Source organism: Stenella coeruleoalba (assembly GCF_951394435.1).
Source record: "Stenella coeruleoalba genome assembly, chromosome: X".
NCBI classification, from domain to species: Eukaryota; Metazoa; Chordata; class Mammalia; order Artiodactyla; family Delphinidae; genus Stenella; species Stenella coeruleoalba.
Genome location: NC_137152.1, coordinates 90153698 through 90442055, shown reverse-complemented (window position 1 = coordinate 90442055; position 288358 = coordinate 90153698). Strand labels below are relative to the sequence as shown.

The 288358-nt window shown below is 42.1% G+C and overlaps 2 protein-coding genes across 2 annotated transcripts; one reads left to right on the top strand and one right to left on the bottom strand.

Annotated features, from left to right (window-relative positions):
• Positions 1-22604: 22604 nt before the first annotated feature.
• On the top strand, positions 22605-40105 carry CAPN6 (calpain 6; the record flags this gene model as incomplete). The annotated part of the gene is made up of 12 exons (XM_079910242.1): positions 22605-22769; positions 31546-31677; positions 32722-32930; positions 33443-33635; positions 34199-34392; positions 34648-34725; positions 34825-35011; positions 37039-37161; positions 37340-37542; positions 38114-38235; positions 38794-38930; positions 39770-40105. The coding sequence occupies 12 exons, from the start codon at positions 22605-22607 to the stop codon at positions 39950-39952; spliced, it is 1926 nt and encodes a 641-aa protein (XP_079766368.1). The 3' UTR covers positions 39953-40105.
• Positions 40106-62060: 21955 nt separating this feature from the next.
• On the bottom strand, positions 62061-179734 carry PAK3 (p21 (RAC1) activated kinase 3). The gene is made up of 18 exons (XM_079911637.1): positions 179668-179734; positions 178634-178699; positions 178406-178515; positions 173174-173321; positions 152390-152591; positions 132655-132755; positions 126921-127074; positions 124938-124975; positions 115404-115535; positions 113988-114153; positions 105362-105425; positions 86776-86824; positions 86350-86462; positions 84457-84574; positions 83127-83226; positions 82425-82621; positions 67047-67184; positions 62061-63685 (listed from the first exon to the last, which is right to left on the bottom strand). Exons 5-18 carry the CDS (start codon positions 152562-152564, stop codon positions 63596-63598), a joined length of 1635 nt encoding a protein of 544 aa, XP_079767763.1. The 5' UTR covers positions 152565-152591; positions 173174-173321; positions 178406-178515; positions 178634-178699; positions 179668-179734; the 3' UTR covers positions 62061-63595.
• Between the last annotated feature and the right edge of the window lie 108624 nt (positions 179735-288358).

Here is a 288358-nt window from a genome sequence, read left to right as displayed (position 1 = left end):
ACGCTCCCTCTGGATTGAGGATCTTTGGTCAGAGGGCGTCATCTAAGCCAAACGTCCCTTCCCACATGGAATACAAGTGGACACGTCTATGTGTCTGTCTACGCTACTATACTGGAATCCTCTTGAGGTCAACCACTTGGTCCTATTTTTCTCTGTAACTCTACATCTCCACCAACCAGCGCAGTGCAGTGTCCGGCACCGGCAAGTGCTAGTGGAATGAACTACAGTGAATTCTAGGCTGAGTAAGTAGTTGAACTCTTGGGAACTAGACTGTGAGCTCCTTAAGGGCAGACACTCTCTTATTCGTGTCTGTGTTCCCAGTGCCTGGCACACCATATGGCACAGAGCAGTCACTCAGTAAATGCCTGGGTGGATGCACGCATGAATGGATTCCATAATGCAGGAGCTGGTACCCTGCGGCTGGACACCCGGTGATGAAGCATGGACTGGTTATTATAGGCACACAGGTCACGGGCCACAGGTAGAACCGCTTCTCACCATTTATTTTTGTAAGCCATCACCCGGGGCTGCCATGTCTCTGGCTAACCCTTGGCTAACCACTCCCTTCTGCAACACTCAGTATAGCTCTGTCCTCGCCCTCCTACCTCATCACCCTCCCACCTTGGCATGATTGAATATATACACCAACGTGCACCGGGCCGATAAAAGAGCATGGTTCAGAGCCGTGGCACCCCATTTTGGAAAGGGCACTGACCCCTACTATAAAAGAAGCTCAGAAAGGACAGAGAATGAATGCGGCCGAGACATGTCTCTCCCTGTGGTGTCACTGGGTGTAATTTAAGCAGAGGCATTCCTGCAGTTGTTACACCCAGGCAAGTGTGGGGAATGAAACAGTTGTCTGTGACTGATTTAAACTGTGGTTTTTGACAACTGTGGCCTGGATTGAAGTGTCCCATCTGTTAAATTTAGTGTCCAAGGGAGCTGTGAACATGAGCTCTCATAGCAGCAGCTTCAGTTCTGTGGGGTCCTTGACAACTCAGGAAGAGTTCCTATCCCCAAACCAAATTGGACATTTTCTCTGCATCTAAGGGTTGTTTTAATTAATACAGTTATTCCTGGCAGGATACTGGAATGCAGGAACAAGGTGGGAAGAACGTGGAGGGGGCAGGGAGGGGAATGGGGAGAGCCTCTTTTCAAATATTTAAGAAATAACCAGGACTATCCTTATGCAAAGGTCACCCAAATACCCCCTTCTCAAATTCCCACCTCTACCCCCATCCTCACCCCATCCCCATCGCCCTTTTCTCTCAGCCCGAAGTCCCCTGATAACCCCTGCTTCTAGCAAAAGCATTGTAAGCTCCCATTCAAATTAAAACCTTATTAAGACATTACCAACCGTTAACATCTACTGAGCATTTTCCTTTCAGATTTACGCTTGTAACATGATAGAGCCCAGAAGAAAAAAACGATATGGTTTGGATGGAGGAAAGTAAGAGAAAAAGATACTGCATAGAGAAGGCGGTCCTGGGTGAGACTTTGCCAGTGATAGAAGGTGAGAGTTCTGCATGGAGAAGGCAGGATGGCTCTACTGCCATCCAAAGAGCAAGGATGGTGATGGGAATTCCCTGGTGGTCCAGCAGTTAAGACTTCGGCTTTCATTGCTCTGGACCCGAGTTCGATCCCCGGTCTGGGAACTAAGATCCCACAAACCCACACGGTGTTGCCAAAAAAAAAAAGAGAGAGAGAGAGAGAGAGAGAGAGAGAGAAGGGAGGAGGGCAAAGTGTGCAGGCGAGGAGACCCGTGGCACACCATTTTGCCCTAGGTGGGCCCTTGCTCACTGTCTCCATTCCAGAGGAGCTTGGTACGAAAGAAGTTTCTATTATACCCATTCTCAGTGGAAGCCTTCCCAGCTGCCCCAGTCAACTAATCCATGACTGTCTACAACTATATTTGGCGAGGCAGCCTCCTGTGTCTACAAATACCAGCTTGGGGAACTCACGTAAACTCCTCACTCCTCCAGATTTAGGCTATCCCCAGTGTGATCTCCCATTATTTGCCAACATGAACTCTGAAACCCAGCCCCGCCAATCCACCTCACTGTTCTTTCCTGGAGCTCATCCCCAACACGCACCACATTTCCATCTGGCTGACTCCGGGCCTGAAACGCTGCAGATCTCTCTACCCCATTCCCCAAATGCCTACTTTCTCTCAAAGCACTATGATCCTTTCAGGCCCAGCTCAAGTCTCATCTACTGCTGAAGAAGTTCCAGACAATTCTAAATTCTGCAAAATGAAAACAAAAATTACAAACGCACAATCTACTGGAGGATGTAGAAAATAAAATAGACAATTATAGTAAAAGTGTGATGAATGAAGCATGTAGGTTCAAATCCTGGTCCTGCTACTTACTAGCTGCATAATTATGGTTGAATCATTCAACTTCTTTGAACCTCAGTCTCCTCATCTAAAATGGGGAAATGAACAGTACTTACCTCATTGGGCTAATGGAGAAATTGAATTAAATAATGCATGTAAGGTACCTGGCACAGGGCTGCTCCCTTCTGTTCCAGGGCCTTAGACATGATCCAAGAGGCATTAAGGGCTGATGGAGGGTTTGTCCCTGTTTCTTTAGGCTGAAGATTCTATAGGGAAAAGCTTTGACAGAGAAGCAGAAATACGCAGCTTAAGCAAAGTGCCCCTGGGGTGGAGGAGAAGAGTGAATGTCTGTAGGAGTGTTGGGAAAGGAAGAGGTCTGACTTCCTGGTGGAGGCCAGACTGCAGGGGCTGTTTGGAAATGAAAAGTGGAAGCACTATCTTGGTTGAAGGCCAAGCTGGACAAAGTACCACTTGGTAGACAGCAATCACTCCTCAGCTTCTGGAAAGGGGAGAGAGAAGGAGAAGTGCACCCCACCACCTGCACCCACATTCTGTAAGTCACAAACTACAGAAGGCTTAGGGTCTTCCCTACTGAGGGACAGGCGCTACCCCTCGCCTCAAGGGAAGCAAGAAGCTCATTGCTGGGGGTCCGCATGACAAGAGAGTCCCCAGATCACATTTCCTCTTGGCCGCTTAGGAAGCCCCTGGTGCCCCCTTTCATTCCCACCACACTTGCCTCCTCCCAAGAGCTGATGGGTTCAGTTGTATGAAAAGTCAGCCTTCAGAAGAGTAATTCTAAGTTCAGGACCACAGGAACCTTCACCAAGACTTGGAGTAAGCACCTTAGATGCCTTCAAAAACTGATATCCTCACTATAAGTGTTTGGCTTTTTTAGTGCTCTTGTGTCTTGGCTACTGACCTTCTTCCCATGGTTCTCTAGCTTTAGGAAGTTTCACTCTCCAAGTAGGATTCTGTTAAATAGGAAAAACTATACTGAGTATCTTTCTGTCAGAGGGAGCAGCAACATCACCCACTGTTGACATCTCCAACTTGACGTCTCCCATGGTCCCTGTGCTGGGGCAGAGCCGCCAAGTGGCACCAAGGCATGAAGAAAGCTACCAGGCATAGGCCTTTGTCTGACAGCTCACAGTTGAACTTCACTTAGGGCAAGGGGCTCCAAAGGGATGAGGCACCAGCCTGGAAATCTTCCAGAGGAATCCTTGTATCTGCGTATAATTCCCTCACCAATCTTGGAAGTGTTTGTGCATGCCCTGTTCCTGAGGGTATGTATGCTCTTCTGAAGAGGGTGTCTTACTTAGGATTAGAGCTCTATAGAGGGTGAAAGGGAAGGAATGAAGGAAGGGTCTTATCAAAGCCATACTTATCCTTCAAGGCCCAATTCAAATTCCTCGTCCCATGAATCCTCCTCCCATGCTCTATCATTGTGAATACGTCCCACACATATTCACCCTTAACAAGCCTGGTTGTACGAATGTGACTGTTTCGTTTCCAGGAAGCATGGAGGCGATCTGAGAACTAGGGCCAGTCAAATCTTCTCTCTTTTCCATACCCTTGCATGCCTTCAAGGAGCAAGCATTATGCCAGGCTCTGGGGCTAGAGATGAACTAGACACAGTCCCTATCCTCAAAGTGGGGTAAACACCTCGGAGAAAGACTTAAGATGAGTGCTGTGCCATTTGAGGTCGCTGGCCGGGGTCAGGTATTCAAGGTAGAGAAAAGGGCACTTGGAGAGACCCGGGGAAAGGGAAAGTCATGCCATGTTCTGAGGATGATTAGAGCACCGTGTAGTGCAAACTTTGGCCACACAACAGGAAACATGGCTGGAGATGGAGAGTGAGGCCACCTCTGAAGGGCCTGGTTTTTGAAGCTAAAGAATCTCAATCGTATCCTGTAAGCAATGGGAGCTGAGGGAGCTTTCTCTATGCTAGCAGTGAACATATTTTATATCAACTCTCTGTCCACTTGTCAGTTTTTCCTCCAGCACTGTTTCTCACCCAGGGCTGGTTTTGCCCTCTACGAGAATTTTGGGCAGGTCTGTGGGCATTTTTAGTTGTCATAACTTGGAAGATGCTACTGGCATCCTGTCAGTAGGGGGCCAGGAATATTGCTGAACATGGTACGACATACTGAACAGCCCCCACAACAAAGAACTGCCCAGTCCCTAATGTCAATTGTACCAAAGATGAGAAATCCTGTCCTACAAGAATGACTATGGTCTCTCTCTTCAAGGTCCAGCAGGTTCTCAGATACTGTGAGTGCTTGAGTGCTTAATAAACATTGAATGAATGATCTCAATGTCCCAGATCCTTTTCTGGGAAAAGTGTGTATCTAAATAGCTACTGCTCTATTTAATTACTCTCTTTCCCAACACATTCTCTGTGTGTCTGTCTCCATCTATTCGATTGTAGTTCCATGAGGGCATGGACTCTGGCTGGTTCACTGTTGTCTCCCCAGCAGTTAGGTGAGTGGCTGGCAACTATTAGGTGCTCATAAATGTTTGTTGAATCACTGAATGGCAGATCTGATGAGTGGGGCTGGGGATAGAGACCAGAGGAAGCTAGGGTTTGAAGTAATCGAGATTTCTCCTTTCCTGGCAAGAGGCAGAAAGGGGAGACTGACAGTCCTGAAGATCTTCTGTGCTGAATTTCCCCAAACCTACTCTATCCTTTGGACCGTGACTTCCAGTTTTCAGAAGTTTAATTATCGTGTGTCTTGGATATTTTTAGGCTTATTCTGTTTGGGGTTCACTCAGCTTCTTTAATTTGTAGGCTTATATCTTTTGACAAATTTGGAAAATTTTTAGCCACTATTTCTTCAAATATTTTTTCAGCCCCACACTCTTTATTCTCTCCTTCTGAGATTCCAATGATACAAACATTAATTCTTCTGCTATTGTCCCACAGATCCCTGAGGCCCTGTTCACATTTTTTTTCAGTCTATTTCCTCTCTGCTTTTCAGATTGGGTAAGTTCTATTCATCTGACTTCACATTCACTGATTCTATCCTGTTATCTCCACTCTACTATTGAGCCCATCCAGTAAGTATTTTTGTTGTTTCTGTTATTGTATTTTTCAGTTCTATAATTTACCTTTAGTTCTTCTTTACATTTTCTATTTCTTTCCTGGGATTTCCCATGTTTTTCATTTGTTTCAGAAGAGTTTGTAATTGCTCGTTGAGGCCAACTAACCCCGCCTCACATTGCCTTGTTCAGTCTTCTCCCTGCAGGATGGGCGTGGAGACTCAGCACAGCTAGACTAGGCTGGTAGCAGGGCATAGAAGATCAGCTCCCCACTCAGCTCCACTGAAACCCCAGGGGAGTGGTGTGCCGTTGTTCCATTGATGTTTAGTTGGAGTAGGGTGGGAAGTGCCCCCCAAAAGGTGTTATATTATTAGATGACCCTTTTCCTAGGCCTTTGACTAGGAGGAATGGGCTTTCCTTAGAACTATTTTTGGTTGGTGCCTGTTGGAAGTTTTGGGTTGGGGTTTCTGCAGAGTCCTATCTGGAATATATGGGGAGGAAATAAGAAAACCCAGGGGACTCAAGGCTGTGTTGTTCCTCAAGTCCTGAGGTCCTTAGGTTGCCTGCCTTCTTCTCACCTTTCAGTCTTCCTATGTTTGTTTGTTGTGGTAGGTCCAGTGTTTTTTAGTTGTAGGAGGGAGGACCTGGGAGGGAAGGAGGGGAGAACGGTATTATTCTATTTTGGCCAAAGCCAGAAGTCTGGGCCATGAATTTTAACCTTATGTCTCATTTTAGGCATTAGAGCAAGTCAGTCACCACCTGCTAGGAGAGGTTTTGCGTTGTATGTGTAATAAACATGTCTTGCATTTCTATACACCGTGAGAGTTTTCCCAGTGCTTTTATCCAGGATTTCATTTGATCTTCATGACAATCCAATGAGGTAGGTACTATTGTTAGTATCTCCATTTTATCAATGAGGAAACGGACACACTCAGAGATCAGTTAATTTGCCCAGGGGTGGCAGAGCTGACATTTGAGCCCAGGCCTCCAGGCCCTAGTTTAGGGCTCCCTTCATCGTACAGGTCAGGAATGGTCACCAGCCTGATCTACCTCTCACCCACCAGCTACCCTTAGGGCACCCAGGGTTTTCCAGCCTGCCTTCCCCCCCTGGACTCCACCCTCCTCCCTCTTTTGCTCTAGATCAGTCAGCAGGGATTTTACAAGTGCCCAGCACTGTGGCTTCACAGTAATAGGTTCCAAAGGGCCACTTAGACCTCAGTCATCCCAGTCAATCCAGACCAGCAGGGAGGGGCTGGCCAGTGGGAGCTCGTCCGTATTCTCTAGACATTGCAGCTGGGGGATTTAGCAGAAATGTTAGCTGGGGCCAGGACTTGTGCAGTCACACAAGGCCCTGTGCTTCGAGAGGTCCCGGGCCTGGCTTAATGCTCTGCCATCACCATTGCGAAATGACTTATAAATTTGAACAAGCGGCCCTGCATTTTCATTTTGCACTGGGCCTCACAAATGATGTAGCCGTTTGGGGCTGAGGCCCAACCTAGTCACCTCTCTGGGAGCAGGGTTCAGTCTCCCAGAAAAGAGCAGAGGAACCTGCAAAGTTATGGCCTTGAATGAAAGGCCCCCAAGCATGAAATCTGTTCCTGTGAATTTCACACCACACTCCCATTCTTTTGTAGTCAGTCAGGCTCAGTGACCTGTGTGAACTTTCTCCCTGAGCCGAGAGAGCCCTGCCACCTCCAAGTCTTGGCTACATTGCTCAGCTCTACCAGACCACTGGCACTCCATCTCTCAAAAATGGTTTCTGTCTGATTAGACAGAATATATCTGATGCATATATAAACCTCCCCACTACATATAATCTCTTTTTAAAAAAATCGAGGTAATATTGATTTATAACGTTACATAAGTTTCATGTGTACAACACTGTATTTCTACTTCTGTATACACTACAGTGTGCTCGCCACTCAGAGTTTAGTTTCCATCCGTCACCACGCAGTTGACCCCCTTCACTCCTTTAGCCCTCCCCACACCCCTTTCCCCTGTGGGAACCACTATTCTGTTCTCTGTATCTATATGTTTGCTTTTGCTTGGTTTGGTTTGTTCATTTATTTTACTTTTTAAAGTTCCACTTAAGGGTGAAATCATACAGTAATTGTCTTTCTCTGACTTATTTCACTAAGCACAATATATGTTTATCTCACTCAGCATAATATATGCAGATGGCCAACAGGCACATGAAAAGATGTTCAACATCTCTAATTATTAGGAAAATGCAAATCAAAACCACAATGAGATATCACCTCACACCTGTCAGAATGGCTATAATCAAAGAGGAAAAAAATTTTAGAATGCTGGAGAGGATATGGAGAAAAGGGAACCCTCATACACTGTCGGTGGGAATAAATTGGTACAGCTAGTATGGAAAATAGTATGGAGATTCCTGAAAAACTAAAAATAGAACTAGCATATCCGATCCAGTTATTCCACTTCTGGGTATATATCCAAAGAATATGAAGACACAAATTTGAAAAGATATATGCACCCCCTGGTTTATTGCAGCATTATTTACAGTAGCCAAGATATGGAAACAACCAAAGTGCTCATCAACGGGTGAATGGATAAAGAAGATGTGGGACTACTGGGCATATACCCTGAGAAAACCATAATTCAAAAAGAGTCATGTACCACAATGTTCATTGCAGCTCTATTTACAATAGCCAGGACATGGAAGCAACCTAAGTGTCCATCGACAGATGAATGGATAAAGAAGATGTGGCACATATATACAATGGAATATTACTCAGCCATAAAAAGAAACGAAATTGAGTTATGTGTAGTGAGGTGGATGGACCTAGAGTCTGTCATACAGAGTGAAGTCAGAAAGAGAAAAACAAATACTGTATGCTGACACATATATATGGAATCTAAAAAAAAAAAAAGTCATGAAGAACCTAGGGGCAGGACGGGAATAAAGACGCAGACCTACTAGAGAATGGACTTGAGGACATGGGGAGGGGGGAGGGTAAGCTGGGATGAAGTGAGAGAGTGGCATGGACATACACACACTACCAAATGTAAAATAGGTAGCTATTGGGAAGCAGCTGCATGGCACAGGGAGATCAGCTCAGTGTTTTGTGACCACCTAGAGGGGTGGGATAGGGAGGGTGGGAGGGAGGGAGACGCAAGAGGGAGGAGATATGGGGACATACGTATATACATATTGCCGATTCACATTGTTATAAAGCAGAAACTAACACACCATTGTAAAGCAATTATACTACAATAAAGATGTTAAAAAAAAGATGTGGAATACTACTCAGCCATAAAAAAGGTGAATTCTTATCATTTGCAACAACATGGATGGACTTTAACAGTACTATGCTAAGTGAAATAAGTCAGATGGAGAAAGGCAAATACCGTATGATTTCACTCCTTTTGTTTTTAAAATTGAAATGTTTGAGATAGTTGAAGAGTCTCCTGCAGTTTTAACAAATAGTACAGAGAGATTCCGTTTACCCTCTCCCCAGCTTTTTCTAATGATAACATTTTGCAAAACTCTACTGTATCACCACTAGGATATTGATGTTGATACAATTCACAGATCTTATTCAGATTTCCTGTTTCACTTATACCCATCTGTGTGTGCATTTAGTTCTCTACCATTTTATCACACGTGGGTTCGTGTATTCTGCACCACAGTCAAAATACTGAACAGTGCCATCGCCTCAAGGATCTTTCGTGGTATTACCCTTTGTGACTGCACCCACATCCCTCCTGCAACCCTCTTCTCCACCAGTGGCAAACACTAATCTGTTCTCCAGTTCTAAAATTAGGACATCTGGGCTGGTTGCAGCTTTCGGCTATTATGAATGTCACCTCTGTTTTTGACTGTGTGTTCTTATGAATTCATGGCCACTTTAAATGAGTTACTAAAGCAAGATTTGTCAGGAAAAGTCTTTGAATCTCCTATCAGTCAATGGTTTTATTTTTCAATTTAGAGGCAACACAGGCCAGGAGAAAGCTATAGGGCTTTGGAGTTGGGAGAATTGTTTTTTTTTTATAATAACAGGGCTCCATTATTTCCCTCCTGCGTGGCCTGGGGCTGGTTACTTAACACTCCACAGCCATCACCTCCACCATCATCACCCCACCCTCCACTCAGCATCTCCACTATCTTTGTTTACCAGGAAAAACAAAACTTCTGTGCAGAGTTGCTTTTGTGAAGATTAAATGAGATAGCACATGAAAGCTCCCAGTATTTTGGGGCTTTCCAGAGTCCTTTCTTTCTTGACACCAGCTGAGGAGGGGGAATGAATAGAAAATAGTGAAAAGTTGAAACTGTACATTTTAATAATGCAGTTTGAATACTCCTAAGTATTTGCAACAAGGGGAAAATAGGACAAGAATGAGTGTACAACTGGGACTTATAATTAGCTTAACTTCTAAAGAGCTCTAGGAGGGAACTGGGAAGACTTCTTTAAACTAAGTCAAACAGGACCCTGTCCCGTCCCTCACGCCCTCTCCCAACACTGGGGAGGCTTAATTAGTTTAGCAGCTCTTTTCTTTCAAGATCTGCCTATAACAAGCTATAGTCTCCCTTAGTCCAATTTTGCAAAAATCCTAGATTAGTAGAGCCCAGATGAATGACGTTTTACTGGGATTGAAAAAGAGTCCTTTACCCCATGTTGGAAAACTTTCATAATTCTGTTTGTTTTTAACCCCCTCCCAATCTTTCCTTCACTCTCTGGCTCAATGACAGCTCAAGGCTGCCTCCACCCTTTTTGTTCTAATTCTATGAGCTTTCCCCGGCACTCAAAGGGCTGTTGATGGATACGTAGCTTTGCCAAAGAGATATTGGGTTGGCCAAAAAGTTCGTTCGTGTTTTACTGGAACATCTCATGGAAAACCCTGAACAAACTTTTTGGCCAGCCCAATACTATCATTCCCCTCAGACCGCCCCTGCTTCTCAAGTTTTGAAATCCCAGAAGACAGTTCTGCTTGATTTTCTAAGCACTTTCTGTGAGTGCGTGATGGGTCCATCTCAGGGAGCCTTGCTAAGTTGCCACTGACTTCCATTCTGAGTGTCTCTGGAATCCATCGCCAAGTATTTACTGCACATCGACCTGGGGCCTTGCCCTGTGCTCCACACCGTGGGGAGTGCAAAAGCCAGAGCTGTTGTCCTCAAGGGGTTTGCAGTTTGAGGAAACCCAAGTACACACATGAAACAGTTGGAGAATGATTACGAAGAACCCTGTGGGATAGGACACGGACTCAAAGTGAGATGATTGGTCAGAGAGGTTGGAGATCAGTGAGGGAGGAAGAAGGCTTCATGGAGAAAGTAAGGTTGGAGGCTCAAAGGATAAGCCAGACTTGGACAGATGGAGGAGTGAGAAAGGACAGTCCCAGTAGGGGGACATCTTGAGTAAAAACATGGGGGCAGGGGGAGGATTGAACCATGCTTCCTGACCTGAGTTCTGGGTCGCCTCAGTTCCTGACTTCTTGTCTTGCCTTCTGCTTATGGCCTCGCCCACCCTCACCTGTGCTCCGTTCTCTGGGGCTGACGCTCAGCTACAATGTATGCTTACGTTTTGAATGCCAGCTGCATCCAGAGAATCATCCCCACCCAACCTTCCCAACCCTGAGTTCCCTACCCCAGCACCCATCAGTGGTGGTGATGTTCCTGAAAACGTCCAGCCGTGAGATTTGGAACACAAAGGCCAGCTAGACCAGCACCAAGGGGTAGTGGGGAAATCAATCACAGGAAATGGCTAAAATGACATCCCATGGTGGAGGAAGGGCCTTGGTAACCAAACAGAGGGGTACAGATGTGATATAGTCAAAGATTAGGAACCACGGTAACCATTTATTTCTATTACTAGGGACAGAGGTTTCCTTTGACTAATATTAAGAAACTAGAGCCCTTTAGTTGACAGGGAAAATGAGCTGTTTCCCCTAATTAAAGGAAATTCTGCCGACAACCCAGTGAAGACTATTTTTGTGTTAACCAGGCCAACAGGGAAGACATCCAATTTACCCCCTCCCAAAGTCTTGGTTGAACTCCACCCCACACTGGCCCAAGGCTATTTGGTTTGGAAGCTGACAGTCCAACCTCTTCCGTGGCTTCTGTTCACACTCTCACTGGCCTTGGGGGATTGTAAAGTCAAAAGAAGCAGGGACTGCAGTCAGCTGGCCAAAACCAAATGCTGCCCCACACCACCGCCGTACCACACTCCACACCGGGTGCAGCTGGATTTTCCCCATAGGGGAAGTCGATTTTACAACCTAGGGGTGGAAAATGCCCGAGATGGGAGAAGAGATCGGGCGAGGAATGCAGCTGGAGGATGCAAAAGGGCAGACTCCAAGACCTGGGTGTGTGTTGAGATGGAATTAACCAGAATCTTATAGCATCTTGGACAGAGTAGCCACCAATGTGCTCTACCAATCCTGGGCTACTGAATCAAAACGATTCTTACAACTATCCCCGCAAACTTTTGAAGGAGGTTGAGAGTCCGCCTGCCGATTCAGGGGACGCGGGTTCGTGCCCTGGTCCGGGAAGATCCCACATGCCGCGGAGCGGCTGGGCCCGTGAGCCATGGCCGCTGAGCCTGCGCGTCCGGAGCCTGTGCTCCGCAACGGGAGAGGCCACAGCAGTGAGAGGCCCGCGCACCGCAAAAAAAAAAAAAAAAAAAAGAATAAGTCAAATGTACCACTTTACCCGGAATGTGAAACAAACAAAAAAAAAATAGCACAGACTGCAAACTTCCACAAAATAAATGAATGGCTGATCTTTAACTCATTGAGGGCTGAGATCATGTTTCTTATTGCTCTCCATTATATCCCCAGGACCTAACATAGTATCTGGCACATAGTAGAAGCTCAGTAAATGCTTGTTGAATGAATAAATGAATCACAGTAATAATAGCAATGACAGTAATAAATATGTATTGAGCCCCAACTGTACCCCAGGCAGTGCTCTAAGTAATTTACATGTGTTAACTAGCTGATTGGATCCTCACAGCAGCCCTCTATAAAGTAGGCTCATTATTATTCCCATTTTATAGAGCAGGAAAGCAAGGCACAGGAGGATGGTTCCTTGCCCGAGGGTATAGGACAACTAGTAAGCAACAGAGCTTGAATCGTTACTTACTGAGAGAAGGCAGGGGCACCCTGGCTATCTCTTGACCACTTGTGGTCACTCAGTGTTCATAATGATCAACCAAATGTACTATGAGGCAGACGCAAAGTGGCGATTATTTATTATTTCCCCTGCCTGGGATGCTCTCCTCAGTCTCCTGTATCACCCTACCACAAATGCACACATCACTCCTTTCTTCCTATTAGAATCCCACTCATGCTTAAAGACGCAGTTCAAATTTCACCTCTTTTACCAAGCCTGTGCTGACTACTCTTGCTGGAAGAGCTCTCTCCCACTTTGGAACTCATATGGCACTCGTGGGCCATACCACTCATTTGATACTTGGAAGCTAGATAGCATGCCAGTTAAGAGCCAGACTTTAAAGTTGGACACGATTGGATTTAAATTCCAGCTCTGCCAATTTACTAGGTGTGTGACTGTGGGCAAGTTACTTAACCTCTCCATCAAAGAGCATGATCTTTGAACTGGAAAGAGAATTAAAGCCCAAGATAGATGAGGAGATAATAAGGGAGTACTTAGTTGCCTTCAATGAGTTCAAGTTTCCAGGCCCGGACAAATTACATCCGAGGCTACTGAGAGAATGTGCAGATGTGATCACAGAGCCAGTCTTAGTAACCTTTGAGAAATTATGGCAAAGGGAATGGGTAAGAGACGCAAAGAGGCAGGCAAACGTTGTTCCAAGTTTTATTGAAGGGGAGGGGGCTGGTGTTGCAGAGTGCAAAATGTATATCCTGGAAACTGCAGACCAGTGAGCATGGCATTGGTCTTTGGCAAAAGCATAGAATGCACTATTAAGCAGATCATTTTTGAGGCTTTAGAAAGGGAGCGGAAATCACTAGGGGTAAGCATGAGCTCACTAAAAGCAAGTCATGCTTAACTAAGCCCATTTCCTTTTTTGAATGGATATCTAAAAGGGTAGATGAAGGGGATACCATAGTGTAATGTATCTGGATTTCAGTGAGACATTTGAAAAAGTCTTACGGTATCCTCGCGGAGAAGGTGGAAAAATTGGAGCTGGCTGGTAGCAGAAGTTATATGGATTGCTTCAAGTTTGAACAACCTTATTAAAAATGATTTTTAATAAGGGGAGGGCTCTAAGGTCATGCTGCAGTCTTCTGTCCTGGACTCTCTCTCATTCAATATTTTTATTAGTCGAGTTGATCAAATATGCAGATAAAAGGAACTTGGTGATACAGAGCTGCACTTTCAATGGAGGCGATATCGCCCCCAAGAGGGCAAAATTGCTTCTTGAGGAGTGAAAAAAACCCTTTACACATAGAGCCCAGACCCGTAGAGAGTAAATAAACATATACACAGCATATCAGTATTATTAAAATTTCACAGGCAGAGATTAGAGAAAAATGTCTTAGAAGGCTCCTTAGAGGTGTAAAAATGGGGAAAAAAAGGTTGAGAAACATTGGTATAAAGAATACGGTATTTTAGATGAGAGACTCAAGATCTAGAAAAATCATAAGAGAGGTAAATTGAAATACAAAAATAAACAAAGTGGGACTTCCCTGGTAGTCCAGTGGTTAAGACTCTGTGGTTCCACTGCAGGGGGCGCAATTTCGATCCCTGGTCGGGGGAACTAAGATCCCTGGCGCGTGGTCAAAACAATAAAATAAAATTTAATTTAATTTAAAAATAAATACGACAAATAAACAAGGTGATGGTTATCGAGGATGCGTGTAAGGCCCGGCACCTAGGCTAAAATAAAAGTCAATTGTATAAGCATAGCATCAGGCAAATAATAGTAGTTCGTGCAAGAAACAGAAGAGGGTTTTAACTGAGCTACAAGCTCCACATTGAGCAGACAACCCGAATGGAAGATCTGGAAACCCATGTCCCGTGAGGCATGATTTAAATGAACTGAGGATATTTGGCCTGAAGGACAAAAGACGTGGGCTGACATGACAGATATCTGTCATGTGAAAGAAGAATTAGAAATAGTTTATGCAAAGCTAACTTTTTGCTCAACCTAAGGAATACGTTTGTTTTTTGTTGTTGTTGTTGTTTTTGGGTTTTTTTGCGGTACGCGGGCCTCTCACTGTTGTGGCCTCTCCCGTTGCGGAGCACAGGCTCCGGACGCGCAGGCTCAGCGGCCATGGCTCACGGGCCCAGCCGCTCCGTGGCATGTGGGATCCTCCCGGACCGGGGCACGAAACCGCGTCCCCTGCATCGGCAGGCGGACTCTCAACCACTGCGCCACCAGGGACGCCCAGGAATACTTTTTTTTTTTTTAACAATTAGGGGATGTCCAAACGTGGAACAAGCTGCTTTACAGAGGGATGGGCTTTCCAGATTATCAGGATGATATTCCTGCACTGAGCGGGAGGGTAGATATAACCTCTAAAGTTTCTTCTAAATCTCAGATTCAACGATGCCCGACTCATTTGAAAGTTATGGACGTGGAAAAGATGGCTGATGAACCCAGACAAAACACCCTCCCTTGGTTTCAAAGCCCAAGTCCCACAATATGGGGCATACTTGCTTGAGAAATCTGTCACTCAGGAACCAAATCAGGTGCCAACATTGAGAGCCCTCATTCTCCCGGGTTCTGGTGTTTTGTGTTGCCCCCTACCTGTTGCTCAGTTTCCGTCTTGGCATAGAGGGCGAGAAGGCACAGAGGGAGTTGTGGTGCAGTGCCAAGGAGGAGGTCGTAGAGATCAGAGTTAAGAGAACTGCTCAGATCTGTTTCATGAAAATATTGGGGCCGGTGAGTAGGGCAAGCACACTTCTTTTCCTTCTAAGTCTCTCTTTCTCTCCCTCTGTCTCTCTCCTCAACTAGCCAGCAGCAGATTTGGCGCAGGGATGGGGCAGAGGGTGGTAATTTCAGGTCAAAGGTTACCACCACATTGGTTGGGAGAGCTGGGGAATGAGACCATGGGAGTCCTCACCGTTTCTGAAAATTGAAACAAAAAAAACGACTTGAGAATCTAGTCCCTGGAACTGTGTCCCAGGGAATGTCTCAGGGAACAGGACCGTGATGGGGGTGTGGCATAGTATTCCCAGGGGTCTGAGTATCTCGCTGAAGCCCCTTGGTCGGCTGTTCAGCGCACACCCAGTTACGTGTTCTGCTTTTCACCTAACATCGCCAGGCAGACTCTTCACAGCCCCATTGCTAGAAATTAGGTTTCTTACAGCTGCCGTGCAATCAAACTCCATTCACTTTCCTCTTACTGCTCCCTTCTCTCTGCCCTTGGCCAGATGTAACCTGTTGCTTCACGAAGCAACCTTTTCTTGCCTGTGCCCCACCGTCTCCTCTTTCACACCCACCCACTCGCTGAAGTCCTCATCACCAGTGTAGATCCGTGTACAGGGCCGAGCCCACAAGAACTCTGCCAGCGCTTCAAGAGTTTTCTCTCCACGTCCTCTCTCGAGTCATGCTCAGGTCTGCACTATTAACTCTGGGACAGAAAAGTCAGAAATCTCTCAGACCCCTCCCTGAAAAGTCCTATTTCTCCTTGGAACAGAAAGAGCTTTGGAACGTGTTTTCCTGGGTTTTTCAGTTTGCTGGTGGGTGGGTCTGGAGTGGGCATCCCGTCTGCACATCTGGTAGGGGTGCTTTCCAGATTTTCCTCATGACTCTGGATCAGTTTCTGACTGCTAGGCGGGGCAAAGGCTCCTGAATTTTCTGCAAGGCACCTCCCCCTGTGAGCAGAGCTTGGTACAGCCCAAATAGTTTTCAGGTTAAGAAAGCCAGAATCTTTGTTCAGCCGCACTGACTGAACAGACTTTGTAGGGGTTACCTGGCTAAGAGCAGCGGCAGCGGCAGCGGCGGCAGCAGCAGCAGCAGCAACAAGGCTCCTTGGATAACTCAGGTGAGGAGAGAGGACATTCGCAAACTCATCCTGCAATTTTATTTGCTGGATAACTTAGAGTCTAAATGAAATGAAGGAACTTGCACTTTATAGGTAAACTCCACAGCTATCATTTTATGGTTTGTCTGGATAGAATGTGTGTGCGTAATAGCAGTTTGGAAACTTCAAAACTAATGGAATTTTGGATTGCTTATTTGGGGGGGAGGCAAGGGGTAATTGTGGTTGTCTGGCCATGAGACTTTTCTGGTGATATCTGCTAGGGTTTTGTTTTGTTTTGTTTTTTGGTCTCCTGTTACTTAAAATACCTGGTAAGGAAGGACAAACCTGGGAGGCGAGTGTGAGGGGGGGAGAATCCCCATTTTCAGGGCTTTATTCTAGCTTCTGCTGACCCGCAATTGTAGACAAATTGTTGAAATGCAGGCAGAATCTTGGAGCCACACTGTGTGCAAAAGGTCTTTAAGCCCTGGAAGTGGGGTCCATAGGTGGTACACTGTTGCACAGGAGGGAATGGCAGCAGAGTCTGTCCTGTCTGCAGAGCCGGGATCTTCCTGTCCTGGTGACAGGTTGATCTTGGCTATTTCATGATCAGCCCCTGGCTGGCCTGGTTTTGTTTTTCTCTGATTCTTGCATTGGTGTAAACTTAGATTTGCAGCTGGGGGCTCTATCCGTCCCTACCGCAACTACATTGTTCTGGGGGCTTAGCTGGACTACTTGACCAGAGCAGGCTGGGGTGAGAACGCGGTGGCAAAAGGATTGGAGCATTGCACTTAAAAATTGGTTCTGAGGATTTGGAGCTTGAAATATGGTGACAAGCACATAGGAAAATTAAACAAATTCTGCCATCCTGACAGTCACTTCTGGCTTCAGGATAAAGCATCCTGGTTTGTAATTAATGTTTTTATTGAAATTTGACTAATGCCTCATTTGCTAATATTTGTTGTGAAATTAAGGACATTTTATAGTCTGAAGGAATTTAGGAAAAGATTCTACAGGGGACGGCTAATTAACTTGCATTCCTCTTGCAGTTTGTGTGTATGTGAGTGTGTGTGCACAGACGCGCATGTGCGTTTATGAATACTTTGGATTTGAATAGCATTCTTTATTTATCCTTAGAGTCCTTAGCAGGCGAGGCAGAAGTCTAAACACTTGTGTAGTCAGGAATAGGTTAAAAAGCAGGCTTTCCGTATCCTTGGGAGTTTTCAGTCCCTAAATTAAAAGCAGAAAAAGCCCCTTTGTGACCCCAAAACAGTGTTTCTTTGATTAGCCTTGATTTGAAATCATCTCACCTTCTGACAGCAATTCAAAAACAAAACTCCTAAGTGCATTCTTGTAAGAAGAGGACAATAAGAATTTTCAAAAGCAATGTCTTGAGGTTTTGTGTTGGCATGCTCCCCCAGCTGTTTTTTTTTTAATTGTGGTAAAACGAGTCAGGAGGTCCAGGTTTTAGCGCTAGCTCTGTCACTAACTGTGCAACCTTGGACAAGTCCCTTCACCTTTCTGTAAAAGCAAGGAATTGGACTAAGTGATCTATCTCTAAGAGTCCATCCAATGTAACATTCTAGAAAAACTGGAGTTAGATTTTCGCAGGGCTATAAAATTAGACTTATAGGATGGGCTTATTCCAGCCAAGAGGGAAAAATAAAAGGGGTAGTGGAGCAAGTCAGCCAAAATGGAGAGGTGGAAGAGAGAGGAGGTACTGAATGGCAGAGGGGCCATTTTATATTGGTCTTTCACATGTTTGTGTGTGTCTTACTTAAAGTATGTGATCAAATCTCCTCATTTTCCACTAAGGACAGAAAAGGGATTTAACTTGCTTAGAACGAGCGCTTCCTAATACTACTGCCCTATATTGGTCTTAACCTTAATAGTTAAAAAGCATGTTCACATTCCTAATTTTGTTAGATCTCCCCAATAACACCCTGAGGTGTATATGGGGCAGCCATTTTATTCCCATTGCTCTTATGGGGAAACTGAGGGACAGAGATGTTATCTACACTAAATGATGGTATTTGGGACTGGATCTCCTGACTATGTGTGCTCTTTTCATGATTTTGAATTGCTTTTCATTTTTTGATAGAGTTCTGCAACAATGGAATTAAAGGGAATTGTGCACTCTTTTTCTTGGAATTTCTTTGAACAGGGTCTTCTCTCTGGGCAGAGTAGATGTGTTCTATATAAGGCTGGATCAGAGGACTTTTGTGGTCCCTTTCGGACCTCAGAATATCTGGCCAACAATTTGAATCTGAAGAACCATACGTTCCTTGGTAGATGCATTCTCTAAGGTGTGGCCATGCTTCTACCTGTGTAGACGTGGAAAGCAACTCTTCTCTGGGTAAAATGTGGATGCTGAATTTTGATTACTTCTCCTTCTCCAAGCCCTATTTCTCTCCTCACACCACCCCCAGGGGTGAGGATAGAGACCCCCGATTGTGGTGAAAGTGGCCGCTACGTCATGCCGGGGCAGAGTTAAGTCTTCTGTATTCACTTTGCTCTGCAAACTCCCAATTGCTTTGACGTCCGATTTTGCCCCAAGTAGAATACAAGGGGGAAACTGGGGAAAAGGAGAAACCAGCCAGGAACAACACTCTCGGGGGCCCTGTTCTTTCCCTCTCTTCCCCTTAAATGCCGTCCCCTGCCCTTCCACTCACCGCAGTGGAAAGCAGGTTGTAAACCACAGACCGGATTTCCTCTTATCAGATCATAATTCTCTTGAGTAAACTGAGGCAGATTTCATTTTTAAGAGCAAAATCTGGTTTCTACTCTAGGGCTGACCCACAGGCAAAGAACAAGTGATTTTCCTCTTAAGACTTTGTCCAGCTTCCCAAACTTTCTAGTCCGGTGAGTAGCAAAAGCTCCCTCTCCTAACTGTGGCCTCGTGTTCCACGTGGCAGGCTCCCTCAACTTTCCCTGGCAACTCCTAACTCACCACACCCTGGAGCCACCCCTCCCACTAGCTTTGGTTCACACGGCCTTCTTCATTCTCTCTGGATGAAGGATCCCCACTCAAACAGTACTTCTTAAGACCATTGTCTCAATACAAAACTCCACACTCTTTTTCACCCAACCACCCATAATACTAGCCCTCAGGACACAAGGTCCCCCTTCTTAAATGTGCATGTTCCCTTTGTTAGCTGGAGGCCTTCTTTGGTTGATACTCAAAACCCCAGCTTTGCTTCTGTTTACTGACTTTCCTATATGTGGTCTTTAACCTAAAGGCTCTCTTGTCTTCACAGCTGGGTACAGTAAGATAGCAAAGAAGGAACATTCCCTTCTCCACTCTCCTATACCCTGACAGGGCAAGTTGTTGATGACAAACCCAAGACAAATTTCTGAGTTTCCAAAAGTTTTCTGAGACTTAACTGATTGAACCCTGAGATGTGAAGTGTTTGGATTCTCCCATGCTCATCAAACCATGGAAATAAAGAACCTTTTCAATATCTACCACGGCAATGAATTCTAGGCAGAATGCCTCCAAGTTAGGTATCATGTTTGCTTTGGAGGGTTTTCCTCATTTGAGCTAAAAAAAAAAAATCCCTTCTTTAAGAAGGCAGTGAGCAAAAGAAGCAGTGTGGTGTGATAGAAAGCGGTACACTAAATCGGGTGTTAACACAGACCAGGCTTTGAGTCTGCTCCACCATTTTCTAGCTGCCCCTTGTCTGAGCTGCCGTTTCTGGAGATACAAAATGAAGGGCACAGATAACATCTACAGAACGTGGCTGCCATGAAGAGAACATGAGCTGAAATGCACCCTTCAAACAATCAATTGCTACATAAACATTCATTTTCTACATAAGACATTCATCCATTCCACAAATATTTCCTGAACAGTGGCTGGGTACCTAGCTCTGTGCCAGGCAGTGCACTTATGGAGCCCTTTCTGCTTATTCGAAACACCTGTACACTAACCATCTCATTAGGGAGAGCCACAGTGTAAGGAGGGCAAGATAAATAACCCCACTCCCCTGTTGAGAAAATTGAGGCCCAAAGAGACCAAGGTCACAGCAAATGGAATATAGTTTTCTGCTACCTAGTCAGAAATCGGGGGCAATTCTACTCTGCAAGTCCGACGGGGCGTGGGACTGCAATTGTGCTCTAACGAATGCCTGTCAAAGTTGAGGCTATTGCTCGCTATTCCTTATTTTCTGTGTGCCCCCAAAATGCGTGTGCCCTCACCCGAAAAGCTTGAATTATCTGCCCCAGCTGTACATTCTGTCTCTGATAAAGTCGACTGGAATCATACCGGTTTTGAAAATCAAACTTGATTTTCTTCTCAATTGATGCTGTTTCTATCTGTAGACAGGCCTCTTTATATAATAGGGATTCCCTTTGCAGGCTCCTTGCCTGCCTCTCCATTTGACTAGGTAACAAGGTAGACTGGCAGCAGCAGCGGGCCTTCCCAAGAACAGGAAATGCTCACTTATCCAAAATGTTCAGGAACTAGGAGGCTCTGGGAAACTAAATATCCTAATTGTCCCAGACGATCCCCCATTTGCAGTCCCCGGCCTCTGGCAATCCACCCAACCTTCCAGGAAAAGCAAGAGGCACAGTAGGATTTGTTGTAAGTTTGAGCACATGTAAAAATTGGGGTCCATTTGTAAAAGGCCCCAGAAAGGAGCCTGGGCATACATTCAGATTGGCTCTGATGCTGCTTAATGGAAAACTATTACTGATACTGTCCACGACTTCAAACACAGTGAAATACACGTTAATATTTAAAACCCGTGGACAGACTTAAATCTGATGACTGAAAGCATTTCAGTACTTGCAGTTTCCTGTAGCCTTCCATTTGAAAAACAATTGCCAATAAACAAGGCTATGGAAAAACTGGTTATTTTCAGCTTCTTATTCCTTGGATTCAGAGAAAGGGTAAGTTTGTTTACATATATTGTAGGTTGCAAATAACATCGAATTAAATTTTTTTATGGTTTTCAAATGGGGAGACTTCTTTACCGGTAAGGCATTTCAATGTAATACTAAAGGAACAGGAAGTAAGATAGTAGACAGGTCTGATTAATATTACACTTTTTATAAACTAGCAACTGCCTCATTATTAACTGAGTTTTGAGCCGTGTTACCTACACAGATATTCTTTAAAGTGCTAATTAATTAGCCTTTTTTTAAATTTCATCCATTTTTTAGCAGACACTCTGACCTTAGCCAGATTTTTTGTTTCAACCCTCATGTAATCATAGAATATAGACACCGTTATCCTTAAAATATATTTTTGATACACTTGGTGCATATAGATTTTACAGCCCGCTTCTATTTACCATTGACTGTCATCAGAAGATCATTAAAATCATTACAAATCTATCTTTGTGAATCAAGCAAAGTCATTGCAAACCCTATTATCACCCCAAAGCTGTTTAAAATCAAATTTACCTTTCAAATTATCCTCATAAAAACCAGTTGTCGGGGCATTTGAGTGTGGGCCACTCTGATAGACATTGCCTGAAGAGCCACTATATTAATTCTCTGTATAGCCATGTGAGAGTTGTTTCGTTGTGTTTTTTTTTTTAAGAAAAGAAAGCAACAGTGTATTGACATGGGATAAGAATCCACCTAATTGGTGTAACTGAATTTCGGAGTCTGCCTTTTATAGTGGGCCGATGATTGCACACTACACTTTGAAGAAGACAGACACATACAATCTTTCTATCTTTCCTTGTCTTCGGAGGCCATCTGCTGAGCTCTGTTTCTTGCATTAGTCTTCCTGGCCAGTAATAAAAACGCAAACCTCTTTAATGATAAAAGGGAAGGAATTGTGTAAAAGAGCTTGTTAGAAGTGAAAGGGGCTGCTTCTCTCCTCAAGCACAAAGTGTGTGGCCCTTCAGGGCACCGAATTATTCTGAATGTAGTAAAGCGATTATCCCCCTTTCTCTTCAAATTCAGAATTTTTCTGTGCTTGAACTCCTCCCTGCCAGTGGAAGATGGAAGATTGCCCTTTAAATTATAATGACTCACGTTTAACTAGCAATCTTAACGTTTATTATCTATTTTTCCAATAAGATTGTTAAGGCCCATATTACCCCATTTGGCAGATGAGGAAACTGAGACCCAGAAATGGTTTAGATGCCTTATCCCAACCCCCAAACGATTTGCTGCAGACTCTGGGCCCTTCTTTCCCTGAAAATGGTGACTTTTCCTTTAAAGCTAAAACTGAGGTGCCCAGCTCTGGGAATAAATCACTGGGATGACAACTGTTTGTCTAATCTCAGGGAATCTTTAAAAGACTTGAGAACTTCTTCCTTCAATAACAACAATTTTCTCATTCTAGACATAGTTTGACATTATGGGTCCTCCTCTGAAGCTCTTCAAAAACCAGAAGTACCAGGAACTGAAGCAGGAATGCATCAGGGATGGTAGACTTTTCTGTGATCCAACCTTTTTGCCTGAGAATGATTCACTTTTCTACAACCGACTGCTTCCTGGGAAGGTGGTGTGGAAACGTCCCCAGGTAACTTTGTTGTTTCAATTTCTGTTTCCCTCTTGATCTCTTTCATCATAAGTCTACTTGGTCCACTACTTCACTCACACAGCCCACTGCGTATAGACCCGTTTAGCAGACAACTTTATTTATTTTTTTATAGCATAATATCCTTTTTATATTTTTAGAGCACAGCAAAATTAAAGAGGAAGGTATAGAGATTTCCCATGTATTCCCTGCCCCCAGACATACAGAGCCTCTCCCATTATCAAATGCCCCCTCTCAGCGTGGTACCTCTGTTACAACTGGTGAATTTACACTGACACATCATAATCACACAAAGTTCAGAATTTACATTAGAGTTCACTCCTAGTGTTGTACATTCTATGGGTTTGGACAAATGTATAATGACATATAACCATAATTATAGTATCCGAATATTTTCACTGCCCTAAGAATTCCCAGCAGACAGCTCTAAAATGGGAAGTTTTATGGATTTTTGCTTCTGGCTCTAACTTGAGGAATCTTGAATTTTAGTCACATTTTATCAGATTTAGTAATTTAGAAAGAACAAAAAAGAGATATACCATGCTTGTTTTCTTTTGGAAGTTCATTTGAGTAAATACGGTAACTCAGAAAGCAACTATACTCTTGTTTCTTTACTGAGTTACCTATGACAGCAACTTCAAGATAATCTCAGACCATTGAAGAGAAAGACTTATATGGTGAGCATAAATGAAGTAAACTCAACAAGATGGAGTTTGAATTGGGGGAGGGAGACTTCTTTGCTGCTCTTTGGATACCATCGTCTGTATTCTCCCACAATTAGCAAAGTGGGATCCAAGTAGGATCGTATATCTTTCACCGCCTATTCATAGTTACTATGGTTCTCTGTGGAACGTCTGTATGTTGTGTCTCTAAAGCAAGTCTCAGAAGCCCTTTACAAGTCCTATATGAGTGGGAGGTCAATGTACAAAATGATAGGATGTTGGAATCTGGAGAATAAACAGTAATCTGGTTATATCTAAAGGGTATGACTAGATAGAAGGATATTCAACCTGGGCTCCTTCCCAAAGTGGGTGACCAGGTATATAAGCCACCAAGGGCTGTTATGAAATGCAAATTCTTGGACTTTCACCATATCCTGAAAACCTTCTGATCCTATTTCACGATGTACCTTTTTTATGCACTATTAACCATCTCAGTCAGCAACTCAAGGTTCGCTTTCTTCAATGAACAATTTCCACAGCTTGAACTCCTGAAGGGAGTTCTTACAAGAGCTACTTCGGTTTATGTAGGTTGCCACCAGGGGGTGCCAAGATACATGGGTCGCGTCAAGGCTCTTGTTTTCTATGTGACTCAGAGGGCATGTCTCCATTTTTGCCCATAAAGTGTGATAGTCGCTGAGAATATAAGTGTTGCAGAAGTTCTCTCCATCAGAAGGAAGATGACACTGCTGCTCAGTTTCTGTGCCTCCAGTCGTTGACATCCCTGTAGATCACTGACCTGCAATACAAATCTGGAAAACAAATGCATGGAGAAAATAGAAATATGCTGCTTGGAAGCTACTCTTCTGAATGGATGGTGATAATGAGGGCCGCCACTCTTTGTTGATGGTTGGCTATGAAAGAAAGGAGATCGATAGGGCAGAAGTAGCTGAAAAGAAGGCAGGGAATCGAGGGAGGTTTTCTGGGGGAGGGTGTCTTTTACAAATAGGACAGACTTGAACATATGTATAGGCTAAGGAGGAAATAGTAAAGGAGAGGTTAAAGACACAGAAGAAAGAAGGAATAATGGATGGGGGTGAGGTCCTGGACGAGGTGGCAGGAGATCTGACGGGCAGTAAAATCGCAAGCCAACATGAAGCCATTCTCCTGACGTGAACCAAGCCGACAGTGCTTCCTGTATTGGCCCGGCTTTAGACACATCCTCCCTCCCCCATCTTGGCTCCGTCCTTTGTCCTTTGCCTTCATCTTCCAAATTCTGTGGATTGAGTCCTAGATGAATTAGCAGGGAAGGAAAAAAACTTAGTAACCACTGCAATAATCCATCTTGCCTCTGAGGCAAGCGATACCCCTTCCAAGGTGAGGGAGTGTCAGAAAGAGAGAGTGAATGGGGTAGAACAAGGCAGAAGCATTTAGGGCATGCCTACGATGGGCCCAGATACTGTGTTTGGAGTTTTCTATACATTTTTTCATTTCATCCTAATTTGCTATAGCTTAGTAAGGTAGGTATCTTTAAAAACCACTTTGATGTAATTCTTTTATCCTGGTGTGAAAAATAAAGGTAGATACTATGTTCATTTTATTGATGAGGAAACTGTGTCTCAGAGGGAAGGTAAGAATTTTCCCAGGGTCAGACTACTAACAAGCTGGGATTTGAATCCAGGTTTGACTCCAAAGCCTGTATTAGTTTTTACTCTACCATGCTGCCATGTCAGGGAGATAGATTTGCTTGTGTCTCTTTTGGTAAAATAGGTAGCTTCCCTCCAGTAAGTTCTCACATTCCCCCTCACTGCGTTGATGCTGTATTGATGCACCCATTAATTGATCCAGACTCTCCCTTTTGAGAGCATACTCTGAGCTTAGTCTTAATTAGGCCCAAAGAGAGAGTCAGTTGAGAAGCATTCATCGAGCGCTTACTCTATGCCAGCCTCTGTGCAAGATACAGACGAGGCCTGGGGTGAGGGATTCCCATTCCAGCTGACGAGATGGATATCGAGCTATCGAAGAGTTAAATAAGAAATTACTGCTCCACAGAGGAAATGCTATTTTCAGGCATATAGCCAGTAAACCATAGAGGGTTTTGAAGAAAAGGAGATCATGGTGGATTGGAGCAGTTGGGGTGGGGGACTCTTGTGGGGAGTAGGGGGAAAAACAAGGTTCCGGACCACCATCTGAGTCTCTTCTAAAAGCCGGAGATTCCTCTCCAGCCAGAGTGGAGGCCAAGCCTAGGGGCAAGAACCACGTCAAAGTTCTCTGGCCTCCCATCAGGAAAGCCAAGAGACGGCCTCTCTAAATTGGCTCAGGAAGACCAGATGGGTCGTTGGACTCACCTGCCTCATTGGCAAGGTTGAGATCCTCATCTGCGGGGAAGCTTACAGACATCTTGCCCCTTGGCATGCCACCTCGCCCCCTACTCAAACAGGGTTCGTTTCTGAAGTCTCTAAAATGGAAGAAGCACGATTAACCAGATATTTTCTGTCTCTTTCCCTCCTGGTTGCAAAGCCTCCGTGTCTGTAAACACCACTAATCAAACCAACCAACTGCGGTCCAGCGCCACCATCCCAGGGCAGGATCGAGCTCCCCTCTTCCCACTTGCCACTTCCCTGCTGCACCCTAAGGAGCCGCTTTAGATAGGCAGGGATTATGAGAGTGTTTTGCAATTGTTCGGTGCCACTTCATCTGCCCATACCTTTCAGAGGAAGATCCTTCCCCTTAACACCTCCATTGGTCCAAGGACCCCAGCTACTGGCCTAGCTTCCTGGGTACACAGCTATATTGCCTGATACCTGTCCTCCTGGACCTTCAACATATAAAGTCTTAGCAGATTCTAAGAGCTGAGTTCCCCTGAGTTACAGTGTGATCCTAAGACGGCAGGTAGGATTTTTAGGCTGAAATCTAGCCACCGAATTCCCACAGAAAATCTCTTCTCCAGCGACTCTCCCCTCCTACCCGCCTCTGGCTTTTTTCCTGACTGAGTCGTACCCAGCTACAATCGTGTCTTCGAGTCAGACACAGCTCTTCTCCTGCTAAAATGGAGCAAGGCCTTTCGGGGATTGCACGGCCAGCTGTGGAGGAAGCCAGGGCACCTGCACAAGATCTGGCAGCTCTCCTGGTCAAGTTCTGAGTTCAGCCTCCACTACCATGGCCCTTGCCCAGGTCTTTTCACTACCTTGGGTGAGAAGAGGCCGATGAGGTTCTGGATTAAAGCAAAGGTGGGAGGAATGGGAGGGATCGGTTGAGAGGGGACATTAGAAGCAGAGAGAGATTGCATATGAGGGACCCCGTTAAAGGAGGAAATATTTCTCTCTTTGTGCTAATAGAAATTTCCAGCACCCAGCTGAATGGGACACCTCTGTAGAGTAGTTTTGGCCTAGACTGTTCATGAATTTCTTTTTCTTCCCAGAGATCATGTGCCTCCACGTGAATGGTCCTAAGTGTTTTTCTCTGTTGACACAATCGAAAAGAGTTGAATAGGCCAATACTCTTGCCATCTGTCCTATTTATTTTAGATTCTGAATTTAAAAAACGCTAGCAGCTTTATCGAAGTACAATTTATACACCATAAAATTCAGCTGCTTTAAGTATACAAAGCAATGATTTTTTAAAATAAATTTACCGAGTTGTGCAAACATCCCCACAATCCAGTTTTAGACCAGTTGCATCATCCCAATACAACCCCTTGTACACATTTGCAGGGAGTAAACCCCTCCTCCCCCCAGTCGCAGGCAACCAGTAATGTACTTTCGGTTTCTGTCTAGATTCGCTTATTCTGGACATTTCACTTAAAATGGAATCATAAAAGTAACTGGCTTCTTTAGGTTAGCATGATTTTCAAGGACCATCCATGTGGCAGCATGTATGTTTCTTTTTATCGCTGAACTGTATTCCATTGCACAGATATATACATTTTTCCCAATAAAGCAGTTTGGGATTTACACCTGGAGTCCCCTTGCAGAAGTCTGAAGGTTTAAAGAAGAAGATAATTCTGTAGTGACTTGCTTGTCCAGTTTGGAAGTGGAAGTTGGGCTTAAGATATTATTCTATGGTTCCATATTGAGTTTTCCTTGGAGGGGTTAGGAAGGAAGAGAATGTTTTACCAATGACAAGATCGTCATGCAGAAGCAAAACTCCCCAGCAAGTAAAGTTGACTCCCTGTGCGGGTGGTTCAACATCGGTCCCTGAGCCGAGGTCCACCTATAAATGCCGTGTCTGGAGATGGTACGATTTTCTAAGGATAAGATAATGGTTGCTTGGACTAGCTGTTAAAGCCCTCAGGCCCTGGATGGCAGCCCTGGGCCTTCTGGGACGACTTAGAGCCTTGGACTTAGTCCTAATGTACCTACTGCAGGGCTGGCCTCACTTGTAAGTGTCCACACTGTCCTCATCCCCATGGGACTGCTAGACTGCCCATAGCACTTTTGAAATACCTCCACTCTTCCGGCTGCTGGTTTTCTAGGCAGCCTTTCATTTTACTGTGGTTCTTGAGGTTTACCCTGGACCTCAATGTTTATTGTCAGCAAATTTCACCTGTGTAAAAAAAAAAATTGCTAAATATGTGGATGTGGTAGGTGCGAAGAGAGCCACATAGAGTGACATGCATGGGGCTCCAAGGCTTATAACTGTATGCCTCCCTCCCCCCACCCAGAGGTCTCTGGGAAAGGAGATGAGGTAAGGACAATAGGAGGATCTCTCAATGCTCAGCTAAGAGAACATACTTCCTAGAGATGCTGCTTTGCTTGTATCAGTAGAAGGCTTTGGCTCAGGGATAGGGGTCTGCAGAGACCATTCCTGGATTTACTCTTGGTGCTTGACTTCCTAGTTGTGTGTTTTCCCCCAAGAAATTATTTTGCCTTGACAAACAGCCCAGTTTAAGGATCACATCGACTAGGCCAACACAGCTGGGAACCATTAGAGGTTCAGCAATCTTCCCTACCTCTCAAGCCACCCAAATATGTGACTATGTGAGGTGTGACTTCTCCTCCAACTCCACTCCCTACCATTTCAGCAGAGCTTGGGCTGAAATGTCCCATCTGCACTCTGCATCCCAGCTTTGACTTACAGGAAAATGTCTCCAGCCTTGCTTCCTCACCCCTGCAGGAATTATAGCCAGTTGTCTAAATCTAGGGGAAAATTCAATAAATATCCATTTCATTGTTTTCAAATTTGTCACCAAAAAGTCCATTTGGCTGTTAGATTTGCATTGGCTCATTACCCGTTGCCCTTTCTACCTCCTTAGCTATTTCTAGTCTTTCACTTCCTTAAAGAGGTAAAAAAAAAATGTGGCTTAATAAAAATGTTCTCCCGTGCTTCACATCACGGTGCTGACATACATAAGAGTTTGATTCATATTTAGTGGATGAAACTGAGGAGATTAAAGCACATTGGTGATATCTAGCCTAGAACCAAAAGCTAAGACATGAGTTAAGCCAGTCTTCCAGAATGATGGAGAGCTTTTAGGTGAGCATTAAGCAAAGAGACATAAAACACTGGGATGGATGACTGAGACAATGAGTTGCATCTCCACCCCTGAAGAGCTTCACGTATTATCCTTTGCATGGTGACCATTGATCAACTTAAAGGCAAAAGGATGAACCAGCTGATGTCTAGAGGTTCCTTCTGTAACTGAAGAACCTAAAACTTTAGTCCTAGGTCTACTAACTAGCTAAATGACAGGAGAGGCAAGTTACTGCCCTTCTCTGTGCCTGTTTCCTCATTTGTGAAATAAACAGGTTGACAAAATAGTCTCTAAATTCCTTCCAGGTTTGACAGTCTATGGACTGTTAACTCATTTTTAAAAACACATTGTTAAATAGCCATCTATCATGTATGAAGAGTGGTGAAGTAAAACTGGGGCATGGGCCAGTTTATGAGAGGAAATGGAAAATAAGGTGTTTTTTTTGCCCAAATGTATATTCTCCCATGATTACACACAACTTTACACACACACACACACACACACACACACACACACACACACACACACTATATATATATATATATATATATATATATATATATAAAATCACATTCACGTTAGTCGACAGGAGAATAATTATCCAGTTCCTCAATTTGAGTTCTGTTTCCATGTCTTTTTGCTTATTTACATGATCCTTTAGGTCTTAAATAGAAGTTGACATGCCAAAAGTGTTTGCTGAGCCTAGATCCCTGCTGTGAATTAAAGCCTTGCGGAAAATCAAGACACTTATGTAACTCCAACCACTAATAACTCTACATAAAACCAGCAAATAATTTGCCTCAATAATCTAAAAACACACTTTTCCACATATCAATGTTCACTTTATTGTTTTTTCATGCTTGGAAACTATTATATGCATCATCTAAGTCCCAGAAATCACTGTATAACTTTACATCTTGCTACAAATAAAATGGTAACGCCTGACTCAGAAAGGAAAAACTGTATTTCGTCTCATCTTAGAAAGGGCAAAGAAACAATCAGAAGAGAAAGGATATCAGGACTGAATCCACCCAACACACCTGCTTTATGTTCAATAAATGAAAAAACAGGCAGCTCCCAACGCATGAAAAAATTTAGTAAGATAGAAGTCTTCTACTAAGACAAAAAAGTAATGAGACACCAGACATGCATCTAAAAAAAAAAAAAAAAAGACCAGAAAACCAAAGCTGACGGCAACCCACCTAACTCTCCTTTTGGCAAAGGAATGACCAATTAATCTTCAGTTTGGACTTGTCCTTGCCCAGAATGCCTATTCCTTTCCAGAGTTATTTTGGCTTTTAAAGAATATATGGAATGTTTCATTCTGTAGACCAGACCCTTCATCAAGGAGAATTATGTCCATTAAAAAAAAGAGGTTTGAGAACCAGAAAAATATAGCTGTCTCTATTTAATAATTTTTTAAAGGATATATGTCTAGATTTTCTTTCCATTTGAGACTAGGATTTATTTCTGCTGGGTAAGCAAAATGTCAAGGTACTGGCCAACGGCCTCCTCCACGAAGCTGTCTCCATCTACCCAAGACTTCATTGGTATTTCCTGCCTTTGAACTCTGCAAGGGCTGATACTCTGAGTCACGCAAACGTGTCTTCAATTATGTGGTGTCATGTATGTGACTATACCTCTGTCCATGACTGTCTCTCTACTCCTTACGCCTCCATCCCTCTCCCTTGTCCAACTGCTAACTCTAGTCATTCTTAAGCCTTCAGCGTGAACATTACCACCACTATTCAAATTATTTTGTCTACCACCAGGGAAATTTTGGGGATCCTTCCTTTAGGCACTGATTATACTTTGAAAATTCCTCCATTACATTGTGCTGGAATTGTATTATTTGGGCCTCATTTTCCTACTTGCAGTGGGAATGGCACAGCTAATGATATGTTGGGGAAAGACACACACATACGCCTCAAACAAATACTTGCTCCACTCTGTCCAGGTTCTGAACATCCCCTGTGGGAAAAGAGTATCTGTTGAAGTGCTCCTAGACGCGGTCTATTACCACCTGCTGTTAGTGCTGCTGCCATCTGTATTCATCCAAAGATGTGGGGAAATCTTGTTGCGTGGACACCGCTGTTGCCTTTGCTTTATGTTAGGAAAGGGCTTCATGTATAAGGTCTCCTAACTCATTTTTCTGGAGAGGGAGAAGCATTAATGTCCACCTCTCTCAGGCCTTGTCTTTTAAGTGCAATCACCCATCTGAGCACAGGCGCTTCAGAAAATCTCATCCTGACAAATAGGTTCAGAATGTAATGTGCTAATCCCTCGTTCTCTCTTTACAAACTCACTGCTGCAGTGAAAACTCTCTAAACCTCAATGATAGCTATGTCTGAGGGCTCCCACCAGCACGTCTCATCCTGTCTCAGTCGCATCCTCTCCTTCCATTTCTCCTGCCGCCTTCCCACGTGACCCTTTTTCCTGTGTCTTGATGAGCTACTGCTTTGTGTTTGTTTCCACAACCCCCCAACCTTTCCTTTCTCCTACCTGTGGAAGTCCTGGTAATCTTTCCACCTTACCTCATCTGTGAAGTCTGTCCTGCCTAGCTGGGCTCACACTGACCCGTGGGGAACACTTCCCAGGCTCTTAGAACCAACTGTTGTATCCACAGGACATCTGCGATGACCCCCGTCTGATTGTGGGCAATATCAGTAACCACCAGCTGACCCAAGGGAGACTGGGGCACAAGCCAATGGTCTCTGCGTTTTCCTGTCTGGCTGTTCAGGAGTCTCACTGGACAAAGGTACCGACCTCCCTCAGTTTCCACCTTCTTGTCTTCTTTAGTAACTTTAGGAAAAGTCAGCTCGTAACTGTCTCAGATTGTTTAATCCCTGAAGTCAGAAGTATTCATGATTGAAGGTGATTTCCCTCAATTTTATTATGAGAATTTTCACAAATACAGAAAGTTGAAAGAATTTTACAGTCAACACCCATTTACTCACCTAGATTCTACCATTAACATTTTACTCTATTTGCTTTGTCGCACATATTAGGTGATCTTTTGTCACTTGCAGTACTTTGACTCAGTAGCTCTGCATACTTGCATTCTCAGTACCTACTGGGGTAAAAAGCCACTGGGGGCCAGGAAGTCACTGACAGATGTGAACAAAAGAAAAGGTGAGAAAGGTGGAACTAGATCCTTGAAAAGGTTCTAATAAATTATAAGAGTACAAAAATCCCTTTGGCATTTAGGCAGAGTTCAAGGCAATGAAGTGTTGACCTGGGAAAAATTAGAGCATTTTCTTCAGAAAATAACAATTTTCGAAGATGAATGTGTAATTGTATTTAAAAAGGAGACTTTCCCAAATATAATTTTATTCAAGGTGTGAATAAAATCTATAGTCTATAGAATCTGCACGAACTCTCTAGGATGAACCTTTGAAAACTGAAACCACAGGGGACCTTGTGTTTTGATTGATTTTGCTTTTTAAAATGCCTTTGTTTATGTGGTTAAGTATGCAACCACGAATATGTTTGTGTAGACAGTCTCTCATGATCGAGTTTGTAGATTAACTGTGGTAAATAATTTAACCCATAACTTGCTGCCCCCAGTCACCCTGTGTGTATTCAGGGCAAGCATGGTAATACTATCCTCAGCAAAACTGAACTGGGGGAGCAAAAATTGCAGAAAAAAATGCCCTACCAGGGACTTCCTACCTAGACCCAAACCAAATGTATTTGGTGTGCTTCCTGTCGCCACATGGGATTTGTCAGAAGTCAATTGTAATCTCAATATTTGGATATGGTCTGGTGAATAACAGTTGATTGAATGTTCTTATACTTCCAGACAATTCCCAACCATAAGGAACAGGAATGGGACCCTCGAAAACTAGATAAATATGCTGGGATATTTCGCTTCCGTTTCTGGCATTTTGGAGAATGGACCGAGGTGGTGATTGATGACTTGCTGCCCACCATCAATGGAGATCTCGTTTTCTCCTTCTCCACCTCCATGAATGAGTTTTGGAATGCTCTGTTGGAAAAAGCTTATGCCAAGTAAGGAGGGGGGTTGGCCAGTCAGCGGTCAGGCTACACAAGGAAAGGAAGGTCACATTCATCCTTGGGAACTCATGCTCTCCCAGCTTAGCCTTGGGCTTTAAATTGGGTAGGATATCAATCAGATCCAAGGCATTGCTTTGCACCTGGGAATGGCCCTCCCTAATTCCAGATGAGAAAGAAATCAGCTGTCCCAGTTTCCATTAAGCCCTTACTGCTCCCAGGTGCCCTCTTCCTGCTGCTGATCTACAGATCACATGGCATTATGGCCGCAGATTCTCTCCATGTCTAATATTTACCTGTAGAAAGAAGTTTCTGCGTGGACCATCCTAGATAACATAGCCTAAACCTAGAAATGTGACTATATTCTCAAAATATCTCTCATTTTGTACCTAGAGGAAAGCTAGCCGGTAAAGGCTGGCTGGGCAAGGACTGTTTTAACTTGGGGGGACAAGATGTCCTTGACCTGGAAAAATACTTTTACAAAGATAACTTTGCATATTTGCCCCCAGGCTGCTTGGGTGTTATGAAGCCCTCGATGGTCTGACCACTACTGATATCATCGTGGACTTCACTGGCACATTGGCTGAAACTGTTGACATGCAGAAGGGAAGATACACTGAGCTCGTTGAGGAGAAGTACAAGCTGTTTGGAGAACTGTACAAAACATTTACCAAAGGAGGTCTGATCTGTTGCTCCATTGAGGTTTGTACTCACCAAAACCACTCTTCGCTCACTTCCGGCAGAGGAGACCGTGACATTTAGTGGAGAACATCACCCTTACCCTGGAGATCCAGGACAAGTCATTATGAAACTCGGAAAGCTAACGATAGGCACTGAGCCCTGGCGCAGAGGCTAAGGAGCTTTAACCTATTTTCCTTTTGTACCAGTCATCCCGCTGGAGGCCGATGTAGCATCCGAGCTGATGGAAATAGTCTCTGCTAAATGATTCCTCCTGCCTCTGCTCCTGGGTGTGGCGGTTATAGCTGTTTGCTCAAAGAATTAACCAACCCCAACCCCAACAAATTTCAATGCTCTTCACATCAATGTACTACCGTGGGTCGTTTGAATTGTTTGAGTTGTTATATTAAATTCTTTATTTCCTTTCCTTGGCTTGCTTTGTGTCAAGTTAGGCGGCAGGATCAAATTTCTATCTGCATAAGAGAACTAGTTTCAACCATACTCGGGTAAACCAGTCAAAGAAGAGGAAGAGCCAAGCCTTGGATGTCCCAATTCTTGTGCCCTTATGTGTCTTTCTTTGCTCTCAGTTTCCCAATCAGGAGGAACAAGAAGTTGAAACTGATTGGGGTCTACTGAAGGGCCATACGTACACCATGACTGATATTCGCAAGATTCGTCTTGGAGAAAGACTCGTGGAGGTCTTCAGTACGGAGAAGCTGTACATGATTCGTCTGAGGAACCCCTTGGGAAGACAAGAATGGAGTGGGCCCTGGAGTGAGATGTGAGTGGCTTTCCACTTTGATTGCTGCATCCCCAAAGCCCTATACGTTCTCCCAATCCCATCCCTCCAGACTGCTAGTGGGCTGTCAATACTTAGTGACATCTGTGGGTCCTTCTCGGACATGGGGCCTGTGACTTAGCTGGTGGTGAGACAAAACCGTCCCAGTCCTCATGTATTCTGTTCCTTTGGCATCTGCTTACTGTAGGAAGTCAATGGCAAACATAATGGCTTATCCCTTTGTTCATTTGCCTTTAGTTCTGAAGAGTGGCAGCAACTGACTGCAGCAGATCGCAAGAACCTGGGGCTTGTTATGTCTGATGATGGAGAGTTTTGGTGAGTAGAGGTTTTCTGTGCTAAAGGGAATTGGGGCTTCCACATGGAACTGCAGGGGTAGGTATTAAGTATCATCTTCATCTCTTTCCTTCCATTCAGGATGAGCCTGGAGGACTTTTGCCGCAACTTCCACGAACTGAATGTCTGCCGCAATGTGAACAACCCTATTTTTGGCCGCAAGGAGCTGGAATCGGTGGTGGGATGCTGGACTGTGGATGATGACCCGCTGATGAACCGTTCAGGAGGCTGCTATAACAACCGTGATACCTTCCTGCAGAATCCCCAGGTTTAAATCAAATTCTTTTTCTTTGCCTTCAAGTTATCAAGGCAATAGGAAGCCAGGTCTCACCTTGGAGTACTTCTTTGACATCAGTTCTCCCATTTGCAGCTATTGTGTAATATTCATCAACCAAGATGCGTAGGGATTGGCTCAGATGCCTGTAAAGCAGACTGTGTCTCTTTGTAGAGACGTGACTTGGTGACATTATCAAATCCAAGCCATCTCCTCTGGCTGCCTCTCTCCTGACCATATTGCTGGGTATGCTTTGACACTCCCTGCTTCCTTGTGATGGTCCCACATTAGAGAGAAAGGACCTGCTCCCTGACGTTTTCTCAATTCTTTTCATTTCTTTACTGCCTAATTGCTCTCTTGGGTACGCATGTACTATATGTGTCCTCTTTCTCATGCAGGTGATTCTTCTGAACCCCATCATTAGGCCTCCCTTTTCTCATCTAGAATACCAGGTCATTCTTCTCAGGATTTGAATCGCTACCCTGTCAACGATCCCGTTCCATCCATCTCCCATTACAATGCTATTCCAGATGACACATTAGAGGTCAAGCCCAGGCACTCCCCAAAGCAAAAAATCCGAACATCCAAAGCCTGAACCTATAATAACCTTGATGGTTTTATCTGCAAATGTGCTGATGAGCTAACCACAGGAGACAAGACTTCTGACTGTATTGCAGCCTTACACGAGTGTGTCTTTTCTTTCCATGAGCTTCATTGGCCAGCCACTTTGAAGGATACTAAAGCTGGTGGGCTGATTTACTTAACTCATAGTTTTCTCCATTCCTTCCACCTTAATTGCCCCTAAAGAAAAGAAAGCTCCTATTGCCACCCCCCTTCATTTACAGCCCTAGAAATGCTTTAACTATCAGGAACATATACCAAACTGGGGAAATGGGCTTTTTGGCTTCACTGTTTAAGTGTCTGTGCAGGATGAACTGACGGGGGCCTCGTGAGCGCATGTTTCTGCATCTGCTTCCTGTTTCTTTTCTTTTTCTTTTTTTTTTTTTAGACATTACAACTTTTATTATAATACACTGTTCCCTGGGTCATTAAAAAAAAAGTATCTGTTTCCTGTTTCTTGGTGGGAGGTTTGGGGGAGAGCGAGAGAAATCTGATGTCTTTTAGTCTTACTTCCCCAATGGCACCATGATTCCGCAGATGATGTTTGGGAAGTCTCTAGAAAAGGACTGCGGCATCCTTAAAATGGTGATAGCAAAGCATCAATTCACCAAGGAAATGGATCCGGCCCCTTCCACAAGTCACACATCTGGGCTGGCAATAGGAGGCTAGCCTTGGGGAATGCTGCAGTGTCAGGTTAAGTCAAGCAAGGATGCTTTCTGTCTTTGTCGATTCTCAAATTTTCCTGTGTACAGCTTTTAAAAACAAGGGGACAGTTTATAAGATTTAAAAAATTTCTATGTATTTATTTATTTTCGGCTGCGTTGGGTCTTCGTTGCTGTGTGCGGGCTTTCTCTAGCTGCGGCGAGCTGGGGCTACTCTTCTTTGTGGTGCGCGGGCTTCTCATCGCGGTGGCATCTCTTGTTGCGGAGCACGGGCTCTAGGCACGCGGGCTTCAGTAGTTGTGGCTCGCGGGCTCTAGAGCGCAGGCTCAGTAGTTGTGGCACGCGGGCCCAGTTGCTCCATGGCATGTGGGATCTTCCCAGACCAGGGCTCGAACCCGTGTCCCCTGCATTGGCAGGCGGATTCTTAACCACTGTGCCACCAGGGAAGCCCACAAGGGGACAATTTAAAAAAACCCAAGATCCTACCAAGAACTTATTAAAACAAAGCATACCCTCTTTGGCATCAAAGGCCTAGGTATGAAGTTGGCTCTCTCAACACATGCTGAATGCCATAGGGAGAAGCAAACATTAGGATCTGCATTTAGCAAGTCAATGGCGAAGCCCAGAACATGACCCAGGTCTCTGCTTCGCAAGGTAGAGTTTTCTTCCCTGACATTTGAGCTGGCTCATCTGAAACAGAAGTGCTAACTAAGCTCCTTGCTGGCCTCTTTCCCTTAGTACATCTTCACTGTGCCCGAGGATGGGCACAAGGTCATCATGTCTCTGCAGCAAAAAGACCTGCGCACTTACCGCCGCATGGGAAGACCCGACAATTACATCATCGGCTTTGAGCTCTTCAAGGTAAGAATGGGCCTTTGGAGCAGAGAGAATGATGGCAAACAGTGTCAAAATTAGGACGGCTTGGGGTTAGGGGAATTAAGGAAGGTCGAGGGATAAAGAAAGTAGAAGAGCTAGGCTCTTCAAACGCAAAAACTATGATCTGAGCGCAACGGAGCATCTCCTTCTCTTGCATTTCCAGGTGGAGATGAACCGCAAATTCCGCCTCCACCACCTGTACATCCAGGAGCGTGCGGGGACCTCCACTTACATTGACACGCGCACCGTGTTTCTGAGCAAGTACCTGAAGAAGGGCAACTACGTGCTTGTCCCAACTATGTTCCAGCATGGCCGCACCAGCGAGTTTCTCTTGAGAATCTTCTCTGAAGTGCCCGTCCAGCTCAGGTGCCGTTTCCTTGGCCAGCCCTGCCAACTCCCATTCTGTGCTTTGCCTCCAGTCCTAACCCTCTTGGCCCTCTTCCCCTAGGTGGACACTCAAAGGGACAACTTATGCAAGTCAGATTTAACTGCAGTGATGGCAGGAGAAAGATTTCTCAAAGTGGTGTGGGTTGTGAGAAGTTCCCTGCGGAGGTCAGAGCTTCAGCGCTTTGAGCTGCCATTTAAGGAGAACAGGCCTATAGCCTAAGCTTTTCCACTTATATTTTATCTTCTGTTCTCTGGCTGACTCTTCTCTTAAACAGCTGGCACTCCTCACTGCTCCTCTATTACGTTCTGAGTGCTGGGTCACCAAAGCTACCTTTTCACCCCAGCCCTGCCTACTCTGATCTTTATCTGCTGGGCCTTAAAGCAAGGGGAAAGGAAAACATACTCATAAAATATAAGCCATGTCGGAGGAGGAATGGGCTAGGTCACTTGGCATTTCGTGTTTTTCAACAACAGGGTCTGCTTTGGCGAGCCTATCTCCTCATCAAAGGGCCTTCGTCATGGATGACGTGTCTTCTTTTTGATGTTCCAGGGAGCTGACTCTGGACATGCCCAAGATGTCCTGCTGGAATCTGGCTCGTGGCTACCCCAAGGTTGTCACCCAGATCACAGTGCACAGTGCCGAGGGCCTGGAGAAGAAGTATGCCAATGAAAGTAAGAACTGCAGGGGTGTCTGGGAAAGCAAAATCAGTTTCATTTATTGCATATATGGTTAGAAAAGATGGTCACACATGATTCTCTCCAGTGGCGTTTTCCGTGTAGAAAAGTCAGAATGGCTGTCAACCGTGGTAGGAAAATGGGATATATATAAACAACAAGGGCCTACTCTATAGCACAGGGAACTATATTCAATATCCTGTGATAAACCATAATGGAAAAGAATATTTTAAAAAGAATGTATATGTGTATAACTGAATCACTTTGCTGTACAGCAGAAATTAACACCATGTTGTAAATCAACTGTACTTCAATTTAAGAAAAGAGAAAATGGGATATAAAAGTCTTGGGGCAAGGGCCTATCTAATATTCATTTCTATATCCCTATATAAAGTATAGAAAAGAAAAGGGAAATAGGAACCAAAGTCCTAGGTCATTCTAGTACCCAGGTGTGATGCTAAAAGTCCCAGAATAGACTTAGTGAAATAGTGTCTTGACTATCTAGAAAGAGGACTTTTAATCACTGTGTTAAAAATAAATGTTACTTTGTTCCAGCTGTAAACCCATATTTGGTCATCAAGTGTGGAAAGGAGGAAGTCCGTTCTCCTGTCCAAAAGAATACTGTTCATGCCATTTTTGACACCCAGGCCATTTTCTACAGAAGGACCACTGACATTCCTATTATAGTGCAGGTAAGGATGTGGACAGGGACCCTCACGTGGCTCATATTCAGTACCAGATACTGGATGATCCCAAGTGCCTCACAGATGTCTAGGATACGGAGCAAGGCTTATCCTGTTTTGTTTGTTTGTTTGTTTTGGGTTTTTTTTTTTGCGGTACGGTACGCGGGCCTCTCACTGCTGTGGCCTCTCCCGCTGCGGAACACAGGCTCTGGACGCGCAGGCTCAGCGGCCATGGCTCACGGGCCCAGCCGCTCCGCGGCATGTGGGCTCTTCCCGGACCGGGGCACGAACCCGTGTCCCCTGCATCGGCAGGCGGACTCTCAACCACTGCGCCACCAGGGAAGCCCTATCCTGGTTTTTTGTCTGTTTGTTTTGTACTGGAAGATACCTCCCACCAGGCACAATCACTGGCTTCCTCATGAATCTCCATCCTAAATCTCCTCTCCTCTGTTCTTTCATTGTGGGCAGAAGCCCGCATGCTGGCAGACACACATGTTAACACAGGTACTGTAAATCCCATGTGGGGACGTATATGCCAATTCACACGACCCTCGCCCTGCTGCTCAGAATGGAGCACTGTGGTTTGGCCATTTTTCTGACAATGCTTCTGACCAGCTGCCTTTCGGCGGCCATCTCATAGATCAAGGTTGATTCTGAACTCTGACTGGTGGCTTTTCGTCTCTCCTCTTTGAGGTACTTTCCCCTTAGCCAGAGAGGTATCAGGAAATACAGTCCCTTGGTTTTTACACAGACCTTTCAAAGCCCGGCATTAGGTTCTAGATGCCACTCGGCAAAGTCCAATGTTACAGAGGGTTGCTCATCTTCACTTTCTTGACTTGTCTCCCCAGGTCTGGAACAGACGAAAGTTCTGTGATCAGTTCTTGGGGCAGGTCACTCTGGATGCTGACCCCAGTGACTGCCGTGATCTGAAGTCCCTGTACCTGCGTAAGAAGGGTGGCCCAACTGCCAAAGTTAAACAAGGCCACATCAGCTTCAAGGTTATTTCCAGTGATGATCTCACTGAGCTCTAAGTCTCCAGCTCCAGGGAATCCTGACAGAGCTTTCCCATCCTTTTATTTTCTGTCAGATGCTAGATCTTATCTAGGATTCATAATCTTTTGAAAGAAAGAAATTCACAGTAATTAACTTTGCCTTTCTTCTGATAAGTTCCCCATACCTCCCCATCCGTAGCGTAAGCAGCTACATAACCTATATACCTCCAGCAGCTGGACAGGGGGAGGTGACAGTCCTATCTGGAGATCAGACAGATGTTGGCCAAGGAAAGATCTCTGGGGCTTCCGGGGGTGAGATTCATGCAGGACAACGACAACAGCCTGGATACCCTACCGATGTCTTAGCTGTTTTCAGGTGCCCAAAATGTCTCCCCTGTAGGGCATGTTGAGGAAGGCGGAGGGGTGATCAAGGCCAAGCAGGTCTAGCCTGACATCCCAGCTCCTGACTGAACACTACAGGTGTCCCAGCAGCCTTTTACCCAGCAGCCACAGCCTGTTTATACATCCCTAGCCCTTACCGCCGGCACCGCCATCACCACCACCACCAACCACCACCTCTGGAAAGCGTAGTCCTGCCCTGACCCAAGTCACCCCCCACAGTAGGTTTTACCTTCATGTTGAGGAAGCTTCCTAGGTGCTTAATCAAGAGCTGGAGTTCCGTGAGGCTCAGACAGTGGGAAGGGCCCGAGCTCCAGCTCCATGGAAGCCAGCTGTGTGCCACAAGAGGGAAAAGTGGAAGAAGCTGCAGTGGGAGACAAAGCCTCCGTCCCCCACGCATCCACACACACCTACACTCACACACGCGCACGTGGGCGCGCACGAACTACCGTTCAGGCAGTCAGCGGGCAAGAGGAAGGATGAATGAGGACCACGCAGGATAAAAGGACGAGAGACTCCATCCAGGCAGAGTCTCGCCAGTTTGGGGCCCCTGACTGCAAATGTGAAACCTCCTGCTGCTGCTAGGTTTACAAACAAGCCCGTTGTCCTGTGCCTCCTAATATCATTGGTACTGAAGACCCCACCTGGGGGGCTTGAGACCCCTCAGGCTTTTCTCCCAGTTGGGAGCGTTCACTCCCTGGGGGTGTTTGTTTGCCCTCTTGTTTTTTCAGTCCTTCTATAGAATTTTCTCTAGAGTCAGCCATTCTGAAATGTTCTTCCCTCCATCTCCTCTATCAACATTCTACCCCTCCTTCAAGGCCCAGCATAAATGCCACCTCCTCCATGAAGCCTTTCCCCATCCCCCAAGCTCCACCTCCTAGAATATTTCAACGCTTCTGCAATGATGAATAAAATGACATAGTTGTAGTATACTTAGTCTAGTCCAGCACGCGATCATTTAAAAAATTTTGTAGTTTTCTTAGCTCGCTCCTTTTCCTACCATGTTTTTCAGTCTAACTTCTGCAGTGCCTTCACCACACTGCCTTACATAATCCAAACCACAATAAAGTTCACGTTTAATAAATTGACCAGTCTTGACTTGATTTGGTGGCACAGGAGAGATGGCAAGAGTGGCTGTCTGCAGAGACTCCTTTGCGAGCGGTTAGAGGTGGGGGTGGGAGGAGGGGTACTTCCTGCAACTGGAGCCCAGGCTTAAGTCTGATGGATGCAGAGCCCTTGGCTGTATTCATCCAGGTGGGGGAGGGGTTGGTAGAATGGAGAGGGGGCCCTTTTCTAGTCCATATTTAGGGGTATTTGTGTGATATCAGGGGTTACATGATTTTGAAACCCCTCTGAGATTGGACTCAAGGCCAGAGCTACAGTGGCCAGATCGTTCAAGGGCAGGCCTTCCAACAGGAGACGATACCATCCTCCCTCCCACCATATCCCTGAGAGCAGAACGGATGTGAAGACTTCATTCACTTGTTTCCACACTTAATTTGTCATCTGCCCATTTTAGGGTTAGGCTAGGAGGGAAACTCCTCTCCTTTTTCCTTGAGCTCTTCCTCCTGACAGGACAGGATGCCCAGACAGGGGAGGCATCTCCAAGCTCAGCAGAACTGACCTCAAGCACAGTCCTCATTCCCTGTCCCTGCAATACTAAGCCAGAACACACTAGAGATGACATCTTAAAGACAGGCATTTAGATGTGGTAGAACTTTTTCAGAAATGAAGTCTCTGATGCAGATAATGTAATAGTTCTATATGGTCACCAGATGGCACTATGATATTATGATTAAGCTCAAACGCTCTGCCACTTTTTAAGGATGAGAAATTTTCTCCCCAAATAAGAATAAAGACACAGACGTAGAGAATGGACTTGAGGGCACGGGGAAGGGGAAGGGTAATCTGGGACGAAGTGAGAGAGTGGCATGGACATATATACTCTACCGAATGTAAAACCGATAGCTAGTGGGAAGCGGCCGCATAGCACAGGGAGATCAGCTCGGTGCTTTGTGACCACCTAGAGGGGTGGGAGCGAGGCTCAAGAGGGAGGGGATATGGGGTTATATGTTATGTATAGCTGATTCACTTTGTTATACAGCAGAAACTAACACAACATTGTGAAGCAATTATACTCCAATAAAGATGTAAAAAAAAAAAGTAGAAAAGAAAAAAAACTAACATGTTTTTGATTGTCTGCTATGTGTCAGACTCCATGCTCAATGCTTGATATATGTAATCTCATTTTAATTCACATAACAACCATGTGAAGTGTTGTTATTATCTCTGTTTTTGAAAAATAAGGAAATGAAGGAACAGAGAGGATAAATAATATTTATCACACTTATAACAGAGCGGATAAATAACATTTATCACACATATCAGAGAGGATAAATAACAAATAAGTAACAACTCAAGGTTGTTAGTCAGTAATCGTATAATGATTATTAATCAGATAATAATGTCTATTCGACTCCTAAACCTTGAACTTTTCCATAAAAATATGCTGTCCCCCAGAAAGTGGTAACATCTTCCCTACATCTGTACCAGCTGTGTATCCATAATATTGTACCAAGAACTGTACAAATACCAAACGTTTCTCTCAGAATCTTTACCTCTGTAACTTACATACGCATGCGTATATGTACGTAGGCACACATATAAAGTGTCAGTAGACTTCGTCTTCCCAAAAGGAATCCAGTGCACTAATACGTATCAATATGTATTATCTGATAACAGCATAAATGACTCTCAAAATAATTATGCTGGCTGAAAGAAGGCAGAAAAAAAAGGGTGCATCCTGCCTGGTTCTGTTCACATAAAACCTCGAAAATGTGAACTACTCTGTAGTGACATAAAACTTCTCATTGGTTGCCTGGGGAGGTGGGGAGGGGAGAGAGGAAAGAAATACAAAGTGACCAGAGGAACATTTGGGGAGTAATGATTAGGTTCATAATTTTGGAACTATTGTGTATCTTAGTTGTCTCGTTGGTTACACGACTGTATGCATTTCTCAAAACTCAACTGAATTTTACTATAAATAAATTTTTAAGAAGTGGAGCCTTATAACCACTTTACCATCCCCTTCTAATCTTTTACATTTTCATAGGTATTATATCTGAATAGATTAAAAATTCCTCCAGACAATGTTATAATTTTTTCTTTCAACAGTCTTACATATTTTAAAGAACTTAAGGGGAGGAAAATAGTATTTTATACTTACTATTTCTGTTTTGTGTCTTTATTTCTGAAGTTCCAAGATTCTCTTTGGTATCATTTATATTCACCCTGAAGAACTCCCATTAGCATTTCTTTTAGATCTGTTGATGAATTCTCTTAGTTTTTCTTCATCTGAGAATATCTTTATTTTGCTTTCATTCCTGAAGAATATTTTTGCTGGATATAGAATTCAGGTTTGGCAGTTCTTCCCTTTAAGCGATTTAAAGACATTATTCCTTTCTCTTCTGCCCTCTGTGGTTTCTGCTGAGAAATCCACAGTATTCAAATTCTTGTTTTATATATATTATGTTTCATTTTGCTCTATCTTCTTGCAAAATTTTTCTTTATCTTTAGGGTTCAGCAGTACTATTAACTGTCTAGGAGTGATTTTCTTTATGTTTATACAGTTTGGAGTTCACTGAGTTCTTGAATGTGTAAATATATGTCTTTGATCAAATTTGGGGAAGTTTTCAGTAATTATTTATTCAAAAATTACTTACTGCACCAATTTCTTTTTCTGTTCCCTCTGGACCTTTAGTGACATGACTATTAGACATTTTTATATTGCCCCAGAGATCTTGGAAGCTTTGTTCATAATTTAACTTTAATTAAAAAAATGTACATGGGGTGAATGATTTGATAGAAATAAGCACAGAGAACTGTTAGACACCAAGGAGGTACACCAATCCCTGGGGTCAGGGAAAGCTTTCTGGAAGAGGTGATGTCTAAGCCGAAACCTGATGGATGAATACAATTGGCCAAATGAAGGAGGGAGGGACCAACAGTGACAGGCAATGAGAATGACGTGTGCAAGTGCAGGGACTTGCAAGGGAGCATGGAATGTTTGGAGAAAAACAATTCGTTGCGGTTGAAACATATGGTGCCAATGTGGGAGTGATGAAAGATGACGTTCAAGCAGTAAACGGAACGAATCATGAGAGGTCTTATATTTCAGGATAGGCATTTTTGACTTAACCAATCCTGAGGACAACTGGGAAACAGAAAAAAAATTTTTTAATGTGAATGGAGTTTCTTTTTCTTCTTTTCTGAATTTTCTCGTGTTTTTATATTGGACATGTATCATTTTTTATCATAACAGCTTTAGTAAAAATATAATTCACATATCATACAACTCACCAATTTAAAGTGTACAATTCAATGGTTTTTGGTTTATTTATAGAGTTGAGCAACCATTACCACAATCAATTTTAGAACAATTACATCACTTCCAAAAAAGAAACACTGTACTCCCCACTTCCTCCTAATCCCCTTCTCCTCCGCTTTAGGAAACCACTAATCTACCTTCTGTGTCTATGGATTTGCCTATCCTGGACATTTCATGTAAATAGGGTTATACAAAGTGTCGCTTTTTGTGTTCGGAGCACAGGCTCCGGACACGCAGGCTCAGCGGCCATGGCTCACGGGCCCAGCCGCTCCGCGCCATGTGGGATCTTCTCGGACCGGGGCACGAACCCATGTCCCCTGCATCGGCAGGCAGACTCTCAACCACTGCACCACCAGGGAAGCCCCTGCCTTCTTTTATTTAGCACAATATTTTCAAGGTTCATCTGTACTGTAGCATGGATCAGCACTTCATTTCTTTTTATCTCCAGATAATATTCCATCGTATGGACATACCACATTTTATTTATTCATTCACCAGTTGATGGAAATTTGGGTTGCTTCCCCTTTTTGGCTATTGTGAATAATGCTGCTGTGAACATTTGTGTACACGTCTTTGTGGGGACATATATTTTCAGTTCTCTTGGGTATGTAGCTACGAGTGGAATTGCTGGATCACACAGTAACTGTATGCTTAACTGTTTGAGTAACTGACAGATTGTGTTCTAAAGCAGCTGCACCATTTTGCATTCCCACCAGCAGTGTATAAAGTTTCCAATTTCTCTACATCCTTGCCAATACTTGCTATTATCTGTCTTCTTAATTATTTCCATCCTAGTGGGTGTGAAGTTGATATCTCATTGTGGTTTTGATTTGCATTTCTCTAATGGCTAAGAATGTTGAGCATCTTTTTTTTTTTCGGTACGTGGGCCTCTCATTGCCGTGGCCTCTCCTGCTGTGGAGCACAGGCTCCAGACGCGCAGGCCCAGCAGCCATGGCTCATGGGCCCAGTCGCTCCGCAGCATGTGGGATCCTCCCGGACTGGGGCATGAACCCGTGTCCCCTGCATCGGCAGGCTGACTCTCAACCACTGCGCCACCAGGGAAGCCTGTTGAGCATCTTTTTATGTGCTTATTGGCTATTTGTACATATTTTTTTGAAAAATGTCTATTCAAATCCTTTGTCCATTTTTAATTGGGTTGTCTTTTTATTATTGAGTTATAGTTTCTCTTTATATATTCTGGATCTAATTCATTTAATAGATATGTGATTTGCAAATAGTTCCTCCCATTCTGTGCGTTGTCTTTTCTATTTCTTGATGGTGTTCTTTGAAGCAAAAAAGTTTTTAATTTTGGTGATGTCCAATGTATCTATTTTTGTATCTTTTGTTGTTTATGGTTTTGGTGTGATATCTAAGGAACCACTGTCTAATCGAATGTCACAAGATTTATGCCTATGTCCTCGTCTAAGAGTTTTGTAGTGTCAGCTCTTTCATGTACATTTTTGACCCATTTTGAGTTAATTTTTGTATGTTGATGTATGGCAAGGGTCCAAATTCATCCTTTTGCGTATGGGTATCCAGTTGTCTTAGCACCATTTCTTGAAAAGACTATTCTTTCCACCATTGTATAGTTTTGGCACTCTTACTGAAAGCCAGTTGACCACAAATGTATGGGTTTATTTCTGAGCTCTCAATTCTATTCCATTGATCTATAAGTCTGTCTTTATGCCAATACTAGACTGTCTTGACTACTGTAGCTCTGTAGTAAGTTTTGAAATCAGGAATGGGAGACCTCCAATTTTGTACTTCCATTTCAAAATTGTCTTGGCTATTCTGGCTCTCTTGCACTTCCATATAAATTTTAGGGTAAGCTTGTAATTTCTGCAAAGAGCCAGCTGGTATTTTGTCAAGGATTGCTTTGAACGTGTAGATCAAATTGGGCAATATTGCCATCTAACAATGTTAAATAGCATTTAATTGAACAACATCAAAATGAACATGGGACATGCATTACTTTTTAGATTAAAGTAAAACTAATATTATTTGTCTACAAAATGGTGCACTAACCTCATTTAAGGTCCCCTCTCAGCAAGTGCCCCATCTCCCTCTTGTGGCGTTTCTTTTTTTTACTTTTTTTTTTTTTTTTGCGGTACGCGGGCCTCTCACTGTTGTGGCCTCTCCCGTTGCGGAGCACAGGGCCCAGCCGTTCCGTGGCACGGGGGATCCTCCCGGACCAGGGCACGAACCTGTGTCCCCTGCATAGGCAGGCGGACTCTCAACCACTGCGCCACCAGGGAAGCCCCGTGTTGTTTCTAACTGGTTCTTTAGAAACAGAAACAAAGACCTTGCTATTAGAACTGGGGCATATCAAAAAGAGGCAGTTCTGACCCTGAGAATTCTTGGTTTTGTAGACTCTCTGTTGTATAGTCCCATGCTGTGCAAGGGTAGAGGAAAACTATCATTTATCAAGAGCATATTGTTTGCCAAGTCCAGTGCCCTGCATTTTCCCACAACATGGTCTCATTCGATCTTTACCATGACATTTTACATGGGTATAACAATTCCAGTTTTACAGATGATGAAGTGAAAGTCTTGGGAGGTTAAGAAATTGGATCAAACTCATAGGGCTATTAGGTGGCAGAGGTGGGATTTGAAACAAAGTTGTTCTAACTCCAGAGCCTCTGATAGTCCCAGTGCTCCCATGCCCTGAGACCACTGAGAGTATGAAAACATCTGTCCAAACCCCTTTTAAACCTGCTTCCCAGACCTAGCAGAGGGGTCTCACCTCCTTTCTCTGGACCTTCTTAGGCTGTTGAGTTGCTCCCACATTCTCCTTACAGATGTCAAGGGTCACAAGAGAAGTCTGCAGTCTGTGCCAGGGTTCCTATCCCAGCTAACCTGGACTCTGTCTGGCACAGTACAACTCTCCAGAAGAGCTATGCCCAGAGATGGGCATTGCCTTTTGTCCCAGGGCTGGACTTATAGACAAACCAACAACACTCATACTTTTGGATTTTAGGGTAAACCTCTCACCTGGTAAAACCTTTGGGATAAAAGTCTCAGTGACAATTGTGTAAAGAACCCATTTTACTCCATAATGGAAAATTTCTGTGTGTCTATCTCTAGACCACTATAAGGCCATTTCCAAGGATTCTGAATATATTGAACCCATCCAGGTTATTGGCCAAGGACCATACCTTCTTTCTTAAAAAATTTTTTTATTTATTTTTTAATTGAAGTATAGCTGATTTACAATGTTGTGTTAATTTCTGCTGTATAGCGAAGTGATTCAGTTATACATATACACATTCTATTTTTAATATTCTTTTCCATTATGGTTTATTACAGGATGTTGACTATAGTTCCCTGTGCTATACAGTAGGACCTTGTTGTTTATCCATTCTATATATAATAACTTACATCTGATAACCCTAACCTCCTACTCTATCCCTCCCCCCACCCCCACCCCCTTGGCAACCACAAGTCTGTTCTCCCTGAAGGACTATACCTTCTTGAGCATCAAGGAGAGAGGAGAATTAGCTTACTTTCCTGGATGGAGGCTGGCTTGCAGCAATTGGAAGGGCAAATCCAAACACTACAAAATAGGGAACACGGTGTGATTTCTTCTGAATGTTGCCCAGTACAAAGATGCCCTCCCCTCTTTATCAGTCTGTGCATTCTCAGCCTCAGAACTAATTATATCATTGGCCTCATATGCTTCTCCTATGGGATCATCATACAGGGAGAGTTTGCAATCACGAACTACAGTCAATGTTCTTCAGCATTTTTTTCCACTCCCTACTGGCATAGGGATCATTAATTTTGATTTATTGATGTGACTTTGTTATGTGGTTCCCATATCTCCCCATGGATCTATAAGCAGGGGTCATGGCTTCTGTTTAGAAAGTATTAGACAAGCTTTTGTACTTCATATGAGGATCCACATGAAGGGCATATAATGGAGAGAAAGGGGTCCATGCTGATGGTGCCAGAGAGTCTATGGAAAGGATTTAAGAAGGGTCATGACATGGTCAGGTTTGCTTTTCTGAACAAACACTAGCACAGTGTGAATCAGAAGAGTGCCAAGAATGGAAACTAGGAGACTGGTTCCTTCAGGCCTTCCTTATTTATTTTGCTGCAACATTCCCCAAATATTGGGGATAAAGAGTGAGGGATAGTTTAAAAGATATTTAATAGGAGGAATCATAAGAACTTGGGAACTGAGGAGACAGTAGGGGTAAATAAAAATGAAGAGAAGCTCAAGGATTATGCCTAGATTTCTGACTTAGGTAATTATGGGAGACAGAACACAGGGAGAGGCTCTGATATGGTGAATATGAGCTAATGCATTCAGTTTGCAACAGTTTGAGTATCGAGTGACTTTGGGACACATTAGTGGAGATTTCAAGTAGGTAGATGTATTTACAATTAGGATCTGAAGCGTAGAGGAGACATATGGGCTGGAGATATTAATTTGGGAGTTATGATATAGGTGGGGATAGGAGACTTGGGTGTGAATAAAATAAACCATGAAAGAATCCTGGGAAAACACCTACATGTGAAGGATGGTTGGAAGTAGGACTCTGAAAAGGGAACTGGAGAAGTGGAAAACAGAGAAGTAAGAGAATGATCGGGAAAGAGTGGTCACAGAACCAAGACAAGGTAGGGTTTCAAGAAGAAAGGAACAGCCAACATTCACTGAGGCAACTAAGGTTTATAGAATGACTGCTGTGTGCCTGGGGATGCCTCAGGGAATTAAAAAACAGATATTTGCCCTGGTGGAGCTTACATTCAACTGGGAAGAGTCAGACAACAGATAGAAGAAATAGATGAAATGGTAGAGCATGAAAGAAGTTGATAGATATTATGAGGAAAAGGACCAGGGGAAGCATATCAGGAATTCTGGTGGGGGGAAAAGCAGTTGAAATGGGGTAATCAGGTAGACCTCGTTGAAAAAGAAATATTTGAGCAAAGACCTAAAGGAAGTGAGACATGAGATGTGTGGCTACCTGAGGGAAGTGTTTTCCAATAAGAAGGAACAGTCATCACAGAGGCTCTGAGGCAAACACATGGCTGAAATGTTTGGGAACTAGCAAGGAACCAGTGTTCCTGGAGCAGAACGTGTGAAGGGGAGAATAGAAGGGGATGAAAAGTGGGGGGGTACACACAGTGGAGGGCCTTGTAAGTCATTATAAGGACTTTGTCTTTACTTTGAGAGGAATATGAAACCATTGGCGAGTTCTGATTTATGTTGAATGTCCCGTTGAGACTATAGTTAGGCAAGCATAGAAGCAAGGAGACCAGTTAAGAGGCCACTGTAACAGTCCAAGCAAGAGATGAAGATGCCTTGGATCAGGTTGGTTGTGGTAAAGGTGGTCGGATTTTACATACATATATTCACAAATACACACACACACACACACACACACACACACACACTCTCACACTCAAAATCATATACAGATGGTACCTGACTTATGATGTTTCCACTTACAATTTTTCGACTTCACGATGGTACAAAAGCAATATGCATTCAGTAGAAATCATACTTCGAATTTTGAATTTTGATCTCTTCCCAGGCTAGTCTCTTGTGATGCTGGGTAGTGGCAGTGAGCCGCAGCTCCCAGTCAGCCATGCGATTGTGAAGGTAAACTATTGATACACTGACAACCATTCTTTACCCGGACAACCATTCTGTTTTTCACTTTTTTTTTTTTTTGGTGGAGCACGGGCTCCGGACGCGCAGGCTCAGCAGCCATGGCTCACGGGCCCAGCCGCTCCGTGGCATGTGGGATCCTCCCGGACCGGGTCACGAACCCGTGTCCCCTGCATCGGCAGGCGGACTCTCAACCACTGTGCCACCAGGGAAGCCCCCTGTTTTTCACTTTTAGTGCAGTATTCAATCAATTACATGAGACCTGGAACACTTTATTATCAAATAGACTTTGTGTTAGGTGGTTTTGCCCAACTGTAGGCTCATGTAAATGTTCTGAGCACGTTTAAGGTAGGTTAGGCTAAGCTATGATATTTGGTAGGTTAGGTGTATTAAATGCTCTTTCAGCTTACAGCTTAAAATGCTTTCAACTTACAATGGTTTATTGGGATGTAACCCCATCATAAGTCGAGGAAGATCTGTTGTTTCTTTTTAGTCAGTTTCATTGAAGTATAACTTAAATACAATGAGATTGCCCAATTTTAATTGCATGGTTCAGTTATGGGTCAGCAATGCATTATATGGATGCTGTAATGCCTCCGGCTAAAAATAAATCGAAATAGCTGGATTTTCCCCAAGAGTATTGTCTTATGGCTTTAAGAGTATTACGGAATGGACTTGGCAATATAGGAAGGGAAAAGATTTGGTAACTATTAAAGAACTGGTTATTTCAGCTAAAGATGGATAAGGACTTGAAATACAAATGTGAGGCACACAGCTGGATGCTATCCCCAGACGCAAGCCACCAGTGTTAGCAAAGATTTCTTGCTTTTGGATGGAGATGGGGAAAAAAATGGGGTGCCTACTCACACCGTCTACACACTTCACTAACCAGGGCCCTCCCAGTCTGGTCGTACATAGGACTAGAAGGTCTCTAACAATGGCTACTGCACTATGGAAGAAATATTTCTCCGCATTTGGACTGCCAGCTGAAATTCACTCAGGGCAGTGGCTACTCTTTTTTTTTTTTTTTTAACTAATAGGGGAAAGTTTGGTGGGGAAACAGGTATTTATATAATCTCAAATTGTGTCCCCACAAAATATTTATTAATTACTTTTTTTAAACATCTTTATCGGAGTATAATTGCTTTACAATGGTGTGTTAGTTTCTGCTGTACGACAAAGTGAATCAGCTATATGTACACATATATCCCCATATCCCCTCCCTCTTGCGTCTCCCTCCCACCCTCCCTATCCCACGCCTCTAGGTGGTCACAAAGCACCGAGTTGATCTCCCTGTGCTATGCGGCTGCTTCCCACTAGCTATCTATTTTACATTTGGTAGTGTATATATGTCCATGCCACTCTCTCACTTCGTCCCAGCTTACCCTTCCCCCTCCCTGTGTCCTCAAGTCCAGTCTTTACCTCTGCGTCTTTATTCCTGTCCTGCCCCTAGGTTCAGATAAAGAAGATAGGGCAGTGGTTACTCTTGAAGGTGCTCCAATTGGCCAGGATATTTTAAAAGGATAATAATAATAATAACTACCATTTATTGAGTACCTACTTTGTGACCAAATGAGCATTGTGATATGTCAACTTCTTCATTCTTCACAGCCCCATCATGTATATTTATCCTATTTTTATAATTGCCACTAACACTTAAATAAGAAAAGTGAAATGCAATTGTAGCCCTGAAATCTAAATTCATAATCCCATGTCAACCTCAGGGAGATCATAATTTATAAGATTCGAGTGAATTGACAGCACCTGGTCCAGTCTATTTGAGGCAAGAGCAAAAGACATGGTGGGGGCCAGGATGGAGCATTCTTGGTACTGGGGTGCTACCCTACTAGGAGTGATGATGTTACTCTCATTATTTTATTTTTGGTGGGAAAACCCACTACCCAGAGACTTCTATGAGGGAGGAAGTGGAAGGTATGGAAATTTAGGAAGCTGATATAATATATATCTAGACTAAAGTAGAAACTACTAGAAACACGCAGATCACCACCCCCCAAGGCATTTTGCAGCAACCTTGAATGGAAGAAGCACCAGAGCAATGTTGAAGTATGATGACAGGAGCGGCAGGAAAGGATGCTGAGTGATGTTGAAGAATCGGGGGCCTCCCTGGTGAGCCCCAAATGGTTGCCCTATCCATAGACAGGGAGAAAAATGGGGTGAACCTATCACAGTGGGTCACAGTGTGTACTCCAGCCAATAGGCAATTAAGGGAAAGCCACTGGGCCACCGTCCACATGCCGGCCGGAAAAGTAAGTGCCCCTCCAGGCAGGGTTCATTCCTTTACTTCTTAAACACTTCGAGTCTGAGGAGCAAAACTTGTACTCGGTCTGGAGGGGCCATGTCAGGTGTAGCCAGGCACCCATGACAATGACGAAGAACAACATGGTTGGGAATTATTCATTATAGTGTGTGTGTGTGTGTGTGTGTGTGTGTGTGTGTGTGTGTGTGTGTGAGATTGGGAATTATTCATTATAGTGTGTGTGTGTGTGTGTGATTGGGAATTATTCATTATAGTTGTGTGTGTGTGTGTGTGTGATTGGGAATTATTCATTATAGTGTGTGTGTGTGTGTGTGTGTGTGTGTGTGTGTGATTGGGAATTACTCTTTATAGAGTGTGTGTGTGTGTGAGTGTGTGTGTGTGTGTGGGAGATGGGAATTATTCATTATAGTGTGTGTGTGTGTGTGAGAGATTGGGAATTATTCATTATAGTGTGTGTGTGTGTGTGTGTGTGTGTGTGTGTATGGTGGGGAGCCTCTGATTGTGAGGCCAAGATGGTGAAAGAAAAGATGGTGGAAAACCTGAAGGCCTGAGAAAGTGAGGTCAACTAAAGTGGGCACGTGGCATCTCATGGCTCATTAAGCCTGTGGCCATGTGTTGAGCCTCAGCTTTCCCATCTGAGGAACAGTGATTCCTAGAAGGTCATAGAGAGTGCAAAGGCCCAGCACAGCCAACAATGCGTCCTTTATAGTACAGATGTTAGTGCAGATGACATCAAGGTTTTGACTTCTTTAATAGCCTATAAAATGCTATGATCCATACACAGTTTGAAGGAGGGCTTAAGGTAGGTGTTAATAACCCTCAAAATGATACAGACAATGAGTTAGAAAAGGTCATAGGAGTGTACCGTGGAGCTAAACAAAAAGAGTTTCACTGATTCTGGAATTGATGTTTTTGATCCTCTTACGAGCATCATCTTATGAAAGGGAAATGTTTTAGATTCCAGATGTTTATCCTGGTACCATAGGCTACTCTGATATTAATACACACGCCTGTATCATCAATAAACACATCACTCTAAGAGTTACATCAGAGTTACAACATCCATGTCACTGTCACGGGAGAGGTATCTTCGATGGAATTTTAAAAATTCATGAATGTAGCTTCTTACATGAACCTCTTGAGATAGATTGTCTCCCAGTGTGGCAGGTAAAACCTTTACTGTTCGGGATTTGGTAACGTGGGTCTGCACACTGTGTGGTAGCCGCATCGTTTTGATGCTAGACGTGTTGGTGAGATTGATGATAACGTATGGAATCTAGACAGTATTTAGCCAAAGGATTTAGAAGGCTATATTGCAAACTGGGACAATATTGTCTTTTCCACAGTCAAGTCTTATGCTAGGAATACCCCGAAAGCAGATTAGGACATACGCACTTGTGCTTCAGGTGAAAAACACCTTCCCAAACACAATACACCCAAAATTAGAAGAACAATCATTGCTGAAGGTAGCAATGGACCGATATGACCAGAGATTAAGATCGTCTTGAAGGGGACTACTTTGGTAATCCCTTCTCTCTACTTGAATAGCTAGAGGAATAACTGTATCTCATTCAAGTGAGATTCAAATTTTTTAGGAATTATGTCACACAGCCATTTAAATATGAAGGAGATTTTAACCACCTAAAGTCTGTGGGAAACAGAGCAGGGCTTCTCATTTGTGCCTACAGCAGGGTTTCAGGACACATCAAGAGGTTTATTCTGTCCTATAACACTGTTGGAACATAACATTCCCATCCTGTATTTTAAAGCACAGCAATTCAGTTTTACTTGTTGTAGAATTAAAAGTTTCTCATTATGAATTTTGTTCTCGTGGGACACCGTAGGCTGAAGAGCTGGTCAACCCATGCTCACAGGAAAGAACTCATAGGCAATTAGATTTGAGTTCCCTGCTTCCCCAGGGAGGCCTCGGAAGTGCCTGAAGAGAAAGTGGGAATTCTCACTACCTCAGATGGGCAGGACTAGGGACAGGTGGAATTAAGTTAGGGAGGAACTTCTTGATACCAAGGTAATTAGCAGCTGGTGGCGGAAATGGATTGGGACATGATATCCAGCCAGCATCCTAGCTCCTTGCCATGACCTCTGAAATGTCACGGGGGAGGTACCATGCAGTTTGTTGCTTTTCTTGTTGGAAACTTTGAGATAATTGCAGATCCACGTGGAGCTGTAAGAACTAAAACAGAGAGATTCCTATGCACGCTTTACCCATTTTCCCCCAATGGTAACAGAGCCTGTTGCTTCATACTTTGTGGGAATGTATATCCCTAGGAAACAGGACGAGGGTACTCTAGTGAAAACATTAAAGTACACGTAGAATGGAACCAAACTGCCAATTTCCTTTTTATTCCAAGGAGGGCTGCTTGGAAGAAAATGGTGAATTTATAAAGGAATGTCTCCAGCAGACGCTGTGAATTAACTTCCATGGAAAGCGGTGGGCCTGAAAGGGGCCAGGCTATGCACAGGTTGACCTGACGAGCCCCAAGAAGGGAGGGGGGAAACGAAGGCCAGACTTGTCCCCTGGTTCAGTGAGGCGACAGAAATGGAAAAAGAACCACCCAAAGGGGTCCGAAGATGTAGCAGAATCAGCTGATTTCATGGGAAGGGCTTCTGCTGTCAGGTATAGAAAAGAAAACAAGTTATAAAATAGATAACCAATAAGGACCTACTGTATAGCACAGGGAACTATACTCAGTATCTTGTAATGACCTATATTGAAAGAGAATGTAAAAAAAAGAATATATGTATATATTATATATATATATATATCTGAATCACTTTGCTGTACACCTGAAACTAACACACTGTAAATCAACTATATTTCAATAAAAATTAAAAAAAGAAACCCAGTAAAAAGCAACCTGCTATGAAACTGCAAGTAAGTCGATGAGTCGCCCCAGTGCCCTCCCCAGAGGCTCTTAGCACCAGGGACTGGTGTGGCTATTGAAGATATAGATCAGCAGAGTGGCAAGCACAGTAGCAATGGGAAAGTGGCATGGGTACAGGATTAGCAGAAGGCAGTGACAGCAGTGGTGCTTGGCGCAGGTATGTGGAAAGCCACCAGATACCACCCAGGTGTCTGGAGGCCAGGGCTGCGTGGGATGTAGAGAACACCCACGATGTGGGAGGCTCTTCGGGTATTACCCCTCCCCCTTCACTAGGAGGTCAGGGACTTAGATGAGGCTAGAGTTCCAGCAACTGAGCTAGTAGGGCTGAGCTGCAGAGTAAGACATTTATCATTGTTTGGGACCCTGTTCCTCTAAGTTGTTGTGAAAACGGGAAATGCCTTTGAAATTTTCTCTTCTGATGGAAGATACTGCTAACCTGCTAACACGTAAAAAGTATTTCTACTTTAATAGGGATAGAAAAATGGAGGAAATCTGTCAATCCAAGTTGGAAGGCCATGAGGCTAATAGTGGGAGAGGCAACATAGGAATTCATGCGCATGGGCAGTAGAGAGCTTGGCTAAAGGCCAACGACTGGGATTCTCGCTTAGTTGCCCATTCACATGTACGGAAATGTCGCTTTTGCTTTCAACATGGAGAGAGTCAGTGAGAGAAATAAAGCTTGCGTGTAAATCCAGTGAACTGAAAACAACCAAATAGCATTTGGTAAGATATATAAAACGTTCGAAGGAAATATAGTACCACTGGGTATCCACTTACACAAAGGTTATCAAATTATATACACAAGCTCCAGAAGGAACACTAGCCCCACTGTACAAGTACTACCAGGGTAACAAACCTCCAGGTTGCTAAACCCCTGGTGTTTTTAGCTTGTCGGGAGGACTCAGTTTCTGACAAACCTGACTCCAATATGTTCATTTAGCTGCTTTCAATGAACTTTACTGTCATTTAGTCACACTTGGAGGTTGTTTTTAAAAGAAAAGTTATCTTTCTCAGAAAAGTCCACAGGGCCTGACATACAGCAGGAGCTCAATAAATCCTTTTTGAATGAAAGAGTGAATGAATGAATGAATGTTCTCAGTAACATGGTTTTGGAACTTCTCCTGTGAACTGTGGCCCTTGCTTTCTACATGTAAGATAAAAACTAAACATTATGGAGATGGCTTTACTTGTTCCGAATTTTCCAAGCAGAAAGATGAGCAAAAACAAATTATTTATTACATACGGTTTCTTTCGGCAGTTTCCCTTCATCTACCTTTTGCCCGGCATTGAGTTTACACGTTTGTCTCTCTGAGCTATTCTGTGTAAAAACCAGATGGAGACTCTGGGCCTGAGTTATCTAGTGGTAGGATCTGCAGGACATTTCCCATATTGCTTACAAGGCTGGACGTTTCCCTGTCTTGACACCTGCGGGAGAATGCTACCCTCCAACCCGTGAAGCAGGTAAATGCCAATGCCAAGGGGGTGGGTGGAAAGGTGACAGAAGAGAGGAGCACCAGCTCAGTGATGTTTGTCATTTTTATTTGCAATACTTTAGGTCCAAGTTTCAAACTGCAATATTTTTACACTCAAGACACAGTCATGCACAATCCATATTTCAATTTTCTATTGCTTCAACCACAATTTAAAATAACAATATTGGAAACAAAAGTCCTTAAAAAGATCGGATGCTGAGGTCAGAAGGATGGAACCGTACCATCAGCAGGTTTACAAAAGAAATAACTTACTTAAAAATCAAACAAACAGAAAGACCATAAATACCTTTAATCCAAAGTTACATAAGAAGTTCACTACACATGGGTTTACAGATAACACATTTTAACAAAAGCACAGCCAAATGAGAAACAATTCTGATAAACAATGAAATGCAGATCCTCCTTAACTTGTTTCGTCTGGATATTATGAGTATAATCCCAGTAGCCATCACTACCCTGTGATCTGTCTCTTCCTTGCTGATGTACTGAGATTTAAAACTCAACCCACTAATGGTTACAGAATTCTGTGACAGGTCTTATCATCACTAATGAATATAGTATATGCGGGTCCATAAAACACACCACACACAAGCACACACACCGAACTTGAATTTCACACTCAGGGCTGGTTGGCACTGCTGTGGTCAGGGCATTGGGACTGTCCACTACCAGTTTATCCTCTTTCCGGTAGCATACTCATTCAACTGGCCAATCCCTGTGGGAGTTGTCACCAGAAATGCTATCTTTGGTTCCCAACAAGTGGATTTGCCAACACTCCTTAATGCTAATAGCATGTAATCACTTTTGCCTTTTTCTCTCTGCAACCTGCAAATGCTTAGGCCCACTCAGTAGTCCCAGCCATTAAAATGCATGGGTTCTGACATCTTGTGCCATTTATGAAGTAAACTCTATAAAGCCCAACACCACTTCGTAGGAAAGAAGAGGCCCAAGTACAGTTCTATTCTAGCAAGTGTGACAGTGTATTTCTGTTCTAGTAGCAAATACTGGCCACAGCTTAATGAAAACCAGACTTTACATACAGAGTGTATGGAAGATGAAAACTGGGAATATGCAACAGAAAAGGAACATTAGAACAAAAACAAAACAACTGTGAAGGAATTGGAAGGCTGCCACAAGTTTTATCAACATTCCCTAGTATTATTCGCTTCATTTGTTCGAGGGTTTTTTTCTTTCTTTTTTTTGGCATCATCTTACATAGTTCTATTGTTTAACTGCGACATAAGAGACCCAGGCTGAAGCATGTGGTATTTGCCATCACTTTAGCAGCATGAATTAGCAAGGCAATCTACAGTACCACAGAATGTTGTAGCTTTTGGAAAGCCTTGGAGATCTAGTCCAATACCCTTATTTTATAGATAAGGAAACAGCCATAACATGGTTAAGTGACTTGCCCAAGGTCACACAGTAAAGTTAGGAATAGAGCCTTTATTAGAATCCAGGTATCCTTACTTCTAGGCTAGTACTTCTTCCACTACATCTGACTAATTCTCTCTAATTGCTGTTGATTTCCTCGTAGGTCCTAAATCAGGTGAACACGGTACCTGCCTTCTACTGGTATTATGGGATAGCATTCACCTGATGGCAGCTTCCAAAGGAGACTCTGAGGGCACTAACCGGCTTCTGTAAGTTTATATTGCAAGTGTGACTGTATTATGTGGCAGTAAATGCTCCTCGCTATTATTGTCTACTTGAACACAGAAGTGTGCACATGGAAGTGATTATCTCAGTTCCCGCATTTGCAGAGTCAGTTAGATATTGTTTAATATTAAACAGACATCCCCGATGAATGAGGAGTCGGGTTATATTCATTTGGTTCCTAAAGGAGTGTGGGATCAGAAAAGGAGTGGAAAAAAATTAAAGCTGGCCAACAGAAAGATTCTATCAGAAACACATTTTTGATGAAAAAATTCTTTCTTAGGAAAAATAGTCCCATTATTTCCAAGGTCCCATTTATTTCCTTCCCAATCCACATGCAAATACATGTTCAGAATTGTGTGTTAAGTTCACTCAAAATCCCGGGTCTGTTAGACTGTCAATTTACAAATGCTGAATTTCAGTTCTCTTTCTCAGAGACTGGGAGTAGCTTGCATCACTGGCCATGCCTTTGTTTAACCGAATATTAACTGCAAGTAGCTAAGAAAAGGACCATGAGGTTAAATGGGGCAGGGCAGGGCAGGGTTAAGACTCTCATAAGTAGATTATATGTTGAGAATGGCCAAAGAAAAGCCTGTGGGTTCTCTAGGTATAAGGTCTGCACTTGGTGAAACTAACACCTGAGGCCACTACCGCATTATAAAAGTCCTCACCTATAATTTCTTTGGTGAGTTAGAAGGAAATTCCTCTCTTTGGGTAGATAGTCTCCCCTTTTCTGTTTAAAAATGACAGTAGTTACTGCATACAACCTATAATCAGGCCGGAGAGAAAGTACATAGAGGCTGCCATCTCAGGCCAAAGCTAAAAGGAGTATGACTGAATGCCAACAGGCAAGGGCAGCTCTAAATATTTGTCTTAATGTTTTCAGTCAGCTTTTAAGCGCAAGTCATAACTTCTACTGAAATCAATGGGACTTGCCTACTGTTCATTAAAAGAAAATCCTACCTGAATGATAGTGTATCCTGTTGGAAAAGGAAATGGTGGGAGCTGGGGATTTTATCCTTCTGTCCTTCCAAGATTCAACCTGAAAATCTGCTAAAGTGATCCAGAAAGGCGATACTTGAAACAGATGACTTGAAACAGATGTTATCAAGGGGGCTGATCAAAGGTCACCCCTCCAATCTAAAGTAACAAAAACAGAAACCTCAAGACCATACTAAAGTGGAGGGGGGCACCCAGTCTGAAAGCAGAAGGACGCGTTTGGAGTACTAATAGTGACAGCTCCCTAGCTTTAACTTGTAGATAATAGTCCCCTAAGAAAGCACGTGCCGTACCCAAGCGTGTGCCAACCTCAGCACCCAGGCAAGTATAAAGCCTATGGAATAACTGTAACTAGCAAATATCTGTGCCCTGCATGCTCTGGGCTCTGGCCAGAAGGCATCTGCTTCTGGCGTCTTTTCTATGTTTCTATAGTTCCCTTTCTGATGTTTATTATAAAGCAACATTAGAACGATATCAAAGAAAATTTTAAAAAGAAAAAAAAGTTCCACATAATCCCGCCACCCTAACACAACTGATTTCAATTGTCTGTGTTCCCAGCCTTTGCCCATATGCACACTTATTTTTACATGGTTGTTCTCCCTGTTTATGTTATTTAAAGGTGATTTTATCGATTCTCTCTGAGAACTGGCAGCCTCATTAGAAATAAACAACCCACTGAGCAAAGGAATATAATTATTTACACGATCTTTGAGCTGAGAAATATCCTTTATAGACAAACATCTCAAACTATCAAAACAGTTATACAGATGACATGAAGCAATTTCATATTTCTTTTTCTTTTTGCAATGGAATGTGCTTCACAGGGGAGGGAAAGATGTGGGGATCAGGTGGTTAAACTCAAACATTGGGGTGCAATTCACAAGCCTGAAAGAAATCTGAATAACACAATTAAAGAATAAATACTTGAGTTAAATCTTCTTACATGACTTGGCCATCCAGTAGCCAAAATGGAACACAGACACACAAATATTTACAATGACACACAGACGAGATCAGCAAGAACGAAGTCATTACCCAACATGGTGACTGATTTGAGGGGATTATGACAACGTACCGGATCCTTGCTACAACATTAATGTTCTTTTCTTTCTTAAATAAATAATCTCTACTGTGCTTCTCACCCTTCCCTGACTTTCCCACTGCCCTATCCCTATCTCAGGACATTTTGGAATCGACATTCGACGATGTGCCCTTATTATCTCAGGGCACACGAGCGACTTCAAAGATCTGGATAGACTCACCTGTGTCAAGATGAGCTAAAAACAAAAATGCAGGGAGAGGGAATAAACTATTAACCACCTGGAGTCCTTCAGCATCATTTTGGCAGGAGAAGCAGCTTCTTCCTAATACTTATTAGAAATATACATAACTCTCCAACGCGGGGAAGGGTCTTTAGAAGCTGTTCTCATTTTAAAATTTACATAGATATAAGTTTGTAAGAGTAAAGCCTACTGGGATTATATTACCATAAAATCTTGGTATAACGGGCTGTGGTGAAGTAGTACCAGGCTTCTTGTTGTTGATATGCTGAATTGAAAGCATAAAAGAGCAGCCATTTCTCCGCCTACAGTAACCTGAAGGGTCACTGGTCCAGGTCTCCCCCCACCAAAAAAAGGCCTTCATGACATGTAAGGGATGCTAACAGATAACTAGGGCTTCCCAACCAGGTTTGGGGCTCTCTCCCCTGGCAGGGTATAGTTATCAATATACTGAATTCTATTTGCATCCCAGGTATTATTTCACTGAATTCCCTGGCACTATGAATGAAAAATTAAAAAAATACTTAATTTTAAATGAAATCAAAATTAAGGCTTCTCTCTCTCTCTCTTTCTCTCTCTCTCTCTCTCATTAAAACAGTGTGGCATTAAAATTTTCAGGCCCAGCCACGTTTTTGTGAAGTATAACATAGTACGCTTCAAATTAATATTACCATTTGATCTTTTCATGTTTGTTGTTTTATCCCACTGTGGACATTTTCGGGGCCGGGGGGTCAAGCCCCTCCCAAATTTCATAGTCAAAGAAGACAATAGGAAATCCACCAGTGGTGTCATCTCCTAAACATAAACACGTGCACTATATGGTTAGCAGAAACTCTCTAAAGAAAGTGCTTTCATTTTAAGGAATGGATAGATGATTATATTGACGGATGTGCCTAGGCAGAGAAGGAGAGAGGCCCACGGCATTGATCTCTTTCCCTCTCTTGCTGGATGTGGATAGGTTCTATTCAGATTCTTGACATACTACAAATCAAGAAGCCTTCTACTACACAAACTGCTAGCTTTTCAAAGGCTTAGAGAAACAACTATGCAGAATTTATAAAATTGACAATACACTCGAAAGAGAAGCATATCCTTTTCTACGCAGACACCCTCCAGATATTTTTCTACGCTCAGAAGATTCAGGAAGTGGCAACTGTTGAATTTCTAATAAATTGATCCACGGTGAAATACTAGTCAAATTTTCATATTTTCCCCAAGCCACAAAAGGAATTCAGTTGGACTGATATTTCTTGGGGTATATGATTGCAAGCCCAAATGCTTTTCACTGGAGAACTTCAAGATCTTTACAGACATGTTTTTAAAATTCAAAAGCCCAAAGGGCTAAGTATGAACACACCATATCCAGAAACAGAAACTGGTGAACATAGGGAAAATGGCAACAAGTACTTAGAGCCTAATGTTGACTGGGATGTAGTTTTCACTGACCTCCCATTTCTTACAGAGTTGACTGCTTACAATATTTCTGTTCTCCAGATCTTTAAAAACAAATTTAACGTTATAAATTGTCAAGATAAATAATTTTTACCAGCAGCAAATGTTGGCTAATGGGTCTGTTTCCTCCTGTTGTGCCTATTTTACAGTTACCTACATTCCACAAGGACAAGACAGGATTAGATTAGGTATTGTTTTCTTTGTTTACTGTCCAACAAGGATTTCAATATTGCATGCTTATATTATCTCCCTTTGGGCTCTTGGAGAAAGTCCCGTCTTTGTTTAAGTATGGTTTCTCCTATCAGGATTTCCTAGGTTTCAGACCTGGACTCACCCAACGGGAGTGCCATAGTTTTGGTGTGTCTTTTTTCAGGTATCATGAAGATGAACGAGCTGGTTTATACAAATGATAAATCAACTACCTCTTAAGCATCATCATGAAAATGTGATAAGATTTCACCATTTGAACTTTTAGACATAGAGTTTTTAAAAGCCCTTCCTGAACACACATATTCCTCTCTGCTTTTGGAAAATGTCATAAAAGAAACCTTTTCCAATACAAATGCAGAAAAACAGGTACACAAACCGAGCCACCACTATAGAAGAAGAATAAAAAAATTTCAACTCTATTAGGGCATGGACTTCCACATGTTCACACAGTACTTGCTCTGGGTTATTTTTTTTGTTTTTTTTTTGTTTTTGTTTTTTTTTGTTTGTTTGTTTTTGTTTTTTACTTTCTTTTTTTTAAAAAAAACGTTTTGACATCTTTTTTTTTTTTCTGGACATCTAATGACAATGCAAGTGAAAAACATCACATTGGGTAAGGAGTTTTGAAGGAGGTTCGAATGCAAGAGGGACTACTCTCTAACTTAAAAACAAACACAACACTATGAAGAGGGAGTGTGCATCTTTGAGAAATCTTTTTTCTTCAAAGTGAATGCACAAAATGAGGGGATTCACTACTGGCTCTTTCGCTTCACGGTAGAAGTGACCACTTGATGGCCACTTCGACATTGCTGCCCTGTTTGGGCTGCGATTCAGGCTTACAAATAAATTACATAATCTGAGGGAGTAGGAAAAAGGCTTATAAGAAGTTTCTATTCATTTGAAAGTTAAAGAATTCCCACCCCATTCAACTGTCTTTTCTTCCATCTTTCCTGCAGTGGAGTTTTATTTCAGTCTTACTCATGAAGGAGATGGTGTGGGGTAAGGCTTGCAGTCCTAGCGGCTGCTGTTCTTAATCGCTTCCTTTGCAGCGATAATCAGAGGAGTCAGGCTGGAGAGAGGCTTGGCTAATTTTAAAAATGGATGCTGCAAAAGGAAAAAAAAAAAAAGAGGAATTACTAGAATTCTTTCCTCCAACAAGTATATTACTTTACACTTTCGAGGAGTCTTTTTTTTTCATTAAGATGTATTTTGTGGATCCAATTAAACATCATTTAAAAAATAGTGCCAGCTTTTGTCCTTCAGATGTTTTTGGTCTTCGGTGTCATGAAATCTTCTAGAAGCTGACTGGCAGAGCTAGAAATTCAGAGTAGGGGTCTTGTAAAATCTCGCTGTGTTTGCAAGTCTAACTTTCTGATTTTCTTAAATCGATGAATTTATGTGGAGCAGCCCTCATCCTTAAAAAAGTGTATTCTGTTGACCACTCAAGACCTTGACCCTGAAATCAATGGCCCGCTAACTGCTAAACCCAATAGTGTGTCTCCACCGTTTCTTTTTTGGCCCCTCTGCAGTGCTTCAAACAAGTGAACATCCCTTTCTTCTTTGAGGTGTTCTCTTTGGGGGCCTGTGACATTCTACTGTCTCGATTCTCTTCCACACACATGCTCACTGACTACTCCCTCCCTTTCTATCTTCCTCCCTGATTTCACTTCCTCTTCCCACCTCCCAGAACTTGACTCTCATCATCTTCTTTTTCTAATTTAGTTCCTTGGAGAGCTCATTCCTTTTCATGGTTCCAACCTCTCATCAAGCTTTATGGACATGACTCCCGAATGTCCACTGTGTCACCTGATGTCTTTCCCGAATTCTGGTCCTATTTCTCCAATTGCCTGCTGGTTATTTCCTTTTGAATGTCCTTCTGCCACCTTGAACTCAACATTTAAAAATGTATGTTCAAATCTACCAAACGGTACTCTTGTGTGATGTAAGTTACAGGGGCTTTGGAGTCAGAGCACCTAGGTTCAATCCTCTCCTTTGCTTATCACAATGGTTAAATGAGGTAAGTGACAGTTCCTCGTAAGCTACATTGAAGCCAATCAGTGTTAGCCACTGTAGTATTATCCTCTATCACTTCTGCTTTTGCTGAACTCTACCACTGGCTTGATATTCTGAGGTAGCTCACTTTTGTGTTCCTCTCCCTTATGTTCTACATGCAATCAGTTACCAAGTGCTTCCTTTTCAATGCCTTTTACAATTATCTCTTGCTTTCCCTAGGCCTAATCAACTTAATCCTAAATTATAACAATAACCCCCCTATCTTCCTGCCTCCATTTTTTCTATCGCTAATTCTTCTTGCATACCACAAGATTCATCTTCCTGAACAAACCTTTCATCAGGTGTGTCCCTCAGATATCTTCAGTGTTTCCCCACTGCCTACAGCCCCTACCCTTTAGCCTGGTGTTCAAGGCTCTCTCCGTCCTGTCTCCTGCGGCCTTCCTTACTGGAACGCTTTACTTCAGCTACACCGTCTAGTTTCTGTTCCCTTGAACCCTGCCTACATGCCTTTGGTCATGCGATAATCCTTCCATCTGAAATTCCTTCCCCCTTTCCCCTCAAACTATCTAAAACTGATCTGTCTTTCAAGGCCCAGCCGAACTCTTTCCTTTTTGCAGACATTTTCTGAATGCCATAGCCCATAGAAGTACGTCTCTAATCAACCGTGACATTTACTGTTTAAACGGCCTCGGGTTGACTGAGTCGCTAAACAATCTTGCATTTTTTTCATGTTCCTAAGGAGACTGTGAACTTCTGAAGAGTAGGAATCATGCCTTTAACAGATTTGTATCACCCACTGCACTTAAGCCCTGCAAATACGGAGTTGCTCCATAAAAATCCACTTACTTCTGTCTTCTCTCAAGCCTTCCAGTGGTGTGAAAGCCATGTATCTCTCTCCTTTCTAACCTCTAAAATGGGCTAGAGTCAGAGAATGGAGTTATATGGACTTAAGGTGATATACAGATTACAGCCTATATGTGTAAAACGAGAAGATGCAACAAACAAAGTCTTCAGTTTTCTCAAAATATCATTTTGCATCAGAAATCTGACTGCTTCAGATAAAAGTATTGTTGGGGAAGGAATTAACTAGATAATTGATTCAATTACCTACATAACTGTATAGCTACCTTCAGAGAACCTGTATCTTCACTCATCCTTGGAAGAAGACATGATAGGAGTTGTGTACCAGGATGTGTATGTCGGGTGGTGGGAGGGGCGAAAAGATGTGGAAAAGAAGCATTCAAAAGTTCCAGTTTTTCATCTATAATTTGAGGCTGTATTAATGGGAGGATTAATAAAGGGCTATTTCAGATCTGACATTTTCGGGCCCCATGACAGCCTGTGAAACGCTCACAGGTAGCAGAGAAGACAAGGGGTAGCTTCCCCAATTCCTCCAAATTGGTGTATCCCAGATATGATTTGGGTTGGGATGGGATATTTTCGCGTGGGTGTGGCTGTCTCTGGAGGGAGTTCAGAAGCAACAGGAACTGTTTGTTGTTTGGCCTAAAACAGACTGACTCTATGGTTAATAACACTCTGCATGACCAAGAGTTATGCCTTTTGTTTAACTGGATTATGTGTTCAAAGTCAGGGAGAACAAGCAATCACTTTTCTTGGCAATTACAGATCTTTATCTTGTTCCCCAAGGAACAGTCAGTCCCCAGCAGTGAAGCTATATGTGTAATCCTGGGCATGCATTGCTTTAGCAATATAAATGCATTTTTTCCCTCTAAATTGGTTTGTGTGGAAGAAAGTCAGACAATTCAGCGCTCAAATCCACGTTCTGCCACTCAATAGCTGTGTGAGTTCTAATCTCTACAATTGCAACGGGGATAATAACACCTATCCTAGAGAGTTGTAAGAATTAAGTGAGATAACGTTTGTAAAGAATTTGGTATAAGGTAGGTACTAATTACCATCATGTATACTAATCCCTGAGAGCCATGAAAAGGACAAATGGTTACAGAGGCACTCACCACTGGATGGTACTCACCCAGGCAAGCAGGTGCCTGCCATTTGGCATCACAAGCAAAGGGGCTTTGACCAGTAAAGCATTAGAGTAGCAGATGCCATGGAAATAATTGCATAGTTATGTAGACAATTACCTCCGGCCAAGAGCACCTGCGTACAACATCCAGGGGCACAAGCAAAGTTTAGAACAAAACAGCAACACCAGAGGTTCACATTGTTATTTCCCTTGCAAAATAAGACTCCAGGAAGAATAAAAGAGAGTTACAGATTGAACTCCCAAGTTCTCAGAAGAAAGGCAACGTGCCAATCAATCACGTAACAGATGCATGCCTATACTTATGTGCCTGTGGTCTCAAATCAAATGGTTAGAGCCTAACTCGAGCTAGACCTCTTTTGATAGCGCTCTCTTACTGTCACACATTGACATGGAAAAGCTCAATATAATGACTCTCTCTTTGTAACTGTCCTGTTTCACTGTCACCTGTAAGAGCTCCTTGGCAGATCCTCGCCTATCCACATCCATCTCAAGACAGCGATTTAAAAAGTCACGGAATACAGCAGACAGTCTCTCAGGATTCTGGAGCTCTGGGGTTCCATTAGTGGCTATCAGATATAATGCCTATGGAAAAAAAAACATTAGAAAAATCTATTCAGCGTATACATGTTAGGATCACGAGCTGGCATACAAGACACAAATCCAGTTTCTTCTGGTTTATATCCTGGGTCTTAAAAATTCCATTTTAGAGAATGACACTGACATATACTGCAAAGTTTCTGTAACATTTAGAGATGGTTACTCTTGGCAGTAACGGACGTGACAGTGAGGTGCCCCACCCCCAAAAGCTTGGAAATAAGGTTATAAGGCTGTCCTATGAGACTTAAGCCAGAAAAAAATCAATATATAATGAACGTGTGATTAACCACCTAGGAAATGAAACCAAGGAATCTGTGACTAAAGAGTTGAGGAAACACACACACATCCAATCCTGTCGACCTAAGTATAACCTCCGGAAGGCACAGTTGCCAAGGTGATTGTAATTTACTGACTGTTTATCTTGATTGGAGAATATTTGTGAGCCGACCAGGGATGAACAGACTACATTATGCAATCAGAGAATCAGAAGATGGCAGTGCCTGGATGAGAAGTAACCCTTGGGGCCCGAGGACTCAGGTACTTTTATCCTGTGGCAGATGTGTCCCTATAGATTTTAATTAGGTTCCCCATGAAAGTCTACCTATAATAAGAGAAAATATAAGAAAAGTTGACATTAATAATCCTGTATCCTACTGTAAAATAATAAGTTGCTAATATATCTCTGAGATCTTTGCTGTGGAAGGCCACCACTGAGAGAGATCAACTCATGGTGTGCTGACAGAATCAAGGGCCCTGGCCTTCCAGGCTGAGAGCTGGACCCAGAACCATGGTTAATTCACAAAAGTAAACCCGTATTTCAAAGGCTCCGCAGCCATAAAAAGCTGGCCATTCCTCATGCCTCCTCTAAGCAAACTATTCTAGAGCACTGAGTATGTATCAGGTATTAAACACTGGAGATCCAAAGATGAATAACAGAATGCCCTACTTTCAAAGATGACACAATTTAGTGAAACAGAGAGACTTATAGATAGCTACCATATAGTGAGACAAGAGCTAATAGAGAAACACAGAAAGCGCTAAGTCAATGTAAGGATGAAACAATTTACACCAGAGGTCAGAGAAAGCTTCACAGAGGAGCTTGGCATTTGAACAGGGTCTTGATGGCTAAATAGGAGTTTTCCTGCAGGTATTACCACCAGGGTTATGTTTGCCTATGTGACCAGACTCCTAACTATCATGAAGACATGCTCCCTCTTGAACTTGCTTGAACTTCGCAGCAAATTATCAGCCCCCTTTTCCACCGTGGCTCCTAATATTATTATCAAAAATATTTCTATCAGGGCTTCCCTGGTGGCGCAGTGGTTGAGAGTCCGCCTGCCGATGCAGGGGACACGGGTTCGTGCCCCGGTCCGGGAAGATCCCACATGCCGCGGAGCGGCTGGGCCGGTGAGCCATGGCCACTGAGCCTGCGCATCCGGAGCCTGTGCTCTGCAACGGGAGAGGCCACAGCAGTGAGAGGTCCACGTACCGCAAAAAAAAAAAAAAAAATTAAAATAAATAAATATTTCTATCAAACTCCTTTCTCAGGCCAGTTTTCATCAGCTGGTGAGGACATCTCTCCTCCTTTCCAGAAACCTCCAGAGATGTACTTTAGAAAGGGTTAGAAAGGACCGTTTAATCCAGTGGCTGTCAACTTATAGCAGGCACCAGAATCACCTAGAGGGCTTGTTAAAACACAGATTTCCTGGGTCACCCCCCAGGGTTTCTGATTCAGTAAATCTGCAGAGGGGCCTGAGAATTTGCATTCTAACAAGTTCCCACGTGATACTGAAGCTGCTGGTTTCAGGACCACACTTTGAGAACTGGTTTACTCCACCCAATTAAGCAATGGGCTTAATGATTAATGCCTGAGGCACCTGTCCTCACAAACTATCTTTGTTCCTGCATCAAAAGAAAATTGGTTACTGCAAATTACATTTGCTAACTCCTCCTAAAACTCTCTTATTTCAGCTGGCCACAATTCTGCCAAACTCTGCGTCCTTTGCTGGCTTTTTTCTGCCCTGGAGCCAAACCCAGTCCTAAACAAACACATCTCTTTTTTCCCTTTCCACTCTCCCTAAGTCTGTGCACATGCCATACTGTTTCATTTTCTCTCTTTTTCTTTTCACCATTCTTAGCTCAATACATTCTACTCCATATAATCTCGCCCCTCACAAGTACATACACATCTCTACCCAAGTCCTTCTCACCTCTCTTCAATCCACGTACTAAGAAAAAGGTTGACAGGAAACACCCCAACATGTTAACAGTGGTTCTCTCTGGGAGGTAGGATTATTAGTGACAATTTTTTAAAACATATTTTTCAATTTTCCAAATTTTCTACAATCAACGCGACTGCTTTTATTATTCTTAAAAACCCTCCAAAATTCTTTACAAAATAAAATCTAAAGAGCTGTACCATCCAATTTACACAACAATCTTCATCTATTTCTCTTTGTCCTCCTAGGATTAAACCTGCTTTTCATCAAGTACTACCCCTTAAGGGAAACAAAAACCCAGACGATTTCTTTTCCAACTATTGTTTTCGTTTTAATTGCAACAGTATTATTTCCAACTAATTTCTATTGCAAAGATCCACACTTTTAGTTATATTATGGCTAAATTGGCCTTTGTGGACTGGCCTGGGAACGTACTCACTATGCATAATGCCGTTTCTATGGGAAAATGCACTCTGAGTTCCAAATAGTTAACTTAAAAATGAACTTGTGTGTAAGCTGGGTCCTATCTTTGCAAAAAAGAAAATTGCTACTGACTGCCCTGCTAATGAGAGACAAAAACAGTTGTAGGCAACACAACAATCACAGCAAAAAGCATTTTCCTAGCAAAGTCAAGTCTTAGCTGAAGAAAGATCAAGGAAAATCAGTCTAGGCACGAGTTTATCACATTGTGGTTTTATCTGAGTTAGTGAAAACTCAAAGAAAATGGGCTGGCTGAGAAATTAGACTAGACTTATTTCACTTAGCATAATACCCAGCAAATCAGAAAAAGACAGATACCATACGATATCACTTACATGTGGGATCTCAAAAATAAAACAAATGAATGTATATAACAAAACAGAAACAGACTCACAGACACAGAGAACATACTAGTGGCTACCAGTAGGGAGAGGGAAGGGGAAGGGGCAAGATAGGGGTAGGGAGTTAAGAGGTACAAACTACTATGTATAAAGTAAATAAGCAACAAGGCTATATTGTACAGCACGGGGACTATAGCCAACCCTTTATAATAACTATAAATGGAGTACAAACGTTAAAAACCGTGAATCACTATGTTGTACAACGGAAACTTATATAATATCGTACATCAACTATACCTCAATAAAAAAAGAAATTAGACTAGAGATTTCCTTTACAGTTGGTTGCTCCTTGAGTAAGAAACCCAGATTCATACCTGACTTCTCCTCCTTCCTCAACTGGAAACCTTCCCCTCCCCCAGCCTTCACTCTAGTCAGTCTAGTAGCTTCTGTTCATGCAATCTTTAGAAATGTCATTCATACCTATGCACTTTCCTCTACTCCCACTGTCTCTGCTAAAGGTTGGGCTTCCCTCAGACTGTTACGATAGCCTCCCAATAGGTTTTTTCTTACTCAAGCCTTTTTATTCTTCAGTCCATCTTCCTTAACAACCTATCTCATCTTTAATCTCATCGTGGCATCCATTTTTCTGCTCTAACACAATTTCTGGTGGCTCCCTATGGTCCACAGATGTGGTTTTCAAACTGGACTCTCCAAAATTCCCCTCAAGAGCAGCTAAGTGGGAAAAGAGGTGGGAGAGGGAGATGGATGTAGGGATTCTAGGACCCTGCACCCACCCATATGTGTTTCCATCAGAGAAATACTTCTTTTTTCTTTATTTATGCATGCTTCCAGCAAGGTTTAATTTGAACCAAGGGATCAGTATAGTTGTTTGAAAACACAGGACGTAGTAAAGATTCCTTTGCATGGCATACGTAGTAAAGATTCCTTTGCATGGCATAGAAGGTCCTCCATGATTTGGTCCCGCCTCCCTTTCTAGTCCTCATCTGTTCTCTTCTCACCCTAGAGCCCTGCTTCCCCCAACTCCCCATACGTACACACATTGGCCAAAGCTCACATACTATTCATGCCAATTAGTTCATCATTCCCATAGTAAGAAATGCTCTTTTATATCTGCCTGAAATGCTGCTCCCTTAACTGCCTAGTAAACTTCTACTTGCCTTAAAATTTCTATTTCAAATGGCATCTCCTTTTTAAAGTCTTCTCCATTGCTCCCAGATGGATATGGTGAATAACCACCTCGATTTTCTGGGGACTGTCCTGGGTTTTACTACTGAAGGTCCTATGTCCCTCAATGCCAAGCAAACTGGGATGGTGGTCACCGTGCAGATAGAGTTAGTCCTTCCCTCCTTTAAGCTACTACAGCCCTTTGTTTATATGTCTGTTTTCACACTGTAGGGTGAATACTTGTTACTTGTTCACTGGTCTGTCTTCCTAGACTGTAAAGGTAGGAATTGTATCACAATCATCTCTGGATTTTATGGCAACTGGCTCAAAATAGGTGCTCAATAAATGTTTTTGTTGCTAAATGAAATGAGAGCCAAAATGTATAAATAAATCGAATTGAGCTGGGAATATGACAGACTTTACAAAGTATTAAAGCTGAGAACCTAAAGTGAACTAGTAAACATAGAAGAAGATATACAGAGAATGACAAAAACACCCTTTCTGAGTTGAACAGGCTTGGAATGTGGGAACTGCTGACTACCCAGCTCCTCAGTGTGGGAGAAGGAAGAAAGCTACATGAGCAATGTAGGTAAGGGGATGACATCAAAGAGAGGGAAAGCTGGAGAAAGAGGTCCACAACATGGTGAACTGCTGTGGGCAAACCCACAGAGGAAGCGGAGACAATACGTCCTCTCTGGAACTTGAAACATATCAACTTAGTCTTCTCTGACTGATCGTGAACAGAGCAGGAGCTCTTGATTTTTCTTCAGCTACATCATTAAACGAGGTCTGTTTAATTCTTAAGGTGAGGCAACATAGGCCCTGTGACCTTATTTATAATGTTAGACAGACAACCTTTGGCCAGAAAATGGTGTCTTTCTTCTTTGTGATACACACATTACCTAGAAGTTTCTGGTGTTCCAGAATTTTTAATAACTCTGTATCACTTGGCAATAACACACAAACTTTGCAGTTTTCTGCGGCCCCTGATGTGCGACTAAATTTACCTTAGTACTCAGAGAAAACGACTTTACCCAGTTGGAGGAATAATTCAATTTACCTTATTGTCAATTTCCTCGGTTAAAAAAGATCAGAGTGGTCATCTTCGAAGTTACCACATTTCTCCAAAGAAGTCCCAAAACAATCCATATGTACCCAATAAATTTTCATTAAGGCGGTTTTGCAACTGGACTAACCATTTAATTAAAAAACTTCAGTTTATTTTAACAGTTTATAAAGTTTAGGTTAAGACATTAGAAGACAAACCAGGAGACTTAAACGGAAATGTGTTAGTAACCCTGAGAGGTCCCAGCACTGTTATAAAGACTCCCTTTACAAAGAGGAGAGGGTGTGGTGTGAACATTTCTTTCTAAGTTGAATATTTGGGACTCAAAACACATTTTCCCATGGAAATCGCGTTATACATGGTGAACAGGCTCTCAGCCTGGCCCGTAAAAATCTATTTAACAAACAATGTTGGGGCTTCCCTGGTGGCGCAGTGGTTAAGCATCCGCCTGCCAATGCAGGGTACACGGGTTTGAGCCCTGGTCTGGGAAGATCCCACATGCCGCAGATAAGGCCGTGCACCACGGCTACTGAGTCTGCGCTCTAGAGCCCGCAAGCCACAACTACTGAGCCCACATGCCACAACTACTGAAGCCCACGCGCCTAGAGCCCGTGCTCCGCAACAAGGGAAGCCACGACAGTGAGAAGGCCGCACACCACAACGAAGAGTAGCCCCCGCTCACTGCAACTAGAGAAAGCCTGCGTGCAGCCAAAAATAAAAATAAATAAAATAAATAAATTAAAAAACAAACAATGTAACTATAAGACAAAGGGCTATTCATCTATATCTTAATACCTGTATAAATACGGTTTTCATGGGAAATATTATTAGCTAGCATTTATTGAATGATTACTATTAGCTCACTTGATTCATACAACGACCCCCTGAGTTATACTTGATTATGATCCCCAATTGACAAATGAAGAAACTGAGGGAGGTAGGGTTAATATAATAATTTGCCCAACATCACACAACTAGCAATGAGGGAGTCAATATCTGAATCCAAGGACTGTGAGCCCAGAGTCCACACTCCTGACCACTGCACGGCATCACCTCACAGTGCTCCCAGCCTCTGAGGTAGGAATTCTCGTAAGCAGAGGCAGACAAGGTCTCTTCAAGAGATGAGGCACACTGAGCGTGCACAACTCTACCTCTACCTCTACCAGAGGAAATGGACCCCCTGGATGTCAACTGTTTTCCCACTTACTTCGAAAGGGGGAACAAAAGGCAGGTGCCCAGTTAGGCTTCATATTGTATTCACCAGTGTCTGTATATACGTTGGGAGTTCATAAGCAGTGTGTCCTCTGGTTGTTGCCTGTAACCTACTGCTGTCCTGGTTCCTTTCTTATTTTGGAATTTTCAACTACCTTTGAGTGTTTTATGGGAGAGATTTGGCAATGAGTGGCTTGACATCTTAAGACTTAGTTTACTCATGACCTGGGATTTCAGAGGTTAAAGGCCAGAGTGTATTACTGCCTCTGATGTGTTTATGGATTTCATGAAAAGCCCTGACATTTCTTTCTAAGAAGAGAGTAAATGGGGCCAAATCTACAAAAAAGGAAATTGCTATATTATAGCTACGATTGTAGTCCCTATTTTGACTTATTCAACCCAACGGTTCAGTGTGATAACTGAATAAGCACTGTGGTCTAACTTAGTTCCCTACTTGTCTTGCATAGTAGCTCTCAACTGTCACCAAATTCTTCACAGGGGTAGGGGGCTCCGCTGCTGTTGCTGAGCCTATTACAGATCTATTCCCTTATAGCTTGATGGTAAAGGTAATTAGGTACCTCTGACTGATTAGGTCTTGGCTTAGCTTTAGACTGCTCCTTTCAAGCATAAGAAACTGGCCACTGTGCTTCCCTGGTGGTGCAGTGGTTAAGAATCTGCCTGCCAATGCAGGGGACATGGGTTCGAGCCCTGGCCCGGGAAGATCCCACATGCCGCGGAGCAACTAAGCCCGTGTGCCACAATTACTGAGCCTGTGCTCTAGAGCCTGCGAGCCACAACTACTGAGCCCACGTGCCACAACTACTGAGCCTGTGCTCTAGAGCCCGCGAGACACAACTACTGAAGCCTGCAAGCCACAACTACTGAGCCCACGTGCTACAACTACTGAAGCTCATGCGCCTAGAGCCCATGTTCTGCAACAAGAGAAGCCACAACAATGAGAAGCCCGCGCACCGCAACGAAGAGCAGCCCCTGCTGGCTGCAACTAGAGAAAGCCCGCGCACAGCAAAGCAGACCCAACACGGCCAAAAAATAAATAAATTTATTTTTAAAAAAACAAAAAAAAACTGGCCACTGCCAGAAAATAAAGACCAGATGAGTCTGATAATGTACACGCTCATTCTAATCTCTCGGGATTAATAGTGCTTGTCAGGAAACGTGGAGCAGGCTACGTGTGCTCAGGAAGCCACCCTGGGCAGCCCAAGCAACACCCAAGGTTGAGAACCACAGCGGGTTTGGAAGTGGGGGAGGGGTGGGCAGAGAGATGGAAAAGCAGGAAAGCAAAATGGAGCAGGAGGTAGAGGGGAAAAAAAGCTGTAAGAAGCAGAGGGAGCAGGAGAATACAGGACAAGGACTGGGGCCAAAGTACCATGGGGAGAGAAGGTGGTCAGTGGAGTGAAGAGGAAGAGAAATGAAGATAAAGGCTCAACAAATCAGGAAGGTCAAGGGGACCCGATCCTAGGATCCATTCTGCTACTACCCCATTTCTCTGGTCCTTCTCACATTAAAAACTTCTCAAAACATCATCTATATTTGGTATGTTGACCTCCTCACCTCCCATTTTCTCTTCAACCCACACCTAGTTTCTAGTTCCAAGATACCGTTTACCGTAATACGTTTGTTCCTATCCCATTTCAGAATATTGGAGCAGGAAGGGGCTAAGTCCCTGATTCTCTGAAGCTTTTCCAAATTACCATAATAGGATCAAAATCCAGCTGGACTGTGATATGATCTGTGAAACATACATTACTGCTCACATCCATTGGTTTCAACTTCTGTTTTATATGCAGTTCATCAGCTGAACAGCTCTGTATACCATAACATGCTATTCTTCCCGATATACCACAGAGTGTGGATCATGGGTCCCCGTGACAGCTTTATCACTCTTTTGCTCTTCCCTGGCTTCTCCCCAAGATTCCTGTCAGAGTGGGCTTGCCCAGTCCCACATGCAGCGTGCTTTGCATCATGATCAAGTGTCTTTCTTGGTAGGGAAAGGGGGATTTTTCCACTCTATGGAATACAGACTTAGTCACGAGATGATGACAGAGATGTATCCGAGCAGCTTTCCGAAGGTCACAACTCTGGAAGCACTCCTACAGACGACGCGTACTCAAACCCTGGCCCTTCTGGCACTCAGGGAAGGCTGTAGCCTATCTACAGCCTAAGAATACAGAATCAGAGTAAGAGACCCAGGAGTTTCCCCTTTTATTTAATTAAATTTCATGTGGAAGCTCGATACAGAAAACAAGTTAAAGAGGAACTATTCTGGTGGACTCAAGAGACACATGACCTCCCCCCTGGGCCCCAAGGATCTCCATGGAATTCTAGGAGCCCATGGAATTCGTAGAGTCCATCCGTAACCAATAATCTTGTCGAATTCCACTTGTTTGAAATGATAAGGAAATGGAGGCCCAGCAAGAAGTAATCTATACAAGGTCAGGGGGCTCCTGACTGGCAGACCTGGGAATAGAATTCACTCTTTGACTCACATGATGCGTACCGTTGGCTGAGGCACTAGATAGTTCCTTGTCTGGTCCCGTCACATTCACTGGCCACACAGAGATGAAAAGTGCTGATGGATTTTGCCATCTAAGTAGTGGGGCAATGCTTTAAAAAAGAAGGAAGGGGACTTCCCTGGTGGCGCAGTGGTTAAGAATCCGCCTGTCAATGCAGAGGACACGGGTTCAAGTCCTGGTCCAGGAAGATCCCGCATGCCATGGAGCAACTAAGCCCGTGTGCCACAACTACTGAGCCTGTGCTCTAGAGCCCGCGAGCCACAACTACTGAGCCCGTGTGCTGCAACTACTGAAGCCCACAGGTCTAGAGTCCGTGCTCTGCAACAAGAGAAGCCACCGCTTCTCTTCTCTGTGAGAAGCCCACACACTGCAATGAAGAGTAGCCTGTGGAACATGTCATTTTAAATATATTGTAAAGACTCAGTTTTAATAAAAAGTTTAATATGAAAAAAAAAGAGTAGCCCCCGCTTGCTGCAACTAGAGAAAGCTTGCACTCAGCAATGAAGACCCGACGCAGCAAAAAAATAAATAATGAAAGAAATCTATAAAAAAAGAGAAAACAAAAAAGAAGGAAGGAGGAAGGAGGAAAGCAAAGAAAAGAAAAGAAAAAGAAAGGAAGGAAGGAAGAAAGAGGGAGGAAGAGAGGTTGAGAGGGACGAAGGAAGGAAGGGAGGAAGGGAGGTGGGGAAGGAGGGAGAGAGGAAGAAAGTTACAGCAAAAAGGTCCGCCTGTTTTTGGTGATACTGTTAGAATGTTGGCTCTTGCAGCTACAGAGCTAAGACTGCCTTAATCAAGTTAACTTTCTCTGCCGAGAGGCTTATACAAGACACCTCAGAGTATCCTTTTATCAGAATGCAAAGGGTCTTCTAAAGTGATGTTGCAACCAGGTTGGAAAAGGTATATTTCAAAATGATGACAAAGGTCAGAAATTATCTTAATTATCGAGCTAACCCTAATTTTCTTGGTGAAGTCATTTTTCACTGGCAAAAACACAGATTTAAAAAGCCATAGGATAAACGTGTGAGTGGGCATTTGAGTGGGCATTTGAGGGGCCAAATGTCCATCATCACACTCTGTGATCTGTCCATTTAGAATGAACTTTGATTTCAACGGACTTAACTACTTAGTTATAGGTCTGGTACCTATTAGGGCAACGGGCATATGCACCCTTGGCTTATTCCCAAGCCGTGCTTTAAGGACACTGAGGAGTGATAAGATAATAAACAGTAGGATAAGGGAATATCAGTCATGGCCAACAGCAGGTCCCTGGTCACCACATTTGTCATCTTTCTTTGCCTCCTCTTTGCCTGGTCAGAGTCTCAGATTTTCGTTTGCTGTGGAATCAATTCCTCCTTTGGCTGTCTTCTGGGTCATAACTCACCAGTTTGAACTGTCTGCTTCTGAAGTACAATCTAAATGAGACTTGCAGCTTTCCTATGGCTAGGTCCCATTTTCCTACGCTAAATTCCTGACAACCAATGATTCTTAAGAGCTGTCTATCTTTTGACAGGCAATATTTTTTTCTGATTAAAAAGAAACCCTGTTACTGTTCTATAATTATTTTAGTTGCAGTTATCCCAGCTCACCCCTCCTTTCAGGCATAGGTTTGCCCTCAAAGTAGAAGTGTCAACAAACCATCAATAAACCTTGCTGCTCCATAGTGGCTTACGGAAAAAGAAGGGAATGCTCCCAGCTCTTCCTGAAATACATTCAAAACAATATTGACTGAGTGCTAGCGAAGTATGCTTGCTTCTCTGGCGCTCAGGAAGTTTATGTCTGACTTTAATTCCAAATGAGCACCCGCCATCAAACCCAGACATTCCGATCCACAGCACAGGTTCCAGCACTTTGGCCCTTAGCTGCTGCTTTTTAGTTGCTAGAGATTCTCTTCTTCTGCTTAACTCTCTTCTCTAGACATACAAGCTAACCAGAATTTCCCAGGTTCTATAATAAAAAAGAAGAAACTAACGTGTGTAGTGCTTCAAGCGTGGGGATAGGGGGAGTAGGGAGCCTCTTAACGTAGACAACAGGTCTGAATTTACACTTCTGCCCTCCCTTCTCTCCGGCCATACAGTTTAGGCACTCCTAATCATGAGTAGCCAGACTGAAGGTTTTCTTATCACCAATATATGTTACGTACACAACAGCTAGCACATTGTCATGATGGACTCCGTTTGCAGGAGAAGCGAAATTGAAAAAGAAAATGGGCATATTATAGAGGTATATACCGAACTAATGTCATTTTATTTTTGACAGCGTTGCTGGAATGGTAAAGCAAAGAATGCCAGGGTGTGTCAGGATTTCAACAAAGTGACCCATGTACTTTTTTTAGATGGAAAGGAGAAGTGTAGGCAGAATGATAGCATGCTCTTTTCTGGTTGAGCAAGCATGCTCAGAGAGGGCTGATGAAGAACTGTTTTTCAATATAGACAGGGTTCTACAAAGGGCTTGCCACAGAGCTTTGTATCTGCTCTAGGCCTTTGTGTGGGAACTTGACGTCGTTTGTTCTTGAAGCTCCACAGATGATTCCAACGTGTAACCAAGGAGGAGAACCGCTAGTACAGGATAGGCGGTTCACATACTATCCTAAATACTATTTTAAGCCTTCAGATAATCTTCCTGATACCGATAACTGTCTTCCAAAGATCCCGTGTTTGATACGGTTTCACAGATGCTTAAAGCAAGGGTAGAAAGAGAACACTTAAAGTTCATCTCAACTAGGATAAAGGTCTGGAAAATTACACAGAAAAAGGGCTTCATCCACAGGGTCCAGGAGGGACCTCAACTGGATGTCACTGAGACGTTTCACAAACACCAGAATCCCTCAAAAGCCATTGACAAGAACAGCCCCATTATGTGGAATGCGAAGTTAAAAAGAGGCACTCTCTCAGTGCTGAGGAATAAAAACAACAACAAACCAAAGATTTGTTTTATGGAAATGATTGTGCCTCCTTATTTAGAATCAGGTCATTATAATCACAGGTTTATAAAAAGATAACTTCAAATTAACACAAAAGTTGGGGAGATGAGCAGTGTACCAACGTTTGATTTGCATATCCACAGGGAAAGTTCGATTTTAACTCCAGTCACTTTGGCAAACAAAAAGAACAAGGCACTTTATTATTGGAGGCTTCACTAAAAATGTCCGTGGGTCACAGAACGAGGCATCCAAGGCCAATTACGTTGAGCGCAAAGACTTCAGGTAGTGAGGAACTTGTCTCTTCTCTGTCTCTGGAAGGGTATCAACCTCATAACATCGGCACAGTTAATAACTCTCTAACCTTTAAAAGGCATTTTATGAGCAAATTAGGTCAATTAGTACAGAGCAATTTACATTAAAAAAAATCCCAACCGCTTTATAACTGGGGGGGGGGGAGTCGCTAATTCCTTGCATCAGTGGTATGTTAACAGGCAATATTTCAAGAGGGTTTGCTCAGTTCCAATGGACGCAACAAAGACACAAAAAAAGCCACAGTGAAATGCAAACAGCCTTCGAATGTACAGCCCCAGATTTTACCTTTAACCTCTGCTGCTCAGTGTTACCTGTTCATGGTCATTTATACTAAACTGTGGAGGACTCTCCACTGCTCGAAGGGATGTGAGCATAGTCAGTGTGGAAGGGAAGTTCTTGGGGGAAGTGGGGAATCCGATCTCCCTTCATGAATGGGTAAAAAGTATTCGAAGGATCCTTTCTCACTTTTCTATTGATATATAAATCCCCTCCCCCATTCTCCTTACAATGAGCTACACACTGTGCTAGGTGTTTACATGCATTATTTCATTTAATTTTCACACTAACTCTGCAGGAGAGATACTGTCCCCATTTTACACACAGGAAACAGGCTTATAAAGGTTTTGAATGACTTGCTGAAGGTCACAGAGATGGCAGGTTGTGGAGCCGAGACCCACCCAGTTTTGCCTGACTCTGTGGGCCAAATGCTTTCCATATCAACATGCTAGCCTTCACTCTACCACTCTGTCTCCCTTCCACTTCCTTCCTTTTTTTCCTCCTCAAAGCCCATAGAGGTGGATGAGTGGTGGTCTTGGAAGGATTTTAAAGAAAGAAGGGCTAAGCCAGTTCTCTTTTATACCTCTCCCAAAGTTCTGCGATTTTCAATTTCCCCACACATGGCCTGGTCACCAGGATCCAAGAAAACACAGGCTTCCAACAGGGTCATGGCATATCTCTTTCTGTCCAATCTCTCCAGGGTTTCAGTGACTACATTTTTCAAATTCCAAATCAGGGCATATAGCCGGGAACACTGGCTTTTATTTAAGAGAACGTGAGGACAACATATCTAAAATCAAAACTTAAAAGGTCCTTGTGGCGCCTGGCAGACAGATAGAGGGCCGGCACCATACGGACTTGGTGACTGAGTCATTGGAGGTGGATCACACATGGAGAGGAAATCTTTGTCAGTGGAATTCAACCGGGTGGTCTTTCTGACGAATCTTTGTGTTACAGCCTTAATGTAGGCTTCCTGAACCTGGTGGCTTGTTAATCTACAAGTACTTATTTAGATACAAGGCTGTGGATCCTAAGAGACAAGCTGTTAATTATTAGCTCTAATCCTAGGCTAGAAGATGCCCATAAAGATTAAAACTTGTTTCCTTTTTTCTAACGATCAACAGCCTAGCTGAAGAGCGATCAACTGTAATTGGGGAACGAAGAAGGTAATAAATGCATTACTGAGACCACTTGCTTTACAGAGCCATTGATTTAATCCTTAAATTTTGCAGGTTGTAAATTACTCATTAGAAGGCAGAAAGCAAAATAGCCATAATCCGTTTAGTGCCTCCAAACTCCAAAGACTTAGAGGAGGAGATCCATGGAAACAAGAGACCTGATGTGTTCTTTCACTGCTACTTCTTAATGGGCAAAGGTGGTTAAACAATAAGGACAAGCCCATGTAATTACCCTGATGCGCTGGTCCATAGGTCAGGGGTGGGCTTGATTCAATTCACGGAGGGCTGACCCACAAATGGTGGGAAAATGCCCCTTCTTTTTCCACTCAGCCGCATCGTACCTCCAGATTGTTTCATGAGACCAGAGCAATAGCCCATAGCATTCATTAGGGCATTCACTCCTATCTGTTATTTTCTAATCAGTGCCGGGACTAGGACAAGAGGCCAAGTACCAGAGAGAAATTAGAAGGGGGCGAAGAGGAGGCTGTCCCCGTCTCCATACATGGGGAACGCAGCTCCCAGTTACAAAATGTTCAACTGCAAAATAACTAGATAATTAGTCTGTAGGTTTCTTTACATGTACAGAAAGCCACATATATTTCGCTTGAATATGGACCTTATAAGCTTAACGTGTAAACACTTAACCATTTACTAATGGTTTTTGTATATACTAAGGGTAAAATTCAATTTTGGACGCTTAGTGGTAATGAAGCAAACAGTATGCAGGATGCCTTCGGCACTGGCGCTCTGCACGGGTTTTGAGATCAGAATTTGAATCAGTGCATATTTCCTTTTCTCAATAGTGTGATGCCCTTTATATATTGGGTATATAACATAGCTTCTGGCTCACCTTTAGGCTTTATTCAACAAAACAGCTACTGGCTCCCTTCTGTACTGAGCAACCTCTGATCCTGCAGTAGCAAACTGAGTTACCCAACACAAACGATTTCCATTCATTTTCTACTTGACAGTCTAATAAAGTTTGTGATGTCACCAGGCTGTGTCTATCTTGTGTTCCATTCACTACCCACCACGCTGCTGTTGCTCAATAAATCATTACTGCTAATGAAACAAAATCTAATTTAAAACATTATAGCTGGTCTGGAAATGTGTTTATTTACTTTGTTAAAGTAATTATAAAGTAAGTGTTTCCTAGATAGATCATTTAACCATGGCGTGTGATAAAAATACTGTTTTCTTCCCACATCTTGCTTTAAAAAAAAAAAGCTACATTTTTTTTTAACAGCAGAAAGCTATACTAAAGAATTTTAAAGACCCCTGGCATTAGAAATAGCGATATCGAAGCATTTGAAATAACTGTTGAGACATCTTAAGAGAAACAGGAAATAACTCCTAGTAATTTTGAAAATTATAACTTGAAGCTTCTAGGTCCCTTGTCCCATGAAAGACCCCATTCTGGCCACTTTTAGTGGAGACAAGAAATGACATTTGGCTTTTTCCCTTTCCTGGGGATGAAGTACTTGAGTTTTCTTTCGACTTACCCTGAGTGGATTTTCATTAAGGTAAGGGGGTTCACCTTCTACCATTTCAATCGCCATAATCCCCAGAGACCAGATATCAACTTTGGGACCATACGCTTTTCGAGTCACCACCTCAGGTGCCATCCAATAGGGAGTTCCCACCATAGTACTTCGTTTACTCTGCTCAGGGGTGATCTGGGCACAGAACCCAAAATCAGCTGCAGAGAAGAAAAGTCAGTTAAAATCAGCTCAAATTATTTTTCTTTTACAAGAGGTCACTTTCAGATATGGCCATACTTTCCTTTAGTTAGACTCTGAGCTCCTACAACTGCCTGGCTCATATCCTTCTGTTACCTGACCTCTCAGCTGGTCCAGATTTCAAGCGGGTCTGAAATAACCGACTGATGTGATGTCATTTTTACTAGACCTCAATCTGGTTCCCTCCCCACACTGTTCCCTCTAACTTACGGAATCTTTTCGTTTTCTAATTAGGTATTTGTCATCCAGCAGATGGAAGCCATTAGAAATTCTGAACTATCGAATCCCCTAAATCTGGTCACGATCTACAGGAACACAACATTAGAAAAATTCTTTACCTCAAACTGGGCTCTAAATGCCTTCAAACCCGTCACTTTTAATAGCCCTTTTCTTCTCAAGATAGACAGTAAAAGAGTAGAAATCCCCTGACACTCTCTCAAATGCCGTCTGAACCATAATACCTACTCAATTTAACAGAGCCATCCATCCCAAGGAGAATATTGTCACTCTTTATGTCTCTGTGGATCACTTGGTTTGAGTGCAAGAAATCCAAAGCTTGGAGGCACTATTGAATCAGGAAAAAAAAGTTCTAATTATATCACAAAAATTTGCTTAGATGTGCTTCATTTCTAGATAAATTTTGAGCAAGGGCATAATTTTATGTTGTTGGGTGAAATAAATTACTAAAGGTTTTCAATGCCATTTTGAAATCATGTTACCATTTACATCAGTGATGCAACTTAGCGTTATACATGTGAAAGCTCCCGACTCAGACTTGGACATGAAGAGTGATGGTGTGATAAGTAGCACTAAATCATTAATACAGCCACATGAACCAATGACTATAATCATACTTTGACTTACTTATCTGGAGGATGTGGATTCAGCTCGGCCGTTTACAGATACAGTAAGCATCTGCATCTGTGGTGTGATTTCATGTAGTAGGTCTGGAGTGGAACCCTGGAATCTGCATTTAAAACAAGTGCCCCAAGCTATTTCTGATGGACCAACCGCCAGGTTTGGGAACCACTTCTAGGCTCTGAAGTAACTATATAGGTACTCGTTTGGAAATGGCTTTGCATTGTAATACTAGAAGACGGAAACCACAGGCTAAAGGTTGAAGAATCCCCTGAATATTTTAAGTTTGATTAATCGCATGAATAGGAAATATATGTGTTTGTTGGATATGTGTGCATACTGGGAAGGAGGAAATTTAAGTGAACAATTTAAAATAAAAAAACAACAAAAGACCCGCTGGAAGTATTTGGTTTTGTTTTACTATCATTGATTTTCAAGTTTCAGTGGGTCAGAGTTCCTCCCTGTGTCTATAGAAAACCTCAACGAATGGGGTAGAGGGTAACACCCAAGATGAGACTCCAATGAGGAGTGTTTTTTTTTTAATATTGAAAAAATGAATATAATAAAATATCCTTGGTTTAGCTTGAAACTAGGGATATGCCACTGTCATGTAAAAATTCCCCCCAGTCAGAAAGAAGTTCCATGCCAACGTTACTGTTTTCCATATTCACCGAGACTCCAGCATGCAGGCTTAGATATGGTACCTCGTGAATGGCATAATAGAACTCAAAAAGATCCACAGCAAAGCAACTAAAATAAACAAAGGGGCTGGGGAGGGAGGGTTAGGATTTAAATTGGAGTTAAGCTCTTCAATTGTTTTTTAGTACAAAAGATGTACTATTGCTACTTTGATGTTACAAACATTCTGAATAATCAAGGATAAAAAACTGTCAATCTTGGTGTTCTCATCAACCAGGGAAATGTTCTATTTTCTTACCTCTCTGCAGACGGCTGCTATCTGTCCTTCATCCATACAGGTCTCTGTGACCACATCAGTCAAAGAGCCACCAGCCAAGTATTCCATGACTACCCATAGTTCATCACCCACTAAGTAGCTACAACGAGAGAAGAAAAAGACGTTGACTCAGGCCTAAGGAAGTGGAGACCCTTCTATATTTCCATTAAGAAGGGAACGTGCAGTTAGTCTCTGCTTTCGGGCACATTACATAACAAGAGGAAAATATCAATAACGCGTATGAGACACTTCCTTAACATTAGAAGAGAATATGCATGGAAATCAAAGGATCATCAGATAAAAGTGCACCATGGAAGGAAGGAAAAGAGCAAGGAGGCCTCTGGTGACTGACTACTGTCAATCCTTCCATTGTAAAAAGCTAGTTTCAATGAACAGGATCAGTGAATAGCCCTTTTGGATAACTCAAGCCACAGTGTTGATTTCTTGGACTGAACTGACCCATGGCATACAGTTTTACAGGATAATTTATTCAGATCTCAGCATTATTTTTGATTCTGCTCAATTAATTACAGAAATCTTTTCAGGTAGTGGCTGAATCAAAGAAAATCAAAGAGACTCATGTTGGCAATGGATTTACTGGGCTGAGGTCTCTGTTCTGATAGAAGTCAGTTATGACATGCCCATTATCTTTAAGTAGTTATTGAGGGACACAGCCCAAGTGATCAAATATGGAGAGGCAGGTCACCAGAGCAACGTGGGCAAATTCAAACCCCTGGGATCATCTGAAGGCACTTTAGCAGTACGATCAGGTCTCTCTCTTCCCCTGCTCAGCAAGAGAGAGAAATTACAGTGAATGGAATGACCCTGACAATTCTACCCTGCCCCCAGCTTAACGTCAGTATGAAGCAAGCCTTTCTGTTCAGTGGTGCTCAAACTGCAGTGCCCGTAAGATTCACCTGGGAAGTTTGTTCAAAAGGAAATTTCTCATTAAAATTCTCATTTCATAAAAATGAAATATCTCATTAGTGATGGAGAACAGCCTAGAAATCTGCATTTTTTAGAAATGCAGTTTTTACAAAATTACAAAAGTAGAGTGAAGTCACTCTGCTGCAGATGGTCCCTAAATGACACTTTAAGAAACCCTGATTTCGACTATAAAACCTGACCCTCCTTCGTTTTGCCCCCCTTTTGCCTCCTTCTGTACCACTCACTGGTCTACTTGGCACAAAACACAGAAAGCAAGATCTGAAACTCACTGAGGTTGTAGACCTGGTCTTGTTTCCTTTGTATCCCCTCAGAGTACACAGCACAGTGGCACTAAACAAACACTTATTGAAACTGAATGAGACAGATGTTAAACCACAACTGAAGAGTTAGTGCTGTCTTTAAATGCCTATTAATAACCCACTGCTAATGCCGCTGATGAAAGAGGCATTAATTACCCGGTCTAGGAAAAAGGTTTGAGATTAAAGTCTCAATTCCCTAGACCTCACTGTCAATTCATCACAAAACACCCATGAAAGCAGGGCCATTGTAGTCTGCCTCCTTTACTTAGATAGCCAGAGACTGCACTGACTCCAAACAAACACTTGATGAAACGTTTCAAACACCACAGCTCTCTCCTATATGCAATAGCCTACTTCCTGGCAATAGGGGGTCACAATCCTCAAAAGGAAATTACACAAACTGCTCATGTTTAGAAGCAAGACCATAAAGTGTGTCTTCAAATGTTTAATGCGTGGACACAGATAACTGGGTGCAAGTTTAGCAATAGATCTGATACTCAATATTCTGTAGCATTTGAGAACTATTTGTAGAATGGATGCTAAATGAATAGATCCTAAATAAAAATAATTGGCCAAGAAAATGATATCCCATAAAGAAAACAAGTACATGACGAGAGAAAACACTTACCTATCTAAATAATTAACAATATTGGGGTTCTTATTTTCCCTCATGACCAGAATTTCATTAATAATTAATTCCTTTTTGGGTTGCTGTTGAAGGTTCATCTGCTTTATGGCCACCTGAATAATGATTAAAATGCAAGAATGAATTACCATCATCTGACTAAACACGAACAGCCATATTTTTTGGAATCAGTGTCAGGCATACAGATTCTTTATTTTACTAAGCTCTTCCTCGATGCCACAAACCCACGCTGCTTTTCTTTGGCCAATCATGAATTCGTCATTCACTTCAGATACTCTGGACGCCAGTGAAGTCAACATATGTCAACTCAGTGCTACCCGTTTTTTCAGGCACAGATGCCGTCGAAGAGGAATTCTGATCAATATGAATAAAGGAAAGTAGAAGTCAGAATTGAATGTTAACACTTACCTCTTGTCCTGTGGCGATGTCTAGCGCTGTATAAACAGTACCTGATGCCCTGTGAAAGTGAAAAGGATCAAATGAACAAGCAATCAAAGTGTTATCAATATATTTGATTTGGAATTACATGTAATCATTTCCAGGAGAGGGAAATCAGAAAACTCAAGATGAAGGATGAAGTACAAAAGGAACAACCACTTTGTATAGTAATTGCTCCCCAAACTATCATGATGTATCTCTTTTGGTGGGCCAGGAGCTCCAATCAGATTTCCTGTGCGCCACGGAACTAGGCAGTCATAAATTGAGCAAAATGGCCTTGTTCCTTTCAGGAAACTCCTGGAATATTTTGAACACTCCTTGGACGTTGCACAACCAACCCTGCAGTCCTTGATTAAATACCTTAGGAAAGATTATATCATCTTTTGCTTCGGCAACTGTAAATTAATCTTTGTTTTTAACATATGGACAGAGTGGCTTTTTTCATATATTTCTAATTCTTAAGAATATCTTTGTCTAACAAATGAATCACTCCCAGTACAGGTACTTACTGCACTTACCTGCACTGTAGCTATACAAAGCAATAACAATGTGGCTTTATTGTTGAGCCATTTTGTTCTTTTTGTTAAATTTCGCAACAGCTTCTATGCTTAGGTTTCACTCCAGCCCACTATTGTCTTAAAATCTATCATTCCTTAAGTCTTAGTAGTACTCATGCTTCTATTCTAACTTCAATTACGGGGTTCCCTTGCTTTGAAAATAGAAATTGTCTAGTAAAGCTGAATTCACAGTAACTTCCTGTGAAACACACATGCATTCTGAACCACCTCCCTACCCCATCCCCATGAAAAAGGAAAAGCCTAGTCAATTGCATTGAAACATTTGTGGTGAATAAAGGAATTAGGATAGAGATCAGTTCTATGATTCAGCAGGCATTGTAATGCTGCTACAGTTAAGATCTAAACTTTCTGGTAATTGCTGTTTCTCCTTTGCTTTCTATTTATCTCCCTTGCTGTTTTGTTTTCTGAGTCCAGGAGGTCTTTCCTTATGTCACCCATTTCCTTGTTATTCTTCTCCCTTCTCCCTGGATTGGCCAAACTACTTCTCACAGGCCTAGGAAGTTTACATTACCTGCTCCTAGGGAATAAAATGGGTGGCGTAGTAGAAGGAATATTTGACGGCTAACGGAGATCTGAGTTCTAATGTTTGCCCTAATATCAACAAGCTATATGATCTTGAGGTAGTCACTTCCCCTTTCTGGGTTTCAGTCCCCTCACTTGGAATATAGTGATCACAGTAACAGTAAACGTGTGTTGAGCGTGTTGTGCGTGTCAGGTACTACACTAAGAACTTAATCTTATGCAATCCTTACCATGTTTCTGTAAGGCAAATGCTTTTACCCCCATGTTACACATGAGGAACCTGAGGCTCAAAGAGGTTAAGTAATCTGCCCAAGGTTATATAGTTTAAAATCCAAGTCCAGCTGACTCTCTGACCTATAAAATACAGGAAAGGGGCTACTTCATTTGTAAGGTTCTTTTATTCCACGGTCTAGCATCTAGGAACTCTACTGTCCTCCTCACTCGGTGTGGGTATTTAAATATCTATTGGAACGAGAGTGAAAAATCACACTTAATTAACAGATGCTACCTAAATTTGGTAATTTCAGACATTCCTTAGGATTGAGGCTTATATTAAACAAATCAGTCTCAATTTTATGTTTGAGATTCTGGGTTCAGAGCACATACTAGGTGCTCAAGAAGTATTTGTTCAATGAACAAACTAATAAAAGTCTTTGCAAGCAAACATGTAATTGAAATAAAACCGTTCCTTTCTGTGAAGGAAACATTTCTTCTACTTAAATCTACAGATAAGCTATCAGACATTCCTGATTTCAGAGGCCAGTTTGTGATTTGTCCTTCTGAATTCAGAATTGCCTGGGTTCAGAGGAATAGATCACCTCAACCTGGTGTGTATTTCAGCTGCATAAGCCCTGAGCAACTACTTAAATCTATTTGCAGAATGATTCAAAAATGCCTTTACTTGGTTTATTCCTATATCTGTAGCCAACTTGCACAATTCCTTCAGAGGCAAAAAAATTGATGGCATCTGCAAAATGAGCACCTATCTCATTGGGCTACAGAGAATCGAAGGGCACAATCTATATAAGCATTTAGCCTTGTGCCCAGATCAGAGCTGATACTTAATAGGGTAACTGCTATTTAAAATTTTTTTAAATTTTATGTTGAAGTACAGTTGACTTACAATGTTCTGTGAGTTTCAGGCGTACAGCAAAGTGATTCAGTTATACATATACATGTATCTATTCTTTTTCAGATTCTTTTCCCATATAGGTTATTCCAGGATATTGAGTAGAGTTCCCTGTGCTCTACAGTAGGTCCTTGTTGATTATCTATTTTATATACAGTAGTGTGTATATTATCATTTGTCGCTGCCACTGCTGTTATTGGTTTCACAGTAAAGGATGACATTTACTGAGTCGTTAGCTGGCCCTTCCCAACCTCCCAGCCAAAACATCCTTGCTAGTGTCTGTCCCTATTTTCAAAAAGGACAAAGGCCAAAGCTGACCTATTTGAACACTTTTTGGAGCTCCTCCGTCCTTTTTCCCCCCGTTAGAAAAGTGGTTTGCCTTTTTCTTTAAGTATGGAATGTCTTTATCAAATGAAGCCGCACGCAGACACCCTCGATATAAAATGGGAGCTGTTCAAGTTAAACCTAGGGAGGGAAGCTCTAAATTCCTGCCCAAGTGGCCTTCCCCTTATTCAAGCCCTCTGCCCCCCACCCCAAGTCCATTTCCACTGGCCTAGGAGCTAAAATTGCGATTGACTTAGAGTACAAGGGGGATTAGTCTTTAGCATCTCCAGAGCTTTACCTTTCAAATCCTTGGTTTTTTACTCCCCACCTCCCTCAGCATCTCATTGTCTTAAAATTGTTAGAGTACTAACCCTGGAATCCCAATAGCCAGGGTCTTATGGCATTCTGTGGTATAGAATTGCCACAAATCCCCACTCCACAGGAGTTTAAAGACCCTGAAACCCTAGAACGTAGGTTATTAACTCAAAAACGAGCTTTTCTCCTCACTTCCCCTTCCTCCACCTTATTGCATATATGCCCTTGTTGGGTGGGAACCATTTCCCCCTTCCCCCCAACTCTTGTTCCCAGTCTTATAATGGTGATATCCTCCCCTAGCCCACTTCGCACCGCCTATCCCCACACCAAACATGTTGTTAGGCATTTGGAATTCACTGCTCTGACCAATAAGTTATTGATTGGCCCAACTTCCAGCCTACGTAGAATCCTCAACACAAATGCACAAACTCAGGTACGAATCTGCAGAGTAGAACTTAGTGTCAGCACTCCTAGCACTTCTCTGCACCCCAGTTCTGATGCCTGTCCATAGTTCAGCAATTTAAGATTCAACTGGTATAAATGTGAATCTCTCTCATTCTCTTATTCACCTACTAAAGCACTTTTTGGCCGCTGAGGGCTTAAGGAAGTAGGCTTCAGCCCCATCTACTCAAACTTCCCTGGGTTCAAATCCTCCACCCAATTCCTAGTTGTGTGATCCTGGGTAAATAATTTAACCTCTCTGTGGCTCAGGATTAAAGGAGGATTAAATGTGTACAGTGTTTAAAACCAGTTCTGGCATATAGTAATTGCCTAACAAATAATAACAATAATAATACTTATCATTCTTATTAGGTTAATTGCTACCTAATATATTCATTAAGTTCCCAAATTGCAATCTGTGGATCACTATAAATCTTTTTAAGTATCTGGCAGTTTCCAAGATATCTTGGTGTTTCAAATTCATAACAGAAATTTGATATTTACCTGAGATGAAGCTAATTAAAATATCACATAGATTTCCTTTTAGCTAGAATTATATCAACTTGTGATTACAATATATATCTCATGCTGCTCAAATTCTTTAAGTAGCAGTTATATGGTTTTTGTTTTTTTGCTTAATAAAGTATGGGAAGTAAACTATAATAAAATACAGTTTAATAGTTATTATTATGCACAATGTGGAGTTCACAAAGACAAATAATTGAAGGAATCCTTGGTGGGGAAGTTGGGAAGTACTCTCCTTATAATAGGTGATGCACAGTAGTGTGTACTCCCAAAGAAACAGTCTTTGAGCCAACAAGATGCCACAGTAATTCCCAAAAGACAAGTTTTGCTACAGCTGGGGTATGTTGAAGTATCTCAATGGGTATCTTTATAAAATCTGTCAGTCACTTTAATAGAAAAAAGTCAGTATCATGCAGCACTTCAGGCAGTAAGGATGGCAGAAATCAAACAAAGATGGCAGTTAAAACGAATTCTCTGGTGTATTGGGGATGGTGTGCTAAAATGGTCAAGACTGTCAATTTGATTTTTATGCCATTTAATTACATTGATCCCTTTTATCCTTCACCGTGGGCTGCTCATTGCGGTGGCTTCTCTCATTGCGGAGCATGGGCTCTAGGCGCTCGGGCTTCAGCAGTTGTGGCACGTGGGCTCAGTAGTTGTGGTGCACGGGCCTAGTTGCTCTGCGGCATGTGGGATCTTCCTGGACCAGGGCTCGAACCCGTGTCCCCTGCATTGGCAGGTGGATGCTTAACCACTGCACCACCAGGGAAGTCCTTCATTGTAGTTATGCTGAAGCCAAATTACTATAGGGAGAACATTTGTTTATGATGGGGATTTTGTTTATTCCAAACCTCAGTCCTTCAGATGGTATAAAGAAATCATGCCTCATCAGGACTCAAGGGAATATAGAGATCATCCAGTTTAATCTCCTTACTACAGATGGAAAATCTGAAGCACAGAGAGCTGGGGGGTACGCCCAAGAGGACACAGCTAGTAAGTAACAAAAACCTCCTAACTTTGAGCAAGAGATCTTTTGGTGAACCTAGGAATTCAAGTATTCAATTCAATTCAACCGTAGTTCAGTGAACTATGATTCAAGAATGTTAAACCAACAGATTGCTCAACCGTTGGGCCTCATCAGCAATTACAGTGTGATGTATACTGCTGGCATTACATTACATGCTTTATCAACAGTTTCTCCCCGACCTGGCCAAGCACTTACTATTCAAATGGAAACACTGGCTTCTAGCCGAAAGGGTCCAGAAAGAAACAAAACAATTCACTATTTCTCCCTTTTCCTCCCAAGACAAGTCAGTTTAATTATCAGTAATCTTCATCAGGTTTTGATGTTTCCTGCTCAGAGCCAATGTCAAGACGTGATCATGAGTAGTTGCCAAAGCAGCAACATGGTAGGACTTATAATTTAGATAAATCACTCTGATTTCAGCATAGAAATATTGATAGATTAGAGGAGGGAAAGAAGGGCAGGCCAGTGGGGCTAGGAAGAAGCTCATGGTCTGGGAGAAAAAGGAAAGGGCAACAGGACTAGAGGGCTCAACGGGGTCCGAGGAGAGCCTCATGGGAATAAGAGCGAGAGAGCCAGAAGGATAGGGCATTATTCAAGTATAAGGTTTCCTAAGTATAAATCTGGTGCTAATGAGATCACAGTCAGGGATTTAATCCACATTTAGGTTGGTTATTTTTTACATCTACTTTGACTTCTACTGCTGCTGCTGCTAGAAAAGGTTGTATCATTTATTGAGGCTCACTTTCTGCCTTCTCTATGTAAATGCCATGAGCTCACTTAATGCTCACCCTATACAACCCTGTGAGGTCAATTCTATTATCTTCCTTTTACAGATGGGGAAAGTGGAACTGGGAAATGGTAAGTAGCTTGCCCAAGCTTACACAGTTAGAGTCAGCAGCTGAGCTCAAAAATCCATTGGTTTAATGTAAAATAGATAGCTAGTGGGAAGCAGCTGCATAGCACAGGGAGATCAGCTCAGTGCTTTGTGACCACCTAGAGGGGTGGGATAGGGAGGGTGGGAGGGAGACGCAAGAGGGAGGTGAAATGGGGATATATGTATACATACAGCTGATTCACTTTGTTATACAGCAGAAACTAACACACCACTGTAAAGCAATTATACTCCAATAAAGATGTTAAAAAAATATACTAGTACAATTAGAAAATACAGGAGAACTTTTAAGTAATAAAATTAACAAATTTAAAAAAACCCAATATACTGTAAAAAAAAAAAAAAGCATTGGTTCGACTCCACAGCCCATGCTCTTTTTATTTTCGTCTGCAACTTTCATTGTTTTATTTATTTTTGTATTTAAAAAATTTTTTTAATTAAAAAAGTTTTTTAAACATCTTTATTGGAGTATAATTGTTTTACAATGGTGTGTTAGTTTCTGCTTTATAACAAAGTAAATCAGTTATACATATACATATGTTCCCATATCTCTTCCCTCTTGCGTCTCCCTCCCTCCCACCCTCCCTATCCCACCCCTCTAGCTGGTCACAAACCACGGAGCTGATCTCCCTGTGCTATGCGGCTGCTTCCCACTAGCTATCTATTTTATGTTTGGTAGTGTATATATGTCCATGTCTCTCTCTCAATTTGTCACAGCTTACCCTTCCCCCTCCCCATATCCTGAAGTCCATTCTCTAGTAGGTCTGTGTCTTTATTCCCGTCTTGCCCCTAGGTTCTTCATGACCATTTTTTCCCCCTTCGATTCTATATAAATGTGTTAGCATATGGTATTTGTTTTTCTCTTTCTGACTTACTTCACTCTGTGTGACAGACTCTAGGTCCATCCACCTCACTACAAATAACTCAATTTCGTTTCTTTTTATGGCTGAGTAATATTCCATTGTATATATGTGCCACATCTTCTTTATCCACTCATCTGTCGATGGACACTTAGGTTGCTTCCATGTCCTGGCTATTGTAAATAGAGCTGCAATGAACATTTTGGTACATGACTCTTTTTGAATTATGGTTTGCTCAGAGTATATGCCCAGTAGTGGGATTGCTGGGTCATATGGTAGTTCTATTTGTAGTTTTTTAAGGAACCTCCATACTGTTCTCCATAGTGGCTGTATCAATTTACATTCCCACCAGCAGTACAAGAGTGTTCCCTTTTCTCCACACCTTCTCCAGCATTTATTGTTTCTAGATTTTTTGATGGTGGCCATTCTGACCGGTGTGAGATGATATCTCATTGTAGTTTTGATTTGCATTTCTCTAATGATTAATGACGTTGAGCATTCTTTCATGTGTTTGTTGGCAACCTGTATATCTTCTTTGGAGAAGTGTCTATTTATGTCTTCTGCCCATTTTTGGATTGGGTTGTTTGTTTTTTTGTTATTGAGCTGCATGAGCTGCTTGTAAATTTTGGAGATTAATCCTTTGTCAGTTGCTTCATTTGCAAATATTTTCTCCCATTCTGAGGGTTGTCTTTTGGTCTTGTTTATGGTTTCCTTTGCTGTGCAAAAGCTTTGAGGTTTCATTAGGTCCCATTTGTTTATTTTTGTTTTTATTTCCATTTCTCTAGGAGGTGGGTCAAAAAGGATCTTGCTGTGATTTATGTGATAGAGTGTTCTACCTATGTTTTCCTCTAAGAGTTTGATAGTTTCTGGCCTTACATTTAGGTCTTTAATCCATTTTGAGCTTATTTTTGTGTATGGTGTTAGGGAGTATTCTAATCTCATACTTTTACATGTAGCTGTCCAGTTTTCCCAGCACCACTTATTGAAGAGGCTATCTTTTCTCCACTGTATATTTTTGAGCCCATGCTCTTAACCACCATTTCATGTTCTGTTATAGATCTTTAGCATTTTTACAGCAATGCTAAGTGCTAAGTGCAACTGTGGTACTTCCCAAAGCCCACGTTTGTATCTACTATGCTAAGCCACCTCCCTAAAATACTTCTCTTGCCTCTAATTTTCTATTCGCTTAGTCCATGTGCCCCCTTGTGAACCATTTAGTTTGTCCCTGAGCACAATAAGTCTGATTCCTTTGGCATAACCATACAAGATGGTTCTTCCGTTTTCTGAATCAGTTAAGATTGGTCACGTGGCCAAGAGTGAAGTGGACCCAGAATTAGTGCTTAGGACTGGACTTTATCTTCTGCCGAGTATTTAAGATACAATTACTCCTTGTAGGCCCCTATGTAGAAACTGTCTCACTGTATTAATTCACTAGATATAAAAATATACAGATATATTTTTCAATGCTACCATACATTTCCTTGTTTTGTTGAGACATATGTCCTTTAGGGCTCCGGAATGGTGAGGAGCAGCGTTAGTACGGCTTGCAATAACTCTGCCAGAAAGGGAAAGATTCAGAGTGTTTTCTATAATTTGCCACTCAATTAAAAACTATCGGGCTTCCCTGGTGGCGCAGTGGTTGACGGTCCGCCTGCCGATGCAGGGGACACGGGTTCGTGCCCCGGTCCGGGAAGATTCCACATGCCGCGGAGCGGCTGGGCCCGTGAGCCATGGCCGCTGAGCCTGCGCGTCCGGAGCCTGTGCTCCGCAACGGGAGAGGCCACAACAGTGAGAGGTCCGTGTAACGCAAAAAACAAAACAAAACAAACAAACAAACAAAAAACCTATCACTAAATTAAAAACAATAAAATTGCCCAAAAAATCATGTTATCTAAGTCCCTTTCTAAGTACACAGAATGTAGCGAGGGCCAGGGGGTACAGTTTTTAATTACTAGGATTATAAATAGTAACGGAATTTTTTGTTCTTTAGCTAGGGCATGACCTTTCCCAGAGTATTCATGATCATCTAATTTTAAATAGAGCTGTAACACATTATGGGTGTGGTGCTAGGGAGCTCAGTAGATTATAGTCCAGTGATAATGAGGCCACATTTACAGGCCTTAATCCCTGGAAAGGCCAGCTAACTCTCAACTACTCACTCCAACATTAAGTCTAAGCAGCTGTTTCCCTGTGTGTGCCACTGGTTTCAAGAGGGCCTAGACAGGAAAGGGGGGCGGGTGGCTTAATACAAGCTCATTACTATGGCTGGAAAAAACAACTTGAAGTGCAAACTCTGCTAATGGTGGTTGACTGAGTGGCATCATCTTTCTTTACAAGGGACAGCACACAACACAGGGCATTTAAGAGCATTAAGTAGAACAAAGAGCATCTTCCATTGCTCCATAAACATTGTTCTTCACAAATGCTAATGTATTTCCAATCCCCTTCATCACAAAGCCTATTATGAAGCTCAGACCACATCTATTTAGTGCCTCATAGCTGTGTTCTACCTTGTATGGCCCAAAATAGATCTGATGAGGAAGCAAATACTTTTGGGGTGGGTGGTCTCACCCAAAGAATCGCTTCTGTAAGCACTCTAGACACCACTTCTGCTCTTGCCCACAGTTTCTTGAGCAAAGAAAAACAAGTCAGAGCACTTTATTCTCAGCACTTATCCCTGAGTTCTGTGCTGTACGCTACTTTGTCAGATTTGCAAAACAAGCTGTTATTCATCAAGTCCTTTAAGAAACGAGTTTCAAAAATATTCATCTTCCATATGGGAACGTCATGTTAGAGTTAAGAAAAAGAGGGCTCCTCACTGAGTAGCAGAGATAAGTCTGAAAAATACCTAACATGATATATTTACTTTCTCAAGCATTGAAACTAAAATTAATTTAGAGGGATGGGGATTGGAGGCTTCCAAAAAATGTTTGTTTGCCATTACTGATGAGTTGGTCATATCATCATTCTACATAATGATACGATTGGCAAAGACCCAGATGTTAGATAAAAATTCCTTTGGTCGGATACATATCTTTATGCATAGGAGGAAAATGATTTCAAGAAATGCTCCCACTGTCAGCTGCTGACAAATTTAGCTGCTTGGCTGATCTAATCTATACGAAGAGATACTACATGCAACAAAAGATACTTTGGCGTAATACAAACATGGGCTATATCGACGAATGGATTCTTCAGGATAGCCTTTTGTTTCGACACATAATTTCTTGTTAGAATTCCTTTCTTAAACACTTTCCCCTTTGAAGATCGGTGTGGGGACAATTTTTATTATAGTACTAAAATCCCACATATTTGAACACGGTTGTGTTGGCGGGAGTGTGGACAAACAGGCACCCTCAAACACTGCTGGTGGGAGTGTTAAATGGAACAACCTCTATGGAGGGCAACTCAGAAATGCAAAATGCACATATCCTTTAATGTAACAATTCCACTTTTAGGAATTTATCCTAATGATAAATCCGCATATGTATGAAGTGGCTTGTCAGGATCTTCACTGAAGCCTTGTTTATAGCAGCAAAATATTGGAAACAAACTAAATGTCTACCAATGGGGGCCTAATTCAATAAAGTATGGTACATCCAAACAACAAAACACTGTGCCTCTGTTAAAAAGAATGAGGTATGAACATGGAACCATCTCTAAGACATAGGCACATAATAGAAAAGGAGATATATAACGTTTTAACATTTGTGTTAAAAATACATGCATCGTGCACGCGCGCGTGCGCACACACACACACACACACACACACAAGGAGAAATGTACCACGTATACCCAAATACAAGGTAAGGGGCTCTCCCCCAATTTTTTCCTCAGGAGAAAAAGGGAATTGCCTTGTATTCAAATCCTTATAAAATCGCTCATGTAATGTAGTAATTCTCCATATCCATTTATTTTTATCCATAAAGTACGGTTTAGGAGAGATATATTAGGTTGAAATAGTCTCAATCAATGCTAGTTTGGGACTCTCATAAAGAGTATCTGTCAGAATTGGAAAGAAATGATGTAAATAAATTATTTCTAAAGGTATGATCTCATAACTGCAGGTGTTAGATATCATAAACAAGCTTTTTAAAGGTCACTTTCAAATTAATGCACTGAAAAGGGCTCCCAGTAGCCAAAGATGGGACAGTTTGACCATCAAAAACAATAATAAATGAGATTAATTGAAACAAATTGAAAACATAAAAATCCCATGAGTTTATAAAGATATTTTTTTAAATAAAAGAGAATGCCTTCTTCTCCCACTTAAAAAAAATCAAAACACCTTTCATTGGACACTTTTGGAAGTAGCGTGGGTACCAACATCTTACACTGAAAACGGGCAATTTAAAAATTAAGGATTTATCTTGATTTCCCTGTATGAACTATATTTCAGGGTAATCAAAGACTCCCTAAAATACAAAAGTATTTTCACTGATAAGTGTAGAAGGAATGACAGAATTAGAAAATTGCCATTCTGTTAACCCCTCATGAAATAATTGATCTGGGCAATAATCATCAATAGATGAAATCATTAGATGAAAGGCTGATGACAACTTTGCAGGGGAGGGGACAATCACCCACTGAATCTTCTGATCAATCTACTCATCACTAAAATATGGGACAATTAGACACTGTACCTCCTGATACAATATAATATGACACTGTACCTCCTGATACAATATAATATGAAACATATAGCACCACCACCTATGAAGAAACCTTGCCAAAAATTGAACCTCAGCCCAATTAAGCTTCTAGATCTAACTGCCATTTATAGGAAATACAGGAAATATGGGAGAAAGATAAATGGCATCAAATGAAACTAACAGACAAATCCAGAAAGTGTATATTCTACAAGATGCTGATGAGTTTCTTCAGTAAGTCAGTGGTAGTGGTAAAAGAAGGCGGATGCTTTAGAGTACAGAGACTTAAGAGACACAACCAAATGTGATATGTGAATCTTTTTTGGATGCTGATTTGAACAAATCAACTATACAAACTGCATTTTTTAGACAACTGGACAACTCTGATTATCGACTGGGTGTTAGAGGTTAAATTTTTATATATATGCGTTATATTTTATTTATTTATTTATTTTTACATCTTTATTGGAGTATAATTGCTTTACAATGGTGTGTTAGTTTCTGCTTTATAACCAAGTGAATCAGTTATACATATACATATGTTCCCATATCTCTTCCCTCTTGCGTTATAACGGCATCGTGATTATATTAAAAACATTGATAAATGTTGAATTTGGGTCATAAGAATATGGGAGGTCCTATACTATTTTCTGTACTCTTGTGTAAGTCTGAACATTTGTAACAGAAACTTTAAAAAGTGATATAGTAGAAAGTTACGTTGTGAAGATTTAAATATACACCTACAGGACAGATTTGGAAAACAGTCATCTGAATGTTGTACAAATGGGTAATTGTAACTAGGAATAAAATATCCAGGCACAGAATCATACGTAGGTTAAAAAATATTTTATCTCAAAGATCTTAGAAGGAAGTCAGATGATGTACTTAGCTAACTGCTGGGGGACTCAAAAAGGGGCTCTGGAATTACAAAAACAATACAGATGCACAGGCAGATTTTGAATTATACCGCTCGTGAAATGTGAGAGTAGAAAAATCTCTCCTAATTTATACAATGTGTGGTTTTAAATATGTAAATAAGGGTGAATTAACGAGTTAAACATCACAAGTGGACATTCACCATTTATTCATATATCTGATAGTTTGTGTATTTAGGTGAATTAAAACACCTAATATTTGAGCATACATGGTGTGTGTGAGCACACTTGCACACGTGTGTGTGTGTGTGTGTGTTTGTAGGTCCGCGTATGTGCGCAGAGATTCTATGAAAATATTACATACGAAACCAGAAACAACATCTTTTTGGAAGTTTCCTTTGTGCAGGGTAACTGGGAGGCTGAGGGAAAAGGGTTGGAGGGACACTTACTTTTCACTGTCTACTCCTCTGTACCTTCTGAATGTTATACCATGTCCAAGTATTATCTACTTAAAAGAATTAAACTCAAACAAACAAACAAATAAAACACCCCACAGTATTGCTTGTATCTCTCAATTTGTTCCATAACACAGCCCCAACTGATCTTTCTAGCATTATTTCCTGTTAATTCTCCTGCCAAACTGTACCTTTGACTGTCTATAGAATTGGAATTCTTGATTTAATTCTTCTGGTCTTTTTGATACTCATTCATCCAATACTTGCTGAGTATTTACTCTATGCCAGACATCGTTGCACGCCCTAGGGATATCAAAATGAATGAAACCTACAGTCTGAAGTGAGTTTTCATTTGGTTTTCTTCAACGGAAACTTCCCATAATCCCAATTTGTTAAATCCCACATCTTCTCAAGTCACTATTCAAACGCACCCTCCTTGAAGAGTTCTTCATCATATCTCCTCCATGGCTATAAATGATCTGTCCCCACAGCTCTTTTTTTTTTTTTTTGCGGTACACGGGGCCTCTCACCGCTGCGGCTTCTCCCGTCGCGGAGCACAGGCTCCGGACGCGCAGGCTCAGCGGCCATGGCTCACGGGCCCAGCCGCTCCGCGGCATGTAGGATCTTCCCGGACCGGGGCATGAACCCGCGTCCCCTGCATTGGCAGGCGGACTCTCAACCACTGCGCCACCAGAGAAGCCACCCCATAGCTCTTTATAATTACATTACATTACTTACTGTATTTTGCTCTATATAATAATAGTAACTGTGGGTGTGACTTTTACCCCTAAAAATAACTTATCGTTTATGGAGTCCTTCACTATGTGCCATGTACTGTGCAAAGCACTTTAAATACCTTCTCTCATTCATTTCTCACAACCTTATGAGGTATGTGAATTCTGCTTACAATGACAGAAAACTGGTGCTTAAAGAAACTAAATAACTTGCCCACAGCCTTCTGATTTCAGAATCTGGACTCTGTCTTTCTCTTCAAATTTCCCCCAAATTCTCCCTTTATTCCATCAGGGTTTTCAAAGTTTCAAGCAATTTTACATGTCTAGACAAGCTAAGATATAAGTGGTGTAGACATGCCTGTATGGATCAAAGCTGTAGGACTCAGGACATACACAGAAAAGATGAGTTAGGGCTGGGGTAGCCAGAGAGAGAGATTCATGGGGGAGATGACAGTGAAGATAGTGTGTGGATAAAGTATGGGGGAAAGGTACACGCATTTGGGAGTAGGGCGGACCTGCTTACTTCTTGATACAACTTTCCGTTTCTCCCCATCAAATGTTCAGAACCTGGTTCTTAACTACTACTCTGCACTACACATAGTAGGCCCTCAACAAAATTTCGCTGAAGGAAACACGTTATTTGTTAAACTGGATCCAAACCATTTCCTCTGAGCTGCTTCCTCAAAAATATTTGTTTTATTATAATGTTGAAGAGAAAACAAATGGAAACCTCAAAGAGAAAAAGAGTCTGTTGTTCAGTGCATTCTCATTTAAGGAAAGACCTTAAAATGAATTCAAATATATTAATGAGAAATATGTTCGGACAGCTGCCAATGTTCGTGAATTCAGCCCTCTGTTACGTAGCTACTGCTTACTCAGGAATTACACAGGTTTGCCAATGATAGCTGTTGACTGAAAATAAATATTTAATTTTGCTGTCTCACCCTACCTCATTTATTAAACAAGTTCTTTTATATAACTATCCTAAAGAGTGAAGATTCTTTAAGTCTCCACCAGATGTATTTCTGACAAACTCATATTGTCAAGTTAATGATATTTTGGGGGGTACCAGTCCCTTTTTCTTTCTTTCTGTTTTTTTTAAAACTTTACATACATCTGCTCAAAATATTTAGATTTGGTGGCCACGTACAGAACACTTTTCACAGCAAACCTGATGAAATAATGTCATTTTTAGCTTTCCACTCACAGCTATGGCCTCAAATGATTAGACATGCAATTCTGAATTTGATTTATGGAAAATGGAGCCCAATTCTCTGGCCCCAGGCCTGAATGCTGGGATGGCAGAAACCCATGCTGGAAAAATTTTGTTTTCCAAGTAGATGAGGGTGATTAATGGAGAGGTTCCTCTCAAATCCAGCTCCCAAGAGTAAGCTGCTGTGCTCCGGGGAGCTAAAAATGGAATACTGGGGCTGATTATTCCTAGCTCCAAATGATTACGGACATAGGTTTGAATGTCACCATCAATGAAAAGAAAAAAAAACTCTATAAATTGAGAGTAGAGACGAGTTTATCTAACTTGGTCAATAATTCATGGGAAAATCCATTGAGAGCAATTTAAATAAAAGAAAAATTAATGTAAGTGGGTTCTTTTCTGGTCTAGAAAGAAATAAAACAATATTTTGCTCATCCCTTTAAAAATTAAGAACAGAGAACAAAAATCTACCAAAAATGAAAAAAAAATAATTCGTTAATTAAATAAATGATAGAGTTACAGTAAATAAATAGATTTAAGTTACTAGCTTATATCTTAAAAAGCTAAATAATTACATCTTGATTTTATGACCATTTTGGTTGGGTGTGTGTGTGAAAATGGGCAGAAGGTGAAGCCAACATGGATGAAAAAGACAGACATGCAGCACACACAAATACCCAAAGGAGAACAAAATCAGATGTGGTGAGGCTGATCTAGTGATTATGAGAAACAGTTAAAGACACACTGCAAAAAACAGAGACAGAAAGAGCAAGATACACATGTATATACTCATGAAAAGACAGAGGACAGAGGAAAAGGAGAGCTAGAAAGACAAACATTTTCATTAGTTCAACAAATATTTATTGAGGCAAAAACAGATCCAGAGAGATGGGGGAAGCAGACAGGGGAAGCTCTGTAAATCCCTGAGTTTGGCCAAATGAACTCTGACTGTTGATCGAAACTGTACAAAATTGTTTTGGGGGGATCCACCAAGTACAACAGCACTATGCTAGACAGTAAAGGCGACAAAAGGATAAATCAAAAAGACTCCCCACCCTCTAAGGGTTTATTTAAAAGTTGAAAGGGGTCTATGAGTGAACTCTCTGCTGGTTTCATCATTCTTGAAAATGATGAACTTGCTGGGAATATAAAAGAGAACTTTCCGCAGCGCAAGCAGGATTTCTCCTTTGATTTTTCATTGTAGATTATAAGGGCTTTACAAAGGTATGCAGAAATAGAGAACTTTCCTCTTGCACCTTCAGAGGTCAGAAGCATAAATAACAACCAGGAGGGGAAATCTCTTTGGTATGCCAAGTTGTTTGGCAGCCTAATCTTTGTTCCTGGAGGAATCAGTCTTGCTTCATTACCTAGTATCTGGGAGATATTTGAAACCATCTCTTACTTTTTTTTCTTTTCTGAATTTAATGATATTTTTGGCTCAGTTGGGTCTAAGTGAGAATGAGCAATCAAAACAAAATTATAGCATTTTCCGCTCCCCAAAAGACAACTCCGAATATAAAAACACTTTATGAATAAATAAATAGCTCCCATTTAAACCTACAACTAGGGCCGTGTTTGTCCATTAGACATATAATGTGAACCATATTTTATATTTGGGGGAAACTCTATTTTCAAAAGCTCAAAAGGTGAAATTAATTTTAATAATATATTTTATTTAACACAATGTATGTAAAATATTTCAGCATGTAACCAATATAACATTTATTGATATGACATTTTGCATTGTTTATTTCATAGTAACTTTTTGAAATCAGGTGCATGTTTTATACTTGTAGCTTACCTCAGTTTGGACTAGCCACATTTCAAGTGCTCAATAACCACATGGCTACCATATTGGACAGCAAAGATCTGGAATGCTACTTCTCTATGGATTGTGTATCATTTCCTATTGTTAGCTCCATCAAAGATCCAACTAGATTAAACTAAAATCTAAAAGGTAACTTTCGCCTTCCAAGTCACCTTAGTACAAAATACTGTGTTCTTTTAACCTGCCTTGTGGTGTTAACCTTTTGGACAAAAAGAAAGTGAGCTGAGGTTTGTACATGGACTTGAGAAGGCACGGCTTCCTGACTTAAGTAAAGCAACCAGTTCACTAGAACTTCTAGTTCACTAGAAGTTAAGGAGGAAAACTCCAGGTGAAATAATGGCTACAGAAGCCAGCCCTACCCTGCACTTGGGTGAATTGAGTAAGCATGTCACCCAAGGTACCCTATTTAGCCTCTTCAAGCATTCATCACTATAGATTGTAAGTTCCTTGAGGGCCCACACTATCATTAGTGAGCTCTGCTTCTCTCGCGTTTAACAGTGCCTGGCATATAGTTGGTGTTCAATAAGCGTGCGCTGAACAAATAAATTAATTCAAATAAATACAGTCTCTCATTTGCACTAGACACATTTCAAGTGCTCCATAGCCACAATGTTAGTGGCTATCATATAGGACAGTGCAGATGTAGAACATCTCTATCATCACAGAATGTTCTAGGGGACAGCACTGTCCTAGAGCAATGGGCAGAAATACTATTTGACTTGTTAAGTTTTAGGGGTCCTCTAGAGACCACAAAACCTTTTTTTAGGAGCATGGGAGAATACCAGTGACAGCAAATGACAAAGAAAGAAGCAAGAGCACAAACAGGTATATATTTTGCCCTCCTAGAAAGTTTAAATGCAGCAAACTTACGGTTTCCACTGCAAGAAGACATTTGGCCATATATTTCTCCCTTAGTTTCTGCCCCCTTCTTAGGGTCTTCTCACCTTGATTCCCACCAGGCACAGTCCCCAAGAGTGTCCCTCTTACCCTCTAGCCAAAATGTCTAATGAATGTTTTCCCTTATTTCCCGAGATAAGTTGGCAATTTCAAAAGAAACTTTAGTAAAAAAGCTGGGGGAAAACGAAATAAAATACAAAAAATCACAAAAACAGTCAAGCTTATATACAGTCTATAATTTTCTGAAGCTAAGGATCCCAGGAAAAGCAGTGAGGTGCTTGAAGAAATCCTACATTCCCTTATCTGAAAACAGACTCCAGTGGCTGAGGGGCTAGGACAATTCTGCAGCCACATTAGCTGTATCCCTTTCTTCCCAGCCCCTTGTTTCAGTCAGGAGACCTCTGGGGTGCCTGACATACAGTTGTTGGTACGCCTAAATATCTTGTCTCATTTCCCATTTAAGGACACCCCTTTAGAACGCTTCATTTCTCTTTAAACAAAACATTTCCCTGTTTCAAACCCTGTTGCCTACTCAGGCACTCCTGTTTAGTTTCACGTGAAGGCTTGAGAAACATGTCTAATTACAGCTGGCTTGTAGAACTGGTGACTCCCACCGTTAGCTCTGGTGAATGATCTAGCCCCCTGGTTTCCAGGTCTAGTTGATGGTCAGGATTATCTGAGGAACTGTCCCAAAGTTCAGATTCCTGGGCCCCGCTCCAGACTTCTGAATCAAATCTCTGGCAGTGGAGCCTGGGAATCTTTATTCCTACGAGCATACTAAGTGAAAATGATACACTCCATCCCATTTAGGGATTATTGATCTATTTCTTCCTTACTCAGATAGCCAACTCTGCCCACCTCTGGATCACTCAATCAGGACCTTCCTTACCATCACTCTGTCACTTTACAGTCTGAGAATGAAACAGGATCTTAAGCATAACATCCATACAGATGTAGAGGGGGACGGGGATAAAGGGGGTTTTCATACAAGCTTAGAGGTTTCTATAACTCTACTGCTTTTCGAGACGAATCGGTTTGAATCGTGTAACTCTATGGGATGAAAGCATCAGTAAATAATTCACTGTTAAGCTAACAATAGTGCAGATTCCAGCAGGATATGTTCCTAGGTTAATGAACAGTCTGACAGCCAGAAAGGCCGATATTAAGAATGCAAAACATGAATGTAACCTAGAAAATGAGAAGCATAATTTACCAGAAATTCAAACTGTTATTGCACTTTAATATATGTCTCTGGTGCTCATCTTTTGATAGTTCACATAATAATCACTTACCCTTGACCTATTTTTTCAAATCTTGTGTATTTTTTCTTTGGGTCACCAACACTCACAATGCTTCCTGAGGGGAGGGAGGGGAGAGAGAGAGAGAGAGAGAGAGAGAGAGAGAGAGAGAGATTTAAATTGATTGATTTTCCTCTATTTAATATTAAAATTTAAGATGCCAGAGTCAATGACAAATAAAATATTACAGCAATATTCTTATGTGATTTCTATAATTTATATGGATAATGATATATTTTATTAAAGTAACAAACAGTAATATATTAATTAAACTAGTAGTAATAACCCAGATGCTTATACTCAAAATTGATGACGTTTGGGAAGCAAGAAGGACTGATCATAACCCAACATTTATAAAAAGTTCCCATAAAAGGATACTGTAGATTAGGAGATTAAAACATCTAAGGACTTGCACATAGTATTTAATAAAATCACTATCTTCTCTGAATTGGAGTAAAATCGAGTGCTACAGTACATTCAGTTTTGCTGGAAAAATATCTCTTGAGCAATTAATATGCACCCAGTACTGCACTAAGGGCGATGGGGGATGGGGAATGGCTCTAATAAAGAATAAAGGTTAATCATAAAGTAATGAGACTTACTGTTTTAAAAAAACTTACATCCCTGTACACCTGAAACTAATATAATATTGTAAAACAACTATACCTTAATAAAAATTTGTATGATTATAAAATAAAATCCTAAAAAAACTCCATACATCCCTGAACCTAGGCCCCTATTAGCACTCCAAACATTTTTAACAGCTTTACTGAGATATGATTTCCATACCATAAAGTTCACTCAAAGTGTACAATTCAGTGGCTTTTAGTAAATTTTTAGAGTTGTGCCAATTTACTCAATTTTACCATGATCTCATTTTAGAACATCTTTATCATCCTAAAAAGAAATCTTGTACCTGTTAGCAGTCACTCTTGGTCCCCTCTTTGCTTACCAACCCATCCCTAGGCAACCACTCACCTACTTTCTGTTTCTATAGGTTGTTCCAAACATTGTGGAGTCAGTTTACAAGCCGCACAAGAAAACCATTCATTTATCATGTTTGGCTCTGGGAAAAAATATTGGTTTTTGCAATTTCAAAATTTCCAGTCCAGTCAATACTTGCCACCACTCAGAATAAATCTAAAGGAAGTGACATTGACTCTCCAATGCAATGCTCAAATAGGTACAGAAAAATTCCGTGCCACGGCAGCATCGTGGGAATAAGTTCTCAAGTGGACTACTTGGAAGGGAATCATTTATTTGGATCCTTCTGGCCCTCCCTTCTTTCCTTATGGAAGCAAAAATCAGTATCATTACCTTTAAGTTATATCTTACTAACATGGCCCCTATTCAAAGAAGTGTAGAGTCAGTTAGTATAACAAGATTTATACACATGAACTAATTAAGAGAAGGTCTGTGGAGTCTATCTCCTAATTGTCACTCTTATCCATTCCCTCCTCTTCATACCCATGGCCACTGCCATTGTTCAGGTCCTCAACATCTCTTGTTCAAACAATTGTGCTGGTCGTGACCTACCTCTAAACTCTGCCTTCTCTAATTCCTTGTCCACAATGCCTTTGGAATAGGGTAACCATGTAACTCATAAACGAAGACTGTCTTGGATAAACTGAGATGTGTGGTCAGCCTACTTCAGAGTGATTTCACTCCATTATCCATAAATCGTCAAAAGTTCCCCCTTACTACAGGATCAATTTCAAATTTCTTAGTCTGGCATAGAAGGCCCTTTACCATCCAGCAGCATCTAGCTCCTACCTAACCAGTCTGACCTCATATTATTCCTTTCCTCTCCGTCCCTCCGACTTTATATCCTAGCAACACCATCACTATCCAAGGCTTTGGTCTTTAGACATGCTCCCCCTTTCCCTTTCCTATCAAACCCATGAATTCCTATTTATTATTTAAGTGTAATATCAATATTCTTCTCTGATCATTCTAATGAGACTTACATGCTTCTTTTTGAGGGCAGGAAGCTTGTCTTTTCATCCCTGTAACTTCAGTGCCCAGAACAGTGGCTGCCACTGAATTTGCTGACTAAATGAATGTGAACAAGCAAATATGTATTCAAGAGCTAAACTGTGTGCTACAGACGATACTTCGTGCTAATTTAGACGTGATCTAGTTTCTGGGCTAGTGAACAACTTCATTCAGACCTACCAGTAGATAGTATACCTGGAAAAAAAAATGTTTCATTCATGGGTTGTTCATCCATGGTTGTTAGGTTTGTTGTTGTTTGTTTTTCGTAAGAGAAGTCCATGTTTCAGTTAGGTTAAATAAGAGTCACGATATGTGAGTCGTTGTAATTCTTTTCCTCTTGTATTCCCAATCTCAGTCAATGGTACAACTATCTGTCCACTCAGTAGCCCGAGTCCGAGATCTGGGAGTCACCCTGACTTATCCCTTACCTTCACTCCCCATGTGTGTAGTTGTCCACTGAGTCCTGGGCCTGTATCTGTTTACCTCCTAGATACTTTTTGAATCTGTCGTCTCCTCATTACTACTGTTCTAGTTAGGCCCTCACCATTTTTTGTTTGGGCTATTCCGACAGCCTCCTAACTGGATTCAGAATTTCCAGCCTCTGCCCACTCGAGTCCAGGCTCCACACCTATGTCAGGATGCTCTAAGTGCAGACCTGATCACGTGATTCTCTGGTTCAGGGGTCCTGGATGCTTCCTCAACACCTACAGGGTAAAGCTCAATCTCCTTGGCATGGAATGCAAGGTTCTTTGTATCTGGCTCTTGCTTCATTCTCCATCTCATCTTCCCCACTTCCCCACTAGAACCTTATGCTCTCACCATAACAAACGAATTGTAGCTCATGATCAGATCCTGCTTAGCGACTTGGCTCCCTCTCTTAAAACTCCAGTGCTCATATCCACCACCAATTCTACTGATATACTCAAGTGGCACTGAATAAGTTAATGTTCCCAACCATATACTTTTATACTTTCTTTACATGCTATTCTCTGCCCGCAATGTCCTTCTTAAGTTTTCTTCCTGGCAAGTCCTTATTCACGCTTCAACTCAGCTTCAGTTATGCCTCCTCTAGGAAGGCTTCCCTGATGTTTTTGGAATAAAATTAATAATTTCCCTTCTCTGTACTGCCATTGTACCTTCTCTCTCTCTCTCTCTTTCTGCCTCCTCTTTTGCTTTTTTTCTTGTTTTTGCTCTTGCTCTCCTTCTCTGTACTTAATATACCATCCATCTATATCTATGTATTTGACATCCCCTTATAGACTGTGTCGTAAGGACAGGGGCCATGTCTTATTCATCTCTGCATCCTCAGTGCTTCCCCATATAATGCTGTATGTGAAATACGTTGGTTACTCAATAAATGTCTATTGAATTAAACTCAAATAAAATTAGGAATTACATTTAGTAAATGCCCCGTATTTTAAGGCAGGGGTTAGAGAATGTATTTTACTTGAGCTATCTCTATAGAATACCACCAATGTAATTCTGAGTTGCTATTTCATTTTTCAGATTGTCTCACAGATTTCTACATCACTGAGAACTACCTTCCTTCAAGCCAGCTGTGACTGGGTAAGGACCTGGAACTTAAAAAATTTTTAAATGAAATGACGATTTTAAAGTCACTTGAAACCACAGTTTTATTAAGCAGTTTAAAGTCTTCTAAGAAAGTTATACTATTAAGTTGCTGAGCAAACTCTTTTCCATAGACTGAACAAAAGCAAATAAGCTTCACCCCAAGCCACTTTCTGAATTATGACCAATTCCAATTGGCAGGCTTCAGTTAATGAGGTTTTTATTTTATTTTATTTTATTTTTATACAGCAGGTTCTTATTAGTTATCTATTTTATACATATTAGTGTATATATGTCAATCCCAATCTCCCAATTCATCCAACCTCCCACCTCCCACGCCTTGCTTTCCCCCCTTGGTGTCCATACATCTGTTCTCTACATCTGTGTCTCTATTAATGAGGCTTTATGGCAGTAAATTACTCAACTTTTATCTCCATGGTATGCAGGATAAAAACAACAACAACAACAACTGGGAATAAATCCTTTCATGAGGATTACCGAAAGACAACCATTTTGAGGCGCTTCTGCTTCTGAATTTAACTGCTATTCTGATAAAATGGCGTCCTCATGCCCATTACCGGTCACAGGAGAGTGTGTGCTGCCATCTACTGATGCTAAGCAAGTGAACAGCAGGCCTTGTGTACAAAACAAGCTTTGACGGTGACCTCTTGCATCAGAGCCATTCTAATTTGTGTTCCTAAATTATACTAAAGAAAGGAGAAAACACTGGTACACGATAGGGATAAAGAGACAAAATTCAGCAACTCAACATCAAAAGGAAAAAATGATGGCAATACAGAACGACTTCCAACCAGAGCAATTTCCTAAATGAGAAACAAACCATTCACTTTAAAGTACAAGGATTTAAGAAGTCACTAAATACTAGTATTTGAAAATAGGCTTCATGATGTGGTTTCAGTGACAGAAAAGCCCATCAGTGTGTTTGCCTACATGTCAAGGAAACTAAGTTGAACTCCAAGCATTAAAAGACTGTCTGTTTGGCATAATGAAGGTTTTGATTTCTGAGAAAAAGCAAAAGAACTCTCCGAACTAATATTAGTTCTATCTGAGGGGGGATTCGGAGAAAGAGTTTTGAGTGGGGAATGCTGGGGGAGGGGAGGGACTAGAGGAGGAGGCGATTGCACAATTCTGCTGACAGTCAGCACCTTTTGAAAAATTTCACTAAAATGTAGGGGTTTCTTTATTTTCCAGCAGATTCAGACCAGACCACAATGAACAAGGCAGACCCAGGCTATCTGTCTGTGTAAAACTGAAAGATGATCTGTTCATTTCAGCCATTAATGATCCCATGGTCTGGCTCCCACAATCAGTATCTGTGTGGAAGAAGAATAGCCTGACAGCTCTGTGGTCTGGGCTGCCCACGTCATAGTAATCAGATCCCTGAGACTGAAGGTGAGGCCGCCCTCCCCTCCTCCCCACGCTTATGGTGGGGTCCACCCTGGTATGGGCCGTAGGCCATTTTCCTACCTCCCTGTCTCCCTTTTCCCTCTCCGTTGCCTCTTAGTACAGGCTCCTTTACTCCTTCCCCAAGCCCCTTCTCCTCAGTGATTTCCGTACAGGGCCCGTACATCTGGGATTATTGCTGGTTTCAAACATTCTGTCCCCCTGAAGATCCTAGGCCCCAATTTTTTTTTTTTTGCGGTACGCGGGCCTCTCACTGCTGTGGCCTCTCCCATTGCGGAGCACAGGCTCCGGACGCGCAGGCTCAGCGGCCATGGCTCACGGGCCCAGCCGCTCCGCGGCATGTGGGATCTTCCCGGACCGGGGCACGAACCTGTGTCCCCTGCATCGGCAGGCGGACTCTCAACCACTGTGCCACCAGGGAAGCCCCCCAATTTTTTATAGTGAAAAATACGGTTGCTCTCATGGTGGAAAACACAGCATAATAATTCTAAGCAACTATTTATTGTGCTGGGTGGCTTACATACTTTGCCTCGTTTGGTCCTCACAAAATCCCCATTATACCAGTACAATCGTCTCCATTTTTCAGATGAAGACACTAAATTTTAGAAGAGTTCAGTGACTTGTCTAAGGACACACAGCTGGTCTGGGTCTATGACTCACTCAGACTCAGTTATGATTCACTTCAAAGTCTGTCCTATTGTATTATCTTAATAAGGCTTTATATTCATGTAATAAAATAGTAACTACCGTTTATTGAGCACCTATTGTGTACCAAGTACTCTTGCTGGAGGTTTTTACATACATTATTCTCATTGAATTATCATAATGCTATAAGGTTGGTACCATTATTATCCCCATTTTTCTTAATGAGGAAAAAGAGGTCCAGAAAAGTTACAATAACTTGCCTAAAGTGACACAGCTGGGAGCAATGGGCTTGCGATTTGAATCTGGGCCTTTCTGACGCCAATACCTGTCCTCTTAGCCATAGGTTGGGCTACGTAAAATCCATCCTGTAGACAGAGTCCTAAAATGTAGTTACGATTCTCATCCCCATTTGGCCAATAAGAAATGAAGGTTCAGAGGGGTTCAATAACTAGCTTAAGGTTATATAAGCGAGTAAGTGGCAGAGACAGGGCCCAGGGAGGGTGACGGTGAAGCAGAAGCAGGAAAGACTGACTTTGCAGACTTTGCAGTAAAGCTCAGCCTGGATTTGCTTCGTGAAAAACACTCCTCCATTTCTTGGCAGGTGTGCCCTGCCGACATCTGTGAGCACAAGGTAGGGTTGAGAGTTGCAGGTGGCCCACAGGCTGGAGGGAAAAAGATTCTCTCTAGGCCCAAGCATTCTCCAATAGAGAAAACAACTGACTTAATTCTTAATTAAAAATGTAATCAATCAAACATGGCTTTTTCCTCTTCATCATGTTGCTCAGTGTAGGGCAGAATAAACAACAAATACCACAGCTCCAGAACCCTTACAGTTTGCAAGCAAAACAAGATCTTGCCCCCGCCTCAAAATAATGCCTGTTTCTCTGTCAGTGAACTTAAGAAAGCTATAAATGTATTTTCACTATAATAAATCTACTGAGACTTGAAACAGTTATCAAATAATCAATTTTACTAAAGCGAGGCTGCTAGATTTTTAAAATCTGATATATTCTCACAGGTCATGTAAAGTAAAGGAAAAAAACTGAGGCAATGGTCTGAATACTTGAACTGAAATTATCCAGGCAATTCTTTCCTTTATTCCTTCCCTTTTACACAAATAGACAGCTGGCAAATGCAGAAGCAAAGTGGGTAATGGAAATAGTATAAGCTTTGAAGGCAAACAGATATGAATTCCAACTCTGGCTCTGCCACTCATTAGTTTGGTGATCTGGTCACTCCAGCTTTTTGAGGCTTACTTTCACTGATCTATAAAATGAGGCTATGAAAATCTACCACAAGGGATTACTGTGAAAATTAAACTTGATAATGTATGTGAAGTGGTCAGCAGAGAAGGCACTTAATAAACGGGAATTATTGCTGTTGTTATTAAGGAAATAGTTGGTATTAGCACTAGAGGCATGTTTGATCGTGTACAGTAAAGTCGGTTGGCTCAATTGGTCCCTCAATTCCAGTTCTGAGCGCTGACAACGGCAACCCAAACCTTTGCCTTTCCAAATACCTCTGTGTCAGACTGTCTCAACATCAGCACTGTTGACATTTTGGGCTGAATAATTCTTTGTCGCGGAGGGGAAAGGAAGGAAGCTACCCTTTGCATTATAGAGTGTTTATAAGCATCCTTAGCCTCCATCCACTAGATGCCAGTGGCATTCCCTGTGCTGTGACAATAAACATGTCTCCAGATACTGCCAAATGTCCCCTGGAGGGCAAAATGGCCCTACGACCACCTCTGCAGAGTCTTCCTGTGGCCTATAGCCTGCACTGCTCTCTTCCTTTCCTGAGTTCTTTTAGACAGACAGTTGCATGAAACAAGATGGCCTCCTATTCTCTCATTGTATCACACTATTAAATCTTATCTTCCAAATAAAATTGTAAGTTTCTTAATATCAGGAAATTGTTTTTCTATGGTTTCCTCCAAAGACTCTGGCATAGAACACGTAAGTAGGAACCCAGTAAAGATGCATTTGTCTGCTCATTTTTTCACCCATTCAATCAACAAGCATCCGTTAAGTGCCTTTCTGTACCAGGCACTTTATTAGAGCTGGATGTATGGGAAAAGAAGGCACAATCTCTGTCTTTAAAGAGCTCCCAGTCTAGTGAAGGAGACAGACAAGTACAGTGTGATATTTGCTGCAATAAAGGCAGTGAAAAGAAGGTCCATTGACTCAGACTGAGAGAGACAAGGAGGGCTTTCCTGAGGAGGTGTCTTTTGAGCTGAGGTTTGAAGGATGAGTAGGAGTTAGTCAGATTGGAGGCACGAACTGTAGATAACTAGTGATTTGTTAGATGCTTTTGTAGTATGAGTTTAATGAATGTGCTTCACAGAACTTTGACTCTTTTCAACAGAGGATTTTTTTAAAAATCTCTTTGACTCAGAAAGCTAAGTGGAAGAGGAGTGTTTTGTAAAATGGAGCGAGTGTGTATGCACAAGCCTGGGTACACTAATGACACTGGGTACACTGGGTACACTAATGACACTGCAGGAAGGAGGCTGTGAGCATTTGCTGGCCCTGCCTCCCTGTCCACATAGCAATTTCCTAAATTAAGAGAAAAGGCAATTTTATCGTGGCCACCAACTTTGATTGACTGTGTTGGGTTTTGAGGTTGAACTATCCATCATGACTGATCAGGTGGGGGCCCCTGGGGTATGATCATAAGATCTTTTTCATCAGACTGATCCCCTTTGGGGGTATAATCTTAAAATAAAACTTACTACTTAATTCATTTAGTGAAGTTTTCACCTTGATTGATGTTTTTCAATTGAAAATGCTTGGTTTTTGTGCAATTAGGAGTATGAGGGAGGAGGTGATCTGGAATACACAGTGAGTCTCAAACTTTTCATCTTGTGATGTCAGGGAGCCTGGAGTGCATGCAAGCAGGTTCAAATTTTTAAAGGTTCAATCCCCACTCTAGGTGGAGAAACCCTCTCATGAAGAAACTAATGATGGCAAAACAAAAAACAACTCACTTAGCTTCTCTAGGATCTCCTCATCTGTCATCTTGGATTTTTTCCTTTGCCGATCTGTGTTTCTATACAAAGTACTGGAATTGGCGTTCTCAGCAGAAGGTGGTGTGACCTCTTTATTTGGTGCTGCTGGTGAAGCAATGGATTCAACCACGGAACGAGTGTAGATCTTAAAGACAAAAAATCTGGTTACAGATTAAAGACCAAAATAATGCTACAATTGATGAACCTACATTGACACATCAGGATCACTCAAAGTCCACAGTTTACATATGGTTCACTCTTTTTTTTTTTACACATACACACAATGATTTATTATCATGTACTTTCATAATTATTAGATGTATCCTTTACAATAACGACTTCAGAAGTATCCATTTTTGTAGATCATTAATAAATTCAATGTTCCTTGAATCCAAAATCACTAATTGGGTATGGGTAATACAGATACTAGTGAAAATTCTATAACTAAAGAGTTGTAAGACCATAGACAATTAAATCACTTTCCTAAAGTTTTAGGGTCTGATTATGCCTGATATCTCTCTTCTAATTCTCAAAATTTATGTTTGGCCTTCCCCTCTGAGTCTTTCTTTTCAGAAATGCCTTTTCTGTCTCCCATTATCCTTTATATGGGATGGCAGCCTCCAGGGCCATCAATTTCTGTAGAGATACTTACCAAACTGTATTTACCTACAAAAGTCAAGTAGGAGGAACTAGAGGAACATACTATAATGAAGGTAGAGTTGGGCTGTTGTATTTTTGGCCACACAGAGAGTGGACCAATAGGATTATGATATTCAAGTACCCTATTTTTCATCACTTTCAATCCATCAATCCCATGGTTCACTCTTAATGCACATTCTATGGGCTTGGATGAATGTATAATGACATGCATCCATCATTATGGTATCACACAGAGTATTTTCTCTGCTCTAAAAATCTTCTGTGCTCCACCTATTCATTCCTCCCTCCACCCCGCCCCTCAACATTTAATGAGTTTTTAAAGACAAGTGATTTCTATCAAAAAAGATCTTTAAGTTGCTTCAAGTATACTGCCCTTGAAAGCTCTCAGGGGCTAGTCTTTTGAGGTCCCCAAACACGCTGTGCTAATTGTGGTCTTGGTGCCTCTGCGTATGCAATTCTTCCTACCAGATTCCCATGGCTTTTGTTCTCTTTCTTAACTTCTGCAGCAGTTTTAAAATTTAGCACTTCTTTGTATATTGCTTGGTATTATTCTCTAATTGTCATGTGCTAATCTGCATCCTCAAACAGCAACCCCAGTGAAATTTTTATCTTATACTCTAGTTCCGGGAACATAGATGCTCAACAGATACTAGGTGACTAACTAGATTCTGACTCTAGGACTATGCCAAAGGACGTCTGTTGAATCATTTGGAAACACGGTCACTTGGGACTTACTGATTTTGTATGCTCTGGTCTTGGTGCAATGACTGGTGGCGGCTCATTGTCGTCTTCTTCTTCTTCCTCTTCTTCATCTTCTTCTTCAGACACAGGGGGAGCCAAAGGAGGCTCTGATGCTGTTTTTGTACTCTTACGGTAAAAACAAAGTTTAAAGACCAGATCTTAACTCCTCATTGTTTCTCTTCAGAAGTGAGAAAAGGGAGATAAAATATCTAAGCACGTAGGGACAGGAAGGAACTTCATCTTTTACAAATGCACAGAACCATCTACAATTTGGTGGCCAGAACCTGCCCGCATTCAGAGATAAATTCAGGTCAGGATTTAAGCACCATGAAATTTTAAAACTTCCTTTTATTTTCCACTGAGCTCAAAAACAGTGAGCTATTCATTGAACATTTTCAAGTTCAGTGTTTTTGAAATCAATGAATATATTTTAAAAAGCAAATTAATTGCTATTAACGCCTTGACTTGGTACTGGGCAGATTGTCAATGTGTTGATTGACAGTTTGTCAACCAGCAAGTGGCTATTTTGTGCCTAAAGATCAGAGCATGCGTATGGCATAAATACAGCTCTGCAAATATTCACGAAGTACAAGCGAGCCCATAAATGTTTCTTTCCTGTTCAGCCTCCCGGAAAGAAGCACTCAGAGAATAACAGACATGAAGATTTAAGGAATGCTCATCTACATAAATAACTTTCAGTCTCAACCAACAGGTAAATGATGATTTGCAATGAGAAAAATTTCAATAACACCAAAAATAATGACAGCAACCACAGTATCTAGGGTTGGTTCTTGATCGTTCACATTAATGCAGGGGTAGAATGGTACCAAAGGTGGATTTTGAAATAACTATGGCCATGGTACTCAAAGTGTGGTCCCCAGATCAGCATCATTAGCATTATCAAGGAATTTGTTAGAAATGCAAATTCTTGGACTCTATCCAGACCTATGAATCAAATTCTGGGGGTGGGACCCAGCAATCTGTGCGATAACAAGCCTTCCAGATGATCCTGATGCTTGCTTAAGTTTAAAAATCACTGAACTATGATATAGATCTTTGTTGTTCAGTATGATGGCTATTCAACACTTAAAATGTGGCTAGTCTGAGTTGAGATGTAAGGTGTAAGTGAAAAATACATACCAGGTACTGAATACATAATAAGAAAAAAATATAAAATATTTCCTTATTGCTTTTTATATGGAGTGTATGTTGAAATAAAAATATTTTAATATGTTGGGTTAAATAAAATATATTATTAAAATTAACTTCACCTATTTCTTTTTACTTTTAAAAATGAAAGTCAGAAAATTTAAAATTACACATATGGCTTTTATTACATTTCTGTTGGACAGCACTATTATAGATGGTTTTTGAGTTTTTGTTGTGTGTGTGTGCATGTGTGTGTGTACTTGTTTATTTTTTGTTTATGCCTTTGAGTACACTGGCTCAGGCTAAGCCTAAAAAGAATTTTCTTTCTTTCTTTCTTTCTTTCTTTCTTTCTTTCTTTCTTTCTTTCTTTCTTTCTTTCTTTCTTTCTTTCACATCTTTATTGGTGTATAATTGCTTTACAATGGTGTGTTAGTTTCTGCTTTATAACAAAGTGAATCAGCTATGCATATACATATAGCCCCATATCTCTTCCCTCTTGCCTCTCCCTCCCTCCCACCCTCCCTATCCCACCCCTCTAGGTGGACACAAAGCACTGAGCTGATCTCCCTGTGCTATGCGGCTGCTTCCCACTAGCTATCTATTTCACATTTGTTAGTGTATATATGTCCATGCCACTCTCTCACTTCGTCCCAGATTACCCTTCTCCTTCCCTGTGTCCTCAAGTCCATTCTCTACATCTGCATCTTTATTCCTGTCCTGCCCCTAGGTTCTTCAGAACCATTTTTTTTCTTAGATTCCTTATATGTGTGTTAGCATATGGTCTTTGTTTTTCTCTCTCTGACTTACTTCACTCTGTATGACAGACTCTAGGTCCATCCACCTCACTACAAATAACTCAATTTCATTTCTTTTTATGGCTGAGTAATATTCCATTGTATATATGTGCCACATCTTCTTTACCCATTCATCTGTTGATGGACACTTAGGTCGCTTCCAGGTCCTGGCTATTGTAAATAGAGATGCAATGAACATTTTGGTACATGACTCTTTTTGAATTATGGTTTTCTCAGGGTATATGCCAGTAGTGGGATTGCTGGGTCATATGGTAGTTCTATTTGTAGTTTTTTAAGGAACCTCCATACTGTTCTCCATAGTGGCTGTATCAATTCACATTCCCACCAACAGTGCAAGAGTGTTCCCTTTTCTCCACACCCTCTCCAGCGTTTATTGTTTCTAGATTTTTTGATGATGGCCATTCTGACTGGTGTGAGGTGATATCTCATTTCAGTTTTGATTTGCGCTTCTCTAATGATTAATGATGTTGAGCATTCTTTTATGTGTTTGTTGGCAATCTGTACATCTTCTCTGGAGACTAGAAAGAATTTTCATTCCTCGAGGACAAAGTTCCTGAGGCAGATGCAGACAGCCTACTAATAGACGGTTACATCAAAGGACCTCAGTCTGTGATTTAAATTCACTGTGGATTTTCTATAATCATGTATAAACCTACGGTGGTGTAATAGGTATAGCCATGTATCTTATTGGAGCCAGCAAGACTTATATACTGTGACAAGACAACTTAGAATTTATAAATTTGAAAGAATATTTGATTGCCTGATATATACGCTGAGTGGTTTATAGATTGAAGTTTATATGCTTACTTGATATTGTTTTTCTATTTTTTTTAATTTTTAGTTTATATTGGAGTATAGTTGACTAACAATGTTGTGTTAGTTTCAGGTGTACAGCATATTTATTCTTAATTTAGCCAAAACAGCTGGGCTATTACATTGGGTTGTGGCTGCGTGGATAGCAACATATATTAATGACGTTATATTTCTAGATAAAAAATCAGTTTCTTTTTGTGAAAGACTAATTCTTCATGGCACCTCAGGGCACAGGGAGAAGTTGCCTTTGGATTAATGGTATTTGCTTTGATATTATTTTGTTCCAGAAACTTCTACTCCATCTTATGCCAGCTGGAATCCAGGATGCAACTAATCACTGTTCCTTGGTAGATGGGCAGAACCTGCATATAAATTGACTCGTTTCTATATGGCAAACAATGCTATTTTATTCATCAGGCAATATGAACCATGCCTAGGAATAATAAGCTGTACGTGTGCCTAAGAAAATATTTGAACTCAGAAATAAATCATCGGCTCCAAAATGCCACAAGAAAATGATAAAATTTGTCGGTTAATGTCTCATTAAATGTCTGTTAAGTATAATATATGTCAACTTAATTAATTAGTTCTTTAAATTTAGTATTTATAGAAATTTCATTATATTAAAAAACAAATTATAGGTTAGGCTGTTCTATTTAGCAACAATTCTTGAGTATTCACAATGATTTCTAAGAAATTACACCTAACCATAAATTAAGTGCTACTTATGATCAAATAATCTCAAAATTAACATTTTAAAAATTACTTTTAAAATTTTATAGCAAAAATAAAAAGTGGGGTATAGAGGCCCTTTAATATACTTGATATATTTGATACAATGCATCACATGTCCTCCATAAGTGAGAGTGTATATACAGCCTATGAGGATCTAAAAGTGGCCCAACCCTTAAACTGGTACAAAGACCAACCAGTGCCTACTGGCCAAGAGGTAGCCTTGCACATTTCAGTTCTCGCTAATTTACTAGAGAAGATCCACCTGCAAAATTTCATGGACTGATTCTTAACATTCATTACTATCCTCACTACCCTAATTTCATATGGGGGACATTCCAGTCTCTAAGGATGGACTAAGGGACTATTCGAAAACCTAAAGATTTTCATCCTTTGAGGGTTTACAAGGCAGGAAGAAGATACATGTCTGTTTATCTGGGACCAAACACTATGCTGCCATGTTGGTTGGTTGGAAAGAATGTGTGACCTTCAGTGGACATTATGTTTTGGATGTTGGTTGGGCCAGGGAGCATTAACTACCCAGCATTACACATAGATACCAGGCCTTGGTACTAAGAATTGAAATGAACATAATTTCTTGCTCCTGTGTATTTTTTCCACAGATTTTCCATCCCTGTGTAAATAACACTGGGGCTGGGCATACTTTCTTTTCCCTGTGTTAAACAATATCAAGATGGAGCATATTTTCCTGTTCTTATGTTACACAATACTGAGAACAAGCAAAAATAGCTTAGCTTCTCACTTTAAGAAATACTTGTTCTTGGAAGATAAGACTGAACCAACTGAAGTAATTTACTTATTAAGAATAACAACAGCTTGCTCACCAAAACTCTATTCAAGACCCTCACTTTGCTGTATTCCCCAATCCAAAGTTACTTTATCAGAAACACTGCACAATCCTAACTCTTTTCTTGTCTTGCGAGACCTGCTTCAAAATCACATAGCCGTGCTCCAAAACCCTATAGATATTCTCCCTTGACATCCCGTTTCTAAGACACTGGCAGTGCTCTTTCTTGCTCCTGTAAGTATAATAAACTTAGCTTTCCTTGATTAACAGCTTTTTTTTGATGGCCTTTGGGGGAGTCAAAGTTATAATGTTGCTACACTCTTCCTTCCGGGCTGAGGATTACTATGTCTAGTATGTATAAACTTGTAAAAATAGAGACAGATGGATATCAAGTAAGGAATTTTTTGTCTTTCTGAAATTAAGTATTTTTGACAGTCATTATGCCACACGTTCAGTCGAGCTAGGCAGGTTATTCTTAACCTGATTGGGTCTTGGACTCATTTCCAATTCTAAAGGGTTTGGCCTATCTCCCCAGAAAAATACAGGTAGACACATATTTTTACATATAATTTCAAGAGTTCATATGTCTTCTGAAGCCCATTCATGGACTCTAAGTTGTAAACCCTGCTCTAGAGAATACACCAGCTAGTGGAACTACCTTAGGAAACTCTCCTTTCTTTGAGCTTAATTGTTAAAGGTCGAAGAAAGAAGAAGTAAGGACTTTGGAGACTTTAGATAATGCTAAGTGTGGCCTGAGAGCCCCTCTTGGTTGCCTGTTTACAATACAGATTTCAGGGCTCCATTCTACTCTGGGAATGGAGCCCTAGAATCTGCATTTTAACAGGCTATCCAGCCAATTCTAATGCATACTGAAATTTTTAAAAAGCACTAATGTAGATGAACAAAATAAGCCAGTACTGTAAAAAAAAAAGTGTCATCTGTCACACGTACACCCAGTTTCTCTAGGCACAAATCACGGCATATTCATATTATTGCTGTTACCTTCCACTCAAAATACTAGCTCAGGATTCTCAATGCATTACTTCACTCTTGATAGTACAATAAATATACACAAATTTCAAAGTAGCCTCAAATCGAAGAGTAGATCCCTGAACAGTATTTAGCGTTTAATAACACTAACACCAAAGAAGCTATCATGAGTGGGCAGTGAAGCAGATTCGTATGACTATGAGAGGCATCGCTGAATTCATTATTAATTATATTGCCATTAGTTTAACACATTTAGTGAATATAACATTGTTTCTATTTTGATTCCCACCCAGGCTACTAGAAGATGCCAACACTTGTGAGCAGTTCAGGCTATGTCGAGAAGGGGTAGTCAATCCCATTAAATCACATCCTGTAGGATAGCTAGGTCTACTGGGAGTGTTTCTAATACAACAAAAGCACAAGCAGTGTGAAGTGCAATCTCCCCCTAGAACCATAAGGAGAACACAAGATGCAATTCCCCAAGTTACTGAGCCCAAAGAAGTGACCCAACCTGACCTTAAGGGTCTAAATTCAGTTCATTCAATCAATAGAAACCCAGCCTTCCTCAAGTAGCCTAATCAATTAGTTCCATCTGGAAGTCTTGCTAAACCTTCGAACTCAAACTGTCCAATAGGAAACTCAGCATCTTCTCCCAGAAATATGCATCTCCTGAAAGATAATACCCTCATATTTTTGGCCACCCACATAGCATCCAAAGCCTGCAATCATCTCTGACCTCAACCTTTCCTCCAACATCTAATCAATAACCTAAACATCTTTGGAATTTAAATCTAATCTCCATTCCCACTGCCACTACCTCACGTAGGCCCTCATCACCTCTGGCCTTGGATGCTTGAGATATTTCCCCAGTCAGTCTCCCTGCATCCAGTCTTACCTTCTGTCCTTAATTCACTCTGGACATTTGCGATCAGATCACTCTTCTAAAGCATAAACTTTATTCACCTAACTCTCCTGCCCCACAAAACTTCAAGGGCTTCCCACTGTACACTTACATAGGCCAGATTCCTTAGAATACCATTGAAGGGCTTCTATGATTTGGCTCCAACTTAACTTTCAAGGCTTAACTCCTATGATTCCTTTTCCTGCATCTCAGTCTTCATTCAAACCCATACCCCCTTGTCCCCTTGCTCTTTTCACTACCCTGCCCTTTATCATGCCTTCCCTTTGCTTAGAATGCCCTTCCTTATCTTCACGGATCCAAATCGCATCTGACCTTCAAGATCTAGTTCAAATTCCGCCTTTTCTATGAAGCATTTTCTAATTCAACAAATAGGTACCAAGTGCCTATTTTGTACTAGGCACTGAGCTTAAGCCCTTGAAGACGAGGGCCTGCTTCCTTTTCCCTCCCCAGCTAAAAGTAAGCTCCTTCCTTTGAATCCTCAGAGCACATGGACATATTTTATGGTACGTAACATGATCCATATGGTACTGTGCTTCTTTATGTTCCTACTTCTCTTCCCTTACCAGACTGAGCTCCAAATTTCCTAGTGCTTATAAGGAGGCACTTGCTAAATATATGTTCAATAAGTGAATACCCAGTTGTTTTATCTCCAAACAGTGAGTTCATGAGTTTCCTTTTTCTGATCTGATGGAATATTTTGAACATTATGTAGATTTAGTTTTAATTCTGTAAGTAAGACCTTGCAAGGTCTTACTTACTCTGAAGCAAGCTAAAAACAAAAGCAAGCTTACTTACTCTGAAGCAAGCTAAAAACAAAAGGTCAATATCCTAGGAGCTATAAGCTGTTTACAAAAATGAAAACCAACATACAGACTATCCTAGCAGGTTGGTGTTTAAAATAACCGACTACCGAAAAGATAACAACGATTTCTTTGTCAAGATACTTATCTAGTATCGCACAATAATGACAGTAATTAAATCAAGGGAGGTAAGGTATGTGTTGCTCAGGGAAGGTTGGTATTTTTGTCTTTCCCAGTTTGCTATTATCTCCCTTCACGTGCTGTTTTCAGTGAGGCCCAGGAAGCTGTCATGGCAAAGAAGCAAAAGGAGGGCAATGACCAGTGAGAAAAGAAGGGCTACGTTCGGCTCTGTTCTGAGAATTCTGAACAAGGCACCAGTACCATGGCCTCAGACAAGTCTCACGCATGGAGAGAATGAGTTTTCGTCTTTGTTGCCATCTACAAATGGCAGCGATAGTAGCTTACATTTAATAAACACACAGTATGTGCTAGGTAATGTACTAAGTATATTATATGCAGTAGCATATTCAATATTCACACAAGTTTTAGGAGGTAGGTACTGTTATTATTCCCAGTTAAAGGCCGAGGAAAGAGAGGGTCACAGAAGCTGAGCCACTTTCTGAAAGTGGCTCAGCTTGTAAGTGGAGGAATAAGACTAAACACCTACGCCCAGAGCCTTTACTCTTGTAAGTTTTCTTTTTAGTTGTGGTAAAATAGACATAACATAAAGTTTACCATCTTAACCATTTGGAAGTGTCTAGTCCAGGAGTGTTACGTATATTCATATTGCTGTGCATTCATCCCTGCTATCCATCTCCAGAATTCTTTCCATCTTGCAAAACTAAAACTTTGTACCCATTAAACAACAACACCCCGTTTCCACCTCACCCAGCAATCACTTTCTGTGTCTATGATATTGACTACTCTAGATACCTCATACAGGTAGGATCATACGGTATTTGTCTTTTTGTGACTGGATTATTTCACTTAGCATAATGTCTTAAAGGCTCAGCCATGTTGTAGCCTATGTAAGGATTTCCTTCCTTTTTAGGGCTGAATAATATCCCATTGTATGGATATACCACTTTTGTTTATTCGTTCATCTGTTGATGGACACTTGGGTTGCTTCCACCTTCTGGTTACTATGAGTAACGCTGCTATGAATATGGGTGTTCAAATATCTGTTCAAGACCCTGCTTTCAGTTCTTCTGGGTATATATCCAGAAGTGCAACTGCTGGATCATGCGGTAATTCTCTTCTAAATTTTTGAGGCCCTGCCGCATTATCTCAGAGCCTTTAGTTTTTACCAGCAATGACTTATTGCTGTCACACTGGCTGCCCAGGGTGACATCAAGCAGGCCAGCATTTGTCCTCTATAAAAGGAAGAATCAGCTTGACTATCCGTGACTCTGAATAAGCGGCGAGGAAACTTTCACTAATGCTAATTATTTCACTCCAAAGGAAGCAAATGGGGCAGGAGATAATTTCTATCAGGATATCAAAATGAAAATCATGTAAAGGGAAGCCTTGTCTAAGACTGTTTTCTGTGTAAGGGTATTCTTTCAGATACTAGAGCACTTCCAAGGCCCTTGAGCTAGGTTGCTTATTTTCTAGTCTCTTCTCTGATAAAACTATCTATGTGACTTTGGGCAAAGTCTCACTTTGTTGGAACAGGTGACACCGAAAGATGTAGTGGTATGACCTTAGACAAGTTATTTCACCTCTCTGAACCTCATCTGTAAAATGGAGACAATGATAAGACTTGCCTAATTGGGTTGTAGGAATGGTTAAGTGAATACAAAGTATTATTAGCCTAGTGCCTGGCACATTTGTTCAGTCAAGAGAAGTTTCTATCATTATGATGATTATTTTCAAGATTCTATATGTAAAAGAAATAGAAACATTTGTCTATGTAAAGACTTATGCATGAATTTTCATAGTAGCTTTATTTATAAACGCCCCAAACTGTAAACAGTCTAGAAACCCTTCAATGGGTAAATTGTTAAATAGCAGTATAGCCATACCATGGAATACTACTTAGCAATAAAAAGGAACAAACTATTGATACAATACAACAACTTGGATGAATCCTAAGAGCATTATGCTGAGAGAAAAGCCAATCCCCAAAGGACATATACTGTATTATTTCATTTACATTTGAAATGTCCAGAAAGACATATCTATAAAAGCAGATTAGTGATAGCCTAGGGCTAGGGTGCGGTGGATGGGGGTTAACTCTAGGCAGATCTGGGAGATCTTACTGGGGTGATGAAAGTGTTCTAAAACTAGATTGTGGTGATGGTAGCACAGGTGTATAAATTTACTAAAACTCATCAAACTGTACACTTAAAAACGGGTGAATTTTATGTATCTAAATTACACCTTTGAAATATTTTTAAAGGATTCTATGTGTATCTAAAAACAGGATCTGCACAATTGTATTCTGTTGGACCACTGGAAACACGGATCATACAAAACTGTTTTCAATTTTTCACTTACCGAAGGATGGGCTGCTATATATCCGTGTGCGCTTTTATCTGAAAAGTGAAGATAAAGATGTTACCTTTGTTTCATAAAGACTGCCTCATTTAGAGACCATGCTTAAAAAAACTGCATGTGTTCGACCAGAAGGAAATTTTCTGATTCAGTATTAAATAGATACTACGACAAATGACTAGTTTTTCTTAAAATAGCTCACACCCTTACATCATCACCATATTCTCGCCACCCCATCTTATAGATCTTAATGAAGGCCTCCAGTGAACGTCATCTATACTGAGGAGTGTTGAGATAACCTACTCCTGACTGGTATGATTTTACACGTCTATATCCAGAATTTCTCCTCGACTTCCTCCTTCCCTCTCCTCCTCCCTCCCTCATTTCCCTTCCTCCTTTCCACCCTTCCTTCCTTTCCCCTTCCCTTCTTCCCCTTCCCCTCCTAGGCTATTAGTTAGCCTCAACACGAGAGCATAAAGAAAACATATGGTGAGTTTCAGAATAGAGCAATAACTCAGATACTGTCGAGTTCTAACATAGTTTTTTCAGGATTTCATCTTTATAAACTGAGAGAATTTGACACATAAAAACAAAAGGGTTAAAAAGCAGTGGCAGGGCTTCCCTGGTGGCACAGTGGTTGAGAGTCCGCCTGCCGATGCAGGGGACACGGGTTCGTGCCCCGGTCCGGGAAGATCCCACATGCCACGGAGCGGCTGGGCCCGTGAGCCATGGCCGCTGAGCCTGCACGTCCGGAGCCTGTGCTCCGCAACGGGAGAGGCCACGACAGTGAGAGGCCCACATACCGAGAAAAAAAAAAAAAAAAAAAAAAGCAGTGGCAACGTGGAATAAAGAACAAATTCTGAAAATGTGCCCTGTACTAAAACCAATGCCAAGAGGTAGAGGCTCTTTATAGCTAGAGCACTAATGATACTATTCTCTTCTTTCTTTCTTTTTTTTTTTTTTTTCCGGTACGCGGGCCTCTCACTGTTGTGGGCTCGCCCGTTGTGGAGCACAGGCTCCAGACGCGCAGGCTCAGCGGCCATGGCTCACGGGCCCAGCCGCTCCGCGGCATGTGGGATCTTCCCGGACCGGGGCACGAACCCGCGTCCCCTGCATCGGCAGGCGGACTCTCAACCACTGCGCCACCAGGGAAGCCCCCTCTTCTTTCTTTAGATGTAAAATAATAAATTGTTTTAGAGACAAAACCCAGATCATCATTTTCACAATGCAAAATAATTGCTTGGTATATTTTTTCAGTTGCTTACAGTGCAAATTTGGACATCAAACCTTCAAACAAAAGCTGGGTCTACAGGCTAGCAAATGAAGTCGAGATATGGCAGGAATGTGGCCATGTCAATCTCTTATAAATACCAAGACATGATTTCTTTTTTTAAGTCTGATTTTGCGGTCAGATCAAAATAACCCAGCAACCACAAAATTTGTGCTGTGTCACCATGGTGCATGCAATTCAGTGAATCTAAGGGATAAAATAAATTTCAAGAGACCAGGGTTTGATCCAGACACCTCTGACTTCCTAAACGCATGACAAGGCCTGATCCTAAGTGACTCAGTGTCTTCATGCCAGTGAAGAGACAAAACAACAATCGTGATTGCTGATTCAAACTGACAACTACTGCTTCACTGAACAATTTCCTTATTTGAGTTATAAAATCACCCAAGTACTGGAAATCTCCTAACATCAACTTCAACTTGCAACTCATCTTTTGGTTGATTTATGTTGAAGTCATTCAGAAAAGGAACTTGAACTGGCTTCGAATACCCTCCAGGCATTCCGTTCTAATCCTGAGGTTCTGAGATTGGAATTACTTCTTCCCTTTTTTTTGGGGGCCGCACAGCTTTTGGGATCTTGGTTCCCGACCAGGGATCAAACCCGGGCCCCCTGCCATGGAAGCGCAGAGTCCTAACCACTGGACCGCCAGGGAAGTCCCACTTCTTCACTTTTTGATATCCTAGATTTACTCTTACCTCCGGACGTAAAGCTCATGTACTTCTGGTTGTTGACTGTTTCTTTGGAATCATAGAATTTGAGAACGTCTAGAACGGCTTGGGGGTTCTTCTTCTGTTCCAGCTTTGTTATGTTGGAGGTTTGGAGTAATCGTGCCCATTGCTCAGGAATTCCCTGTGGACAACCAAAGGGAAAGAATGGAAGCTCAGAACATTCGGCAGCTGCATTTTCATGTTCCAGTAAAGTTCTTCACCAAGAAGCCCATGCTACCTGTAGGATTACACTTGGGAAACTGAAGTTACACTCTAGATTTAAAGTTAGTAACTTAATAATGCAATCATTCTCTTCTCTAATTAAAACACATAGGTAAAACTAAGATCCAACTTAAAAAGGGTGGGTGGGAGTATGACTGTGATAGAAAAAAAAAGCGCATGAAAATCACCTCCATATTAACTCTGCTCATCCATGAAATGATGTTTACGGCTTAGCTTATTTTTTCTGGCGACTCAGGGCAGACATAGCAAGACTTCTCTAAATTTGTGCACAGCATAGTATAGTGCAGATCAATAGATTTTATATGCCTGGAATAACAGAAGCTGTTTCTGGGCATGTTGCAATCAGAATATCTTTTAGAATAAAAGTAAAGCCTCACCCTTGGTCAGTTCATCCTCTGTGGTTATCAAATGTAATTTTTTGGGGGGTCTAGAGCTTTAATATAAAGGGGGATTGAGAGGAGAACAAAAATAGAATCATGGACGAGCAATAACCACAGGGGTGCTAAATAGTAACATTTTCCCTGCAGCTTTCTCCTCTCCTCCCCCCATCCCCTCCTCCCCACTTCATTCATTGGCCACATAGAACCTGGGGACAGTGGCAACCATGCCAAAGCCTTCTGAAAATTTGCAATAATCTGAAGCGTTTAGAGCAGAGAGGAGGGAGTGTTTGGCAATCTAACCAAGGAGAATTGCAAAAATTGCACAGAGAGGTTAGCTTTGTATTGAGCGTTGAGCACTCTTTCCTACACGTTCGGCCTACAGATGTCCCCATTTCATAATTAACCAACCTCCAAGAGAACTTGGAGCGAGAAACAGACACACTCTTCCTGAAGTGCATCTAGACACAATTTACGTGGCTTTGTCCTATGAAGTCTCGGCAAAACAATGTGTGACGTGGGCCTCCAGAGTTTGGGAATGACAACAAAAAAGTGAGATAAGCCAAGCAACAACTCTACTGCACACACATGAACCTGCTGCTGCAGTGCTATGACATCTCAAAGAAGCACTTTGATGCAAGCTTCTTTTGGGCCTGTGACGCACCTCTGGGAGCTTCCCTGGGCACATCTGTGAGCCATAGAGATCTGGCTGTAATGGACGTAAATAAAGAAAGAAAAGAAAGTTAAAACAGAATGTGGGACAACTTAGAAGGTGGGAGGAGATGAAACCAATGGGTCTGAATGGGGAGGGGTTAATCCCTTCTAAAGTGGGGCGGTTATGAAAATAGGGAGGTATTAACTAAATCAGGGGCAGGACAGGCTACAGGACAACAGATTTAAGAAAACAGAGAAAACAACGATGTTCCAAAGTTTGGATGCATAGTTCCACTTTTGGCCAGATGCTTCCTCCATAAATATGCAATAATAAGGATTACCATTAAATGACTGGAGAAATTACTAAAAGGCAGAAACATGAATTTGGAGGGAAGAAGGATGGCATCATGAAAAGCTTCAACGACAATTTGTAAGTTGTTTTTACGACTGGGTGATCACAGGTAGCCCATGGCCATGTGATGAACTTACAAATTTCAGTTCCCAATTCTGGTGAACCATTTTCAATTTCACATTGGAAGTGTCTGTATGGCTAAAATTCAAAGAAGAGGTATATGGTGATGCTAAATTTAACCTGTTCTCATTAAGGTGATTCTTCTGTATTTTGGAGCTGAAGTCGTGGCTGGCTTAGAGAAAACTAGATTAAGGATTTCCCACACAGCCAGACTCTATGTTTGAATTGCTTAGACATTTAGGCCAGGGAAAGGGAAACCATTTCGTTTCAAACCATATTCTGAATAATCTCCATTTTAATGCCGCAGTTCTAAAGTCCCACTTCCCACAAAATAAGATCAGATATAAGGTAACAGCTTTGTCTAAATAAAGATGATATTTCCAATGCTACAGAAACATGCTTTTACCCAATTGATTTGATTTGGGTTACAGGTCTTTGATTCCTGGCATTTGGGGTTACTCCAAGCACAGTGAAAGGACACTTTTACATGCATTCATCACGCAATTTGCTGCTAAAGCCTTAAGCCAAAAATTTGAACTCAGGAGCCCATGCATGATCCCAGTTCTGATTCTAAGTGCAATTAATAGCGTTTGGTTAATACTGTAATGGCCAAAGGAGTTATTAAGTGTTACAAAACCAGGTAGGCATTGCACATAACCACAGAGCAGACATCACTGGCATGATCGTTACCGTAATCATTAGAATATTTGCAGTTATTATACATACTCATGGCACTTCTAAACTTTTGTGATAATAGTCTTGTGATCACTAGACAGCAGGAAAAACTGCTGTCAGTTGCAAAAGATCCTCCAGACAACTATACTTACCACGTGACTACACTGCTGACATAATTGTTTTCTTTTTTTAAGTTGAGATAAACCGGTTCATCAATGAAACCTGACCCTTAAATTTGAATGTATGCCATAAAGGCATGTAATCAGAAAGCCATAACTCATTACTCCAAATTGAGGTACAAACCCCAAAAGTCAGATAGCTAATGGAGACCTGGAAGTGTGAGCATCAGAAGCCTGACCATGTATGTAATAACAGCTAGATGTACGTCAAGCTGGGGATTGTCCAGTGTAGCCCAGGAGAATGGCAGCATGATACAACAGGCCAAGCATTTATCTTATCATAAGAAATGATAATGTATATCACTCATACCATTTTTCCCTCTGATTGACTTGAAGCGACCGTCACAGGTCTAGAGGTCTGGAAGGGGGAGTTCTGAAGTATTTGGGACAAAAATGGTAATATAAAGGGTAAGGACTTAGAGTAGTTTCATACCCAAAATTTCACCTCCCAACCTAATTTTAACCTCAGGGTCCAAGTGTGTGACCAAGTGTACAAGGTTGTATGGGCCAATTAGCCAAAGGGTAAACACCAAGCAATACACCAAACCAGTGTCCAAATATTCCAAATAACAGGCCCTTGTGAGACAACTGGACTCGACAGTTCAACAAATTGCTCAAAATTCAACCTCAACAACTGTAATGATCAAATTTAGTAATATGTCCCTCCCCCTCCACGTGAACACACACACACACACACACACACACACACACACACAACCAATTAGTGGTACTGGGGCGATTAAGACCCCATTCTAAATCCTACCAATAAAATGACTTTTAAAAGCTTATTATCATTTGGTATTTTTAAAGTTAGTAAATATAAATCATAGGTTAAGATAGTAAAAAAAAAGGCAGAATTTGGTATCTTTAAAAAACAACGTGGGGACAAATAGTTATGAAAGATTATCACAGCAACAATAAAGTACATCAGATTTCCAAACTTAGCCTGCGTCTCATCTATATATTCAGTGGATTTCTAACAATTGCATCCAAACACTTTATTTTATATTAGGTTTTTGGGAGGAGGGGAAAGGTTCTTGTTTGGTTTGGTTCAGTTGCATCAAAATGTTTTTCACAATTGGAAAGATTGCCCATCACACATCCCACCCCACCCCTCTCTGGTTGATTCTTGGGGTTCTAACTGACAGCAAAGTGAAAATGGATGGTCTCCAGTCAGCAAGATGATGGTGATTCACTTTCCTTCATTTCCATTCAGAACCCATAAAGAACAAAGGAAAAGCTAAAGATAGAGAAATTCTATCAGAAGATGTCAAGCAGGTAGGAAAGAGTGGAAAAAATTTAAAAATTGGAAAGGAACCAGAGTATCACATGAGAATAGTGGAGGGGAAAATTTTCACATCAGAAAACAAAAAGGAAGAATAAAAGAACAGAGAAATATGGAATGACAACAATTAAACAAGAAAAGATTAAACAGAAGAAAAGCACATGGAAAACAAAAAGGTCAAAACAGGAAAGACAGTTCTTAAAATAAAAAAGGGAAGATTTTTAAGATAAAACTTATAATGATTCAGTGCTTTTACTGTTTCAAACATCAGAAAAATAGTCATCTCTTTGTTTATGATTTTTTAAAAATCTAAACTTGTTCAGATTATAAAAATATATATAAATATTTTTTGTTTTGGGTGGTGATGATGGTGGTGGTAGTGGTGACAGTGAGGTTATATTTTCTAAGTGTAGCTAACAGAATATTCTCAAATACAGCAAAGAACAGAGGCTGGGCTCAAACTCAAGGCCATTTGAATAATATCTCTGACTCCAATGATGAAATTGGCTAAACCAGTATCTCAACTTTATCAATGTCAGCACTTCTTAACGTTCTCTTCTGCTTGCTACTGAGAACATACAATCAGCTCACATCACTTTACAAGGCTAAGATGTTTAGTCAGTTTCCATTTCATTCTCACACTGCTTACTTCCGGAATTGAAAAAAGAAGGTAATTTGTCAGTTCAGAAACATGGTTTGATTCTCCAAATCAAATTAATTTGTTCCTTCTTTTTTAAAATTTAATCTTATGACACAGTCTACTCACTAACCATCATGTTATGAAATAGGAAATTTAATTATTTAATACCTAAATTTCTCTCTGGTTTAAGAATCCAAGAATTAACGGTAATGGTTCTATCAAAGAATTTTTTTCCAGAATGCATTCAAAATTACTCATTATCTCAGAATGCACATTTTGATTGAGGTCCTTACTAGTATAAAAAAGTAGTTAATCTTCCTGAGGACATGTTTCTAGCCACATCTTTTCCTTCATCCATCTAAAAGAAAGATGCCAGATCTTTAAAAAAAAAAAAAAAGGTATAAAATATCATAGATCTGAGATCGTGTGCTATTTGAGCACTAAAAATATCCAAAGAAAGACTGGATCTATAGCTATAGTCTTTCTGGAGAACTCTTACTGGTATTTATTGTGCATTATGTATATATATTATATTTGTATATATGTGTGTATATATATATATATATATATATATATATATATATACACACATATATACAAATATAAAGTAAGCATATAACCACTAAAGCATATGATACAACCATCAATATTTCTTCCTGAAACATGGGGTCTGTTGTTTTGAATGTCTACAAAATATACCTGTAAATAAGCCTAAAAATAAGCTATGTTCTTGAAATCAAAGAGAAGAAAAGGTCAGTTTTACAGAGATTTTTGGTTAGTGTGGTTAACTTATCTGGGTAATCCAGGTTCCATTGTAAAGCCTGAATTATTCAGATAGACTGTCTTCACTGGCCAAGTTGAGTCAATGGTTCTCTGATTCACTTCAAGTGCTAAAGCACAGGCTCAAGCTGAGTCTGTCTGGACTACATCTCCTGTGCCATGGTAAATTAGCATTTTCAATCACGTTGAAGGCTAACCGCGATCAGACGTTTTTGTTAAGATGGACAAAATAATTTTGCCAATACTCTTGCCACTCTCTAGTTCCATCTGTGATTGTCTAGGCAAAGTCCATCTTCCTTGAAATCACCAAAGACATCAAGTCTGACATTTTGGGACGTGGCAATTCTTCCTTCAAACCTATTTTCACAAAGGAATCTTTTCATGCCTTACAAAAAAAATAATAAGGAGCTTACTTACAGTGAATTCCCCGGTGACTGCATCAAACCCCACATGAATCGTATGTTCAAAGTCTGAAGGAAGAGAGATCTCTGGGCGTTCTTTCTCTTTCTTCTTATTGGCTAAAGGCAAAATGTTAACATGTATTTATTTGGGATACAGTTTTGGCATCCATAAGTTGTACAATTAGGTTCATCAAAATAATTACAAAGTTGAAAGACAATTGAGTCCAACACAATTATAACAATATTTAACTCCAGAATTTATAATTTTATTTAAATAAATGGCTAAGAGTTTGACAAAATGCTATGTCCAAATAATTTCCAAATTTCCAAATCCAATTCAAACAAAACTTGCAGTCAAACTGATTTATGTCCTTTACCAGTCTGATGATGTAATCGGCAGGTATCTAGGTATATTGTGTTTAACTGGTCTTGTTGGATCAAATTCCACATACTATAGAAGAAATTCATTAGACTCAAGTCAAGCTAAGCCTTACTATTAGAAAGAAAGAATAGAAAAGTGCTTAAGCTATCTATAAAGTGTTGTGAATTGTTTCTATTTTAAACCATAGCTAAATATCAAGTAACTAGAACTTTAATTTACACGTTTACATTATGAAGAGTAGTTTAATAGGCTCTTGGTCTTCTTTCAATGAGAATACTACTGCAAAGCAATAACTCTGCTAGTAAAAAACAAAACACAAATTGTTGCTTTTTACTGAATTAATTTTATTGAGTTCTTAGAAACCTCAAACCAATTCCTTGGTTTCGTCATTTTAGTTCGTAGCTATTTTTCCATGTCCCTATAAATGTTGTCATAGTAGCCATTCGAAATCATTGTTCTCAAGTAACAGATTATTCATAGTGACACAATTATGAAGAAATACATCAATAGTTAATAAATCAAAAGCCTTTAAAGGTATAATCACTGAAGAAATTAAGTTGGGAACTGTAATGAAATTAGTCTATCTCAAAAGAGATCACAGGAGGAAGTTATTATGGAAGCATTGTAAAATGGCATTTCCTAGCTTCCATAATAGAGCAGCAACTTTGAGCATGTATCTCTGATATGGCTGCATTTCATAGTCAAAAAAATAATACTCACCCTAATACTGCGTAAGTCAGCATAAACCAGTTTTGCCCCATTGAAACCAATCAACTTTAGAGTTGCCAGGGTGGCAAATTTAGAACATTCTGGTTCAAAGAGATGTTTCCTTGGCCTCAATTTCAGACAACATTTAACTAACCGTAATGGATCACTGGTTTGGGGGGTTACCCAGGACAAATTTTAAATTCAAAACATTTCATGTTCAAATGTCATTCGTATGGCTTCTTTTCACTTTCTACTCTCTCTCACTGTTCCATATCCGCCAGCCAGAGGACAGAGATATGGGACAGAAATATGGAAATTCAAGTAGTAAGAGGATTAAGATACAGGATTAAGAAAGAAAGGTTGGGGTTGGGGGGGGGACAAGGGTCACTCAAAGTCTTTGCCTGGCCATGGGACACATTTAGGACTCATTTTGCAAGGTATATATGTGCCACCTAACTTCAGTTCAGCATGGATTCCACATTTACAGTGAGCCTACTTTATTGCCTATCATTTTAACTGAACATTAGAGTTTTGGGTAGGTACTTCTACTTCCCCTGCATGTTTCTGGACTATAGCTACCATTTATACTTGTTCACCTACCACTTTTACTTATCCAGAAAGGCAAACAGAACAATCAGCTTTCTGTTCTTGCCACTTCACTGAAGACGTCCCAGCCACTTCTGTAATCGTTTTCTTATTTTCCTCTTTCCTGATCTCCCATCCATGTTGGACATGGCTAACCGCCGCTCTTTATACTTCCTTGACAATGTGGTCTGATTCTCCTCCTCCCTCAGTGACCATTCTTCATTTGATGGGCATCCTTTCTTCTGCCTTTCCTGGTGCAGTCTTTGGCATTCATTTCTCTTGGATGGCATTCACTCCCAGATACTAACTCATGTTGGGTAATTCCCTAATCTGCGGTTGGCAGGGGTAGATACAGATTTTGTGGGACCAAAGACTTTATGTAATTTGAGAGGAAAGCTCCCTTTAGGTAAAAACAATACAAAATTGCTAGGGCTTCTTCTAGAGCCTCGGAAGAGTCCCAGGCAAGTGAGAAACTCTGAATAAGCAGCTTTATTCACTTCATAGTAAATGTACTCTGGTGGTTGGTGGCCTTTTTGGTGTCAAAGATCACTCTGAAAAATCTGAAGAAAGCTGTGGTACTTCTGTCTATAAAATTGCACTATACACACATATACACAATTTTGCATATAACTTCAGAGGTTCAAAATTCCCCTGGGCTCTAGGTTAAGAACCCCTAGCTTAGTCTCCATCTCTAATCATTGTATCAACTTGCATCCATGACCTCTCTTGCCAGCAAACAGGTTCTCCCTACTTCTCCATTAGCAATGGCTGCACAATTGAAGCCTGTTGACTTAGATGTAAACACTCCACTTCAGCTGAGCTATGTGAATCAGCCTAATGGGGTCTCCCTAAGGCCATCTGGTTGCCAGTCCCTTACCGGCCTAATTATGCCATTCTCTTCACGCAGGACAAAGCGTAACAGAGGCAGGAAGCTCAAACTCGCTCCTCCTTCAGTGTCCATGTTCTCTGTGAAATGATAACCACTCACCACCCAGATCAGAGAAGGATTAAGGCCTTGGACTCCTCCTCTTTGGGAGGCTCTAAGCAATGAAAAGATTACGACCTCCTCTCTCAAATAAAAGCAATACTACAGCATAAAAAGGGAAGGAAGCCCCAACAGTTCTGATGTTCCTATGATGATTAACTTAAGTCTTTTAAAAAACGACTCTAGATCTCAAATCAAAATGTTTTCACATTTTGGGTGCCCCGACGTGCTGGGCCTTAGGCACATGCTTGCTCTGGCTTTTGGTTATTTCAGCCCTGGCCCAACTGCCCAAATCATAAATTTGGGAGCTTCTTTGACTCCTACTTTAATTCTACCTTAATCAGTCATCGCGTTCTATTTCCCAAACTCACTTTGGATGCATCTTCTTCCTTTCATCTCCACAAAGCATCATCTTAGTCCAAGGCACCGGCATTTTTCACCTGGTCTTACTACCTCCAATTTTGCCCCCTGCAATTCATTACTCTGTGGCCAGAGTAATCTTTTGAAATATATATATCTGCCCGCATTCCTCCCTGTAAGATCCTTCAATGGCTCCCCATTACCCAGAAGTTCAGAGTTCATGCTCCTTAGCGTGCTAGCCAAGGGCCTGCTTAATCCGCCCCCAGCGTACCTCTCTACTGTCTATTCTTGCTATGGCCCCCGCTGTTCCATACCCATTTCATGCTCCCTCAACTGCCAAGCTTTTCTCTTACTGCCAAGCTTTTACGCATGCTACACGGAGGCCTGGGAAGTCTTACTTCTTAATGCCCCACATCTGCGCCCATTAGTCCTTTTTTTTTTTTTTTTTTTTTTTTTTTGCGGTACGCGGGCCTCTCACTGTTGTGGCCACTCCCGTTGCGGAGCACAGGCTCCGGACGCGCAGGCTCAGCGGCCATGGCTCACGGGCCCAGCCGCTCCGCGGCATGTGGGATCTTCCCGGACCGGGGCACGAACCCGTGTCTTCTGCATCGGTAGGCGGACTCCCAACCACTGCGCCACCAGGGAAGCCCCAGTCCTTTTTCTTGAAGACTCACTTTTGTGTTTCCTCTCCTTTGGCAAGTCTTTTCCTGTCTTCCCTCTGCAGACAAAGTTGAATGCCCTTCTCTTCGTGCTCCCGGAGAGCTACCCAGTGTGTACTCTGAGTTTGGCCCTTATTAACACTGAATTGTCATTTCTTCTTTACATACCTATCTCTCTAGCTAAAATCTGAGATATCTGACAGCAGAGACTGTATCTTATTCGTTCTCACATTCCCTAGCACCTGGCTTATGTCTGCACATGTAATCACTATCATCTATGGAATATTCACCATGTGCAAAGTGCTTCTAGGGTTATCTCATTTAATCTCCACCACAATCTTATAAGGCAGGCATTATTATTGTATTATTATTGTTTTACAGATGAGGAAAGTAAGACTCAGTGAAGTTAAACCACATATCCAAGATTACACAGCTGGCAGGTGTCAGAGCCAGGATTTGAACCTAGGTCTCAATTGTGTCTACAGAACCTAAGCTCTTAATAGCTACACTATTTATTACTCAGTAACATTAAAAGAAAACCTCAATAGGTTTGAGCCGTTAGTCTTCAGTAAATGGTTATTGACTGAATGGAGACTAGCTGAGAGCTTTTTTCTTTTTTTTTTTAAGGAATACTAAAATGTCTGTATCTCCCCCAGAAAATTCTGTGAGCAGTGGTTGTTTATATTAAGACTCATCCTAACCTGAATCTTGGGCTCATAAGACGCGGCCTGATCACCTCTGGGTTGATATTTGCAGACAGCAGAAGAACAAACGAGTACCACTTTCTAAGTGTATCAACCATATTCTGTTGGAACCTAGAACGAAGGCCACAAATCGCTGACTAGACCACAGATTACAAATGGTGTTTGGCACTGGGACCCTCTACCTGCTCATGGTTCTGGCTGTAACTCCAGGGGCCAGCCAATCTCTCCAGAATCTCTCATCCTGACATCTTTCTCCATCCCACTACATTTTTTTTGTTTTTGTTTTGCGGTGCGCGGGCCTCTCACTGTTGTGGCCTCTCCCGTTGCGGAGCACAGGCTCCGGACGCGCAGGCTCAGTGGCCATGGCTCACGGGCCCAGCCGCTCCGCGGCATGTGGGATCCTTCCGGACCGGGGCACGAACCCGTGTCCCCTGCATCGTCAGGCGGACTCTCAACCACTGCGCCACCAGGGAAGCCCCCCCACTACATTTTAAAGAAAGAGAAGTCATCTGTCGCCTCCTGTACACCCCGACCCCAATGTTCTGCATTTCTCTAGTGACTAGGGCTTACTCCATTAAAATCCCCCTACACCTTCACTTCAACCTCTTCATTAAATGCACTGTTGACTTCTTGCCTTAGGTTCTCAGACTTCACTGTGCATCACCCTCATGTGGGAAACTTCAAAAAAGTAAGCGAGAGAGAGAGATTTCAGAGCCCTGCCCCCAGAGATTCAGATTTAGCCTGGGGTAGACCTCAGCACCTTTAATTTTTAAATGCCCTCCGGTATTTCCATTAAGCAGCTGGGGTTGAGAAAAATAATTTTAAACCCTACTATCCAACGAAGGTATCACTTCCTCAGATAATCCTGATGGACGATGACGGTTCTTCCCCATTCCAAGTCTTTAGGTCCAGGGGAATGGAGAAGGGCAGAGTTTCCTCATTTTTATTCCATATTGTTTGTTTGAGATCAGTACTTCTGCACTTTCCTACAAAGCCCCCTCCTTTGAGGTTACTGCCATTTAGTTCTCCTGGCCAAGTCGTCGTATCCACTGAGGACTTTGGCTCGCAGTATTCTTCCCAACACTCAGTGCTGCCATCTCTCTGTGAAACGTAATATACAAATGGGCACCTCTTTCATACACACCCTCTCCTTTTAACTCCTTGACCTCCCTCAGCTCTAATGAACTTCATCTCCTTTCCACTTCTTCAATCCACTCCCATGGTCACCATTAAACCAGTGGTTCTCAACCAGGGCTGCTCATCAGAATAACCCGTAGAGTTTCATAAAAATCCCGACACCTTGGGCCCACTCAGAACCTACTATATCAGGATTTCTGAGGATGAGACCTGGGCAAATGATTTTTTTAAGCGCCATAGATGATGTGCAGACAGAGTGGAGAACCACAGCTACCCCAGGCCTCTTCATTATCCAGAATGACCCTTTCTCTGAAATACTCTCTGAAATAACCCTGTTATCTCATTCTCTGGGCCCAGCCTCCCATCCTGCTAGCCTTCTCACTCTTTCATGACCTTATTCCTATTTGACTTGTTCTTTGATGTCAACAAAACCTCCAATCCCTGGATCCTTCCATTTTTAGCCAATTTCTCAGCTTCCTCCTCGCCTAGACTCTGTGGTCCATCATTTAAACTTCTCTTAAGCCAGTGCCCTGGGAACTGTGCTCCTGTGACCCCCTCTTGCAATTCTCCCACAAAACCTTACCCTGACAGAATCCAACTGTGATGGATGGAATCCAACTCCATTTCCATACGGAGGCTGGTAAAAGTTGTTGGGGGAAAAAGAATCACACAGCCATGCAGATTGGTGCTTACTATAAAGGTCACGGACAGAATTGGGTCATCAATGGCACTGAGCAGTACCCTTCTTGACCCTGGCCAACTTCCTTTCCCACTGCTCTTAGCGAATATTCTAGAATTTCACAACTTCGCTCAAACTTCTGCTTCATCCTCTCCTCCCTTACTTTCAGCGTAAGAAATTCCTTCTACTTCACTGAGAAAAACGGAGGCCATCAGTTTGGAACTCCTTTGACTTCACTTCCTGTCCCGCTCCTATGAATTTATCTCCATCAGTAACATCTCCCTTCACATCTTACCGGAAACAGTGTCCTCTCCTACCTGAGGTTTATGCCCTCACTGGTGCTCTAGATCCCTGTCCCTCTCACTTCTCCAGGGGTCTCACTCTATCAATTACCTCCTATTTCTTCTTATATCTTCAATCTCTCCCTCTCTACTAACACTTTCTATTTGGCTTTAAAAAAACATGCTGAGATTTCTTTAGTCCTTAAAAATTGAAACCTCCTGCCATCACACAGCTTTCATTAGTTGTTATAGTCTCTCGAATTTTCCTTCTCTAGCTTAAACTTCTTGAAAAGGCAATCTAGACTCCCTTAACCCTCACTCTTCAAACCACGGCAATGAGTCTCTGAGGTCCCAAATTGATCTCCTCCCTGAAGACGGCCATTTTCCAGTCCTTACAACCATTGACCTCTCAGTCAAAACTGACATTGCTGACCGTGCACTTCATGAAACTAACTTCTCCCCACCATCTCTCACACAGTTCTTTCCTGGAGTCTATTCCTACATTTCTGGGTCTCTTGTAGACAATTTAAATAGTATTCCCCAGGAGCTGTCCTAGGTCCTCATCTCTTCTCATCAACACACCTCTCCCTTTGGTCACCTCATCTACTTGTACGGTTTCAATCACTATCTACTTCCGTGACTCCCCAGCTGGATCCCCAGCCCTGACCTCTCTGCTGTCCCCTGACTGAACACCTCTATTTGGATGCCTCATAGGCCCCTCACTCGAAATATTTTCAAAAGAAAGTGAATTCTCTACTGCCTTTCCCCATGTAAAATAAGAAACTACAACTCCTCTTGTGTTCCCTACCTCACCCTCCTCTAATTTCTCTTGTCACCATCTGATAAGTTGCCTAGTTCTATTAGTTCTTCCTCATAAATGTTCCCTCTGCATTGCCCTCTTTTATTCTTACAACACTGGCCCTTAGGCCAGGCCACTGTCATTTCTCACCTACCTGAATCCCATAGCCTGACTTGTCTTCTTTCATCGCCCACCCCCCACCCACATTCATTCTTCTCCTGTGGCTAGAGTGATACTGTGAGACACAAATCTGATTATTACTCCCCTGCTTCAATGTTTCCACATCGCCTTCAGAATCATATTCAAAGCGCTTAGCATTGCACATATAAGCCCTCCAGAACCCGATCCCCAAATCCTTCCACAGCTCTGTCTTCCATGCCTCTCCCGCCAGCACTCTATGCACTAGCTATGCTGAACAACCTGTAGTTACAGTCATAGAACGTCAACTAATAGTGTGTCACGCCTACTGCCTTCATAATGCTGCTCCTTGTTTCTGGGATGCCACCCAACTTTTATTAGCTGGCTCTATTCCTTCATTAAGACTCACCTCAGTTGAGTGGTCACCTCCTCCAGGAAGACTTCCCTAACTGCTCCCTTCCCTCAGTCTCCAATAGACGCCCCATCTCAGTGCTCACTTCTCTACTGCACTTACCACGCTGATCTCTACTCATTGACTGACTTGTCTGTGTCCCTCATTAGGCCATCAGTTCCTTAAAGGCAGGAACTGGGACTTATTCACCTCTGTACCCCAACATCTATCTAGCATAGTACTTGATTCAATAGATATTTAATGAATAAGCAAATGAACAAACGAATGGATGAATGAATGACCTTCATTATATGAAATGAGACCCAATATATGGAAACAGGTCATGCCTATTTGCCATTATGTGTTCATGGATAAGGAGACATTGATCCACGTTCCCCAAGAAGGCTGGGGGGTGGGAGGGTATGTTTTAGAGTAGTTGTTATAGTTGCAGTTGGCGGTGATGGCGTTGTTGCTGTTTTCCCCGCACTAGGGATGCCTCTGTACTCATTCAGGTATATCTCTTGCCTGGTGACACTTTGGGGCCAAAAGCAGATATTGGCAACACAGTTGTGCAGGGTTCGAGGTACAGCAAAGCAACCAATTCTCCCCTGGATGAAATCCCAGGATGGTGCTATGTCTGCCTTCTGAAAGCATTTTAGAAATCTGTCACCTGAGTCTTCCTTGTTGTAGGAGTTCCACTTGTCATCTTCCCCTAAAATTCCTGGAAGTTTTGTTGGGCCTTCTCATTGGATGTCACGTCCAGAATTATTTTTTAGAACACTTTCTAGCTCCTTCAAAACAGAGCATGCAGGAAAAGAAAAAGAATAACAGGGCACAGACATAGAGAACTGCTTTCCTACGTAAATTTAGCCTAAAAGAACAGAACAATAATTATTTTTTAAAAAGCAATGGAAAGCACGCAAAGTTACGGTGTACGGCATGATAAAAAAAAAGTGACATTGAAAGCCATATAAATGCAGAAAGAGAAAACCAAAATATTATACAAAACATAGTTTTTAAATGCAGAAACGATTTTTCCAAAGGAAAAAGCACTTAGGCTGGCTAGTTCTAAACAGCGAGCATTTCACAGCCCTGGCTCTGAGGAACAACTCTCTCTTGCTACTGCCCCAGCTTCCTTTTCCTCTGAACCAGTCAGTAGGTCAGTTAACCAGTATACATGGAACTGTGGATCAGTGTAGTGACAGATTGTGTTGCGTGACTCATTAGGGACTAAAGTAATATTCTAAGTTTGTGATCTCATTGGGGAAATAAACTTAGCAAACAAGAAGCAACAACTGATACTACCAGACCAACGAAAATTCAGTGCTAAGTTGGGAAAAACAGAGTATAAATGCTGTAGCAGGTCAAAATAAAAGAAGATCAGAAAACCGTGGCGGAGAGTGAGGGCTTACTGGAGAGGAGGTAGGATTTGGGAGATGGGTCTTAAAGAATGGGTAGGCAGGAAAGGTAATGGGTAGGCAGGAAAGGCAAAGCATCGCAAGCAGGAAAATCGGGAGAGGCAAAGCTTGGACGCTGAAATGGGTACAGCACACTGACGAGGAAGCGAGAAGACAGAAGGGTAAATGGGTAGGGTGTAGTCTTGGAAATCAGGAAGATGAAATTGGAGACAGTGATAACGAATATGCTGGGAAAGGCTTTGGGCAGGTGGATGATATGATAGAAAAGGCGTCTTCTGGAAGAGAAGCCAGGTAGCTTTGTGCTGCTAGGGACACGTGGGATGGTAGGGGCAGGCTTCAAAATGGTCCCTGTTTCACACAGACTGAGGAGGAAAATGAGTGGTGGGGATGGAATGGGAGGACCTATCTGCCACTGCATCTGTTGCCTCGTAGGATCACCTACTGGGCATTTCCTGCATAAACTGCGTGTCTGATTTCTGCACCTAGATTGAAAATTACCTGAGGACAGGGAATCTTATCGTATATGTAGTATTCCCCGTCCCACGACACACAGTGCAGAGCTAGGCACATAAAAAGCAGGCACAAATCTTTTCTGAGTAAAGCATATAAGTGAACTACAAAAGATGCTCCAGGTAAGCCGACGTTAACATCCAATTCTGTTCTATCTCATTTTTAAATCGCGATAGCTAATAAACTAGATCTGGGCTCAAAGTCCGCACGCAACTCAGATTTAGGCATTGGCTGGTTGCACATGTCTCTATCCTGTGATCTTCCAGAAAGTTCCTTTGAGACAAAGGAGGTCTAAAAAAACATTTTGCTAGGAGGCTCATACTGGAGTTGCTGGAGTTGGAGCTCTCCTAGGAGGGTCGCTTGTCCTACAACCCCTAGCTTGACACTAGAAGCGCTCCCTCCTCTCCCCGCTTTGTGGCGCTCCCCCTACCCAGGTGCAATCTGTACTCAGTGTCATGTGTTCCTGAGGCCAAACAACTTGCGCCGACATGGGGTCATTTCTGGCAGGGGCAGTGAGGGTGTCAGGGTTAGAGATCCATCATACTAAAATACTTGTTTTTCACCTCAATATTCCTGGGCTTTGCTCTGGGAACGCCACGTTGGAAGGATACAGAAGTATTTTTAAAGGGCCATTCATCTCCTATGGGTGACAACCTTTACTTTTCCCAATAGACGATCCTTAGTGACTTGGTCACTCTTTAGCTGGGTGAGAGGCGCATTCAGTGGTTCGATAATTTCTCCAATTTACTAAGAGGCAGTGCCTCACAAAGATCGTTTACAAAATGTTACCCTTGTGGTCTTTCAAGAATTAAAATGCCTTAGTGTCTACTTAACTACCAGGAAAGTAAATTAAGTACTGGAGTTGGTGTTTTCAAGTTAAAAAATGCCATTTTGCTCCACCCTCTGCTTTGTGGGTCACTGAGCACACCATTCCACAACTGCCTGCCTACCCAGCCCCCAGCCAGGAAAATGTCCGAGGTCTTATAATTCGGGTAAGAATAAGTATCCCGAAACAGTTCTTTCTGTGGCAACAGCAGCCCTGCAGGTGGTGTCAAAAAGGCGAGTGTTCATTGTGAGGGCAAACAGTTCCAGGGGGACTGACTTCTGCAAGGACAGTTCTAGTTTCTGGCACTCCTGCTCTATAGACAAATATCCTGTTTGAGGACATATTATGAGAGGGGACCCACAGGAATTCCTCACCTCCTGAATTCAGGAAGTGCATATTTTCCCTTACAGAAGGGACAGATTATCTAGTTTTCCTCTATTTTATTTTTTTGTAGAAAGAATGACATTTTGTGGACCTTCAAAATTTATTTTTCCCATTGGAAATACTTGAAAGTACTATGTGGTAACTACAATGGAAAGTTAGGCATAAAAATAGATTTTATTCTTGGCTCTAAGAATTTAAAGAAATTGATAGTGCAAGGTTGGTAAAAGATTTAAAAGAGGTTCTACATAACAGATATATTTCTGCTTAAACCTAGCATCTTGGGCAAAATACATACCGATTCTGAGCAGAAAAGGAAACCGATGTTGAGTAAATGAGGAAAAGGGCCCAAATCCTTAAATACTGGATTATGAATGAACCTAAAGGGAGGGATGAGAGGTGACTCTTGTCTTCTATTTTAATATAGTTCTTTATTTTAATTATAACAATATCAGATATTACTTTTGTAATAGAAAAAGATTTTAAAGGCAAAAAAAATAACACAGGAATCAGGGGAAAAAATTAACTATTTTCTTTTTTTACAAAGGCTGTTACTTTCTGCTAGCAAGTTAGGCCCTCAGGAGGTGTAACTTATAAAAAGGCATGACTACTGTTGTTAACTGCTGAATGAGAAAATGGGTTAGATTCACCTAAGTTTCACCTGCTTCCATAAAAATTCCATTTCTGCACATTCCATTGGCCAAAACCTATTTTCAAAACAAGTTAGGTGACTCTCATTTTATGGCAAGTGGTATAATAGTCAACCACCACTGGACCAGGAGTCGGGGATCTAAATTCTAGGCCAGCCTTGCTTTGTAATTAGTAGTGGGGCAAGTTTGTGGAGGTCAGTTAACCTCTCTAAACTTCTGCCTTCCTCTGCAAAATGGATAAACCTTGCCCCCATCACAGGAGGTTTGAAGAAGGTGATTGATATGAAAGTACATTGAACGCTGGTAACACCCCTACAACTACCATCAAACACATCATCTCGCTAGGAATATACGTATTAGCAGGGTGACTGTGTTTGCTGGAGAATTAAGTAATCTGACACTTCTTAAACCCAGCTCTTCCATGCTATGAATGATGTCCTTGCAAATATAACTACCAAGAAAGGAGATTAAACTGGGCTATCTTAAACATTCACTGCTCTTACGTCTCTCATTATATTAGCAAATGCCAGAAGTATATAGTTGGGAAGGCCCATGGTGGAAGGTTCCTTCACCTGCCTTCAGGTAGAACCTGCTAAAGTCATGAGACACCCCCCCCATAAAGAACCTAGAAAATTTCACCCTTGGTAATTCATAATATTTAATCGGCATATCTGGAATTTCTTTATGGCTAGTTCCATTCCCTCTGGTGGAACAGTAAGCCCATTTCCTCCTGTCAGGTCTTCAGTGGCTATGAAAAACAATATATGCTCTCCATAAACCAGCAGTCTTTAATGTATAGATAAAAACACAAAGTGGTACCCAATTCCGCAAGAGTAGCTACCAGCCCAATTCAGAGGTTGGGTGTTCCATGAGGATGACAGGGAAAAGGAAATGATGGTCCCATGTGAGCCCTTTTAGTGACTCCCACTCACATACAAGCAGACAGCCATCACCTTCAGTGGTATCATCTTCAAAAACTTTCAGCAAAAGTGATCATTGTGGCAAATCATTATGAACTTGACTCTTACCTATCTTCTTCCAGGCAACACACACCGGTTCCAACTCTCATTTACACCCAATTCACACATGCAACAATTTCAATGGAAAATGTTGGAAAACAAAAGGCAAATATGAGGCCATGTCCTCAACTGGACACTTCTGATCATGTGGATAATGATATAGGGCAAAAATACGTTTGAAAGGGGTGGAGGAGGCCTCATTTGTTTTGAGGAAAGCAACTTCATATCCCTTAGCTGGTGTCCAATTCACTCTCTTTGCAACCCTTCATCTTAATGTTTGATACATCTCTCTTGTCTTCCTCTCTTCTCATCCATTTCCTGTACCTTCTCCATCTCCTAATCTCCTTCTCATACACTACTTCCTCTCTCAATCTATTTCTCCCCATTGCTTCTCTCCTTTCATCTATTTATCTCCTAATCCCACATTCCATACTTTGCTTGAATTTGTCTGCTGGTTCTACTGGGCCACCATATTTGTGCCCAGTTTCCCTGTTTACGGGCCTTGAGGTAGAAACACGGGTCCTAGTAGATAGAGTGCATCCTTACCCCACCTTCTTCCCATTTCAAACACACGGGTCCTAGTAGATAGAGTGCATCCTTAGCCCACCTTCTTCCCATTTCAAACACAGAGGACTTCTAGGAGTAAAGGAGTAGTACAGGAGGCTCTTCTCCGGGGCAGAGCACTGACCATGGAGGACAAGCAAGATGCCGTGCCCTTTCGCTCCCCAAAGGGCAAGGCAGTGACCTCCAAAGAGCACTCTTTGCTGAGCTGTACGGTCTACATTTGAAGAACCTAGAGGAATGTAAACACCATTCAGGATGTAGTGGTCTCTGACATCTGACTTTCTGCTAACAGAACCCTCAATTAGTTGAGACTCCCACTCATAGTTAGCGCAAGGAAAATAACCTTGAGCTACTGCAAGATCCCAAAGGGTCTTCAGCGTCACCGAAGAAAGACTGCATAGTGTTCAGTCTAGTTATCACACTAAGTATTTTTTATTGTGCATTAATTAGATGAAAGTTAATAACGTGTATTGACCGAAACATTTGAGTAACAAGACCATAAAGGATAACTGAGTCTTCTTTAATATAACTGTTGCACAGTAATGCTTCCTGCTGTGTAGTGTATATAGAAGATAACATACTCTAGGAGTTATCACAATAATGTGTACGCAATACAATAACAAAACTATACGGCACTTTAAGAACGTTTTCTTCAGTAAAATTTAAAAAAAAAGAACTTTTTCACATATATGAACACACTCAGTTTAGAACCTCAAGCTTCTAAAGTAAGCAACATGTAAGCCAATAAAGTACACACACCAAATGAGAATCTAACCACATCTCTCTTGTCAAGAATATTTTCTTGCCATCATTTCTTTCCAAAAAGACATGAAAACACGTTTTCTTTCTTTCTGAGTGGCAATAAAAAGTCCCCTCTTCTGAAATTCGGATATGTTTCAAAGTGCACTGCCATCTTCGTAAGGAAAAAATGAAAGCCACTGCTGGCTTTTGGATGCTAGGAACATAGTTTACCACCTATCCCTTTGTCTTGATTCAAGGCAGTGTGACAGAGTAGCACAAGCATGGGGTTGGGAGTCAGAGACACCTGGGAGGTTTCTGGCGTCTATCATTTGCTATGTGACCCTAGAGGCTGTCTACTTAAACGCTTTGAGCTTAAATGGCCTCATCTGTAAAAAGGGGTTAACACAGAGTAGTTGTAAGGATGTAAAGATTCAATACACATGAAGTGCCCGTCACACAGCTTGGCACGTAGGAACTAATGGGTAAATGACAGATCACTTCCTATTCGTCTTGAGTTGATTTAGCCAACTATCCCCTCGTACGCCTCCAGGAAGGGGGGCCTTCACTTCCATTTGCAGGCTCACCAGCTCCCAAATCTCTCGATTTCCCACAAACAAAATGCACATGAACTGTGCTCACTAAAGACACAGCCCTCCATACAGCATTGCATGCCCCCTGAAGCACACCTAATGCTCTAGTACAGCACAAGACAAAGACGCATAAGCACGCTTCAGAAGACACAGACGTCACATAGGACACGTCACCTCCAAAGGCAGCCTCACCTGCTTCTTTCCCACATGTTCTTCCAAGCTTCCAGTCCTTAACATTGATTATTTTTAGAGGTACTACGCCATTTTCAGAGTCCTGGCTGATTCATTTGCCTCATTGCCTTTGCCTTATTGTTTTATTTATTCATGTATTTTTTCATGTATTTATTTACCCATCCATGTATTCATTCCCCACCTTGTTCCAAAATAGATATAAGACGGCTTACAAGAATACACAAAATACAGTATGATAGCAGCAGAGATCCGAAGTCGATATAGTGAAAGGAAAAAAGAAATAGAACAAAGATAGGCACATAAAACGGAGCCTGGAAGAAAGCTATACAAAGTGCACACACACCATAGAGGCCCGTTACAAGTGCTAGGCAGGGGCCACACATCTGGCTCCACGCTTTCTAGTAGCCAACAACAGAGAAACCTGATCAGTCTCACACTTCACGGGGTCCATAAAGGAACATCAAGCCACTTGTTCAGGATGTCCTTTTCCTGGTCTAAATCCTGAAAACTTTTGTAAGGTGAAGCATCATAATTTCGTGGCAAACTGTCCCTCTTACTTTGCTCTAACACCAAGATTCAGCTCCTGGAAAGGCCTCCAACCAAGACAGGTCCTCCATCTGGAAATTACTTTTACTACTTGTTTTTCTTCTACCTGTCTCTTGAAGTTCCATTTGGTCAATTAAATGTAGCTATTATAGAGACTCCTTAAAACAAACAAAAACCTCTGCTGTCACCAAAGCAAGTATTTTCATTTAACTAAGGAAATAGACAATGTGACATTATTTATGACAAAAATTTGGATAGGATCCCAAATAATGAACAAAATAAATGGTTAAGTAAACCACGATGCTACTATATGATGAAATGTTATATACCATCAAAAATTATATTTATGAAAGCTCTTTTAAAATATAGGGAAGTGTTCACGATAAAATGTTGAGTGAAAAAGCAGGATATAAAACTGTATACGTTATGATTTTTAACTATATAAAAAAGTATATGTATATATAGCCATTAAAAAAGTCTGGAAATGAAGCCACTAAAATATTAACATTGTTTCTGAGATTTGTGAATATGGGTGATTTTTACTGGTTCTATACTCTTGTCTTTATTTTCCAAGTTTTTATCATTGATGAACAATTTCTCTATGATGAGAAGAAGAACTGGGCGGAAAAACACCAACCCAGTTAGTTATCTTTGGCTTGTGAAATTATGGGTAATTTTAACTTTTTTTTTTTTTTTTTTTTTTTTGTGGTACGCGGGCCTCTCACTGTCGTGGCCTCTCCCGTTGCGGAGCACAGGCTCCGGACGCGCAGGCTCAGCGGCCATGGCTCACGGGCCCAGCTGCTCCGCGGCATGTGGGATCTTCCCGGACTGGGGCACGAACCCTGTCCCCTGCATCGGCAGGCGGACTCTCAACCACTGCGCCACCAGGGAAGCCCTTAACTTTCTTTTTAAAATTTCCTGTAACTGACATATAAATTCTAGTTAGGGACAAAGTTACCTAAAAAAAAGAAAAAAGCATTCTAAAACCTAGTTTTTTAGTTGTTTGTAAGTTCCAGAATGATACAGATGTAATAACACCTCACAATTATTTAGCACTTTTTAATTTCACTTTTAATAGCACTCTGACATTTAGAATTACATTTGATTAGTAAAAATATTTTGCTAGGGAGGCCAGGTCTTATTATTTTCATTTAACAGGTGATGAAACTGAGGATCAAAAAAACTAAGTGATTAGCACAAAGTCACAATAATCAGTGGCAGAGCTGGACTTGAAAGCAGGTCTCCAGAACCCAAGTAAGTCCAGTGCTCTTTCCATTCATTCAAGACTGACTGTGGTATAACCCAAGTAATCACCAAGAGGTAGAAACACAGAAATCGTAACCCTTCTTTACCTATGAAGATCAAGTTCCTGAATGACCCCCCCCCCACCTAGGTAGGAGAGTTCAGCTGAGGAAGTTATAATTTTAGGAGGTGAAATAAAGGGCAGGGGAACTGAGGTCACGTAAACTTTTGAACGCCCTCATAAATATTTTTTGGCACAGTAAAACAATAACAGTACATTACATAAAAAGAATAACGAGAGTTTACATAGCTTAAATTAGTAAACGTGATAGGCTCTGTAGAGTTTCCATTTAGATCTTGAGACGGTTTCCAGAGGTGATGAGGATGTATCACTCATTATGGCAGTGGAAAATGGGGGTGACAGTGAAGCAATGAACAGAGGTGGACTGTTAGTCCAAATCATGGATCTTCGTGCTCTCAGAGTCTTCATCAAAGTCCAGTCCTGAGATTATAACAACTTACTCGGGGCTTTAGCCCTACCAAGCAAGTGATGTTAAGTGGCATGACTTAATGACTTTGGCTCTTCTGAAGATGCTGTCTTCTCAAGTCTTTTCTGAAGACAGCTTGGCACTTCTGTATAGAGCTCAAATTAAACCATTTAAGTTGGTCTGAAGGCAGCTTATCTGCTGTCTGACACAGATACTTAAATGGCAAGACTCGATGATTTAGGCTCCTCTGAGGTTGCTTTCTTCCGAACATGGTGTTGTAGAAAGACTCCACCTCTTTACGGAGTTCAATTAAATCATTCAAGTTTTGTACGCTGGCAGCTTATCAGCTGTCCAGCAATGGTATTAAATGGTACCCTCTGATGATTTAAGTTCTGCCGAAGATGGTTTCTGTCCAATGTGATTTCTTTTGCAAGGTGTAATGTCACCTCTTTACTGAATTCTCGCAAATCACTCAAGCTTTGAACACGTAAGATTTGACATGTAAAGGTACCCATTTTTCCATTACTTTCTTGGGGAGGATTTCATCTTGTTCTTAAAATTTTTCTCCTGTTGCTTGTAATTGTATTTGTCTGCAGTGCCGTAGCTTCCTAATTATCTTTATCATCACTTATGATAATCACCTCTGCCGTCCCAGGAGCTTCCTGAGTCATCCTCCAGCCCAGCACATCACGTGAACCAGCATCAACCAGTTCAGATTCAACTTCGGCCAATGACTGCTCCTGTGCCAAATGTTCACCCTCACCTACAGGTTCTGTTTCATCCAAAGACTTTTTGTCTTCAGGAGAAATCACTGAAAGATATTTCACCATCTCTAGCCACATCTTCTCCCAGATCACATGAATGACAGGCTCTGTTAAACTATCTAATGCCTATTTTATGAAGAATACAGCATTGGTGATGGTGTAGGAATCCCATGCACTAGGATCTTCAGACAGATGAACCTTTGTGAGATTCTGAACCACAAAGTTATACATTAGTTTGGCCTAAGTCTTCCTGAATGGCTGGATCAAACACCGATCTAAGGGCTCCAGGACCTGAAACAAGCAACTGGTTCTAAAGACAACCTTAACATCAGGATGCACATTGGCAAATGCATCTGCAGCACCAAGAGGACAGTGAAGAATCAGTAGGGCTTTGAATTCAAGACTTTTTTTCTTGTAAGTAGTCTTGAGCTTCCGCAAGAAAGCACTGTTCAAACAATTCCTAAGGAGAGAGGGAGTCACCCAGGCTTTTCTCTTTGCACGCCAGTATACTGGCAACTTAGCTCGGATTCTCCTCTGAGAAGACATGGGCCTAGTTTTCTGTAGAGTGGTAATGGTTTCACTATGAGGTCACCTGAAGTATTAGCACAAAACAGAAACACCAGCCTCTCTGTTTTGGCTGACCTCATGTCAGAATCAGCTGGCTCGTGTTCTTCAAAAGGGCAGATGGGACTGTTCAAGGGCTTCCAAAGCATGGCGGTCTCGACAGCACCAAAGACTCGTGCAGGCACATAATCCCCCCTTCAGTCGCTTTCTACAGTTGTGGCAGATACAACACGGGAGCTGCAGGATCAGGTGACTTGGTCTCCGGGTCATGGTGCACCATACATTTCTCAACCCTTGCTCCTGGCAATACTTTTTCTCGGGACCCACTTCGGTATCTGAAAACATGTCTTCGAAAATTCTTCTTGCATGATGGCAGGTCCCTTGCATGGAAAGTGTTTCCTTATTCCTTTGCTTGTCTTCAATCCAGAGGTTTAACGTCATTTCCATCTTTTCCATCCTTGGGTCACGAGGGATAAAGCATCTCTTAAGTGACACAGGTCTACAAGAGGTGATACTGGCCCTAATAAGAGTTTCAGCTTTCCTTACGGTACGAATTCTTTAATACCATATAAACGACCTACAAAGCTATCTGTTTTACCTTTGAGAAGATCAAGAGCGTCCCTTTTCTCTTCAAGAGACATCACCCCTCTTACCCTTTAGCAACTCTCTCTGGTGCCAGAGTCCTTGTACTTGGCTTTACTCTCTTCCGCCGCAATAGTCACGTTTATAGAAGCCATGTTTAAGCTTTATGCTAATTAATGCAACCTGACAATTACTTACTAGAGATTTTATATCTCCCAATGTTACAAAGTGTCAGCGTATGACATTTAAGGACCAAATGGTATTATGAACAACACAAGGATAAATGATAGTATATTGTTGGGATACTCGGTGCAAAAAGGGCTGATTGTGTAGGGGAGGACTGTCAGAAGAATGGGAGAGGAAACAAATAGCTCAGAAGTTTCTTCCCACCTTGTGCTATAGTCAGAGAGACAATAACGGGGCACTTGGACTGACTTCCGTATACTCAATTCAAAATTTTCATGGCTGTCACAAAGGTATACAGAAGTAAATCCACCTATACTCAAATTCCCAATAAGGGCAACTTGCAGTTAGGAAGGGATTTACTATAAATTCTCCTGTAAGTTATCAGAAAGAAAGTCACTATTCATATATTTAAGACAGTACTGTTGCTATGATTTCCCTTGGCTTACCACTATGAATTCGAGGCTATGTGAAAGGCAAACACAGCATAAGTGTATTTTCTGTAAACCCACAGTAAGTCAATCAAACATTATCCTCTGACAAAATGCAACCTCCGAAGGTGTAGATGTAAAGGTCAGGCGGGCCCTGAACAGCCCACGCTCAAGAAATGACTACTCGAGAAAGAAAGTGACAATGAAAGAATAAACTAGCCCCTTTTCAATGCCCGGTCACTGATACTTTACTTTTATCCCCTCCTCCTGGGAAGATAGAGCGAAGCCTGGCTTTCTTATTCTTCTCTTCAGGGGCCATGGGAAGTGGTTTGGAGCTGTGGTTGAGTGCCGAAGAATCCCGGTTGTTACTATTCATCCTCAGTGGGGGAGCTGGGGGTTTCTCTTCATTATCCAGACCGTCAGACATTTTCAGTTACAACTGATTGCACAGCTCCTAAAGACGAGGAGGAGAAAACAGGAGTTAAGGGAGGTCTAAAAGACAAAGTGGTAAATCTGGGGAGTCTAGCATCTTAGAAACAAAAGCATTCATCTCATGTCATCTCAGGTTTGGCACTGACCATTTTGAGGGGTTTCTTTTCTAGAGGGAAGGGAGCTGCCTGTCTAAAACCCAACGATGCCATTTCCCAAAGAGGAAAGCGAAGGCAATGATGAATGGCTTTTCAATATGTAGACACAAACACCTAAGGTCCCTTCCTTTTCCCCCAGTGACACTCTATTTTCTGCTGTCCACTCAGTCTTTTAATGAACAGTTTCCAATCTTTCTTCTTTAAAAATTCTATCCTCATGATCGTGGTCAGGTAGCACAACCTCCTTGGAGTCTGGAATTGACACAGGCCTGGCTGTTGATACATAATGGCCCACAACAGTCATCTGTTAGTTGCTTTGACACTGGGATGCCTTTGGCGCCTGATTCTTACCTGTGTACACCTGATCAACAAAACACACCCTACTGTTTTATGAGAAAGAACTGAGAAAGAATCTAGTAAAACCTGGTAGTTTCAGCAGAGTTGGGGTGGACTGCTAGGGGAAGAAATGCCCCATCTGCAAGGAGCAGGCAGAAGATAAAGCAGAGCCCAGTGCCACCATGAGCAAAGAGGAGGTCCAAGGAGAGGACTGCTTCGTGAGGAGACACCATAACCTCCCTCCTTGTCATATTTTATGTCCTGGAACAGGGAACAAGGGAGTTGACAGGGGTAACAGGGTGGTAAGAACCAGTCTCGTTTTAACAACTTATCTGCTCTTAGTTTCATTCTTCTTCAGTATCTTGTGCTGAGGGTTCAATACATTCAGGTTTCATGCCACTGGAGGGTTAAGTGAACTAGAAAAGCACAGACTCCACAAGGAAATGTTTCTGCTTCCAGCTGTCTTCCCATTCTCATTCAAGTCCTTGCATTAGGGCCCTGACACTTGCCATGCATGTCACGCATGAAGAGTACCTTCTAGGGGAGACAGGGCAGGGGAGGGAGGGATGGAGTGGGAGTTGGGGATCAGCAGATGCCAACTATTGTACATGGAGTGGATAAACAACAAGGTCCTACTGTAGAGCACAGGGAACTATATTCAATAGCCTGTGATAACCCATCATGGATAAAGAGTATGAAAGAGAACGTATATATACGTATCACTGAATCACTCTGCTGTATAGCAGAGACGAACACATTGTGCAAATCAACTATATTTCAATATAAAAGAAAAAGGGTGCCTTCCAAGTGAATCTCCAGTTCGAATACAAGGAAAATCAAATCCCACTGCAACAAAATCTCTGTAATTCCATCAAGTATTAACTGGCACTAATCTAGGAGTGTATGAGCTCTCCATACACAACTTGGCATATCACTTTATTCCAGTAACATTTACTATTAACCAACCTAAGTACAACCACCACAAAAACAGGGGTCTCCTCATTACCTGCTACAGTGAGAAATAATCTACCTTAACTCTTTTCAGCCCTTCAGTGGTTACAATGTGTTTATTACTTTCAGTAATGAGTTCTAAGTTATATTATGTTATGTGGAAATTTTTACTGTTTTAAATTTTCTCAAATATATAGAGCCTGTACGTATTCAAAAATAGCTGAGTATCAATTAAGTTTCCCCATCTGCACAGGTGACTGCCAACTAACAATGATTGGTTTGACCTTGGTTTGGACAAGAGATCTCTTTTCCTTTGCCTAAGCGTCATGCCTTGCATTATCTGAATGAATTAAGACCAAATCTGTATTTTTTTTTCAGGAATCATGACAGTGAAATTATCAGTAGTAAATGTTGTTACCACCAGCTTGACTAAGTCTCATATTTTCCTATACGGGTGAAACTACAGCACAGGGTAAAATGAAAACCTAGCTGTGCTGTCAAGGATCAATTATATTCATAGATACTGCTGGTAAATATATGAAATCAGTGCTAATGGGTCTACATTCCCTTTCACATTTTGATTTTGGTCCTTCTAAATTCATTCTTTCTCCAGAAGAAAAGTGAGTTTAAGACTGACTTCACCAGTGGTATTCTGTATCAGACGGGTTCACGGTTTTAATTTAGTCACTACAAAGAATTTGCCACCAGAATAAAAGCACTATATATATTTTTTGTGTGTGTGGTACGCAGGCCTCTCACTGTTGTGGCCTCTCCTGTTGCGGAGCACAGGCTCCGGATGCGCAGGCTCAGCGGCCATGGCTCACGGGCCCAGCCGCTCCGCGGCATGTGGGATCTGCCCGGACCGGGGCACGAACTCGTGTCCTCTGCATCGGCAGGCGGACTCTCAACCACTGCGCCACCAGGGAAGCCCAAAAGCACTAATTTTTTCTCTGTGTGTGCTTTGTCTGTTTTACTTTTCTGGGTTCAAAAATAATGCCTGAATATGTGGTGATTATTAACTAAAGCTCAACATACAGAATCTAGGTTGGTACAAATAATGAAGTCTGAAGCTTATTGCAAAAGAACTGAGGATTCTAGGTAATACCTAGAAAATAGTGAAAAATGTGTCTCAGGAAGAGAAAGCCACCACATTCTGGATGATACCTATTTTCTGAGGACATGTTAGTTAACTTGAGATGACAGAAGTCAGAGAAACATACATACCCTCTTTAACATGATATACAAAGTTGACCTTACACAATAAGGCAAGTAGGAGTCTGAGCCAGTCAGGGTTCTAGTGCACCTCTGTAATCCAAAATACTAGTCTCCTTTGTTCTGGATAATCAGGTGTGGGTAACAGTGGCCTTTTTTCTTCCTAAATATTCTCTCTGGGTAGAGACTCAAAAGGTAGATGCCCTGTTTCTTTTCAGGTCGGGGAAACAAGGGCTACTTGGGATATAAAATTCACACTATACTCTCCCATAGTAGACTAGAAATCCCTGCCCAGAATTTGAATACCACACACTTGCTGCGGCCCATATCACAGGCATTCTGCAAGGGACCCAGCTTAGATGGCCCACCTTTCTACTGCCCAGCAAACTGGAATTGGTTTAATTCCATTCAACTTATCAGGGGATTATAAGAGGGGCTGGAATAAACCTCTTTTACAGAGATGTTAATGAAATTGAAGAATCTTTATCTACTTCCACAATAGGAACATGAAGCAAATAATCACTCCGTTTACCTAGACATTTCAGATTTGCTTTTGCTCAGATTATCCTGCTATTACGTCAGTTCTTCATGACTCTTTACAAGACACGACCAATCTTCATCTTCTTCTCACGATTCCAGATAATTCTGAGCTGGTGACAAAGGAATAGGGCTGGAGACTCTTGTTATCTCTAACTCACCTTCAAAGCAAGTGCTTCAAAGCACACTTTTCGGTGACCGATGGAGAAAGGGTAGGGCCCTGTAAGGAAGCCTTGCTGTTAATGTATTTGCTTCCCAAGTGGGAGGTGTCTCCGACTATTCCACAAACGTAGGAAAAAAAGGGGGATTCTATTCTGTTATGTTTGTAAACAATGCCGATTTACTAAGCCACGTCCCTCCCCTGAGACAGCTTTCTACAAAGGATACTATTAATGGACTGCTGGTTCAATCTGCCTATGAGGTCATTATTTCCAAGATCTTCAAAGAGACTATTTTGTTTGGGGCGGCTGCAGGCTCTATTTCAAGAATTGTACAAAAGTGCCATTATTCTCCAGGAACCCAATCGAAAAACTGTTGATCTTTAAAGTTTAACTGTTGTCGTTCGCTTCTGCAACACAGCAGAAACTTGCAAGTGCAGGTCACGCTGGATCCAGCCACAGGCCATTTCATTGCACTTTTAGAATGTGGCTCTTAGCATTGAGGAGGAATCTGAATGGACAACCAGCAACAGTTTGTATCTGTTCACAAATTGCTTTCAGACTTGGCTACTAGGTTTTTCAGAGAGAATTCAAATGGCTTTTGTGGACAGTGTACTTTTTGTCCAGCCCTTGGGACTGAATGTGGCTTACCGATGCTCTGTAATTACAATTGAAATTCATCAGCGGTAAGAAATGAGCCTCTTGTCTCATGATAACCAAGAAGCCAGAACACCCCTCTTTCAGAGTGCTAAGAAAGATTAATTCTCTATTTCCTCCTCTCCTTATCTCCCTTTTCTCTCGCTCTCTTCTCTACTCCCCACCCTCACCCCCCAAGTGCAAGGGCGGGCACGCACACACAGGTGCATACACACACACACACACCCCTTCACTGAGTTGCCTTTTGACACAGAGATTTGCTGCAAAGTACTTCAGAGGAAAACTTTTATCAAGGTGCATGGCAACTTTAGATGAAATGATTAGGCATTATATAAATAATTGTCATTATTCTCTCATTCTTCCAAAATGTATTCTCTTAATGTGGTGACAAACTAAACCCTCAGAGAATGTTCAGTAGGTTACAAAAGAAAGCCGCCAGCCTGCGTGTTTCAGGAGTCAAGGGGAAAGACAGGTGCTCAAGTATACTCTAGCTAATGTGGCCAAAATTCATATCATGGCATATGTGTTGAACTGGATACAGTCAAAAATGCCAATCGTGCCCATTTGCCACAGATGCTCTACCCAGGTGTGTGAAGGGTGAGACTCCAGAAATACTGGCCCTACAACTTGCAAAGATCATCTATTAAGCCATTAGCAACTGCACTAAATATTTTCGTCAGATCTGGTACCATCAGAGACAGCCCATATGTCTGTATTATTCTGTCTGCTTTCAAAAATCTAAATAACTGTTTATTTGCATATTTTCCCAATGAGAGACAAACTAATAATGGTCTCCTTTCAAAAACAAAAGCCCAGGCCAGCAGATGCACAGCCATGACCTAATAAACCCAGAGGTAAAGCTCCCAGACCACCAACCACACAAGGCCATTACTATAAATTGGTGAGCACATCAATATCGCTTATCTCCCTGTCATATCAAACTAGAGGATCTAACACAGGAATGAGATGTAGCCCAGGGGAAATTTCCAGGGTGAACTTCCTAATGTTTCTGAGATACCTACATAAAGAACAGGGTTGGCTGCAAGACACCTAGAGCTGATGAGATGACAGGTAAACTGACAAGAGCACACATGAAATAAGACTGATTTTAGGATCTCAAAAATGTAGTAAACAGGTCAAAGAACTCTCACTATGTTTAGACATTAACAGAACATGAGAGCGTTTCAAATTTCTAGAATTGGGTAAATCTTTTTAACAAGAATTAGCTCTATAGATCAAGAAAGAGTGAACTTTAAATGACAGCTTCCAGACTTGGAGGTATTAAGTAAACATAGATTTAAAGTCAGCCAATGTCTCCTTAGACAATGATATCAACACTGGACTGTTCTTCGTATTTCAGGATGAGGTTACTGCTTTTACTATAAGAATGACGTATACACTGAATTATACTTTGGTGGTGGGAAAAAGGATCCAAGAGTTACTTGCTGGCTCTTTCTTGGGCTTCCTTGTAAACAGAAGCAGACATTTTCAAGATGGCTAGCTGAGCTTCCTGGGATAAACTGTGATGGGGAAACAAATGATGCTTTGCTAACTATCCTATGCTGATACTAAACCCACTTTATCTTGGACACATTCTTAGCAACTGAACCAACCAGCCAGACACTTATGACTGACAGTGTAAGAAGATGTAGTGAACTGTTTTCAATTGCCAAAAAAAAAAAAAAGAAAACAAGAAACAAATCATCTAGCCTTCTACAAAGGGGACAATGTATTATCATTTGAAAGAATGTTTATACCTTGCTTTACGTTTTTACAGCAACTTGTATCTGAAGATTTCTAGCAACTTTTCAGACATTATTTCCCATAATATGCTAAGATGCCAAAGAAGAGAGAAAGGGCTCATTCTATAGGGAGGAGAATGAGCCAGGTCTGGGTCCCTCAGCAGCCCTAAACCCACACTCCCATTCCCAGACAAGGTGGACGAGAGCCCGACCCCTAACAATAGTCAGCCAGATGGGCCCAACTTAGCATTGCCACCATCTTGTCTCAAATTGCACACAGTCATGAAATATGTCATTCCCCTCACTAGATCATAAGCTCCTTGAGGGTAAGAACCCCTCAGTCATAACTATAATGCTTTCAAACTGCCTAGTACAGTGCCTTGTTCCCAGGAGGCATTAAATACACATGTGAGGGAATGAAATGGAACTCTGTAAGTTCTATGCCTTTGTTGAAGCTCTGAGTAAGTTTTTCATGGTGTTGAATAAGCCTATATGCCTACTCCAAGCAGGTCTGAGCTAAGAAGGCGTTTGGAAATTTTGGCACTAGTCTAACTGCCAAGCAATTGGGCATCACGTAGACGCCAGCTACCCTCGGATTACCGACACCTCATTTTTTACTATATGACTTCATAATGTCCAGGAGCTTATTTGAGCTCTTGCTCTTATCTGAGCCGGACACCAACATGTGAAGAAGGGAGCACCATCCCCATCTTCCATGTGAGGAATTAACAAGGCATAGAGGTTAAGCGACTTCCCCAGGGTCACAAAATAATTGAAGGAACTGAGACCAGAATCTCGAACTCTCCTCAATTCCCCTCCCATGACACCATTACAATATGGATCCAAGTAAACCCACAAACACACACACATTCTCTCTCTCCATATGTGCACTTTCATCCTCCCCGAATATTCATATGACAGTTCTAGCTTTTTCATTTCAACCCACTTCAGGCTGGTACTTACCGATTTCAACTGCTTGTCTCATCCAAAGACCCAAGGCTAGGAGATTTACTGACAGAACTCCAAGAGCATTCGTTGGCCGGTAGGACCAATTCTTAGATGGCCTTGTTTTGGGGCTTGTCTGTTCTGGGGCACTCACCAAGGGAACTCTGCTATCAGAGACAGGGGTGTGCTGTTTCAGAAAGCCTGGCCTGGGAGATACCATTACAGCGTGTAATGGAGGGAAGCCATTTCAAAGATCATTTGATCAGGAGTTGCTGAGCTACTTGTTAGGCAGATTTGCAAAAGCAGCCGGACAAGTAAGGGAGGCACTAGCTCTTTTTACAGCCGCCTCATTTCAATCTTAGATCCTGCAAGAGATAGCTCACTACTGACACACATACAAGGCATGGTCACACAGAATACGTTCATGCTCTCTCTCACACACGCGAGCAAATGAGGTCGGTTCCGCTGTAGTCCTGTTCTCTGTTATGAGTGGCTTCCACTGTTTGTAGCAGGAACTTCACAGTAATGAAATCCAATAAGCCAGCATATTATAGTTGCAAATTTCAATAATAGGTTGCAAATAAGGTAATCGATAGGTATACCCCAGCCTCCAGACCTCATACACTGCATATATTATAGGGGGCAAATAGTTCCTATTCGAACGACTTCTTAAGCTTCTAAATGTATTGTGTATGCTGCGTGAGCTAATGCCAGGAAAATGCTAATAATCACCTGACCTGTGTTTGTATTTGCAAACTGATGCATTATCACAGGTTTCAGCTTTTCATTTCCAACACTGATGCTTCTAAGAAGAGAAAATAAGATGCATAAAGAACAGAGGTAGACATTTTTGTAAGCGTTAAAGAAAATAAAAGATGCCTCAAATAAACGTGTGGAAAAAAGAAAAGGGAAGCAAAACCTAGTAATAGAACATTTCCTAGTTCTCAAAAGAGAATGTAGTATCCTTGGAAGCAGTCAGATGGAAAAAATTAGATGCAGACTAGCAGCCCAAGTGAACAGGATATGGTAAACCAACATCTCGAGTCTCTGGGGTTCTAGCTGCTCGCTGTTACTATGCATGGGTGATAATTATACCCTTCCCTGATCCACTCCGGCAAAAGAGCCACAAATTCCCTCAAACTCAAGCCTAAAATTTCAATTCCCAAAGTTGCTAGGGCTTTTTGTATACCAGAGAGATGTCTGGACATCATTTTCGAACATGTGCCTTATGGCTTATCGTCCTAGGAACTTGCTCTATTCTCAATGCTCTACACCCAAATCGGCCTTCTATAGGGAAGGTGCCCATTGAATATTTGAAGAGAAGAGTTACATGGGGTCAATTGAGATCTTAGCATTACATATTTCTAAACTAGGAATTTAGATCATTGTAGCAAAGCTCAATGCTACCCCCTCTAAACTAGGAATTTAGATCATTTTAGCAAAACTCATATGCTACCCGCTCCCCGCAAAAAAAAAGACATCCTGCCAGAACTGGAGGTCAAAGAATTTGAGCTGGTGCAAAATGCAGCAACTCTTCTTCAAGCTTTTGCCCCTTAACCTAAGTTTACAAAAGAGCTGAGCGTGTGTCTCAGCATCTTATCTGGGGGCTATGGTTAAGGATGAGGAAATACTATCTATTAAAAACAAAGGGGGGCTTCCCTGGTGGCACAGTGGTTGAGAGTCCGCCTGCCGATGCAGGGGACACGGGTTCGTGCCCAGGACCGGGAAGATCCCACATGCCGCGGAGAGGCTGGGCCCGTGAGCCATGGCCACTGAGCCTGCGCGTCCGGAGCCTGTGCTCCGCAACAGGAGAGGCCACAACAGGGAGAGGCCCGCGTGCCGCAAAAAAAAAAAAAAAAAAAAAACAAAGGGCTTCCCTCAAATGCTGAAGGAAGAACGGGACGTGACCAGGCCCAATTGCCATCTATCCCACTTCACAAATGGTAGGGGATAAACATCCAGCTGGCCATAGCCTTAGCTGCAGGAATTCCCCATCTCCTACCCCCACCTCTTACTGCCGCCAAAGAGGATTATTTTTGTCTTAAAAAAAGACTGTCCATGGGTCTAAGAAAAGATCGTAATCCACCCAGTGAAATGCCTCTAGAAACCAGAAGCCCGAAGGATGACCTCACAGTCGAGCATGCTGGCTTCCCTATGGCTTTCCTGTACCAGGTAAGTTCTTCACTTACGAGCTGTCAGATCCACCGAGTGAGTCATTCTCCTTGCTGCCCGTTACTCAGCTGCCACTGTCCACTTCTATAAGACGTGGCTCATGACATGCAGCAGATCCCTCCTCCAGCACTCGATCAGCTACGCTGCCCCAGTGCTCACCCGCACACACAAAGAGAAGGCTGCCAGGTACCTAAGTCTTTCTGGAGCCTGGAGAAGCCTCCAGGCTGAGAGCACAGGGCCCAGCCCTCACTTCAAAGGAAGGACGTGATAGCCCGGTAGGAAAATTGCAGATAAAGCAGAAGTAGGGTTTGTTGCAAGGAACGCGAGTCAGCAGGCCTGAGTTCCCAATGACTCCTGTGGAGGTGGGACTGTGGCCTAGAACACATCTTGACAAACATTTGGGGGAAGAAAAAGGGAAGGAAAGTTGGGTGTTTATAATAAATATATATAACTCCATTATAATTCTGTATCAAGCAATGGTCATCTCAGAGTGTTCGTTCTCCTTTAAGATTGAGCCTAGGGTAATTCCCTGGTGGTCCAGTGGTTAAGACTCTGTGCTCTCACTGCAGAGGGCCCGGGGTTCAATCCCTGGTCAGGGAACTAAGATCCTACGAGCCGTGCAGTGTGGCAAAAAAAAAAAAAAAAAAAAAAAGATTGAGCCCAATACATTCCCTGCACTCACAATCATGGCAGCCAACCACCAGCAGGTTTGGTGGCCTTCTGCAGTCTCTTAGACATGCCCTACACTCTTCTGGCCAGCTTAACTATGAGGGTCTATAATGAGGGTCTATATGACGGTCTTTATGCACAGCTGTATAAAGAGAGGAAAAGAGAAGATCTTAGGTCAGCCTGACATTGCTTTTTATAGGAAAAGAAACCAGTTACGTGCCTTCTTCTTGTGGCTTGTTGGCTGACTTTCATTTCAAAGAATCCTAAGACCAAAGCAGAGACCTACTCCCCTTTAACGGTAAGGCGCTGCGAGTAAAGAGATAAATAAACGCCCAGCTCTGAGGGACATTATAGATTTGAGCAGTGGGTTTCATCTCTGGCTGCATACTGTATATAAAATGTATATTAAATACACAGATAAAAATATAACTACAGAACAAGGGCACGTGTATTACAAATTGAAGGGGGCTACAAAAAGAGGGACTGAAGAAGGGAAGACTCTCCTTCACTGACTGCTATCCTATTGGATGAGAAATCAGTGCCAATAATCATACCTCCCCATATAAGGAAAGTGTTTGATGTGGATGTTCCAAAGAACATCACTGTCCTGCCTTTCATCTCCATGCCACAAACATTCATATGTACCAGGTACTGTGTCAGGTACAGGGGGTATACAAAGAGAGGTGAATGAAGACCAGTCCCTGTCTTCAAAGAGCTCACAGTTAAATGAGGATGGCAGACAGGCATACATGCAATAGGGAATACAACGGATGCACCCAGGTGGGCACAGAATGCTTTGGAAGGACACAGCAGAAAGGTAACTGAGGTTCTCAAAGAGATCAGAGATATAGTACTTCAGCAGGGCATTGAAGGATGAGTAGGAAAGCACTAGGTTGGTGTAATACATTATTCAACAGTATATTCCAGCAAACAAATACTCCAAGCATGCTAGATTACGTTTCTTAGCCTTAGGCCTCTGTTTCTGCTGAACTAAGTGATGCTGGTGCTATGTAAGAAAAAGAACAGATCTTAAACCTCTGGAAGAAAGTAACACGTATGAGACTTTCAAAGGCCAGAACACTGGCTTCTGGTGAACTATGGAAGGGATCAGTAAGGGTGACACAAAGCATTTTCCAGAACTGAAGTCATATATGGGCAGAACAGACTTCTTTTGGGGAAGTGTATTAAGAACATAACACTTGGAAAAAGAAACTACTTCCTTTCATGCTACATTTAAGAACTAAGTTGCATCTTGCTCTGCAATTTTAATTTTTGGAGTTGATTTCTGGTTAGGTCTTTTTATAAACCCAAAAGAATTGTCTCCAAGCAAAGAAGAATGGCTAATTCTAGCCCCACTCCTGGATTGTTCTGTGATCTTCAGATAATCACTGAATCTTCATAAATAAATTCAATCTTTCATTCAGCATTTACACGGTGTCTAGTATGTGCCCAGGAAGGCAGGGGATGCTTTGGAAGGCCAGTGTAGGAAGGGAAGCTAATACTCCCCAGAGGCATCAGAGGGCATTACACTTGAGCAAGGTATTGAAGGGTAAGGAGGAACTCACCAGGGTCTAGGGCAAGAGATGAACAAGTTACAGTCCCCACCCTCAAGGAGACAAAGTATAATGGGTGTTGGCCGTGACAACTCAGGCCAAAGATGACAACGGGTTGCTACTGAAGGGCAAGAGAGGGGCTCCCAGCAGCCTGAAGAAGGATGCTTCACAGAGGAAGTACACTGGAGCTGAATTAGGAAGAACAAATAACCAAACCACGGGGAGGTCACGTTTCAGGCACAAGGAACAACATGTGCTAAGGCCGAGAGGAGAGTAGAGACAACATAGTGTATTAGAGAAACTACAGGTAACTTGGTGTGACCGGAGCAAAGAAGAGGGATGCGAAAAATAAGACCAGTGGAGATCAAATTAAGAAGGATCTCGTATGCCTTTCTTTGGGGTTTGGACTCTTCCTGTCTAGATAAAGAGATCTCAAACAGTGGAATGGCATGATTAGCTTTGCATTTCAGAACTATTATTCGGGTGACAGTGTAGCAGGTACAGCAGGTTGAAGAAAACTTGGGGAATTTTTTTCCCATGCAGTGGGATGTTCCAGGTAGAAACATGGGAATAATTTTGAAAAGAGACAACTCTCAGAAAAGGAGCCACGGGAGAGGAAGCACAGGCAGTATGGGAATAGAAAGACAGGAAAAGAGAGGTTTCAAGAGGGGTCTCTATTTTGGACATTGGCCAAATATGGCACGGATGCTAGACCTGGTGTGATTAACGGGTCTCAGCACCCCAAATGGAAATCTGGGTAGAAATATATTTCTAGCCCAAGAGGCCCAGAGGAATGTGGGAGGACTGATTTTTTTTTTATACCTTAGGGGTTTTTCCAGCTTTACTGAAGGATAACTGACAAATATAAAATGTACATATTTAAGGTATACAGTGTGATTAATGGTTTGGTATATGTATACTATGTGAAATAGTATACATATACCAATTAACATACAATTGTGGAACGTGAAATACAATCACGTTAATTAATACATCCATCACTTTTTTGCTTTGTTTTGCTTTTTGATATGTCGAAAACACTTAAGATCCACTCTCTTAGCAAATTTCAAGTATACAACACAGTATTATTAACTACAGTCACCATGCTGTACATTACATCCCTAGTGTAGCCTTTAGTTTTTGTTCAGGATTCCAGACAGAACCGTGCCTCAGTTTCTGGTCTTTTCGGAAACGAGAGTAAACAACTAGCTTAGAATGGTGATTAATAAAAAAAAGCTAATGAAGTTGGTATGCTGATAACAAATATGATTATGCGGGAGATGAGATATCACCTCACACCAGTCAGAATGGCCACCATCAAAAAATCTACAAACAATAAATGCTGGAGAGGGTGTGGAGAAAAGGGAACCCTCTTGCACTGCTGGTGGGAATGTGAATTGGTACAGCCACTATGGAGAACAGTATAGAGGTTCCTTAAAAAACTACAAATAGAACTACCATATGACCCAGCAATCCCACTACTGGGCATATACCCTGAGAAAACCATAAGTCAAAAAGAGTCATGTACCACAATGTTCACTGCAGCTCTATTTACAATAGCCCGGAGATGGAAACAACCTAAGTGCCCATCATCGGATGAATAGATAAAGAAGATGTGGCACATATATACAATGGAATATTACTCAGCCATAAAAAGAAATGAAATTGAGCTATTTGTAATGAGGTGGATAGACCTAGAGTGTGTCATAGAGTGAAGTAAGTCAGAAAGAAAAAGACAAATACCGTATGCTAACACATATATATGGAATTTAAGAAAAAAGAATGTCATGAAGAACCTAGGGGTAAGACAGGAATAAAGACGCAGACCTACTGGAGAACGGACTTGAGGATATGGGGAGGGGGAAGGGTGAGCTGTGACAGGGTGAGAGAGAGTCATGGACATATACACACTAACAAACGTAGTAAGGTAGATAGCTAGTGGGAAGCAGCCGCATGGCACAGGGATATTGGCTCGGTGCTTTGTGACAGCCTGGAGGGGTAGGATAGGGAGGGTGGGAGGGAGGGAGACGCAAGAGGGAAGACATATGGGAACATATGTATATGTATAACTGATTCACTTTGTTATAAAGCAGAAACTAACACACCACTGTAAAGCAATTATACCCCAATAAAGATGTTAAAAAAAAAAAAAAGCTAATGAAGTTGGTAGCTGATAACAAATATGATTATGCGGGAGGCCCCTTAAATGAGCAGCCACTGGACCACCAGGAATAATCATAGTCCCAAGAGAATAATAACACGTTATTCTGGTTTTGGCCAATAGGACAGCCTTTATCAGTTTTATAGAAAATTTTTCTAAATTTTTCTAAAGACTCTACCAACAAACATAAACATTCTACAAAGACTAAATATCTGCAAATGGTCCTCGCATATGTAACTTCTGTATAAGTCCATATACAAAGAAGAGAGAACAAACGCAGTGACACAATGGAGATCTCGGTAAAAATTAAACTAGGAATATCTAGGAGGAAGCAAAACAAATATCTAAGCACCCTGTCTTTATTACATAGCAAATAATAAAAAGCTGAAGGAAACATCAATTCACGTGGTGGTAAAAAAATCTCTCCCTAGCTATATCTATTCCTCTCGATAGAGAAAGCAAAATTAAGACAAATATAAACGTAGCAGCAGTTCTAACACGTGTATTTGGCATTATGGAATGGTTCAGTGGAGAGCAGGACACGTGGGCTGAAAATATTAATTTGGAGACCATCAGCGTGCGAGTAGGTGCAATTGCCCAGGAAGAGTATAGAATGAGAGAGGAGGAAAGACCTCGGGGGAACACCAACATTTTGGGGCTGGAAGAGGAACCAGGGATCCTCGAGAAATATGCTTCAAGTAGAGGAACTGGCTCTATGACATCATGGAAACCAAGAGAAATGTATTTCAAGATGAATACGGCTATGAGGCAAATGTCACAGAGAGGTCAAAAATGTTCTTATCTTTTTGTCCTCCCATCCTTTCCCTAGAGTTCACTAAAATTGACGCCTTGCCATTTTCAGGTCAGAAGAGAAGTGGCCAAGTGGCACCAGAGGTCTGCTGATGTGTTTCAGAATGTTTCAAGAGTCTCCAGGCTCTGGACATTTGGTACTCCTTGAGCAGCATGAACAAAACCACACGGCAGGCCTCAAGAAAGATTTTCCTTTTGGTGGTAAACGGTACCACCGTGACCATGTATCACTCAGCCTTGTTGCAAAGGGTACTCTTATGATGTCACATTTATTGCACTTTTGCAACATGTTGGGCATCACACAAGACACAGAGAGAAACACCGTGTGGTCTGGCGAGCAGCTAAACTGTAGCTAGTAGCATTTAGACGTCTTTTCACAGGAAGGATCATGCTCAGTTCAAACAGCTCATATTTGCCAAGTGTCGCCCCAAAGACTTTGCCAACCAAAGATGCAAATATTCAGCCTAGACTAGTACCTTCTCAGCCCAGCACCGCTAATGAGCTTCATGACCTTGAGTACATCCCTTGGTCGCTCTGAATCTATTTCCTCACATGCAAAAGGTGACTACCTCACCAAGAGGTTGTGAGGATCAAATGATCCACATGTGGGAAATGCTTGGAAGTAATTTAAGACTTTTTACCCCACAGAAGGTGTTTACAATTACTGCCACAGACTTCACAGGCCATAAAAAAAATCACCACCATTCATTGAGATTTGATTATGTTCCAGGCACTCTGCTAAAAGTTACTCATGTACAAGTTCACGTAACTTGCAAAACCACTTGTATTATTATTTCCATTTTACAGGTGAAACTGACATTCAGAGACATCAGTTCACTCGCCAAGGTCACAGAGTAAGACTAGACAATCTCAAAGACAAATACCATATGATACCTCTTATATGTAGAATCTACTAATAAAATATGACAGAAATGAACCTACCCACCAAACGGAAACAGACTCACAGACCTAGAGAACAGACTTGTAGTTGCCGGGGGAGGGGGCGGGAGTGAGGACTGAGAGGTTGGGATTAGCAGATGCAAACTGTTATATACAGAATGGATAAACAACAAGGTCCTATTGTATAGCACAGGGGACTATATTCAATATCCTGTAATAAACCATAATGGAAAAGAAAAACAAAACTGTACAATCCCATGTCTGTGTGACTCCAAAGCCCATACTCTTATTTATGCTTCCTCAATCACATTACAGTTTTATGTGATATGCTGAGTTCTCAGTTACTCACAGCTTTTGCATGGACACAAATGCTCTTAGGGCTCTGAAGTGAGTGAACCGTGCCTCCACTCTGCTGTCTGGGACCAAAGCCTGGAAGTGAGCAGACCCCCTGCCCAGGACACAGAGATTTCAGCATGAGAATCAAGGGCAGAGGAGTGCCTGTGGTTAGAGACCAGACCTCTGGCTCCACCAGCATCAGAAGTCTTTTCCATTCCTCCTCTCCCAGGTTTCTGTACCAGCATATGAAGGTGACATTACCGAGGGCCTCACGATTTCAAGGGAAAAGCTGTAGGACTAGAGGGGACATTGAAATGAACATGAAACATTGCTACAGTGGTCAAATAAGCATGTCTGAAAATGACACAGGAAATGAGGAAACTCGCATGGGTTCATTTTATTTTTCACTCATCTTCTTAAGTGGAAATGAGCATTGACCCTAGCCCCTGGTTAAGCAGAAATAAAGACTTAAAGGAAAGCACGCAACCAGTCCTGTGAAAATCGGGTCTTTGGCAGCAAGGAACCATACTGTTTCTCCGTTACCTCAGGGTTCTGCCCCTTTGAGAGCACCTCCTTCCAAGGGCTGTGGTAAGGATAATAATAAGATCTACCATTTTTGTTGAGCACTGACTATAGTCCAGACATTGTGCTCAACGCTTTCATACAGTATCTCAATTCATCCCCATAACAACTCAATGAGGTATTAGCGTCGTGCCCATTTTACAGATGAGGAAACTTGAGGATAAGTAATTGACTCAAACAAGGTTACATGGCTAGGAAGTGCCCAGATTGGGATTCAAATGCTGGTCCAGCTGATTCCAGAGTTGGTGCTCCTAATGCTTCTATCATAACAGATGAAGGGGTTATTAAATATTTTGAGAAGTATAAAATACCATATACATGCAAGGGGTGGGTCTCCTTACTTAGCGCTCCTCATTGTATTCAAGTGAATTCAGGGAGGTGCATTTTGTCCCTCCTGAAATTCAGCCAGTACTGTCAGTTTTATAAATTGCTTTCGGTGAGTCTCAGCTTATCGGCAGAAATGATCAAATGTAAATTTGCCGAGCTATTTCCCTAAAGCTGTCTCCTGGTGGAAGCGGTGGCTAAATCTTAATTAAGTACAATATTTCCATTAAGGTCTAAAAGCTCACTTTTATTCCTCTGCCTGATGCCCAGTGACAAAGCACTTTGTTACACAATCTTCTAGAAAGATGAGCCATCTTTCCTGTGCTAAGCAAGATGTCTATGAGGCAGTTGGCTTTGGGAAGTGTCCTCCCTAAATCCTGACTGCTGTTTCCAACCACTCATGGGCCCTCAAGGCCTTTTGGAGCCTGAAGACCACGGAATGACATGATGAGGATTCCGCTGACCCCAAACTTCAAGACTGCTGCCTTGTACTGTGGTTTCATGGTGATTCATCTTTCCCATTCAAATGAAATTACCTCAGGGGCAGAGTTTGTGCCTCTCGCCCATTTGAATTTCCCTCTGGGCCTTGTACTATGTGTGGCCCACAGAAGGTCCTCAATGTGAGCTGGTAATGCCATTGGAATCCTGGGATTGAGGGAGAGAGGCACCGGATCTGTCCTGACCACGTGTTGCTGCCCACCCACCCCGTTTAGTTTCTTAATCGAGTTTCTCAAGTAGCTGCCCTGGGCCCGGCGTTGTGTTAGGCACTGAGCATCGAAGCTAAGTAAGGTGGTGTGGTCTCAGCTATCAAAGAAGTTCTCGATCTAATGATGGGTGTACATGGGGTGGGCTGGAGAAGTGGTATCCCAGAGTATAGGCTCTTCCCCATGGTGTGCTGGAACCCATGTCCAATGGCAGCTTGGTTATATTGTGAAGTGTTTTTACTCCAGGGAGACTCCAGCAGGGGCAGCCATGGACTACGGAGACTCCTACAAGGTGCTCTTGGGGCCTAGGGTGGCACATGGCCCTGGCACCAGGCTCCTGATCTATTGGTTCACTCCGGGGGTTTTTTTTTTCACCCTCTGCAGGGAAATCTACAGTCTGTCTGGAGTGCAAGGAAGTTTCTTCAGCTTGTCTTTACCCACGCCTACTGAGAGATCTCCTCTGTTAACTTGTTAGTAACAGCTGCTGAAATTCCAGTGGGGTCTATATGTGCTCGTGCACACTCACAATAGGAACATGTTTTATCATCCAGCTAGCTCATTGGCCTGTTCTTTCTCTTTCTTTCTTGAATACCATGGTCCAGGGTTAACAGGGGAAGGGTAGACCTGGCTGGATGAGAGGTACCTGCTGGAAGCAGGACTGCCCTTTCCACGTGTCTAATCAGCAGGCAATTCCAGATCATAAACATAAAACCAAAGACACACTTTCACATAGGAAACCATTATGAGTGCATAAAGAAACGCATGCTTCACCTCCCCCTGCCCTTGGGAGAGAAATGAGGTGGCAAGTTAAGCCATAAACTTCCAAAAGATAAACAAACCGTTGAAACCCTAACCTCTCTGGAAAGGAGTGGCTAAGGTCCTGCCTATTAGAGGTGATTTCTGCAAAAGGAAACTATGGTGAAAGGATGTAAAACTTGACCTGAGGGTTTGAGCAGCTTCTTTTTAATCCTAGACATAAATCTCACTCCTTTCTGCTAGAAAGATCCAGTCCCATTGGCACCTGGCTGAGAGCAACACCCTTCCTTTTAGCCAGAGGTGAGAAGAGAACTAGTGGCAAATAGGGGGGAAAAAAAGTGACAGCTGTGACTACGAACTACTGCCTGTAATTGGGTGTGTTACAATGTGTGTGTGCGTGTGTGTGTGAAGTGAGAAAGTGTGTGAATGTGATAGTATCAGTGCAGGGGTATGTATAAGAGTTTGGGAAAGTATTACATGGGTGTGTACGTGACAGCGTGAGTCATTACTAGTACTATTGTGAATCTGTGTCAAAATGAGTGTTGCCATGGGTAAGTGTGATTACGTGTGAATGTGACACGGTTAGAGTGACTGTATCAGTGCTGAATATATGAGTGGAAGGGTGTAATTCGGAGTGTACAAAGATAGAAGAGTTTAAATGGGTGAGATTGTGTTTATGGTGTGAGCATGTATAAATGTGAACATATGAACATGCAGGCACACGTGTGTGTCCGTGACTTACGAGCTGTGTAAACGTGTAACTGTGAGGAGGAAATAGTGGTGTCAGTGCAAATGTGTTGGAGTGTATGAAATTGAGCGTGTGTATGACCACGTGAGAAACAGGCAGGGGAAAGTCAACCTATGTCTGCGTACGGAGTGTGTGTAATTGTGTAGGAATTTGAGGGAGGGTTAAGGGTGACTGCATCATCTGAGTGGAAGTGAGTGTGTAGGTATGACTGGGAGAGTGTGAGAACATAAGAAGGAACGTAAAGAGTGTGTGAGAACGTGAGGGTGGGTGTATGATAAGTGTGGGCGTGTCAGTACGGAACTGTGAATACAGAGACGTGACTGTGTATCAGTGTGTGTCAGTATGAATGTACCTGTATATAGTGTGTTCAGAAATATGACGGTGTGTGAGGGTGAGGGGGTAAGAGTGATCATCACTACGAATGTGTCCAGTGTGAACAGTGAGTGTGAGTCAAGGAGGTAAATGTGATCGTGTGAACGTACAAGGGTATGAGTATGTGCTTGTGAGAGAGTGTGTGTGTGAGCGCCGGAGGGTACCAAAATTATCTGGGATGCTGAGAAACCCTCCAGAAGTGTCTTTCCTCCCCAAAGTCACTACATGTGTCCAGTTACACGCAAGCACCTTAGCCCCTCTCAACCTCTATCTCCTCATGGGTAAAACAGGGATGATAAAAATACCTACCTCGAACTAGTATCACTTTTATAATCAGAAACAAAAACAGCAACGATCAGAAAAAAATTTCTACCTTGCAGAGTTACTGTAGGATCAAACGGTCTCATGCAAGTAAAATGCCTAGCACAGTGCTGGCAACAGTGGACAATAAATACAAGTTATTATTGTGGCTGTCATGGAACACCCAGGAGAGACCCAGGGGCTTGCTTATTTTAGCCAGTTCTAGTTACCTTCTGTTGCTCAAGCTCTATAGAGGATCCCCTGCCAGAGCATCTCTGGAAAGCTGAATGCATCAATATCGGCAAGGCTGTAATTTCATACCTTCAATTTCACGGCCAAAACTCTGGAGCTTCCCCTCCATGAGATGGCATCACAGAAGCACCTGCCACTGAGCCGCAGTTTTCCTTTGTCCTGCAGGCCCAGGACAGGCTCAGTGTGAAAGGAAACTGCATTGTATATTCCTTGTTTGTTTTTTGTTTAGGTCTCTTTGTTTTTCTTGTTGGGTCTTTTTTTAAATGTTGGTTGTTTGGTTTTGACTTGGGCAATATGAGAGATGTCTCAGCAACCGACAAAAAGACAGAAGACCAGACAGGGAGACAGAGGGACGGTAAGATACAGATAGCTGGACAGCAGCATATAGCCACAGAAGGCCAGACAGAGACGACAACAGAGGAAGCTATCATGGCTGCCCGAGAGGAAAAGAGACAGGTAGAGGATCAGAGAGGCAGGCCAAGAAACCTGAAAGGAATGGACAGGAAGAGAGAGAGGCCCAAATGGGAAAGCTGTTAGGGAACTGCCAGACACTTGAGAGAGACTAGAGACCTGTGAAATCTGGTCCCTACTCCTGAAGACCTTACACAGTCCAGTTTACCTGCCAAGATGAAGACTCCAGAAATCATGCAAGAATTAGTTAAGGTAGCAGAGAAACAAGGGCTACGCCACATGCTACCGACTCGGGCGTCGTTGGAGAGCTGGGGGAGGAAATGCTCCCTGGTTGGGTGGTAAGACAGAGGGAATGTTCTGGAAGGTTTAAGTTAAGCCTGCCAGGCCCAGAAGCTGGGATGGATGGGATGGGGGTACACTTTGAATAGGAAGGTAAAGTTAAGGTTATGGGGCAGTAGAAATTACAGGAACCAATTGGTGAATTTGGGGCATGTGGCTGAAATGCCACTTCAATATCAGGAAAGCAAGAGGAAAGGAAATGACAGCTTGACGGGAAGCATGTCTGTGTTACACGAAAGCTCTTAGATGGAGCTTGACATTTGCAGAGGACTTGGCAATGACTGGTTGGTTGTTTCTCCTGCTCACTCCAGGATGTAGGTCAAGGTTGTCAATCCCATATTAGAGACGGGGGAACCAAGAGACCAAGCGCCGCTGCACAGTCCCCCAGAAAGTATGGCTGTGCCCTGAGGCCTGGCTGGTGAGGCCCAGGCAGGGTCTTTGACATAGGGAGCTCTGGTGGAAAGGTGGCATTCACCTGGATTTGGAGATCCCTAACTCCCTGCCCTGGAATCCATTACTCACCTCACACAGCCACCGCTGCAGGACCTCAGCACAGGTGGGTGCTGCCCATGAGAAGGGGCCGGGCTGCCTTCAGCTCCGACGGGCTCAGTGCTGGGCACACCAGCTGCCACAAGATGCAAGGACTCAGCTGCTCTTTCTTGGGGGAAACCTGCCGAGAGAAGCATTGTGGGGGGGCGGGAACCTCCTTCCCCACCTGCTACTACTCCATGCAACCCCCCAAATATCACACACACACTCTCACACACACACACACACACACTACAGAAAATCCCTTAAGAAGGTAGATAATCAGAGTCAAGAAGTGTAAAAAAAAAAGCCTCGGTACATGGGAATCCGGAAAGGGCACTGAGCTGGGACTTTCAAGCTGAAAACTGCTAGCACTTCACCACTCTGCATCTGCTTGCTGGTGAGTGGAAAAGACCTGCCCTAGTCACCCTGGACAAGTACTGAGAGCACTCAATCAAATGACAGACGTGAAATACCTGCATATTTACAGGAGGTGGTACAGTCCGGTGGACAGGAGGAAACTGCGAGGTGGTGGCAAACCCTCACCCCCAAGTCTCCACCGCCATTTCCATTTCCCTCCTCAACAACCTCCTTCACTGGGTTGGTGGGCAGGCTTGGGGGAGCACTCTGAGGTCCCCTAATTTGCTATCATCTCACAGCTGCTGAGGGCCTCAGCCTCTGATCCTAATTGGAACTTTCCTCTACCTTCCGCCAATATCTGCCACAGGGATGTCTTCCGTAGTCTTCCCCAGATTTTCGGGGTGAATACATACTGGGGTTTTTAGGGGGTTACAATTTTCCCTATCTTCCCCAGAGAGGTTTCCATGTCCAACCACAAAGGAGACAGGGTCCCCCTTTTTTTTTTTTTTTGCGGTACGCGGGCCTCTCACTGTTGTGGCCTCTCCCGTTGCAGAGCACAGGCTCCAGACGCGCAGGCTCAGCGGCCATGGCTCACGGGCCCAGCCGCTCCGCGGCATGTGGGATCTTCCCGGACCGGGGCACGAACCTGTGTCCCCTGCATCGGCAGGTGGACTCTCAATCACTGTGCCACCAGGGAAGCCCAGACAGGGTCCCTTTAACCCTTCCCTTTCCTGCCTTTCCCCACAATCACTTGAGCCTCTCAAGGAGGAGACTGATATTCCCTTGATAGGACCCCAAGCCTTGCAATCCTTCCTTCCTTGCCCCCTCTTTCCTCCATAGACTTTGTCCTCAAAGAAGAGCAGCACCTATGGGCTAACTTCCAATAGAGTCAGATCCAGGCTCGCACATGCTCTATTAGGGGATTCCAGAACACAGAGGGTCCTAATCCAAAGACATGGATGGATGGATGGGTAGCTAAAGCTGGAGAGAGTAAAACTGAAGCCTCAGGGAGCCAGGAAAAGCCCCGTTCTTCCCAATTCCCCTTTCTAGAAGAAAAAGACCAAGCCATCCTCCGGGTCTGCCAAGTTGCTGCTGGCAAGCCTCCAGAGCACGTCTGGCCCCCCAGGGCCCTGGCATCCCCTGCGAGCGTCCCACATGCACACTCCAAGCAGCCTTTCCAAATGCTACCCATTGCAGCGCTGAGTGGTGTGCCACCCCCGCCCCCAAGGCATGAGCTCATCCTGCAAGGGCGTGGGGGGGGTGAGGGAGGGAGGGCTGCCGTAGCTCCAGAGAGGGGCGGGACTTGGGGAGGGCCCAAGAAGAAGGACCGCAGGAAGGCCCCTGCGCATCCCCAGGTGGGGAGCGGCACCAGAGGACCTGGGGGAGTGGGGTGCTAGTGCACCAGCCAGTACTAACCAAGCAGCTCCAGGTTTCTGTGCAAGGTCAAGAGCTTTCCTTGACGTACCTCCACTTCCCCTCAGCTGCTTATTGCTTCCACAGCAGCCCGCTTTGAACCCACCAGCTGCACAGCTGGAGCCAATGCAGAAGCAACGGGCAGGACACGGAGCTCCACCTGGCGGCCGCACTCCTGTCACCCGTCTGGGGGTATGCTGTGGTGGAAGCGTGGGCATGTCTGTGTATTTGCGTGCCTGCACCGTGTCGTGCCTGTGCAGCTGTGTCTATATTGGCGTTGTGCGTGTGTATCATGGCGGTACCGTATTGCGTATGTGTGCCGTGGGTCTGCGATGTGTTACACGTGTATTCCATCTATCCCGTGCTTGGGGAACCTGTATCTAATCTATATTGTGTGTCATATGTCTACGCCACGTTGTGTGTCTGTATCTTCTCTGTGTTTATACTGCCCGTGTGTGCACCTGTGGCTTAGCCTCCTACTGGAGGCTGGGGTAGAGATCAGTGCACCCCTCGTGCGCCTACCAGCACCCCAGCCTTGCTACATTCCGGCTTCCTGCCAGCATCTATCTGGGGACTAGGGCTGCCACCTCTTTGGTAGGGGAGGGGATCTGTGGACAACCATTCTCTCCACCACAGAGACTACCTGTCCCAGCACTGAAGAAAGCTGGGAATGTTCCAGAACCTTTTTCAGGCCCAAAGAAGGAAACTGGGCACTGGGGGTGAAATGGCTCCCTCTCTCAACTCCCAGCCCCAGATGGGCCTACAGGAAGTTGCAGCCACCTGAGTTTCAAAGTTGGAAGGACTGGAGCCCTTCTCCACAGGAAGGAGCTGCTGCACAGGGGGTTAAGCTCTGACCTTGGAGCTGGGCCACAGGACGTATCCGGAGCTCTGCCAAAGGTGTCCCCGTTGAGGTCACTAGAGGGCGCGATTGTGCTGATTGTTAGGGGTAGTGTCTCTAGAAAGTACAGAATTCCAAAACTTCCCCCTGGCTCAGAGAGGGAGGGGGTTGAGGAAGACAGAAGGAAAAGGATACAGACCCTAAGCCGGGCCTTTCCTTCACCCTCACCCCAAGCCCTTCTGTTTTGAGGCTGAGTTAGGGAGTCAGGGCCACTAACGCATGTCCGCCCCCCTCCAGGGTGTAAGATCTGTGTAAGAGCCCTACGGCGCTTTTCAGGGGCTTGGTTACAGGGGCAGATTCTCCACTTGCGCTTCTCTTTTCCTCCCTGTTCCCATTCCCATGAGATAAAAGTAAGGCCACCCTGCTGAAAGAGATGAAATGTGTGTAGCGGTTGTGGGTTTGTTTTGTACAGTTTTCCTCCAAATTAGAGGCACGCCAAAAAGTATGATTTAAAAGGGGTAAATTGGGGGGGCTCTCCTTTCGTGAATCTGTTTTTCATTACCAAGAATAAATGGACCCACTTCCTAAAATGTCACCACCATCTTAGAAACCACCTAGTCCAAACCCATCATTTGAAAGACAAGGAAATTGAGGCCCAGAGAGGGGCAGAAACACTCAGACCAGAACACTGGCTTCTGGACTCCCAAGGTTGGTTCCATCCCAGCTCCTGGTCCTCTAGTCCCTAAAAAATCTTCCTTCTCCAAATCCAGGACCCTCCCACCTCAGGGCAAAACCCTGGCCTCCATCTCCACTGTGTGGGCTCCAACACCGTCCTATTCCATCTCAGTGATCAGGCGCCCAGGCCTTTCCGTGATTTCCATTCCCCACCAGGAGACTGTTCATCTCTTTCCAGTCTTCAAGCTCCGCTTCCCCTCATTTTGCTTCGCGCCCGCAGACCCAGCTGTGGCCACGCCATCTTGCCCCTCCTCGCATCCCCCTGGGTGCAGCGCAGATTGCCCCAACCTGCAGATAATTGACCGACTGTGCAAATCAGACACGGATCCATCGCATTGTTTAACGTTTCCAATTAAACTCTGGGTTAGGCTGTATTAGTGACTCCAGTAATCACCGGGGATGTAAATGCAAACGCCTTCCAAAGTCGCGGAGCGCGGGAGGAAGCGACACATTCTGGGAGGAAATGGAAGCAGACTGCCAGACCCGAGGGTTCATCTGGTACCCCTAAATCAGATTTGAAATGTATGGCTGTCACTTGATCCGAGGCCCAGGTTTCACACCTGAAATGGAGGTCTCTGGCCCTGGGCGCACCGCGGCCTGCCCTTTCCCGCCCCCCGTCGGAGAAGCCGCGTAATGCTGAGCTGGCAGCCGAGTTCACCCCAAGGCCCTGCAGAGGGAACTGCCTAGCCTCTGGCCGGTGGCGAGCTTGGGGGACAACAGGGCAGCTGAAGCTTAAGCTGCAGCCTAGATGCCTCAGCAGCTTCACTTACCTTCTAGGGCAGTGGTTTTCGCCGTCCCCGGTCTGCACAGGGTCCCGGGGCCCCTGGGAAGGAGGGCTTTCTTTTTGAGCACAGGCAGAGATACCCCCATGCCTGAAGCAGGGGCCCCAGACCTGGCCCTGGACCACCCTAGGTAAAAGCAGTCAACCTACCTGTCTCGGTCAGATTCGAAGCTCCCCCAGTCCGTTCTGGGGCCCTGGCCCCCCACTCCCTTCTCCTTACCCAGGAGGAAGACCCATTTGTAGAGGCTGCTGCTCATCGAGTTTCTTCTTCTTCCCTCGACCAAAGCTACTGGCTCCTGAAGGTTGGGTTTCACCAGTGAGAATGCTATTGATTCCCCAAGTACGGAGCAATTGTCCCCCTAAGTCTGGACTGAGCCACAGGTGCCCCAGCCACCCAAACTGCCCCCAGTTCACCAGGGAAATCGGGGCCTTTGGGCTCCTGGTAAGATGATGGCTTTTTTCTTCTCTCTCTCTTTGGCTTTGCTCCTATCTACTCCCCTGACCTTACCTACCTACTCTATCTGATTTCTAGATCTGATTTTTTTTTTTTTTTTTTTTTTGGCCTTGGCTATCCACTTTGACTTCATAGTAGCTTAGTCTCTGACCTCATAATAACAGAGTCTCTGATGAGGGCAGCACCTCCCAATCCCCGAAGTTATTCCTCATTTCCGTCTCTTGTCACGTCTGTCTGCTCCCTTCCCCCAAAAGACCTCAGAGCAACCTGTGGGAATGGTCAGCTACTTGGAACGTCCTTAGGGTGTTGTGGCCCCATGCCTGTACCTCTGTCACAGGCAAACCCCCTTTTTCTGTGAGGTCTCTCCTACAAGGTCCCCCCGGCCTCGAGATTCGCAGCTGTTGGCTTTTACCCGCCCCCCCCAGTCTCTGGCTATTTTGCCTCTTTCCCGGGGGGAGGAGGCTATGATATTTGTATCCAGAAACGGAGGCTTACATGGCTCTCTCCAAGCCCTGGCCTGTTAATCGCCCATTACCATATTAAGCCCCTTTGCCCAAAGGTGTCCCTGATTAAAGGCCTCAAGAACCAAATGACAGACCTGTCCAATTATAATTTTGCAGATGGCCCAGTGAAAACCACACTGACCTTTACACCTCGGTCATTCCAGAACAGGGCCACAGTGTTGTCACCGACAGGAATGGACTTCCTTCTGTTCCAACACCTCAGACAGCCATACAGTTGGCCTGGATTTGAGTCTGCAAAACCATGAGGGGAGCGAGACTAACATGGCTAAAGGCTTCCCTGCTGAAAACCATTTTTTAAAAATAGCACTGCAACCGCCCCCTTCATGCTTCCCAAAGCCAAGCCACTCACCCTTCTCTCCTTCGCTTCTACAGACCACAGCCCAGAACCCTCAAGTCCAGAGTCTGGCACTGGATTCTGGAAGGTGGGACCAAAAGAACAAGTGGAGCCTCTGGCTCCTTCCCTGCAGGCACCGCCCTCCCACCGCTCCCGCACTCCACCCCTCCACAACCACCGAGGGAAGGAGAACCTGCCAGAGCGAGAAATCAAAAAGGTCCAATCCCTCCGAAAGTGTGGCAGGAATCCTGCCAGAGCAAGAATCGAAAAGGTCCAGTCCCTCCGAAAGTGTGGCAGGAACCTTGCCAGAGCCAGTTCACGAACTGAGGGCAAGGCCCCCTGCAAGCTGACGGGGACAGGGAAGGGGGGCTGTGGACCTGATGACCCTGCTCCCCAAAGACAAAGGCCAACTGAGGGACCCCGGGTTTTCTAGGGACATTACTGCATCATTCTAGTCCTCACAGGAGAAGAAAAGAGTCCTCCTCTGGTTGTCCTACCCCACCAAAAAGGGGGAGGGGAATATAGAAAAATAAAAGAAAGGGGGGAAAGGCGCCCGTGTAAGAAAATCGTCACTTTTTCTGTTTGCTCCGGTTGGGCTGTTCCCCCTCCCCCGGACTTGCCGGGGCCGCGGCCACACCCCCTCGCCTTGCGGGGGTAGGGGGCTGCCGTCGCTGCTACAGTGGCTGGGGGAGGGAGGCGGGAAGATGGTATAAGACTTACAGCCTGACGTAGCTCCGGGGGCGGATTTAGCCTCAAGCGGCCCAGGCCCCAGTAAGCGAGTCTAGGGCTTGACCCACCGAAGGGGCCCTGGTCCTCCGGGAATGGCCCCGACACACCCACTTGTCCGCGTTCGCAAGCCGAGATCGTGTACACGGTGCGCCGGGTGTCAGGGCTCTGGGGGAGCCACGTAGGGGACTCGAGGCCGGGGCGCCACGACAGCGGGAGGGGGGTCCAGGCAGGCAGAAAATCTGCCCGGCCGGCTAAAAGCAGAGCCCAGCCGCCACCCCCTTCCCCAGAGCGAGCCGGGTGCCACCCATCGCGGGATTTACCTGCCACTGGTCCAGCCACCCCGTCCAGACCTTGCCTCTCCCTCCGAGCGCTCGGGCTGGCTGGCGGGGCTGGGGCGCCACAGCCCCGCGGCCGCAGCCGCAGCCCCGGGCTCGGCCCGCTCCCCACCCTCCCGGCTCTCCTCCCGGCCCCGCACACTCGCTCCGGGCCGGGGAAAGCTGCAGCCCCCCGCGCGAGACCCCAGACGGTCCGCCGCCCACAGCTGCACGCCCGCGGTCGAGCCCTGCTCGGCAACAGCTCCCTCGCCCTGCTCCGCTATGACGTCACCCGGGCTCTGCACCGCGCGGAGGCCAATCAGAGCCGGAGCAGAAAACTAAAATCACCCTGAGTGGGCTACTGGGGACCAATCTTTTGTTTCCAGGCAGGAAGCGCCGGGAAGGAAAAAAAAAATGAAGGGGAGGGAACAGGGAGAGGGAAAGGAAAAGGAGATGGAAACTTCTACACTGTCAGGGTTGTCTAGACAGAGGTGTGGCCCTCGAGAAAGAGGCGCACCTGACAGTGGGAGGGGAGGGCGGTTATTGAGTATATCTTCCTCAACTGCCCCCGCAGGAAGACTGGGATTTCAGATACATTTTCAGGGGAGGAAATCTGTCCAGCTACACAAGCACTTTTTACTGGGGGCAAATGGTTTGGATTTGGGACACCACCTGTCAGGCAAGCAGTTTACACCGATGGAGTCTCCAGAAACCACAGTAAACTGACAGGCAGGTATGGCAATGGGGTTCAAAGAGGTGGCAATCTAGATAGGAAAACTACCTTTCTGCACATGAAACACACACTTTTAAAACAGCATTATAGGGGCTTCCCTGGTGGCGCAGTGATTAAGAATCCACCTGCCAATGCAGGGGACACTGGTTCGAGCCCTGGTCCGGGAAGATCCCACATGCTGCAGAGCAACTAAGCCTGTGAGCCACAACTACTGAGCCCGCGAGCCACAACTACAGAAGCCCGCGTGCCTAGAGCCGGTGCTCCGCAACAAGCCACCGCAATGAGAAGCCCGCGCACCGCAACAAAGAGTAGCCTCTGCTCACCGCAACCAGAGAAAGCCCACGCATAGCAACGAAGACCCAACGCAGCCAAAAAAATAAAAATAAAAACAGCATTATACAAAAAGAGAATGATTAATCTACTTCAAATACAATATATATGTGTGTATACACACACACACATATATATATAGTTATATTAACAATTGTTAAGATGTGGCTGTTTCTGTCCATCCTTTCCCTAAAACCTCCCATGGCATATCTTGTCTTTAAGAAAAAGTTCAAATTTTTGCCCATGTTGAAAGCCTTCTAAAATCTAACCTCAAATGTCGTCTCTTGGGCTTCCCTGGTGGCCCACTGATTGAGAGTCCGCCTGCCGATGCAAGGGACACGGGTTCGTGCCCCGGTCCGGAAGATCCCACATGCCGTGGAGCGGCTGGGCCCGTGAGCCATGGCCGCTGAGCCTGCGCGTCCGGAGCCTGTGCTCCGCAACGGGGGAGGCCACAACAGTGAGAGGCCCGCGTATGGCAAAAAACCCACAAAACTGTCGTCTCTTGCTACTCCAAAATCCAAGCGCCCTAGGATTTGGCTAGATTATGTAAATTAGCGTAAACCCCAGCAAGGAGACAGTAAGCTGTCATCAAAAATGACCAAAAATGCAAAATAATAAGTACATTCGAATTATAATGATGTAAAATATGCCTACACACACACAAAAAAAATTAGAGATGAACATAAAATTATAATAGTTGGGTTAAAGAAGTAGAATTATTGGTGATTTTTCTTCTTCATTTTCAAACTTCTTTTTATAAAGATAAATGTGTCCTCACATAGTTAAATGGTCAAGATGGGTCATGACCCTCCCCAGTGCACTTCTATCCAATTTTCTCAACACTGCATAATATCCAGCAATCATTTTGCTGTAATGTCAACCAAAGAAGTTTCAAGACCAAGAGTGAACAAATACATCTGCCAGGGTCCTCTTAGGAAAAGTCACACAACAGGCCTCTAGATTCACCAGAGACAACATCTGGGGAAGTTGGAGATTGGGATTCCTCTTTGGACTAATTCATGTTAAATTCTGATGATATTGGGAATTGAGAAATGAATAATAACGACCCTTCAAGTCTACGACAAAGCAAGAAAGAGGGAGGCAAAGACTAAGTAAACCACATATTCTTAAGACTTTTTTAAGAATCACTTTGCATTTTACTTTTTATTTTCCTTAATTAAAAAATATATTTATGTAGACATGAGTATTACATGAATTTTGCAGAGCTGGGATTTGTGTCTAGATCTGAGTACAAAACCCATGCTCTTTCTAATATGATGTGTGGTATTACTGATTTTGTTAAAATACATATTTGCTTTAAAAAAAAATCTGAGTATACCAGCTTGATTTTTTTTTTAATCAGGCATTTTAAAAAGGCTTTTTTTTTGGTGTGGTTACTGTCTTCTAATGCAAAAACTCCCATCACCCTCCTCCTCAAATCCTTGATTAATAGGTTTAAATCAGGATGGTTCTGCTTCCAATGATTTTACAGATATCTTTTTTTTTTTTCTTTTTTTTTGCGGTACGCGGGCCTCTCACTGTTGTGGCCTCTCCCGTTGCGGAGCACAGGCTCCGGACGCGCAGGCTCAGCGGCCATGGCTCACGGGCCCAGCCGCTCCGCGGCATGTGGGATCTTCCCGGACCAGGGCACAAACCTGTGTCCCCTGCATCGGCAGGCGGACTCTCAACCACTGCGCCACCGGGGAAGCCCCAGATATCTTTTAAATTAACTTCGGGGTTAAAAAAAAGCGCAACCCATCACACTGATTTTTATTTTTACATCGTGGTAAACGTAATCTAAAAATCACTGATATAAATGAATGTCATTTACTTAGTGTTACATCTCTGATTTGTAAAATGCGCTTCTCTGGGTTATTTTAAACAATAAGAACACTTAAAAAAAAAGAAATAGAAAATATAACTGGATTTTCCTGGCTAATGATCTAACTTGAGTCTTCTAGGCTATTGACTTAAATTGTAATTAAAAGGTATTTGATTTCACTCTAATCCTCCCATATACCTCAGCTATACTTCAGAGCTATTTATGCAATCACCGCACATGGTTATTTAAACATTTCATGCGTGTATTTCTTCTCTCCCTGGTGATTATAGAAACTAGCACGGGGCCGAAATCCTATTAGGTGCTTGACAAGTTAAAGCATAGTGGTATCATAGAAAGAGGACTGGACCCAGGAGCGGGAATCAACACAAGGACTTCAGTCTTCCTGTGAAAAGGTGATAACCTACTTCATTCTTGATACCATACAGCAGCCTTCACTGCTGCTGGGGTTTGCTCTCCAGGAATATAGGATAACTGCATGGGACCTTGCGGGGAAACTGAAATGTCTTAAAGATTTCATCTGTGTTCATCAACTCCCTTCCCCAAGCTCATTGATTTAAGGATACAACAACACTACCATAATAACCTCTTTTTGTGTGTTTGTTTGTCTTTTGCGGTACGCGGGCCTCTCACTGTTGTGGCCTCCCCCGTTGCGGAGCACAGGCTCCGGACGCACAGGCTCAGCGGCCACGGCTCACGGGCCCAGCCGCTCCGCGGCACGTGGGATCTTCTCGGACCGGGGCACGAACCCGCGTCCCCTGCATCGGCAGGCGGACTCTCAACCACTGCGCCACCAGGGAAGCCCCATAATAACCTCTTGGCACGTGTATCCTGCTCCTTAGGTTACACACCAGTTTTGTTTCTCCCCGTTTGATCCTCACAATAACCACGACAGTGTACTGTGGCAATTATGATGACCTGCATTTCACAGATGAGTGAATGGAGGTCTGGGGTTGAAAGTAGCCTGTTCAATGCCTCAGAGAGATGGTCCTAGAAATCAGGTCTCCCAACTGTCAGTTCTGTTCCTTCTACCACCCTACATGGCAACTTCAGTTGTATTTCTCCTTTGGCTCCCACCGATCCAGTCAGCCCTTTCAGTCGCAGGAGAAGTGAGATGGGGCTTGTAGCAACAGATGTAAACTAAAACGAATATCTTCAAACTGTTCCAGCCAAATCCCTGCTAAAGGGAACCCACCAGGCAAAAGCAGCCTGGATGTTCTGGCTCCCTCTCCACCCCTGCCTCGAGTCCCAAAGCCAGAAATGATTCCCAGTAGTCGACTCTGGGTCTCTGTGGCTCTCAGTCTTCACAGCTTTTGCTGCAACAGCTGAACTTAAAAAAAATCCTCCCTCCTGCTCTGAATACAAAAGAACCTGCCTTGCCAGCTAGCGCACAAGGCATTGGTTGGGCGCGCGGTGCCCACTCCGCTTTCATCTGGGCCTGCTCACTCTAACCTATTGTCATCACTGTAGTCAGGCCCTACTGGGCTCCTTCCCATCCCTTCCACCTTCTACTCCAGTCATTAGGGGCTCCAGCTGTCCTGAAGGAGGCAACGTGGTGGGTATCCTGCAGGGCAAAGGTCTCATCCCACATCCCTTAAAACCAGAGGCTAGGGAAAGAGGGAAGCCCATGGCTAGGGAAACACCATGCTCGTGGGTCTTCAGAGTTCTGGCCAGGGAATCAGGAGAGCCAGACTGTAGTCTAGCCTCTGGCTAGGAAACCTTGGGCAAGATTCGAATTTCCCTCAGCTTTAAATTTCTCCTTTGAGAAACCTGTCCTGCCTGTCTCCCTGGACTCTTGTATGGAGGCAAATGGCTAATGGAATATGAGTGGTTTAAACAGATTTCAGAGCTACACACCTCCTTAATAGACTGGACGAATCCCCATTTACATATACTCCCTGTATAGTGGAACCTCGGGACTGGGTGGTGGTGGTGGGCACTCCTCACCTTCCCTCACTATAATTAGTGCCCGTTAGAGACCTGCCCTGTAGAATCTACCAGCTTTCAGAAGCCCGCAGCCTCTGCCCTCCTCCCCTCCACGAGGGAGTTAGCGAAAGAAAAGCAGAAGACAATTAAATGCAAGTGGCTGTGGATGAATTAATATGAGAATTAGGAAGTTCCTCTCCTCTGACTTGGTTTTAATTAGCCCCACTTCCATGGTCCTACATATCAAACCATATTATTTAATTGAGCTGATGCTCTGTTTTGCTCCTAAGTGGATCACATTATACATTCCTTCCCCACGCACTCCGATCAGGCACTGCCCGAACCTAAGTCAAACTGCAGAGTGAATTTGGAAAGTTGGTTTCATTGCTGTCTCCATTTTACTAGGGGAAAAGAGAGAGAATGAGAAAGTAGAGGACAAAATCTAGGGGACAAAGAACCAAGGAGAGAAATAGAAAACCAAATCTTAATTTTTTTTTTTTTGGACCGGCTGGACTATGATGTCATGCTTTCTCAGCTCACCTGTGATTGGCTGCTCAGTTCAGCATCTGCTGAGAGCTAAAGGCTGATTATTTGCCAGAGATACAGACCTTTCAGGGAAGCTTTGAATCATTGCTGGTTGTCGTGACAACCTGGGCAGTGTCTGCTCCTGATAACCACATAATGAGGTTGTCAGGAACAGAAGTGACCCCATCCCCACATCCAACCATCTGAAGTGGTGAGCAATAGAACATTTCTCTTAGGAGGCAAAGGGAAAAAAACCACCAGCAGGCGTGGTGGAGATCCCCTCAGGTCAGGTATGTCAGCCAAATCCTGGAGAAAATCTTCTTGAGGAGCTCCTCACCTAGCATCTGCAGGTTCCCATCTAAACCCCATTGTATTCACTATAATTCAGGGACCCAAGGAACAGGTGGTGGAGGGGTGAGGCATCTCTGCAAGCGTCCAGCAAAGCTGAACAGAGGGAAGTGAGAGTGGAATGCTAAATAGATTAGGGCAAGGTACATTACATCTCTTCAAAGGACACCATCATGGCATGGTTGAGGGCCAATCGAGGGCATATGTCAAAGATGGCAAGGCATGGCCGTACCCAGTCACCAAAGCCAGATACAAAGGGAGCTTGAAGAGGATGGGTTGTGTGCTTTTCTTCCTGATGCTTTCATTTCCCTGGAGGTCAACACCTCACTCTACATTATCTTGGGGCTCTGAATGTTCTCGAGAGGGAATATCAACTGCACCTTTGTGACACGTTATACATTCCTAGGACAATTTTATTAGCACCTACCAAGGACAAAGCACACAGCTAGGTGCTACAGATGCTACACAGACGAACCAAATCTGGACCATCTCCTCAAGGAACTTGGGATCTAGCTGGGGAGAAAAAATACAGACCCAAGTAACTGTGATACAAGACAGGTGTAGTAAGTACAATACTATGAGGAAAATCCAAAGTCCTCGATTTCAGAGAGGAGAGAATCACATCCAGACTGTTACATTCCAGCTCCAACCCATCTTTCCAGGTTCTTCTCCCACCAGTCCTCCTTTATACCCCAAGCATCAGCTCCATCAAACCAATATCTGTTTCCCTGATACGCCTTGACTTTCACACTTCTGTGCCTTTCCTCCTGCTCTTCCCTTTGCCTAGCATAGCTTTCTCTCTCCTTTCCCTACCTGGTGATATTTAACACGTATTTCCAGACCCTACTCAAATGGCATCTCTGTTGATGCACAAACGGTTCTGATATTTATAACCCCACAGGGATCTGTAACTGGTAGACATGGATGTTGACGGACATTACTCTTGGGTACCATCTTCAAATTCAGCGACATACAAGAGAACGTTGATATAACCAATTTTGGATTATTTGGGGGGAAGAGAATAGATAAAGTCACACTACTTTTAAAGAGGTCTTATTAAGATGATCAACACAAACACATCTTCTAGAACTGTTTTCAATTTTGAAAGAGTTTAAGGCTCACAAGAAGTTGCAGAAATAGTACAGAGAGTTCCCAGGTATCCGTCAATGAGTTTTCCCCAATATTTTGATACATTGTATTATTTTATTTTACACGGCCATAGTACATTGTCAAAATCCTGGACATTGACATTGATATAGTAATAACTGAAATAAAAGCCTTTTTCAATATTCACCAGTTTTACACGCACTCTCCCATTAGATAATTTACCAACTCAGCTGAAAAGTAGCAAAACCATTCATTGTAGATCTGAGTGTCAACTTTCTTTTCCCCCTCAGGCCCATCCCCTCTGAAAAAGCCCCAAATCTGAGAGTCAAAACTTCAATCAGCTTGGACTAAGAAAAAAGAGCCCTGCCATTAATCAGGCTGGGAGGACAGACAAATAAAGTCAGCTGCAAAGTTAACAGAAAACACTTTCTCCCAAGGTTACACAGCAGTTGTAAAATGCCGTAATGACCTCCATCTTCTTTGAGTGACTACGACTATTGATACTTTCTTGCCAGCGATGGCCCAGACCTGCTTTGCTATTCTCATGTATTACTGGGAATACCAATTACTAAGCCACCCTTGCCTCATGACAGTACCCAATTCCTACTCAACCCTCCTTCTCCTGATCCTGCGTCCGAAGCTGCAACCAATCCAGAAGTCATCCCTGCTTCCTTAGACCCTCCTCAGCATCCTTCAGTGGGAACCCAAACACTACGAAAGATGTTCCCTCCTCCCTCTTCTCAAGAGTGGCACCCTATGGTTCCTCTGCAATGCACTTCCTCAATGCATCAGGTCAATACATTTGACTTTGTCCAACTACAGTCTTGTCTCTGGTAGCCTTTGGCTGATTAAGCTTTAACGTAAATAACGCGATAACCAACCTATGGCTATCTGGAAGGCCCCGTGAATTACCAGGAGTTAGCCACATTTCCTTGAATCTACCTAGAGTCACACACTACACCTAAAACTGAGATTTACGTAGTAGGTGCCCAATAAATTCTCACTGAGTGGACATGGGATTGTCACATATCAGATTCGTTGGAATGGTACTGGACCCAGGGGACAAAAGCCCAGAGAAACAGTATTGCATAGAAGTTCAACATGCAGACTCTGAAATTAATCTGCTGATATTCAAATTCCAGATTCGCTATTTAACAGCTTTGAGACCCTGGCAACTTATTGAGCCTTTCTGAACCTCAATTTTCTCATCTGTGAAATGGGGATCTAATAGCACCTCCTTCTTAGGGTAACTGGGAAGATTAAATATAGATTAAATGCATGTAAGGTGGGAAAGCTTTAGGGTAGTGGGTCCCAATTTGCTGCACTTGGAATCATCTGGTGATCTTCACAAAATGCTGGTGCCTACCCCCGCCCAGAGATTCTGATTCAATTGTTTGGCATGAATCTGGGCATTAGGGTTTTTAAAAGTCTTACACTCTAATCTCCTCTGATTCTAATGTGCAGTAAAGTTTGGGAAGCACTACATTCAGGATTTCATTACTTAAGGATTATCTTTCCTCCTTAGGTTAGTGGGTAGCCTCTCGCCATCTCTCTCAGGGCCAGGAAGTAGAATTGGGGAATTTTCCCAAAGGGCAGGCAGGCATTTAAGTTTGATTCTCCCTCAGGCTTTACCCAGCTTTTTCCTGCAATCCCCACCCCAACTGCCAGATGGTTTGTTCGACTTGGAAAAAAAAAACACAGCCCTTTTCTTCCACGTGCAGAACAAAGTGATGAAGACTCTGAATATTGGGATCAAACTGCAGCTGTATTCATCTTTGTTTTTTTTTATTTTTTTACATCTTTATTGGAGTATAATTGCCTTACAATGGCATGTTAGTTTCTGCTTTATAACAAAGTGTTTGTCTCCTCTTTCCCCCTTCCCAAATACAGCTCAGTCACACTTCAAATCAAGCGGTCTCAAGTGTGACTTTAAAAACAAAGTTAAGGGAATTCCCTGGTGGTCCAGCGGTTAGGACTCCATGCTTCCACTGCAGGGGGCACGGGTTCGATCCGTGGTTGGGGAACTAAGATCCCACATGCCGTAACATGGCCAAAAAATAAATAAATAAAGTTAGAATTGAAAAAAAAAGTTAATACGTGCACGCAGGATTGGCTGGCCGTCACAGACGTGGTTGATAGATGCAGATCTCCCTGTGCCGTTGTCCCATCTAGGTATGCACCTGTTGATCCTCATAACCAATCCTTATTTTGTTATAATCCAGGAACTGGCTACGTTCAATGCTCTCCGGTGTTCACTTGACCAGGTCACTTGTTGGGGAAGGGACATCCGAAACAGCTTGCCCCTCCGCCCCTTTGAATCAAGCAAGCTAATACCTTCCCTACCCAGTAAATAATAAATATGAATTAACTGATGAACTTTAAAGGTCAGTTAAAAAGTGAAGTTTAAAATATGTTCATGTTGATTTTTTACAAGTGGTTCACCACCTCCCCTCCTTATTCATTCCGGCGGCTAATATGGAAAATTTAACGAATTCTGACATGCCAGGCTCAAGTTTACTGCCAAAAAGGAAAGGGGGCAGGTTGCTAGGCGAATTAATACTGTAAACATAGGAAAGTGACAGCCTGCTATGGGAGTATGCTAACACGCAGGTTTTAAGCACCACTTTGACTGCACTTTGCATTCAAATGACCAGTATGCTAATTACAGTCCTTATCTGTTTGTTCAAGGCCTTAAGAGTCTTGGAAGCTCAGAGCACAGACCCCAGCCAGCAGTTGGACTGCACGTTTGTGGAAATAATAACATGGCATTTCTCTAAACATATTTTCAAATTCAAGCTTCTTACAAGTCGAGATTGGCTTTTCCCCCATTCAGGGAATTAGTGAGGCTTAACTGTGTTCACTATGGTGCCGGCCCACACAAACCCCTGCTAACAAAGGCTCTGACTCTTCCTTGAGCACTGCTGCTCGGGGCAGATTTCCATGGTAATTTGCTGGTTCTCTTTTGAAAGACGTGGGGCGTCTTTGGAAACGGGAGGAGGGTGTACTTTCTCACTAATCTTGGGATCGTCTTTGACCCTTTTTAATTTTCACCACCCATGTAAGGCGAGAAAGACTCTTAACCCGGCTTTTTGTAATTTAAAAAGCAAACTGCCCCCTCATTCTGTTCTTGAGAGGGAGGTAGAGAGACAGAGCATCACTCTCCCTCTACTCTAGTTGAAATTATCAGACATTTATCAAAGCTACATTGGGGGTGGGGAGCTGAGGATTTATCACCCTTCCCCCCAGGCTCTATTTGGATTTGATCTAGACTCCCCATAACAGCAGCCTCAAATAATAAATTTATTATTTTTTTTTACTATATTCCACTTTTTTAAAAAGCCTGTCCCACACACACAACACACACACACATGTTGACATCTGAGTCATCTCTCTAGAGTTTGAGACAATGATCCATGGACATGACAGGTCTGTCCTAAACAAAATTATAAACTAGTCTTAGTATGTTTTTTCCCTTCCCGTGTTCCATTCTTCCTCTCAGGGACTTCTCCCAGCCACCCAGAAGCCCAGTGAACTAAGGTTGCTGCCCATTTCCTTCCTGGGTCTGTGAAAAAGGAAATCCGATTGACTTCTTCTCAGTACAGTCTTAGCCATTCCATGTATTGCTTCTTTTAGATATCTGCATTTAGGAATGAAGTGCACAGGTGAAAATATAGAAGCCAGTGTAGGTTTGCGGGGGGTGGATGAGAAAGGCACGTTTTTAGTGAAGAAAAAGAGCCTGCTGAAGAGACCGTCCCACAGTCAAGTTTGGTTCCGATGCGGGCCAGGGTTCTCAGACATCAGAACTCCACGATTTCAAAGACAGACTTCTGCATTCACACACGTAAGCAAGACTTTTCATCAACTCCAAGAAACTGAAGACAAAAACAGGGCTTTGGGTCAGAGAGAAATTTAAAATGCCTCTCAGGGCTGATGACCCTCAGCTTTCTGGTTAATTTCAACCTGACCATATTAGGAGTCTAGGCCAGTCCCTGCCTCAAGAACATCTGTCTTCACTGCTGTGCAACTTTATGCGTCCAGATATAGAAGGCTGGGGGTGATAGTGCGGTTGGGGAGCAATCTCGTGGCTATTTTAGCAGAGGCTTGAGATAACCTGGATTAAAACAGACTGGCTAAATTGGAAAGCCACTTTCTGGTCTGGGGATTTTGATTGGCTACAATACACCACTTTACTTTTAAATAACATCTTCATTTTTAAACACTCAAGTTCTCTTGTTTAAAAAATGACATTTAAAAATAATTCAGCACTTGAAGATAAGTTGGATGTTTTCTGCAACTTTGGGAAAATCTGCTTGTACTGAAAAACAAAAATAATAATCAAATACATTTTCCTCTAAGCAAGGCTCCTAGGGAAAGGGGTAATAGTTTTTCCAAAAATCTACTGTGCCAAACCACACAAAAAAGGAAGGCACAGGAAAAAAACAAAGGAATTCCCTGGCAGTCCAGTGGTTAGGACTCTGCGCTTTCACTGCCGAGGGCCTGGGTTCAATCCCTGGTTGGGGAACTAAGATCCCGCAAGGCACACAGCACAGCCAAAACAAAAACAAACAGAAAACAAAAATACAAAACAAAATAAAACCTCACACATTCCCCTGGAATAGTGACAGGATAGTTTCGAAGTTTCTGAATCAGAAAGGCAAATAAACTACAGAAAGGTTTAGAGGCTCAAGGACTCGGCTACTGGGCTAGGTGTTCTGAAACTCCCCTGGGTGCGAACCATTCACAAGCTCCATTCCATAAGCTAGAGCTTATCAGTTACTCTGCTCAACTAGAAAATGATTGGGTGCCATCCATCCACATCACAGAAAGGGAGGCAGGTCCCAAAGAAGCATCCTAGAGGAGATGACGATATCTGATGCATAGCTTGAGCTGAGAATGGAGTATGAAAATCCCTAAGGACAGAAGACACAGAGGATAAGCAGCCCGTGTTTAAAAGCTGCCTCACAGTTGGAGCTAAACTATTTACAACCTGTGATTAGTTTTATTTCAATTCATTTCATTTCATTTAACAGTCACTCCTTTTCTTCAACAGCCCAGAGGAAGAGAAAATTAATTGAATCCAGTGAATCAGTAACCTCTTGAACACATTATTTTATATGCAATGGAGTGATGGGGCTCTGAGCCAGTTTCCCCAAAAGTCAAGTCAAACAGGCCTAGTCCCTGCCCTCTGGACGCTCACAAAGACAGATAATCCAGGAAGGAACAGAAATGTGTGTGCAAGAAATACTGGACAAACATTGTGCAGTATCAGTGGCCACCTGTGAATATTTCATGGACACTTCTGAATGGACCAGCCAGTCCTCTCCAGCACACTGTGGGGTTGGTGAATGTTATATCTCAAGATATGCAGATTAATTTTAAACACGAGATTAATCAGGATGGGTACATCTGCACTCAAAAAGATAAAAATGATTTTGAAATTGCCTTTTATTCGTGTCATGGGCAAAAGAGATGACTGTCCAGAAATGAAATAAATAAGATCAATGCTTGACGGCAAGGCCATGTTCACTGCTATCTATCGAGTGCTTAGCACTCTGCCAGGTATCTAGAGGTGTGCAGTACTGATGAACCAAGCGAAAGACATGCTGTATAAGGAAAAGAGTTGGTGCGTGCAGTGGGGAAAGCATGGGGCAGTGGTGGGTACCGCTCGGGTGGAGAAGCCCTCCCTTGCTCACTGTCAAGAGCATGGCATTGCACGTTCCGGAATGAAAAAATGGGAGGTGAAGTTTTATGTGCAACAGTTGATCAAAGAGGCCAAGAATTGGCTGTGACAAAAACACAGGAAGAAGGAAGGACATAAACAACAATATAACTCATCAGTTCAGATGTTAGATGGTATTGAGAGTGGCAAAGGAAGGAGGGACGGTACCACTTAAAACAGAGGTTAAAGAGAACAGAAAGGGTTCGTGCTAATAATCGGGGGAAAGAGAAGAGACCAAAAACTAGCCCGGTAACGAGTGAGAGAGGTTATGGAATGAATAATGATTCAAGTTTACAAGAGTGGCGCCTTTTGAAAAGTCAGCTTTCAGACAAATGAATAAGCTAATTTAAGCAAGCAGCAAGTCATGAAGGCCTCATAAAAATAACCATCAGCTAGAATGAGGTAAGGGACTACTCAGGAAATGCGAGCCAACTCAGTGAGCCAGCAGCTATGATATACGAAATCATAAGAAGGAAAAGACTGGTTATACCTTCTGTGCCGTATTCGGATTTATGGGAAAGAAATGTCAAAAGCCACGACAAGAAAAACAAACAGGAAGACCTCATTCATTTGAGCCCATCCAATTTAGTTTTGTGATCATTCCAGACCTAGGGTGGAATAAAGTTATCTTTTGCATTTCCTACCAAAGAACTGTTTGCTAAGTAAACTACTAGTGTTCATGTCAGACAGGATGTAACCAGTTTGGGAAAAGATCATTTCTTTTAATTATTTCTGTGGCATTAATTTCTATATCCATGTCCTAATCATCAACGTGTCTCATTCATTCAATGAGCAATCTTTTTTTTAGTACCATCTATTATGTGTCAGGAAGCACTACATATAGATAGAACTATATCTGTATTCCTGCCCTCAAGAACCTCATACTCAGGGATCAGAGATGGAGGAGGGGGATTAGAGGGAAAAAGCATCCATTTAAAAATCATTATTCAGATTCTTTTCCCATTCAGGCTGTTACAGAATATTGAGCAGAGTTCCCTGCGCTGTACAGTAGGTCCTTGTTGGTTATCCATTTTAAATACAGCAGTGCGTACAAGAATTTGAAAAAGAATAGTTACATGTATAACTGAATCACTTTGCTATACACCTGAGACTGTCACAACACTGTTAACCAACTATACTCCAATATAAAATAAAAAGTTAAAAAAATCATTATTGAATGTCTACTGTATGTCATGAGAAATGCTGTATATTTGACCTATGTAACCTGCATTTCCCCATGTACACGGGTACAAATGAATTTACCGTAATAGTAATAACTCAAGTAAAACTTGCCTCCTCTTGGCACAGTGGGGAACAACAGAGAATCTTTTCTTTTTTTCCCCAACCAATTACTATTGGCTTTCTCTTCCTCCAAACTAACATCCCACAGGCAAATGGAGCAGCTAAATCTCAGGAAGAACCTGCCAGAATCAGCCCCTGCACCTCCATCCTCATCCCACCCCGAAGGTCTTCTTAATAATTAGAAACTTCCCAAGAGCCCCTTGGTGTCTAGATGAAGCTTAGCTGTCTAACACCCAGAACACTCCAGAAAACATTTTGAACCTTTATTAACTGTTAGGTCTCAAGTTTCCCCAAAGCATACCTGACCTTGATCACACATGAGATCACATACACTTTAATAACTCGCATCGCACTGACTCGTGTCCCCCACTTGCTCAGTCCCCCTTACTGTTTCCCCAGTTATTTCTGAGAATCCTCAAGAACAGTTCTTTTCTGTTATTCTTCTACTCCCTCTCTTCTCACAAATGTCAACTGCCAGCAAATTAATTGAACAAATGTTTCTTAGGTACATACTATGCACCAGGCACTGGCCCAGCCACTGGGAATCCAGCGGGGACCGCTGACAGAAGCGTCCCTCTTCTTACGGAGCTCACATTTTTTACATCTTTATTGGAGTATAATTGCTTTACAATGGTGTGTTAGTTTCTGCTTTATAACAAAGTGAATCAGTTATACATATACATATGTTCCCATATCTCTTCCCTCTTGCATCTCCCTCCCTCCCACCCTCCCTATCCCACCCCTCTAGGTGGTCACAAAGCACCGAGCTGATCTCCCTGTGCTATGCGGCTGCTTCCCACTAGCTATCTACCTTACGTTTGGTAGTGTATATATGTCCATGCCTCTCTCTCGCTTTGTCACAGCTCACCCTTCCCCCTCCCCATATCCTCAAGTCCGTTCTCTAGGAGGTCTGTGCCTTTATTCCTGTCTTACCCCTAGGTTCTTCATGACATTTTTTTTCTTAAATTCCATATATATATGTTAGCATACGGTATTTGTCTCTCTCTTTCTGACTTACTTCACTCTGTATGACAGACTCTAGGTCCATCCACCTCATTACAAATAGCTCAATATCGTTTCTTTTTATGGCTGAGTAATAGTCCATTGTATATATGTGCCACATCTTCTTTATCCATTCATCCGATGATGGGCACTTAGGTTGTTTCCATCTCCGGGCTATTGTAAATAGCAGAGCTCACATTTTTAATGAGAGACAGTCAGGGGCGGCCCCTCCACCCCTCGCCAGCAGCTGGAGGGAGCCTCTGGCTGTGGGAACACGGAGGCCCCTGCTGGGGTGGGGTGTGGGTTCCTGGGCGCTCACAGCTGCAGATGAGCAAAAGCCCATGAAAGATGCCACCCTCCCTTCCAGAAGCTTTGGCTGAAGCCATCTACGGGTCTACCCAGAAAGGTAGAAACGCCCCCTTTCTTTTCCCTGCCACACTTTGTCACCTGGACACTGAAGCCACGTTGCTTCTACCCTGTATCTCAGTGAGGCCCATGGGAGAAAAGGGCCTTCAGCTTCTTCCTGTAGCAACACCCCCTTCTCCAGAGCTCCCACCACCCCGGCTCAGACTTCCCAGCTCTGTTCCTGTGCTCCTCCACCACCACAGCCTTAGGTTTCCCAGAGTCCTCCTCACAGAGCCTTGTCCTTTCCTCAAATCGTCTCAAGCAGATAGACATCTGGTGGTCTTCACACACCCACATGTGTCTGAATCTCAATTTAGGGTCAGCAGCAGGACCCCTGATACAAATAATGTGTTTCACGTAACTCTTGGAATAATCTCATGAGGTCAGGTACAATCCTTCAGTCCATGATCAAGAATTCCAAATTCCTGAAAGCTTTGAAAGCCAGTTTTTTATAAGTTCCCCGACAAAACTTATACAGTGACAAAATCTGTGAGGCACTCCCTGTAAATATTCATATGTTTCATTGCAGAAATATTAATGTGATTGATTCCTGGGTTCTGTTCCAAATCCCACTAAGGGTGTTGTACACCATGCAGTAGTTTTAAAATAAAGAGAAAATACTGAATTATGAAACTCATCTGGCACGAAGGCTTTTGAACAAGAGGTTGGAAAACTACTTCTACACCAGTTTTATAGGTAAGGACACTGACATTCAGAGACTTGGCCAAGGTCACAGAGCTAGCAAATGCTGGAGCCTGGAGGAGAATCAAGGTCTTTTTGACTCCTAACCCTTTGCAATGTCCAATACATAAGTTTGGCTGGGTGTTTATGTAAGAGGTAGGGTGTATGGGCGGATGTTACAATCAAAGGAAGGTTGAGACCAAGTAATCAGAACACATCTCCAAATTCTGCCTTGCAAAGTCGTGTATCTGTTAGTTAGACAAACCACGTTGGTTTGTCACAATTCTATCCTCAAAAGAAATTATTTTCTGAGAGTACATTTTAGTACTGCTTTTAGAAGACTGACAAAGGTTAATGAGAAAACTCAGAAAGAGGATCCACTTCTAAAGGATTCCAGGGCGTTTCACTCTACTCTCTGGTGGGGACATGTGGATTTGCAGTAGAAAATCTGAACAGTACTATTTGCTCAAGATAAACACCCTATGTGGCCAGATAAGCCATGCTCCAGAAATGTGACAGCTCCATGGTATATTCCCAGCACTCTAATAACCATAACCATAAGAGGTGCTATTTTTGAGAAACTACTAGGGACAAGAAACTCTGCTATATAGTTTATATAATTTTATTTAATAATCTCACAAAAACCCTGAAATGCAGTTAGAGATGGTGATGATGATGATAACAATGTATTAAACCTTTCCAATGTGGTAGGCATTGTGTGGGCTAAATTCTTCATGTGAATTAATCCTTTCAACAAACCTATTATTATCCCATTAGATAAGGAAATCAAGGCACGGAAAACTTAGAGTAAGTGTCCAATGCCACGCAGCTGGTTAAGTGGTCACTATTTCATAGCGAAGCGAGGCTTAGAATCCAGTTCTATCAGTTTCCAAAGACCAATATGGCCTCAGTAAACTGGTTTCCTCAATGACATATGTGAGAATGCCCCCAAACACTTTTTAACATCCAACTACATAGTATATGTGTGCAACAGGCTGTCCGATTAGGTTGGGTTACTTACATGGATTCTAGAGTCTGATATGCAATCACTCATTAATTATGAGAACCACCTGATGTCTACATGTGCCCTATGAAGTATTATCAGAAAGAATATTTTAATACAGACATCAAAGGGTTGGGGAACATGGCAGGTCGCATGTGAATAGATCATATGCAGCTCCGGAGGCTCGGGGAAAGTATCACTGCATTAAAGAATACGCCAATTCTCTACAGGCAAACAGAAGTGCGTAAGGTCTGCCCTCAATTATGGGAGCTAAGAGTGAGGATTCCCCCCACTAGGTGCCCAGCATGTAGCAACATGTTCAGACTCTCGGGAGAGCAACATTAGATCAAAGTAGCGACCAAGACAGGATATCACAAAGTAGACGAAGTGCAAACAGTGGCCGGGTCAAGTATGAGGTCTGGGACTACAGAATGGCATTTTCCGTGGGCCTCAGCTGCCTCACCTGTAAAATGGGATCACAGTAGCACCCGTAGCTGAAGGAAGGGAGTTACAGCAGATAGTCTCAAAGTCCTTGCCGGGTCCAAGATCTATGATTCATTTGAAAGAGACATCCAAGAGGTATAGTAATGACTACAAGTACACAAAAGCCTTAACAGGAGATTAAAACATTCTTGTGCTCAAAAATAAAAAAAAGCCTTCCCTCCTCATCCCTGCCCCCAGTTCAACCTGAATTGCAAAGATTTCTCTGCAGGGAAAGAATTGCAAAGATTTTTCTGCAGCAAACATAGCCCAGTCTCAGAGAGGCAAGATGTCTCCATTTGAGGCACGTCCCAACCTGGACACATGGCCACAGCCATTTTGAAGTCACAGAGTACTTATGGGAACCTCACTGGAAGCACACGCAGTCCATACAGACGATCAAATTCAGCAGTTTAAAGATAGGAGCTTCAAGACAGCTCTGGGTTGGTGCAACTCCCCTGGAATCCCAGCCAGGCTGTCCTTTTGTTTCAGGGTTACCTTGTGCCCATATAATGCAAAATCATTTTGTAATGGCTTGAATGGGTAGAAAATCGATCATAGAAAAAGAAAGAGCTAATCTAGTGCACTGCATATCTGGCAAACAGGTTAGCACAATGCAATGTCAGGTCTCTCTTTATCCTGCATCGTCATTAAAGATACAGAGGAGAGAAAGAAAAAGAAAGTCAGATTCGGTCTACGGAAGAGTCCAATTAAGGGTTGTCTGGAAGCAAGGACATTGAAAACAATGGATGTGGGTGTGAAAACAGAACACTGTGCTGGAGGGTGCAGTTGGGAAGAAACGGCCCTATTCATCTGGAAAACGAATTAAAACTCACCATTCTTAGGATGTACACATCAGGCGGCAGTGGGGGATTGGCAGTAGCAGTGGGAAGAGGAAGAGACCATAAAAGCAGTCTGAAGGATGCCCCCGTCCTGACATCTGAGATACAAACTTTGTCACAAGGCAACGAGACTGTGGTCTTACAGAGAAGGTACAAAGGGAGATGAAACACCCATCAGGTTGTTAAGCAGAAGGAAGATGTATTCCGTTTTGGTTTTGTTTTATTTTGCTAAGACTATCTGGTCATTACCCATTCATCCCATTTATTCTTTCAGCATGAACGTACTGATGTATTTGTTTTGCTTAGCTCTTTACAAAGTACTTGAGGAACTACTTATGGAGCCAGGTAAGATGCAGCCCCTGCTCTTAAGAAGCTGAAACTATAAGTCGGGAGACAAGACATCTATGAAAGAGTTATAAATATAGCAAAGAAACATCATAGGTTACAAGGTAATATAAAATCACCTCCTTTGCTATGGATACAGTGGGTTTGAAGAGCAAGAAAATAGTGGTGTTGAGTAGAATAAAAATTAACCAGAAGCCCTAGCCTCCAAGGACAGATAGATAGTTTTTTTTCTCCTGAACAGGACTTGGAAGATTCTACTTCCTCAATGCCCCATGAGCTATGGGATGTGCCCATAACCAACTAACCAAGGCTCTTCAGCGTAGCTACAAACCACTAGAATTAGATGAGGCAACATGATAGGTGTGTACTGCCTGGCAAAGAGGGCTTATAACGTAAATATCTTCTCTCTACCCTGTAGAAGAGGCTCTTTAGGAAAGGAGCTGTCCCTCTCTCAGTGGATCAACTAACTTTTCAGAACTGACATTCAGTCTCATTTCTCATATCCTCAAATGCTCACTCTTAGGTGGTGCTGAATATGTAAAAGTCAACATCACACCGCCTCCAGATTGGGAGACAAGGCAGAGACACACACTGGGATGGACAATTACAGTTTGTATTGATTGAGAATACAGGTTCAAAATCCAGCCATTCAAAATGGATTAAAGACCTAAATGAAGGCCAGAAACTATCAAACTCTTAGAGGAAAACATAGGCAGAACACTCTATGACATAAATCACAGCAAGAACCTTTCTGACCCACCTCCTAGAGAAATGGAAATAAAAACAAAAATAAACAAATGGGACCTAATGAAACTTCAAAGCTTTTGCACAGCAAAGGAAACCATAAACAAGACAAAAAGACAACCCTCAGAATGGGAGAAAATATTTGCCAATGAAGCAACTGACAAAGGATTAATCTCCAAAATTTACAAGCAGCTCATGCAGCTCAATAACAAAAAAACAAACAACCCAATCCAAAAATGGGCAGAAGACCTAATTAGACATTTCTCCAAAGAAGAGATACAGACTGCCAACAAACACATGAAAGAATGCTCAACATCATTAATCACTAGAGAAATGCAAATCAAAACTACAATGAGATATCATCTCACACCAGTCAGAATGGCCATCATCAAAAAACCTAGAAACAATAAATGCTGGAGAGGGTGTGGAGAAAAGGGAACACTCTTGCACTGCTGGTGGGAATGTGAATTCGTACAGCCACTATGGAGAACAGTATGGAGGTTCCTTAAAAAACTACAAATAGAACTACCATATGACCCAGCAATCCCACTACTGGGCATATACCCTGAGAAAACCACAATTCGAAAAGAGTCATGTACCACCATGTTCATTGCAGCTCTATTTACAATAGCCAGGACATGGAAGCAACCTAAGTGTCCATCAACAGATGAATGGATAAAGAAGATGTGGCACATATATACAATGGAATATTACTCAGCCATAAAAAGAAACGAAATTGAGTTATTTGTAGTGAGGTGGATGGACCTAGAGTCTATCATACAGAGTGAAGTAAGTCAGAAAGAGAAAGACAAATACCGTATGCTAACACATATATGTGGAATCTAAGAAAAAAAATGTCATGAAGAACCTAGGGTTAAGACAGGAATAAAGACACAGACCTACTAGAGAATGGACTTGAGGATATGGGGAGGGGGAAGGGTAAGCTGTGACAAAGTGAGAGAGTGGCATGGACATATATACACTACCAAATGTAAAATAGATAGCTAGTGGGAAGCAGCCGCATAGCACAGGGAGATCAGCTCGGTGCTTTGTGACCACCTAGAGGGGTGGGATAGGGAGGGTGGGAGGGAGGGAGACGCAAGAGGGAAGGGATATGGGAACATATGTATATGTATAACTGATTCACTTTGTTATAAAGCAGAAACTAACACACCATTGTAAAGCAATTATACTCCAATAAAGATGTAAAAAAAAAAAAAAATCCAGCCGCGCAGGACTCAAAAACAATTAGAAATCAGCAATTGGGCTTCCCTGGTGGCACAGTGGTTGAGAGTCTGCCTGCCGATGCAGGGGACACGGGTTCATGCCCTGGTCTGGGAGGATCCCACATGCCGCAGAGCGGCTGGGCCCGTGAGCCATGGCCGCTGAGTCTGGGCGTCCGGAGCCTGTGCTCCGCAACGGGAGAGGCCACAGCAGTGCGGGGCCCGCGTACAGCCAAAAAAAAAAAAAGATAACCAACTCCCTCACTCCCAGCACTCAGACCCCTCACTCCCAGCACACAGACCCAACACAACATACGTCTGCAAATTAAAAACACAAACACACTTCTTAACAGCTTTTAAATAAAAGAGGAATTTAAAATGATATTCCAAATGCTTTAGAACTGAATGATGATGAGAGCAGTACCTATCAAAGTCCGTTGGATGCAGTCAAGGCAATATTCAGAGAAAAACATAGGGTCTTAAATTCACTTACTAGAAAATAAAAGCAAATGGAAAATGATTAATTAAGCTCTCAAATCCAGAAGTTATAAAAAGCACAGTAAAATAAATTCATGGAGAGTAGAAGGAAGGGATTGATAAAGATAAAATCAGAAAATGGTGAAATAGAAAACAAAATATTTTAATATTAAAATAATATGTAACCAAGGTAATATTAAAAATAAGAGAATACTACGTAAAATCTTATTAACAAGTTTTTTTTAGTGAGGTACCATTGGTTTATAACATTATATGTATCATGTTACAGCACTATATTTTAACTTTGTATACCCTACAGTGTGCTCACCACCAAAAATTCAGTTTCCATCTGTCACCATACAGTTGATCCCCTTTACCCATTTCATCCTCCCCCCAAACCTCCCCCTCTGGTAACAGCTGCTCTGCTCTTTGTATCTATTTGTTTGTTCTAAACTAATATATTTCAATGGGAAAATTTCTAGGAAAAGACAAATTACTAAAGTTTATCCAAGAAGTAGAAAAAAAAATCATAGACAAAAATCATAGAACAAGTTGAAAAGATAAGCAGTTTTATCCTTCCAAACCTTTAAATCAGACGATTCCCATTTATATAAATGGTTCCATAGTATAGAAAAGATGAGCTGCTCTCACAGCTTGAACAGACAGACAAGAAAGAAAAAGAAAATTATAAACTAATCTCACTTATAAATAAAAATATAAAAATCCTAAAGCAAATGGAACGTAGCAGCTTATTAAAATGATACATCATGTCCAAGTAGGGTTTTTTTTTCTTAGATTCCATATATATGTGTTAGCATACGGCATTTGTTTTTCTCTTTCTGACTTACTTCACTCTGTATGACAGACTCTAGGTCCATCCACCTCACTACAAATAACTCAATTTCGTTTCTTTTTATGGCTGAGTAACATTCCATTGTATATATGTGCCACATCTTCTTTATCCATTCATCCGATGATGGACACTTAGGTTGCTTCCATGTCCTGGCTATTGTAAATAGAGTTGCAATGAACATTGTGGTACATGACTCTTTTTGAATTATGGTTTTCTCAGGGTATATTGGGCCTCAGTTTTCTTAAATGTCAAATAGATAAGTTAATAGTAGCTACCTCATAGTGTTCTTATGAAGACTGAATGAGAGAAAGCATGCCCAGTACTTAGCAGTGTTCTCCTTCACAGAGGCTATGTACTCATTAAATGGTAACATTACTACTACTATTGTTATTATTGCTGTTGTTGTTTTTAAATTGGGTGATTTTCTTCCTCACAAAGTCCTGATGAAAGAGGTATGACTCACAGTGTCATTCTCTTTCTTCAAATAAGAAATTGTTCAACAGAGTAGGGAAATGGTTTAGCCAAAGTAGGAGCATGTCAGAGCCCAAATTAGGCACACCATCTGGTTTCCCCTTTAAACAACCAAGGCACTCTGACGTACAGAGCAGTAAACAGATTAGCATAGTTCAGGGTGCGTGGGAGGGGTCTGTGGTCTAGAGCAATCCTGGAATTGTGCTCTTCCCCTTGCCAACAAAATCCCTGAAAGACAAGGAACATCCTGGAGTTATTCAGGGGTTAAGTCAAGTCAGTCTCTGAGTCCAGCTAATCTTGAGCAGTGTTGAGGAGTCTAGAGCTTCTTTTCATGTGTAAGAAGCCACTGCTTTTGCAATAAATGCCCAGTTCCATGTGCCCACTCTTTCCTACAAGAAGAGATGACTGCTTTAGCAGCAGGGTGCTACTGAAGGCCTCTCTGGAGAATCTTGTTTCTCTTTAGTTAGGTTCAAATAATTTAGTGTCTGCTTACAAGTCACTGGAGAGAAACAGATATAGCATAAAAGACAGTGTCTCTTCCCTTTCACTCTCAGGCTTTTCACAACAATTCCATTCAGTAATTCTTTCTAACAGATAATTTTCGTGAACCTTGAATATTGTTAGATTCTTTGCTAAGCATTTTATACATATCATCTCTTTTAATCATCACAATGACTTTTGCGGTAGATACTATTTTCATCCTCACTTGGCAGATAGGAAACTGAGGCACAGAGAAATTAAGTGATTTGTCCTAGTTCACATAATAAATGAGGAAAAGAGCTAATATTAAAGTCCAGGTCTGTGGACACCTAGCTCCTTCCACTTGGCCATGACCTGACTGAAGAATACTTCATTCCATTATGCTTTCCGGGTATTTTCCAAAAGTGTGAGGCAGAGAGGTTCTTTTGAGGAAAGCACATGTTAGGCAGTTGGCTTCAGCCACCAGTTTTTCCAAGCTAGTGTAAGAAGAAAGAGGTCTTTTTCTTCAGATAACAGGAGCTGAAGCTGTCATGTGGCAGTACAAACAATATGTCACGGAAAGGGCGAAGCCAGTCACCCCTAAGTGGTGATTGCCACTATGACAAGAAGATAATCTTCAAAGCAGTGGCCTTTCTCTCCTGAGGCAGTGAAAAAAATGAGGTAATTTCCTGACTCAAGGGTTCTACAGTTTGATGGAGGTGTAACAAACCACAGTTCTCTCTCTTCTGTTCCCATTTGGCTTGATGACCTAAGGCAGGCAAGCAACAGGGTCTTCAGCAGAAATCTCATCTGCTGGGACTGGACCTCCAGACCGGCCTCTTGTGCCACTCTTACCCCAAGCAAGATCCTGTTACGTGATGAGACTGAGCTTTTATGGTATATACAGAGCCCTCCGTCTCGGAATTTTGTCACTTCTAGGAGGTTCCACAGATGTCTGGCTTCAATTTGCAGAGTACATCTGCCCAAAGTTCAATTCAACCCAAGCCAATGCTCTGCAGGCCATGAGTCCATGATGCTTATGCATTCTTTCCTAATGAAGATGGTACCTGGTCTCAAGTGTGGCACTACACTCAGCACACCATACAGCCATGATTTAACAAATCTTTAAAATTAGAAACTCCTAACCTTGATAAAACTTATCTACTAGAAACCTACAGCGAGCATGCTTTCATGGTGAAAATTTAGAAGCATTTTCATTAAAATGAAAAAGAAAAGGATGATCATTAACAACTACTATTCCATATGGTATTAGGTATCCTAGCCAATGCAATAAGACATAAAAAGAAGTTAGGCTTAAAAATGAAGTGACAAACTATTTAGACCTCATAGCACTTTTAAAAGCAATTGGGTATATGATTCACAGGCCAAAATTAATAGCTTTCTATACACTAGCACTAACCAGCTGGGAAGTGTAATAGAAAAAGAAACCCAACCTCTGAAATACATAGGAATAAATCTGACCCCCAAAATGGTCAAAATTTTTATGAAGAAAACTATAAAAATTTATTGAACATCATAAATATAACAACATAAATATAGATAAATATAAGTATAAATATAGATGAAAGACAGGATGTTGAGGACATAAAGTCTCACAAAAGGAATCTTATAAGATCAACATAATGACAATCTAAATCCTACAAGATACATCATAAAATTTGACAAGCTGATTATAAAATTCAAAAATAAAATGAATATGTAAGAATAGCCAAGATAATTTTATAAAGAAATAAGCAAGATATTTGTAGATAACAAAGCATGTGATACCTCTGAGTAATTAAAATGTATTTGCATAAGACTAGACAAAAATAAATCAGTAGAGCATAGTGAAAAGTCTAGAAACTGATTCATGTATCTATGGGAATTCAGTAAAAGTAGCATCTCAAATCACTGAAAACCCTGACTATTCAAAACACTGCATCTGTACAATAGGTTATCAGTTTAAATAAATAATATACTTACCTAATATACATCATTCGGAAAATAAATTTCACGTGAATGAAAGACCTAAATGAAAAATATGGACATAGTCTTCATCTAGAATATATAATAAATGCCTACAAATCAACAAGACAAAGATGATCAACACAGTAGCAAAATGCGCAAAGAATGAAAACCAAAAGTTCACAGAATAGTAAACCCAAATGGCCAATAAATCTGAAAATATGTCCACTCTTCCTAGTAATTAACAGTGAGATACCATTTTCATCCATCAGATTGCCAAAATGTAATTTTTTTGAAACATCAAATGTTGACAAGAAAAATGTTTAACCTGACACTACTCAAGCCACTGGATGTAACTTCCAGGTTATAAGCAATCCAAGGGAAACAAGAACATGTAAAATAATACTGTTCATCACAACACCATTTGAAACAATCAGACAAATACAGAACAGTCTACAAGACAATTAACTTGGTATCTTTCAAAATCAATGTATGGGGGAAAAAGGCGGGAGCACTGTTCTAGAATAAAAGAGTCTAAAGAGACATAAGAAAATGCAGAGTTTCACAAATGACCAAAAAGAAATGTAAAAATCTGAATAGATCTATATAAAGACATTGAGTTAATAATCAATTAATTCCTACAAGGAAAAACCCAGGACAAGAAAGCTTCACTGGTGAATTCTATGAAATGTTTAAAGAAGAATTAACACTGATACTTCACAAACTCTTCTAAACTTAGAAGAGGAGAGAACACTTCCTAACTCCTTCTGTGAGGCCAGTATCACCCTGATACCAAAACCTGATAAATACATCGCCAAAAAGAAAACTACAGACCAATACCCTTTACAAATAATAGATGCAAAATCCTCAACAAAATAGTAGCAAATCAAAGCCAGCAGCATATAAAAAGGATGATACAGCGTGACCAAGTGGGATTTATCCCCAAAATGCAAGATTGGTTCAACATATGAAAATCAATCGATGTAACATACCACGTTAGTAGAATAAAGGGGAAAACCTCACACGATCATCTCAATAAAAAAAGTAAAAGCATTTGACAAAACCAAACATTCCTTCATGATGAAAACACTCGACGAACCAAAGATAAAAGAAAACCTCCTCAACCTGATAAAAGGTATCTATGAAAAACCCATAGCTAACATTATACTTAATAATGAAGGGCTGAAAGTTTCCCCATAAGATCATAAGACATAAATGTCAACTCTCACCATTCCTATTCAACATTGCTTGGAGGTTTTAGCCAGGACAATTAGGTCAGGAAAAGAAATAAGTGGTATCTAGACTGGAAAGGAAGAAGTAAGACTATCTCTATTCATTAATGATATGATCTTATATATAGAAAATCCTAAGGAATCCACTAAAAGACTTTTAGAAAAAATAAATGAGTTCAAAACAACTCAGTATCAAAAAATAAACACCCTGATTTAAAAAATGGGCAGAAGATCTGAATAGACATTTTTCCAAATATGATATACAGATGGCCAACAGTCACATGAAAAAATGCTCTAAATCACTAATCATCAGAGAAATGCAAATCGAAACCACAATGAGACATCACCTCACATCTGTCAAAATGGTTATCATCAAAAAGTCTATGAATAACAAATGTTGGCGAGGATGCAGAGAAAAGGGAACACTAGTAAATTGTAAACGGGTGCAGCCACTGTGGAAAACAGTATGGAGGTTCCTCAAAAAACTAAAAATAGAACTACCATATAATCCAGCAATTCCACTGTTGGGTATATATCTGAAGAAAACAAAAACACTGATTCAAAAAGATACATGTACCCCAATGTTCATAGCAGCATTATTTACAGTAGCCAAGATATAGAAGCAACCTAAGTGTCCATCAGCTGGTGAATGGATAAAGAAGATGTGGTATACACACACACACACACACACACACACACACACACACACACACACACAAAGTGGAATATTACTCAGCCATAAAAAATGAAATTCTGCAATTTGCAACAATATGGATGGACCTAGAGGATATTATACTCAGTGAAATGAGTCAGACAGAGAAAGACAAATACTCTATGTTAACACTTATATGTGGAATCTAAAAAATAAACAAATGTATATAATAAAATCGAAACAGATTCACAGATACAGAGAACAAACTAGTGGTAAGCAGTGGGGAGAGGGAAGGAGGGGCAAGATAGAGAAAGGGAATTAAGAGATACAAACTACTATGTATAAAATAAATAAGCAACAAGGATATACTGTACAGTATAGGGAAATATAGCTATTATTTTATAATAATTTTAAGTGGAATATAGTCTATAAAAATATCGAAGCACAGTGGTGTACACCTAAAACCAATATAATATTGTAAACCAACTACACTTCAATAAAATAAATAAATGAGTTCAGGAAGGTTGAAGGATACGAAATCAATATAAAAATTGTATTTCTATACATTAGCAATGAGCAATCTAAAAATGAAATTAAGAAATCATTTCCATTTACAATAGTATCAAAAAGAATAAAATACTTAGCATAACTCTAAACAAAAGAGTGCAAAAGTTGTACACTGAAAACAATAAAATATTATTGATAGAAATTAAGACTTAAATAAATGAAAAGACAACCCATGTTCATGGATTGGAAGACTTATTAAGATGGCAGCACTCCCCAAATTGATCTATAGATTCAATGCAATCCCTATCAAAACTCCAACGGCCTATTTTTGCAGAGATGGACAAGCTGATCCCAAAATTCATATGGAAATTCAAGGGTTCCAGGATAGCCAAAATAATCTTGAAAAAGAAGAACTAAGTTGGAAGACTCATACTTCCAGTTTCAAAACTTACTACAAAACTACAGTAAGCAAGACAGTGTGGTAGTGGCATAAGGATAGACATATAGATCAGTGTGACAAAATTGAAAGTCCAAGACTGTTTAAAGAAAAAAAGAACAGTCTCTTCAACAAATGGTGCCAGGACTACTGGATATCCACATACAAAAGAATGAGTTTTGACCCCAACCTTATGCCATATACCAAACTTAACTCAAAATGGTTCAAAGACTTAAATATAAGTACTAAAAACTATAAAACTTTTAGAAGGAAACATAGGAATTAATCTTCATGTGTTTGGACTAGGCAACATTTTCACAGATATGACACCAAAAGTATGAGCAGCCAAGGGGGAAAAATAGATAAATTGGACTTTATAAAAAGTTAAAACTTTTGTGTGTCAAAGGAAGCTATCAAGAAAGTGAAAAGACAACCCACAGAATAGAAGAAAATATTTGTAAATCACAGATCTGATGAGGCACTTGTATCTAGAATATATAAGGAACTCGTATAACTCAATAAAAAAAGACCACCCATTTTAAAATGGTAAAGGATTTAAACAGACATTTCTCCACAAAGGTACACAAATGACCAGAAAACACACAAGATGCTCAGCATCATTAGGGAAATTCAAATCGAAACAGTTAGATACCACATCATGCCCACTAGAATAGCTATAACATTTCTTAAAAAGTAAAATAACAAATGTTGGCAAGTATTTGGAGAAATTGGAACCCTCATACACTGCTGGTGGTAATGTAAGATGTTTTAGTCACTGTGGGAAACAGTTTGACTGTTCCTTGAAATGCAAACATAGGGTTATTATACGACCCAGCAATTCCACTCCTAGATATGTACCCAAGAGAAATGAAAACATATGTCCACACAAAAATCTGTAGGGGAATGTTCATAACAGCATTATTTATAAAAGTCCCAAACTGGAAGCAACCCAAATGTCCATCAACTGATAAATATTATTTAGCCATAAGAGGAATAAAGTACTCATACATGCTACAACATACATGCTACAACAGATGAATCTTGTGAACATTATGGCTAAGCGAAAGAAGTCAGGTACAAAAGGTCACATATTGTATGATTCCATTTATATGAAATGTCCAGAATAGGCAAATCTAGAGAGACAGAAATCAGATTACCAGTTGCCAGGGGTTGGGAGGAGGGAGAATGAGAAGTGACTGCCAATAGGGGTGAGGTTTCTTTTTGGGGTGATGAATATGTTCTGGAATAAAGTAGTGGTGATGTCTGTACAATCTAATGACTGTACCTAAAACCACTGAATTGTTCAATTTAAAATGCTGAGTAGTTTTTGGTATTTGAATTATTTCAATAAAAAATGCACTTAGCCTTGGCTGGATCCTGGTTGCCAAAATAAAACATTATAAAAGATATTTTTAGACACCCAGGGAAATTTAAATGTGAGCTGGATATTAAATGATATAAAGTTTAGGAAATTATTGTTAATTTTCGTAGGGGTGATAAGATATTGTGTGAATATAATTGGCATGTATATAGGATAATGTCCTATTTTAAGAGATCCTTGCTGAAGTATTTAAGGGTCAAGAGCCATGATACTTAAAACTTACAGTGAAGTGGTTCACCAAAAAAGAGAGATAATAGATAGCTAGATGACAGATAAAACAAACACGACAAATGTTAACAATTAATTAATTTAGGTGTGATTATATGCACAGTCATTATACTATCACATTTTTTATGTTTGAAATTTTTCACAATAAAAGCTTGGAAAAACATTTGCAAAGGATTGGGGAAACACGTACGTTCATACACTTTAGTGGAATGTAAATTTTGAAAAGGCACTTAAGAGTGTGATTTTGCAGTACTTATTACAATGAAAAAGGGGGGAATTCACGATGACCCGGTGATTCCCATTCGCAATATCTACCCTAGAGAAATCCCTGCTCAATTACACAAGGAGGCATAAGCTAAGACTTTCACTGAAGCACTGTTTGCAATAGAAAAACACTGTAAACAACTTAAATGTCCATTGATAAGGGAGTAATTACATAAATTGAGATATATTCATAATATGCCACACTATGCAGTCATTTATTGTAAATGAACTAGGTACATGACAAGATCTTCAAGACAACGTAGGGTAAAAAAGCAAGTTGCAGAATGATATGTACTACCCAGCATTTGTACAAAAAGTCCGTGCATAAAATAATCCTCTATATTTGCATAGGTCCCTATATATGCATGTAAACATAGAGATAAAGGTCTTAGAATACACACACCAAATGGATGACACTGTCAATTTAGGGAGGGAGCGGGGAGTGAGATTGAGTGTGACAATAGCACATATGAGACCAAAACCCAACCCAATGTAAGGAAAGGAGAGAAATGGGCAGAAAGGAGTTCAAGGGACATGAAGGACAATGAATTATGGTTTAAGTCTCTAAAGATTGACAACAAACCTACAGATGAAGAATTTATTTAAACAAGTATTTTCTCTCATGTGGTATAGCAAGAAGTGGGATAGCAGGAGGCACAGAAGATTTTATCTACTTGACTTTTTTGTTCAAGGTCTCCTCTAGTTCCTCCCAATTTGGCTGACACATCTCCCTTCATCTGGGGACTGGTCTTAGCTCACCAGCAGCTGGCGTGCGGGCCGGCCCTGCTTACTAGAGAAAGGGGATTTTGCTCCCCAACCATTCTGTTCCAGGAGCATAGATTCTCATTCGGGAGGCCCAGTCTCCTGCAGCAGCCCTGCCTGAGGAGGTGGTACTGCCTTAGATGTTTCCCGAGTTTTCCTCTGACCTAAATGGGACTGCGAATACATCAAAAGTATTTTGACAAACAATACAGCAGTGACTTGACTGAAAGAGAAAGAGAACAAGGGAAACAGAGAATGGAAGCAAAGGGGAGAAAGGAGAAGAAAGCGGGGGGTGGGGGAGAGCAGAGAAAGGGAAAGGTGGGGAAGGAAGAGATGAATGTGAAGAGTGGGGTCATACGCCAGGTCTGCTCACGATCGTCTCATGAAGTGGAGGACACTTCTGTGGGCTCCGGTCATCTTAGCAGCTTCTGTAAGATTCCTTGGTCTGCTCAGAACATTCAAGTTTTGCAGGCTGATGTTCGTTCCCTAGCCTGGTGAGGGTTCGATTCAGGATGTGAGGCGTGGCTGTGCAGGTGGTCGTCTGGTCAGCATTGACGTGGATCCTGGTCTGGGCGGGGATGACCTAGCGCTGTGCGGAGAGTAGGCACGGCCCTGTTCTAGTCAGTGTCCTGAGTGGTTTCACGGGCCTGTTTGGGGTAGAGAGTCATTGTTGGGGGAGAGGGGTTTGAGAATTGACTGTTTAGCAGGTCCCTCGAATTGTTGGAGACGGTGTTACGGATCTTAGTTTCATCAAATTCAGCCTAATGCTCTGTGAAGAGGTGGTAGGGGAGCCGTGGTAGGGGCTGACGCCTATGTCCCAGGTAGACTCTGGTCTAATCATAGGTTGCCTCAGGTTTTGAGGACTGGTACCGGCTGTGTGGACCTGGTCTTCTCCGTCATTTCCTCATGCTGGAGCTGTGCACTGGCCAGATCACGGGTTGTCCAGAGAACAGGGGCAGTAGTGAGCGGCAGGTCAAGCCAATAAATGAAGAGGAGGCGTGGTTATAACCTGCCACATGGTGTGGGGAGATTGACAAGTGTCTGGAGGGCTGCTTCATGAAGAGCTTGGTTGGGGTGAGGTCTGCTCAAGGGTGGTCTCAAGGAAAAGGGTACATATAAGAATGGGGAGTGATGGTGTGGGCCAGTAGCTGGTGTGCACTGCAAACCTACGTTAGAGTCCTCGCTGGTTTGGAAGAGATTTGCCTAATGGCATGTGTACCTAGGTAGTGAGACTTAGAGAGCTAAATAATGATGGGTGCAGTGGTTGTAGGAGAGGATAATATTCAAAATATTTCACAACAGATTCTGCATGGGCACTGGCCAATCAGTACACACACTGGAACAGGATGCATAAGCAAGCACTATGCCTCAGTTGCGAGATTCTGAGGAGGTCCAGGACTCCTTAGGGAGGGTCTAGGGAAACCGGGATGATGGTGGGACGCACAAGGGGAAGGGGGAATGGTTTAGGGAAGTAGGTATTTATCAATAAGTAGGGAAGAATTTCAATATTTGAAAACCTATTATGGCCATACTCATGTATTCTGGATGAATATTGGTCCTAGTTTTAGGGTTACTTGTTCTAAGCAAGAGTTGTCTGATGGTGTGAGGCGTTTTGAGTAGTGGCAGGCAGCTGCCTCATAGTTTGTGGGGAAACAGAGAGGGCAGGCCAAATCGGGGCCTTTTTTGGAAGCCCTAATTACTGAAAAGATTTTAGATGACCTTCCTTGTCTTTATCATTCAAATGGAAACCATTCTAAACCATATAAAGGTGTAAAAAAAAATCCAACAAAGTTCTGATTTTTCTTATCACGACTATTTCATCTTTTAATGTCGAATTACCAACTCCTGAACAAGTTATTTGTCTGGTGCCCCTGCACTGCTGTGCCCTAAGCACATATTAGAAAGTTGTTCCGCTGGGCATATGGGGAGATGTGAACCCTGGTCTGGGAGAGGGCTGCCTTACTGGGAGCAAAATGGCAGCATAAGCCCTGGTGAAGGTGAGGGCTGGTGAGGTCAGCTTCACAGTAGACCCAGCAATGGGAGCCTCTGGTCTGGCTGTCCTGTGTGAAGTGGTGGCTGGGTGCTCAAGATTGACCTCACGATGTTCAGAGTGGTGGTATGGCGAGGGATCGTGTAAGGCTGCCTTCACTGCATTGGAAAGTTCAGTGAGAGCTCCAAGCCGAGCGAGGCTTGCCTCACAGAGTTAAGATGGGTTAAGTAGACCACGGAGGTCATTGTCAAGGCTGCATCACTGTAGGATACAGTCCGGCGGAGAGCAGACTCGTCTCAGCATGTATCACAGCCAAGACGTGACCTCAGAAAGAAAGCTCTTACTCCACGCAGCTAGGGTACGGCTCCTCAAGTAAGTGAGAGCTGCCTGATGGTGTCTGGAGTGTGGGTGAGTGCCAGGAGGGCTGCTTTGGGGTATGTGCCGTGGTGGTGTCGACCTTGGTCTGAGAAGGTACTGTGTGGGGTTATCCCGATCAGTGGATGAGGCCCCTTGAAGGAATGGGTCAGGGAAGAAAGAAAGGGCTCTGGGATGGACGGGGCCTGCCCAGCATGGTATAGCACAGTTGTGAGGGTCTTAGGTGGGGCGAGAGTTACCCCACTGTACGTAGCTTGGTCTGAGGGTCTCCTTGTTGATAAGATCCTGCCTAATAGTATGTAGTGTGTCAAAAGTGCCTGAACCTTGAATGGATATTTGAGGGTATTATATCCAGACAATTACAACACACAGGGAACCAGTATTCTGAAAGGGCTGCCAGTTGGTGACTGTGCAATGGCTTATACGCCATCATTTAATATCTGTACAGATAAAGAAATAGAGGCAACCTGACCGTTCTTCTGAACCTGTTCCTGCAATCCTAGCCCTATAATCTGGAAGACATTGGGCCTCCAATTCTCCATGTGCACTGGAAGACACTGGTAGCTACCGGCCAAAGAGCACTGAGAACCTCAAGCTTTAGAACCTGTTGGGGTGCCGACTCTCTCATCCAATCCTGAGTCAGTGGTGGAAGCTCATTCCTCAACCAGGCACAGCTCTTCCCATCAAGGATTCTGGAAGCCTACACCTCTCTATATTCTAATCTCAGATCTCTCCTGGCAGTAGACATATAGGAAAGCCCTGCCTCCGATACTCTTCACCTCACTTACACATGGGGCACATTCCCTGAATATGTTTTATATCTCAGAAGAACATATGTGAACCTAATTCAGTTGTGCCTATGAGATACATGAGCTGTACATCTACCACAAGTTTCCACAGTAAAAGCCACCACTGTCTATTCACAGCTTAATAACATTTATAACATGGCCTACTGTTTAATAAAAGTATAAAATAGATCACAATATCCTTATCTTTTGAGCTTTTCTGACACTGGTAAAGGGGTGTGGCCATGTTAAATCCCTTCTTCCGTGAAAGAAGCCAAACGTTTACAAAATCATCCACTTCCATTGCCACTGACTCAGCTTAAGACTTTATAAAATTGGTACTTACGTAAAAGAGTCAAAGGAAGGAAACACACCTATTGTAGTGCATCGGTTAACAGAAGTTAGAGAGCTTGGCTTCAAATCCCGTCTCTATCAGTCAGTAGCTATGTGACCCAGGAACATTTATTCACCGCTCTAAGTCTCAGCTGCATCATCTAAAAACTAGTGACAGTATTAATTGTACCTGCCCCGTGGGAATCACTGTGAGGATTAAATGAAGTGGTGGAATAATGTGCTTAAGAGGATTAAGGTATCTGGCACATAGTTTACAATACATGTTAGCTGCCATTATTATTAACGCCACAAGATAGAGGGTCTAAAAAAAAAGAAAGTATTGACCATTAATCTGTATTCTCTGTAAGACAAGACAAATAAAACGTTCAAGCTACACGGCTACATAAAACATTTTCTGGAGACCCTCTGGCTCACATTCCAGTGTTTTGTGGTCTTAAATAACTCATTCTCCTGTGTTGATGACCTATAGATTGTTCAAGACCTCTGACTCTTGCCTGCTCCTTCAATTCTTCCCATTCACCAATAAGGGATGTAACTTAATGCTAATTCTCTTCCTCAGCAATTTCTGGAGATGGTGGGAGAATCTGGGAGGAGGGTTGAGAGGGTGTGACTCTGGTTTCTGAACTAGGCAGCACAAGGAGCTGGGCTCAGCCTTGACCAGGGGAGCGGGATAGATGGTACCTCCTGCCCCCAGCACCCTCCTCCCAGGCAAATGGAAGTACTGTTCACAGACACGGGCTTGCTTGTCTTCCAAGCTTCCCAGTGTCTTATTTTACAGTGACCTTGGAGCTGCTGAGAGTAGCTTCACCATCTGTGTGTTTTGGGAAGGCCAACCGTTGCCTTGAACTGAGAGCTCCACCTTAGGGCCAATTTGAGACTTGGTCTCTAATGAGATGTCTTCCTGTCTAGTACTTATCATGGCTCTAGTGACAGGCTGAGAAGTGCTTAATCATTTCACTTACATGTAAATCTTTACCCTCCATGGGCTTCTTTAGTTCTTTTCCTTCTTCCAGGCAGTTAAAATTGCTTACACATGTACACACATGCACACCCATGAACACACACATTGCCCAGAAGGACTACATCCACTGATGTCACACTAAGCAGAGATCAGCCCGAAACTGGAACCCCAAGTTATTAGAAGCTCAGACTGCGGCAGCAACCTAGTGACGGGGGAGGAAAACGGGGGGCCTATGACGATTATCAGCTGAAGAGGAAAAAAAAATCTCAAAACGTTCAATATGGAATACTAGGTTTAGAGAAAAACAAAAAAAGGGAGGAAATGGGCCCAAGACCATCTTTTAAAAGCAATCTCTGTGGGGTTTTGGCTTATTGCCTGGAATGTTACAGCAATTAAATTCTTCCAGTAATAGCTAGGGAAAGGTTTCCACTAGACAAACTGAGTTTATCAATACTAGTCTAAGATTCGGGATTGATATTCAAATCTATTTTCATTCATCCTCATATCCAATACATATTTATTGTGCACCTGCTATGTGCCAGGCACCCTTCCAGGCCCTGAGGAGACGGAGGTGAACAAGCCACACAGAATCACGGCTCCAGTGGAGCATATGCTTCTTGCTTTCAATGGGGGTGGAATCCTTTTCCAGAAGCCAACTTCAGACTGTCTTGTCTCATTCAGAAGGTGATAGCCCACTCTGACCACCCAAACCCACCCGTCTCTTTCTGCTCAAATCCAAGGCCCAAAGCCCAGGACAAAGTTGTAAGTTTCATTTCCTGCAGCAACTGAGAGCCTTGGGCCACTTGTCATTCCGTCCTCTGAGTCCCTACTTTACAGTGTTCTCCTCTACCCACTCCCCCGACCCCGCCACCAGGTTTGCCTTGTGGGGTTTAGACACTGACATAGGACAAATAAGCCCTTCAAGTGAAACAAAACCGTTATTGTCAAGTCCGCATTAGGGACCCTTATTATAGACTCTCCACACAAGCCCTGACACTGGCCGGTGCCCATCTGCTAAGGGAAGCAGAACAATCAGTCTCTGATAGGCTCTTGGCTCCTAGCAGGGCTTCAGGATGAAGCCCCGCGTGGAGGATGAGGCCTTGCTTACTGGCAAAGGGAGAGGGTAGGATTAACAGTCTGAGATTGTTGCCAACAGCTCCTTCTGAGCTGAGGGGCTGGGCCTAGAGGTCTGAGGACCTCATGCCCGCTCTGCTAGTAACTCAGATGAGTGAGCTCCTTCATCGTGCCAAGCCACATGCTGGCAGTGAATACAAATGATAACAGTGCTTCGACTGACAACATTAGCCAGACTTACAGAAAGCTCTGCGTGTCTGGATGAGATCGTTGATGCTGCATTGTCTCTGGTGCTTAAGGGATCAGAGTGCGCACTTGTAGTAGGAAAGCAAAATACTGGTGATGACTTTATAGGCAGGCTTTTTCCCCAACGGATCTCAGTCATTCCAAGGCACTCTCCATTGCTTATCTTGATATCCGCCCCTGTGAGTAGTAAGGAGCCTATGTTATGAGGCTGATGTCAGGAAGGATGACAAGGACTCCTCACCGCCCACGCTTAGGGCCCCCTGCCTGGGAAGGAATCCACAGCATTGTTCAAGGGAGGGGGCGAACTGTAGGGAAGAGGCTGGGGGAATTGGAGATTATTCTAATCTACACTTTCTAGTTGTATTTCCTGGGAGCTACTAGATGTGATAAACAGATCCCTTGGAATGACGATTTCCTATACCCTTCAGCTGCTTTGTACTCCTGAAGGGTCCCACAGCCATTACTTTAAACTCTCATCTCTATGCTGATGAGATCCTCAACCTCTCTCTCCTCCTCCCTGCAGGATTCTAGGCCCACATTGAAAGGCTCTGCCAGAAACCTCAGGGGATGAGTAAAACTCAGCATGTTCTAAACCAGACCTGTCATCCTTCCTTCCCACCCACCAGCAATTCTTCCCCCAAACTTTCTGCTTTATTTTCATGGCAAGAAACTATAGAATTATCATTTATCTCTTTCTTCCACTCCCATAACTTCCAGATAGCAAGTTCTACTGATCTATTCCTCCACTTCTATTTTTGATGAATGGATAATTATTTATTGTGTGATTGACCTGGGGTCCCAGTTTTGATAATCTGTAATAGAAACAGTGACCTAAGAAGCCTTCCAGTGTTTACAGTATTAAATACACTGAAATGAAATCTGGGTGGGTTTGGTCTAATACTGATTTGTTTTTCCATTTTGCTTCCTACTGCCACCAATTTAATTAAAGGCTTTACTGCCTATTGTCTGTATTACTGCAGTAACCACTCTGCTGCCAATTATTTCATTCAACATGAATTCAGTATATATTTATTATATGCCTACTACATGCCAGGTACTGTTCCAGGCATGGAGCATACCAGGGAAAGTAGGACAGAAAAGGTTCCTGCTCTCGTGGAGCTTACATTCTAGTTCTGTGCATGGGAGGTGGGGAGTAAATAGTTCAAGAACAAGATAAGTTGACAGAGATAAATACTATGAAGAAAAGAAAACAGGTCGATGTATTAGAAGGTGATAGCAAGGAAGGAAGGCTACTTTAGGTGGTCAAGAAAGGCCTTTCTGAGAAGGTGACATTTATGCTGAGTCCCCAATGACAAGAAGGTGTCTATCACATGTAAATAATTAGAACAGCATTCCAAGAAGAAAGAAGAATTGGTGCAGAGGCCCTAATGGACTTGTTCACAAAACAGAAAAGACAGTGAGACTGAAAGACAGTGAGCAAGAGGGAATAGGGCACAAGCTGGGGTTGAAGAATCATGCAGGTGCCAAATCCTATAGGGCTCTTGTACACCACAGGAAAAAGTTTGGATTTTGTTCTAAGTGCAATGAGAAACCACTAGACGGTCTCAAGCAGATGAGTGATGGTCTGACTTATATTTTTAAAAGCTCACTGTAGAGGCTCTGTGGAGAATTAATGATAGGCCCTATAATAATAATAATTATATAATAATAATAATATAGAGGAGAAAAGGTAGAATTGGGAAGACTAGGTAGGAGATATTACAGTGGTCTAGGCAAGAGATGATGATGGCTCGGACCAAGATGAGAGCGATGGAGGTAGAACAGATGGATTTTTAATATTTTTTGGAGGTAGAATCAATAGAATTTATTTTTTTTAATAAATTTATTTTTTATTTTTGGCTGCATTGGCTCTTCGTTGCTGCGCACGGGCTTTCTCTAGTTGCGGCGAGCGGGGGCTACTCTTCGTTGCGGTGTGCAGGCTTCTCATTGCGGTGGCTTCTCTTGTTGCGGAGCACGCGCTCTAGGTACGCAGGCTTCAGTAGTTGTGGCACCCAGGCTCAGTAGTTGTGGCTCGCCGGCTCTAGAGCACAGGCTCAGTAGTTGTGGTGCACAGGCTTAGTTGCTCCACGGCATGTGGGATCTTCCCAGACCAGGGCTCGAACCCATGTCCCCTGCTTTGGTGGGCGGATTCTCAACCACTGCGCCAGCAAGAAAGCCCCAATAGAATTTACTGATGAACAGATGAATAGAATGTGTTGGGTGAGAGAAAGTAGGGTCAAGAATGAGGCTAGGGATTCCCTGGTGGCACAGTGGTTGAGAGTCCGCCTGCTGATGCAGGGTACACGGGTTCATGCCCCGGTCTGGGAAGATCCCACATGCCGCGGAGCGGCTAGGCCCGTGAGCCATGGCCGCTGAGCCTGCGCGTCGGGAGCCTGTGCTCCACAACGGGAGAGGCCACAACAGTGAGAGGCCCGCGTACCGCAAAAAAAAGAAAAAAAAAAAAAAAAGACTGAGGCTAAAGGGAATTCCCTGGCGGTCCAGTGGTTAGGACTCTGGGCTTTCACTGCTGAGGGCGCGGGTTCAATCCCTGGTCGGGGAACTAAGATCCCACAAGCTGCGTGGTGTGGCCAAAAAAAAAAAAAAAAAAGAATGAGGCTTAAGCTTTAGTCTTGGACAAGCGGTACCATTTACTTAGGGAAGCCTGAAGTAGGAACAATTTGGTGGTGGGGGTGAGGGGTACATGGATCCAGGGCGTTTTGGAAGCCATGATAAGTCTGAGATGCTATTAGACCTCTAAGTAGAGATTTAAGTAGATAGTAGGATATATGAATCTAAAGCTCAATGGAGAGCTGAGAACTGAAGATATAAATGTGAGCATCATCAGCATGTAGACTTTTAAAACTATGAAACTGGATAAAATCATTGTAAGAGAGAGCACTGACATTGTAAGAGAGGAATAGAAGACTTAGAGCTAAGCTGTGGGGTGTTCCAACATTTTGAGGTTAGGTAGAGAAGAAATAGTCAGCAAAGGAGGCTGAGAAGAAATGGCTAGAGAGATATGAGGAAAACTGGAAAGTATGGAGTTGGAGAAATCAAGAGAAGAGACTGGCAGAAAGAGGATGGAAAGATGACCACTGGATGTGACTCCGAGGAGGTCAATGGTGACCCTAACAAGAGCATTGACCGTAACATCCTGGGGGTAGAAGCCTGTCTAGAGAAAGCTGAGAAGAGAATGATAAGTGAGGAAGTGGAAACAAGGATATAGATAGCTTTTTCTTTTACTTTCTTGGAAGTTTTGCTATTAGGGCGGTAGAGCAATGGGTACGAAGCTGGAAGGGAGTGTGAAGTTAGAGAAGGTTTTCATTCTTTTTTTTTTTTTAAAGCAGTAGGCTAACACTGCATATCTGTGGAGAGAGAAAGATTGAGGATGCAGAAGAGAAAGATACCATTCCAAGAGAGAAGTCCTTGAGGTGGCCAGAGGAGATGGTACTTCCTGGACCCTGCTGTCAGAGTGTCTTCCAAAAGGGCAGTTTCGATGATGCAATTCCTCCTTTGCAATTCCTTTGCAATCGCTCCAAAATTGCCCATGGCTCCCTACTGCCTACTAAATAAACCTAACTTTTTAGCCTGGCAGTTAAGCCCAGCCACCACCAAAACTTCCAGCCTTGTTATCCTTCAGCAAGTCCCCATGTGTATCCCATGTGAAAGCCAACATAAGCTACTCACTGGTACCTTCATACTCTGTGTGTGTTCTCATCTCCACGGCTTTGCTGGTGCCCTTTGCCCTCAGTTCTGCCTGTTGAAAGCCTCATGCTTCAGTGCCTTCCCTGATGCTCCAACAAGAAACAATCCCTCCTTCTCCTGGTGCCTATAGCACTCTGCAATTCTTAAGGCCTGTAGAAAAGACTACAACTATTAGCGTTTATATAGTTTCAGCTTATAAGGTTATGTGTATGTTCTTAATTAAGACTAATAGTTAACACCGTCTTGTCCTATAACATGTTGAGTTTGAGTATGTGTCTCTCCTTAACGATCAAATATCTCTCTGAGATCAGGGACCACCTCATGCCACAGATGACAAAAAGTAGGCATTTACTGACTGTAGAGTGTGAAATGACATCACATCTACCTCTATACACAGGTGTATCTCACTTAATGCAGTCAACCTGTTTCTGAAAGTTAAGCATCTTGAATTTCTGTAAGTGAATCCCTTATGGCATTCATCTCAGAGGCTGTCAGTTTAAAGAGGCCTGTCTCTTATCGTGGTGTTCAGATTGAAACGTATAGAAATATCACATCCCTATGTTGTGTAACAGGCACTGACATAGTGTTGTAGGTCAAATAAACAAACTCATAGAAAAAGAGATGAGATTTGTGGTTAACCAGAGGCAGGGGCTGGGGGAGGGGAAATTGGACGAAGGCAGAATTATGCTGCCACAATTCTTCTCAAGTATCAATAGAAATATTGTGCTCAAAATGTCAGAAAATATAACTGTTGAAAATAAAAATAAAACATAATCCCGGAAACCTGGCAGTGTCTGCCAATAACACACTGGAAAGCGTGAGCAGCGTGGTTCTGCTTTTAACTCGTGTCAAGCCACCTTAGCACTTCCAAATTGACGTTCAAGGTGATTTCCTATACGTTTTGGGCACTTTGCCCATTGATTGCCCTTGTTGGCCTCTTTCCAGACACCTGTGCCTGATTATACCTGCATCTGATGAGCATCCTTGGGAAGAAGAGCTAACAGCATCTAAGATCGAAAATGGAAGTCAATTTCATTGTGGAGGGGAGGAAAGGAGAAAAGAGCTGAAGAAGTCTGTGGCTGGGGTTTCTGTCCACTAGGCTTCCCTTGCAGAGGCTGTGTCTTTCACTGCAAGCTTTCACGTCATATGTCGTAGCTTGAATTTCCATCTTCTAGACATTTCTGAGTCTCCTATGCCAGCCCCCACCCTCCTCCCAAAAGGCTCATGTTCACAATCTCCATGATCCAGCTTAGGTGGGCAATGCCAAAATGGCAGGTTTTCTTGGAGTTTCTGTTCCAGTAACCTGCAAAACACATTCTAAGATCACATTCTTGTAGTCACAGATGACAGCACAGATGGAAAAATGAACACTTATGTGTAAAAGCACTGCAGAACTCTGGTATGTACATTCTCCAAAGCTGCACCTGAGGGACTGCTACTACAGGGTGGGAGATGATGATAGATGGGAGTAGCCAATAAGGTAACCATGTATTTGCTAGTGAGCACCTATCTCCCTATTTCTAAGGCAACATCCAGGGAGTGACCAGGGTACCTGGACAGAAAAGAAAAGAAAGGACCATGAATCTTGATACCACTGCTTTCGAAAAGTTGCCAACTCTCTTTCTAGGGGTTCCTGCACAAAGCAGGGTGGTTAAAGACCAAATGAAGAAAGCAGGTCTTGTCCTTGGGGGATATGCTATTAGCAGCCATTGAGAGAAAGAAGAAGGAAAATCAGGAGCAACCAAAGCCATCCTCTCAGAATTTGTCAAGAGTAGGGGGTAGCAAAAAAAAAAAAAAAAAGAAAAGAAAAGAAAAGGAAAGAAAAGAAATAGAAAGTATCTATTGTATTATGTTGGGTTATGTGTCCATTCTAAAATGTTCTAACAGGAGAATACATTATAATATAATAAATTAATCTTTAAATGTTAAAAAAAGAGTAGAGGGTAACACATTGGGGAATAATACTCCTCCATTGTTTTGTAATGTGATGGTGACACAGTAGTAGAGTGTAAGAGATACATGGTGGATGCCTGGATTCTCCTTCAAACTCAGTCACTATTTTACTGAGTGGCTCCAGGCAAGCAAGTAGAAAGTTCCTCATCCAAAAAACAGACATAATTTAGCCTCCCAGACTACCTATCTACTTCAAAGCATCATGATGGAATTGCATGCAGCATACTTTGGTTTCTTATAATGGTTAAAGCCACCAAAAATCTCTGGATAAATATGTTTTTTAAAATTGGCATAAAATCAATAAAAAACCACATTATTTATGAACTATCAGAAAGAGAAATTAAGAAAACAATCCCATTTAAAATTTCATCAAAAAAGAATAAAATACCTAAGAATAAATTTAATCAAGGAGATGAAAGACATGTACACTGAAAATGATAAATCATTGAGGAAAGAAATTGAAGAAGAAACAAATAAATGGAAATAGATTCTACACTCATGGGTTGGAAGAATTAATATTGTTAAAGCGTCTATACTACCCAAAGCGATCTACAGATTCAATGCAATTGCTATCACAATTCCAATGGCATTTTCCACAGAAATAGAACAAATATTCCTAAAATTTGTATGGAACCACAAAAGATTCAGATAGCCCAAGCAATCTTGAGAAAGAACAAAGTTGGAAATATCATGCTCTCTGATTTCAAAATATGTTATAAAGTTATAGTAATGAAAACTGTATGGCATTATTATAAGGACAGACACACAGATCAATGGAACAGAAGAAGGAGCCCAGAAATAAACTCATGCATATACGGTCAATAAATTTCTGACAGAAGAGCCAAATATATACAGTGGGGAAAGGGCAGTCTCTTCAATAAATAGTGTTGAGAAAATTGGACAGCCACATGCAAAAGAATGAAACTGGACCACTATCTTACATAATACACAAAATTTAGCTCAAAATGGATTAAAGACTTGAATATAACATCTGAAACCATAAAACTCCTAGAAGAATACACAGGCAGTAAGCTCCTTGACATAGGTCTTATATCACCTTTGATGATGTCTTTTAACCTGACACAAAAAGCAATAATAAACAAATGGGACTACCCCAAACAAAAAATTTCTGCACAGCAAAGAAAACCATCAGCAAAATGAATAGGCAACCTACCAAATGGGAGAAAATATTTGCAAATCATATATCTGATAAGGGGTTAATAATCAAAATATATAAAGAACTCATACAACTCAACAGCAAACAAAACAAAACAAAAAACCCAAAACAATCCAATTAAAAGTGGGCAGAAGATCTGAATATACATTTTTCCAAAGAAGACATACAGATGGCCAACAGGTATATTAAAAGATGCTCAACATCAGTAATCATTGGGGAAATACAAATCAAAACCATGATGAGATATCACCTCTCACCTGTTAGGATGGCTATTATGAAAAAGGCAATAAATAACAAGTGTTGGCCAGGATATGAAGTAAAAGGAAGTGCACTGTTGGTGGGAATGTAAATTGGTTCAGCCTCTATGGAAAACAGTATGTGGGTTCCTCAAAAAATTAAAAATAGAACTACCATATGATCCAGCAATTTCACCTCTGCATATTTATCTGAAGAAAAAGAAAACAGTAAATCAGAAAAGATATATGCACCCCCATGTTCACTGCAGCATTATTTACAATAGCCAAAATACAGAAGGAGATATGGAAGACACACACACACACACACACACACACACACACACAGAGGAATATTATTTAGTCATAAAAAGGAACGAAATTTTGCCACTTGCAGCAACATGGATAGACTTGAGGGTATTATGCTGAATGGAATAAGTCAGACAGAGAAAGACAAATACTGGCTGATTTCACTTCTATGTGGAATCTAAAACAAAAAACAAAAAAAAACCAACCCAAGCTTATAGATACAGAGAACAGATTGGTGGTTGCCAGGGGCAGGGGCTGGGGGTGGGTAAAATGGTGAAGGCGGTCCAAAAGTACAAACTTCCAGTTATAAAATAAATAAGTCATGGAGATGTAATGTACAGCATGGTGACTATAGTTAATAATACTGTATTGCATATTTGCTCTCTTAGCAAAGTTGCAAAGAGTAAAAGTTCTCAGAAGAAAAAGAATCTGTGACTATGTATGATGACGACTTACTGTGGTTATTGTTTTTCAATATATACAAACATCGAATCATTATGTTGAACACCTGAAATTAACATAATGTTACATGTCAATTACACCCCAATGAAAATAATAAATAAAACTAATGATATTGGTTAAAAGAAAGAAATTATGGTTAATGGGATGAGAGGAAAGGAATGTATAGTAGTGGTCAATAAAATATTATACATGTAGGAAAAAAAGAACTAACAAGGTAGCGAGTATTATGGGACAAGACTGACGTGATAATGGGAACCTAGAAAGTTGAGTAAGCATGGAGGTAGCTCCTTTTGCCCTAAGGGCATTTTCCAATGCTAGCGAATTTGAACTTCCATGTTGAAAGGCTTGTGGGTCAAGGGGGACAAAAATCAAAGCCCAGAGCCATAGACAGTGAGAAATACGGTAGGAAACTCTCACCACAGAGAGAGCCAGGGCTCCAAATAATAATACTTACAGGATAAGGATGAATCACACATGAACCTTGCAGGCTTGCAGCCAGTGTTTATATTGTCCATAAAAAACTCAAGTCTTGAAATAAAATTGCCCCAGGCTAGCAGTGCCCCAAGATCCTGGTCAAAGCAAACACAAACTCTCTCTCTGAAGAAGGATAACTTTATCCTGGGTCTCAAATTATGGCTACAAATAAGTTTTCAAGTAAAATGACTAGCACACAAAGATAACCAGACACACGAGGAAATAAAGTACCATGTCCAGGAGCCTGTAGAAAAAACAAACAACAGAAATCGACTCACAAAGACTTCAGATTTGGGACTTGTTAGAGACAGACTATAAAATGATACTATGTTTAAAGAAATGGAGTTAATCTGTTCTAAGGTCCTGATATTATCCATGAGCAGGATAAAAAAAAAGTATGATCTGAAAACTATGACAAGTTAAATGGGCATGCTCTAATTTTTAGGTAACAACTAAAAGAATATAAACAGTATTTATCTTCCAAACTAGTAGAGCGGAAAGAGAGAAATGATAAAACAATAAAATCATTGCCAAAGAAGGCAAGAAAGGAGAGGAAAAGAAACAGAAAGACAAGTGGAAAGCACAAAACAAGTTGGTGGATATTCATATTGGATAATGTACACAGAAGTGCTAGGGAAAAGCTCACAGTGTATTATGAACGTTAATAGATTCTTGTGATTTGGAAACTTTAATTGTAGTAAGCACAGAACTATCCTCTACTTTCAGCTCTCAATTCTTGAATGGTCCTCGGACTCTACTGCCTGGTGGTCCCACAAGTAGGGTGTGGGGTGGTGGAGTGGCTGTTCACCTGAGCCATGACCGATTCCAAAGAAATCAGAACATAGGGACAAAAAGGACATAAAATAGATGCAGCCTTTCTTTTATGGTCCAATTTGCTGAGAGCTGGGGAGTGAGAGCTGAGAGCATGGACCTAGGCACAGTCAGGGGCCCAAACAGGGCCAGGGCCAGGGCAAAGGCAGGACAAAATAAAAACTACTACGAATATGACAAACTGGTCGTTTGGACACTTGACCGTTCATTCAGTGATTTGACGTTCAGTGAATTCACTTTTGGAGAACTGGCTTTTAGTCCACTAGAACCATTTGATGTGTATTTGCTACATGTGGATTTCCTGTGCCTCTTGTCCCAGGGCCTTGGGAAGCAGCACAAGGGAATGGGGATGGCTAGCAGTGATGGCCCCAGACTCAGAAGAGCCCTGCGTGTGGTTTAAAGCTCTGCTCTCACTGTCTTGAAGTTCTTAGTTTTTAAACCAGAGGCCTGACCTTTCTATTTTTCCTTGGGCCCTGCAAATTATGTAGCTGGTCCTGACAGCCAGAGTGGTAAGTGGGCAGCAGCAGATGAGGATAAGGTCAAGGCCACTCATTGAGTTTTGCCAACCTCATGGCTCATGAGTGCCCCAAGCCTACGACTAAATGAATGCTTCATTGGGCGCCATATACAGCCCGAGATGTGTTGAATGGAAGTGGTGACTGAGGTACCAGAGCACCCATCCAGAACTATTTGAGGGTTATTTTATAATATCACGCATCTAGATACCAGGCATTTACTATACACCAGGCACTGGGCTAAGCCCTTTGCATACGTGGTCTAACTAATTCCTTATTATGAGCAGGGTACTGTACTAGGTGCTGTGGGAAACACATAAGTTCTTTTCTAAAACCCCTTTCAGGGAGGAGCTAACTGTGTAGCTGGACAGAGACATATAAGCAATAGTAAAACAACTGAAAAGGCAGGATATGTTTAAGGGCCAAATGCATGACGTGTCTGAGCAATAATACAGTACAAGTTCAGAGGAGGGGAGTCCATTGAGTTGCAGTGTCAAGGAAAGTTTCTTGAAGAAACTGAGGTTTGAGATGGGTCTTGAAGGAAAGGTCAGTCCTGGATACATGGATAAGGATTTCAGGAACTCCAAGCAAGGAGAATGGTATGGGAGAGAGAGGGGAAGTAGAAATCGCCCCAGTATGACAGGGAGTGGAGGCAAGATGAGGTTGAACAATCTTGTTGAAGTAGAAGGTACGTAGGGTAGGGTGAGGGAAGCAGCCAGAACTTTTGGAAAGAGGAAGGTGTGGAAGGCCTCGAATGCCACAGTTTAGACTTGATCTAGAACTTGTAGGGAACGGCAGCAAAGGTTTGGGGCAGCAGAGGAGTGGCATGTAAAGGGATGTTGGGGGAAGCTGAACCTAGAGGCAAAGACAGGGGGTACTGGGTACAGTGAGTGGTTCTGGAGCTTCCGGAGGAGAGTTCAAACATTCTCTAAAGGCATCTGGCCAAACTGCATCCCAAACATTCCCCCAGGACCGTCCCTGAGGGCTACCACCAAGAGGGCAAAGTGAGAGCAATTCAGCCCTCTCTTCTCCTCATCTCTGCCCAGAAAGGGCCTGTCTAGACCCCAGCTCTTGCCTCAGTGCCTACGCAAACACTAATAAGTGCCAAGGCATTGCCATGGAAACCACCGCTTTGGCTCTCTCATGGAATGCTCTGCAGCCACGAGGCTTCCTGCGCTGGGAAGCTTTTCACAAATATTTGAAGAAAGTGGCAAATGCGTCAGCCAGGAGTGTACACGTACAACTGGCTAGTGGGGTGGGGGGTGGAAGGAAGGGGCTACCTCATGGTACAGGGTCCATGGGGAACCGACTCAGCCGTGGGGTCACTAGAAAACAATGACCTTTGAAAGCCACAGTGCTTTTAGTTAACAGGGTGGGCTCCTAACAATGTTTTACCTCTTTCCACTAGCACTGGGTCATACCCTAGGGCCTGAGAGTCTCAGTCGCACACCCCCCTCCAGGAGTCCATTAGTGACACTCCGGACTTCCCTATGGTACAGCTCAGCATGATGTAGTAAAGGCTGGTAGAATTACATGGAACACAACAGGGCCGAGAATTGCAGAGGGTAAACATCCATAATGATAATAACCGGGAATAAATCTTAGTTAATTCTGTGCAGGGCACCACACTGAGCACTTGATGGGGGTTTCCTCATTTAATTGCCACAGTATCCTGCGAGCTTGGTCCTATGAGCCTGAAGTGGCTACGTGACTTACCCAGAGACTCACAGGTCATAGAGCGGGGGGTGTGAGCCATGATTTGTCATACATTGGCAACCATTCCGCCTTCCTTTTTTCTCTTTCTAATGACGGTTTTATTGTGAAATATAGTATGCATTAAAAAGTGTGTGAAAATGTATATGTATTTTCTTAAATAGTTATGTTTATCTGCTTTCAGTAACTGTTCCATAATGGTGATGATGATGATAATTACCATTTACTAGGCACTTCGTTTTTGCCAAGGAGAGCGCTAAGTGCTGCACCTACGTTCTATTTATGTAATTCTCACAACAACCCAATGAACCAGGGACTTTTATTATCACCTCTACTTTAGAGAAGAGGAAATTGAGACTTGGAGAGGTTAAGTAACTCATCCAATGGAATTTAGCAAAGCAGGGACAAGAACCCAGTTCTCTCTGATTCCAAGGCCTTACTGCCATTTGCAGTCGCTAAGCGGCATTCTCTCTGGACCTAGGTTGAGTCTTTTAGTGCAGGCAAACCTCCCCCCTCCACTATGACGGCATCTTGGAGACAGCGTTTTGCTATATCTACATTTCCTGGGATGGTTAAGAACTCCGAGGGGCCCAGCCCTTCTCTAACAGGCAGAATGTCTCCCTTGGATTCTCAAGGTTGATAGGTGTGCCTCAGCTATGACCCTAGGAAGTGTGTGCCTCACAGGACCCCTTCCTAGCCACAGGGTACCCCACAGGCAGAGCTACTTTAGGGAAATTCATTCACCTATGTGCTCATACCCAGCTTGCCTTCCTGGTTTGAATTTCAGCCCAGTTTAGGGCTGATGATAGCGACACTCCATCTCCAATCATTCAGGAAGCTGCCTCTGTGTGGGCTACAGTCTAGCCTGATTCTCCAAGTGAGAAATCATCTCTGCCCCAGTTCTCCCACTTCCGTTTGTCTGCATGGTCTATTAAAGCATCAGTCCGGTCTGCTGAGCTTAGAGCAACTCTATCACTGAACAACCTCACCTGGAGGCATACTTCCGGTCTTTAGTGAGTGGCGGGGGGTGGTTGAGGGTAGATGAATGGATGCTACCTTCTGCTTAAATAAGAGGCTAAAGTCAAACGGCAGATGCAGGTACGTCTAGGTCAGATATACAACTGACAAGCTGATGGCGTCAGTTTTATGACATGATAATTCCTCTCATTTAAGAGCAACAGGAGTCTTACAAATGGGAAGATTGTAAATCAGCAAGCAACACCCAGCACATGAATGAAAGTTGCGCCCAAAGCCTCTTGTCAATCAAAGTTGTCCAGGATCTGACAAGGAGGCAGCAAGGAAAACTGGATTTCTGAGTAATAGCTGTTTTGTGAGCATGAGAAGGGTGACTAGTTGAACTTGCCCTTTATGCCACTGAATTTCATGGATCGATCTTCAAATGTCATCCAAGGAAACACAAGCTTAAGTGACAGTGAGAGTGGCATAGAAGAAAGAAAACTCTACTAAGTTCTGAGTTAACCTGGGTTTATCCTAGGTATTACTTGCTACTGACTAGCTGGGTGACCTTGAAGGGCAAGTCACAGAACTTCTGATCAGGAAGTGATGGTAAAGTTTATCTTGTCTAATCCTCTCCTGGTGCTTGAATATTTTTCATACTACCAGCCTCTACTGGCATCCTGGGAGTGACAGGGAACTCACTACCCATAAAAGCACTTCCTCCAATTCTTTTATTTTTTTATAAATTTATTTATTGATTTATTTCTATTTTTGGCTACACTGGGTCTTCATTGCTGCATGTGGCCTTCTCTCTAGTTGTGGCAAGTGGGGCTTACTCTTCGTTGTGGTGCGCGGGCTTCTCGCTGTGGCGGTTTCTCTTGTTGCAGAGCACGGGCTCTAGGCATGCGGGCCTCAGTAGCTGTGCCTCGATGGCTCTAGAGTGCAGGCTCAGTAGTTGTAGCTCACGGGCTTAGTTGCTCTGTGGCATTTGGGATCTTCCCGGACCAGGGCTCGAACCCATGTCCCCTGCATTGGCAGGCGAGTTCTCAACCACCGCGCCACCAGGGAAGCCCACTTCCTCCAATTCTTAGTGAGCTCTCAATTTTATCTATTTTGTTATTTAACAAGCACTTACACTGTGCTTCACGTTTGTCAGATACTGAACTAAGCAAATCACAAATTTTAAACTATTTAATCTTGAAAACATCTTTATGATATAGGTACTATTATTATCCTGATGTTACAGGTGAGAAAGCTGAGTATCAGAGAGGCTAAAATACTCAAAGTCACACAGCTCGTAAGTGTCAGAGTCAGGATTCTAACCCAGGCAATGTGGCTTCTCACTGTGTACGTTTACCCACTGCACCGTGAAAAGCTCTGTTATTGGGCTGAAACCTGTCTACCTTTGTAACTTTGTGACCCCATTGGTCCTAGTACTTACTCTTCCTGGAGTCGCAAAGACTACATTAGATCTAACCTCAGAAAGGCCTTTTCTATGCGTGAGTGCAAGGCAGATTAGGATGCTGGAGCCATTGCTATAAGAATGATGGGGTTAGTGCTCTGGCTCAGATGGGCAGAGGATGCCAGGGCACTTTACTGTCTGTGTACCAGGCCCACAGATGCAAAGAAAGTCACAGAATGACTTGATGATAAAGTCTGAACTTGAATCTATGTGTTTGAACTTCATGTTAATGTCCTTTATGATATAGTCCCTGAGGCTACCTCCATCCTTGCCCACTGCCCCAAACACGTACATTATTATTGTTGATAATAATTGTAGCTATCATTCAGTGAATGCTTACCTAATCTGTGCCTGATGCCCTGCATACATTATCTCACTTAACCCTGAGAGATACCTCTACCCTGTGAGATATGTACTACTATCATCTTCATTTTACAGAAATGGAAATCAAACCATCGGGAGGTCAAGTAATTTGCCAACCGTCAAACAGCTAGTAAGTTGCAGAAGTTGGATTTGAAATCAGATCTTTCTGTCACCAGAGTCTGGGCTTTTAATCAGTATGTTGCAGACCTCTCCACAATATTCACAAGAAACTGGGGCACCTTGTGAACCCCTTGTTGAAATGGAGATTATTAGTGTTAAAAACCTGTGAACACCTATGGATATCCTGTTCCTGATATAATCAGATTTTTTAAATATTGGAAAAGAAGAGTTTGAGAGAAAAAGAGAAAGAAGGGAGTCTGCCTCGTAACTGAGATAAGATATGAGGCTATAACTGATAAAACATGATTCTTGGGGAGGAGGGAGATTCATGCTTGCTTTAATTTTACAACAAAGTTTTTCTCAGCACCTACTACGTACCGGGCACTGTGTACAAGGAAGACGGTAGACCTATGCTGTCTACTACTTGACAGGCTCAATTTTGTTTCTTGGCAGGGTTATGCCGAGTCTCTATGACTAAGGGGAAGACAATATTCACTCTGCTAAGAACTGAAATACTTGGTTATCCTTGAGTGGTATAAACCACAGTACCAAGGAGAGACCAGTTTTGAAGAAACAAGGGATGTGGGAAGATTTAAAAAGTCATCCACACCAATCCAACCCCCAAATGGAAATCCTCTCAATTTTAAAACAGTGGCAGGGAATCAGCAAGCCTAAAAAAACAATCAGCACAAACATGACAGAAGGTTGAGAGCCTTCGTATATAAAGAGCTTGCAATTTGTCAAGAAAAATACTGAGACTCTAATGATTAACTGGGCAAAAGGTACAACTATTTTCTAAAGGAGGAACTATAAATGGCTAATAAATATGTGAAAAACATTCAACCTCACCTAGTCATAAAATATATAAAAATGAAGCAACAGTCGGAAGCAAATTTTGCCTATCAAATAAACAACAAAAAATAGGTTTTTTTAAAAAAATGAGAGGACTCAAAGTTGGCAAAAAGTGTCCTATGGGCTCTCTTAAGCACGGCTAGTTTAAACTGGGCAAGCTGTCTGTAAAGAAATTTGGTAATAAGTATAAAAAGCCTACAACACATTTAGACCCATGGCATATAATGACTTGCTTGACGTCTCTGTGAGGGGCAGCTACAGTCCACAGACACTCAGCACACGGCCTTGGTTAGTCAAGCTCAGCCTTGTGTAACTCTTGGTGTCTCAACCGGACTGTGGTCTGTGTCCAGTGCCACCTCCTTCAGCAAGCCCCCTGCACTGAGTACGTGTTCAAGGACTCACCGCCTAGAGATGGATGAATTGATGGAAATGGTGATACACGGGGAGCCCAAGTTCCACATTTCACATCGTACAGATAATAAGCTAGGGCTTTGGCATCGGCTCTTCCACTGACTGGCCATTTGGCTTTGGGGACTTTACTTACCTCTCTGTTTCAGTCTCCTGACCCATTAACTGGGGCTAGCTTTATTCACCTCTCAAGATGACTGCGGAGTGAGGCTCCACCAGTCCCAAGCTGTCTGATCTTGAGAGAGCTACTACACCCCTCTCAGGACTTTAATTTTCTCATCTATTTAGTACTGCCCTCATAGGGTTGAAGTGCAGATGGAATGAGATACTTTATGGAAAGAACACAGCACTGTGCCCAGACAGAGTAAGAATAATAAAAAATGAGGGGGCTGCAGCGTCATATCTTCTACTTGCACAGCATTTAAAATTCTATTTTTGAAGCATTTTCTTTCTATTTTCTTTTTCCTCTCTCTCTCTAGGAAAGCCTGAAAACATCTAGCTAATAATGTCTCAGGGCCGTGACCACCACCTCTGCCTGCTGGCATGCTACCCCACTTCTCCCCCACCCCCCTGCTCTCATACCAGGCACAATCAGTCCCCAGCATGGCATCGGTTACCCACAGTAAAGAACAACAGGTGCTTTGGGAAAATTCAGCCACGTGCTTACAAGTCCCTCTGGGCATCACAGTGACTATTTAATGGGGACTAAGCTGAGCCTTAGAGATTTGGGTGAGTCCCTGCAGACTGCAGCAGTTGAAACAAGAGGCAGAATCCTTGACCCTTGTTAACCACAACTACATCCATCAGCACAGCACTGTCTGTGTGCAGGAGGCTTTCCTGACATTTCCATTGAGCCGCCCAACAAGGCTATGAGGGCAGCAGGGCAGATATTACCATTGCCATTGAAAAGATGAGGAAGTGTGGCTCAGAGAAGGACAGCCTTGCCTACAGTTATACGGTTAGCTAGCAGAAGAGGTGACATTAGAACCTAGGTTGAAAATATCCTATGATATCCCTTATATGTGGAATCTAAAAATAGGGTACAAATGAACTTACCTACAAAACAGATGTAGAAAACAAACTTGTTACCAGGGGGTAAGGTAGGGGGGAGGGATAAACTGGGAGACTGGGACTGATATATACACACTACTATATGTAAAATAGATAACTAATAAGGACCTACTGTATAGCACAGGGAACTCCACTCAATACTCTGTAATGGCCTATATGGGAAAAGAATCTAGAAAAGACTGGATATATGTATATGGATAACTGATTCACTTTGCTGTACACCTGAAACTAACACAACACTGTAAATCAACTCTACTCCAATAACATTTTTTTTCAAAAAGGAATGTAAACAAAACAAAACAAAACAAAGAACCTAGGTCTAGTCTAGAGTTCTTTCCACTACATCGCAAGGCCTGGCAGGCGCAGCTATCAAGGTCAGTTTCAAGGGAGTGCGGCACCTCAGACAGGATACAGAGGTTGTCTTGGGAAAAAGAGTAGATGACTGGCAAACCCACTCTTTGGCCCCAAAGTAATCTACTTGCCCTGACCTGGGAAATTACCAAAGGACTGAAACAGTAGCATCCATGGAGCACTACAAAGGTTGTCTGAAAGATCAAAGAAGCTTATGTAAAAATTGGATTTTACACTTTGTTGGAAAGGGAGGAGTGGACAAGCAATGACAATACGACGATTGAAGCATTCGGGCAGTCTCTTATTTATGGAAGATGACCTCCATTTGCTCTCAGGATCATTTTTTTTTAAATCTCGGGCATTTATCTCTCTCTCTCTCTCTCTCATCAGATGAGAGAGAGAGAGAGAGAGAGAGAGAGAGAGAGAGAGAGAGAGATACAGACATATATATATAGATACATAGATAGATAGACATACAGATATCTTCTCTCTTTTGGGCCATATTTTAGCCCTCTGAGTAGGTTACTGTGACCATCTCCCAGGAAATAAGCTATCCTTCAATTTTACTCTCTAGCTGCCATCCTCATGGAGAGAATAAAGTACAGGAAGAATTAAGTACAGAAGGGAAATTTAGAGTAGAACTGTGTGTATGCATTTGTATGTCTGTGTGTGTGTGTGTAAGAGGCAGGAGAAATGAGAGCTTGAAATTAAGAGAAAAAGTTCCCAGCTCTGTTAGGGTGCTGACACTGAAATGATGTAAGGCACGAGATCGTGGAATTCTTTTTTAAGAGTATAAGAGATTATGCCCCCTCACATGATTGCAAAATAATAACAATAATAAGAACAAAATTAATGTCATTTTTATTGAGATCTTATTGTGTGCCAATTACCCTGCGAAATGTTTTATAAACATCATTTTACTTATTCCTCACAACTCGGTGAGGTAGGTATCATCATCCCATTTTACAGACAGGCAAACGATACTTAGGGTGATTAAGTAACTAGACCAAGGTCACACTGTTAATGTCACAGCTCAGACTAAGCCCAAGCCTTCTCCAAAAGCCTATGACTTAAACATTACACTCTAGTCTCCTGCAGGGAGATGGACCTCCCCGCGCTCCAAAATAAGGCATAATACTTATGAAAAGTTCCTCAGAGTACTATTATACTTTTCATTTAGTTTCATCCTCATAGCAGGCATTATTAGTCCCCATCTTATAGTAAAGTTAGGAAAGAGAAAGTAAGGAAAACTGCTCAAGGTTCCATGGCTAGCTAATGGCAGAGCCAGAATTAGAAGACAAGAGTCCTGACTCCCAGTCCAGTGCTCCAGTGCTCTTTCCATTACGCTATATCTGCTTCAGAGCTCCTGACATGGACCCCAATGCTCCCTCTGGTATCGACGGCCATGGAGCATAGGCTAGACCTAGTGACTTGATCCTAAGGGACAAAATACAGCAAAAGTGATGGGAAGTCACTTCATTGATTAGGTTCCAAAAGACTGAATCCATCTTGCTGACACTCTCTCTCCATTGCCTTTGCGGCTTAGACACACTGATGAGGTAAACTGCCCCACAGGAAGAGGCCATGTGGCAAGGAACGGAGGGTGGTCTCTGGACAGCAGCAAGGTCCAGTCCAATAACCCGCAAGGAGCTGAATCCTCCCAACAACCACATGAGTGAGCTTAAAAGTGGAGGCTTCCTCAGTTGAGCCTCGAGATGACGATAGTCCTGGCCAGCAGCTTAACTGCAGCCTTGTGAGAAAACCTGCTTAGCTGGGCCTGGACTCCTGACCCACAGAGACTCAGATAATAAATTTGTGTTGTGTGAAGTCGCTAAGTTTTGGAGTGATTTGTTATGTAGCAATAGATAGTTAACACAATATGATTCCAGCCAGCAGCTTCATTGATCTTCTGCTCATTCATAGCAAAACAAATCCATGGCACAGCGCAGGAGAGGGGTGAGAAAAAAGATCTAGGAGCCTTTTAACTCCAGGGGAAAGCTGTGAATGCAAGGATCACCTCTTGGCCTACATTGATGTTTCCTTTGCCCTGAGGTTCTGATAGCCATGTCCTAAGGTGGTGCAAGTAGATCTAGGGTCTCTCATCCTCTGCTGGTCAGAGTCCAGCATTTCTCACAGCTCGGCTTCCAAGTGGTTGACAACATCAGGTCAGCTTCTCCTCACTGTCAGCTTGAGAAGCACCTTAAGTGCCCCCCATAGGAGTTCCCGGAGGGCCCAAGCCACCACCCTAGGCTGTCTCCATTCTAGCATTTGGAGCTGCTCCCCAGCCACCGTCCCAACCAGAGCTATTTTGGAATTTCTGAGTGTGGGCTGGAGTAAGTGAGGGGTTCTGACAGACTCCCTAAAAGCAATTAGCCAAATGGGAATCACTTAACACTCAATTTTCAAATGGCTAATTTGGTGTCGGGGAACCTTCTTTAAAAGGCGTGGGTAGGGCTTCCCTGGTGGCGCAGTGGTTGAGAGTCCTGCCGATGCAGGGGACGCGGGTTCGTGCCCCAGTCTGGGAAGATCCCACATGCCGCGGAGCGGCTAGACCCGTGAGCCATGGCCGCTGAGCCTGCACGTCTGGAGCCTGTGCTCCACAACGGGAGAGGCCACAACAGTGAGAGGCCCGCGTACCACACACACACACACAAAAATGGTGTGGGTGGCAGACATTCCAGCGTATCCTGTAACGATTTCGCTAGACAGCTTAGCCAAGGGAGTCACATTCCCACACGCTGAGAAAAGTCTCATCAAGGGGGTCCACCTGAGTGCTTTCTTTGCCCGCCCTCTCAGGTGTCTCTAAAAAACTAGAGACAAGCCAGGGAGAGTTACTTTTCACCGTATCAGCAGAAACTGGAAGGTGAGTGCAGGCCAATGTGGGGCTTTAGCAGATCAGTGCAGTGCCTGTGAGGTAAGGGTCCTCTGCCCCTTCCACATCCTTAGTCCCACGTGTCATGAATGCCTGTGCGTGTGCCTGGGTCGGTAGTTACGGGGGAGGAAGGAGGGAGAGGAGGGGCGTGACAGGTTGGAGAAGGTGCACTCCCCACAGATATGTAGGCTTGAACAAGTATCACCTCTCACAGACGTAGGTGATGGGTGTGAAGATTTGCCTCTTGACAGCCACAGGTGACATGTGTCTAGAGGGGGCTGTGACCACGAAGACCCTGTGTGTGCGGAGGGAAGCTGCGAGTGGGAGAGCTCCACTGAACTCTCACTGTATAGAGTCAGAATGTTTATAATCTGGTGATTATAAATCGAGTCACAATGGGACTATGTATGTATGTGTAGAACGTCTCAGATTCGCAGTGTGAGTCATTCACTGACGTGTGTGTATGAGTATACCTTCCTGCACGTTAGTAACAGGGGAAAAGAAGACAAGTATGTCAGCACGGAAGACAGAAACTGACAAGGAGCCCGTGAAGAGCCCTTTAAGAAAAGGACAAGGAAGAAGATCTGGCTCATTAAGTACCTACCTCATTAGGGCTCCAGTTGCCAGGGAGCTGAACCAAACTACTTCAATTCCTTGACAATTAAGCCAGTCCCTCTCCCCCTCTCCCTCCACTGAAGTAATCAAGAGAAAGGGAAATGGTGCAAAATTGCCCCTCCCTCAGATGAAATGTACATGTCCTCCACCTCTCTCTTTCCTAACAAGCGTCTGTTAAGTACCTGCCTAGCTTGGGCTCAGCAATGGGCAGTCTTCCCTTTGTTTTTCATTATCTTCATTTGATCTACACAAGTCCACCGTTCACAGTAGCATCCAAGGAAGAAGAATGGTTAAATGCAGTACCGTGAGCCACCCTATCTCGTTTCTGACTGTTCCCTCAAATAACAGGAGAACTGGCTGCAGGTAGAGCAATAAACGGATTATCTTGCACCCAGAGGTCTTGTACCCTAAAGAATCAGGCTTGGCTGAAAACCAGAGTGGCTCACATAATGTTCCTTTTTTGCCTGTAGTTACACAAAATGCAACCTGGGTTTAATGGTCTTCAAGAACATTGACCTAAATGTTTACAAGCTTGGGCAAGTTTCTGGATGAAAGATGCTAACATGGTGGCCCAAAAGAAATACTACTCCTTACTTTCTAGAACAAGCAGTTGTAACAAGTGCAGTGTGGAGCCTCTCAACCATTTTTGTGCTATGGGCCCCCATGGCACTCCAACGAAACCTATGGATCTCTTTCTGAACAATGTTTTTATTTTTATTCTTTAAATTTTATTTATTTTTTGGCTGCATTTGGCTGTGCACAGGCTTTCTCTAGTCGCACCGAGCAGGGGCTACTCTTCATTGTGGTGCGTGGGCTTCTCATTGTGGAGCACAGGTTCTAGGCATGCAGGCTTCAGGAGTTGTGGCATATGGGCTTAGTTGCTCCACAGCATGTGGGATATTCTCGGACCAGGGATCAAACCTGTGTCCCCTGCATTGGCAGGTGGATTCTTAACCATCGCACCACCAGGGAAGTCCCTGAACAATGTTTTTAAATGTATAAAATTAAATATATAGGATTACCAAGGAAATATTGAAATAAGCACACTATTAAAAAATTTGTGATATAGTCACATATGTGCTTTTTTATTAACATGTTAAACAAGTTTTAGCAGAAGGTCTCATAACTAATATAATTTCAAAAAAGTGATCAGCACAAATGGTATTTTAAGACATTGGCAATGGCTGTAATGTTATAGGAAAACATCTGTGATTTCTACTGGTGATAAAATTACAACTACTGCTAATACTACTGTAGTTTATTGCCAAATTCATAACAGAAGAAAAAGCTAAATCTCAGAGATTTGTAAAATTACAAAAGCCCTTTTTTTCCTATCCAAGTTCACAGACCCTCCCTGCATTCTCTCCACAGATCCCTAAATCATTAAACTCTCTTGAGAGACAGACAGAGAGAGAGAGAGACAGAGACAGAGACAGAGAGAGAGAGAGAGACAGAGAGAGTGCCAAACCTGAAAATAAGATTGCAATAGTAACCCCTAAATAAGAGAATGTTCTGACCACAGCTGAAAAGTCAAAGGAGGCCGAGAACAATGAAGACAGTGATTGTATTAGAGGCGCAAAGAGACAACAATGACAAGTACACAAACAAACAACAACAATAACAGTGGAGAGAAGAACGTGTGCTCACTCCCTCTTGCGAGAGCACGGGAATCACAACTAACTGCTGGACAATCATCAACAGGAAGACACTGGAACTCACCAGAAAAGATACCCCACATCCAAAGACAAAGGAGAAGCCGCAATGAGACGGTAGGAGGGGCACAATCACAATAAATCAAGCCCCATAACCGCTGGGTGGCTGACTCACAAACTGGAGAACAATTATACCACAGAAGTCCACCCACTGGACTGAAGGTTCTGAGCCCCATGTCACGTTTCCCAACCTGGGGGTCCGGCAACAGGAGGAGGAATTCCCAGAGAATCAGATTTTGAAGGCTAGCAGGATTTGATTGCAGGACTTCAACAGGACTGGGGGAAACAGAGACTCCACTCTTGGAGGGCACACACAAAGTAGTGTGTGCATCAGGGCCCAGGGGAATGAGCAGTGACCCCATAGGAGACTGAACCAAACCTACCTGCTAGTGTTGGAGGGTCTCCTGTAGAGGCGGGGAGTGGCTGTGGCTCACCACAGGGACAAGGACACTGGCAGCAGAAGTTCTAGGAAGTACCCCTGGACAGGAGCCCTCCCGAAGTCCACCATTAGCCCCACCAAAGAGCCTGTAGCCTCCCGTGCTGGGTCACCTCAGGGCAAACAACCAACAGGGAGGGAACTCAGCCCCACCCACCAGCAGACAAGCAGATTAAAGTTTTACTGAGCTCTGTCCACCAGAGGAACACCCAGCTCTACCCACCACCAGTCCCTCCCATCAGGAAGCTTCCACAAGCGTCTTAGATAGCCTCATCCACCAGAGGACAGAGAGCAGAAGCAAGAAGAACTACAGTCCTGCAGCCTGTGGAATGAAAACCACATTCACAGAAAGAAAGACAAAACGAAAAGCCGGGGGACTATGTACCTGATGAAGGAACAAGATAAAACCCCAGAAAAACAACTAAATGAAGTGGAGATAGGCAACCTTCCAGAAAAAGAATTCAGAATAATAATAGTGAAGATGATGCAGGACCTCAGAAAACGAATGGAGGCAAAGATCAAGAAGATGCAACAAATGTTTAACAAAGACCTAGAAGAATTAAAGAACAAACACCTAGAAGAATTAAGGACAAACAAACAGAGATAAACAATACAATAATTGAAATGAAAAACACACTAGGAGGAATCAATAGCAGAATGACTGAGGCAGAAGAATGGAGAAGTGACCTGGAAGACAGAATGGTGGAATTCACTGCCGTGGAACAGAATAAAGATAAAAGAATGAAAATAAATGAGGACAGCCTAAGAGACCTCTGGGACAACATTAAACGCAACAACATTCGCATTATAGGGGTCCAAGAAGGAGAAGAGAGAGAGAAAGGACCGGAGAAAATGTTTGAAGAGATTATAGTCAAAAACTTCCCTATCATGGGAAAGGAAATAGCCACCCAAGTCCAAGAAGCCCAGAGAGTCCCAGGGAGGATAAACCCAAGGAGAAACATGACGAGACACATAGTAATCAAATTGACAGAAATTAAAGCCAAAGAAAAATTATTAAAAGCAACAAGGGAAAAACAAAAAATAACATACAAGGGAACTCCCATAAGGTTAACAGCTGATTTCTCAGCAGAAACTCTGAAATCCAGAAGGGAGTGGCACAATATATTTAAAGTGATGAAAGGGAAGAACCTACAACCAAGATTACTCTACCCAGCAAGGATCTCATTCAAATTTGACGGAGAAATTAAAAGCCTTACAGACAAGCAAAAGCTAACAGGATTCAGCACCACCAAACCATCTACAAAAAATGCTAAAGGAACTTCTCTAAGTCGGAAACAAAAGAGAAGAAAAGGACCTATGAAAACAAACCAAAACAGTTAAGAAAATGGTAATAGGAACATATATATCAATAATTACCTTAAATTTGAATGGATTAAATACTTCAACCAAAAGACACAGGCTTGCTGAATGGATACAAAAACAAGACCCATATATATGCTGTCTAAAAGAGACCCACTTCAGACCTAGGGACACATACAGACTGAAAGTGAGGGGATGGAAAAAGATATTCCATGCAAATGGAAATCAAAAGAAAGCTGGAGTAGCAATACTCATATCAGATAAAATACACTTTAAAATAAATGTTACAAGACACAAGGAAGGACACTATATAACGATCAAGGGATCAATCCAAGAAGAAGATATAACAATTATAAATACATATGCACTCAAAAAAGGACCGCCTCAATACATAAGACAAATGCTAACAGCTATAAAAGAGGAACTCAACAATAACACAATAATAGTGGGGGATTTAACACCTCACTGACAGCAATAGACAGAGCATTCAGACAGAAAATTAATAAGGAAACACAAGCTTTAAATGAAACAGTAGACCAGATAAATTTCTTTTTTTAAAAAACATCTTTAATGGACAATAATTGCTTTACAATGGTCTGTTAGTTTCTGCTGTATAACAGAGTGAATCAGCTATACATATACATATATCCCCATATCTCCTCCTTCTGTGTCTCCCTCCCACCCTCCCTATCCCACCCCTCTAGGTGGACACAAAGCACTGAGCTGATCTCCCTGTGCTATGCGGCTACTTCCCCACTAGCTATCGGTTTTACATTTGGTAGTGTATATATGTCCATGCCACTCTCTCACTTTGTCACAGCTTACCCTTCCCCCTCCTCGGGTCCTCAAGTCCATTCTCTATGTCTGCGTCTTTATTCCTGTAATGCCTCTAGGCTTTCAGAACCATTTCTTTTTTTTTAGATTCCATATATATGTGTTAGCATATGGTATTTGTTTTTCTCTTTCTGACTTACTTCACTCTGTATGACAGTCTCTAGGTCCATCCACCTCACTACAAATAACTCAATTTCATTTCCTTTTATGGCTGAGTAATATGCCATTGTATATATGTGCCACATCTTCTTTATCCATTCATCTGTTGATGGACACTTAGGTTGCTTCCATGTCCTGCCTATTGTAAATAGAGCTGCAATGAACATTTTGGTACATGACTCTTTTTGAATTATGGTTTTCTCAGGGTATATGCACAGTAGTGGGATTGCTGGGTCATATGGTAGTTCTATTTTTAGTTTTTTAAGGAACCTCCATACTGTTCTCCACAGTGGCTGTATCAATTTACATTCCCACCAACAGTGCAAGAGGGTTCCCTTTTCTCCACACCCTCTCCAGCATTTATTGTTTCTAGATTTTTTGATGATGGCCATTCTGACTGCTATGAGGTGATACCTCATTGTAGTTTTGATTTACATTTCTCTGATGAATAGTGATGTTGAGCATTCTTTCATGTATTTGTTGGCAATCTGTATATCTTCTTTGAAGAAATGTCTATTTAGTTCTGCCCATTTTTGGATTTAGTTGTTTGTTTTTTTGATATTGAGCTGCATGAGCTGCTTATAAACTTTGGAGATTAATCCTTTGTCAGTTGCTTCATTTGCAAATATTTTCTCCCATTCTGAGGGTTGTCTTTTCATCTTATTTATGGTTTTCTTTGCTTTGCAAAAGCTTTGAAGTTTCATTAGGTCCCATTTGTTTATTTTTGTTTTTATTTCCATTTCTCTAGGAGGTGCTTCAAAAAGGTTCTTGCTGTGATTTATGTCATAGAGTGTTCTGCCTATGTTTTCCTCTAAGAGTTTTATAGTTTCTGGCCTTACATATAGGTCTTTAATCCATTTGGGGTTTATTTTTGTATATGGTGTTAGGGAGTGTTCTAATTTCATTCTTTAACATGTAGCTCTCCAGTTTTCCCAGTGCCACTTACTGAAGAGGCTGTCTTTTCTCCACTGTATATTCTTGCCTCCTTTATCAAAGATAAGGTGACCATATGTGCGTGGATTTATCTCTGGGCTTTCTATCCTGTTCCATTGATCTATATTTCTGTTTTTGTGCCAGTACCATACTGTCTTGATTACTGTAGCTTTGTAGTATAGTCTGAAGACCAGGAACCTGATTCCTCTGGCTCCAATATTCTTTCTCAAGACTGCTTTGGCTAGTCGGGGTCTTTTGTGTTTCTATACAAATTTTGAAATTTTTTGTTCTAGTTCTGTGAAAAATGCCAGTGGTAGTCTGATAGGGATTGAATCTGTAGATTGTTTGGGTAGAAGAGTCATTTTAACAGTGTTGATTTGTCCAATCCAGGAACATGGTATATCTCTCCATCTGTTTGTATCATCTTTAATTTCTTTAATCAGTGTCTTATGGTTTTCTGCATACAGGTATTTTGTCTCCTTAGGTAGGTTTATTCCTAGGTATTTTATTCTTTTTGTTGCAATGGTAAATAGGAGTGTTTCCTTAATTTCTCTTTCAGATTTTTCATCATTAGTGTATAGAAATACGAGGGATTTCTGTGCATTAATTTTGTATCCTGCTACTTTACCAAATTCGTTGATTAGCTCTAGTAGTTTTCTGGCAGCATCTTTAGGATTCTCAATGTATAGTATCATGTCATCTGCAAACAGTGACAGCTTTACTTCTTGTTTTCTGATTTGGATTCCTTTTATTTCTTTTTCTTCTCTGATTGCTGTGGCTAAAACTTCCAAAACTATGTTGAATAATAGTGGTGAGAGTGGGCAACCTTGTCTTGTTCTTGATCTTAGTGGAAATGGTTTTAGTTTTTCACCATTGAGAATGATGTTGGCTGTGGATTTGTCATATATGGCCTTTATTATGTTGATGTAAGTTCCCTCTATGCCTACATTCTGGAGGGTTTTATCATACATGGCTGTTGAATTTTGTGGAAAGCTTTTTCTGCAGCTATTGAGATGATCATATGGTTTTTCTCCTTCAATTTGTTAATATGGTTTATCACATTGATTGATTTGCATATACTGAAGAATCCTTGCACCCCTGAGATAAACCCCATTTGATCATGGTGTATGACCCTTTTAATGTGCTGTTGGATTCTGCTTGCCAGTATTTTGTTAAGTATTTTTGCATCAATGTTCATCAGTGATATTGGCCTGTAATTTTCTTTCTTTCTGACATCTTTGTCTGCCTTTGGTAGCATGGTGATGGTGTCCTCATTGAATGAGTTTGGGAGTGTTTCTCCCTCTGCTATATTCTGGAAGAGTGTGAGAAAGATAGGTGTTAGCTCTTCTCTCAATGTTTGATAGAATTCGCCTGTGAAGCCATCTGGTCCTGGGCTTTGATTTGTTGGAAGATTTTTAATCACAGTTTCAATTTCAGTACTTGTGATTGGTCTTTTTACATTTTCTATTTCTTCCTGGCTCAGTCTTGGAAGTTGTGCTTTCGTAAGAATTTGTCCATTTTATCCAGGTTGTCCATTTTATTGGCATATAGTTGCTTGTAGTAATCTCTCATGATCCTTTGTATTTCTGCAGTGTCAGTTATTACTTCTCCTTTTTCATTTCTAATTTTATTGATTTGTGTCTTCTCCCTTTTTTTGTTGATGATTCTGGCTAATGGTTTATCAATTTTGTTTATCTTCTCAAAGAACCAGCTTTTAGTTTCATTGATGTTTGCTATCATTTCCTTCATTTCTTTTTCATTTATTTCTGATCTTATTTTTATGATTTCTTTCCTTCTGCTATCTTTGGGTTTCTTTTGTTCTTTCTCCAATTGATTTAGGTGTAAGGTTAGGTTGTTTATTTGAGATGCTTTTTGTTTCTTGAGGTAGGATTGTATTGCTAGAAACTTCCCTCTTAGAACTGCTTTTGCTGCATCCCATAGGTTTTGTGTTGTCGTGTTTTCATTGTCATTTGTTTCTAGGTATTTTTTGATTTCCTCTTTGATTTCTTTGGTGATCTCTTGGTTATTAAGTAGTGTATTGTTTAGCCTCCTTGTATTTATATTTTTTACAGACTTTTTCCTGTAATTGATACCTATCTCATAGCGTTGTGGTTGGAAAAGATACTCGATACGGTTTCAATTTTCTTAAATTTAGCAAGGCTTGATTTGTGACCCAAGATATGATCTATCCTAGAGCGTGTTCCATGAGCACTTGAGGAGAAAGTGTATTCTTTTGTTTTTGGATGGAATGTCTATCATTATCAATTAAGACCATCTTGTTTAATGTATCATTTAAAGCTTGTATTTCCTTATTGTTTTTACATTTTGGATGATCTGTCCATTGATGAAAGTCGGTTATTAAAGTCCCCTACTACTATTGTGTTACTGTCTATTTCCCCTTTTATGGCTGTTAGCTTTTGGCTTATGTATGGAGGTGCTCCTATGTTGGGTGCATAAATATTTACAACTGTTATATCTTCGTCTTGGATTGGTCCCTTGATCATTATGTAGTGTCCTTCTGTGTCTCTTTTTTTTTTTTCTTCACGGTACATGGCCCTCTCACTGTTGTGGCCTCTCCCGTTGCGGAGCACAGGCTCCGGACGCACAGGCTCAGCGGCCATGGCTCACGGGCCTAGCCACTCCACGGCATGCGGGATCCTCCCGGACCGGGGCACGAACCCGTGTCCCCTGAATCGGCAGGTGGACTCTCAACCACTGCGCCACCAGGGAAGCCCTGTGTCTCTTTTAATAGTCTTTTTTTAAAAGTCTATTTTGTCTGACATGAGAAGTGCGACCTAGTTTTCTTTTGATTTCCATTTGTGGAATATCATTTTCCATCCCCTCAGTTTCAGTCTGTATGTGTCCCTAGGTCTGAAGTGGCTCTCTTGTAGACAGCATATACACGGGTCTTTTTTTTGTATCCATTCAGCCATTCTATGTCTTTTGGTTGGAGCATTTATTCCATTTACATTTAAGGTAGTTATTGATATGTGTGTTCCTATTACCATTTTCTTAACTGTTTTGGGTTTGTTTTTGTAGGTCTTTTCCTTCGATTGTATTTCCTGCCTAGTGAAGTTCCTTTAGCATTTGTTGTAACGCAGGTTTGGTGGTGCTGAATTCTCTTAGCTTTTGCTTGTCTGTAAAGGTTTTAATTTCTCTGTCGAATCTGAATGAGATCCTTGCTGGGTGGAGTAATCGTGGTTGTAGGTTTCTCCCTTTCATCACTTTAAATATGTCTTGCCACTCCCTCTGACTTGCAGAGTTTCCACTGAAAGATCAGCTGTTAACCTTATGGGGATTGCCTTCTTTGTTATTTTCCCTTGCTGCCTTTCATATTTTTTCTTTGTAATTAATTTTTGATAGTTTGATTAATATGTGTCTTGGTGTGTTTCTCCTTGGATTTATCCTGTGTGGGACTCTCTGCGCTTCCTAGACTTGATTGACTATTTCTTTTCGATATGAGGGAAGTTTTCAACTATAATCCCTTCAAATATTTTCTCAGTCACCTTTTTATTCTCTTCTTCTTCTGGGACCCCTATACTTCAAATGTTGGTGCTTTTAATGTTGTCCCAGAGTCCTCTGAGACTGTCCTCAATTCCCTTCATTCTTATTTCTTTATTCTGCTCTGCGTTAGTTATTTCCACTATTTTATCTTCCAGGTAACTTATCAGTTCTTCTGCCTCAGTTATTCTGCTGTTGATTCCTTCTAGAGTATTTTTAATTTCATTTATTGTGTTGTTCCTCATTGTTTGCTTGCTCTTTAGTTCTTCTAGGCCTTTGTAAAAAGTTTCTTGTATTTTCTGCATTCTATTTCCAAGATTTTGGATCATCTTTACTATCATTACTTTGAATTCTTTTTCAGGTAGACTGCCTACTTCCTCTTCATTTGTTTGGTCTGGTGCATTTTTACCTTGCTACTTCATCTGCTGTGTGTTTCTCTGTCTTGTCATTTTGCTTAAAATACTGTGTTTGGGGTCTCCTTTTTGCAGGCTGCAGGTTTGTAGTTCCCGTTGTTTTTGGTGTCTGTCCCCAGTGGGTGAGGTTGGTTCAGTGGGTTGTGTAGGCTTCTAGGTGGAGGGGACTGGTGACTGTGTTCTGGTGGATGAGGCTGGATATTTCTGGTGGGCAGAACTGCGTCCAGTTTTGGGGTATCTGTGAACTTATTATGATTACAGGCAGCCTCTCTGCTAATGGGTTGTGTTGTGTTCCTGTCTTGCTACTTGTTTGGCACAGGGTGTCCAGCACTGTAGCTTGCTGGTCATTGAGTGGAGCTGGGTCTTAGCGTTGAGATGGAGATCTCTGGGAGAGCTTTCACCATTTGATATTATGTGGACTGGGAGGTCTCTGGTGGACCAATGTCTTGAGTTCGGCTCTGCCACCTCAGAGGGTCAGTCCTGACACCCAGCTGGAACACCAACACCCCATTAGCCAAATTGCTCAGAAGAAAAGGGAGAAAAAAAGAGAGAGAGAGAGAGAGAAAAAAGAAGGAAAGAAAGAAAGAAAGAAGGAAAGAAAGAAAGGAGGGAGGGAGGGAGGAAGGAAAGAAAGAATAAAATAAAGTTATGTAAAAAAATATTATTGAAAATAAAAAAGTAATAAAAAAAATAGAAAAAAGAAAGGAGGAACCAAACCAAAAAAACACATTCACCAATGATAACAAGCACCAAAACTATACTAAAAAAATAAAAACCCAGACAGCCAGAACCCTAGGACAAATGGTAAAAGCAAAGCTATACAGAGAAAATCACACAAAGAAGCATACACATACACACTTGTGAAAAGAGAAAAAGATCTATATATACAAAAAAAAGTAAGAGAGCAACTAAATATATAAACAAATCTATGAATGGAGGGAAACCTTCAAGATGGTGGAGGAATAAGACGTGGAGATCACCCTCCTCCCCACAAATACATCAGAAATACATCTACATGTGGAACAACTCCTACAGAACACCTACAGAACGCTGGCAGAGGACCGCGCAGACTTCCCAAAAGGCAGGAAACTCTCCACGTACCTGGGGAGCACAAAAGAAAAGCAAAGACAAAAGAATAGGGACAGGACCTGCATCAGTGGGAGGGAGCTGTGAAGGAGGAAAGGTTTCCACACACTAGGAAGCCCCTTCGTGGGCGGAGACGGTGGGTGGCAGGGGGGGAAGCTTCAGAGCCGCGGAGGAGAGCGCAGCAACAGGGGTGTGGAGGGCAAAGTGGAGAGATTCCCGCACAGAGGATTGGTGCCGACCAGCACTCACCAGCCTGAGAGGCTTGTCTGCTCACCCGCTGGGGCAGGCGGGGCTGGGAGCTGAGGCTTGGGCTTCGGAGGTCAGATCCCAGGGAGAGGACTGGGGTTGGCTGTGTGAACACAGTCTGAAGGGGGCTACTGTGCCACAGCTAGCTGGGAGGGAGTCCAGGAAAAAGTCTGAACCTGCCTAAGAGGCAAGAGAGAATTGCTTCGGGCTGCGCGAGGAGAGGGAATTCAGAGCACCACCTACACGAGCTCCAGAGACCGGCAGGAGCAGCGGCTATCAGCGCGGACCCCAGAGACTGGCATGAAACGCTAAGGCTGCTGCTGCCGCCACCAAGAAGCCTGTGTGCAAGCACAGATCACTTCCCACACCGCCCCTCCCGGGAGCCTGTGCAGCCCACCACTGCCAGGGTCCCATGAGCCAGGGACAACTTCCTTGGGAGAACACGTGGCACGCCTTAGGCTGTTACAACGTCATGTTGGCCTCTGCCACTGCAGGCTCGCCCCACATCCATAACCCTCCCTTCCCCTAGCCTGAGTGAGCCAGAGCCCCCGAATCAGCTGCTACTTTAACCCTGTCCTATCTGATCAAAGAAGAGATGCCCTCAGGCAACCTACACGCAGAGGTGCGGCCAAATCCAAAGCTGAACCCCAGGAGCTGTGCAAACAAAGAAGAAAAAGGGAAACCTCTCCCAGCAGCCTCAGGAGCAGCGGATTAAATCTCCACAATCACCTTGATGTACCCTGCATCTGTGGAATACATGAATAAACAAATCATCCGAAATTGAGGCAGTGGACTTTGGGAGCAACTGTAGACTTGGGGTTTGCTTTCTGCATCTAATTTGTTTCTAGCCTTATGTTTAACTTAGTTTAGTATTTAGAGTTTATTATCATGGGAATATTTGTTTATTGATTTCATTCCTCTCTTCCTTTTTTTAAAATATATAGATATATATTTTTTTTCCTTTTTCTCCTTTTGTGAGTATGTATGTGTATTCTTCTTTGAGTGATTTTGTCTGTATACCTTTGCTTTTACCATTTGTCCTAGGGTTCTGTCTGTCCTTTGTTTTGTTTTTGTTTTCTAGTACAGTTTTTGCACTTGTTGTCATTGGTGAATTTGTTTTTTGGTTTGGTTGATCTCTTCTTTCTTTTTTTTCCTTTCTTATTTTTTCTTTTTCAATTACTTTTTAATTTTTAACAATTTTTAAATTCTTTATTTTAATAACTTTAATTTATTTTGTTTTATTTTATGTTTTTCTTTCTTTCTTTTTCTCTCCCTTTTCTTCTGAGCCGTGTGGCTGACAGGGTCTTGGTGCTCCAGCTGGGTGTCAGGCCTAAGACTCTGAGGTGGGAGAGCTAAGTTCAGGACATTGTTCCACCAGAGACCTCCCAGCCCCACGTAATAGCAAACAGCGAAAGCTCACCCAAAGATCTCCATCTCAACACTAGACCCGGCTGCACTCAATGACCAGCAAGTTACAGTGCACCCTGTGCCAAACAACTAGAAAGACAGGAACACAACCCCACCAATTAGCAGAGAGGCTGCCTAAAATCATAATAAGGTCACAGACACCCGAAAACACACCACCAGATGTGGTCCTGCCCAACAGAAAGACAAGATACAGCCTCATCCACCAGAACACAGGCACCAGTCCCTGCCACCAGGAAGCCTACACAACCCACAGAACCAACTTCACCCACTGGAGCCACACACCAAAAACAACAGGAACTAAGAACTTGCAGCCTGCAAAAAGTCAACCCCAAACACAGTAAGTTAACCAAAATGACAAGACAGAGAAACACACATCAGATGAAGTAGCAAGGTAAAAACGCACCAGAGCAAACAAATGAAGAGGAAAGAGTCAGTCTACCTGAAAAACAATTCAGAGTAGTGATAGTAAAGATGATCCAAAATCTTGGAAACAGAATGGAGACAATACAAGAAACGTTTAACAAGGACCTAGAAGAACTAAAGATCAAACAATGAGGAAGAAAACAATAAATGAAATTAAAATTTCTCTAGAAGAAATCAATAGCAAAATAACTGAGGCAGAAGAATGGATAAGTGACCTGGAAGATAAAATAGTGGAAATAACTACCGCAGTGCAGAATAAAGAAAGAAGAATGAAAAGAATTGAGGATAGTCTCAGAGACCTCTGGGACAACATTGAACGCACCAACATTCAAATAATAGGGGTCCCAGAAGAAGAAAAAGGAAAAGCAATTGAGAAAATATTTAAAGAGATTGTAGTTCAAAACTTCCCTAATATGGGAAAAGAAATAGTCAATCCAGTCCAGGAAGCGCAGAGAGTCCCATACAGGATAAATCCAAGGATAAACATGCCAAGACACATATTAATCAAACTATCAAAAATTAAATACAAAGAAAAATATTAAAAGCAGCAAGGGAAAAATAACACATAAGGGAATCCCCATAAGGTTAACAGCTAATCTGTCAGCAGAAACTCTGCAAGCCAGAAGGGAGTGGCAGGACATATTTAAAGTGATGAATGGGAAGAAACTACAACCAAGATTACTCTACAAGTACGGATCTCATTCAGATTTGAGGGAGAAATTAAAACCTTTGCAGACAAGCAAAAGCTAAGAGAATTCAGCACCACCGAACCAGCTTTACAACAAATGCTAAAGGAACTTCACTAGGCAGGAAATACGAGAGCAGGAAAAGACCTACAAAAACAAACCCGAAACAGTTAAGAAAATGGTAATAGGAACATACATAATGATAGTTACCTTAAATGTAAATGGATTAAATGCTCCAACCAAAACACATAGACTGGCTGAATGGTTACAAAAAGAAGACCCCTATATATGTGATCTACAAGAGACCCACTTCAGACGTAGGGACACATACAGCCTGAAACTGAGGGGATGGAAAATGATATTCCACAAATGGAAATCAAAAGAAAGCTGGTGTGGCAATTCTCATGTCAGACAAAATAGACTTTAAAATACAGACTATTACAAGAGACAAAGAAGGACACTACATAATGATCAAGGGATCAATCCAAGAAGAAGATATAACAATTGTAAATATTTATGCACCCAACACAGGACCACATCAATACATAGGCAAATAATAACAGCCATAAAGGGGAAGTCAACAGTAACACAATAGTAGTAGGGGACTTTAATAACCAACTTTCACCAATGGACAGATCATCCAAAATGAAAATAAATAAGGAAACACAAGCTTTAAATGATACATTAAACAAGATGGACTTAATTGACATTTAGAGGACATTCCACCCAAAAACAACAGAATACACTTTCTTCTCAAGTGCTCATGGAACATTCTCCAGGATAGGTCATATCTTGGGTCAAAAATCAAGCCTTGCTAAATTTAAGAAAATTGAAATTGTATCAAGTATCTTTTCTGACCACAAGGCTATGAGTCTACATATCAGTTATAGGAAACAATCTGTAAAAAATACAAACACATGAAGGCTAAACAATACAGTACTTAATAACCAAGAGATCATAGAAGAAATCAAAGGGGAAATCAAAAAAATACCTAGAAACAAATGACAATGAAAACACGATGACACAAAACCTATGGGATGCAGCAAAAGCAGTTCTAAGAGGGAAGTTTATAGCAATACAATCCTACCTTAAGAAACAAGAGACATCTCAAATAAACAACCTAACCTTACACCTAAAGCAACTGGAGAAAGAAGAACAAAAGAAACCCAAAGTGAGCAGAAGGAAAGAAATCATACAGATCAGATCAAAAATAAATGAAAAAGAAATGAAGGAAACAATAGCAAACATAAATGAAACTACAAGCTGGTTCCTTGAGAAGATAAATAAAATTGATAAACCATTAGCCAGACTCATCAAGGAAAAAAGGGAGAAGACTCAAATCAATAGAATTAGAAATTAAGAAGAAGTAACAACTGACACTGCAGAAATACAAAGGATCATGAGAGATTACTACAAGCAACTATATCCCCATAAAATGGACAACCTGGAAGAAAAGGACAAATTCTTAAAAAGGCACAACTTTCTGAGACTGAACCAAGAAGAAATAGAAAATATAAACAGACAAATCAGAAGCACTCAAATTGACACTGTGATTAAGAATCTTCCAACAAAAAAAGCCCAGGACCAGATGGCTTCACAGGTGAATTCTATAAAAAATTTAGAGAAGAGCTAACACCTATCCTTCTAAAATGCTTCAAAAATATAACAAAGGGAGAAACACTACCAAATTCATTATACGAGGCCACCATCACCTTGATACCAAAGCCAGACAATGATGTCACAAAGAAAACTACAGGCCAATAGCAATGATGAACATAGATGCAAAAATCTTCAACAAAATACTAGCAAAGAGAATCCAACAGCACATTAAAAGGATCATACACCATGGTCAAGTGGGGTTTATCCCAAGAGTGCAAGGATTCTTGAATATACACAAATCAATCAATGTGATAAACCATATTAACAAGTTAAAGGAGAAAGACCATATGATCATCTCAATAGATGTAGAAAAAGCTTTCCAGAAAATTCAACACCCACTTCTGATAAAAACCCTCCAGAATGTAGGCATAGAGGGAAGTTACCACAACATAATAAAGACCATATAGGACAAACCCACAGCCAACGTCCTTCTCAATGGTGAAAAACTAAAACCATTTCCTCTAAGATCAGGAACAAAACATGGATGTCCACTCTCACCACAGTTATTCAACATAGTTTTGGAAATGTAAGCCACAGCAATCAGAGAAGAAAAAGAAATAAAAGGAATCCAAATCAGAAAAGAAGATACAAAGCTGTCACTGTTTACTGATGAGATGATACTATAAATAGAGAATCCTAAAGATGTTACCAAAAAACTGCTAGAGCTAATCAACGAATTTGGTAAAGTATCAGGATACAAAATTAATGCACAGTAATCCCTTGCATTTCTATACACTAATGAAGAAAAATCTGAAAGAGAAATTAAGGAAACACTCCCATTTACCATTGCAAAAAAAAATAATAAAATACCTAGGAATAAACCTACCTAAGGAGACAAAATACCTGTATGCAGAAAACTATAAGACACTGATTAAAGAAATTAAAGGATATACAAACAGATGGAGAGATATATCATGTTCTTGGATTCGAGGAATCAACATAGTAAAAATGACTCTACTACCCAAAGCAATCTACAGATTCAATGCAACCCCTATCAAACTACCACTGGCATTTTTCACAGAACGAGAAGAAAAAATTTCAAAATTTGCATGGAAACACAAAAGACCCGAAATAGCCAAAGGAATCTTGAGAAAGAAAAATGGGGCCGGAGGAATCAGGTTCCCGGACTTCAGACTATACTACAAAGCTAGAGTCATCAAGACAGTATGGCACTGACACAGAAACAGAAATATAGATCAATGGGACAGGATAGAAAGCCCAGAGATGAACCCATGCAGCTATGGTCACCTTATTTTTGATACAGGAGGCAAGAATATACAATGGAGAAAAGACAGCATCTTCAATAAGTGGTGCTGGAAAAACAGGACAGCTACATGTAAAAGAATGAAATTAGAACACTTCCTAACACCATACACAAAAATAAACTCAAAATGGATTAAAAACCTAAATGTAAGGCCAGACACTATAAAACTCTTAGAGGAAAACATAGGCAGAACACTCTATGACATAAATCACAGCAAGATCCTTTTTGACCCACCTCCTAGAGAAAGGGATATAAAAACAAAAATAAACAAATGTGACCTAATGAAACTTCAAAGCTTTTGCACAGCAAAGGAAACCATAAACAAGACCAAAAGACAACCCTCAGAATGGGAGAAAATATTTGCAAATGAAGCAGCTGACAAAGGATTCATCTCCAAAATTTACAAGCAGCTCATGCAGCTCAATAACAAAAAAACAAACAACCCAATCCAAAAATGGGCAGAAGACCTAAATAGACATTTCTCCAAAGAAGAGATACAGACTGCCAACAAACACATGAAAGAATGCTCAACATCATTAATCATTAGGGAAATGCAAATCAAAACTACAATGAGATATCATCTCACACCAGTCAGAATGGCCATCATCAAAAAATCTAGACAAAATAAATGCTGGAGAGGGTGTGGAGAAAAGGGAACACTCTTACACTGCTGGTGGGAATGTGAATTCGTACAACCACTATGGAGAACAGTATGGAGGTTCCTTAAAAAACTACAAATAGAACTACCATATGACCCAGCAATCCCACTACTGGGCATATACCCTGAGAAAAACATAATTCAAAAAGAGTCATGTACCAAAATGTTCATTGCAGCTCTATTTACAATAGCCTGGAGATGGAAACAACCTAAGTGTCCATCATCGGATGAATGGATAAAGAAGATGTGGCACATATATACAATGGAGTATTACTCAGCCATAAAAAGAAACGAAATTGAGTTATTTGTAGTGAGGTGGATGGACCTAGAGTCTGTCATACAGAGTGAAGTAAGTCAGAAAGAGAAAGACAAATACCGTATGCTAACACATATATATGGAATCTAAGGAAAAAAATGTCATGAAGAACCTAGGGGTAAGACAGGAATAAAGACACAGACCTACTAGAGAATGGACTTGAGGATATGGGGAGGGGGAAGGGTAAGCTGTGACAAAGTGAGAGAGTGGCATGGACATATATACACTAAAAATGTAAAATAGATAGCTAGCGGGAAGCAGCCACATAGCACAGGGAGATCAGCTCGGTGCTTTGTGACCACCTAGAGGGGTGGGATAGGGAGGGGAGGAGGGAGGGAGATGCAAGAGGGAAGAGATATGGGAACATATGTATATGTATGACTGATTCACTTTGTTATAAAGCAGAAACTAACACACCATTGTAAAGCAATTATACTCCAATAAAGATGTAAAAAAAATACATGAATGAAATTAGAACACTTCCTAACACCATACCCAAAAATAAACTCAAAATGGATTAAAAACCTAAATGTAAGGCCAGACACTATACAACTCTTAGAGGAAAACATAGGCAGAACACTCTATGACATAAATCACAGCAAGATCCTTTTTGACCCGCTTCCTAGAGAAAGGGAAATAAAAACAAAAATAAACAAATGGGACCTAATGAAACTTCAAAGCTTTTGCACAGCAAAGGAAACCATAAACAAGACCAAAAGACAACCCTCAGAATGGGAGAAAATATTTGCAAATGAAGGAACTGATAAAGAATTAATCTCCAAAATTTATAAGCAGCTCAATATCAACAAAACAAACAACCCAATCCAAAAATGGGCAGAAGACCTAAATAGACATTTCTCCAATGAAGATATACAGATTGCCAACAAACACGTGAAAGGATGCTCAACATCACTAATCATAAGAGAAATGCAAATCAAAACTACAATGAGGTATCACCTCATACCAGTCAGAATGGCCATCATCAAAATATCTAGAAACAATAAATGCTGGAGAGGGTGTGGAGAAAAGGGAACCCTCTTGCACTGTTGGTGCGAATGTAAATTGATACAGCCACTATGGAGAACAGTATGGAGGGTCCTTAAAAATCTAAAAATAGAACTATCATATGACCCAGCGATCCCACTACTGTGCATATACCCTGAGAAAACCATAATTCAAAGAGTCATGGACCACAATGTTCATTGCAGCTCTATTTACAATAGGCAGGACATGGAAGCAACCTAAGTGTCCATCGACAGATGAATGGATAAAGAAGATATGGCACAAATATACAATGGCATATTACTCAGCCATATAAGGAAACAAAATTGAGTTATTTGTAGTGAGGTGGATGGACCTAGAGACTGTCATACAGATTGAAGTGAGCCAGAAAGAGAAAAACAATTTCCATATACTAACACATATATATGGAATCCAAAAAAAAAAAAATGGTTGTGAAGAATGTAGGGGCAGGACAAGAATAAAAATGCAGACGTAGGAAATGGACTTGATGACACAGGGAGGGCAAAGGTAAGCTGAGACTAAGTGAGAGAGTGGCATGGACATATATATACTACCAAAAATAAAATAGATAGCTAGTGGGAAGCAGCCACATAGAACAGGGAGATCAGCTCGGTGATTTGTGACCCATCTAGAGGGGTGGGATAGGGACGGTTGGAGGGAGACACAAGAGGGAGGAGATATGGGGATATATGTATATGTATAGCTGATTCACTCTGTTATACAGTAGAAACTAACACACCATTGTAAAGCAATTATACTCCAATAAAGGTGTTAAAAAATATCTACCAATGATAATAAGATCTAAATACTAAACTAAGATAAATATAAAACCAGAAACAAATTAGATGCAGTAAGCAAACCCCAAGTCTACAGCTGCTCCCAAAGTCCACCGCCTCAATTTTGGATGATTTGGTGTCTATTCAGGTATTCCACAGATGCAGGGTACATCAAGTTGATTGTGGAGATTTAATCTGCTGCTCCTGAGGCTGCTGGGTGAAATTTCCATTTCTCTTCTTTGTTTGCTCCGTTCCTGGGGTTCAGCTTTGCATTTGACCCCACCTCTGCATTTAGGTCGCCTGAGGGCATCTTTTGGGAAGTCTGATGTCTTCTGCCAGCATTCAGTAGGTGTGCTGTAGCAGTTGTACCACATGTTGAGGTGTTTTTGATGTATTTGTGGGGAGGAAGGTGATCTCCATGTCTTACTCCTCTGCCATCTTGAAGGTCCCTCCCCCCAGATTTATTTAATTGCTATTTATAGGAAATGCCATCTGAAAACAGAAGATTACACTTTCTTCTCAAGTGCACATGGAACATTCTCCAGGATAGATCACATCTTGGGTCACAAATCAAGCCTCAGTAAATTTAAGAAAATTGAAATCATATCAAGCATGTTTTCCAACCACAACGCTATGAGATTAGAAATCAATTACAGGGAAATAAAGATAAAAAACAGAAACACATGGAGGCTAAAAAATACATTACTAAGTAACCTAGAGTTCACTGAAGAAATCAAAGAGGAAATCAAAAAATACCTAGAGACAACTGACAATGAAAACACAACGATCCAAAACCTATGGGATGCAGCAAAAGCAGTTCTAGGAGGGAAGATTATAGCAATACAATCCTACCTCAAGAAACAAGAAAAATCTCAAATAAACAATCTAACCTTACACCTAAAGGAACTAGAAAAAGAAGAACAAAACCCAAAGTTAGTAGAAAGAAAAAAATCATAAAGATCAGAGCACAAGTGAATGAAATAGAAACAAAGAAAACAATAGCAACGATCAATAAAACTAAAAGCTGGTTCTTTGAGAAGATAAAATTGATAAACCTTTAGCCAGACCCATCAAGAAAAAGAGGGAGAGGACTCAAATCAATAAAATTAGAAATGAAAAAGGAGAAGTTACAACGGACACTGCAGAAAAACAAAAACATCATAAGAGACTACTACAAGCAACTCTATGCCAATAAAATAGAAAACCTGGAAGAAATGGACAAATTATTAGGAAGGTATAAACTTCCAAGAGTGAACCAGGAAGAAACAGAAAATATGAACAGACCAATCACAAATAATGAAAATGAAACTGTGATTAAAAATCTTCCAACAAGGGCTTCCCTGGTGGCGCAGTGGTTGAGAGTCCGCCTGTTGATGGAGGGGACACGGGTTCTTGCCCCGGTCCGGGAAGATCCCACATGTCGCGGAGCAGCTAGGCCCATGAGCCATGGCCGCTGAGCCTGTGCCTCTGGAGCCTGTGCTCCGCAACGGGAGAGGCCACAACACTGAGAGGCCCGTGTACCACACACACACACAAAAATCTTCCAACAAACAAAAGTCCAGGACCAGATGGCTTCAGAGGTGAATTCTATCAAACATTTAGAGAAGAGCTAACACCCACCCTCCTCAAACTCTTCCAAAAAATTGCAGAGGAAGGAACACTCCCAAACTCATTCTACGAGGCCACCATCACCCTGGTACCAAAACCAAAGTTACTACAAAAAAAGAAAATTACAGACCAACATTACTGATGAATATAGATGCAAAAATCCTCAAAAAGTACTAGCAAGCAGAATCCGACAATGCATTAAAAGGTTCATACACCATGATCAAGTTGGATTTATCCCAGGGATGCAAGGATTCTTCAATATATGCAAATCAATCAATGTGATACACCATATTAACAAATTGAAGAATAAAAACCATATGATCATCTCAATAGATGCAGAAAAAGCTTTCGACGAAATTCAACACCCATTATGATAAAAAACCCTCCAGAAAGTAGGCATAGAGGAAACCTACCTCAACATAATAAAGGCCATATATGACAAACCCACAGCAAACATCATTCTCAATGGTGAAAAAAATGAAAGCATTTCCTCTAAGTTCAGGAAAAAGACAAGGATGTCCACTCTGGCCACTATTATTCAACATCGTTTTGGAAGTCCTAGCCGTGGCAATCAGAGAAGAAAAAGAAATAAGAGGAATACAAATTGGAAAAGAAGAAGTAAAACTGACACTGTTTGCAGATGACATGATACTATACATAGGTAATCCTAAAGTAGCCTTTAGAAAACGACTAGAGCTAATCAATGAATTTGGTAAAGTTGCAGGATACAAAATTAATGCCTAGAAATCTCTTACATTCCCATACAACTAACTATGAAAAATCAGAAAGAGAAATTAAGGAAACAATCCCATTCACCATTGCAACAAAAAGAATAAAATACCTAGGAATAAACCTACCTAAGGAGGTAAAAGACCTGTACTCAGAAAACTATAAGACACTGATGAAAGAAATCAAAGATACCAAAAACAGATGAAGAGATAGACCATGTTCTTGGATTGGAAGAATCAACATTGTGAAAATGACTATACTACCCAAAGCAATCTACAGATTCAATGTAATCCCTCACAAATTACCAATGGCATTTTTTACAGAACTAGAAAAAAATCTTAAAATTTGTATGGAGACACAAAAGACCCTGAATAGCCAAAGCACTCTTTAGGAAAAACAGAGCTGGAGGAATCAGACTCCCTGACTTCAGACTATACTACAAAGCTACAGCAATCAATACAATATGGTACCGGCACAAAAACAGAAATATAGATCAATGGAATAGGATAGAAAGCCCAGAGATAAATCCATGCACCTATGGTCAACTAATCTATGACAAAGGAGGCAATGATATACAATGGAGAAAAGATGGTCTCTTCAATAAGTGGTGCTGCGAAAACTGGACTGCTTCATATAAAAGAATGAAATTAGAACACTCCCTAACACCATACACAAAAATAAATTGAAAATGGATTAAAGACCTAAATGTAAGACCGGACCTTATAAAAGTCTTAGAGGAAAACATAGGCAGAACACTCTTTGACATAGATCACAGCATGATCTTTTTTGACCCACCTCCTAGAGTAATGGAAATAAAAACAAAAATAATGATTCACTTTGTTATACAGCAGAAACTAACACACCATTGTAAAGCCATTATACTCCAATAAAGATGTTAAAAATAAAGAAATAAATAAACAAATGGGACCTAATGAAACTTAAAAGCTTTTGCACAGCAAAGGAAACTATAAACAAGACGTAAAGACAACCCTCAGAATGGGAGAAATTATTTGCAAACGAATCAGTGGACAAAGGATTAATCTCCAAAATATATAAACAGCACATGCAGCTCAATATTAAAGAAACAAACAAGCCAATCCAAAAATGGGCAGAAGATCTAAATACACATCTCTCCAAAGAAGACATAAAGATGGCCAAGAGGCACATGAAAAGATGCTCAACATCACTAATTATTAGAGAAATGCAAATCAAAACTACAATGAGGTATCACCTCACACTGGTTAGAATGGGCATCATCAGAAAATCTACAAACAACAAATGTTGGAGAGGGTGTAGAGAAAAGGGAACCCTCTTGCACTGTTGGTGGGAATGTAAATTGATACAGCCACTATGGAGAACATAGTTAAAAAACTAAAAATAGAATTACAATATGACCCAGCAACCCCACTACTGGGTATATACTCAGAGAAAACCATAATTCAAAAAGACACATGTGCCCCAATGTTCATTGCAGTACTATTTACAATAGCCAGGTCATGGAATCAACCTAGTTGTCCATCAACAGACGAATGGATAAAGATGTGGTACATATATACAATGGAATATCAGTCAGCCATAAAAAGGAACGAAATTAGGTCATTTGTAGAGATATGGATGGACCTAGAGACTGTCATACAGAGTGAAGTAAGTCAAAAAGAGAAAAATAAGTATCGTATATTACTGTATATATGTGGAATCTAGAATAATGGGACAGATGAACCGGTTTGCAAGGCAGAAATAGAGACATAGATGTAGAGAAAAAACTTATGGACACCAAGGGGGGAAACTGGGGGTGGTGGTGATGGTGGTGGGATTAATTGGGAGATTGGGATTGACATATATTCACTAATATCTATAAAATAGATAACTAGTAAGAACCTGCTGTATAAAAAAAATAAAATTCAAATAAAAGTAAAGTAAATGACTAATTAGAACCTACTGTATAGCACAGGGAACTCTACTCAATACTCTGTAATGACTTACATGGGAAAAGAATCTAAAAAATCATGGATATATGTATACGTATAACTGACACACTTTGCTGTACACCTGAAAGTAACACAACATTGTAAATCAACTATAATAAAAATTTAAAAACAAAACAATAACAGTGGAAATGTTTGGAAATCAGAACTGATTCAGCCATAGAGATTTACAGTCATTAGAGTAACAGGATGATGATGAGCCAGCATCAACCAGAAAAGGTTAAAATATGTTTTGCCACTTTGTTCTCTGCTCAAAGAAGCCCTCTGTTGATTTCCTTCTCTCTATGGGAGGAAGCCTAATCTTCTTGGGTTGGCCTCCAGGGATTCCCAGTACCTCCCTCCTGTACGAAGCCTCCTCTGACCCTTTCAAATAGTGAATCACCTCTTGCTCTAGTCTCCCGCAGCCATCTAGTACTGACTTGCTGTACTTTAGTTCCCTGTTTCACATATCTATTTCTTCCATTAGACTGTGAGCTCCCCAAAGATAGGAGCTGTGTTTCATTCGTCTCACAGTTGGTATTCACTTTGTATGCGTTGCATGTATATGTTAATGAGTAAAATTATTTCCAATGGCTGAGCCATTTCAAACAACTGGCTTTGACCACATCACTAGTTCAATCTGCAATTTGCTTGGGACAAGGGTGAGGGTGGGTTACATAAAGTTGGTTGTTTACCAGTTGCCAAATTGTAGGACAGTGGAGAGTTCAACTGATGATGAAATCAATTGTAATGTAGCTTAAACTTTCACAGTGAGAATTAATGTCCTTCAAATGTATTGAAACTAAGCTAAGATGAAGCATCTATACCACTGTTGGGCACACTTAAAACCTAATGAAGGAAGTGGGAAATGACCAGGAAGTATTTCATGATGTCTTGAGGCAGGCCTACCTGAACTTCAAAAACAATCAAGAAACAAGCAGATCAACTTGAGGTTTTTTCCTTTGTCTCAGTCCAGCTCTCCATCCTTCCATCCATCCATCCATCCATCCATCCATCCATCCTTCCATCAATCCATCCAACAGCCCTTCAACTGTATATCCAACATCTAGCCATCCATTCATCCCTGATCTATCCATATATCCAACATCCCTTCATCCATCCAGCCACCCACCTATTTAACTAATGTAACTATGGAACTTTAATGTTCTTGGAATCTTAAAGGCAAATGAACTCTACAGTTAATCTAGCTCTCAAATTGAGTGTCACATGAAAATTCTGGTGGGGAATATGGAAATCTGATATTTAACAATTGCTGAGTTGCACTAAGCATCCCTTCTCTTAAAAACCTTCCTAGATCTTTTCAGTTCTGCCTTCCCTCTCACTCCAGATTCCAAATAATTCTCAAACATCAGTCCTGTCACCCTCCTACACAAGTTTCTTCTCAGTGAACATTGGTAAGGATTTGCAGGGAGGGAGGCCTCCTCCTCAACATGAAGGTGGGAATTCTGCTGCAGTCTTTTGATAGACATGGAGAAATGACACGGAGGTTTTAGGCAGGATGTGACAAAGGGAACCACACCTTAAAACTCACCTCCTCCCCTGAAACTCCCTGAGGCTTCACTAGCTCCCAATTCCTTAAGGAAGGTACCAAGGGACAACCAACAGATCAAGAATAACAAATATCTGAAAGCTTTATGGGAGGTTGTTGCCCCATGAAGCCAAGCTTCATATGCAACTTTGCTGAATTTCCAAGCAAGGAGAACAGCGTAGCATGAAATGGCACTGTAACTCAGTCCCACGTTGGCATGAGTCTGCGATTCCTGGGAGAAGTGAATTAATGCAGTTGAGTGCCCAAGTGGGATACATTGCCCAGAGAGGGCTAGCAGCCTTCCTCCCATCAATGTCTCCTCCATACACCCTTTGATTCCCTTGTCATTTCCTTTTGTGTACGTATGTTCTATAGATAGTTTATTTGTGGTTACCATGGGGGTTAAATGCAACATCCTAAAGTTATGACAATCTGTCTTTAATTGATACCAACTTAAATTCAATCACATAAAAAATTCTACTCCTTTACAGCTCCACCCACTCACTACTTTATGTTACTGATGTCACAAATTACACCTTTATGTATTTTATACCCATTAACATAGATTTATATTTTAATGCATTTGTCTCTTAAATCCATTAGAAAATACAAAGTGGAGTTGTAAGCCAAAATTAAAATTAATTTTTTAAATATTTGTCCATATATTTACCTTTATTGGAGAACTTTATATTTTCATATGGCTTCAAATTGCCATCTAGCATTCTTTCATTTCAACTTGAAGGACTTCCTTTAGCATTTCTCTCAGGGTACATCTAGTGGGAATGAATTCACTCAGCTTTTGTTTGAGCATGACTTAATATCTCCCTTATTTTTGAAGGACAATTTTTCTGGATACAGAATTCTCAGTTGACAGTTTGCTTTTCATTCAGTGTTTTAAATATACAACCCCCCTATCTTCTGGCCTACATGAAATTAAAGGTTTCTTAAGGTTTCTGCTGAGAAATCTGATGATAGTCTTATGGGGAATCCTTTATACATCCAAGGCATTTTTCCCTTGCTGCTTTCAAGATTTTTCTTTGTCATTCTCTTTTGACTGTTTAATTATAATGTGCCTTCATTTGGTTCTTTTTGGGTTTATACGCCTTGGAATTTATTGAGCTTCTTGGATTTGTATATCTATGTCTTTCCTCAAATTTCAGAAGATTTTAGCCATTATTTCTTCAAATAATCTCTGCCCCTTTCTTCTCCTTCTGGAACTCCCATAATGTGTACAATGGTCTGTTTAATAGTATCACATAAGTTCCTTAGGCTCTGGTCACTTTTATTCATTCTTTTCTCTTTTTGCTTCTCAGACTTGATAATTTCAAATAATCTGTCTTCAACTTTGCTGATGTTATGCCTGTTTGAATCTGCCTTTGAAATCCTCTAGTGAATTTTGGAATTCATTTATTTTCTTTTTCAGCATCATAATTTTTTGTTTCTTTTTCATAATTTCTATATTTTATTGATATTCTCATTTTGTTCATATATTGTTTTCCTGATGTTTTAGTCTGCTCATGCTGCCATAAAAAAATATCACAGACTCAGTGGCTTAAACAACAGAAATTTATTTTCTCATACTTCTGGAGGGTGGAAGTCTGAGATTATGGCACTAGCATGATGGAGTTCTGCGCCTTCTTGCTGTGTCCATACATGGCAGAGAGAGGAAGAAAGTATGAGAAAACTCTCTGGCATTTCTTCTTATAAGAGCACTAATCCCACCATGAGAGCCCCACCCACATGACCTCATCTAAACCTAATTACCTCACAAAGGCCCCATCTCCAAATACCATCACACTGGGGATTAGGACTTCCATATATGAATGGGGATTGGGGGGCACATTTCAGTACATAGCACTTTATTTCCTTTAGTTCTTTGTATTATATTTTACTTTAGCTCTTTAAGCATATTGAAGACAGCTGTTTTAAAGTTTTTGTCTAGTAAGCCCAGTGTGTGTGCCTCTTCAGGGACAGTTTCTGGAGATGTATTGTTCCTTTCATCAGGCTAGTTTTTCCTGTGTTTTTTTTTTTATAACTTTTGATGTGATCTTTTTTTGAAAATTGGGCATTTGAAAAGGCAACTACCTCTTCCAGTCTCTGCACACTAGTGTGAAGACCTTCACTAGTTAGCAGGTACCTGAGCCTTGGGGTCAGTCCAGGGTTAAGGCTTTTAAGTTCTTCTCAGGTATTTTCTGGAAATGCATCCTGTCTGTGCTTGCTTATGTAAGATTTTATTATTTTATATCCTCCAACTGCTTTTATTTATTTATTTGTTTATTTATTTATTTGAAATATAGTTGATTTACAATACTGTGTTAGTTTCCAGTGTACAGCAAAGTAATTCACTTATATATTTTTTCAGATTCTTTTCCATTATAGGTCATTACAAGATACTGAATATAGTTCCCTGTTCTATACAGTAAATCCTTGTTGTTTATCTATTTTATATATGTAGTATGTATCTGTTAATCCCATACCCCTAATTTATCCCTCCATCTCCCCTTTCCCCTTTGGTAACCATAAGTTTGCTTTCTCTGTCTGTGAGTCTATTTCTATTTTGTAAATAAATTATTTGTATTATTTTTTAGATTCCACATATAAGTGATATATAATATTTGTCTTTCTCTTTCTGACTTACTTCACTTAGTATGATATTCTCTAGGTCCATCCATGTTGCTGCAAATGGCAATATTGCATTCTTTTTATGGCTGAGTAATATTCCATTGTATATATGTACCACATCTTCTTTATACATTCATCTGTTGATGCACACTTAGGTTGCTTCCATGTCTTGGCTATTGTAAATAGTTCCCCAGATGCTTTTAAATATCTTAATTTCCCAAAAATCTCATCCCTGCTTCTTCTTGGGCCCTTGGATATTCTACGGTACTCATTTGCCCATAATCTCTTGCTCCCAGGCATCCACACGTCAGCAGTTCTCTTGCAATTTTCAGGTGCTGCAGCACCTGCCATTGCCTCCATGGCTTCCAGCCTGAAATGCAAACTATTTCACTGTTCCTCATCTGTGCTCTGAGTCAAGTAATACAGAAACCAGTTCCTCAGGTATCCCACAGAGAGGTCAGAATATTGCAAACAAGTTCCACTCTGCTCCTTCTGTCCCAAGGGAGGGAAACAGGAATTGGGTTGATTCCCCCATGACCATACTGCACCACACTGGGGAGGGGATGAGGCAAGGGTGAGTAAAATATCATGAAATTTCTGGCCATTTTGAACGTAGCTTTTACTTGATTGGGAATTTGCTTGGTTGCTACTGATCTTTAACTGGTTTCTGGAACTCCTATAAAGTTATTGTAGTCAGTCCTTAGTTGTTTATTTGATGTTTCTGTGAGGACCTGGAGCATCCTAGTCCACCATTTTGCTGACATCACCTGTTTGCACTTATTATTAATCATGGAATAAACAATGCATGGTACATAGGAAGTGCTTAACAAATGTTTTCTGAATTGAATTTTAATCTAACCTGCATTATTCATTATCGCTTCAGGTATATTAGACTTGAATCCTCACCTCGATTGTAAGCTCCCTAGGGTAGGGAATCATTCATAACTTCTGCTGTGTTTACAGAGAATAGATGCTTAACATCTGCCTATTTTGCTCAAAGTAAGCAGACTTGGATCTCATTAGATGATACATAAAAATAAATGGATTGGAGATATATATATATATACATACATATACAATGGAGTATTACTCAGCCATAAAAAGGAATGAAATTGGGTCATTTGTAGAGAGGTGGATGGACCTAGAGACTGTTATACAGAGTGTAGTAAGTCAGAAAGAGAAAAACAAATATTGTATATTACCACATATATGTGGACTCTGAAAAAATTGGTATAGCTGATCTTATTTACAAAGCAGAAATAGAGACGCAGACGTAGAGAACAAACGTATGGAGACCAAAGGAAAAGGGGGAGGGGTGGGATGAATTGGGAGATTGGGATTGACATATATACACTATTGATACTATGTATAAATAGATACCTAATGAGAACCTACTGTATAGCACAGGGAACTCTACTCAATGCTCTGTAGTGATCTAAATGGGAAGGAAATCCAAAAAAGAGGTTTTATGTATATATATAGCTGATTCACTTTGCTGTACAGTAGAAACTAACACAACCTTGTAAAACAACTATACTCCAATAATTTTTTTTTTTTTTTTTTTGTGGCACGCGGGCCTCTCACTGTTGTGGCCTCTCCCATTGCGGAGTACATGCTCCGGATGTGCAGGCTCAGCAGCCATGGCTCACGGACCCAGCCGCTCCACGGCATGTAGGATCTTCCTGGACTGGGGCACGAACCCATGTTCCCTGCATTGGCAGGCGGACTCTCAACCACTGCACCACCTGGGAAGCCCCAATAAACATTTTTTTAAAAATGGATTGGAGCCATATATTGCCCTCATCTCACTCCCAGGAGGTAAAAATAAATCTAGGTCTAGCCTCTACTCTGCCCCATGCCAAACTCACATTCATTTCCAGCCAAAAGCAGGGACTACTGTCCTTGTTGAATTTTTACTATTTAGCATTGTGAGTACCAAAGGAAACACCAATTTTAGAATAAAAGTAATAGGTCAGAAGCTCCTATTTATCTCCAAGAGCTCCTGGGGCAAATGCTTTAATCATCATCTCATAATTATCCCTTCTTTTCTTCCTTCCTTCCTTGCTTCCATCCTTCCCTTCTTCCTTCCTTCTTTCTTTCCTCCCTTCCTTCTGCAACTGTATATGTAACAAGCAGTACTGAACAAGAACTGATGATGTGCACATGAGACAACGAAGGCATGGACCTTGCCCCAAAAGAGTTCACTGAATAGTAATCATATCTATAGTGTCCTCCACTCTATCTGGAATAATGGTTACTCTTTGAAAGAATTCAAATAACTAATTATCTCCCTAGTAACAAAACCAATTTGGGGGGGATAAGTGTGTCCAAGATGGAGGAGTAGGAAGACCCTGGGCTCACCTCCTCCCATGGGCACATCAAAATTACAACTATTTAGAGAGCAACTACCTATGAGAAAAATCTAAAGACTAGCAAAAAAGATTTTCCACAACTAAAGCTATAAAGGAACCACAATGGGATGGGTAAGAAGAGCAGAGACACAATACAGTCAAGACCGACACCCCTGGTTAGGTGACCCACAAACAGGAGGATAATCACAATTGCAGAGGTTCTCTCTAAGGAGTGAGGTGGGCACCCCAGCCTGGGGGTTCTGTACCAGCAAGACAAACCCCCAGAACATTTGGCTTTGAAGGCCAGCAGGGCTTGCCATATAGGAGAGCCTGAGGGCTGTAGAAAACAGAGACTCTGCTCTTAAACGGTTTGCACAAAATCTCATATGCTTCAAGTCCCAGTGCAGAGGCAGTAATCGGAAAGGAGCCTGGGTCAGACCCACTTGATGATCTTGGAGAGTGTCCTGGAGAGGCAGAAAGCAACTGGGACTCCCCCTGGAGACACAGACACTGATGGCAGCCATTTATTGGAGCTTGTTTTACCATAAGGACACTGGCAAGCGCCATTTCTGAGTCCTCCCTCTAGCCTATTAGTGCCAGGGGCTTATCTGCCCACCAGTAGGCTGGCATCGTCCCAGGCCACCACACTGCCCCAGAGCCAGGCACCTCAGGACCTGGCCCTGCCCACCAGCAGGCTGGGACAAGACCCAGGCTTTCCCTGGCTCCCTAAACCAGCCAACCCAGGACCTGGCCCCAGCCACCAGTGGATCAGCACCAGCTTGGGATCCCCCTGACCCCACAGCCACCACAGGACCCAACCTGCCCACCAGCCAGCTGGCACCAGCCCTGGGACACTTTGGGCCATGCAGCCACTCATGCTGTGACCCAGCCCCACCCACCAGCAGGCCAGCAGCCACTGCAAAGGCAGAGCCTAGTAGCCAACTAGGCCGGGGGCCAGCCCTGCCTACAAGTGTGCCCACAGCAGTCAGCCCCACTGAAACAGAAGGGCTCATGTAGCCCACATAGGGGACAACTCTAGAGAATGTAGCCCTGGTGACCAGAGAGGAGTGTGCTGCTGGGCCCCATAGGATGTCTCCAACAAAAGGCCACTTCTCCAAGATCAGGAAATGTAACCAACCTACCTGATACATAGAAATAAACACAGAGAACTAGGCAAAATGAGGAGACAGAGGAATATGATCCAAATGAAGGAGCAAGACAAAACATCAGAGGAAAAACTAAATGAAGTGGAGACAGGCAATCTACCTGATAAAGAGTCATGGTAATGATCATAAAAATGCTCAACAAACTCAGGAGAAGAATTGATGAACACAGTGAAGTTTAACAGTTAGAAAATATAAAGAAGAATGAAACAGGGCTGAAAAATACAATAAATGAAATTGAAAGTACACTAGAAGGAATCAACAGTAGACTAGATGATACAGAGGAATGAACCAGCAAACTGTAAGACAAAGTAGTGAAATTACCCAAGCTGTACAGAAAAAAGAATTAAACAAATGAGGATAGTTTAAGAGATCTCTGGGATTACATCAAGCATATCAACATTTGCATTATAAGGGTACCAGAAGGAAAAGAGAGAGAGAAAGGGACAGAGAACATATTTGAAGAAATAGTGGCTGAAAACTTCCTTAACCTGGGGAAGGAAACAGATATCTGGGTTCAGGAAGCACAGAGAGTCCCAAACAAGATGAACCCAAAGAGGTCCCCACCTAGACACATTGTAATTAAAATGGAAAAAATGAAAGATAGAGAGAGAATCTTAAAAGCAGCAAGAGAAAAGCAAGTGGTTATGTACAAGGGAACTCCCATAAGGCTATCATCTGGCTTCTAAGCAAAATTTTGCAGGCCAGAAAGGAGTAGCATGATATATATATTCCAAGTGATGAAAGGAAAAAAACCTAAAACCAAGAATACCCTACCTGGCAAGGCTATCATTCAGATTTGAAGGAGAATTAAAGAGTTTTACAGACAAACAAAAGCTAAAATAGTTCAGCACCACTAAACCAGCTTTACAAGAAATGGTAAAGGGACCTCCCTAAGCAGAAAAGAAAAGACCACAACTATAAATATAAAAATTATGAAAGGAAAAATTTCACTGGTAAAGGCAAACACACAGTAAAGATAATAGATGAACCATTTATAAAGCTAGTAGAAAGGTTGAAAGATGAAAGTAATAAAATCATCTCTATCCACAATAAATATTTAAGGGAGACACAAAACAACTAGTTGTAAAATATGATGTCACAAACATTAAAAATGGGATGGAGTAAAAATGCGGGGTTGTTAGAATTCATTCAAACTTAAGAGATCATCAACTTGTATTCCATGTAAATGGAAGGGAAAAAAAGCTGGGGTAGCAATACTTATATCAGACAAAACAGACTTTAAAACGAAGACTGTAACAACAGACAAAGAAGGACATTACAAAATGATAAAGGAATCAATCCAACAAGAAGATATAACCATTGTAAATATATATCTGCACCCAACATAGGAATACCTAAATTCATAAAGAAAATATTAACAGACATAAAGGGTGAAATGTACAGTAATACAGTGATAATAAGGGACTTTAACACCCTACTTACATCAATGGACAAATCATCCAGACATAAGATCAATAAAGAAACACTAGCCTTAAATAACACATTAGACTAGATGGACTTAATAGATATAAAGAGAGAACAGTCCATCCAAAAGCAGCAGAATACACATTCTTTTCAAGTTCACATGGAACATTCTCCAGAACAGATCACATCCTCGGCCACAAAACAAGTCTCAATAAATTTAAGAAGACTGAAATCATATCAAGCATCTTTCCCGAACACAATGCTATGAGACTAGAAATGAACTAAAGAAAAAAACTGTAAAAACCACAAATGTGAAGCCTAAACAATATGCTAGTAAACATCCAATGGATCACTGAAGAAATCAAAGATGAAATCAAAAAGTACCTGCAGACAAATGAAAATGGAAACACAATGATCCAAATTCTATGTGACACAACAAAAGCAGTTCTAAGCGGGAAAGTTATAGCAATACAAGCTTATCCCAGGAAACAAGAAAAATCGCAAACGATCTAATCTTACAACTAAAGGAAGTAGAAAAAGAAAAACAAACAAAACCCAAAGTTAGTAGAAGGAAAGGAGCAATAAAGACCTGGGCAGAAATAAATGAAATGGAGACTAAAAGACTATAGAAAAGATCAATGAAAGTAAGAGCTGGTTCTTTGAAAAGATAAACAAAATTGATACAACTTTAGGCAGATTCATCAAGAAAAAAAGAGAAGCCCCAAATAAATAAAGTCAGAAATGAAAAGAAGTTATAACCAACACCACAGAAATACAAAGAACCACAAAAGGTTACCATGAACAATTATACTCCAATAAAATGGATAACCTAGAAAAAAATGGATAAATTCCTATAAGTGTACAATCTCCTAAACTGGATGAGGAAGAAAAGGAAAATATGAAAAGACTGATAATCAGTAATGAAATTAAATTAGTAATTAAAAAAAACTCCCCAAAAACATAAGTCAGAACCAGAGAGCTACACAGGTGAATTCTACCAAACATTTAAAGAAGAGTTAGTGCTTATCCTTCTCAAACTATTCCAAAAAATGGAAGAGAAAGAAAGGAGTGCTTTCAGCCTCATTATATGAGGCCAGTGTAACCCTGATACCAAAACCAGACAGACACCACAAAAAAAGAAAATCATATGTGAATATCACTGATGAACACAGATGAAAATATCTTCAACAAAATATTAGCAAAACAAATCCAACAATAAAAGGATCATATACCATGATCATGTGGGATTTACACCAGGGACGTAAGGATGCTTCAATATCTTCAAATCAATCAATTAGATACAGCACATTAACAAATTGAAGAATAAAAACCACATAATTGTCTCAATAGATGCAGAAAACGCTTTTAATGAAATTAAACATCCATTTATGATCAAAACTCTTACAAACTGGGGATAGAGGGAACGTACCTCAACATAATAAAGGCCATATATAACAAACTTACAGCCAACATCACACTCAATGGTGAAAAGCTGAAAGCATTTCCTCTAAGATCAGGAACAAGCAACAATGCCCATTCTCACCACTTTTATTCAACATAGTATTGGAAGTCCTAGCCATGGCAACCAAACAAGAGAAAGAAATAAAAGGAATCCAATTGGAAAGGAAAAAGAAAAACTGTCACTATTTGCAGGTGACATGATACTATATATAGAAGATCTTAAATATGCTCACCAAAAAAAAATCTATTAGAACTGATAAATGAATTAAAGTTACAGGATATAAAATTAATATACAGAAATCTGTTGCATTTCTATAAATATTAACAAAGTATCAGAAAGAGAAATTAAGAAAACAATCCCATATACAATTGCTCAAAAAGATTAAAATACCTAGGAATAAACCTAACCAAAGAGGTAAAAGACCTGTACTCAGAAAACTATAAGATATTGATGAGAGAAACTGAAGATGACACAAAGAAATGGAAAGACATACCATACTCATGGAGTAGAAGAATCAATATTTTTAAAATGATCACACTACCCAAGGCCATCTACAGATTCAATGCAATCCCTATCAAAATACCAACGGCATTTTTCACAGAATTAGAACAAATAATCCTAAAATTTGTATGGAAACACTAAAGACCCTGGACAGCTAAAACAATCTTGAGAAAGAAGAACAAATCTGGAGGTAGGACATGCCCTGATTTCAAACTATACTACAAGGCTACAGTAATCAAAACAGTATGGTACTTGCACAAAAACAGACACATAGATCAATGAAACAGAATAGAGAGCTCAGAAATGAATTCACACTTATATTGTCAATTAATCTCTGACAAAGGAGGCAAGAATATACAATGAGGAAAAGGCGGCCTTTTAAAATAAATAGTGTTGGGGAAACTGGACAGCTACCTGCAAAAGAATCAAACTGGACTACTTTCTCATGCTCTTTACAAAAATAAACTCAAAATGGATTAAAGACTTAAATGTAAGACCTAAAACCATAAAACTCCTAGAAGAAAATGAACATACACAGTATGCTCTTTGGCATCATTCTTGGTAATATTTTTTATATTTCTCCTCAGGCAGGAAAAACAAAAGCAAAAGTAAACAAATGGGACTACCTAAAGCTAATAAGCTTTTGCACAGTGAAGGAAACGATCACCAAAGCAAAAAGGCAGCCTACTGAATGGGAGATGATATTTTCAAATGATATATCTGCTAAGGGGTTAATATCCAAAATACACAAGCAGCTCATACAACTCAACATCAAAAAAACAAACAACCTGATTAAAAATGGGCAGAGGGTCTGAATAGACATCTTTCCAAAGAAGACATACAGATGACCAACAGGCACATTAAAAAAAGATCAACATCTCTAATTATTATGTAAATGCAAATCAAAACCACAGTGAGATATCACCTCTCACCTGTCAGAATGGCTATTAACAGAAAAGACAAGAAATAACAATAGTTGGAGAGGATGTAGAGAAAAGGGAACACTTGTGCACTGTTGATGGGAATGTAAATTGGTGTAGCCACTATGGAAAACAGTATGGAGATTCCTCAAAAAATTAAAAATAGAACTACCATACAATCCAGCAATTCCACCTCTGGGTATTTTTCCAAAGAAAATAAAAACACTAATTCGAAGAGATACATGCACCCCTATGTTCATCGCAGCATCATTCACAATAGCCAAGATATGGAAGCAACTTGTGTCCAGTGATAGATGAGTGGATAAAGATGTACATGTGTATAATGGAATTTTACTCAGCCATAAAATAGAATGAAATCTTGCCATCTGCAACAACATGGATGGACCTACAGGGTATTATGCTAAGTGAAATAAATCAGACAGAGAAAGACAAATACTGTTTGATTTCAGTTATGTGTGGAATCTAATAAACAAATGAACAAAAATAAAAACAGGGAATTCCCTGGTCGTCCAGTGGTTAGGACTCTGTGCTTTCACTGCCAAGGGCCTGGTTTCAATCCCGGTCAGGAACTAAGATCCCACAAGTCGCGCGGTGCAGCCAAAAAAAATTTAAAAAGAAACAAATGAAAACATCTCGGGACTTCCCTGGCAGTCCAGTGGTAAAGAATCCGCCTTCCGATGCAGGGGACATGGGTTGAATCCCTGGTTGGGGAACTAAGATCCCACATGCCACGGGGCAACTAAGCCCGCGCGCCACAACTACTGAGCTCGCACGCCTCAACGAGAGAGCCCATGTGCCGCAAACTACAGAGCCCACACACCCTGGAGCCGGCACGCCACAACTAGAGAGAAGCCCGCACGCTGCAACTAGACAGAGAAGCCCACGCTCCACAAGGAAGATCTGATGCAGCCAAAAAAAAATAAAATAAAATAAATAAAAAATAATTTTAATAAAAACGTTGTTTTTTAAAAAAAATTTTTAATTACAAACAAAAACAGAAGCAGTCTCAGAGATACAGAGGACACACTGGTGGTTGCCAGAGAAGAAGGGAGTTTGTGGTGGGGCGGGGGGATGAGTGAAATTGGTGAAGGAGATTAAGAGGTACAAACTTTCAGTTCTAAAGTAAATTAAGTCACAAGGATGTAATGTACAGCCTAAGGAACATAATCAATAATACTGTAATAACTTTGTATGGTGACAGATGCTATCTAGACTTACCGTGGTGATCATTTTGCAATATATAAAAATACCCAATCACTATGATGTACACTTGAAACTAATATAATATTGTTAAGTGAATTACACTTGAATAAAACAATTTGGATCTTGTGATCTCTCCCTTTGCACTCTAGGACACACACATGCGCTTTCAAGTAGGCAAGCTATCAAAATTTCTCTTTCGGATTTTTCCATGTCTCCATTCCGGCCCTGTCTCTTCCTGCCCCAGGCAGCTAGTGCACTCTCTTTTTTTTAACATCTTTATTGGAGTATATTAATTCCACCAGGTAACATTTTAGAGAGTTTATGCCGTCTGGCACAATGCCCCCACCTGTTCCCATGGAGGCTTCTCTTCCTGACAGTGCCCTATGCTCTATTTTCACCTCTCCAACACATTCTGTCTTATGGCCCAATTCCAAATGGCTATTTTCTTAGTTCCCAGTTAACTGAAAAAAGAATTTTGCTGAGATACTTATTGGTTTCATTATTGAGCACAGGCTCAGTGAGAATATAGCCTTTCTGATAGCAGCCCAGGGGGAACCATCTCTCAGGGCACCTCCTTCTTCCGATGATAGAGCAACCTGTTTCACCCTCCACTGGTTGTGTACTAGTCTCTTTATGTTACTCTGTCCACAATTCCCTACCTTTAGATCTCGCAACAATTCTGCCCTTGGTAGACAGCCCACTGCCTCTACTCTAGCTCAGACCTTCATCACCTCATGTCTGAGCTATCCTAATAATAGCTCATTTTTATCAACTGCTTACTAAGTGCCAAACACCGCTAGAGGAGCTTGACACAATTTAATCCTCACATAACCCTTTGAGATGAATACTATTCTTGCCCCCATTTTACTGATGAGGGACCTGAAGCACGGTAACTAGAGTCCCATGGCTAACAAGTAGCAGGGCTGGGACACAAGCTCAGGGAACCTTGGCCTCACATTTAACAGTCACACCATAAGACTTCTTTAACTAGAAGGAGAACATAAAAACAAAGCCTATGGCAACAGCTTCTGTGTCCATTTTGTTGTTGTTGTTTGGAAGATAAAGTTATCACAGATCCAGGAAGTGAGTCCCTGTGAAACAACGTAGCCAGAGGTTTCTTGAAGTAGCTGGCCCTTGAAGGGTGAATGCAATTCAGACAGGAAGAGAGAGCAGCAGTGGGTATTTCAGGCTCGGGGGCATGACATGTGCAAAGGTAAAAAGTGAGAATGCCCCAGTTGTGTGCAGACCAAACCGCAGGAGCAAAGGGTTCCTATGGGAGAAAGTTGGAAGCCCAACGGGAGAGGCATGTTAGGGCCAGGCTACTGCAGTCTTGAATGTCAAGTTAAGGCATTTGAATCTCATGAGTAAGCCAGTGGTCTCCACACTGTGTTCCCTGAGGCCCAGGAAAGAAGGGAGGCTACGTTTTCTGGAGCATGTTTACTTTTATTTGCTTTTCATTTTGGGGTTTCAGCTACCTAATATTTTGCTTGAAAAAAGCATCCCCGTAGTAACTGGAAACCAAAGAACAAACAAATGAACAAACAGACTTTGAAAACTACTACTCCGGGCAATGGAAAGCCAGCTATGGTTTTCGACCATTGGTATGACGTGACCGGAATGGTGTTTTAGAAATATATTCTGCCGATATAATGTAGGGTAGACTAAAGGAGATAATGAGTAGGGGGACCTGCTAGGACCTTGTGGTAACTGTTTAAGTTGACAAGGCCAGTGGCAGTGGGAATGGTTAGAAAAAGGATAGATGTTTGGAACATTCCAACGGATATACATAGAGCACGGTTAATACAGCAGGATAACTGACAGGATGTGAGAGTCAGAAAGGAGTTACATCTCTAAAAAGGCTATTTCAGCTGGTAAGGAAATATTTGGGGTCAGAGAGACCATTCCAACGTGCCTCAAACCATAACATGTTGGGTGAGCTGCGCTTCTGACTCCTCAGAAGAGAAAACTGCCCTCTATTTGGTTTTCTGGAAAGAAAAACAAACTGACACATTCATCTTTAAGAGTGAGTTGGGCAAAATAAGGGACTATTTTTCAAGACTACTCAGACACCAGTTACCAGATATTCCTGTCTGACAAGAAGAGATTCCCTTGGGGGTCCTTAATGGTGAGAAACAAGCTTAGAGAGGAGAAATGTTCTTATAAGCCTGTGCCGTCAATGAAGAGCAATAACTATTTTAGATTGGGCTCCAACAAACTGAGCTTGGGAGCCACGGGGCAGCAACCGGATTTAATTCTACAGTCTCTAGAGCACCTAGCACATTACTGATGTTCCATCAGTGTTCAATCAGCCATGGAAAGAAGCATAGCTCCGTATGCCTAGAGTAAGAGAGAAACTGGGTTAGGCCAAAGGAGACTCAAGCAGAGGCCTAATGAGAAATGGAATTAAGATCTCATGTTATACCCCTTTTCTACAAGTGGAATGAACACTGGATGGGGGATCCCAAATTCAAGGCTGTTGCCAATTATGTATGTGACCTTGGACGAGTCATTTACTTCTCCAGGCTTCATTCTCCCTGTTGTCAAATGACGAGAGTGGTACCTGTCATACAAGGCTGCTGGAAGGGTGGAATTAGATTTTTTAAGTGCTTTGCAAAGCATCAAGTATATACAGAGCACCATGTTTTGATACGGATTTTATATGCCCAGATAGTGGTATATGACCAGACTTTTTATAAATCATACCACATATTAACATCTTAACATTCTGTTATACGACTATGAAAGAACTTTGCAGTGAACACCTATATGCCCACCATGTCCTTGATATTTAAAGGCACTGTTCAGCAATAGTTTTCCAAAAGAAATTAGCAAAGCAGACTGGCATTCATCATTTTCTGTAATTTGTGCTCATCTTCGTATTCTAGCCTCTCTAGTTCCTTTGTATTTTCTTGCAGAGGAATCTTTTTTTTTAATTTATTTTTTTTTTATTATTTTTTTTTCTTGCGGTACGCGGGCCTCTCACTGTTGTGGCCTCTCCCGTTGCGGAGCACAGGCTCCGGACGCGCAGGCTCAGCGGCCATGGCTCACAGGCCCAGCCGCTCCACGGCACGTGGGATCCTCCCGGACCGGGGCACGAACCCATGTCCCCTGCATCGGCAGGCGGACTCTTAACCACTGCGCCACCAGGGAAGCCCGGAATCTTTATCTGAGAGAGAACCCAGAACATGTTTGCTGCCAACAAAATGTAGTTTCTCTTTGCTTCTCAAGGTTGGGCCTAGGGTACTCATGGCTAGAAAAGGCGGGAGAATAACTGGACTAGATCAGTGAAGGAAGGCATCAGGAAGATTTGGTCCAGTTGGATAAACTGTAATCCACCACTTTCTGGGATCCCACAGAAGAGAAGATTCTATCTTTGGATGCCCATTCCTTACAAAAGTCCTTTCCAATTCATACCCTTTACTATGGGGCACTACGTTGATTATTGAGAAGGCAAATGAGATCTGCTTAACAGATGAACAATAAACTTTTTGACAATAAAAGGAGAGAATCAGAATGCTATTTATGAAAACCAGGCAAGCAATCTTGCCGTAGGTAAATTACAACCCTCTGACCCAGCAATCTTCCCACCAACCCTGGTAAATATGCTGAGATGAACGGGGATGGTGCCCTCTTTCACAGGAATGACCACAAAGTTCTACACAGCTTGAGTGCTCATCAATAGATGAATGACTGAACAAATCCTGGGAGAATCATATTATGGACTATCATGTAGCTATTTGAAAAAAATGAGCGAGATCCATGCCTACTGGTGTGCTGGGAGATCTGTGAGGTACTTTTAAGTGCGTAAGCCCGGCTGCAAAGAAACATCTATCTCAGGATCCCATTCTAGTACAAACGCCAAAATCTCCAATCGATGTTCTCCATGCCTGCATGTCTTTGCATGTGCACAGTAAAGTTGTGGGAGGATTCAGACTCAGGCTGTTACTATCGCTTACTCTGTAGAGAGGAAAAGGAGAGAGGAGTGCATTGCTTATTTTGCTTCATATGCCTGTGTATTATCTCACTGATGGCACTGAAAGTGTGGGACATTTGTAATTTCTGAAAAAGTTTAATAATTCTTTAAAAAGAAAACTTTACATGGGACTTAGAAGACTTCTCCCCTCCACTACTTCCCTGGTCTCTCTGCTCCCCTGTCCTTCGTGTCTACATTGAGGGACAAGGAAAGTTATTTCTTGCTCAGAGACTCTTGCCTCCTTTGCTGCTAAATTGTTTGCATGCCAGGAGAGGTGAAGGGTGAAGGGTGATGGAACGGGTAGGGCTTTAACAAGGCTTCATCCGCTTGCCCCTTGCCAACATTCCTGGGAAACAGAAATAACCTACGTGGAAAGTCAGACACAGCCCTGTGCATAAACAGCTCCTGTTTGAATAAGAGGTGGCTGTGTTTCAAAATCACGCCTTCATTTCAAGGAATGGGGGAAACTGGCAAGCCCTGTGGTCGAGGAGGCTCAACTCTCCAAACTGCCTGCCCCCTGCTGAGGCCTCCCACCCCCTTTTGCATTTTGCCCTCCCCCCGAGAATAACAAGTCACAAAATTTCATCATCTTTTGTGCATGCACTCAGTACGAGGCCAGCACTGGCACTCTGCAAGGCATTTTCAGCCATATCATGTCAAGTTAACGTGCGCCACAACCTCTGTGATAGACAGGCTATGATTGTGTAAAAATGGGATAAAGGCTTTCACTGGGTTTATTTAATCCCTTTATGTACCAAAGGCTGAGGATTCCCCTAGTGCTATCCCAACTGCACTTGATGAAACGCACAGATATGCAGTTCAGAGAAGTTGGCTAGTGCTTAAAAGATCACACAGCTTTGAAGAGCAGAAATGGGAATGGCTTGTCCAGGATTTGATTTAGCCAGAGAAACTTGCAGCTTCCCAGGGTTACTACGGAGCACCTGAGGAGCTCTGGTTCCCAACCTGCAACTCTGTGGCTCTTACACGATCCCAGGAAACCATTTATTCATGTTAGCAATTCCTGACATTGACATAGCACTTTACATTTTGCAAAAAACGTTCCCTGAATCATTGTATATCTTATCCTCACAAATCTGATGGAGATAAGACAAGAAAATTACCCCAATTATATAGATGATGAAACGTTTTCAGAGGGGTTAGGTGACTCATCCAAAGTCATAAAGCCAGAAAATTCATGAGCCAGAACTAATATGTAGGTAGTGAATGAAGGAAGCTACTGTATGTGGTTGCTACACACTTCTTTCTTCTGTTCAACCAACTAATTAACATCCATGCTGGGATTATGAGGGCACAGTATTGCTTACGGGTGTAAAACATGGATTTTGTTACTTACCAGGTGGCCTTGGACGAGTCACTGACCAGCTCTGCCGCCTCAGTTTCTTCATCTATAGAAAGTAGATACTTAATAAAACTGCCTACCTCCTAGAGTCATTGTAGAAACTTAGGTAACTCATATAGAGCGGTTATGAGAAGTTAGGGCATTTAGCGCAGCGCTTGGTACCCTATAACGTATTCTTATATTTTAAAATACTTGAGATGTGGCTCTTGCTCACAAGTACAAATACAAAGCAGATATTTGTGAAGCTGTGGAGCCTGCCAAGGTTATTTCGTAAGAGATGCTTTGAGACAGAGCAAATTTCTTCATAAGGACGAGGAGCCCAAAGATGGAAGACACGCTACCAAAGAGGACAGCAATTCTCAGAGGCCGTAGTTGGTTGTCTACTGCCTCTGGGGTCGCTGGAAAGTGAAGCGACAATGGGTTCGCTTGCTTTCATCCGTGCCAAGAAGTGGCTTTGCCAGCTCCAACCCGCACTCTGCTGGTGCCACCCTTTGGGGCCGGCATCTTTCCAGTGGGTCAGCACCTTCCCTCCCTCTTCCTAAACGTAGATGTCAGCCAGAGACACCTACTCCTGTCGCCCCAAAAGGCAGAAGGGTGGAGAGACATGGAGCAATTGGAAAAACAGGGAGGGAGGAACAAATTGGGAATGGGGGCAGGTATGGTACAGTGACAGGAAGAGTGATAAAAACAGATGAACACCGCCTTCCTCTGGATACAGCCAGGTGAAAGTGGTAACCAGCTCTAAAGAACTCAGGGACCAGGGGCAGCCCAGCACTGTGAATGCACTAACCACCACTGAACGGTCCACTTTAAAATGGTTAATTGCATATTATATGAATTTTACCTCAATATAAGAAAGAACACAGGGGCTCACAGCGCCACTGCCCCAGAGAGAATATTTTGCAGACACTGGCCCTGGCCTGGGGTTCAAAGAGCCCCTCATGGGCAACAAACGCCTATTTGTGTCTCTCCTGTAACCTGTCCTCTCTGGGTTGTCCACTCGTGTGGTGGTAGTGTATGAGTGTGTGTATGAGTGTGTGTGTGTGTCTGTGTGTGTGTGTGTGTGATCTCTCAGAGCAGCTCCTGTGATCCTTGACTGCCGGAATTTTCTCAAATAATAGCAATAATAACACTTAATCCTTATTAAACTCCCACTCTGAGCCCAGCTTTATTCCCCACAGCAATCCCCAGAGGTAGGGATGATGATCACACCCATTTTACAGATGAGAGAATGGAGCCCCAGGAAGGTCCAGGAGTTGCTACAAAGCCACTCGGTAAGTGAAGCGGACAGGCTAAAAGCCAAAGCCAGGCACTGAAGCTCTCTGCTTCCTGCACCGAACACCTACTCTCTGCCAGGTACCATGGAGACACCAGAAAAGTATAAAGGATGTGGCCTCCGCCCTCGAGGAAATGACAGTGCAGATCAGGGAGGGTCTACTGGAGGAGACTGCAAAGGACTATTTTAAAGAGTGCTTGGCTACTAAGCGAATCTACTCATAATAAGGAAGAGCTCAGAGAAGAGCTGATAATAATAGTAACCACAACGATTACGATCATTCACACTGACTGGGCACTTTTCTATGTACCTGACCTGATTTATTCCTTACGGCAATCCTGGGAGCTCCACGCTAGTACCAGCCTCATTTGAGAGGAAGGGAACTGGGGCTGAGAGAGGTAAAAGAAAGTAACTGGTCCAAGGTTGCACAACCGGCAAGTTAAGGGTGGACTGGATTTGAACTACTCTTTGTTTATACGTAGAAGAAACTCAATAAATCCCCAACAAATGAATGGCTCTCTTCCATCTGTTGAGCACCGGCTTGGCTCTCGATCTCATCTGATACTCACAACCCTATGAATTTAGTACCGTTACCGGCCCCACTTCACAGATCAGGAACCTAAAGCTCAGAGATGTTAAGCAACTTGCTCAAGTTCACACAGCTATAAGATGGCAACGCTCTGATCCCAACTCAGGTCTGCCAACTCCAGGCTTTTCTCAGCTGTCTTCCAGAGCCTTCTCTGGGGCTGCCTGCTCAGTAAAGCCCAGGTGCCTCCTTCTGTGCGTCCATGTCAGTCGGCCTTGATTTGGACGCAAATAAGGGAGATACAAATAACAGGCTGGCCTCTAATGCAATGCGTGGAAAACGTGACCACCGCATGCAGGCCGAGGGGAAGGGCACTACCATGGGGGAAGTAGGGAGGCGAGGCCTGGAAAATTCCGCTCCCACCAGGGGAGAGACATCTTGGTTCCTCTTACAGCAAAAGCAACAAACTCGAAGCATGCCACAGCCAACAGGAAACGGGAATGTTCCTTGGAAATCTGCTTCTCATAAATGAATGCCCACGCTAGAGGAGGAAGCCTGTACCCCGACACCTCATCAGAATTATGCTGCTCTCTGCAAGGGTCTCAGCTCGGCTCCAACTGCCACCTACCAGGAGTGGCTGAACTCTTCCCGTGACGTGTATCATGGGCTCGCTTTTGAAGAGACTGTTTCATGCCCCCTTCCATTTGCTGCCAGCTCTCATTTCAGCTTGTTCTGTTGGGTGCTCCATTCTGTTCTGGGGATCAGAGTGACTCTCGCAGGGCCAGACCACACGGTTCACAGGGTGATGCCTTAGTCAAGGCCCACTCTACTTCACTTAGGGAATTTCTCCTACAGTGCTGAGCCCGGTGGAGATGGTTCCAAAACACTTGATTGATTGACAGACTGATCGTGGGGTAATTCAGTCGTAGAGCTTTGCTACTCCGGCTGTGGCCCCTGGACCAGAGGCGCTGGCATCACCAGAGAGTCTATTAAAAACGCAGAATCTCAGGCCCCAGCGCAGGCCTTCTGAATCAGAAACTGAGTTTTAACCAGACCTCCAGGAGATTTACATGAGCATTAAAGGGAGAGAAGCTCTGGTGTAGGACAGTGGCTCAGAAAGCCACAGCTGTATAATAGGTCCTCATTCGCTCTGTGTTTCTGAATCCAGTGGTTTCCAAATCTGGTTGTTCAGTAGTTCATCTGGGGAACTGGGGTACTTTTTAGAATTTTTTCTTTATTTGGAAATCATTTTAAACTAACAGAAGCGTTCTAAGAATAGTACAAAGAACCCTTGTCAGCAGGGTAAGCCCTCACCCAGATTCGCCAAATGTTAGCATTTTGCCGTATTTGCTGTGTTCATCCCTCTCTACATTTCTACATGGTATTTCCCCCTTTAATCCATTTGCCTAAATTGCAGACATCATGCTCTTCACCCCTAAATACTTCAGCATGTATTTCCTAAGAACCAGAACATCCTCTTATGTAATCTGGTTATCAAGTTCAGAGATTTTAACATCGATACGGTAATATGATCTAATATTCAGTGCATATTCAAATGTGGTCAATCATCTCGATAATGTCCTTTATGGAAATTCTGTTTTTCATCTGGAGAGCTTTTAAAAAGTGCCAAGGCTGTGGCCCTAACCCCACACCAGTGAAGACAGATTCTCCAAGGGAGGGGCCTGTGCCTATACATTTTGAGGCTTTCCAGGAGATTCCAATGTGCAGCCAGGGCTAAGAACCTGTGTGCTATATAGGCTTTTCCTATGACCCCTATATATTGTACGGGTAAGAGCCCTTGTCGGCAGAGTGAGCCCTGAGTACAATTTGCCTAGGCCCCATGTCTCCTTAATCTGAGTTCTGCCATCACTCACTGCCTATAAGTTTCCTTGGGCCTTTCCTCACTGTCTTCTGATGTCACTTCTCAAAAGCCAACAAAACATTCATTTTTCCACCCTGCTATTTCCCCTACAGCCACTCAGCACAGTCCTTCTTTCTTCATAAAAAAATGAAGCCTTGAACGGCATACGCCCTGGGCTGTGTTCTCCACAAGCTATGTCTACCAAGTTGGCTACATCACCTGGAATTGCAGAAGAGCAAGGGCAGACGGTGGGAAAAGAACGCCAGAGATACAGCAAATCAATTAAGGAGAGGGCCAAATTTCTCTTTGGGCTCGCCACAAAGTTTCTCTAGAGTTCGAAGGCTGCTCGATTATAACTAAACGGTTCTCAAATTACCTTGGCTTGAAAGCGAGCCACTGAGGTGAGCAGATGTAGCAATCCGGGGCTATGGTGGACATGAAGGTGATGTACAGATGGGGAGCAATTGAAAAACTCAAGCTAATCCCACGAGTCAGTAGGCTTTTGCGTTTCCTGAAAGAATCTGGGTCAATCTAACCGGTCGGTTTAATTGCTTCAATGGATCTGTTCTGTTTCCAGCTGTTAGCAGATGAAGGGGAAGCCTGGCACGTCTGCGAGGGAGCTGACCAAGAGTTCATGATATTTAGTCTGCTGGGTACAGAGCCGTTTCCCCAGCCCTGAAACAGCCCTGGCACCCTTACCCCTGCACCTCCTCCCACCCAAACATCTGTTTCACTGCAGCCAAAGAAAGTCAGCTTTCTTTGAAAAGGCTCTAACAGAAGAGGCTGAGTCCAGATTTGTATGTGTTTGTGAATATATTCTGGAAGAAAGGTGAAGGCAAAAAGGGATCATTTGGCTTTTAAACCACTTTGTCAATGCCTGACAAATCGACTTGCTCTTAGGATGTATTGATATTCTTTAATATTCGAGAGAACTAGCCTACTCAGATGGATTGGTTTAACAGATGCATCTTTGCAGTTAGTCAATGACAAAATATTTGTGAGTGGTAGTGTCTTTCTTCTTCACAGGAACTCAATAATGTGCCAAGTGAGATCATTTCCTCTGGCCCAGGACTTGAGAACATTTTGAATTGGGTTCATCCTGATTGGGAACTAAAGAATACTCAAGTTATTGCCAGAACCCAAACGGAGGGCACTTGCATTACTAGACAACCGTTAGAAAACTCCCTAATTGGGAACCCATGTACATTGCTGTTGCCATTTCTAATCATCTCTTTCATCAGAGGACTCCTTGTCGTAGTACAGATTTTGGTCCCTGCCAGTAAGACAGAATGTGCTTAAATTGACTGAGTATGTGTGAATTGCAGATATCTCAAATTTTTGTACAAGAAGGCCCACAGTCGGGAAATGTTTTCATAGAGTATATTTCACATAGCTTAACTCAAACTAACAAAGGGGTTGTCTTTCACATTACGACTATTAAAAATTGGCTAATACTCTCTCCCACCATGAATTCTCATTTTCTGCTTATTTAATATGTATATTAAATATAATATATACATGGTATGTATTTATGCATTTAAAATATATACATTTAATATTATATATAAATATGGTATGTATAATTATATAATATATATAAACATATTATATATTATACATAAATATAATATTGTGTATACACGCACACATCTACACATTTCAGGATCTCGTAACCTGACCTAAGCTCGGGTTTATACGTAATAGTGGAGTTCAGACATACACTAACTCAAATACCCCTGCTCTGAACCTGACTCTTGCCCAGTCCCTTTCAGTTTGGGAAATGTTAGCATTTAGCACAGAGATAAGGACACAGAATCCTAGAGCCAGTCTCCTGCATGTAAATCCTGTTTCTAACCACTTACTCTGTAACCTTGGGTAAGTTAGTTAACGTCTCTGAGCCTCACTTACCCGACTTTAAAATGGAGAGAGAAACAGTACCAACTTCATGGGATCATTGTGAGGACGAAAGGAGATGATGTATGCAAAGCATTTATCCTAGTGCCTTGCACATGGTAAGTGCTCAAAATGGTAGCCGTTGTTTCTAAAAAGAGGGCAATGGCCCCCTCTATATAACATTAGACGTGCAGAGAACCGGAAAACACTATGGCTGTAGGTCTTCTACTTTCCTTACACCTCCTGTGGTACATACTAATAACAGTAATACATATATTAATACCTTACACAAGTGGAGTAGTTTATTTTTGAGAATACTATCCACTGAATCCTCTCATCCAATCTTTATAACACTATAAGGACAAGGCTGCATGCTTGTGTGGACCTCTGGATGAGTTGAGGTGTTCTGAAAACACCATTGCTGTCTACAAACTTCCCAGTAGGCTGGCTTTCCCCGCGTGGATTGCTGCTTCTGCACAGCTGGAAGAGGAAGCATCCTGGGTCACGGCTGCCAGACGAGGAGGCTCCAGGGACCACCCCCCTGACCCTGTGCTTGGCCCATCTTCCTTAGGTACACATCAGGCCAGGGGAGGCTGCTTCCCGTGTGGCATCACGGCCTGCATTCTGTTTAGTGCATGCATTACTAGACCCCAAATATCCAAATGATGCTAACTGGATGACTCAAGGACTTTTGATAATACACATAAACCAACCCAGAAGGATGCTCTGCATTTTTCATCAATTCTACTTATTAGGCCAAGAAAAATCAGCCCGCTTTTCTATGCTACCAATTACACTTCTCATTAAGGCGAAATCATGAAGATGTCTCAGGCGGTGGTCTTACTGCCACACTCAGCATTAATTAGAGTTCACTGATTGGAGAGAAATCAAGCACAGGAGACTCAGTAACTCGTTATGGTGCTTAATAATGATTTGTTTCCTCACCAGAAATTGGACAAGGACTCTAGACTTCAGCGATTTCACTTCCCTGCTCTTTTCTTTGCCTTCATGTTTCTGTCACTGGTGACTCTGCTGGAAACAGAGGACAATGGCAGGTCCTCTATTTGGTGTCTATTGTTTGACTTCCCTGAGCCTTCCCCTGTGGCCAGTTTCGTCCTGTTATCTTTAAGATCACAGGATGAGGCAAACTGACCTTGCTAAGCTCTGTTCTAGTCACTCCAGGCTTCCTGCTGTTCCTTAAAGTGGTCAAGCCTCAGGGCCTTTGCACTCGCTATTCCCTCTGACTGATACACTCCTTCTTGGAGCTCTTGCTCCCTCCCTCCTTTAAAGTCTTTATTCAAATGCCACCTTCTCAGTGAGGCCTGCCATAACCATCCTATTTTAAAACTGCCCCTCTTCTGCTCCCTATCTGCCTTACTTTATTTCTCTCCATAGCATCTATTTCCTTCTAAAATACTAATTTCCTGATTGCTTTACTTATTCCCTCCTCCACCTTCTCTCTACCAAAAGGTGAGCCCCAGGAAGGCAGGGATCTGTTTAACTTTTTATTTTGAAATAATTTTATTAAAAAAAATTTTCCTAGAGGATGGAGTGATGGTATTTTTATTTCTTCTGTAGCTTCTGTCACAAAACTGAATATTTATAGCTTGCATTTTTATAATACTTCAAAAGCAGGTTCCCATACAAATTCTTTGAGATACATTATTATTGGGTCTAATTTACAGATGAAGACACTGCGGCTCAGGAAGCGCAGCAGATACTGTCAATGCCCTTCCCATATCCTTTGGCATTTATCATTTCTGTGCCTGCCAGCCTGCTTTCAAACTTCCTGAAATAATGTTAGACTTTACAGGAAAATTGTAAACATAGCACAGAGAGTTGCTGTATACCATTCGCCCAGCTTCCCCTAACATTAAACACCTTAGATAATAATGGTAATAGTATTGAAACCAAGAAATTAATACCGATACCACACTGTTAACTAATCTACAGACCTTATTCAAATTTCCCCAGTTTTTCCACTGATGTCCTTTTTCTATCCCAAGATCCAATTCAGGATCTCCTATTGTATTTGTTGTCATGTCTCCTTAGCGTCCTCTAAACTATGACAGTTCCTCAGTCTTTGTCTTTCATGACCTTGACAATTTGACAAGTCCAGGTCAGTTACTTTGTAGTTTCCTTCAGTGGAGGCTTGTCCGATGTTATCTCACAGTTAGATTAAGGTTGTGTATTGGGGGCAAGAATACCGTTGAAGTGAAGTTGTGCAGGGTGGGATATTTTGATTGTTTGTTCCCTGAGGTATCCCCAGTTGACTAGGACAGGCCCTGACACGTGGGAGGTGCTCAGTACTCATGAAGACACAAAGGGACCAGACCCCCAGGCACCCACACTCATCTCTGGACATGGGAAGATTATGTTCTCTGGAATATCACATGTGTTGGGAACCTCTTGTGGCTTTGAGGAAGGGGAAGGTAAGAGAATTGGGGTGGAGTGAGGGTCCGCTACCATAATGTTAAACAATAACAGGTGAAGGAAACCAAGTAGCATATGGCCCAGTGAGAGGAATAGTGGTACAACACTTGGACAGAATGATAGCAAAAATTATTTTTTACTTTAAAAAATAATAATAACCTCCCGTCTGCTACAGACTGAAGGTTTGTATCCCCTCAAAATTCGTATGTTGAAATCGAATCCCCAATGTGGTGGTATTTGGAGGTGAAGCCATTGGGAGGTGATTAGGTAATAAGGGTGGAGCCCTTATGAATAGGATTAGTGCCCTTATTTAGAAAAAGTGTCCACAGAGCTCCTTTCTCCCCCTCTGCTATGTGAGATGATAGGGAGAAGATGGCCATCTGCAACCAGGCAGAGGGCCTCACCAGACCCCATATCTGCTGGTACCTTGATCTTGGATTTGCCAGCCTCCAGAACTGCAAAAACGAAATTTCTGTTGTTTATAAGCCACCCAGTCTATGGTATTCTGTTATAGTCGCCAGAACGGACTAACACATGCCCCTAATAAAACCCAGTACTTTACATGTGGAAGTGAGTGGCTCAGTCTACAGGTTCTGAAGCCAGATTGCCTGGGTTCACAATCTGGCTCTAACACTTACTAGCTAGGTAATGATGAACAAAACTTTTAACCTCTCTGTGTCTCATTTTTCTCATCTGTAAAGTGGAGATGCTGTTAATACTAGTATAGTTCATTTTTTCTGAGGATTGATTGAGGTAAAACATGTGAGAAGCCTAGAGCAGTATCTGAAATATAGTAAGCACTCAATAGGCATTTTTATGTAAATTTCCCTACTTTACAGACCACTATCCAGTAAGTCATCTTATTAGATATTCAAAGCGATCCCTCAGGGGCAGAGACTATTACTTTCATTGACTGATGAAGAAACTGAGGCTTAGAAAAGTGAAAGGATTCATCTAAGGTCTCCTAAGCTAATGAGTGAAAGAACCAGAGTAAGATATAGGTCATACGTTTCCTAGTCCAGTGCTGTTTCTGGGCCCCACACCCCAGACATCCAGGAGAGTCTCACCAAATATCAACAGTGACCGAATGAGAACTGGGGCTTAGATTTACCTCTGAGCATCACGTTCTTCTTGGTGCTGGAGAGGATGTGGGATACTCTCAACCTTCTAGGATCTTACAACACAAGTGAGGGAGAGAGAAAGTAATAAGATAGCCCAGCAACTATCCGGGGAACAATGGCTGCACTGACAATCACAGGCAGCTCCCACCTTATACCAGTAGGGATGGTTGTTTGAACCATGGAAGGTATTTTCCAAGGGAAGTATCACCGTAAGCAGGGTTAAGCAGCAAAGCCAGACTACCAAATGTACCCAAAGCGGAGCACTGCCACTGCCACAGAGCCCGGTGCACAGGTGTTGTAGGGGCGGGGGAAGAGGAAAATGAGATAAGGCTGGGGAGGCAGGCAAAGGCTGGGTTCTGCCAGGCCTCGATGGCCCAGGAAGAAAGTCGGATTTTACTCTAAGTGTGATGGGAAGCCACTGGAGGCTGTCAAGCCAAGGCATGATACCATCTGATTTACATTTTTTAAAAGAGCACATTGATTCTATAATAGAGAACCATGTAGAGCGTGAGTCTGTCATGAGACAGATCTGGGCTTGAATCTCAACTCTCTCCCTTCATAGGTTGAATCTCTTCTGTTCAAGAGAAACAATAATAATATTAGGAGGATGGGATTAACAGATACACGCTACTATATATAAAGTAGGTAACCAACAAGGACCTACTGTACAGCACAGGGAACTATACTTAATATCTTGTAGTAACATATAAGTGAAAAGAATCTGAAAAAGAATGTATATGTATAACTGAATCACTGTGCTGTACACCTGAAACTAACATGACATTGTAAATCAACTACACTTCAATTAAACAAAATAGTAGTCACTTCACAGGGCTGCAGTGAGGAGTACAACAGACAATGTATGTAAAGTACTTAGCCCAGCGTCTGGCCCGTAGTAGGTGCTCAGCATGTGTCAGCTGCAGTAATTGTTACTAATATTAGAAATAGTAGTAGTGGTCACTGTTGTTATTGTATTTATTATTATAGTAACAACTTTGAGAAAACACACAGGATGTGGTCCAGATCAGGTATTAAGTCAATGTGGATTGAAATAAACGTTTTGGACTCCTAAGACCTGACATGACGGTGGAGTCTTTGGGGGCCAGGTGAGGAGATGGAAAAGGTCTGTCTGGGGGTGCTGCCAATTAACTATGTGGGCTTCCCTGTCCTTTCTTCCCAGCCCAGGGCATGCTCTGCCCCTGGCTGTGTCCCAGCATAGGACTGTGTCTGGGCATAGAGTGAGATGACAGGGAAGGCATGGAAAAAGAAACATTCTTTCCTCACTATTTGTGTCAATTCCCAGAGTCCCAAAGGGTTCATTCGTTCAAAAGTGCCCCTTATGCACTAGCCCGGCGCTGGGCCATGCCATCTTTCCAGCAACAGCTGAGTC

What these genes read in the sequence shown, in the direction of transcription:
- PAK3 (XM_079911637.1), bottom strand. Translation starts at nt 152,564, where the DNA reads ATGTCTGACGGTCTGGATAATGAAGAGAAACCCCCAGCTCCCCCACTG. An exon ending in ATATAGCAGCCCATCCTTCG is followed by an intron (nt 115,536 to 124,937) that starts GTAAGTGAAAAA and finishes TTTTACCGTAAG; the next exon opens with AGTACAAAAACAGCATCAGA. An exon ending in ATTGTTAATTATTTAGATAG is followed by an intron (nt 84,575 to 86,349) that starts GTAAGTGTTTTC and finishes CTCTCGTTGTAG; the next exon opens with CTACTTAGTGGGTGATGAAC.